This window comes from Serinus canaria, chromosome 2, assembly GCF_022539315.1.
Source record: "Serinus canaria isolate serCan28SL12 chromosome 2, serCan2020, whole genome shotgun sequence".
Classification (NCBI taxonomy): domain Eukaryota; kingdom Metazoa; phylum Chordata; class Aves; order Passeriformes; family Fringillidae; genus Serinus; species Serinus canaria.
In genome coordinates this window covers 96,485,334-96,773,691 of record NC_066315.1, presented here as the reverse complement: position 1 = coordinate 96,773,691, position 288,358 = coordinate 96,485,334, and positions in this window count along the sequence as shown.

Sequence of the window (288,358 nt, the reverse complement as noted above, 5' to 3'; positions counted from 1 at the left end):
ATAGAAGCGCAAAACTGCCACAAGATGCCTGCCTCCATGGCTTTTATTCCTCGGAGGCTCCCCCAGATCACGGGCTGGTTTTCCAGGCTGGAGCTAGGGTTAGGGTTACGCCTAGAGTTAGCATCTCAGAAACCACAAAGCCCACAGCTCCAGGCACACTGCAGCTGCCAAAGACATCCCAACAGAAGCGCAAAACTGCCACAAGGTGCCTGCCTCCATGGCTTTTTTTCTAGGAGGCAGCCCCAGGTCACGGCTGGTTTTCCAGCCTGGAGCTAGGGTTAGGGTTACGCCTAGGGTTAGCATCTCAGAAACCACAAAGCCCACAGCTCCAGGCACACTGCAGCTGCAAAAGACATCCGAAAAGAAGCACAAAACTCTCACAAGGTGCTTGCCTCCACGGCTTTTTACTCGGAGGCAGCCCTAGGTCAGGTCTGATTTTCCAGCCTGGAGCTAGGGTTAGGGTTACGCCTAGGGTTAGCATCTTAGAAACCACAAAGCCCACAGCTGCAGGCACACTGCAGCTGCAAAACACATCCCAAAAGAAGCACAAAACTGCCATGAGGTGCCTGTCTCCATGGCTTTTTTTCTAGAAGGCAGCCCCAGTTCAGCGAAAGATTTTCCAGCCTGGAGCTAGGGTTAGGGTTACGCCTAGGGTTAGCATCTCAGAAACGACAAAGCCCACAGCTCCAAACACACTGCAGCTGCAAAAGAAATCCCAAAAGAAGCACAAAACTGGCACAAGATGCCTGCCTCCACGGCTTTTTCCTTGGTGGCACCCCCAGGTCAGGGCTGTTTTCCAGCCTGAAGCTAGGGTTAAGGTTACGCCTAGGGTTGGCATCTCAGAAACCACAAAGCCCACAGCTCCAGGCACACTGCAGCTGCAAAAGGCATCCCAACGGAGAGTGCAAAACTGCCACAACATGCCTGCCTCCAGGGCTTTTTTTATCGTAGTCCGCCGCAGGTCAGGCCATATTTTCCAGCCTGGAGCTAGGGTTAGGGTTACGCCTAGGGTTAGCATTTCAGAAACGACAAAGCCCACAGCTCCAGGCACACTGCAGCTGCAAAAGACATCCCAACAGAAGCGCAAAACTTCCAGACGATGGCTGCCTCCATGACTTTTTCCTCGGAGGCAGCCCCAGGTCAGGGCTGCTTTTCCAGCCTGAAGCTAGGGTTAAGGTTACGCCTAGGGTTAGCATCTCAGAAACCACAAAGCCCACAGCTCCAGGCACACTGCAGCTGCAAAAGGCATCCCAACGGAAGCGCAAAACTGCCACAACAAGCCTGCCTCCTTAGCTTTTTTCTAGGAGGCAGCCCCAGGTCAGGGCTGCTTTTCCAGCCTGGAGCTAGGGTTAGGGTTACGCCTAGGGTTAGCATCTCAGAAACCACAAAGCCCACAGCTCCAGGCACACTGCAGCTGCAAAAGGCATCCCAACGGAAGCGCAAAACTGCCACAACAAGCCTGCCTCCTTAGCTTTTTTCTAGGAGGCAGCCCCAGGTCGGGGCTGCTTTTCCAGCCTGGAGCTAGGGTTAGGGTTACGCCTAGGGTTAGCATCTCAGAAACCACAAAGCCCACAGCTCCAGGCACACTGCAGCTGCAAAACACATCCCAAAAGAAGCGCAAAACTGCCACAAGATGCTTGCCTCCACGGCTTTTTCCTTGGAGGCTGCTCCAGGTCAGGGCTGCTTTTCCAGCCTGGGGCTAGGGTTAGGGTTACGCCTAGGGTGAGCATCTCAGAAACCAGAAAGCCCAAAGAAAAAGGCACACTGCAGCTGCAAAAGGCATCCCAACAGAAGCGCAAAACTGCCACAACAAGCCTGCCTCCTTAGCTTTTTTCTAGGAGGCAGCCCCAGGTCAGGGCTTTTTACCTGCCTGGAGCTAGGGTTAGGGTTACGCCTAGGGTTAGCATCTCAGAAACCACAAAGCACACAGCTCCAGGCACACAGCAGCAGTAAAAGGCATCCCAACAGAAGCACAAAACTGCCACAAGATGCCTGCCTCCATAGCTTTTTCCTCAGAGGCAGCCCCAGGTCAGGGCTGTTTACCTGCCTGGAGCTAGGGTTAGGGTTACGCCTAGGGTTAGCATCTCAGAAACCACAAAGCACACAGCTCCAGGCACACAGCAGCTGCAAAAGGCATCACAACAGAAGCACAAAACTGCCACAACATGCCTGCCTCCCTGGCTTTTTTTCTCGGAGGCTCCCCCAGGTCATGGCTTGTTTTCAAGCCTGGAGCTAGGGTTAGGGTTACGCCTAGGGTTAGCATCTCAGAAACCACAAAGCCCAAAGCTTCAGGCACACTGCAGCAGTAAAAGGCATCCCAACATAAACGCATAATTTCCACAAGCATCCTGCCTCCAGGGCTTTTTTTCTTGGAGGCAGCCCCAGTTCAGGGACAGATTTTCCAGCCTGGAGCTAGGGTTAGGGTTACGCCTAGGGTTAGCATCTCAGAAAACACAAAGCCCACAGCTCCAGGCACACTGCAGCTGCAAAAGACATCCCAACAGAAGCGCAAAACTGGCACAAGATGCTTGCCTGCACGGCTTTTTCCTCGGAGGCAGCCCCAGTTCATGGACTGATTTCTGCAGCCTGGAGATAGTTTTAGGGTTACGCCTATGGTTAGCATATACGAACCCAAAAAGCCCAGAGCTCCAGGCACACTGCAGCTGCAAAAGACATCCCAACAGAAGCGCAAAACTGCCACAAGATGCCTGCCTCCATGGCATTTTTTATCGGAGGCTCGCCCAGGTCATGGCTGTTTCTGCAGCCTGGAGATAGGTTTAGGGTTACGCCTATGGTTAGCATATACGAACCCAAAAAGCCCAGAGCCGTAGGCACACTGCAGCTGCAAATAACATCCCAACAGAAGCGCAAAACTGCCACAAGATGCCTGCCTCCACGGCTTTTTCCTTGGAGGCTGGTCCCGGTCAGGGGTCCTTTTATAGCCTGGAGCTAGGGTTAGGGTTACGCCTAGGGTTAGCATCTCAGAAACCACAAAGCCCACAGCTCCAGGCACACTGCAGCTGCAAAAGTCATCCCAACAGAAGCGCAAAATTGCCACAAGATGCCTGCCTCCATGGCTTTTTTATGGGAGGCAGCCCCAGGTCAGGGCTTCTTTTCCAGCCTGGAACTAGGGTTAGGGTTACGCCTAGGGTTAGCATCTCAGAAACCACAAAGCCCACAGCTCCAGGCACACTGCAGCTGCAAAAGACATCCCAACAGAAGCGCAAAACTGCCACAAGATGCCTGCCTCCATGGCTTTTTTACTCGGAGGCTCCCCAAGATCCTGGCTGGTTTTCCAGGCTGGAGCTAGGGTTAGGGTTACGCCTAGGGTTAGCATCTCAGAAACGACAAAGCCCACAGCTCCAGGCACACTGCAGCTACAAAAGTCATCCCAACAGAAGCGCAAAATTGCCACAAGATGCCTGCCTCCATGGCTTTTTTCTGGGAGGCAGCCCCAGGTCAGGGCTTATTTTCCAGCCTGGAACTAGGGTTAGGGTTACGCCTAGGGTTAGCATCTCAGAAACCACAAAGCCCACAGATCCAGGCACACTGCAGCTGCAAAAGACATCCCAACAGAAGCGCAAAACTGCCACAAGATGCCTGCCTCCATGGCTTTTTTTATCGGAGTCTCCCCATGGTCATGGCTGGTTTTCCAGCCTGGAGCTAGGGTTAGGGTTACGCCTAGGGTTAGCATCTCAGAAACCACAAAGCCCACAGCTCCAGGCACACTGCAGCTGCAAAAGGCATCCAAAGGACAGTGCAAAACTGCCACAAGATGCCTGCCTCCACAGCTTTTTTTATCGTAGTCTGCCCCAGGTCAGGCCTGATTTTCCAGGCAGGAGCTAGGGTTAGGGTTACGCCTAGGGTTAGCATCTCAGAAACGACAAAGGCCACAGCTCCAGGGACACTGCAGCTGCAAAAGACATCCCAAAAGAAGCACAAAACTCACACAAGATGCTTGCCTCCACGGCTTTTTCCTCGGAGGCAGCCCTAGGTCGGGGCTGATTTTCCAGCCTGGAGCTAGTGTTAGGGTTACACCTAGGGTTAGCATCTCAGAAACCACAAAGCCCACAGCTCCAGGCACACTGCAGCTGCAAAAGACATCCCAAGGACAGTGCAAAACAGCCGCAAGTTGCCTGCCTCCATAGATTTTTTCCTCGGAGTCTACCCCAGGTCACGGCTGGTTTTCCAGGCTGGAGGTAGGGTTAGGGTTACGCCTAGAGTGAGCATCTCAGAAACCACAAAGCCCACAGCTCCAGGCACACTGCAGCTGCCAAAGACATCCCAACAGAAGTGCAAAACTACCACAAGGTGCCTGCCTCCATGGCTTTTTTCCTCGGAGGCAGCCCTAGGTCAGGGCTGGTTTTCCAGGCTGGAGCTAGGGTTAGGGTTACGCCTAGGGTTAGCATCTCAGAAACCACAAAGCCCACAGCTCCAGGCACACTGCAGCTACAAAAGTCATCCCAAGGAGAGTGCAAAATTGCCACAACATGCCTGCCTCCACAGCTTTTTTATCGTAGTCCGCCGCAGGTCAGGCTGATTTTCCAGCCTGGAGCTAGGGTTAGGGTTACGCCTAGGGTTAGCATCTCAGAAACCACAAAGCCCACAGCTCCAGGCACACTGCAGCTGCAAAAGACATCCCAACAGAAGCGCAAAACTGCCACAAGGTGCCTGCCTCCATGGCTTTTTTCTAGGAGGCAGCCCTAGGTCAGGGCTGCTTTTCCAGGCTGGAGCTAGGGTTAGGGTTAGGCCGAGGGTTAGCATCTCAGAAACCACAAAGCCCACAGCTCCAGGCACACTGCAGCTGCAAAAGACATCCCAACGGAAGCGCAAAACTGCCACAAGATGCCTGCCTCCATGGCTTTTTTTCTAGGAGGCAGCCCAGGTCAGGGCTGTTTTCCAGCCTGGAGCTAGGGTTAGGGTTACGCCTAGGGTTAGCATCTCAGAAACGACAAAGCCCACAGCTCCAAGCACACTGCAGCTGCAAAAGAAATCCCAAAAGAAGCACAAAACTGGCACAAGATGCCTGCCTCCACGGCTTTTTCCTTGGTGGCACCCCAGGTCAGGGCTGTTTTCCAGGCTGGAGCTAGGGTTAGGGTTACGCCTAGGGTTAGCATCTCAGAAACCACAAAGCCCAGAGCTCCAGGCACACTGCAGCTGCAGAAACATCCAAAGGACAGTGCAAAACAGCCACAAGATGCCTGCCTCCATGGCTTTTTTTATCGGAGGCTCCCCCAGGTCCTGGCTAGTTTTACAACCAGGAGCTAGGGTTAGGGTTACGCCTAGAGTTAGCATCTCAGAAACCACAAAGCCCACAGCTCCAGGCACACTGCAGCTGCCAAAGACATCCCAACAGAAGCACAAAACTGCCAGAATATGCCTGCCTCCACGGCTTTTTCCTTGGAGGCAGCTCCAGGTCATGGCTGCTTTTCCAGCCTGGAGCTAGGGTTAGGGTTACGCCTAGGGTTAGCATCTCAGAAACCACAAAGCCCACAGCTCCAGGCACACTGCAGCTGCCAAAGACATCCCAACAGAAGCACAAAACTGCCAGAATATGCCTGCCCTCATAGCTTTTTCCTCGGAGGCAACCCCAGGTCAGGGCTGCTTTTCCAGCCTGAAGGTAGGGTTAAGGTTACGCCTAGGGTTAGCATCTCAGAAACCACAAAGCCCAAGCTCCAGGCACACTGCAGCTGCAAAAGGCATCCCAACGGAAGCGCAAAACTGCCACAACAAGCCTGCCTCCTTAGCTTTTTTCTAGGAGGCAGCCCCAGGACTAGGCTGCTTTTCCAGCCTGGAGCTAGGGTTAGGGTTACGCCTAGGGTTAGCATCTCAGAAACCACAAAGCCCACAGCTCCAGGCACACTGCAGTTGCAAAAGACATCCCAAAAGAAGCGCAAAACTGCCACAAATGCTTGCCTCCACGGCTTTTTCCTCGGAGGCAGCACCAGCTCAGGGCTGATTTTCCATCCTGGAGCTAGGGTTAGGGTTACGCCTAGTTTTAGCATTTCAGAAACGACAACGCCCACAGCTCCAGGCACACTGCAGCTGCAAAAGACATTCCAACAGAAGCGCAAAACTTCCACAAGATGGCTGCCTCCATGACTTTTTCCTCAGAGGCAGCCCCAGGACAGGGCTGGTTTTCAAGCCTGGATCTAGGGTAAGGGTTACGCCTAGGGTTAGCATCTCATAAACCACAAAGCCCACAGTTCCAGGCACACTGAATCTGCAAAAGGCATCCCAACGACAGTGCAAAACGGACACAAGATGCCTGCCCCCTTGGCTTTTTTAATCAGAGTCTCCCCCAGGTCACGGCTGGTTTTCCAGGTAGGAGCTAGGGTTAGGGTTACGCCTAGGGTTAGCATCTCAGAAACCACAAAGCCCACAGCTCCAGGCACACTGCAGCTACAAAAGTCATCCCAACAGAAGCGCAAAATTGCCACAAGATGCCTGCCTCCATGGCTTTTTTCTAGGAGGCAGCCCCAGGTCAGGGCTTCTTTTCCAGCCTGGAACTAGGGTTAGGGTTACGCCTAGGGTTAGCATCTCAGAAACCAGAAAGCCCAGAGATCCAGGCACACTGCAGCTGCAAAAGGCATCCCAACAGAAGCGCAAAACTGCGACAAGATGCCTGCCTCCATGGCTTTTTTTATCAGAGGCTCCCCCTGGTCATTGCTGGTTTTCCAGCCTGGAGCTAGGGTTAGGGTTACGCCTAGGGTTAGCATCTCAGAAACCACAAAGCCCACAGCTCCAGGCACACTGCAGCTGCAAAAGCCATCCAAAGGACAGTGCAAAACTGCCGCAAGATGCCTGCCTCCACAGATTTTTTTATCGTAGTCTGCCCCAGGTCAGGCCTGATTTTCCAGGCAGGAGCTAGGGTTAGGGTTACGCCTAGGGTTAGCATTTCAGAAACGACAAAGGCCACAGCTCCAAGCACACTACAGCTGCAAAAGACATCCCAAAAGATGCAGAAAAGTGCCACAAGATGCCTGCCTCCACGGCTTTTTCCTTGGAGGCAGCCCCAGGTCGGGGCTTGTTTTCCAGCCTGGAGCTAGTGTTAGGGTTACACCTAGGGTTAGCATCTCAGAAACCACAAAGCCCACAGCTCCAGGCACACTGCAGCTGCCAAAGACATCCCAACAGAAGCGCAAAACAGCCGCAAGTTGCCTGCCTCCATAGATTTTTTCCTCGGAGGCTCCCCCAGGTCACAGCTGGTTTTCCAGGCTGGAGGTAGGGTTAGGGTTAGGCCTAGAGTGAGCATCTCAGAAACCACAAAGCCCACAGCTCCAGGCACACTGCAGCTGCCAAAGACATCCCAACAGAAGCGCAAAACTACCACAAGGTGCCTGCCTCCATGGCTTTTTTCCTCGGAGGCAGCCCTAGGTCAGGGCTGGTTTTCCAGGCTGGAGCTAGGGTTAGGGTTACGCCTAGGGTTAGCATCTCATAAACCACAAAGCCCACAGCTCCAGGGACACTGCAGCTGCAAAAGGCATCCCAAGGAGAGTGCAAAATTGCCACAACATGCCTGCCTCCACAGCTTTTTTTATCATCGTCCGCCGCAGGTCAGACATTAGTTTCCAGCCTGGAGCTAGGGTTAGGGTTAGGCCTAGAGTGAGCATCTCAGAAACCACAAAGCCCACAGCTCCAGGCACACTGCAGCTGCCAAAGACATCCCAACAGAAGCGCAAAACTGCCACAAGGTGAATGCCTCCATGGCTTTTTTTCTAGGAGGCAGCCCTAGGTCAGGGCTGGTTTTCCAGGCTGGAGCTAGGGTTAGGGTTACGCCTAGGGTTAGCATCTCAGAAACCACAAAGCCCACAGCTCCAGGCACACTGCAGCTGCAAAAGGCATCCCAAGGAGAGTGCAAAACTGCCACAAGATGCCTGCCTCCATGGCTTTTTTTATCGGAGGCCCCCCAGGTCAGGCTAGTTTTCCAGCCTGGAGCTAGGGTTAGGGTTACGCCTAGGGTTAGCATCTCAGAAACCACAAAGCCCACAGCTCCAGGCACACTGCAGCTGCAAAAGACATCCCAACAGAAGCGCAAAATTGCCACAACATGCCTGCCTCCACGGCTTTTTCCTTGGAGGCAGCTCCAGGTCATGGCTGCTTTTCCAGCCTGGAGCTAGGGTTAGGGTTACGCCTAGGGTTAGCATCTCAGAAACCACAAAGCCCAAAGCTCCAGGCACACTGCAGCTGCAAAAGACATCCCAACAGAAGCACAAAACTGCCACAATATGCCTGCCCTCATAGATTTTCCTCAGAGGCAACCCCAGGTCAGGGCTGCTTTTCCAGCCTGGAGCTAGGGTTAGGGTTAAACCTAGGGTTAGCATCTCAGAAACCACAAAGCCCACAGCTCCAGGCACACTGAATCTGCAAAAGGCATCCCAACGGAAGCGCAAAACTGCCACAACAAGCCTGCCTCCTTAGCTTTTTTCTAGGAGGCAGCCCCAGGTCAGGGCTGCTTTTCCAGCCTGGAGCTAGGGTTAGGGTTACGCCTAGGGTTAGCATCTCAGAAACCACAAAGCCCACAGCTGCAGGCACACTGCAGCTGCAAAACACATCCCAAAAGAAGCGCAAAACAGCCACAAGATGCTTGCCTCCACGGCTTTTTCCTCGGAGGCAGCCCCAGCTCAGGGCTGATTTTCCTGCCTGGAGCTAGGGTTAGGGTTACGCCTAGTTTTAGCATTTCAGAAACGACAACGCCCACAGCTCCAGGCACACTGCAGCTGCAAAAGACATTCCAACAGAAGCGCCAAAACTGCCAGAAGATGGCTGCCTCCATGACTTTTTCCTCGGAGGCAGCCCCAGGACAGGGCTGGTTTTCAAGCCTGGATCTAGGGTAAGGGTTACGCCTACGGTTAGCATCTGATAAACCACAAAGCCCACAGTTCCAGGCACACTGAATCTGCAAAAGGCATCCCAAGGATAGTGCAAAACGGACAGAAGATGCCTGCCTCCATGGCTTTTTTAATCAGAGTCTCCCCCAGGTCATGCCTGGTTTTCCAGCCTGGAGCTAGGGTTAGGGTTACGCCTAGGGATGGCATCTCAGAAACCACAAAGCCCACAGCTCCAGGCACACTGCAGCTGCAAAAGACATCCCAATAGAAGCGCAAAACTGCCACAATATGCCTGTCTCCATGGCTTTTTTTCTAGAAGGCAGCCCCAGGTCAGGGCTTCTTTTCCAGCCTGGAGCTAGGGTTAGGGTAACGCCTAGGGTTAGCATCTCAGAAACCACAAAGCCCACAGCTCCAGGCACACTGCAGCTGCAAAAGGCATCCCAACTGAAGGGCAAAACGGCCACAACATGCATGCCTCCATAGATTTTTCTAGGAGTCTCCCCCAGGTCATGGCTGTTTTCCGAGTCTGGAGCTAGGGTTAGGGTTACGCCTAGAGTTAGCAGCACAGAAACCACAAAGCTCAGAGCTCCAGGCACACTGCAGCTGCAAAAGGCATCCAAAGGACAGTGCAAAACTGCCACAACATGCCTGCCTCCATGGCTTTTTTTCTCGGAGGCTCCCCAAGGTCATGGCTGTTTTCCCAGCCTGGAGCTAGGGTTAGGGTTACGCCTAGAGGTTGCATCTCAGAAACCACAAAGCCCACAGCTCCAGGCACACTGCAGCTGCCAAAGACATCCCAACAGAAGCGCAAAACTGCCACAAGGTGCCTGCCTCCATGGCTTTTTTTCTAGGAGGCCGCCCTAGGTCAGGGCTGCTTTTCCAGGCTGGAGCTAGGGTTAGGGTTAGGCCGAGGGTTATCATCTCAGAAACCACAAAACCCACAGCTCCAGGCACACTGCAGCTGCAAAAGGCATCCCAAGGAGAGTGCAAAATTGCCACAACATGCCTGCCTCCACAGCTTTTTTTATCGTCGTCCGCCGCAGGTCAGACCTTATTTTCCAGCCTGGAGCTAGGGTTAGGGTTACGCCTAGGGTTAGCATCTCAGAAACCACAACGCCCACAGCTCCAGGCACACTGCAGCTGCCAAAGACATCCCAACAGAAGCGCAAAATTGCCACAACATGCCTGCCTCCACGGCTTTTTTTCTAGGAGGCCGCCCTAGGTCAGGGCTGCTTTTCCAGGCTGGAGCTAGGGTTAGGGTTAGGCCGAGGGTTATCATCTCAGAAACCACAAAACCCACAGCTCCAGGCACACTGCAGCTGCAAAAGGCATCCCAAGGAGAGTGCAAAACTGCCACAAGATGCCTTCCTCCATGGCTTTTTTTATCGGAGGGTCCCCCAGGTCATGGCTAGTTTTACAACCTGGAGCTAGGGTTAGGGTTACGCCTAGGGTTAGCATCTCAGAAACCACAAAGCCCACAGCTCCAGGCACACTGCAGCTGCCAAAACATCCCAACAGAAGCGCAAAATTGCCACAACATGCCTGCCTCCACGGCTTTTTCCTTGGAGGCAGCTCCAGGTCATGGCTGCTTTTCCAGCCTGGAGCTAGCGTTAGGGTTACGCCTAGGGTTAGCATCTCAGAAACCACAAAGCCCAAAGCTCCAGGCACACTGCAGCTGCAAAAGACATCCCAACAGAAGCACAAAACTGCCACAATATGCCTGCCCTCATAGATTTTCCTCAGAGGCAACCCCAGGTCAGGGCTGCTTTTCCAGCCTGAAGCTAGGGTTAGGGTTAAACCTAGGGTTAGCATCTAAGAAACCACAAAGCCCACAGCTCCAGGCACACTGCAGCTGCAAAAGGCATCCCAACGGAAGCGCAAAACTGCCACAACAAGCCTGCCTCCTTAGCTTTTTTCTAGGAGGCAGCCCCAGGACTAGGCTGCTTTTCCAGCCTGGAGCTAGGGTTAGGGTTACGCCTAGGGTTAGCATCTCAGAAACCACAAAGCCCACAGCTCCAGGCACACTGCAGTTGCAAAAGACATCCCAAAAGAAGCGCAAAACTGCCACAAATGCTTGCCTCCACGGCTTTTTCCTCGGAGGCAGCCCCAGCTCAGGGCTGATTTTCCATCCTGGTGCTAGGGTTAGGGTTACGCCTAGTTTTAGCATTTCAGAAACGACAACGCCCACAGCTCCAGGCACACTGCAGCTGCAAAAGACATCCCAACAGAAGCGCAAAACTTCCACAAGATGGCTGCCTCCATGATTTTTTCCTCAGAGGCAGCCCCAGGACAGGGCTGGTTTTCAAGCCTGGATCTAGGGTAAGGGTTACGCCTACGGTTAGCATCTCATAAACCACAAAGCCCACAGCTCCAGGCACACTGAATCTGCAAAAGGCATCCCAAGGACAGTGCAAAACGGACACAAGATGCCTGCCTCCATGGCTTTTTTAATCAGAGGCTCCCCCAGGTCATGCCTGGTTTTCCAGCCTGGAGCTAGGGTTAGGGTTACGCCTAGGGATGGCATCTCAGAAACCACAAAGCCCACAGCTCCAGGCACACTGCAGCTACAAAAGTCATCCCAACAGAAGCGCAAAATTGCCACAAGATGCCTGCCTCCATGGCTTTTTTCTGGGAGGCAGCCCCAGGTCAGGGCTTCTTTTCCAGCCTGGAACTAGGGTTAGGGTTACGCCTAGGGTTAGCATCTCAGAAACCAGAAAGCCCAGAGATCCAGGCACACTGCAGCTGCAAATAACATTCCAAGAGAAGCGCAAAACTGCCACAAGATGCCTGCCTCCATGGCTTTTTTTATCGGAGTCTCCCCCTGGTCATTGCTGGTTTTCCAGCCTGGAGCTAGGGTTAGAGTTACGCCTAGGGTTAGCATATCAGAAACCACAAAGCCCACAGCTCCAGGCACACTGCAGCTGCAAAAGACATCCCAAGGACAGTGCAAAACTGCCACAAGATGCCTGCCTCCACAGATTTTTTTATCGTAGTCTGCCCCAGGTCAGGCCTGATTTTCCAGGCAGGAGCTAGGGTTAGGGTTACGCCTAGGGTTAGCATTTCAGAAACGACAAAGCCCACAGCTCCAAGCACACTACAGCTGCAAAAGACATCCCAAAAGAAGCAGAAAAGTGCCACAAAATGCCTGCCTCCACGGCTTTTTCCTTGGAGGCAGCCCCAGGTCGGGGCTGGTTTTCCAGCCTGGAGCTAGGGTTAGGGTTTCACCTAGGGTTAGCATCTCAGAAACCACAAAGCCCACAGCTCCAGGCACACTGCAGCTGCAAAAGACATTCCAAGGACAGTGCAAAACAGCCGCAAGTTGCCTGCCTCCATAGATTTTTTCCTCGGAGGCTCCCCCAGGTCACGGCTGGTTTTCCAGGCTGGAGGTAGGGTTAGGGTTAGGCCTAGAGTGAGCATCTCAGAAACCACAAAGCCCACAGCTCCAGGCACACTGCAGCTGCCAAAGACATCCCAACAGAAGCGCAAAACTGCCACAAGGTGCCTGCCTCCATGGCTTTTTTTCTAGGAGGCAGCCCTAGGTCAGGGCTGCTTTTCCAGGCTGGAGCTAGGGTTAGGGTTACGCCGAGGGTTAGCATCTCAGAAACCACAAAGCCCACAGCTCCAAGCACACTGCAGCTGCAAAAGGCACCCCAAGGAGAGTGCAAAATTGCCACAACGTGCCTGCCTCCACAGCTTTTTTTATCGTCGTCCGCCGCAGGTCAGACCTTATTTTCCAGCCTGGAGCTAGGGTTAGGGTTACGCCTAGGGTTAGCATCTCAGAAACCACAAAGCCCACAGCTCCAGGCACACTGCAGCTGCCAAAGACATCCCAACAGAAGCGCAAAACTGCCACAAGGTGCCTGCCTCCATGGCTTTTTTTCTAGGAGGCAGCCCTAGGTCAGGGCTGCTTTTCCAGGCTGGAGCTAGGGTTAGGGTTACGCCTAGGGTTAGCATCTCAGAAACCACAAAGCCCACAGCTCCAGGCAATCTGCAGCTGCAAAAGGCATCCCAAGGAGAGTGCAAAATTGCCACAACATGCCTGCCTCCACAGCTTTTTTTATCGTCGTCCGCCGCAGGTCAGACATTATTTTCCAGCCTGGAGCTAGGGTTAGGGTTACGCCTAGGGTTAGCATCTCAGAAACCACAAAGCCCACAGCTCCAGGCACACTGCAGCTGCCAAAGACATCCCAACGGAAGCGCAAAACTGCCAAAAGGTGCCTGCCTCCATGGCTTTTTTTCTAGGAGGCAGCCCTAGGTCAGGGTTGGTTTTCCAGGCTGGAGCTAGGGTTAGGGTTACGCCTAGGGTTAGCATCTCAGAAACGACAAAGCCCACAGCTCCAAACACACTGCAGCTGAAAAAGAAATTCCAAAAGAAGCACAAAACTGGCACAAGATGCCTGCCTCCACGGCTTTTTCCTTGGTGGCACCCCCAGGTAAGGGCTGCTTTTCCAGCCTGGAGCTAGGGTTAGGGTTAAACCTAGGCTTAGCATCTCAGAAACCACAAAGCCCACAGCTCCAGGCACACTGCAGCTGCAAAAGGCATCCCAAGGAGAGTGGAAAACTGCCACAACATGCCTGCCTCCAGGGCTTTTTTTATCGTAGTCCGCCGCAGGTCAGGCCATATTTTCCAGCCTGGAGCTAGGGTTAGGGTTACGCCTAGGGTTAGCATCTCAGAAACCACAAAGCCCACAGCTCCAGGCACACTGCAGCTGCCAAAACATCCCAACAGAAGTGCAAAACAGCCACAAGATGCCTGCCTCCATGGCTTTTTTCCTCGGAGGCTCCTCCAGGTCATGGCTAGTTTTACAACCTGGAGCTAGTGTTAGGGTTACGCCTAGAGTTAGCATCTCAGAAACCACAAAGCCCACAGCTCCAGGCACACTGCAGCTGCCAAAGACATCCCAACAGAAGCGCAAAACTGCCACAAGGTGCCTGCCTCCATGGCTTTTTTTCTAGGAGGCAGCCCTAGGTCAGGTCTGATTTTCCAGCCTGGAGCTAGGGTTAGGGTTACGCCTAGGGTTAGCATCTTAGAAACCACAAAGCCCACAGCTCCAGGCACACTGCAGCTGCAAAACACATCCCAAAAGAAGCGCAAAACTGCCATGAGGTGCCTGTCTCCATGGCTTTTTTTCTAGAAGGCAGCCCCAGTTCAGCGAAAGATTTTCCAGCCTGGAGCTAGGGTTAGGGTTACGCCTAGGGTTAGCATCTCAGAAACCACAAAGGTCACAGCTCCAAACACCCTGCAGCTGCAAAAGACAATCCCAAAGAAGCAGATCAAAACTGCCACAAGATGCCTGCCTCCACGGCTTTTTCCTTGGTGGCACCCCCAGGTCAGGGCTGCTTTTCCACCCTGGAGCTAGGGTTAGGGTTAAACCTAGGGTTTGCATCTCAGAAACCACAAAGCCCACAGCTCCAGGCACACTGAATCTGCAAAAGGCATCCCAAGGACAGTGCAAAACGGACACAAGATGCCTGCCTCCATGGCTTTTTTAATCAGAGTCTCCCCCAGGTCATGCCTGGTTTTCCAGCCTGGAGCTAGGGTTAGGGTTACGCCTAGGGATGGCATCTCAGAAACCACAAAGCCCACAGCTCCAGGCACACTGCAGCTGCAAAAGACATCCCAATAGAAGCGCAAAACTGCCACAAGATGCCTGCCTCCATGGCTTTTTTCTGGGAGGCAGCCCCAGGTCAGGGCTTCTTTTCCAGCCTGGAGCTAGGGTTAGGGTTACGCCTAGGGATGGCATCTCAGAAACCACAAAGCCCACAGCTCCAGGCACACTGCAGCTGCAAAAGACATCCCAATAGAAGCGCAAAACTGCCACAAGATGCCTGCCACCATGGCTTTTTCTATCGGAGGCTCCCCAGGTCATGGCTGGTTTTCCAGCCTGGAGCTAGGGTTAGGGTTACGCCTAGGGTTAGCATCTCAGAAACCACAAAGCCCACAACTCCAGGCACACTGCAGCTGCAAAAGACATCCCAAGGACAGTGCAAAACGCCGCAAGTGCCTGCCTCCATAGCTTTTTTCCTCGGAGGCTCCCCAGGTCAGGCTGGTTTTCCAGGCTGGAGCTAGGGTTAGGGTTACGCCTAGGGATGGCATCTCAGAAACCACAAAGCCCACAGCTCCAGGCACACTGCAGCTGCAAAAGACATCCCAATAGAAGCGCAAAACTGCCACAAGATGCCGGCCTCCACGGCTTTTTCCTCGGAGGCAGCCCCAGGTCAGGGCTGGTTTTCCAGGCTGGAGCTAGGGTTAGGGTTACGCCTAGGGTTAGCATCTCAGAAACCACAAAGCCCACAGCTCCAGGCACACTGCAGCTGCAAAAGGCATCCCAAGAGAAGTGCAAAACTGCCACAAGATGCCTGCCTCCACAGCTTTTTTATCGAGGTCCGCCGCAGGTCAGGCCTGATTTTCCAGCCTGGAGCTAGGGTTAGGGTTACGCCTAGGGTTAGCATCTCAGAAACCACAAAGCCCACAGCTCCAGGCACACTGCAGCTGCCAAAGACATCCCAACAGAAGCGCAAAACTGCCACAAGGTGCCTGCCTCCATGGCTTTTTTTCTAGGAGGCAGCCCTAGGTCAGGTCTGCTTTTCCAGGCTGGAGCTAGGGTTAGGGTTAGGCCTAGGGTTAGCATCTCAGAAACCACAAAGCCCACAGCTCCAGGCACACTGCAGCTGCAAAAGACATCCCAAGAGAAGTGCAAAACTGCCACAAGATGCCTGCCTCCACGGCTTTTTTTATCGGAGGCAGCCCCAGGTCAGGGCTGATTTTCCAGCCTGGAGCTAGGGTTAGGGTTACGCCTAGGGTTAGCATCTCAGAAACCACAAAGCCCACAGCTCCAGGCACACTGCAGCTGCCAAAGACATCCCAACGGAAGCGCAAAACTGCCACAAGGTGCCTGCCTCCATGGCTTTTTTCTAGGAGGCAGCCCAGGTCAGGGTTGTTTTCCAGCCTGGAGCTAGGGTTAGGGTTACGCCTAGGGTTAGCATCTCAGAAACCACAAAGCCCACAGCTCCAAGCACACTGCAGCTGCAAAAGACATCCCAAAGAAGCACAAAACTGCCACAAGATGCCTGCCTCCACGGCTTTTTCCTTGGAGGCACCCCAGGTCAGGGCTGCTTTTCCAGCCTGGAGCTAGGGTTAGGGTTACGCCTAGGGTTAGCATCTCAGAAACCACAAAGCCCACAGCTCCAGGCACACTGCAGCTGCAAAAGGCATCCCAAGGAAGTGCAAAACTGCCACAACATGCCTGCCTCCAGGCTTTTTTCTCGGAGGCAGCCGCAGGTCAGGCTGATTTTCCAGCCTGGAGCTAGGGTTAGGGTTACGCCTAGGGTTAGCATCTCAGAAACCACAAAGCCCACAGCTCCAGGCACACTGCAGCTTCAAAAGACATCCCAATAGAAGCGCAAAACTGCCACAAGATGCCTGCCTCCATGGCTTTTATTATCGGAGGCTCCCCCAGATCAGGGCTGGTTTTCCAGCCTGGAGCTAGGGTTAGGGTTACGCCTAGGGATGGCATCTCAGAAACCACAAAGCCCACAGCTCCAGGCACACTGCAGCTGCAAAAGACATCCCAATAGAAGCGCAAAACTGCCACAAGATGCCTGCCTCCATGGCTTTTATTATCGGAGGCTCCCCCAGATCAGGGCTGGTTTTCCAGCCTGGAGCTAGGGTTAGGGTTACGCCTAGGGTTAGCATCTCAGAAACCACAAAGCCCACAGCTCCAGGCACACTGCAGCTGCAAAAGGCATCCCAACGGAAGCGCAAAACTGCCACAAGATGACTGCCTTCATGGCTTTTTTTCTCGGAGGCTCCCCCAGGTCATGGCTTGTTTTCCAGCCCGGAGCTAGGGTTAGGGTTAGGCCTTGGGTTAGCATCTCAGAAACCACAAAGCCCACAGCTCCAGGCACACTGCAACTGCCAAAGACATCCCAAAAGAAGCGCAAAACTGCCACAAGGTGCCTGCCTCCATGGCTTTTTTTCTCGGAGGCATCCCCAGGTCAGGCTGATTTTCCAGCCTGGAACTAGGGTTAGGGTTACGCCTAGGGTTAGCATCTCAGAAACGACAAAGGTCACAGCTCCAAACACCCTGCAGCTGCAAAAGACATCCCAAAAGCAGATCAAAACTGCCACAAGATGCCTGCCTCCATGGCTTTTTTTCTAGGAGGCAGCCCTAGGTTAGGGCTCGTTTTCCAGGCTGGAGCTAGGTTTAGGGTTACGCCTAAGGTTAGCATCTTAGAAACCACAAAGCCCACAGCTCCAGGGACACTGCAGCTGCAAAAGACATCCCAAAAGAAGCACAAAACTGCCAGAGGTGCCTGCCTCCATGGCTTTTTTTCTAGAAGGCAGCCCCAGGTCAGCGAAGTTTTCCAGCCTGGAGCTAGGGTTAGGGTTACGCCTAGGGTTAGCATCTCAGAAACGACAAAGCCCACAGCTCCAAACACACTGCAGCTGAAAAAGAAATCCCAAAAGAAGCACAAAACTGGCACAAGATGCCTGCCTCCACGGCTTTTTCCTTGGTGGCACCCCCAGGTAAGGGCTGCTTTTCCACCCTGGAGCTAGGGTTAGGGTTAAACCTAGGCTTAGCATCTCAGAAACCACAAAGCCCACAGCTCCAGGCACACTGCAGCTGCAAAAGGCATCCCAAGGAGAGTGGAAAACTGCCACAACATGCCTGCCTCCAGGGCTTTTTTTATCGTAGTCCGCCGCAGGTCAGGCCATATTTTCCAGCCTGGAGCTAGGGTTAGGGTTACGCCTAGGGTTGGCATCTCAGAAACCACAAAGCCCAAAGCTCCAGGCACACTGCAGCTGCCAAAACATCCCAACAGAAGCACAAAACTGCCACAAGATGCCTGCCTCCACGGCTTTTTCCTCGGAGGCAGCCCTAGGTCAGGGCTGATTTTCCAGCCTGGAGCTAGGGTTAGGGTTACGCCTAGGGTTAGCATCTCAGAAACCACAAAGCCCACAGCTCCAGGCACACTGCAGCTGCAAAAGACATCCCAAAAGAAGCACAAAACTGGCACAAGATGCTTGCCTCCACGGCTTTTTCCTCGGAGGCACCCCAGGTCAGGGCTGCTTTTCCAGCCTGGAGCTAGGGTTAGGGTTAAACCTAGGGTTAGCATCTCAGAAACCACAAAGCCCACAGCTCCAGGCACACTGAATCTGCAAAAGGCATCCCAACAGAAGCGCAAAACTGCCACAAGATGCCTGCCTCCATGGCTTTTTTCTAGGAGGCAGCCCCAGGTCATGGGCTGGTTTTCCAGCCTGGAGCTAGGGTTAGGGTTACGCCTAGGGTTAGCATCTCAGAAACCACAAAGCCCACAGCTCCAGGCACACTGCAGCTGCCAAAGACATCCCAAAAGAAGCACAAAACTCACACAAGATGCTTGCCTCCACGGCTTTTTCCTCGGAGGCAGCCCCAGGTCAGGGCTGATTTTCCAGCCTGGAGCTAGGGTTAGGGTTACGCCTAGGGTTAGCATCTCAGAAACGACAAAGCCCACAGCTCCAAGCACACTGCAAATGCAAAAGACATCCCAACAGAAGCGCAAAACTGCCACAAGATGCCTGCCTCCATGGCTTTTTTTCTCGGAGGCAGCCCCAGGATCCTGGCTTCTTTTCCAGGCTGGAGCTAGGGTTAGGGTTACGCCTAGGGTTAGCATCTCAGAAACCACAAAGCCCACAGCTCCAGGCACACTGCAGCTACAAAAGTCATCCCAACGAAGTGCAAAACTGCCACAAGATGCCTGCCTCCATGGCTTTTTTATCAGAGGCTCCCCCAGGTCAGGCCTGGTTTTCCAGCCTGGAGCTAGGGTTAGGGTTACGCCTAGGGTTAGCATCTCAGAAACCACAAAGCCCACAGCTCCAGGCACACTGCAGCTGCAAAAGACATCCCAAAAGAAGCGCAAAACTGCCACAAGATGCCTGCCTCCATGGCTTTTTTCTGGAGGCAGCCCCAGGTCAGGGCTGCTTTTCCAGCCTGGAGCTAGGGTTAGGGTTACGCCTAGGGTTAGCATCTCAGAAACCACAAAGCCCACAGCTCCAGGCACACTGCAGCTGCAAAAGGCATCCCAACGGAAGCGCAAAACTGCCACAAGATGCCTGCCTCCATGGCTTTTTTCTCGGAGGCTCCCCCAGGTCAGGGCTGTTTTCCAGCCTGGAGCTAGGGTTAGGGTTACGCCTAGGGTTAGCATCTCAGAAACCACAAAGCCCACAGCTCCAGGCACACTGCAGCTGCAAAAGACATCCCAACAGAAGCGCAAAACTGCCACAAGATGCCTGCCTCCATGGCTTTTTTCTCGGAGGCAGCCCCAGGTCAGGCTGATTTTCCAGCCTGGAGCTAGGGTTAGGGTTACGCCTAGGGTTAGCATCTCAGAAACGACAAAGCCCACAGCTCCAGGCACACTGCAGCTGCAAAAGACATCCCAACAGAAGCGCAAAACTGCCACAAGATGCCTGCCTCCATGGCTTTTTTTCTTGGAGGCAGCCCCAGTTCAGGGACAGATTTTCCAGCCTGGAGCTAGGGTTAGGGTTACGCCTAGGGTTAGCATCTCAGAAACCACAAAACCAACAGCTCCAGGCACACTGCAGCTGCAAAAGACATCCCAAAAGAAGCGCAAAACTGCCACAAGCGTCCTGCATCCAGGGCTTTTTTTCTTGAAGGCAGCCCCAGGTCAGCGGCTGTTTTCCAGCCTGGAGCTAGGGTTAGGGTTACGCCTAGGGTTAGCATCTCAGAAAACACAAAGCCCACAGCTCCAGGCACACTGCAGTTGCAAAAGACATCCGAAAAGAAGCACAAAACTGGCACAAGATGCTTGCCTGCACGGCTTTTTCCTCGGAGGCAGCCCCAGGTCAGGGCTGCTTTTCCAGCCTGGAGCTAGGGTTAGGGTTACGCCTAGGGTTAGCATCTCAGAAACCACAAAGCCCACAGCTCCAAGCACAGTGCAGCTGCAAAAGACATCCCAAAGAAGTGCAAAACTGCCACAAGATGCCTGCCTCCATGGCTTTTTTCTAGGAGGCTCCCCAGGTCAGGCTGGTTTTCCAGCCTGGAGCTAGGGTTAGGGTTACGCCTAGGGTTAGCATCTCAGAAACCACAAAGCCCACAGCTCCAAGCACAGTGCAGCTGCAAAAGACATCCCAACAGAAGCGCAAAACTGCCACAAGATGCCTGCCTCCATGGCTTTTTTAGTCGGAGGCAGCCCCAGGTCAGGGCTTCTTTTCCAGTCTGGAACTAGGGTTAGGGTTACGCCTAGGGTTAGCATCTCAGAAACCACAAAGCCCACAGCTCCAAGCACAGTGCAGCTGAAAAAGACATCCCAACAGAAGCGCAAAACTTCCACAAGATGGCTGCCTCCATGGCTTTTTTCTCGGAGGCAGCCCCAGGTCAGGCTGGTTTTCCAGCCTGGAGCTAGGGTTAGGGTTACGCCTAGGGTTAGCATCTCAGAAACCACAAAGCCCACAGCTCCAGGCACACTGCAGCTGCAAAAGACATCCCAACAGAAGCGCAAAACTGCCACAAGATGCCTGCCTCCATGGCTTTTTTCTCGGAGGCAGCCCCAGGTCAGGGCTGGTTTTCCAGCCTGGAGCTAGGGTTAGGGTTACGCCTAGGGTTAGCATCTCAGAAACCACAAAGCCCACAGCTCCAGGCACACTGCAGCTGCAAAAGACATCCCAACAGAAGCGCAAAACTGCCACAAGATGCCTGCCTCCATGGCTTTTTTACTCGGAGGCAGCCCCAGGTCAGGGCTGGTTTTCCAGCCTGGAGCTAGGGTTAGGGTTACGCCTAGGGTTAGCATCTCAGAAACCACAAAGCCCACAGCTCCAGGCACACTGCAGCTGCAAAAGACATCCCAACAGAAGGCAAAACTGCCACAAGATGCCTGCCTCCATGGCTTTTTTCTCGGAGGCAGCCCCAGGTCAGGGCTGTTTTCCAGCCTGGAGCTAGGGTTAGGGTTACGCCTAGGGTTAGCATCTCAGAAACCACAAAGCCCACAGCTCCAGGCACACTGCAGCTGCAAAAGGCATCCCAACAGAAGCGCAAAACTGCCACAAGATGCCTGCCTCCATGGCTTTTTTTATCGGAGGCAGCCCCAGGTCATGGCTGTTTTCCAGCCTGGAGCTAGGGTTAGGGTTACGCCTAGGGTTAGCATCTCAGAAACCACAAAGCCCACAGCTCCAGGCACACTGCAGCTGCAAAAGACATCCCAAAGAAGCGCAAAACTGCCACAAGATGCCTGCCTCCACGGCTTTTTTTATCGGAGGCAGCCCCAGGTCAGGCTGTTTTCCAGCCTGGAGCTAGGGTTAGGGTTACGCCTAGGGTTAGCATCTCAGAAACCACAAAGCCCACAGCTCCAGGCACACTGCAGCTGCAAAAGACATCCCAAAGAAGCGCAAAACTGCCACAAGATGCCTGCCTCCACGGCTTTTTCCTTGGAGGCAGCCCCAGGTCGGGGCTGGTTTTCCAGCCTGGAGCTAGGGTTAGGGTTACACCTAGGGTTAGCATCTCAGAAACCACAAAGCCCACAGCTCCAGGCACACTGCAGCTGCAAAAGACATCCCAAAGAAGTGCAAAACTGCCACAAGATGCCTGCCTCCATGGCTTTTTTCTCGGAGGCAGCCCCAGGTCAGGGCTGGTTTTCCAGCCTGGAGCTAGGGTTAGGGTTACGCCTAGGGTTAGCATCTCAGAAACCACAAAGCCCACAGCTCCAGGCACACTGCAGCTGCAAAAGACATCCCAAAGAAGCGCAAAACTGCCACAAGATGCCTGCCTCCATGGCTTTTTTCTCGGAGGCAGCCCCAGGTCAGGGCTGGTTTTCCAGCCTGGAGCTAGGGTTAGGGTTACGCCTAGGGTTAGCATCTCAGAAACCACAAAGCCCACAGCTCCAGGCACACTGCAGCTGCAAAAGACATCCCAACAGAAGCGCAAAACTGCCACAAGATGCCTGCCTCCATGGCTTTTTCCTCGGAGGCAGCCCCAGGTCAGGGCTGGTTTTCCAGCCTGGAGCTAGGGTTAGGGTTACGCCTAGGGTTAGCATCTCAGAAACCACAAAGCCCACAGCTCCAGGCACACTGCAGCTGCAAAAGACATCCCAAAGAAGCGCAAAACTGCCACAAGATGCCTGCCTCCATGGCTTTTTTCTAGGAGGCAGCCCCAGGTCAGGGCTGGTTTTCCAGCCTGGAGCTAGGGTTAGGGTTACGCCTAGGGTTAGCATCTCAGAAACCACAAAGCCCACAGCTCCAGGCACACTGCAGCTGCAAAAGACATCCCAACAGAAGCGCAAAACTGCCACAAGGTGCCTGCCTCCATGGCTTTTTTCTCGGAGGCAGCCCAGGTCAGGGCTGGTTTTCCAGCCTGGAGCTAGGGTTAGGGTTACGCCTAGGGTTAGCATCTCAGAAACCACAAAGCCCACAGCTCCAGGCACACTGCAGCTGCAAAAGACATCCCAAAGAAGCGCAAAACTGCCACAAGATGCCTGCCTCCACGGCTTTTTTCTCGGAGGCCGCCCAGGTCAGGGCTGTTTTCCAGCCTGGAGCTAGGGTTAGGGTTACGCCTAGGGTTAGCATCTCAGAAACCACAAAGCCCACAGCTCCAGGCACACTGCAGCTGCAAAAGACATCCCAACAGAAGCGCAAAACTGCCACAAGATGCCTGCCTCCATGGCTTTTTTCTCGGAGGCAGCCCCAGGTCAGGGCTGTTTTCCAGCCTGGAGCTAGGGTTAGGGTTACGCCTAGGGTTAGCATCTCAGAAACCACAAAGCCCACAGCTCCAGGCACACTGCAGCTGCAAAAGGCATCCCAACAGAAGCGCAAAACTGCCACAAGATGCCTGCCTCCATGGCTTTTTTCTAGGAGGCAGCCCCAGGTCAGGCTGATTTTCCAGCCTGGAGCTAGGGTTAGGGTTACGCCTAGGGTTAGCATCTCAGAAACCACAAAGCCCACAGCTCCAGGCACACTGCAGCTGCAAAAGGCATCCCAAGGAAGTGCAAAAATGCCACAAGATGCCTGCCTCCATGGCTTTTTTATCGGAGGCTCCCCCAGGTCATGGCTGCGTTTTCCAGCCTGGAGCTAGGGTTAGGGTTACGCCTAGGGTTAGCATCTCAGAAACCACAAAGCCCACAGCTCCAGGCACACTGCAGCTGCAAAAGACATCCCAACAGAAGCGCAAAACTGCCACAAGATGCCTGCCTCCATGGCTTTTTTCTAGGAGGCACCCCCAGGTCAGGGCTGCTTTTCCAGCCTGGAGCTAGGGTTAGGGTTACGCCTAGGGTTAGCATCTCAGAAACCACAAAGCCCACAGCTCCAGGCACACTGCAGCTGCAAAAGGCATCCCAAAGAAGCGCAAAACTGCCACAAGATGCCTGCCTCCATGGCTTTTTTATCGTAGGCAGCCCCAGGTCAGGCCTGATTTTCCAGGCTGGAGCTAGGGTTAGGGTTACGCCTAGGGTTAGCATCTCAGAAACCACAAAGCCCACAGCTCCAGGCACACTGCAGCTGCAAAAGACATCCCAAAGAAGCAGAAAACTGCCACAAGATGCCTGCCTCCACGGCTTTTTCCTTGGAGGCAGCCCCAGGTCAGGGCTGTTTTCCAGCCTGGAGCTAGGGTTAGGGTTACGCCTAGGGTTAGCATCTCAGAAACCACAAAGCCCACAGCTCCAGGCACACTGCAGCTGCAAAAGACATCCCAAAGAAGCGCAAAACAGCCACAAGATGCCTGCCTCCATGGCTTTTTTCCTCGGAGGCTCCCCCAGGTCACGGCTGGTTTTCCAGGCTGGAGCTAGGGTTAGGGTTACGCCTAGGGTTAGCATCTCAGAAACCACAAAGCCCACAGCTCCAGGCACACTGCAGCTGAAAAAGACATCCCAAAAGAAGCGCAAAACTGCCACAAGGTGCCTGCCTCCATGGCTTTTTTTCTCGGAGGCAGCCCCAGGTCAGGGCTGATTTTCCAGCCTGGAGCTAGGGTTAGGGTTACGCCTAGGGTTAGCATCTCAGAAACCACAAAGCCCACAGCTCCAGGCACACTGCAGCTTCCAAAGACATCCCAACAGAAGCGCAAAACTGGTACAAGATGCTTGCCTCCACGGCTTTTTCCTCGGAGGCAGCTGTAGGTCAGGGCTGATTTTCCAGCCTGGAGCTAGGGTTAGGGTTACGCCTAGGGTTAGCATCTCAGAAACCACAAAGCCCACAGCTCCAGGGACACTGCAGCTGCAAAAGACATCCCAAAAGAAGCACAAAACTCACACAAGGTGCTTGCCTCCACGGCTTTTTCCTCGGAGGCAGCTGCTAGGTCAGGGCTGATTTTCCAGCCTGGAGCTAGGGTTAGGGTTACGCCTAGGGTTAGCATCTCAGAAACCACAAAGCCCACAGCTCCAGGCACACTGCAGCTGCAAAAGACATCCCAAGAGAAGTGCAAAACTGCCACAAGATGCCTGCCTCCATAGCTTTTTTCTCGGAGGCAGCCCCAGGTCAGGCTGGTTTTCCAGCCTGGAGCTAGGGTTAGGGTTACGCCTAGGGTTAGCATCTCAGAAACCACAAAGCCCACAGCTCCAGGCACACTGCAGCTGCCAAAGACATCCCAACAGAAGCGCAAAACTGCCACAAGGTGAATGCCTCCATGGCTTTTTTCTAGGAGGCAGCCCCAGGTCAGGGCTGTTTTCCAGCCTGGAGCTAGGGTTAGGGTTACGCCTAGGGTTAGCATCTCAGAAACCACAAAGCCCACAGCTCCAGGCACACTGCAGCTGCAAAAGGCATCCCAAGGAGAGTGCAAAATGCCACAACATGCCTGCCTCCATGGCTTTTTTTATCGGAGGCCGCCCCAGGTCAGGCCTGATTTTCCAGCCTGGAGCTAGGGTTAGGGTTACGGCTAGGGTTAGCATCTCAGAAACCACAAAGCCCACAGCTCCAGGCACACTGCAGCTGCCAAAGACATCCCAACAGAAGCGCAAAACTGCCACAAGGTGAATGCCTCCATGGCTTTTTTTATCGGAGGCTCCCCCACGTCATGGCTTGTTTTCCAGCTTGGAGCTAGGGTTAGGGTTAGGCCTAGGGTGAGCATCTCAGAAACCACAAAGCCCACAGCTCCAGGCACACCGCAGCTGCAAAAGGCATCCCAACAGAAGCTCAAAACTGCCACAAGTTGCCTGCCTCCATGGCTTTTTTTCTAGAAGGAAGCCCCAGTTCAGCGAAAGTTTTTCCAGCCTGAAGCTAGGGTTAGGGTTACGCCTAGGGTTAGCATCTCAGAAACCACAAAGCCAAGAGCTCCAGGCACACTGCAGCTCCAAAAGGCATCCGAAGGACAGTGCAAAAATGACACAAGATTCCTGCCTCCATGGCTTTTTTTATCGGAGGCTCCCCCAGGTCATGGCTCGTTTTTCAGGCTGGAGCTTAGTTTAGGGTTACGCCTAGGATTAGCATCTTAGAAACCACAAAGCCCAGAGCTCCAGTCACACTGCAGCTGCAAAAGGCATCCCAACAGAATTGCAAAATTTCCACAACATGCCTGCCTCCATGGCTTTTTTCTAGGAGGCACCCAGGTCAGGGCTACTTTTCCAGCCTGGAGCTAGGGTTAGGGTTACGCCTAGGGTTAGCATCTCAGAAACCACAAAGCCCACAGCTCCAGGCACACTGAAGCTGCAAAAGGCATCCCAAAGAAGCGCAAAACTGGCACAAGATGCCTGCCTCCACGGCTTTTTCTCGGAGGCAGCCCCAGGTCAGGGCTGATTTTCCAGCCTGGAGCTAGGGTTAGGGTTACGCCTAGGGTTAGCATCTCAGAAACCACAAAGCCCACAGCTCCAGGCACACTGAAGCTGCAAAAGACATTCCAAGGACAGTGCAAAACAGCCACAAGATGCCTGCCTCCATGGCTTTTTTCCTCGGAGGCTCCCCCAGGTCACGGCTGGTTTTCCAGCCTGGAGCTAGGGTTAGGGTTACGCCTAGGGTTAGCATCTCAGAAACCACAAAGCCCACAGCTCCAGGCACACTGCAGCTGCCAAAGACATCCCAACAGAAGCGCAAAACTGCCACAAGGTGCCTGCCTCCATGGCTTTTTTCTAGGAGGCAGCCCTAGGTCAGGGCTGCTTTTCCAGGCTGGAGCTAGGGTTAGGGTTACGCCTAGGGTTAGCATCTCAGAAACCACAAAGCCCACAGCTCCAGGCACACTGCAGCTGCAAAAGGCATCCCAAGGAAGTGCAAAATTGCCACAAATGCCTGCCTCCACAGCTTTTTTTATCGTAGGCCGCCGCAGGTCAGGCCTGATTTTCCAGCCTGGAGCTAGGGTTAGGGTTACGCCTAGGGTTAGCATCTCAGAAACCACAAAGCCCACAGCTCCAGGCACACTGCAGCTGCAAAAGACATCCCAACAGAAGCGCAAAACTGCCACAAGATGCCTGCCTCCATGGCTTTTTTTATCGGAGGCTCCCCAGGTCATGGCTGTTTTCCAGCCTGGAGCTAGGGTTAGGGTTACGCCTAGGGTTAGCATCTCAGAAACCACAAAGCCCACAGCTCCAGGCACACTGCAGCTGCAAAAGGCATCCCAAAGGACAGTGCAAAACTGCCACAAGATGCCTGCCTCCATGGCTTTTTTTATCGGAGGCTGCCCCAGGTCAGGCTGATTTTCCAGGCTGGAGCTAGGGTTAGGGTTACGCCTAGGGTTAGCATCTCAGAAACCACAAAGCCCACAGCTCCAGGCACACTGCAGCTGCAAAAGACATCCCAAAGAAGCAGCAAAACTGCCACAAGATGCCTGCCTCCATGGCTTTTTCCTCGGAGGCAGCCCCAGGTCAGGGCTGATTTTCCAGCCTGGAGCTAGGGTTAGGGTTACGCCTAGGGTTAGCATCTCAGAAACCACAAAGCCCACAGCTCCAGGCACACTGCAGCTGCAAAAGACATCCCAAGGAAGTGCAAAACTGCCACAAGATGCCTGCCTCCATAGCTTTTTTCCTCGGAGGCAGCCCCAGGTCAGGGCTGGTTTTCCAGGCTGGAGCTAGGGTTAGGGTTACGCCTAGGGTTAGCATCTCAGAAACCACAAAGCCCACAGCTCCAGGCACACTGCAGCTGCCAAAGACATCCCAACAGAAGCGCAAAACTGCCACAAGGTGCCTGCCTCCATGGCTTTTTTTCCTCGGAGGCAGCCCTAGGTCAGGGCTGATTTTCCAGCCTGGAGCTAGGGTTAGGGTTACGCCTAGGGTTAGCATCTCAGAAACCACAAAGCCCACAGCTCCAGGCACACTGCAGCTGCAAAAGACATCCCAAAAGAAGCACAAAACTGGTACAAGATGCTTGCCTCCACGGCTTTTTCCTCGGAGGCCGCTGCAGGTCAGGGCTGATTTTCCAGCCTGGAGCTAGGGTTAGGGTTACGCCTAGGGTTAGCATCTCAGAAACCACAAAGCCCACAGCTCCAGGCACACTGCAGCTGCAAAAGACATCCCAAAAGAAGCACAAAACTGGCACAAGATGCTTGCCTCCACGGCTTTTTCCTCGGAGGCAGCTGCAGGTCAGGGCTGATTTTCCAGCCTGGAGCTAGGGTTAGGGTTACGCCTAGGGTTAGCATCTCAGAAACCACAAAGCCCACAGCTCCAGGCACACTGCAGCTGCAAAAGACATCCCAAGGACAGTGCAAAACAGCCACAAGATGCCTGCCTCCATAGCTTTTTTCCTCGGAGGCTCCCCCAGGTCACAGCTGGTTTTCCAGGCTGGAGGTAGGGTTAGGGTTACGCCTAGAGTTAGCATCTCAGAAACCACAAAACCCACAGCTCCAGGCACACTGCAGCTGCCAAAGACATCCCAACAGAAGCGCAAAACTGCCACAAGGTGCCTGCCTCCATGGCTTTTTTTCGGAGGCAGCCCAGGTCAGGGCTGCTTTTCCAGCCTGGAGCTAGGGTTAGGGTTACGCCTAGGGTTAGCATCTCAGAAACCACAAAGCCCACAGCTCCAGGCACACTGCAGCTGCAAAAGGCATCCCAACAGAAGCGCAAAACTGCCACAAGATGCCTGCCTCCATGGCTTTTTTCTCGGAGGCAGCCCCAGGTCAGGCTGTTTTCCAGCCTGGAGCTAAGGTTAGGGTAACGCCTAGGGTTGGCATCTCAGAAACCACAAAGCCCTCAGCTCCAGGCACACTGCAGCTGAAAAAGACATCCCAACAGAAGCGCAAAACTGCCACAAGATGCCTGCCTCCATGGCTTTTTTATCGGGGGCTCCCCCAGGTCATGGCTGGTTTTCCAGCCTGGAGCTAGGGTTAGGGTTACGCCTAGGGTTAGCATCTCAGAAACCACAAAGCCCAGAGCTCCAGGCACACTGCAGCTGCAGAAGACATCCCAACAGAAGCGCAAAACTGCCACAATATACCTGCCTCAACGGCTTTTTTTCTCGGAGGCACCCCCAGGTCAGGGCTGATTTTCCAGCCTGGAGCTAGGGTTATGGTAACGCCTAGGGTTAGCATCTCAGAAACCACAAAGCCCAGAGCTCCAGGCACACTGCAGCTGCAGAAGACATCCCAACAGAAGCGCAAAACTGCCACAATATACCTGCCTCAACGGCTTTTTCCTTGGAGGCACCTCCTAGTCAGGGCGGATTTTCCAGCCTGGAGCTAGGGTTAGGGTTAGGCCTAGGGTTAGCATCTCAGAAACCACAAAGCCCAGAGCTCCAGGCACACTGCAGTTGCAAAAGGCATCCCAACAGAAGCGCAAAACTGCCACAAGATGCCTGCCTCCATGGATTTTTTTATCGGGGGCTCCCCCAGGTCATGGCTGGTTTTCCAGCCTGGAGCTAGGGTTAGGGTTACGCCTAGGGTTAGCATCTCAGAAACCACAAAGCCCAGAGCTCCAGGCACACTGCAGTTGCAAAAGGCATCCCAAGGACAGTGCAAAACTGACACAAGATGCCTGCCTCCATGCCTTTTTTTATCGGAGGCAACCCCAGGTAATGGCTGGTTTTCCAGGCTGGAGCTAGGGTTAAGGTTAAGCCTAGGGTTAGCATCTCAGAAACCACAAAGCCCACCGCTCCAGGCACACTGCAGCTGCAAAAGACATCCCAACAGAAGCGCAAAACTGCCACAAGATGCCTGCCTCCATGGCTTTTTTCTACGGAGGCACCCCCAGGTCAGGGCTGCTTTTCCAGCCTGGAACTAGGGTTAGGGTTACGCCTAGGGTTAGCATCTCAGAAACCACAACGCCCACAGCTCCAGGCACACTGCAGCTGCAAAAGACATCCCAACAGAAGCGCAAAACTGCCACAACATGCCTGCCTCCATGGCTTTTTTCTCGGAGGCAGCCCCAAGTCAGGGCTGTTTTTCCAGAATGGAGCTAGGGTTAGGGTTAGGGTTAGCATCTCAGAAACCACAAAGCTCACAGTTCCAGGCACACTGCAGCTGCAAAAGGCATCCCAAGGACAGTGCAAAACTGCCACAAGATGCCTGCCTCCATGGCTTTTTTCCTCAGAGGCTCCCCCAGGTCATGGCTGGTTTTCCAGCCTGGAGCTAGGGTTACGCTTCGGGTTAGCATCTCAGAAACCACAAAGCCCACAGCTCCAGGCACACTGCAGCTGTAAAAGACATCCCAAGGACAGTGCAAAACTTCCACAAGATGCCTGCCTCCATGGCTTTTTTTATCGTAGGCCGACCGAGGTCAGGGCTGATTTTCCAGCCTGGAGCTAGGGTTAGGGTTACGCCTAGGGTTAGCATCTCAGAAACCACAAAGCCCACAGCTCCAGGCACACTGCAGCTGCAAAAGGCATCCCAAGGACAGTGCAAAACTGCCACAAGATGCCTGCCTCCATGGCTTTTTTCCTCAGAGGCTCCCCCAGGTCACGGCTGGTTTTCCAGGCTGGAGCTAGGGTTAGGGTTATGCCTAGGGTTAGCATCTCAGAAACCACAAAACCAACAGCTCCAGGCACACTGCAGCTGCCAAAAGACATCCCAAAAGAAGCACAAAACTGCCATGAGGTGCCTGTCTCCACGGCTTTTTTTCTAGAAGGCAGCCCCAGGTCACGGCTGGTTTTCCAGGCTGGAGCTAGGGTTAGGGTTACGCCTAGGGTTAGCATCTCAGAAACCACAAAACCAACAGCTCCAGGCACACTGCAGCTGCAAAAGACATCCCAACAGAAGCGTAAAACTGCCACAAGATGCCTGCCTCCATGGCTTTTTTCTCGGAGTCTCCCCCAGGTCAGGGCTGGTTTTCCAGCCTGGAGCTAGGGTTAGGGTTATGCCTAGGGTTAGCATCTCAGAAACCACAAAACCCACACTCCCAGGCACACTGCAGCTGCAAAAGGCATCCCAAGGAGAGTGCAAAATTGCCACAACATGCCTGCCTCCATGGCTTTTTTTATCGTAGGCCGCCCCAGGTCAGGGCTGGTTTTCCAGGCTGGAGCTAGGGTTAGGGTTACGCCTAGGGTTAGCATCTCAGAAACCACAAAGCCCACAGCTCCAGGCACACTGCAGCTGCAAAAGACATCCCAACAGAAGCGTAAAACTGCCACAACATGCCTGCCTCCATGGCTTTTTTTCTCTGAGGCTCCCCCAAGTCATGGCTGCTTTTCCCGCCTGGAGCTAGGGTTAGGGTTACGGCTAGGTTTAGCGTCTCAGAAACCACAAAGCCCAGAGCTCCAGGCACACTGCAGCTGCAAAAGACATCCCAACAGAAGTGCAAAATTGCCACAACATTCCTGCCTCCATGGCTTTTTTCTAGGAGGAGGTTTCATGAGTTTCACTTTTGGACTTTGAAATCATGAAAATGAAGAAATTGGATAATGAATTTATAATTCATCAAAGAATATTTTGGGAGCCCCGGGCACAGAGAATATTTCTCTGTCTGCTCTGAGGGGTTCTGACTGCAAGAGAAACACTGACTTTGACCGTCATTCATGGCAAAAGCTTCCAAGACTTCAAGATGGACTAGAGTCCACAAATATGTGAAATAGATCATAGAGAGTAGTGTGGTATGTCTCTTGGGTGAGAAATTCAGGTTTTGGGATTTTTAGCTTGTTGTAGATGGGAACAAAATGGAAGGCATAGGGTGTTGTCCTGAGCTCCTTCTGGTTCCTTCTTCATGGGTTTAGGTGATTTTCTGGAATTGGGCAGAAAAGTCTGTATTTTTTACTTTGATGGATCAGTATTGGGTTAAAAGAGAAAATAATCTAGGTGTCATTTCTTATTTGGCTAGTTTAGTCTTAAAAGACCTTGTAACAAGAGATTCTTAGCCATTTTTTTGGGGCTTTTCCAGTGCAGAGAGTCTGGTATAGATGGCGTGCAAAACTTTAGCTAAGATAACAATAAACAAGAATCCGAATACTGAAAAAGTCCTGTGCATCTCCTTTTCCCAACACAGAACCGCCCCAGGTGGGTTTCCCCCGACAGGGAAACCGCTAGGGAGGGGCCCAGTGTGACCCCCAGAAACCAATAAAGATGAGTATTTGCATGCATTTTAATGAAGGCTTTGTACTTAGGCTAAAATACACTTGAATGCTTTGTAAAGCACCGACAAACCAAATTTTTTTTAGGATAACATGGTTCAACATCCAATGTAAATCTTCAAAAACATGGATTATGTACTATTGATCCTTCATGATCATTCCAGCTCATATGCTAGTTTTCTTCCACATGTTAATTATACTTTTTAACAAGCCCAGCTATGAGATGATATTTTACATCTGCAAATAAGAGTTTTCGTATTATATATCTTACATTAAGTAGAACCAATATTATGCTTTTTGAACATTAATATTTAGGGTTTGTGATAACAGTTGTTTTGTGATAATGAAACATCTTTTGGTCTAGCTGTAAATCTCAGTATTTATATGTAATTTAATTATATCTATTCCTTATAAATAAGGTTAGGGGAACAAGACTAGATGCATGCTATTTGATATTAAGAATAAGTCACATCCCTTCCTAGCTGCAGGGTTAGTGAGGCAAAGCTAATTAATTAAACTATGAAGCTGAAAACTAATAAACCTCCAGGAGCAAAAAGAATTTCTCTCATAATTGAAAACATGAGATCTTTGTGAGCCAATGGCAATCATACTGCAGAGTTCACTGAATAAAGCAAAGTCCCTAGAAGACTGAAAATATCAGGTATTCAGCTTCAGGAAAGAAAGAGGAGGGGAAAGATTTACAGAGGAGTATATTTATTACAGAGCACAGTCAAATATGCATTTCAACAATACCATATGCTGAAATACAAATATGCTTAAATAAAGAGGAAGCATTTATGTAATTGACCTTCTATAGCTTCATAATTCCATTTGCACCTTACTTAGGTTTCTTGCATTACAGAAGATGTAAAATGGACTTCAGTCTGAAGCACTGCTGAGGACAGAAATCCCTGTTTCAGCTGGGCTATGTTGTAGCTATCTCTAACTAACCAGCTAGGTTTCTTCTTGCTTGGCTCTATGGCCATGGTCCCAGAGCAGCCACAGTGCTAGTGTCCACCACTGGCCTTGATATTGGAGCAGTCAAGCTCACTCCCCCCAGCACTCAGGCACAGTCCATATGGTCCATACAGCCCACCACTGTATGATGCATTTCTGAAAGCCAGCAGGGAGCTGCTTTGACGCAGCTTGGCTCTTCTGAAAAGTTCAACAGCACCATTCACCTGGGCACACAAGGCACATCATGAGCGCCATCTAATCTAATGGAAAGCAGGGATTCCTCATGCTCTTTGCTTCTGAATTTTTCCCTTTATGTTGTTTAATTTATCGTTAGAGTATAGATTTTGGAACTTGAAGGCAACCAGCCCATATCTGTTTGCTGCAAAGTCCAGTGTTTAGTGTTAGTTTACCACCCACAAAAGTAAGGATATGGTCTTCACAGAAGCTAATGACAGGTTTAGAATTGCAGTTTGAAATACATAGGGAAAGATGTAAAGAAAGCTGAGAATGCTGCCAAGGTATGGCTGAACTCAGCAGATCACCTCAGTTAGAAACTACAGGATTCTGACTGCAAATAATTTCCATTGCTCTTGCCTGGACACATTTCCTTGATAACAGTGAGGAGAGGATTAAAGACAAAAATTAAAATAGAGGATTACCATAGGTTTTGTTATATATTTCAGGAGCATATGGCCAAGAGAGAAAGAATCAGTAGCTAAATAGAAGTTTCTACATGTAACTAATCATGCTAACTGTCATAATACTGACAGAAAGCTGGTCAAAGGGTAGGGTTGCCAGGGTAGGGTGTTTACTTTAAAGTAAGCACCTATAGCCTGTGCAGATGAATAGCTTCCTATACTGAATTGTTTTCATGTCCACAGACTATATAAACTGCATTCATTGTCTTAATTTCAATGGAATCCAAATCCTGCCATCATTTGTGTCCAATAATATTTTTGTTTCATATATGTTGTTTTTTTTTCTCCCAAACCATTATAGAGAAAAGTGAGTGTGGTGGTTGAGTGTGAGTTGGGTAGGATGGGGAACATGAGTATAGGGAAGGAAAGTGCTGAAGATTTTTTTTTTTCAGAAATAAAAAGGAAACTACTGTAACTACTATACTTGTTATGGTATTTTTTAAAATTTCCTATATAATCATATCCTAATATGATTGAGTTTACAATGAGAGTAAATAGATTTGTTAATGTATCAGGAAAGAGCTCTCACTATTTCATAGGGTGGAGTCTTCATAGTTAGGATGGCAAGTAAAATTTTCCTGTATATAATGTTTTATATTCTGTTTTTTCACATCAGTGAATCTTTTAGCTGTGACAAGGTGAGGACATAGCAAGGGAATCTCAGTGTTGCCCTTGAGACTGGAGAGTTAATGTGGCTATTTAATTTTGTTTCCTATAAAATTAATCTGTAGTTTTTAATGCATATGTATTTAAATCTGTCCTTATTAGCAGCATAAAAGAAGTTCTTATTCCATTGCATCCACTGGAAATGTTTCATACTGTACTCCAGTATTTATTTTCACTAAGTTTTCTAGAGAGAAAAGAAGATTAAATATAAATGCTCCCTGTAGAACAGAAAGAAATTGTGCCGATACATTTAAACTAGTATTATTCTCTTAATGATTTATAAAATAGGTAAAGTTTATAAACAAACATCCACCAGAAAATCACAAAAAAATCCTCCTTCTTTTCTCCTCTTCCTTCCTTCCTTCCTTCCTTCCTTCCTTCCGTCCTTCCTTCCTTCTTCCTTCCTTCCTTCCTTCCTTCCTTCCTTCCTTCCTTCCTTCCTTCCTCCTTCCTTCCTTCCTTCCGTCCTTCCTTCCTTCCTTCCTTCCTTCCTTCCTCTCCTTCCTTCCGCCCCTTCCTTCCGCTCCTTCCGCCCCTTCCTTCCGCCCTTCCCTTCCGCCCCTTCCTTCCGCCCCTTCCTTCCGCCCCTCTTCCTTCCGCCCCTTCCTTCCCCCCTCCCCCCTTCCTTCCGCCCCTTCCTTCCTTCCTTCCGCCCCTCCTTCCTTCCTTCCGCCCCTTCCTTCCTTCCGCCCCTTCCTTCCTTCCGCCCCTTCCTTCCTTCCGCCCCTTCCTTCCTTCCGCCCCTTCCTTCCTTCCTTCCTTCCGCCCCTTCCTTCCTTCCGCCCCTTCCTTCCGCCCCTTCCTTCCGCCCCTTCCTCCCCTTCCGCCCCTTCTTTCCGCCCTTTCCTTCCGCCCCTTCCTTCCTTCCGCCCCTTCCTTCCGCCACTTCTTTCCGCCACTTCCTTCCCCTCTCTCTCTCTTTCTCTCTTTCTCTCTTTCACACTTTCTCTCTTTATCTCTTTCTTTCTCATTTTGGCATTTTGGTGGGGATGAACTTGCAGGTTCTTCTGGGACTTCTAATGCTATTCTGTCAAACAGCCTTAGAATATTGGAAATATTGGGTGAAAAGTCACCAATTAACATCAATCAGTTATTCTTTACTGGAAAGTAAAGTTAAGGTTCTTTGATTGAAACTGAAAATTTAAGAAGTAGTTGATTTAAAGACACAGTGTTTGAAGGGGAGGAGAATAAAATGCTTTTAAAATAGCTTTTTCTTTTCCAGATTAGATGTCAATGTATTTTTTATTCATTCCCTTCAGATGGCAAAATCTTCAGTAATGGTTTATCCCAACACAGGGATTAAAAATTCTTTAGAACAAAAATGCAAACATTTTGCTAAATTTGTTCTTAGACTCAAAGCAGGCCCTGCTTTCATCTTTCATGTAATTTTCCTGAGGTTTTTTTACAGATTGTAAATTCATCCTGATTTCTGAAGCTCTCATTCACAGTAATTTATTCAAAATATTTTTATTCTTTTTTCTCCTTCTTTTTTTTTAAATTAGAATATTTTTGTGTAGCTTTAGCCATTCTTGTAAGGAAGTCTTCAAAATGTCTCCTCCTATGAATTGTTTATGTGTTTAATTGAAAAGCAATAGGATAATCCTGGATTAAAGGAGTTCACTCAGGGCAAAATCTTCAGGAGTTGACCTTAAAAAAAGAAAACCCCAACAAAACAACAGAGTAAACACAAAAGTAGTCAGTATTCTACTTTACAGTGTACCTGTGAAAATAATAATATGAACCATAGTGCTGAAAATTTCATAAGAAACTGCATTTGGAAAAAGACATGTTGGAAGACTCCGCCTCTCTAACCAGTTTGGTTTGAGCTAGCAATAATAAATATTCCATCATCAACTGAAAATTTCCTTTATATTTACTAAACTTATTGTTTTCTACTATGATTATTTTATACAAACTCTACTAAGCATAATATTGGAAGAGTAGAAGAGCCAGCCACAGCAGAAGCACTTTTCTGATGCTTGTAGTAATGTTATACAGTAGGGGAAAGGCTTTTCTTCATCCATTTTTTCTCTGTTAAATCTAATTATTTTTTTCAAGAGATACCAAAATAATCCACATGTAAAAAATGGATAGTTAATTTCCTTACTATATGGTAAAATTTTTTTCCAGCCTTTCAAAAAGTGGTTCTTTTTTCTTAAAATACAATAAACTAATTTGATATTGCTGATTAGGAAGAGAGGGAGGAAAAAAATGACACATCATTTTTATCTCATTATATGACAGTTTCCAGTGACTTATTTTATCCTTTTATTTTCACATGTAATGGTTTAAACAAAGTTCCTAAATTCCTCAAGATGTTTTTTTAAAGAGGAAAACAACTCATGCAGATATGAAAGAAACACCTGGTTACATATTACTGCTTTTTATTTTTAAACCATAAAATTTTATCAGCCGTGTGATAGCATCTGAAAAGCTAGCAGGTATCATATGCTTAATTACCCTAGCATATGGTAAAAGAGTAACAACAAGAAATTTCTAGGAAAGAGTCTTGGCAGCATGGGAAATAGCCTCCAGACCAACAACAGTGGAAGGAGGTTAATTGCTTGCTGTAGTAATGTATGCTCATTGTAGTACTGGGTACTTATTCTGTCATCCTCTAGAAAATTTTAATTTCTATAGAGCCTATATAATAACTTGAATAATTTTAATGTAGATTAATATGTACAGATACACAAAGTCTAGTTGGGCTTACATGATTTATTACCAGTAATTCTGTATACATACATATACCCAGGTATTAATTTGTATCTGTAAAAATACATATAGACCTATGGCTGAGAAATAATACTCTGAAATGTCCTTCAGGATGAAAGTAGGAAAAAAAAGATAACAACTGAAATATAAGAAGGGATAAAAACAAGAAAAACATAATCAGGGAATAAATAGAATATCAATGACGCCACATTGATTGAAAATATCTGAGTCATTTTATCTTCTACTACTGAGGACATCTTAGAAACTTATCTTAAATGAGCATTAATAGTATTTCATCATTTTTCTTCTTCTCCAGTCATTCCTATGATGATGAGGACTTTTAATTTACAAGCAACTTTTACTCATGGGAGGAAAGGGAAGATGGGAGGAAGGAAATGGAGAACAACTTGGAAATTCTTCAAGACATATTACTAGTTATTTCTTTTCTCTGTTACAACTAAAAGAAGTTTACACTGTTTTTTTATTAGTTCAATTAAACATTTTGATAAAGTTTGGAATTGAAACTATGATGGCATATTAGCTTATATGTCCCATGATTTATGATGCCTTTAGTGTTTATTTCCATTGTGTTGTAAGGCTGCTATCAGCATTCTAGATTATGGTGCTTTCATCACATATGAAAACATAGTCTATGTTTCCACAAACATTTAGATGACTTGGAAGTTCCCTTTAGAGAAGGACATTTTCTGGATCAGACTTGATGATCAGAAAATTAAGGTGATCAGAAAGTATTTACTTTGCGCTTGCTAGATTAGACTAATCATATTCCTCAGATTTCTGTGTACTATCATTCCTTATTTGGGGGTTTTAAAATATGGGTCTCCTTCCTGATTTTTAGCACAAATATTTATAAATACATTAATCATAGACATACTTTAATTTATGGTTAGTAATTTTTAAAAAATATTCAAAGGAAAGCAGAAACCACGTTTTCCTCTTTTTTCCCTGTCACATGTAATCATTTATTTTTGTTAAAAAGCTCTCTATGAGCAACTGTGCAATTAGACATAACAAAATAAAAGAAACAACATAGGTAAAGCTTTTCATGAGATTATTCAGAGTGGTCTTAGCCCACATGCTAATTAGTCAAAAGTAAGACATCATTCTTGCCTTTCTAGAAACAGCTCAAGAAACAATGAGTAACTCATTACTGGTTCTAGGTTCTGAAAGAACGGATAACTATTTCAATAAGAGGTAAAAAAATAAAATCTATCATTGTTTGCTTTTTTCTTTCTCCAGTACTCACTCTCTTTACTTCAACCTGCTCTCTTTGTCTGCTCCAAGTCAATTTCTGGTCATCTGTAATCCAAAGGTTTTGCACACGAGTAACCACTGCCTACATCCATCATGGTTCCCACCAGTTTATAGAAGAGGATTGCAAAATCTATGTTTTACCAGTTGTATAAAGGTTTACAAGCAGTGTTTGAGAATAACTCTTTGCTCATTATACTAGGAGACAGACAACATGGCTCCATGGGATGTTTTTCAGAAAAGATTTGCTGGACATTGGAAGCTCTCTCAGCTCAGCAGCTTTTGGCTCCTCAGATGTGAACAAAATCACTAAGTAATTTCTAATAATGACTGTGAACACTTGCTAAATAGTAAAACAACACAACACACAAATGCAAATATAAAACAAAACAAAACAAAAACAAAAACAAAACAACAACAAAAAAACCAACAACAACAAAAAAAAAAAAAACCACCAAAAACCCCCACATTTACTAGCGCTGAAAACTTCCAAAAACTTTTTTTGCTAAAAACACAAATTCAATAGATTAGCTACTGAAATAAACTAGGAGGTAAAGCAGCATCTTGGCTCAGTTCTGTACCCCAGGCACATATGCTTTACTATAGGACATAATGAAAACTGCAGACAAGACTGAGCTCCATATATATCTTGGTGTCCAAAAAGCTTCTAACGTGTATAAACAAATATGCACTTACAGACCTTAGTATGAATTCCCTTAAACCATATTTTCAGTGAGCAACACCTTCTGATTTAATTTCAACTTAATAACCATAAGGTTCAAATTTAGCCCCAAAGCAGCAATGAAATGCAAAATGTTTTGCCATTTTGTTTGTTTTATTCTTTTGCCTGAAAAACAAAATCACAAAGAAATGGATGAAAGATTTCAGCTTAAATAAATCTTTGACTTATTTCCATCCTGTACCCATCCTGCTTGAAAAGAAAACACTAGTGATGGCAAGACACATAGGTATGTCAACAATCAGGATTTTGAAAAACATGGTTTTATTATCCATGTCAATACTGACAGAAATGCTACCCATTTTTCTTAAAATAAGCTTAAAAGGAATATGGCAAATATTTCCTTTAGACAGTTCTGATGATAAAAGTGAATCAGAATGTTGACAGTCAAAAATAGCCAATGTCTTCTTAAAATCAGCCAAGTACAAATAGCAATTTGTACTTGAAATTAGAAATTAGATAATTTCTTTATCTATTGTCATAACTCATGGGTATAGAAAGAATAACTCTTTAATATCAGTCCTGACTTGATTAGTTTATCAAGATCTCAGTATGATGTGCTAAGTTTCTCTGTGTAGGCAAATGAATAACCTGCAGAACATTATTACTTTCACTCGCTATTGAGTTGGGCTGACTTTGAATGCCATATTCAATTTATTCCTCCATAAGCAGCCCATCTGCAATGTCAACACTTTTCCAATCAGCTTGCATGAAACCATGGCAGGCACAATGATTTGTTAAATATTTCCTATAAGCAGTTATTACTGTGCCATCAGCGTGCATGTACTCTGAATTACTCATGCAGCATGTTTATAAATTACATTGTCATCCCGAACCTCTTCCATGCACTTTGTTTGTCCTTGCTGTCTTAAAATATGCACTGGTTATCAGTCAAAACTGTAGCAAATATTCTACAAGGTCATTCAGTGCAAAACAGATGTTCATATAATTTATGGAGATAAGCATGTGCTTGTGCTTTATTAGCTTAAATATTAGATAATAAATTAAGGGAAATATTGTCCTGCAGGGGTTCATCAACCTAACTATATGTTCTTCAATTTATTTTAATTTAATTTCAGGATCTTAAATATTTTTTGGTTTTGGCATGGTGTTTATTTAATACACACATGCTAGTGTATCCGCAACAGTATTTTATAACTTCTCTAGCTGAAATAAAAGGCAAATGTTACACTAACTGGGATTATTCATCAAGACAATAAAACAAAAAAATTGCTGATGGTCTTTCTTGTGTAATATTAGAAAAGCAAATTTTTGACTCCAGTTCCTACCCTACATTTTATGAAAAAGTTGAGCAAGCAGTAAAAACATGATAAAATTCAGAGTAAGTTTCAACTTTTAGGTTGTAAGACTCAATTACCCCTTCATTGTAAAGAAAACCCTCTCAAAGATTTATATTATTTGGAAAATTAATGATTTCCATTATTGTTTATTACAGAATTTTCTCAAAAAAAAAAAAAAACAACACAAAATCCAAACAATTTATGAAAAATCATTTGTACTGTTAAATCAGGGTTGTTAGTAAGTTTCCTCAAACTAGTCAGAGATATAAAGTTTGTCTCCTCCTCTATAATAAAATTTTCATGTGACATTTTTTCAAAATTAATAAGACATTACTGTTTCTTTCAGGGCTTTTTTTGAAAGAAGTCTTGATTTGACTTCCAGTTCCTGATGATTGCTGCATTTACTCAAGTGGAAGAAGAACAGGCTTGTGCTGATGTTCTTTTGGTCACTTGCATTTAATAAAAAGAAGGGACATTTGATGTGAATCTCCCTCAGGACCATTGGAAGCTTCCAGTGTAAAACACCCAGTACAGCACTGCAACAACTGCACGTTCTGACATTTCTTTCCTGCTATAAGGTAGCAAATACCAGCTGCTGCTGGATTTTCTGCTTCCTCATATCACAGTGAGAAACTGCACTGTGGATGCCACCAAACTGGAACAAATGCACACACACATATGTGCCTGCACACACAGTTGCACTCACACAATCCTCAGCACCCACTTGACCTATAGGCCCTGGACTAAATATGTAAAGACAGAAATCATAGCAACAATTTCTGCACTCACCATGCCAAACCTGATGTCTTTTCAAGAGATAAGAGTCTTGTTTCTTAGTTTGTATGGAGAAGTTGAAAAATTTCTTTTTGCCTCTAAGTGAAATTAAGATTTGACATACATAGTGGAGTGCATTGGCCAGATTTATCTAGGGTATAAGGGATTGCTCCAAGCAAAATTCACACTCTAAAAGACCTGAGGTGAACACAGAGGGTGTTTTACAAACTCCAAAGAAATGCTCTCATCAGATCTTTTAATTCCCAGTAAAAGTACTCTTTCATGAGAGTTTGTTCACTTTTAAGTTTTGATGCAGACTTATGCTTTTGAAATGAATTTTAAGTGTCTGGATGAAGGAATTAAAACACAAATACTGCACAAAACCAGTCTTTCAAATTTACCCTGTCTCTGTAAAGACAGCAGCTCCTGATGATTTCCTGTGGGCATTTCAAATGCAGCCTTTCTGTCCTTACTGTCCTGTCAAAGAAAATGGTAATGTTCACCATATAATCAGCCAAATGGCTTACTGATTATTTTCCAAAAGCATGGGACTGTGGTTAATGAAGATAAACACATGACTCAAAGACCTTACACGAGGATTAATCTGTCAAGTGGAGTCAAAGCCTATTCTTCCTTTCTATGTCACTTTGTATTGAATGACATGTTATACATACAAAGGGACTTTTTTGCCATTTCAAGGTAAAGACACACAACAAAAGGATTTTCTATTATATTAGTGGACAGTTTTCTTTTGGTGTAGCAACAATAATCCCAAACGCTCTCTCTCTTTTTGTTTATGGAAGATCAAATTCAATTGGTAATATACAAGACAAAGGAAAATAAGTTTTTAACTTGCTTGTACTCATTAGGTGAGCTCTTCAAAGTCCCCAGCTCTATGCAAAGAAACCTGGTACGGCTCACAGGTCCTTCTCATAAAGTAGCTTCAGGAGAGCATCTAGACATGAAGCATCTACTTCAGTTTCTGCTTGTTCACTAGGGATACACATTTCCACTCTCACTCACTTTCAGGCTTTTCTGCATACAGTACACATCTGTCTTCTGTGGTAGAAAGACTTCATTTTCACCTCTTTCCTTCTAAAATGCCTGGGTGAATTTGGTCCAGAAGTGTAAAATATATGTTTTACATGATGGATTATGATTGGACATATTAAAGATACTGTCAAGAAGCTAGAAAAATAATGTTCATAGACCTGCCAAGTATCATTAATTTTCAATGATTCTCTATTTTACAATGATTTAGGATCATTTGGAGCAATTTGAGGTATACAAATTGATTCATAATAATTTTTGAGTCTCCTTTGGTAACTAACATCTTTCTAATCCTATTGTGACTATTTTAAAATAATATTTTAATGTATCTCATAATTTGTTTCTGCTGTCCAATGATATGTTGACTACTTTCCCAGTAGTATGATTTTTTTTTTCCAAAAAAACATATTTTTTTTTATTGTGCTATGCATAGGAGAGGTACATGCACTGGCACATAGTGAAAGAAGATAACTACCTGAAAATGTTAATGTAATTTGTATTCTATAGAAATTTACTAAAATCCAGAGATTTTCCTCAGGAAATGGCAGGTAGGAAACTCTCTTTCTATCTTACCTAAGCATTTGAAATCTTGAAAAGAAATTAAAAGGAAAAAGAATAATTATAAAAGGATCAGAAAGCCCAGCTGCCTGGTGAAAGTCATTGCATAATGCAAATAATAATAGTTAATTAAAAGACAAATAATATTTATCAAAATTTCCCAGATTAACTGTTCTCTGGATTTCCTCTTTCTTTTTGAATAATAAACTAATGTTTGTCCTTTAAAAAAACCCAAAGATCCCACAAACTAATGATGGTGAAGGAAGCCAAAAAAGTATGTCATTTTTCAAAAGCTTCACTCTCTTGGTTCTTGGGAAGACCTTACCAGCACATCCTTTAATCTGTCACCTCAGTAGTACCCTTATCATATGAAGGAATTGATCTAAAACTTTATTTGCAAGCTCTAATCTACATCTTCAATTACCTACTGGTGAAAAGCCAATATTTTTCAAACTCAAAGCCCTGTCATCCATTAGCTTTTCCACTTCCACAGCTCTTGCAGGTAAAAGATGAAAGTTGTGTTTGGAGCACTGACATGGTATAAAATGCCAACATCACAATAAGAATAATGTTATCCATAAATCATTGCCTGAGTAGTAAACCTTTAAAAGAAAATCACACTTTTCATTGCTTTGTTATTCTTATAATCATTTCATAAATTATAAAGGATCTTTACAGAAGACTTTAAAGAAATTTTGACTATTTTCAGTATGTGCACAGAATGAAAAAAAAAAGAGACAGGCAAACCTAAAATTTACTCCCATATTTAAAATAAAGCTAATGCATTTATTCAAAAGATAGGATTTTTTTTTTGATGAGTGGACAAGCAGACAAGAGAGAAATTGTTCAGTTTTGTGGCCAAAAATTAAAAGAGGTTCATCTAGACACATTACACCTTCAGTGCCATTGTATTCTTCATTTCTCTGAAAACTAAAATGCAAAGTTTGAACTAAAAAATCTGTATTGTTTAAAATCATTGATATTTCAAGAATACTAAAAGTAATTCTTAAAATAAAATACTATGTGTGATATTTAATCTTAAAAATTATAAAATAAAACTAAGCAACTTATACTATATAGAGGTTGCAAGTGCTGATCAAGAAAAGAAGACAGAGTACAATTTACAGTACATGACTGAAGTCCCATCAACTGATCTTAATTCATATGAAATAAATTATTGGTTATTGGAATGCAACAAATAATTACTGTGAAATTTTTTCCTTTTCTCTAACAAATTGTGGTAAAATATTATTACCAAAACCTAAATACTTTTAAAATATCCTATAACTGTGTCTTAATATGAGGGAAGCTCATTTGGGATCAGTACCATAATAGTAGCTATTATCAACTCTCTCTTGCTTTTTTTCTTTGGTAAAAAATGGTATTACACAAGTTATTATCAGCCCCAAGATATTACAAGAAGAAGAGATTTTTTGAGAAGAGATTTATATAGTTTTTGTGTTTAGTTATAGCTGAAGAATATAAAATTTAACACTCTAAAGTGTCATGCTTCTGAATCACTCTAATCAGCAAGACAAATTCCTATTATGTCATGTTTTACTGAGACCTCTAGGTCTCATATTGCAACCCACCGTGTTGAAAAGCATCAAAGCTCAAGATGCTAATTCATGGTTACTAGTAAACTTTGAAAAATGAGAGAAATTAATGAAAACTCTATTTGACATCAATGTAAGAAAAGCTAAAGATTGAAAAAGGCTTATGCAACATAATTATGTTTCTGTTGAGCCTGTGTGCGGTCGAGAACTAAGACATAAAGAAGATATGGTATTCTCTGTTTTCCCACTGAACAGCAGTGACTCAACTAAGTGGGCTGACAATATCAATATTATGTGCTATCCACCTGAAAGAAACTGAACTCATATTTTCTAAAGCATTAGTTCAATTTTTAATTATAACCAATTATTCCTTTTGGACAAATAGCATAAATCACAGTGAGGAAACACCCTAGAATAGTCTATAGTGTTTTTAATTACTCATAAACACCAGTTGTTGCTGGAAAAGTCAAATTAAATACTTACTAGAAAATAGAATCATAAATCCAGACTCTTCCTTTTATTTTTCTAGTAAGCAAAGCAACCTATATAATCAACAGACAGGAATATTGAAGGGATGTGATTTTACATAATAGTGTGACAGTTGTTAACTGGTGCTGTTACTCTATGTGTCTCTCTGGTAATATGGATTTTAAAAAATTGAATCTTTAATGAAATTAAATATGAAAATGTAGTTCCAACAAACCAGTCACCACTTTCATTCCTTAGGTCTTTCTTTTGGTTAAAGATTTTAAGCATATTGAGAGCACAGATTTTTTTTCTAATAAAAACTTCATGAACATTATTTGCAGTTCTCAAATTGAACATACACCAGGGATTCAGGGTTTATGATGATATCCAAGAATAAGATCTGCTGTTAAATTACCTTTCATCACTGAAAATGAAATATATTCATTTTCCTCTGTATGAAGCAGGGAGGGCCATTCTCAGAAGAGTAATTTCACACTGTCCCTCTCTTCCTGAAATAAGGCTATTTCTATCACTTTTCTACAGTGTTATCTCATGTGTTTCTAGCTTATACCTCTCTGTTCCTCTCAGATTTCATTTATATCTAAAAAGAGATGGCCTAAAGACATAAGAGCAAAAAAACATAGTTTAAAAAATTTCTATCAAAAGACAGCATAACAAGATGAAAAGATAAAGGTATTTGATGTGAAGCATTAAAGGGATTTTGTGATAATTTTGGAGACTTGTATTAACATTCATAAGGAAAATTTAACTGCTACATAAAAAGTGAAATTTCTACTCTTTAAACACAGAGAATTCTGTGCACCAGAAGAATTTCTAGGTAAATTGGTTGGCAGGTCAGGTGCAGAAGTAACACTGCATTAATTAGTTCAGGCTGGTCTACAGTTGTGCAGCTCTAGGGCAGAAGTTAAACTTGTTTGTTGTTAGTCTATAAATTAATTCAATCTTCACAGTATGCAGATAATCCTTGGATTAACATTGAAGGATAGTGGACCAATCATTTTAAAATATCTGGAAGTTAGCATTCAAATAAACCCTAATCCCTTCTAAACTTCTTATCACAAAGAAAAAAACCCCTGTATTTCTTAAAAAAATTAGTGAATAATTTGCTCTCTAGGATTGTAAACTATATAATACTCTGACCACCGCTACAAGTAACAAATGAAAATTCACTCCTGGAGAGATTCCATTGGACTCAAGAACTTTTTCATTCAGTGAGAATGATCAGCCATTAGACTACTTTGAGTTTTCCTTTAGGCTTCTACCAAGCTGAAAGTGACAAGCATTGCCAAGAAATTTGGTACTCTATTTCAGTCCATACCAGTCCACTTCCTCAGAGCTGGACCTTATTCTAAATTTGTTTTGCTGCTACAGACAGAGGTTTATATAACTCTAAGAATAGAGTTATATAAACCATAGATTAACACTACTACATGTGAATCTCACAAAAAGTAGCTGAAAATTTTGTTTAGGATAGCAGGCAGTAATTTCATCATATAAATTAGTGAATAAAATATTCACACCGAAACTATGAGGAAGGAAAAGTGCTTGCAAAAGTAAGATATTATGCTATTTTGTAGGTCTTTATTCCATGAAAATGGTAGCATTCTTTGCATAAGCTGAGCCATGCAAGTGCATTTTGTCAGGAGACTAACACAAAAGATATTCTGTTTCAATATTACTATGCTGCATGCAATATGTAGCACATTAATTTTACGTACAAAAAAAGAAATTTTTCATAAGGGTGCATTTTAATTGATGTTGGCATCAAAGTATCACTGCTAAATCACTGGGACTCTGATATGTTGTAAGCTCATCACCAGCATAGCAGACGGAAATGGTTTTGCTCTGTGAACATTAAGATTCCAAGCAATATCCTCAGCCTTGTTTAGCACCCCTTTTATGACATGTTTATTTCTCCAAATCTATTTGCCCTAACCTCTTATGACAGCTTGGATTGCATCCCTATTCTTTAAGAATACCCTCCAGTGCTGCTGTGGGGATTGGCAGGTAATCATATGTGAGAAACCTGGAACCAGCATCCTGCTCAGGACTGAACCTGACACAGCTGGCCCTGGTCTGGTAGCTGAAAATTGGTCAAAATTTCAATTTCTGGGCTGGAGAGAAATAATACAGATAGAGACAGTCAGTTCCAACTCTGTGAAATACTGATTCTGATCTGTTGATTAATATCTTAAGGAGTGTCATTATGAATTTTTACCAAGGACCTTGGACTCAAGACAAAATTGTAATACATAGTGACACCTAATTTGTTATAGCTGCAGCAAAGTGCAGTCTTTAAGAAAATAAAAGATGCTGAGAAAATATTAATGGTGGTGAGGAAGCAATATTTTTTATAAGTCTTTAAGATTTCTAGGATCAAATAATATTTCTATCTAGTTGTGCCATCAAGGCACAATGCCTCTAACTACACTTCATAAAGCAGAAAATTGCTTGCATCATTGCATTGATGATATTAAATCTTATTTGTTTGTCAAATATGTGTAAGACCTTCAGCATTCAGTAGCTAATAGTAAGGATTAGTATTGTAGAATGGATACTGGAATGGATGAGAAAACAACAACAAAAAACCCCTCTTGTAATTAGGCCTATAAGTGAAAAAGCTTGGTTGGCAGAAATCCAGTACCCATATATTAATGTAAATAGCCATTACAGCAACTTCTTTATTGCTAATCTCATGAGATCTAAAAACACAGAAAACAAAGATGTGCCAACTGTTGTCTACTGTGATAATCTGCTACAGACAGAAAACTAATCCACAAAATGCCATTGTTCTCACAAAATCTGTCTTATATATAAAAATAAAATGCATTTTCATTTCACTTTTAGATCATAACAGCCTTTTGTGTCGCTGTCAACTTTTCCAGTCCATGTTTGATGGTATGATTCCCTGAATTTAGTACAGTGTGCCAGGCAGAGGAGCAACAGAAGCTTTACTAGGAGTATGTCCTGCTGAATGAGAAAGGGAGTAAAATTTAGGTTTTACTTTTTTTGAGACACAAGGGCATTCTAAATAACACCATTCCAAATATTTTCAAAAATTATTACTAAATAAAGATTTTCATATTCCTAAGAAAAAGAGAAAAAATATTAAAAAGTGTCCAAAAGCATATCCAATTAGCTAATCATGTTGCTAGTCTGAAGTTCAGGTGATTTCTGCTCTCAACTTTTGAAACCTTATTGCACTAGAAAAAGAAGGAACAAACATGACTGTGCATCTAGATGACCTCTGGGTTCACACTTCCTCCCTTCTTTTTGCCACTCTAAGAAACCTGCTTCAGGGAAAGCTTTGAATTTTCAAGACATATCTGTGCTCAGATCAGAACATTAAAAGAAAGGGCTTGTTTTGTATTTCTCTTTCTTAAATATTTACAGCTAGTTCATGACTTAGAACTACTAGTCCTACGGCATACTGTATTGTACTCAGCATAGTTAGTATAGTAAGTTTGCCTTTGACACTAAATTGGGAGGAGCTGTTCACTTTCTCAGAGGCAGAGAGGTCCTGCAGAGAGACCTTGATAAGCTAGAGGCCTGGGCAACCACCCTTTGTATGAAGTTCAATAAAGTGCAGGATGCCACACCTGAGATGGGGCGACCCAGGATGGACAGACAGACTGGGAAAAAAGTGCTGCTGTAGAAAGGCACCTGGGGTCCTGGTCCATGGCAAGTTGAACCTGAGCCAGCAGTGCCCTGGCAGCCAGGAGGGCCAAGCCTGTCCTGGGGGGCATCAGGGACAGCATCACCAGCTGGGCAAGGAAGGGATTGTCCCACTCTGCTCTGCACTGGGGCAGTCTCACCTCCATGCTGGGGGCAGTTTTGGGCACTGCAAAATGAGGAAGATATAAAGCTATTAGAAGGTCCAGAGGAGGGCAATGAAATGATGCAGGTTCTGGAGGGGAACTGTATGAGTGGCTGAGGTGACTTGGTTTGCTCAGACTGGACAAGACTGATGGGAGACCTCATGGCATTCTACAGCTTCCAGATGACAGGAAGTGTGCTGGCCAGTGACAGGACCCAACGGAATGGCCTGAAGTTGTGTCAGAGAAGGTTTAGGTTGGATAGTTTTACCTCTGGGTGAAACCTCTTTCACCCAGAGGGTTGGGCACTGGAACAGACTCCCCAGGGAAATGGTCACAGGACCAGCCTGAGAGAGTTCAAGAAGTGTTTTAACAATGCTCTCAAGCACGTAGTGTGATTCTTGAGCTGTCCTGTGCATGTCCAGGAGATGGATTTTGATGATCCCTGGGTCCCTTCCAAGACAAGATATTCAATGACTGTGATTTGATAATACATTCTTTGGCATACTTATTGCACTTTGGTAATGAAATGCATTGGGATATAATTTATCATTACTGTAATTCTTATAAAAGTTTTTTATAAAATCAGCATGTGAGGAGATCTATTTGACTTTTTTTTTGACAGTTTCCCTCAATAAACAACTTTTATTATCCTTAATAAAAGGCACATTAAAAAACCCAAAAAACACAACAGCCTCAATTAATTTAGAATTTGGTAAATTTCTGAATCTTATTAACCACAATTATACACTGCATCTTGTCTTGGCACCTGTTTTGTACAGAAATTCTATACTGATTTGATATTATTATACAATATAAATCCTGGAGGTCAATAAGCACTGTGGTAGATTAAATGCATGGACTTTTTGAGGTGGTTTTATTTAGGAATGTACCTCACCTAAAAATACTTCACTATATAAAGAAATCTTCTACAAAGTGTTCTGTCATTTTTGGAGTTGAGCAGCTGTCTAAACAGAGTATTGCAGTCCACAACATGTTCTAAAGCCTACAAAATAAGACTAGGAACTCAGTCTTCCAGGATTAATTCTTACCTCTAATGCTTTTGAGTAGCTAGATGATTACAGATGTATGGCTAGGTGCGCTGGGTTGGGAAGCCAGGTTTCCTGCTCACTGCACATATGCAAACCAGGTAAGAAATGAACTGAGACCAGGCAGCAATCAGTATTTTGGGAAAAGCACAGAAGCTCCACTCTTATGCTTCCCTTTTTTTTCAGATATTTAAACAATCATTTCCCCATGGTGCTGTATCATTCAGAGAAAGAGCAAGTTCTCTGAGCTTTTGCCTATTTATCTTGATACCAAAAAGAAACCAGATTACTAAAGTTCTGCAAAATGGGTATCCATTACAAAATGGAGCTCTTAGTTTATAATCAGAGACAGCTCAGAAAACAAGAAACAGGACAGGGCTGGGCATCTGGTGAAAACAGAGGGGCAGTTGGGGCCAGGATCATCATTAGAAAAATTGGCAAAGATATTTAATTTTGGTGTTTTTTTTTTTTAATACCTAAAGCCAGAAGTGTGTAGAAGTGAGCATATGGGAGGAGACAGATGGGGTAGGGCAAAAGGTACAGCTGCTAAAACCATAGGAAACAATAGAGTAACTTGTTTAGAGTTGGACTCTATGATAGAGTTGTTGAGAGACTGCTAGAAAGAGAAATTCTGAGGAAAAAATATGAAACAAAATATAAAGCAGCAAGTCATGTAAAAATATAGAGATTAGAAATGGGAAATGTAAGTTTTTGCTTTGCTGAAATGTGACTTGTGTGCCACATAAACTGAATTAAAGTTCAGCTTACAAACTGTTCTCTGCGTCAGGAGTTCAAGTACTACATCTCTACTCACTGCTTAAATCAATGTGAGCTTTTGAAACAGAAGAGAGTGGTCAGGACTGTATGATAAATGGGAGGATAAAAGTCATTTGTACAAACAATATTTAAGTAAACTTTCCAAAATCAACAGCAACAGCACAAACAAACTTAAGGCAACAGCACAAAGAGAAGCCCATAAATTATAAAGTAGAGGTTAGAGAAGTCTTATAAATGTATGATATTTTCATTCAGGTAAAGGAATACAAAAATACAAAACTTGATAACTCATACTCTTTAATAATGTATTAAACAAAGAGCTGTTCTTCTGAAAAAAAGGAAAATGTCCAGTTCTGCAGTCTGACAAATCTAAGCATTGCCTATGAAGCTTCAGCTGATTTGTTCTGAGGTTTTCACCTTTATATTTTCTTTTGCCTCTAAGTTTAAAAAGTTGCCATCCCACCATCCACCCCCAAGTTTAAGAAAATAAAAGAGTTTTCCTGAATATGATCTGTCAGCAAAGAAAAAATCTCTCAGAGAAGTCTTAAGGCTGTAATAACTGCAGCTTATATTTACCAGGGAGCACAGTGATAGCCTGGGAGGGTAGGGTTTGAACATTTGGTATTAGGGAAACCAAAAGATACTTTTTCATTATCTTCCAGAGCAGTTACTCTTATTCTCAGCAGCAGAGGACAGAGATTCTCTTCAGGACAGAGCATTTCAAGCAATAAACAAGCGTAAACCTGATGCAAATATGACTTTCATGGAAATATCTCTGTGATAGATAAACTTTCAAAGGAGGATCCCTTGGACTCCTTTGAGCATATGTGCAGTCACCCTTATTTTACATTCATAACCCCACTCTGCTAGCAGCACTGCTCTAGAAAGTGGGCAGCAGCCTTTAGGGGACAGAGCCAGGGTCACCAGGGCTTCCCTCACCACAGGAATGGGAGACCCAGGGGCTGTGCAGCTGGGTTTGTGTTAAACCAAAAGCTGGTCAGGTAACACAGAGCACCATCTGCCTCTGTCTTCCATTCTCAAAACAGCTGGAATAACAGAAATTATGCATATCACACACAAGATTTTTTTATTTTTAATGCAACGCAGCAAGAAACCTGTTTCTTTCTTACAGAAAAGGGATAAGTGCAGGCAGGCATTAGTAGAAACATGAAAATTACTACCAGAAATCAGAGAGAAAAGGGTTGGAGTTTCTACCACTGTTTAATTCCAGACCACCCACACCCTGGCAGGGGTATGGTTTCAGCAGGAGAATGATGGGCCAAAAGTGGAACATGGTAACACAAATGGTTTAATTTTCCTGCTGGGCTTTAAACCAGCATAGTAACATAGCCAGAAGAAGGAATTCAGCCACTCCATGGCTGAGGAGATCTGTATATTAGTATTTAAAAATTATTTATAAAAAAGCCCCACATATTTTAGGGAACATTGCAATTGAACTATTTTGCTAGTTTGAAGAGCATTAAGCTGAAAGTGACTCACAAATATAAGAAGGTAGAACAGATTGATATTCTTAAATTTAAAACAGTATTTCAGCTTGTCTGCTTTCACATGAATAAAGGACTAAAAATAGGCATAAAAGTGAGAATATTTAATTTTAAATAATTGATGTCATTCCTATCCACAGCCTGACACCACTATTCATACTTGAGTTTGATTTTTGTTGAGAAATAAATTTACCTATTGTGCTATTACTACAGAAGGCAAATCAATTACCTACTATACTTTTTAATGCTGCCTGCTGTTTTTTTAAAATACTTTAATAGCCTGTGTTACCTCTTACTCCTGCTTTCCTGTTATCTTTAGCTAGGTTACATAGCTAAATATTAACCTTTAAATGTTAGGTTAGCTAAAGCAACAACTTAAAACTAGAGATGTTCCTCTCCTGAATTCCTTCTCAGCTGAAACAAATTCCATTTTTATGACTTTTTGATGTAGAACATTTTTATGGAAGAGAAATTGAAAAAAGCTTCAATTTTGAATAATATAAATGCAAATTATTGAGTCTAAGTATTTTAATATTTTGTAAATCAGACTTTTTTGACTTTGGGTTTTTTTCTGTCATGAAAACAACATTTTCCTAAATCATATCATACTACATACACACAATTTAAAAGTTTTTAGTTTATATTTGAACTTTACAGATACCATAACAGAAATTCAGGGATGTGTAAGGTTAGGATTAAAGCCATGCATACACTTTATTTTTCCATTACATTACATTTTTGGAACATAAGAGCTAAAGTTTCAAAAGGTTTAGAATATGAAAATGTCTCTTGCCCATCCTGTTCCTCTAATGACTTTTCAATCTAATAAGGGTGATTATCCTCAAATTAATCAACATAATAAAGTCTGAAAAGCTGAATGACTTAGGAGAGCCTTATAAGAAGAAATATATAGGGTTTTTTTCATGGAAAAACAAAAACCTGCTGTTGTTAATGTCTCCTACTAAAGCCAAACAATGGTAAGGAAAATTTTGGCCAGAAATAAAATAATAATTTTTAAAAGTACATGCTCTTTCAACGAAATTTATTTTACCAATTCCCTCTTCCTGTTTTGGTACATGGTCATAAAAACACAGTCTCCTTAAAGATATATATTTGGTGATATATTGGGCTCCCAGGATTTCACAGTATGATTCATAAACTGATTAGAGATGTCATCCAAGCAAAAGAAAAAAGTACATTGCTTTGTCTTGTTAACAGGTGTTTTAAAATGCTTCCCAGATATTTAAATATACCTTTTCAAAATACAAACACTAGGCCTAGTGAAAAGCGATATATTTGTTTAATTTAATAAAGAAAAAACCTATTTGCTTAGTCAAATATATGTTTGGAATATATAAACCTTTTTTTTTGTTTTAAAATAAAAAAGAGATACAATTATTTTCAATCTTTCTCCCCTTCCTATCCACAAGCAAACTCTTCAAAGGAAATATTTTTGGTTCCTGCTGCTGAAAATTTAAACTCCAGATGTTTTCTTGCTTAAAGAGATGGCTACCTTACTGCATTACTTCTCCTAAAATGCAGCATTGACTGAGCTCATATCTGAGAAAGCCACATATTGGAGGAGAGCTGCATCACTGGTGTGTGTCATGAAGGTGTGACCAAGCTGAGCAAGTCAGGCCATAAAGAACTGCTACATTAAATCATCAGATTACAATCTTAAGGAGTTCTTTTCAATTCCAGAACTTAAAAATTTCTTTTATATGCATTTTTGCCAACTCTCCCACTCATTGCTGTTTCAATAAATACATACAACACTAATGGTAAATGCAGATGTAACAATTTAAAACAAAAAATAAATGAAAAATATATATTTATTGATTTTGAAAAAATGATCATGTAAAGGGTAAAAATTTGTGGTGCAATTCAAATTTCTTCAAGGATTTCAAGAAATCATCACCTCAAAACTTTAACTTGGATGCCATAAATGGAATTTTTTGTTGTTGTTTTGTGGTTTGCTTTTTGTTTTTTTCAATGAATGATAATGTAGGGGAGCTAAAATAAGAGCAGGGATACATAATCACCAGCATTCATTGTCTAGTGCCAATGTCTGATTGCACAGAGAGGGAATTCCCATGACTGGACCTGAAAATTAATCACTGTTGGAAAAAAACCAAATGAAGATATTTCGCTGTTCCTTCAGAGATTTTCCTTGAAAAATTTGCCAAATAAATACAGTTCTAAATACATCTATTTCAAGGAAATTAGCCCTCAAACATTTAATTCTATTTGTATTTCACCTCAGGGTAAAAAAATTTGAAATACAGTTTGTAGGTAAAATTTTGTATGCTTGAGGAAGTAACTCTTAATTAATAGAAGAAGAGGAGGAACTTAAATTTAAACCTTTTTGGTCTAAATGGATGAAAGTTTATAAACATGTAATCAATCTGTCTGCTTTGATTTGGCTTTCCTAGCACACATACATAAAAATCAATAGGTGCTTAAAGTCTGGTAAAGGATACAGAGGAAGAAGATAAGTTTCTTCATTGTGGAAATGCTGGTGCTACAGAGACATTTCAGTCATGTAGCTTGAGGTATTCCATGAAAATAAAAATTATACATTGCTTCTTATAACGCTTTCCTACCTCGATTAATTTTAATGTTCCTGCATCTGATTTTCCTTTCTTATGAAGTCCAATACTGGCCTCAATCTTTACTGCAGGGATAAAATGGAATTGAGGAATGACATGGGAGTACTTCTATGCATTTTTACCATATATTTGGACATGTTTTAAGTTGCATAACAGGCGATACCACAAAGTCCTCAGAAATCTTTCCCTCTCCTCTTTATTTATTAGGGTCTTTAATGGAAACAAATTTAATACTTTCAGTAATTGATTCTACCGAGAAGATTCTTCATTTAATAATGGTTTTTAAAATTTGGCAATGACTGAAAATGGTGAGAATAGTCAGTGACAGATAAAGAACAGTCAAATGTTTCAGGCAGCATGGTCTCTTCTACTCTTCTGTCTTGTGATTTTAAACACCTTAACTCCAAGCTATGTGTGTTACAGGCACTGAGAAATTTCCTTACTACACTGATGAACCAAAGTTGACTTTATTTGCAGTTGCGAGTTTTGTAGGGTTGCACACCCTATCTTGGGCTTAGAGGTGGACATAAATTTTAAAATCCTCCAATGATCCATAGCATCTAAAAGAAGAAGAGCAATGAATAACACATATGGAAAACATGCTGAAAAAATTCATACGAAAGAGTATTGGCAACATGCTAATTTCAGACAACAAAGTCTGTATGGACAACATAACACACTACTAACTTGCCAGAAATATAAACCCACAAAAAGCTTTTTTTTTTTCTTTTCACCTGACAAGGGGAAAATGGTGGAGGGTTTTTTTTGTATTTTCTTTTTTTCCCAGTTCATTTTCATACTGATTCATAAATATATTTTTAAGCCCCGAGAACCAATTTCTCCCTCCTTCTCAATTGAATAAGTCATTTAGCAGCTCACAAATCACAGTACAAAAAAAGAATTCCTCCCTTCCCCATCATTACAAGGACTTTGAACCTGGTACATTTTGTACCTGCCATTGAAAAGTCAGCCCAAACCACGAGCAGCTGCTGAGCCATGATGCATACATCTGCCAAAAATTCAGAATGTATGATGCAAATATTTCATACAGAGAATTTTTTGGTGAGATATTCTTAAGAAATTATGATTTTTTTTTTCTAAATGGCCGTTGCCTTTTTTAGCTTAGTGGCCCATGTTATTATTTTACAGTAACAATAATTGGTGACAAACATCAGAATATATGTTTTATGCCTACATGTTTTTCTACTTAGTTTTCTATTTTAATCGTATAGTAGAGATTCCTGATAATACTCCATTTTTTCCTTTCTTGTACTATAACTTCACTTTTCTCTCTCTGTCTTGTATAAATTTTGTCAATTATATCAGTTATCACCATCTGCAAAGAGACATTAAAATCAATTTATCATATCAGAATTTTATACTTTCTGAATATAAATGGTTATTTAGTGGATGGTAAAACCAGTTCGTAGGATGAATCACAGAAAAAAGACTCAAATGTTTTAAACAGTTGATTTTTTCAAATGTCCTCAGCAATTCTGTAAGAAAAGAAGCACAATGATGTTCTTTGCCTACCCTATGCCATTAACTTTTGTGTGGGCGTATGTATAATTTTACAGATTTCCACAGGAGATTTAGAAAACAGGTCAAGGTGACAGCAACTCTGTTATATAATTTCCATTACAAAATTCTAAACCACATAAAAATGAACTTGAACTTTTATCTCAAATTAAAAAAGACCACAAAGAAATTGATTTTCTTGTGCATGTTTAACCTGAGGTGTTAGACATATGGATATAAAGACGCAAAAAATTTTCTTGTGAAAACATGAATCTCTTAAAGCACAATAGCCTTTCTCAGGAGACCTATAACACAAACCTTTCTCAGCTCTTCTTCCTCTCTGCTCTTCTTCCCCTCAAACTGGCTCAATGAACTGTTAAAAATGTGTGAGGACAAATGAATTACAGAATCATAAAATGATTTGAGTTGGAACAGAACTTAAAGACCATCTAGCTTCAACACCCCTGACATGGACAGGGACACCTTCCATCAGACTGGGTTTCTTAATTCCCCATCCAAGCAGACCTTGAACATTTCTAGAGACAGGGCATCCACAGCATCTCTGGGCAACATGTTCCAGTGCCTTATTACCCTCACAGTAAAGAATTGCTTCTTTATATGAAATCTTTCTCCATCTTTTTTATAAGGTCTTTTTTTGTCACCGACATGTTTTATGAAAAATCCTTTCCTTAGGATTTTTCCCCTCCTGAGAAACTGAGAGGCCTCAGGAACAAATTGTAAACAATTCTTATCTGCTGCTGTGGAATGCAACAGGGGGAATCTGTGATTGGCCTCGTCAGGCTGTTTCCAATTATGGGCCAATCACAGTTCACCTGGCCGGCCGGTTTCGGTCTGAGAGAAGACTTTGTTATTGATTCCTGCCGCGCTGCTGTGTCGAATGCACTTCACTCCCGTCCGAGCCGGGGGGAAGGCGGCCGGGGCTAGCTTGGAGCACAGCAGCAGCTAGCAGCTAGGGGCACTACCCGGATCCAGTCAGGGACGTCTGGGCAGCGTCTGGGCAGAAGCAGCAACGGTATCGAAAGGAACGGCAAGGCGGAGAAGCCGGAGAGAAAAGAGGGTCTTAACTCGCCTGGTGCAATCCAGAGTTTTTAATGTAACATTGTTTCCAGCGAATCCCGCGGGAAAAGACCAGGACAGAAGGGGGAGAAGCAGTATATAAAGGAGTGTACAAGAACCAATCGGGGGAAACTGAGGAGGGGAATTCAACATGACTGACAGGGGTGGCAACAAGTGGTACACGAACAAAGGAGGGGCTCAGGGCACCTGCCCAATCACCCCCTGTGGAAGGGAGAAGTTTCTGGAAGGATGGGGGGGTTTCAGGAGATGAACGGGGCTCTGGAGGAGGGGAAAGGGGCAGTTGCCAGGGGAACGGGGGTGGAGACAAGGGCTTGTCAGCGAGCCCAGACAGGGAGGACACCATTCCAGGGAAAGGGGGAACCAGGACTGAACCATCGAACTGGGTATAGGGGTGTAACTGGGGGAAGCATCACAAAACAATACAAAACGGGGGAGATAACTCAATTGGGAACTGAACACACACCACAACAGATTCCTTTTCTATTCTTAGCTTAGCCTTGTAGTGAAATCATTTCTTCTATTCTTTTAGTATAGTTTTAATATATTATCTATCATATAATAATAAATCAAGCCTTCTGATACATGGAGTCAACTTTCTCGTCTCTTCCCTCATCCTGGAACCTTTGTGGTAAATATAACACTTTTTTAAATCATGAAAAGTCACGATAGAGTCTCCCTGGAGCCTTCTCTTCTCCAACTGTGCTTTATCTTTCCTATCCAAATCTCCACACAATGGAATAGTGTTCCTATATTTTTCCCCGGAGACACATTCCTGTTTCCTCTGTCTGCACATTTTCTTCTTATTCCTTACTTTGAGCAGGAGGTCCTCCTTGAGCCATGCTGGTCTTGGGCTTTCCTTGTCCAAATTAATACACGTGGGAATCAAGAGCTCCTGTGCTCTAAGAAAATGTTCTTAAAGAGCTGACAGCTCTGTTCAGCTTCATTTTCCCTGAGAGACATTTCCCAGGGGGGTCTCATCCATTGCTGCCTTATTCAACAGAAAGTTTGCTTTCCTAAAGTACAGCATACTGACTCTACTTTTCACAAGGCCCATGTCCCTCAAGACTCTGAATTCCACCAGGATATCATGGCTACAACACAGGCTGCTACCAATCATGACATCCCTAATTAGTTACTCTGTGTTGGTGAGCAACAGGCCTAGTAACACTTCTCTTTTGATCAGAATTAAAAATTATTCTTGACTACCTGCAAGACTGTCCTGAACAGCCTACAGTTCACTGTGCCACTTTTTCAGCAGATGCAAGGCTCCAGTTGTGTTTTTTGTTCCATCATGTGTCAACAACAGTAATTAGGTCATAGCATCCAGCTCCTCCTCTGTCACTGACATGTTCTATAAAAAATCCTTTGCTTAGGATTTTTTCCGTCCTGAGTTGCTGAGAGACCTCAAGAACAAACTGTAAACAGTTCTTATCTGCTGCTGTGGAATGCACCAGGTGGATCTGTGATGGGACTCATCTAGTTGTTTCTAATTAATGGCCAATCCCAGTCCACCTGTCCAGACTCTCTCCATCAGAAACAAACCCTTGTTATTCATTCCTTTTCTATTCTTAGCTAAGCCTTCTGATGAAATCCTTCCTTCTATTCTTTTAGTATAGTTTTAACATGATATATATCATAAAATAATAAACCAAACCTTCTGAACATAGAGTCAACTTTTCCGTCTCTTCCCTCATCCTAAAACCCCTGTGAACACCGTCACACTCCTGTTTCCTACCCATGCAGTGAACATTGGTGTGGAGGCACTTCAGCTGGAATATTGACTGTGTCACATTTACAGGGGAACATGCCCTAATTCCCTTGAGGAATTTCACAGCTGTTTCTCTCTTGGTTCCTAATACATTAGCAGCCTCTGTCTCTTCTCAAAAAACCTTGACAGGCTATCATGAATCAGTGGTTTGGACAGCTTAAAGAATCACTATAAACACATTGGAAAAAAACAGGTTTTAATATCAATTTGTGAAAGTGCAACTTAACAGAGTTCAACAGCAAAATTCACTCATTTACTTACTTCATAGATGAAGCATATGCAAGAAAATTGAAGTAGAATCAGTTTAGGATGATTTACAGGAATAGAAGGGATGCAAAAGTGTGAGCATGTAAAGGATATAGATGCAAAAAGAAGAGGCTGCAAAAGGGTTTAGCAGCACTTAATCATTAACCGATTTAACATTTATTAAATTATTCAAAAGGATTTGCTAGAGTTGTAACAATTACTTTCATGCCCTTATAAATTCATATGCATGCACCCAGGCAGCAAGATATATCTCTATTTGTGTGTGTGAAGGCACCTATTCAAAATTCCCATTGGGTTCAGTGGAACACTCACATCAAACCCTTAGTGTTTCTCACCAGGCAAGGGTTGCACTTTGAGGAGTTTGTGTGTGTAGGCCAGTTCCACCTCTTCAAAAGGTTTCATATGATGGCACCCTTTCACTCAGGCTATGATTCAGGGAATAATTTGCCATGGCTAAGAAGTTCAGTTGTTGACCCTTCATTCCCCACTTTGGTCAGGCAGCTGATATTGCTGGTATGGTCAGAACTGTTTCCACCTTTACCTTGCAAGAGCTCCTGGTCTGGTCAGGGGACCTCACAACTGGTGTGGTAAAGTGGCACTTCACCAGTCAGCTCGTTCAGTCAAGCCCTGTCAGGAGCTCCTGAGATCACAGAGCTGGTCTGAGGAGGAGGAGGTTGGGGTGGGGGGGAGCACCACACATACAAGAAGTTAATGGGAATCGATTGACACAAGCAAGATGTTAATAGGCATTGATTCCTTAAGAAGGAAGAAAAGGATGGCACCAGTATTTGACAAGATTTGGAACTGAACATTTGTATAATGATATTAGGAGTTTTAGGTTTTACCAGTAGCTCAAACAAGTATAAAACAATTTTTAAAAGGTGAAGACCCTTTTATTATGTGTCTATGTAAATCTCAAATATAGATATAGAATTATATCATGTATTGAAACTCCAAGTACTTGTATTTTCTTGTAATTGGAAATCAAAACCAGAAACTTTAAAAATAATAATATTAATAAAAAGGCAAGACTTGTTGGATTATTCAGCTCAGGCTTCAATAAACAAGATCCGTTTGAAATGTTCAAATGCTTACTCTTCCTTCATTCCAGAAAGTACAAACCAGTGAAGGACATTTTCATGAATTTGATTAATTCCACTACCAAGTTCTATACAACACAGGAATTAATCATATTGTCTAACCTGACTTTTCCTAGCAATTTTGAAATGCATGGCTCTGCAAATATGATTTCTTTTAAATACAGCACTTGAAAGAAAAATATTTACTTCAGTTTTTTGGAAAAGCAGCAGAATAAAAAAGGTCAGCAATGAAATATGCATAGGCATTAACAAAAACTTTCTCCCAGCATGGTTTATTAGCAGTTTTTTAATGTCCTATTGAAAGAACATATGACCCAAACTTGAACTCATTTCTATCAGAAGTGATGATACATTGCAATAATCTGTAAGCATGCTGTGGAAAAACTCAAAAGCAGAAGGAGGAATCTGGCCCTGTTTTTTGGCTTGCTGTGAAGACAGAACTAGGGAAAGATTTTTCTGCTAAAGCTTAGAGGAAGAAAAAGAATATTTGAAAGCTGAAATATGAAACAAGATCTGGCCTCTTACCTCCCCCAACCTGAAAAAGAGTCAGAACAGACCTGTGAAGGTTGAAAATTTATACCTTAGGGCAAGTTTTTCTTCAAATATTTCAGCTACAACAGAAAAATAGTTTTCATAACAAATGAAGTGTGAACCAGACAGTTTTAGGTATGTGATGGTGTTCTCAACACATTATTCAATATCAATGCTAGCACCTTGGAATTCAATCCTTTCTTCCAGAGTACCCCACTTAATTTCAGTTTTTAAAAAGATCATGATGAAAAGAGAATTTATCTATTAAAAGCTAAAGAAATTTCTTTTTTTTTAAAGTCTTTTCTAGAAATTCCAATTATTTCTGTTTCTCATACATCCAAACCTTTGGTAGGCAGCTAATAAAACTGGTTTCAGAAGTAAGAATTGATGAAAGAGAGCACTAAAATTTAGGGGTTCAACTACATTCTGGTTCCACTACAGGAATGATCTCATGCAAAGGCAGTTAATAACTTTCACTTTGACTACTTTTTCCCTTATCTCTAAGCAGGCAGACACGCTGCTAAGATCTGAGAATGGGTGCAGCTTTTTTCTTGTGCCTATGTGCAATTTGTATGAAGTACTCCTTTAATCTCCAAATTTCTTCAGTGTCAAAATAGAAAAAAACTATTTTTATTTTAAAGCAAATAACCACTACTTTCAAAAAATAAGGAAAAAATTGAAATAGAAGTTCTTGCATTATTTTTTCTCATTTAACGAAATTGTGACAAGCTATACAGCAACACCTTTTATGCTTCATGTTGTCACTAGCCTCATCTAGCCAAATGTGCAAATAAATACATAACTCAGCAGAATTCAAAAAATTTTCAGTCTTTCCATACAATAGAAGAATCGAACACAACAACAGTTTCAGGAATTGCTTTTCCTTAAAAATGCATCAGTCATGTGTCTATTTCATTCCTTCCCTGAACTCAAAAAAACTTCAGTTCACAGTATCAGAAAGTTAATTTGTGCATCACACATACTCAGTAAATGCATGTCCTACCCTGACAGGAAGTATATATCCTGGGGAAAAAATAGTTAGAAGTTAAACCATAGCAAACTGCCATCAAGGTGCACTTATGCAGCATGAAAAATCATCTGAAAAATGAAACAAAATAATTTCTGCCCTCAACCTCTCATTCATAAAGACTTTTACTAGTGTAGCTAACAATAAAATAGTTTTGTATGCTTGGTCACAATGTACAGAACATTTTATCTAAATATTTGGCCGAATAGATGTCTGGATCATAGGCCAGCTAAGCCTTCTGGATTTGCCTTCTTTGAGAGCAGAACATGCTCACCTCTAAAAAAGTACGTTCATTGCAGATGGAGTTTGAAGGGAGAATAATTAGAAAGGCACAAGTGTCAAGTGTGCAAAATGAGACATTTCCAAGGCACTGGATTACACCCATTGCAAGCAGGGAACACTGGCATGGGCTGATAGCAGAGACATTGAGAGTACAGGCACAAGATGACACCACAGGGACACCAGAGGCCCAGCACACTGAGAACCTCTTCTGAACATTTAGAGCCAGATAAAGCAGTAGTCAGGGGAAGCAAAACCAAAACACTATATACAAAACAACTCATGTGGTTAAAATGGGAAGGAACAAGCAATGAAGTATAAAAAACCAGACTCTACAAAATTTGAAGAGATGAAGACTACAGAGCAGAGTTTCTTCCACCTTTCATGACACCATGTTTCACCATGACACCATGTATACCACTGCATATCTGCCATAAGGTTTTTCTCAGCGCATCTTTTTTTGATTCATATTTGACCACATTTTGCTACTGAAACTAAGGAATAATAAGTAAAGTACTATTTCTTGTGGCATGGATAGCTTAAGTTAATTAAAATTTTAAAAGCAACTTTTATGCATGTGTTTTTTGCTCCATATGGGAATATAACAAAGCAGTTTAATACAGCAGCCCAAAGTCAGAATAAAGTTGCATGCAGCACAGACAGCTACACTAATCAGAACAGTGATGGAAAATAGATGGAAATTAGATCTATTTACCTCATGGCTTTCTCTCACAATAGAATATACTACTTTCACTTTTTCTCGGGTAAGGAGGACTGATGACGTTTTCACCTGTCACAAGTTCTGATTTGCGCTTCTAAAACTCTCCAATAACTCTTGGTAATGGAGTAGTTCTGAGCCCAGTTTAACCTGTCTGGTGCACCTCATCAGGCCAACAAGGTGGTTTCAAAGTAGTGCCTGGTTATGAAAGAGACCAAAACCTTCTTAAAATTTTTTTCTGTTTGGATGCTACTTTGAGAAATGTGGGTTTTATTTCCCCCCAGGAGTGTGGTGAATTTCCAGTTAGACAGAACAATGGACCTGATGTGTAACTCAAAAGAGTCCAATAGGAGAGAAAATAAACACAGAGGATTTCTTCATTGATGTAGATGAGCTCAAAACTTTCCAAATTAAGCAGAGAAGACAGAAGTGAGTGTTCCTCCTCTCTGCTGTTCAAGTGCCAATTTCTCACTCAGCCTGGGTAACAAACTGGCCTTACTTAAGCAAATTCAGTCTTTCTTTTCTTCCTGTGCCAGAGTAGAAAAACTCCCTAAAAAGAGTATGCTAATGTTTAAACTGAAAAGCTTATAAAAATCTTGTTTCAAGATCGATGGCACTATTTTACCCAGAGGAAAAATTCAAATTATCTATTCTTTTTGTAGACTTGGCAGATAGGAGGGAGAGAAGGTCCTTAATTAGACATCTCTGAGATACCATCATAACATACAGAAGCATCACAATAAATTTAATAACTAAGAAAACACAGTATTTCCTTTCCTTCCAGTTTTGCCTCCTGCTCTTTATATCTCTGGGGAAATAGCTGAATATTATTTAAGGAAAACTTTTTTCTTTTTCTTCTTAAAAAAAAATCTAAAAACAATAGCAGATGAAAAAAAAAATGAAAGGTTGTTATGGCACATATGAATCATCATTCAAATTAACCTAAGAAGACTAAAGTCCCTGAGCAAGTATTATCCAGGTTGAAGATGCATTACTGTTATTTTTGATTATAAGAAATGATAAACAAAAAGGAAGACAATCTGTTTTTCAAGCTGTTTTAGAGCTCCCTTTCTTTCTCAGCAAGGAGTTGATTGAAAAGGCAGAAAATCTTCCTCTCACTTTTTGCAATAAATAAACAGGAAGAGATTAGGACTTATTCCCACAATAATCTCTATGCTTATAAGTAGTGGAAGGGTATTTATAGTTCCAGTTTCTTGAGGATGTTTCAAAATGTGTCAGCATTATTTGAATATAGCTGCAATATTTTCCTGAGGACAGTAGACTTGTCTAGCACTGAATTAGAAAGACAAAATAAATTCAGAATGATTCTGTACTCTTTCAGAAATGTCAAACATTAGCATATGCACTTGCAAAGTACAGGTATTGTTATTCTACATCTAGCAAAATCTGTTATTAAAAAAAAATCAGACAAAAGGAAAGAATTGTCCAAGTTCTTGAAAATAATGGTCCATTTTTTATTTGCCTTTTACTTATTTCAGCACTGTTCTCTTGATCTTGTGGTCCCAGTCTACAGAATAGTTCTCATCTGAGTCTTTGCCTTCCTTTTTGAAACAAATATATTAAAAGGTAAGAGAATATTTTCATAACTTCTAGTGTAGCCTGTAGGACTTCCATGAAATCTGAGACAGAGCAGAGCCACTGTGTTGTGCTGGGAGCACTGTGTCCTGTGCCTTGCTTGTGAATCCAATTTATTGTTTAAAAGGGTAAGGGAACTTTCTACTGATAAAAATGCATTTCAGTCCTTGTTGGGATCACTTTTATCAGCAAAACCAACAACAAAATAAATAAAGGAAAAAAAAAACTCTTCTTTTTTAATATTCTAAAATCCTCTTGTTTATTCCAATAGATACATTCAAATATAGTAGGAAACCAAATTAAGTCAATGAACCTCAGAACACATTAAACCAATTCAAATCCTTTTAGGTGTGACTTTATTTGCCTTGTATATAGTTTAACAGAAAGACAAATATCTTCTTGTTTTCCTAATCTATCCTGCAGAACAGAGGTAACTATTCCTATTTCATTCTACCTGAAATTTGGGTTCATTTAGCTTTCAAATCACTTCCTGAAGAATAATATGCAGACAGCATGGCTACCTGGCAGTTTAGAAAATTAATTTGAAATGAAAGCTGTGGTAATTTTTGTGAATTATGAAAGCCAAGGCCCTCAAAAGCTGTTGATTTCAATTTACTTCTCTCTCATCAGTGAGAAAAAAAATTTGTTCCTTTTAGACAAATTTTTAATTTCTGTAGTTGCAGAGACATTGCAAATATGGAGCTCAGACACAGAAATAGCTCATCAGATATGACCAAGAGGTAGATTATTTAGGAAAAATGCATTTAGTATGAGCATCAACATATGAATTCTTTTGCCTTTGCCTTGTTCCTTTTTTCACCTTTTCATATATTTTCACATATTATTTTTGGTTAACAGTTATGCTCAGTTAAGGAATTATCAGCAATGTAAAACTAAAATAGGAAAGATGAGTGGATATCTCAAGAAGTGATACAAATTAATAGATTTCTGAATGCCAAATTATGGCAAAGACTTTACATTACTATGCTGATTTTTCTGTAAAAAAGGTTTCTTTTGCTTCAAAACCCAAATGTAATTTTCAAAAATTTTTTCTCAGAAAATGAGTCATGTTTGGGGTCTAAAGTTAGTGATTCGAAATGGCATTCTGGATATTCAGGATGCTCCTGAAAAAAGCCATACAAGGTAGAGCATTAAAACTATTTCTTCTCTTTTTTTATGTGTGAAGACATTGTGAATGGGCTCAGTTACAAAGCTGAAAAAAAAAAAAAGCTTGATTTTTATGTGATTAGAATGGGTTTCAAGAAGAAAACTATGAGCCCCATAGGAAACAATTCAAGGTCTAAGCATAATCTGCAAATATATATGCTTTCTGATTCAAAATCCAATACAATCCCAACCCCCCAAAAATGCCTTTTCCCCCTCCATTTACATAAATTTACCTATGGAACTAATAGAAAAAGAAAAGCCTGTATCAATCCTCAGTCTTTTTCATTTGAAACATTTTTTTATGTCAATATATCAGGTAAGCATTTCTTCAGACATAACCAGTGTAGACTTATCTCTTCCTCCACAGCAAGATTCAATGTCAGTTCTGTGACACAGTGTCCATAACTGAATGCAAGGCACCATATCAACCCCACCTGGCAGCAATACTTTTTTCTCCTGTCTGCTTTAGAGATATTATTCTCTCATAAAAGCCTTGGAAATAGCCTATCAATTTGCATGACATTAAATAATCTTCTCGGAATTGCTGCATTACAAAATACTCGGCTGCAGGGTGTCACTTAAGCAATTGCAAATAAAAATACTTAAAGGTCTGGTTTATATGGGCTAGAGATACTGTGAATTCCCCTTCCATAGTAAATCTGCTGTGAATGAAAGTCTGAAGTCTGTGGAGAACAATGGGAAAGGGTAATTTCTGTTTTATTTGCTGTATCTTCACACCTTTCTTTATAATCTCCTTTTCAGAGACACAGTGGCTTACTACTCTGATTTTTCATGTGTGAGACAACACAGGAGGTTATCTGGCATTCCAGAAGGGAGAATGTATTTGATTGTCTGGGAGTTGTCTGTTTGGCATGTTTGCACATGTCCCAGAACTGTGGCTTTTTTTATTGCGACCATCTATCCTGATTCAGAATAAAACTCATACTGCTGTGGCAGGAGGGCTGGAGGTCAGGTTATTTCTGAGTAGAAAATACTGGGGGGCAATTTCAGCCCTTATTGGGCTACATATCATATTTTGATCAATACATGTTTTTTCAATACCCCTTATTACGTGCATCTAGGGAACTCTGAAGGAAAGCTTTTCAGAGGAAAATGATGATTTATCAAAACAGAAGGTTTGTAGGGATTAATCAGGTCAGCTAAGCATTTATTCAGAAGGCTTACAGGCGCAGAAAGAAATTTTAAGCATGAGAAGAGAATACTCTTGAAAGCATACAACATACACTGCTGACAGCATGATGTTGAGGGTGTTGACCAGTCTCTTGGGGATGTGTTTTTTTTTCACAGAAATATTTGACCACTCTGTGCCTGCAGGTATGCATGATCCTTAAGTAACAGGTGAGAAATGAAGATATTTAGTATCTTAAGAAATTTAAAATGATCACGTATGACATCTATATGACCGAGATTGGAAAAATTGGATTGGGAAAATAAAAATTGATTTTTTTAAGTCCTCTGAATTTTTTACACAGTGTGTATCATTTCTTTAGTAAATATATAGTCTTGTAACTATTCTGTAGTGCTATTCCCTCACCAAAAATGTAAGTCTATCTTTGCACTTAGACAGCTCTTATGCTTTCTGCTTTCTCCATTTGTTCATATGAGGACTTTATGATAGACTCATCCACCACAGTTTCTTGTAAGAAAATCTCATTATCTGAGTATGTGTTCAGTCTTCCAGTGAGAATCATTTGCAGTAAAACCTCTCTCATTTTTTCCAGATATCCATTTATATAAAATAGAGCCAAGTTCCTAGCCCCATTGGGAAAGACAGGATTTCTGCCTAATTTTGTTCTACTTTTCTCCTCTATAAATTTATTTTAGTTAATTGCTGCTTCTGTCACTTTGGCTACCACAGGCATTAATATAAATTTTCTCCTATACCATTTGCACCACTTTGATCTGGAAAGGCCACGAGACCACCCACGGAGTTTTTAACATTTCCAGCAGGAAAAATAAATTGCCATCAAACCACCTCTTCAATACTGTTGATTGTCAAATAAACAAGCAAATTTATGTGTCTAAAAATCATGGTGTTTGAATATCTTCTAGTACACCCTGTAAGTGTTCCAGTGTTGATGCTTGAAAGCACTTTGAGACTACTATGAGCAATGTTCTTTCTCTTTGATAGCCTCAGCATGAAAGAAAGAAGCTAGAAATTAAATAGCAATAAATACAATACTTTCATATGTAATGCATAGTATATTTAACCTGTGTGACATCCTACTCCTAAGGGAAAGGGAACACCTAAGATTAATAAATGCACATGGTTGAAAGAAAGTCAGAAGGTTGCAAAAACCTCAAAGTTTTATTGGGAAATTATGCACTTGGCCTGGAAACTGGTGTGTTAGCCAGTTATTGGAAACAATCCTTGGTTGTTTCCACAGCCATCCAGCCATCAGTGTTTGAGACACACACATCAGTCCTTTATATTCAGGGATTCTACAGCTGCACAATTCACATCTACAGGACTCCAGTCAAACATCTTTCAAAATAAGTTAGATGTCTAAAAGTTGCACATTAAGCAGTGCTAGTTATTTAAGTTTAGAAATGCTTTTATTGGTTCTCAAACCTCAAGGATTAAATTTATTCTGAATTGGATTTAGGAAGAAGCATTGATTAAATATTCTATAGTTTAAATATATAAGTAAAGTATAGTATAAGATAAGTTTCTATAGTTTAAACATATAAGTAAAGTAAAGTATAAGTTTATTTCAAATACACTGGGGTTTCCATAATGCATAAGATAACTGGTACCAAAAATAAATTACTCTCCTTTAAAGATGAGTGGCTGCTATACATGTCATGAAATTGCAAATTTATGAAAATAATATAAAGTAATAATTTTTGTTTATTTGATTGCATATATTGCATTCAAAGAGTGAAGTTAACACTCACGGAATATATTACCCGGAGTAGTGGCTCATATTAAAGCCTCTCCACATTGTCTAAGGTCTGTAGTTTAAAGAAGAACTTGGGTTTTAATTCCAGCTCTAATGCTGCTTTAACAGATTAACATGATCTCTTTAGTGTCAGATGTTTTAATCTGATGTAGATGTTAAGTTTTCATATCTAATTTACAAATAAATGCTGAAAATAACTCACAGACAGACACTCAAACACAGAGAGGATGAGTTCCAGAGATCCTCCAGACTGGAGTTTTAGCTTCTATAACTGTTAGGTTATAGAAATGGTTACTTGCAATTAACCATTTCTGCAAACAACATTAAGAGGAAAATGCACTTTTATAGGAAACAATGTTATAGCACATCATTTCCTTTTCACAGATGGAAAATTAAAGCACGATGGATCGCTTATGCCAAATACTACATAACAAATCTTGTAAGAGCAGTAAAAATAGAACAGAGAAGTGTCAGTTTCATGCTTTGGTTCTTTGTTTTGATGGCAGTACTTTCATGTAGAAAAATCTTTCCTTCAAATTAAAAAAAAAAAAGAACAAAACAAAAAGAATCCAAACAAACCAAGGCTGAAGCCCCCCCAATTTTAATTTTGTTGAAGACAATATTAGGTTAGTATAGAAAAGTGATTTTTATTCTGGTTTTATCCTTCTGTGAATTCATGTTTTGAAGACAATATAAAAATTTTTAAATCACAATTGCAGCCAAACAAAATTGCAAAAAAGCCTAACCTATTACTTCAAGATAATGAGTCAGAGTGATTCACTGCAGCCTCTTGGTGATTTCTGTGTGAGCCAATCAAATGAAAGGGCACAAAAGCCATTCACAGTGAAGATAATCCTTAGTTCTATTGCACAATCTGATGCCATTAAAATGTGTAAGAGGAGAGTAGGGAAACATCAAAGGCAAAGTTTTTGCCCTCCCCTCCCCAGCCCCCAGATTCCACAACATAAATAGCAAAACCTTAAAATCAAGCACAACCCTGCTCCAGTGTGGTCTTCCCACAGTGTCACAGCTTCTTTTGGGACCATTCATCTGCTCTGGCCTGGGCTCCTCCCTGTGCTGCAGGTGAATCTCTGCTCCTCCATGGGCTGCAGGGGCACTGCTGCCTCACCTTGGTCTGCACCACAGGCTGCAGAGGGAGCTTTGCTGCCCTCCCTGGAGCACCCCCTCTCCTGCCTTCCTTCCTGCCCTTGGGGTCTGTAGAGCTGTTTCTCTCCACATCCTCACTCTCTGCTGCTCTATAACTCTGTTATACCAGAGGTGTTACCTCTGGCCACCTTGGTCAGTGCCCGTGCTGGAGCCAGCTGGCATTAGCTCTGTTGGACATTAGGAAAGCTTCTCACATCAGCCACCACTGCAGCCTCCTCCACCAAAACCTTGTCACACAAACCTAATGCTCTGGTCAACAAGAGAAAAAAAAATCTAAGGTCCCACTTGCAGTCCTTGTGAGGGGGCTCTGCATGAACTGCTAAACACTGACCTCCTGCATGGAGTCTAAACCCCAACAGAGGCTTTATGTTGAAATACAGATGCCTCAGAGCTGTATGCAAGCAGTGATAATGGTGAGTATTTTGCTGCTTAGCAGTCCTGTCCTGACCACTCCTGACTGAAAACTACTGCAAGATAAGCCAGTGTTCACCAACCTGGATCCTTTCCTTAAGGTAAATACAGTCATTTTTCATGAAAGCTCAGAAATCACCATTTAATTGTAAGCTAGGGCTTGAGTTGCTGATTTTTTTTTTTTTTTTTTTGATTTCTAGTGTAACACATTAAACATCACAGGCAGTGGATAACAGATTTATGAAGTGGTTTCCCTCTGAACAGGTTTTCAGGAACATGTCAAAATATGATAAATGGAGCATAAGGAAATACAGTTGTACCCATCTTAAAGCTGTTTTACTCTGCTGAGCACCTTTCTTCTCCTCTTACTTTCATTTTCTTTCTCCCTTTCTTTCTCCCTTTCTTTCTCCCTTTCTTTCTCCCTTTCTTTCTCCCTTTCTTTCTCCCTTTCTTTCTCCCTTTCTTTCTCCCTTTCTTTTTCCCTTCCCTTCCCTTCCCTTCCCGTCCCTTCCCTTTCTCTCATTTAAAATCTCACTTATTAATTTCCACTGTCTATGAGATTTTTATTTGATTGGCCCTATGATACACAGTCCCTATTCTTGAAGGAAGTAGAAATGCCTCATTCAGGATTTCCTTGCCATCTTTTTCTGTTTTCCTAAATGCTGAATCCAAAACCTTAATATGGCTACAAACTAAAATATTAACTCATAAGAGCTCCATCCATGTTCATAATTTAACTTAATGTTGTTAATAGAATATAATAATTCAATCTAGCTACATTTCTTAAGGGTCCATGATGTGTGTCAACAAGCAGTTGATAAAAATATTTTTTTAGAACTATTGTATATGTTTGGTTTTTTTTTTTTATTCATTACTTCAGCTTTAAACGGTTGCCTATATTTCATTTTCCTGTGGCAAACATCATTCTTTTGGGTAAAGAAGAGCTTTCAAATCTGAAGTTTGCATGGTTACAACGTTCCATTTTTTAAAAAAAGTCATATCATTCAGAAGAAATAATTCTGATACTTTTTATCCTCTATATAAATGATTCCAGGACATAAAATAGAAAATGTAGAATTTATAAACTGAAGATGGTTTATGTAATAGGTCCACTTCTGTCTGTCCCCAGATTTAGTTTGAAGAAATCATTAAATTCCAATAATTTTCCAAGACTCGGGGTTTTTTTAAATTTTTCTTCAATATGCCCACTAAAACAAAGTCTAAAAAAACAATCCCTTTTTATTGAGTGACAGAAAAAAATCCCTAAATTTTACATTAAGGAACACTGAATTGAGTTATATGATTTTTACATTAGTCAGTTTTGTCTCATTTTTTTCCTTCTTAGAAAAGCTTGAAAATATCAAAGGATCTCTGTTTATATCCTGATCTGACTGAAGACTTTAAATAGAACTTTATATAACTTTGCTGTAACATGTTCAACTGCTTCCTCAATATAATTTGATGTGTATCAAGCTTGGATTATTAAATTATGGCTTCTTTGGAGGGTGTTTATTTGTTTGTTTCCTTTGAGTAATTTATTTAATCAGTATGCTCTGTTAACCTACTTATTGAACTAATATTTCAGTCCATTCTGTGAAATACCTTATGTTGTGTTCATGATTCCTCTTTCATTACTTTAGGACAAGAGTTATAGCCCACATGAACATGACTTACAGCCTATTTAATGTATATATTTCCAGCCTGAATTCTTTATTTTCTGCAGCTCATTGGGGTAGCCAACACTTTGTGTTTCTCAGAGTTTCAGGTAAAACCTTAGTGACTATTCTTAAAAGAAAAATCATTGATTATAAGGACATTTCTCAGGGTTGATATAAGTCCCTCCAATATTCTCAGGTCTGAGAAGGATCTGAATTGACTTCTTGGAAACCTCCTGGTGATCTTCCCCTCTTCTTTCACATCCTGCTATTACTGTCATCAGATGACATGGGTCTAACTAATTTATTCTTCCTCTATAGATATCTTCTTTCTGATTGACAAGTTTTCCCCACTCTTTAGGATAGTCTGTCCTTTTTTCATAACTTTTTTCCTTTAGATTTGCCTCTTTTCTCTTCCTGACTTATTCATGTGGCCACATTCTTCAGCACATCACCCCTTTCTTAAGAGTTTGCCCTCTAGACTCTCAGTAAATTTTAAGAGCAGAGATTGGACAAATAACTCATCTTCCTTTTGTGTTAGAAACCCTTTCTGATTTCTGTCATCTCTCCTTGGTGTGATTTTTTTTCTGAGATCTATTTCTCCATGAACTCTACCTGTCAATATTTCATTCATAAATAACTCATGTCAGGTAGCCACTCAAAAAAACCGTACATCCAGCACTCTTGGCATCCCATAACTAATTTTGTCTCCTCCATTTTTCAGGTTGCTTTTGCTGCTGCCTCAGGTTCTATAAGCATCTTTGTCTAGTTCTCACATTTAAAAAGAAAAACAGTACTCTTGAAATCTGCTCCTCCTGGCCAGGATACTTCTCATTTTCTTCTCTCTATATCATTGGACCTTTCAAGTACAGAGGGCAAAAACAAATCTCTGCTCCTGAGCAAAGGGCAAACTGCTATTTTGGATTGAAGAATTGCATTTCAGCTGTACAAAGAAACCTCTGAACAGATTCTGCTCAAGGAATTTTCAGAGGAATGAGCCTGAAAAAGTTTTGCTTAATATTTATACTAAATTGTTTATACTTTATCACCTGAAAATATAATTTCAAAATAAGTAGAATAATGTCATTTTTAGGCATCCATTTCAATCTGTGACTATGATTGTGAGGCAAAAAGACAGTAAAGGAAGAATTAACATTAAAAGCAGTAATTTAAAGAAAAAAAAGCAGTGGAAGAATAATGGTCCTGAAGCTTGGCTCTATAGGAATACCAAAATCAAACCATACAAGGAGGTATTTGATGAGATTTTTTTTTTTTTTTTGCCAGATGTTGTGCAAGAAAACCAAAGATCTATGGTGATTATCTTTACCAATGATTTGGATGATCAGATTGAATACATCCTTGGTTAGTTTTCAGATGACACAAATTGGTCAGGAGTGTTCATCTGCTGGACAGGCTGCATCAATGGGTTGTGGCCAGTGGTGTGAGGTCCAACAAGGCCAAGTGCCAGTTCCCACTCTTGGTTTACAACAATGCCAGGCAGTGCCACAGTCAGGGCAGAGTGGCTGGAGAGCTGTCCAGAAGAAAAGGGCCTGGGGGTACTGTTTGACAGCAGCTGAACTTGAGCCAGCCTTGTTCAGGGGACCAAGAAGCCAAGGACATCCTGGCTTGTATCAAAAACAGTGTGATCAGCAGGACTAGGGAGGAAATTTTCCACCTGAACTCAGCAAAGATGAGGCCACACCTCAAATCCTGTGTTGAAATTTTGGTCCCCATGCTGCAAGAAGAGTACTGAGGTGCTGAAGCCTGTCCAGGGAAGGACAACAAAACTGGGAAAGGGTCTGGAACACAAGTGCCATGACAAGTGGCTGAGGGGGCTGGAATGGTTTAGCCTGGAGGAAGGCAGGCTCAAGGAAGACCTTATTGCTTTTTACAACAGCCTAAAAGGAGGTTGTAATGAGGTGAGGGTTTGAGTCTCCCCCCAAGAAAGAAGTGGTAGAATGAGAGGAAATGGCCTCAGGCTGTGCCAAGGATATAGACTTATAGGTTGGATATTAAAAAAACCCCTTCTTCTCCAAAAGGGTTATCAAGCACTGGAACAATCTTGATGGAGTCACCACCCAAAAAGTAGGTAATTAAAAGATGCATGGATATGGCATATAGGGACATTTTATAAGGGTGGACTTGGCAGTCCTGGGTTTACTCTTGGAATTGATAGTCTTGTGGGTCTTTTCCAATATTAGTTATCTTATGACTGTGCATTTATTGTTTTGCTGATTATACCATTCCTCCTTAAATGATCAAAAACAAACTCTCCCTAATTTTGTTAGAGTAAGAAGCTGAAGTATTTTTCCAGAAATAAAATTCAAGCTGCAAATGCATAACCAGCTTTTGTCACAGACTGATCAGAAAAGCAGCCTTAAGTTGTTGCAGTATAGATAAAGAAATTACTGATTAACAGTCCTTTGGACTATTACAGTGAAAACCAAAAAACCTTTACTGTCTTCTGATGTGCATACCTGGGCCAAAAAAAAAGGCTCAAACATAGGTAGGCTAAAACCTTCTCAAGAAAAATCATTCTCATGGGTTCAAAGACTAAACCTTCAAATACTTAAAGTTTTACTCAGGAATTATTCCACTGACTTCTCAGCCTTAAAGGACCGAAAATGTACCTGTTGTTTACATGTAATATTCCAGCTATTATAAATTACATTCCAATAATTATTGGGAAGAAAATAAAGTTGTTTCTTTTTTATATGATTTTAAAGCTTCAAAAAGCTTCATTATCTTCACATTTTAATGAGAACATCAAAGGAAATCCAAGAATAACTCATACCTCAAAGAACTGTAGTAGCTGATTGGTTGCAAGATTATTAGGAATCTAGTAAAAAATGGAAGAAAAATTCAGAGCTCAAACAGTTCCATGACAAGATGTTTGGGAAAAACTGCTCTTTAATGTTTAGTCACAGCTTTTAAAACTTTTTGTTTTCAGCAGGAGTACATCTCTATCATAATCAGAATAAATTGTATTTACCTTGGAATATGGTCTAATGTATGAAAACATAAATATTTATTAACACATTAATGCAAGGGCTGTGAGTTTTCTGGCATCAGGCCATGCTAAGCTGTTCATCTGCGCACAGAGAGGACAACACATTAGCATGTGTATGCTAAACCTTTCCCCATTTTTCCTCCTCTTTGTTCTTTGTGAAAACTAATTACATTTTGAATTACTAAGCCTCTTCTGCACTTTGTTGAGTAATAAATGGATAGTTAGTCAAAACTGAAAAACTGTGACACTACAGGGTGAGTGTCAATTAGACCATTTTTAAATTGCCCTTCAGCTTGCTGGATTAACTTTAATTGATGTCCCAGTAATATCCCCTGTTAAATAATTTACAATGTTTTTTGACTCCCCAAAGCATTACTTAATGCCTTGCAATTATTAAAGTAGCATGCACTATCAAATTGGCCAGATAAAAGGGTGGGATCTCTTTCTTGTGAGGAAGTGTACACTATGGACACAGATTTTTCAGTCTAGTTATCAGTCTAGAGGTTATAGATTTTTGTTCAATGGACAAAATCTATCACGAAAGATATTTATTTATTTATTTCCAATTAGGAAGAAAGCATATTTTGTCAAGCCAAATTAGACTCACAAATGCTGATTTCCTCAATTATAATATACAGCTCAGTGCCACAGAAGTTGATTTTTTTATTATTTGATTTTAGCGAGATCACCCTAATGTACTTCCGGAATAATCAGCATCCAATAAATAAAAAGACTGACAGAATGTTTGTTGAATAAATCCAAATAAGACAAAATGGTTGAATATCATATACTTCATTTCATAATACTTCTGTACTGAAAAGTACCCCTGAATAAATATTAGGACATGAAGTGCATGAAACAGCAAATGCTCATGGTAGGAACTTAGTGACAGAATTTTGCTTTTAAGTCGTTGCTCTTGGAGGTACAGCATAAACTATCAGATAGAGTTGGGGTTCTTTTTCCAGTGGAGAAAGAAGTCAGAATTAATAACATAAGAAGTATCATGATACTGATAACACAGATAACTAAATTTCAGACTCTCTCCTTTGAAGAAGAAATGCACCAGATCTTTTCCAAGTTCAAAATTCTACCCAAATTTACTTGAGATATTTTAATAATCATGATTAAAAGAACTATTTATGACTCACCTTACCATTCTTAATTAATTCTGAAGATAAAGTATATAAGTCAAGATCGATTTTATACTACTCACTAACTGAATCAAATCCAGACATGAAGGATCATCTCTAGATTTTATTCAGTCAGTGAGTAGTATAAAATTTATCATCCAGTAGCCAAAATAAGAGCCTGACCATGTTTTCATGGACATCAATCCTTTTGCAACTACAACTATATTGATCTTAGTTGCATTAAGCCTGATTTATACTGATATGAAAAGGAAAATGCATTGTTTATTTTGAAATGTTGCTCCTCTGATTGATTTTAATTATGCAAATGAAATGTATGCTTGCCAAAGGTAGCTAATAGATTAGCCTGGAAAATTATGGTTAAGGCACTGCTGAAAGCACAACAGCTGGAGAGCAGGACTATAGCTACACCTACATCTCAATGAGGTGTTAGAAGGACTACACATTTGTTCTTCTACAAGAGCTAACAGTTTCTTAAAGCAGTAAGAAGTATATGCTTTAGTGAAAATCTATTTTTCTCTATTTCAAGTGTATTCATATCATCTTTTCTATCAAGCTTCTTTCTGGATGCAGCAACAAACACACACAAGACTACATCTTGAAATTACATGACTGAACTGCAAGTCACTTGTTCGTCCTCTCTTCCCATCCTGTTCTTGTGCACTGGAAGCAAGATCAGCTCTTAGAAAGCCACCTTTGGGAGACACAAATCTGACATCAATAAGCTCATTTGTATGACACAAAAAAGATTGATCTGTTTTCATTAAATCATGCCATAGTTATCTAAAATCTCACAGCAGCTAGAAATGTTAAGACTGATTTGCTGCTTATGAGTCAGGAAAAATGTCTGTCAGAGCATGTAGCAGCATCACCTCAACATAACACTGACTGACCATTGGCTTGCACCAGTTTTGGCTTTTTGTAACTTTTTGTAACTTTTTGTAATTTTTGTTACTTCTTCACTTCCTTATGGGCATTTTGTCGAAGAGTAGTTAGTGCTATCATGCTCTGTACTTCATTCTCTTGGAGCAGAAGAAAGACATGAAGTAAGAAGGAATTTTTCAGGCTGTCACAAAGGAGCAGGAAAAATTCAGTCAGTGTAATGTAAAAGACTAAACCAATTACAGATGTCATTTTGGTTTGAAGAGGAAAAAGTTCAGGGACTATGATTGAAATCCTCCTGAACTGAAACATGGCAACCTAAGCATATCTTTAGCATAACATCTGAAAAATGTTTCAAAGTACAATCTGAGCACATGATGAATGTAAAATGTTGATCTGTTTAAGTCAAGGAGAATTCTGACAAGATTTTACCTTCAGCATTTTCTCTGGAATTTGCTTCCCGCTTTGGGAGCTCATTAATTTCACAGTCTTTTCACATGGCATTCATGCTCCAGTTTAGACAGTGTGTGTATAGACATGCATAGTTATGAATTCTGCTTCTGGGTGGGATTTTTGGGTTGTTTTTTTTTAATTGATAAATGTTTCCTTTTACTAGGTGTCTTCTTCCCAAGTGTCTTAAATGACGCTGTTTTTAAGGGAGTTACGACCGAGTTCAAGATTCTACAAAGTTTATTAAAGACAACTGAGAAGTAAACTGTTTTTTCTATGAAAAACCAAAAATTATTCTATTCCATATTTATGGATTGTGCTCCATTTATCTTCCCAGTGAAGTGAAAAACGTAGCTAAGATGAGGAATGTTATATTTCAAGTGTGGTCTAAGTGCAGATATTTTTTGGTAGCAGTAGTGTTGCTTCACAGTTTTAGATTTGAGACCCATTTTTTTTAATATACTGAGGTTACTAGAAGTCAATCATATAAGGATGAGCTTATACAGGAATCTTGATCTGGGAACTGGGAAGGTATTGGTATTGTAAAACACAAATATTTGTGTGAAATAATTTCTGCCTTTGTTTCATAGACATCTGGCAATAACCTTGACTATATTTGTCACTCACAAAAAAAAAATTAAAAAGATAATTCATTATAATATAGCAAGATGCATTTACACAATCACATGTGACCTAATTTCCACAGGTTAGCAAAAAAATACTCCTCAGTTAAGCAAGTGTCTGCTGAAAAACCATGCCAGGCATCAAACATTATATATACCTTGTATTGGCAAAGAATAAAAACATGAATCAATTACTGCAGGTCTGCTATTGAAAAACCTCAACATTTTTAAAGCACATTTGTGCATACTTTTTCTAATTGTTTTTTGAAAAAAAAAAAGTTGGGGAAGTTTTCAACAAAATTTACCAAAATAAATTTTTAAAAGTCATGAAAAATGCAATAACTTTGCAAATAAGAATTCACGCAGTATTTTTTAAAAGTATGTTTGATTATTGACAGTTATTTCTCTCTTTTTTTTGGCATATTTTTATTATTGAATAGGAAATTCATGCCAAAGTTTACAAAGACAGCTAAATGAAACAAATAAATACACTAAATAAAATCTTCTGTTTAACAAAGCAGGAAAACTTGTGCTTCCTATAAAAAATACCCTATATTTTCTCTTCAGATATTTTAATATTAGGAGACTGTAAACACATAGTATTTCAGTTTTATAGACTTCCCTCATGAGAAAAATAATAATAAAAAAATTGTTCTGAAATATTGGAATTGTTTTGTATAGTGAAAATGGTAGGCGTCTGTGCTGTTTGGAATTTTTTTGTTTTCTAGATAAAGCAGGTCATTTTTTGCTCTAATATAATCTTAAAAAACAAAACAACCCTCCAAAACATAAAAAAAAATACTTCCCCCTCCTTCTTGTTATATATTCATTTTGCAGAAGAAATGGTTATCAGGTTCACTGGGAAGTTGGCCCTGCATTTCATTGAAGTTCTCTTTTTCCAGTATATTATCTTAATTACCACTGTACAGAGAGTTCTTTTTTCTTCTTTTTAGTGTCATTTTCTTTGCAATTAAAAACATTTATATGCTGGCAGTTGCAAGGGCAGGGAAGTTCTGGATAAGTGTCTCAAATTTTGTTAACAAAACGAGGTAAGATGTTTCCCCAAGAAAAGACACAACAGGTGTCTTGGGCACTTCCTCTGTGCCCAAGGCACAGCAGAGCATCTCACAACCACAACCAAGAGGCATGAGGACATCAGTAATATGGACAAGGCAAACCCCACAGATCTATTTTGTTAAGTAGTATCTGGAAGATAGAATTGTGGGGATGGACCTGTTTTGCCTTCATGTCCCCTCCCTTCCAGTCAAGCACTGAAAAATTGTATCTACCCTAAAAGTAGAAGATATTCCCTTCATGATACAGTCTGCAGAGCAGTGACTGGTGACATCCTACTGGTGTGTAGCACCAAACCTCCAAGCAGCCATACCACTAAATTACTAGGTGCTGTTATGCTCTTCTTTCCTGCCTGCACCACACCCTGCTGTGAGCTCTGTGCCATTGCTGTAGAGGCCACTATTGCCTGTGCTGAAATTCCAGAGCCAGAGTAGAGCAGGAAGGAGATCCCTGCCATACAGACATACTGCCCTACTGTTGGGAAGGATGAAGTTTGACAGGAAAGTCTCACAGATATGTATGCTAAGCAGAAAGATTTTTGAATGTGGAATCTGAAGAAGGAATAGAGATGGAAGCAAGCTTTGACATGGAAGAAAAGAATTGCTGAGCCAGTCTTACTGGATAACGAAGGAGGCAAAAGCTAGTTAGAAGGGGTTCTTATGACTTAGAGCAAAGGATAAACTCACCTCAAACAAGATGTTTTTACCAAGCAGAAAGATAGCACAGGCAAAAAAGTCAGCAAATGTTGCAAGTAGAAAAAAGGTCTCTGAATTTTCCACTGCAAGAAAAGTGAAAAACAACTTCTAGCTTAAACTGTAATGTACTGACTTTTAGTGATTGGAGAATAGTAACATGAATATGGTAATTATAGTAGTTATGATAGGCTATAGATAATAGTTAAGGTATAGATTGGTTCTACTGTATTAAGATATTCAGCAAAGAAATGTATATAATGCATTTGTAACCTAAACTAGGAGTCTCCAGGCCTGCCTGCAGCTGGAGCTGACAGCTGTAGGCACAGGTTCTGCCACCCAAGACCCTGGACTGCTGTAACCTCTTGGATGGAAAAAAATGCACTTTGAAGAGCTGCCTGGAGTCCCACATTTCTCATTTCAGCTCTTACACCCTACCAAACATTTTTTATTACTATATAGTCTTATGTGAGATAAGCATTATTCTTGTAAACAAATCAGACTATAATCCCTGCCAGTAAGCACTTTGATGCCTTCAAATTTGTAGTAACCAAAAGCTCTCTTTTATAGAATATTGAGAAGAAGGATTCTCATTTGGTCTCTTCAAATGACAAAAGGATTTCTTTGCTGATGTCAGTCCTTCCCTGATGATTCCCCCCACATCACTTATGCAAAAAGGTACGTATGTGCATGCATGTCAACACCTGCATGATCAAAATCTGTTACACAAACACTTGGTGTATCTTCCCAAAAGACACCAAGTTCTTCCAAAGCAGGTAAAGGATAATGACAGAAGTTTAAGGTTTGAAGTTATGTGTTAAAGTATTTAAGCAGTTCCTGAAATACTTAGAAAGTTCCTGAATTCCACAGCACCCTTTGGAAATGATACATGTTGGAGCAATTCTTGAAGAACTGTATCTTGTGAGAAGGTGCCCACATTAGAGGTGCTCATGAAAGATTGTCTCCTGTGGGAGGGACCCTATGCTGGAGCAGGCATCAATACTGGAGAGTCTGGATAGAATTGAATTCAGAGAGGAAAAGAACCAACATTTTGCTTTCACTGGTTTTTCCTCATTGTGTCGATTCACAGAAGATGGATAACACATTAAAATTAAGTGGTAGACGAGGAGAGAAGGTATTTCAAACCTCTTATCCGTGGGAAAGAAATCTCTCAGTCTATCAGAACTAATAAAAAATAGTGGCATTACTGGCAAATTTGAGAGCTAATAATTTCCTCTCTACCATTGCCTGCCATCTATACCCTAGCCTCCCCTTTTAAGTAATACTCCAGGATTAGCTGGACAACACTCACATTCTCTGCACTTCAGGTATTGAAATCTGCATAAGATCAGACATCTACTAATGAGTTTTACACTAATAAATCACAAAAACCTGTCCAGACAATCCCAATGAACCATTTATACTCAAGGGCCTTTTGGCAGATGCTTGGTCCCTGGTTATGCACACAGCACTGTCACTCCAAGCACGTTCCTATTATCTACAAGTATATACTTTTGTCTTTCCCAGCCTGATGGAGAGAGGAAGCTTGATTGTCTCACTGGGAGAGAGGGTTAAGGGCTAGAATGATAATGTATATTTCTGGGAATGACTTACTGAGGAGGAACTACCACACTGAGAAATCAGCTTTTCCTTTAGCTTTGAGAAAGAAGGTCTTCAGTCATGCCAGTCCTAACAGAGATAATATCAGAGTTTAGGTTCTGCTGTAGTCACACATTTGTCCTTCCGGAATGGTTTAAATATCATTGAAACTGTTTAAAAAAATGGAATTTTTTTTTTTGGTAACAATTTTGTCTAAATTTTCACCAAAGAAAGAAAGAATACTGTCATTCTTCAACCTTGAACTAAAATGCATACTATGACTTTTAACACTGTTTATGTTGACATCGAAAGAGTACACCATAAGAGATTCTGACCTTACTGATAAATATTGGGGGATTTTTTTGCTTATGCAACAAATTATTTTGAAAGCACACTAATTAGACCTAGTTCTGAGTGTTGCATTAATTATAGAAATGTTATGCATGGGTAGTACGACTAGAAAGCTTTTAAATTATAAAATAAGGCTATACCCAAGAAATTAATTGCATAATCTATATTAATTCACTTGCTATTTGCCTTACTAGGGGGTTTATTTTATAATTAAAAAGTTTTACAGGATATTAGTCCTATGGATCATTTTTATATATATAGTGAGAACCCACATGAGTTAATGTACTGATAACCAAAATCACAGCATTTTCTAAAGAACAAATTAGTTCTAGTAAATAATTAAAACCTTCATGAATTATGTTGCACTGGTCAAAATAATGCTCTGTTAGCTCTTGACTCAGCAAAAACATATTAGCTTTGTGCTTATTGGCCCTTCCACTCAGATTTTACTGATTAGTATTTCATTATAAAAAAAAAATGAAGGAAAAATAGCTATTCATAAGCGTATCTTGAGCTGAAAAGAAATTCTAAATGCTCTTTTGGAGACAAATATGTGCTTCTGTGTTTTCCATCTCCTGCTGCCTTGCAAGAAGTAAGAGGAGCAAAGAAAGGGTAGATACTGCAACCATAGAGCAGCTCTGGGTTGGGCAGTTGAGGTAAGTGTGGCCAAATCATTTGGTCAGAAAAATCTCAGCTCAACTACCTCTCCTGTGCCTGACTGGCAGTTACTTCAAATAACTTGCTGCCCTAAACATCAGTGCCAGTATGGAATTTGTGACCAGTCCACATGATTCCAGAGGCGTCAAGAGGTGATGGATGGGACTGAAACATCTTCTTCAAGGTGAATTCAGATCAATTTGTTTTCTGTAAATGAGGGTTTATGTAAAAGGGATCCAAATGACAGAACTCTTTATCAAACACACTGATATGTATGTCATTATTTAGGGATGGTATTGCCCAATTTAGTACTCCCAAAAAAAGGAAAACCAAAAGCCTTTCTGCTCTTTCCTCTAGTGGCAGACACAAAAGGCAAAAGTTTTTGTGTGTCAAGACAAAAGTGATTCTCTGGAAATGGGAATTAGATAGGAGAAGCCAAGTATCAGCTTAATCACAGTCTTGCTGTACTGGAAAGAATTACAAGGATATGCAGCATTTTTAATGAAGGAAAAAATCCTTCTTTGCATTCAAATATTGAAAAGAGTAAACAGATTTTTTAATGCCACTATAACCAAAAATGAACTTTGTTATTACCATCATAAAAACTTTTCTCATAAAATAATTACTTTAAGGCACGTTTGTTTATAACTAGAACTCAGTTTTGTGGCAAAGTAAAATAGGAAACAATGGCAGACTTTAAGCCTCTGCATTTTCTATGAAAATTTTTGTAATACAAAGCAATGATAAAAAAAAAATATCCCAAATTTGATTGGAAAAGCTGCAATCCTAATTACACATTGACACTTTTCTCCAAAAGTTTTGTTTGCTACAGGCCTGATCACAGGTGCTGCTCCAGCAAGATGGAAGATGTTCCATGTACTGCAGGCAGTCTCTTTTTCACATGGGGAAAATGGGAAAGGTTACAATAGGGCTGTGATGTCATAACCCAGTGCTGGAATCCCTTTCCCAGCCAAGACACCTCACATTAAGCTGATGCCTAACCCTCTCACAATCCTGAACTCAGATTCCAGGGAGGATATTGCTGGAAGGACATAAAATAGGAAGTAGGGATGAGAATCACATACTCAAAAAAATCAAACATGAAACAATGTGAGGGCATTAGAGGAGTAATTAAATGAAATGAGTGAACCACTAAAGAGATGTAGGCAAAATCAATCAGTTTCCCAGTTCTCTCTGATGTTTTCTGCTCCTCTCTAGAGGGATGTATCTGCATTTGCTGTTCAAAATTGTGAGCATTCTAATGACAGTGTGCTGTGCTACTGGCAAAAGTTTAGAGGCCGCAGAAAACCATATTTTATGAGTTTATTGTTTATCCACATTTAACAAAACATTAGGAACAGGAAAAAGTGAGAAACGAAAGAGAAGTATCTGTCAGTGAACACAAACATTATATCAGGGCCCTGGAAGGTTGTCAGTGGGACTTATATAACTTATAAAAATATGAGCCTTAAACTTCACAAATGAAATTAATTTCAAGTGCTATAAAAATATCTTTAGAGCAAACCAAGAATGAGAAAAATCCAGAGCTGGAACAAAATGCCTGAACAGAAGAGGTTCCTGCTGGTGAGCAGATATTGGGTCCAGTCCAGCCTGTCATATCAGGACAACAGGACCAGGCACAAGTCCTATTTTATGGTTGGATTTAGCCATATAGGCTTTGGCAAGCAGAGGTAGAATGCCAGGAAACACACCAGCAAACACTGTCACCATTTACCTCATGATCCACAGCTATGCTGAGGAGCAGCAAAGACTGAAACACTAATTTGAGAACTCATCCTACCACAAGTATGAAAAGCAGACTTTGAATTTCCAGTATCTCTGCCAGCTGGCAACAAACCGAATTCAAGACGCAAAACACATTATGGAAATCAGATAAAGTTAAAAGGAGGAAAAAAGAAGCTTTCTACTTGAAAAGGAAAGAAAAAATCATTGAGTTTTAATGTGAAACATTTTATAGTCCCACTACTCAGAGAAAATAAGTCACTTTCAGAGACTTGTCACTTTTTCAAATAGAAGGAAGCTTGTAAAGCTGATATTTTTATAAGATAAAAAATGTGGAAAGAAGCACTGACCAATTGCAAACATGTAAGGCAGGACAATTGCAAATACTGACCAAAATAAAACTCTAAGAATTTTTAAAAATATTCTGAACTTTCATATGACTAAAAATGTTAACCCCATGAACACTTTTAATGCTGTGCCTTTGGTTTTCCTTTCAGTTCTTATCAGTCTTTCTGCTGCTCAAAATATTCAACCCCACTTTGAATAAGTGGTCAGTGTTGAGCTCCACACAATATAAACAGGATATAAAAATGTTCAAATATGTCCCAAGGCGGGCAAGAAAGATGGTTAAAAGATTAGAGGGTATGACTTTGTTCAGATTACAGAAAAATTAGAGGGTATGACTGTTCAGATTACAGAAAAAGAGGCTGAGTCATCAACTCATGGCTGTCTACAATTTCCTCATGATGGGGAGCAGAAATGAAGGTGCCAATCACTTTCTCTGGTGTCTGGCAGCAGAACATAAAGGAATGTTAAAGCTGAATCAGGGGATTTCAGATTGGGTATAAGGAAAAAGATCTTTATTGAGAGTATTACCAAGCAATGGAGCTGCTCCCTGTGGGACAGGTCATGGCCTCAAGCCTGTCAGTTTTGAAGAAGCATTTGGGCAGTGGTCTTAGACATGTGGTTTAAAATGTAGATTGCCCTGTGTAGAGTTAGGAGGTGGACTCAATGATCATAATGGGTCCCTTCAAGCTCAGAACTTATTATTAAGTTTTTCAGGAATTTTTCTTCAATTCCAAAAAACTAGTGGACATGTTTTGCCCCTTAATAGCTGTGTGAAAATCAAGATGCAGTCATATCCTTTACTTACTCCTCCTTAAATGGCATGCCATCCAAAACTACAAAAAACTGTGTTATTGCATTTCAGTGGTATTTTAAATCCTTGATTCAACAGACAACTTAATGAAAACATTGATGCAAGTTTCTTTCCAATAAAATCTTGCACTATTGAAAAAAAGAAGTCACAACACCCCTAAGATACAAATGCTGTCTTCCTAAGAAAAGAAATTTTTTTCTTCTATCTCACAAGAGCCTGACCTCTGAACAAAGTCTGCAGGGCCAGTGCTCAATATACTCAGGTATATTCAGCATGTAGCACTGAAGAAAGTGAATTATCAAGCAGAGCAATTAGTTTTTTTCCTCTTGAGCAAAAAAAGAGAGCTTTGTCTTAACAGTTAACAGGTAGGATAGCTAACACTTTGAATTAATAAATCCATGTTAATGGGATGCTGTAATAATTCTTGATTTTTTTCCCCAAAAAATTCTTCCGTTACATGTTACTCTGCACAGTTTCTCAGAAACACACAGGTAGTAGTAAATGAAAAGAAAGATACAAAGAAAACAGAATTAATTGCTCTGACAGGTTGCAAAAATAGCACATACATATTCCCTCAGGGGTAGCTTCTTAGGTTCATGAAATTTTCCTGTCTCCAGACAAACACTTCATTCAAATGATGTTATGTATCATTAGAGAAATTTATGATGTTTCCTTATTCAGTAGTAGAATTTTAATTCTGTTCTAACTGCATATGTTTTTTGCATTTTTGCACTTGTCTTTTTTTTTTTTTTTTATATATATTTTCCCCCATTGTTCTATGTGCATAACACACTTTTCCTTTTTGGAAACAGTGATGGGATTTTAATGGTTTTTTTTTTTAACTCTTTTTTTTTTTTTTTTTTTTTTTTTTTTTTTTTTTTTTAGTTTTTAATCCTACTTCCAGAAAGTTACATATTATTACAAATAGAACGTGTTGAAAAAATTAGAAAAAAACAATGGGAAGATTATTTTCAATAAGAGGGAAGACAGTTCCAAGAGTCATCTGTTTTTATACCCATCTTCGGTTTTTATCTTTGAAAAAATTTGAAATTATGAATATACCTTTTTCCTCAAAGCAGGAGCTGAGGGATACCAAACTAAATTATCATTTCCAAGTGGAAGATTTAAAATTACATTATGCAGTGGTCAATGGACTGGAAAGGCAGTTCCTCAGGCTGATTCTAAATCTACCTGTGATGCTAAAATGATCAAGTATTTTTAATGCTTTATCTTCATTCCCACACTTGTTAAGTCATCCAGGAAATGATTGTCATCCAAATTTCAATTTTTACATTCATAGCAGGGCAGCAATTAAAATTAATCTGATTTTACCTTAAATTAAAATTTACATGATGAGGAATATAGAAGAAAATCACACATTAATTACAATGAGTTTTAGATTTTTCATACTCTTCTGAAGAATTATTTTTTAAAAATATAATTTCCTAAACTATTCAAATTGTGTATAAGTGTATTTAAATGCAGGCAATATATACTCTATAAAACATTGGGACAGTCAAGGTATTTATGTAGGAGATTAAAAATCAATATTTCTATGTGTCCTTCTTACCAGCTGTCAGTGTTTGATTTTGGCAATTAAAGAAGCTTTATTTTGACACCATTCTTAGCACTGCAAAGTTACAGTTATTTATGCATAATGAATAATTGAAATATATTTGGATGAGCCAAAAAGATAGAAGTAGCAATATTGCTTGTTTACATTTCACATATTTTTTTTACAAAATGCAAAGAAAGTGCAAACTATGCTGCTTCACCCTCCAAATCTTCCCATTAGTCTTGTTTATCACTTGTCTTTTAGGAGAACTGTCTTTGCTAACAAACTGTCTGAATAAAAGGTTTTTTCAGATGTAAATCCCGGTGCTGAACTCAGTTAATATTGCTATTCACACAATTTTCTTTAAAACCTTTCTAATTCAGCAGTATATAGCTCATTTCCTTCATACCCAGAGTTGTAAATTACCTGAAGAAATTTCTTGCTGAAAACGACAGTAACTGCTAATATAAAATCAGTTTAAAGTCTTCTCTTAGAAGGCTCTGCTTCTTCCTTGAATATAAGGCAAATGCCAGCTGTGATTATCTCATTCACCTACCTAAAGGCTGAAGTTGCCTCAGGTGACAGCCAAATTCTTCCTGCTTATCTGTGGGACTAGCATCTTACTCCATAACACGCTTATTTTCCCACAGTGACAAGTTGTTGACTCACTGGGCAGAATGAGAAGCGAATGTGGCGATCACACATCAATCACCTTCCATCACATTCCCTGGCCCAAATGGCAGTGATGGGACAAACTTGCTTTGACAGGCATCCTGTCTGGACAAACAGCCTGTCAGTTTTCTAATAGGATTCAGCTGCTCTCTCACCATAAGCTTCACAACCTGAGTCACTTCACATACTCCCCGGGGAAAATGGGTGAAATTGAATGAACAGAGAAGGCATGGGAAGGGTGGAGTGGTGTCATTTTGGCAATTTTAGAGTAAATTAAAACTTTCAGAACTTTACTTTTGAAAATTATTTTGCCGTAACAAAAAAAAGCAAAGAATTGCAAATTTAATACTGACATTAACCGACAACTGTTATGGTAACTTCTTCTTTTAGCAAAAGTATGGTTTAGGAGATACCCCTGATACTGAGGTCATGCCCCTTATTTAGGGGACAAGCAACTTTGAAAAGCATTTTCATGAAGAAGCTAAGAAAACAACCTTTCCTATAGTAATTGATGCCCACAATACTCATCACAGTCATATTTGAGGGGTCAATTTAATTCAAGGTATGTTTTCAGACCAAGGATCTCTGCTCATTAGAGAAGTACATATTAGAGTACAAGAAAATATAATGCAGAGCTGTCATGTTTTCTTATTAGATGCAATACAAAAAGAACTACTTGTTTTGCACAGGGACACACTTAATTTCTACATTGGGACTTCAATAAGAAAAAACCGAACACATAATACTATATTGCAGCCAAAAGCTAAGATTTCTATCCTTGAAAAAGCATAAATAAGAAATTTTTTAGAAAACAGTGAAATTTTTTTAATGAAACCTAAAAATTATTTCATCCCAATTTTATATTGATCCTCTCATAATTATAAACAGTGAACTTTCAGAGAAATCTAACATTGACAGTAAGACATTTCAAGTAAGAATAAATCAAAAAATGTTAAATACATATTTCATCCTAGAAAATTTTATTGATTCTGAATGATACATAAATGGACAATTACATACCCAATTTTAATGCCTAGAAATTTGGATTAGTTTACTAAGAGGGTTGTAAATGAATGGCTCAAGAGGTTGTTACCAGAACACAAAATTGTCAATAAAAAGTCAATTGTGATATAAACATAATTACACGTGCAGTATTTATGCAGTAAATTTCCATAAAAACTTACATAAATAATTTTGCTTATTAACAAACTCAACACTGATAATCATTACTTAATCCTGTACAGGTCCCTGGGTGTTGACACAGAATTGTGTGTGTGCAGTTCACATTGCAGGAGCAGAGTCCAAGCATAATGTTAAGAGCACCTCAGGACCCTGATGCTGCACAGTGTTTCCACTCTATTGCTATTTGGCCATTGTGGTTCCATTCCTTACACTACACAAGGTAACTTGGCTGCCCTTTGGCCACTCTGTGGCTTAGACTCCAATTTCCCCCACCCTCCCACTGCTACTGTACTATTTCTCTTTTAAAGGGAGACCAAATATAGCAGAAAAATAAACAAGGTTCTTGGCTAATAGCTAAGATCATGAAAAATATATACCGATATTTTTCAAATTAATCTTGTAAATGAAGTGTTTACTTTAAAACATCCAAATAAATCTAATATCCAGCATCTTAGTATAAAGAACAAAGTACAAACCAAAGTGGAAAAAAATATGCACCCTCATACATCAGGGAAAAAAATAGGTGCAGATAATGTAATGATTTCAGAACACGCACATAACCCAGAATAAATTTGAAGCTGCTATGATTCAGTGACACAAAAACTTATTTTTCTGGAAACATCTTAATAGTTTTACTATTGATTCGTCACAAGCAAAATATTCTGAAGACAGATGACACATCATAAAACAGCTCTATAAAAGAGATATATTCAAATAATTTGGATACAAATTTAGCATCGAAGAAATACAACAAAAAAATTACACACAAAAATTGTAGAGTGATCCAGAATCTCATCATGTAGCACCACTTAGTGAACACAGAAGTAGCAATGACAAAAATGCCCACTTTTGTGTGAACTCAGTCGACTGAATATGGGAAGGCCAGAGAATGTGAATGTGAGGATGTGATCATGTCAGGACATGTTCCTGCGAAAGCATGATAATTTACTGGGAGCTTTTACCATGACAAGCTCCCAAAATTCCATGTTCTCGTGTTATAAAACACAACTTTTCAAGGAAATAGTCTGGTTTCCTAACAGCAAATCTTATGACACAAAGTCCACTTCCACTGAAATGAACTCTCCAAGGACTAAATGGCAACTCCTGTTAAGAACATTTTGTGTCTTGTTTTGCAATTATTGTTTCATAGGCTGACTATTAAGAGTTTTGACCTATTCTGTAGAGTATCCAAGTGACTAAAAGTCTAGCTAAGTAGAAATTCTGCTTAATTGAAAGCTATGGTAATTGGCAAAAGTTCTGTACAACAGTAATCTACACTAACTATTGCTGTAGATAAAAATAAGCTTTGCTCACTGTTAAAATATTTATTCAATAATAAAACTCTCATTGTAACTACAATCATGTGGCCAGTCTTCATTCTAACAAGGAGCCCCAAAACATGTATGTATATTGTGTAAAATGTGTATATGTGTATATAGCATAAATAGCATATATAAATAAGTTTTACATAAAGGATGTAGATATATGGATGTGTGTGTGTGCATAAATATTTATCTGAAAACATATATAGGGGTATGTTCTATATACACATATACATGTGTTAAAGTGTTCTCCATTTGTTCTGCCACCCCAAGGTTCAGTTACTTTCTGGAGCAACAGATCAGAGCCTGCAGCTCATAAAGAAAATTTGCTTAAAATTCTTAGTTTTCTTGTAGCTGTTTAAGTCAAGTCTATGACAAGCATTCAGTCCAAGCCCTGCCTCTACACATCAATGAAAATAAAATTTCTAGGTATAAGCAAGTATTGTTTTAGTGTTTAGGAAATGGCCAAGAAAACTCTGGTGCCAATGTCTTTAATTTTTAATTGGGATAAATGCTATGTGTCTACCAAGAACAGACTTAAGTTGCAGGCAGGCACTTCAGAAAAGTAGATGGAAGAACAGACTAAAACAGAGAGAGGGAGAGGAAAGGGAAGACAGATGTGCAGGCAGAGAAGGTTGTGGCTATAGGCTGATGACAGGGAAGTCTGAGAATCTTTGGGATAGATGGAGCCTTCTAACACCGTTGCATCCCTAGGGAATGCAGGAGGCCTTTTCTAAAAAGCAAATACAGTAATATGTCATTGCTCCTAGCACTGACTACTAACAGTGGGAGACCAGTTTCACAGAACTGATTTTCAGGGGATCTTCATTTTGATGAGATCTTTTTCATTCCTTCCCTGTAGGACAGAATTATAAGATGCAAAATCTTGCATCTCAGCAGGTTTGTTCTGCCTCTAATGAGATAGAAGGGAAAACCCTGTCAAGCCTAATACCTAAAATGAAAATGATACAGTACTCTGCATGACAGCTTGCCTTTTAGATGTAAGGCATGTTTTATTTTCTCTCTTGTTTTCTCCCCATCAAATTCATTGTCTATCTTGCTTAGTAGTATGGTAAAAAATGAAAAAAAGAAAATATCGAGTTTAAGGAGCCTTTAAACTTCCAGACAGTTTTAGCTTTGAATTGATAACTGTCCTTATCCTTTTACTGTTCTATACATGACCTGACCACACAATCCCAGTAAATTTGAGTTAAATCTCAGCCAGAAGTCATGTAGAAAAGTTTCTTTACATAAGATTTGCAAACTTTTTTCCAATCTGTGAGATACATATATTTTGTCCTTATCTTGGAAAACCAAGAGTAAGATTCTAATGGCTTCATACAGCAAAAAATACATATATACAAGTGGTTAACAGTATTAATTCTAATGTAAAAAAGAATAAATTGTATGCTTTATATGGTGTGCATATATACATATTACCCACATATGTACCATATATATATATATATATATATATCTATATATATATATATATATCTGCAGTATATATGGTTTCTGTGCCATTCCTAGAAATTATTATTTTAAGTAGAAATTAATCTAAGCATTTAAATTAACATTTTTCTAACTAAGATATTTTAGCTGCTAAAATCTAGGAACAGACCTCACCTAGAGAAAAAGCTAGGATGTTTGCAGTTGTGTTATGATGGTGTCTAGCATTCTTTAAGAAGTGTAGATTTGGAATAATGTGCAGAACTGGCATGAAATGCTTTCAACACAACTTCTATCAAATATATTTACTGATATTATTAACTGCTCTTATACTCAGTGTTTGTCTACAATTAAAGAGGAAAAATCAAATTAAAGCCTTGAGTAAAGGATGCAGTTAAACAAGTTAGGAACACTGCAAATCCATATCTGAACAATGACAGAAATCAATTTTATTTCAAAATTGTTTTAGTTTATTGAGCACTTAAATATGCAATGTAGGAATATTAGAGATAAAAATCTACCTTAGTAGAAAAGAAAAGCCAGGTGAAAGTCATGGACCTGTCCCAGCCAGAACTCATGTGAGTGGCTAGAAAATAATCTGGAATCAGGTAGGACTCACAGATGTTGGTAGCAAGTTGAGGTATGTGTTTGTACAGACAGACAGGAAGAAAGACATAATGTTTAATAAATGATAGTCAATATATCCTACAAAAAGCAAATCTGGAAAATTATTTGGCCAAACTCTTGCATTTATCTGTTCATATATTGTCTTGTCCAGAAGAACAAAACACAAAACCAAACATGAAATCTTCGGATTGTATGTGCTGTTGAGTATTATGAATACATGAAAAGTGCAGAATATTATGAACGTTATGAAACAAAACTTTATCTAACCTTTCATTTAATTTTCAAATCCTTTGATAGGCCTTAGAAATGTCACAGGAAACTTGGCATTTTCTGTTTATTACTTAATGAATTTTCGTGGCTTCAAAAATGCAACTTAATGAAGCTCTAACATTTGTAGGCTCTAAGATCTTTATTTGTCTGAATTTATTGCATTTATAAATTATATGAAAATAAAGAAAGTCTCCTCAAACTGAAGTGCTCTAACAGAATGAGTAGTTATTCTTGAACAAAGCCACAGCAAAAGGCTTTAAATGATAAAAAGAGCTGAGTCTGTCAAAAAATATTGTGGGGAGATAAAGAAAAAGACCCTGTAAATTTATGTCAGTCAGAAAGTCTCTCCAGGGAGCTGTTAAGTATTGCTGTGGTCCAGGGAAGGTGCTTCACACAACAGCCATGCAATGTGCTACTGGTGTGCAAACACTTGTTCTGGTTGGGATTTTTCTTTACAGTAAGAAAATAGACATGAAGGATAAACAAATATCTCAGTTTTGCTTCTTATAATTTCTTTGGCTCTATGTTATAATGCCCGTAGTAATTAAATACAATGCTTGTATTGACTCCGGTAACATAACGAGGAAGAGATAAATCCTTTGCCACTTCTAGGTAGTAGAAGTAAATCAAGTAAGCATATATAAATCATTTCAGATTAAAGGCTACGTAATTTTGGTGCAGTTCCAAATTCCTGGATATGGTGGATTTCTTGGATTTCACACAGAAGAGTAAATATTGTCTCCCAATTCTCTTGGACATACTGAAATAATGTGGGAATTTTGATTCTACAGGTCTGCCTCTAATTTAATATGTGTGATTTCATTCTTTAATTGCTGAGAACCAGGAAAACTATGCTTCTCATTCCACAGTAGAACATGAAGAAGTTAGATGGGATGTTGTGTAAAGAAAGGAATGCATCTGAATCTTTGCTCATAGCATCTTTTTTTCATTCCAGTTGATAACACCATAGGTTGTGATCTTACTTTAGGCAAACACTGTCTTTATTGAGAGACCTGAATGATTATTGAGAGCCCTCCATGATTATTGTTGTTAATGCAAAGAAAGTTTCATGTATTGGCTACAAAATTTCTGTTAAAAACATCTGCTAGGAAAAAACAGCCATGATAAGAAATACTTACTTACCCAATAATATTTTCAGCCTGTCCTTATGTATATTTATTTGTAAGGGCAGAAAAAATGTAAAGTAGGAAGAAAATCTATCTTTTAGGTAAAAATCCCAGAGAACCTTAGTGACTGTCAGCTCTGGCAGATGAAAAATCTATCCCTTTTAAGTGAATTTAGCACAGAAACTTGCGCAATTTTTTTATTATTTATCTCCTGATTCTTCCCAAATATATGCCCGAATCCTGAGAACATGGGTAACCTAGGATTGAATAAACAATCTTTTACACTTACTATCAAATTGAAACAAAATTAAACATCAGTTAGAACACTCATATGGGGAAGCAAAGTGCATGTAACTATATTAAAAAAAACTGAATGTTCAAAATATATTAACCACTTGTTTTCAGTCCTCAGCCCTCTAAAAGGTGTGCACAAGCTGTCAAACAGGTTTTTGGTAATTATTTGGCAATGCTGCAGTAGCACATGTGCAGTAACAAAATTTGTGCTATTTTAAAAATGTTTGTTTGGTTGGTTTAAGAATATCTATATGTCATTTATTCTTAACTTATAAACTTCTGTATTCTGTGCATAAAATGCAGGGAATTCTGAAAAAAGACAGACATCAGTCTTCTGGGCCAGTGAGTCTTCATCAGTGAATGGAACAATTTCACATAATCACGGAATGACAGAGCTGTTCAAGCCAAGGAGAGTGTAAATTCAAGGCCAGTGTAACTCCATCTGATACAGGGCAGAATCCTTCCTGGTCAATGCCTCACTCAGAAGGAGCAGACACCAATACACAATTCTAAATGTCCAATTTGTTTTATGAGAAGACCTAAAACAAGACCAATTTAAGTTCAACAGCCTGTTAATGTAATAGTGTTTTCCTATGATTTTTTTTTTTAAATTACAGCTTTAAAGACCAAACACATGGGAAAGCCATTAAGGTAAAACCTTTTGTAAGCTCCTATAGTGGAAAAATATCCACCGAGGAAAGCAGAGAAACTTGATGTGCCTTCATCCAGCAGTAATTAACTTGATTTCACTGAAAGGGAAAAACAAACAAATAAAAAACCACTCCATCTCATCTTGCTATTCTTGTGAAAGAAGAAAAAATAGCAATATTAGTTTTACTTTATTTTCAGTTGGACAATATTTCTGTATTGATTTCTGTACTTTTCACCCAAATAATTTCTCTCTTAGAGATTTTTTTTATATTTTATACCATATTTCCTATTACTAGGAATCCATACCAGGAGTTATACTTTGTTTAATATTGACCTAAAAATAGTGCAGTAATTTAATCTCTAGGCAAATGAAATGGGTAACATAAATATTTTTTCTTGATGTTAAATGTGCAACAGTTCCCTTTCAAAAACTCACCCATCACTTTAGCTCAAAACCAGTTTAAGCACTTGGGCATCAAAACATTTAAGGTCTATTTATTGCTTATTACTTTAGTAATGTTTGACTGAACAGTCACATTAGAATTACTATGGGAAAGATATGGTCTTTTCCTCTTTCTTGCACTGGTGCACATCTGATTGTTGCTAAAAAATAAAAAACAGACACAGCAGAAAATTACTTACTTTTTTATTTTGTTTTTCTTTTGCTGGTTCACAGTAGGATCAAATAAGAAGCAGCTGAGTGGCTCATAAAACACAGCCACATTTATGGGAATATTAAGCAGAAACCAAGGAGCAAAGACTATTTTATTTTTTTATTATGGTAATAGAAACATTCCTGCAAAGCTAAAGCTTGCTGTGATTTTTGTCAAATCTCCTTTACTCGGAGAATCATCTTTGGCCAGCAACATGATGACCAAACTCATGTGAAAAGCTATCCATGCCACCTTGAGGAAAGTTTGGAAGTTGAGTTCTTCCACAATACAACTGGAATATCTTGTCCTAGAACCTCTACACATCACTGCCACCTCTTCTACACTATTACAGCAGCACAGCTACAGAAGAAGTGCTTTACCTAAATCAGAGCAATAGAAACTCAAAAAACAACTGGTTAGAGTCTTACTTACATTAATACATCATCATGAAATGCAAACATGTCTCACCATTATATTCAAACACTTGGAAAGTTACTATTCAGTCAATAAAAGTTTAAATATAGGGATGGGGTTTGTCATCAAAGCTCAATGTGCTAATGTGTCTCTAGTCAGCTGCCTTCACAGCCTCTTTCCATTCACTTCATGGAACCACAGTTCCAAGAAATGTGAATCTGATTGCTACTGATACTCTTCCCACTCTATATGGAAGCTACTAATTTTAAGACTAAGCATGAAAAATTTTAATAAACATATGCTCCTTTTATAGCACTAAGCATAGTGATCCCAAAAATAATCTTTTCAGAGCATTGCCTACTTTGTGAAAATATAACTCCATCATCATCACTCTAAATTTGAAAAATAAAAGGTAATCCAAACAAGTCTAAAAAAGATGAGAATATCAATAACATTTTTTCTGATAAAATGAAAGAATCTGTTTTAAATTATGAAAAAAATCATAAATTTCTTCATTTTAAAAAGGATACATGTATCAATTTCAAATAAAAGAATACTTAAGCTACTATATATAAACTAACTTTTAGTGTAAACACAGCTGTAGGTTTTTATTTTTGTGTTGCTGCCTTTTAACCACTATCTCATTGAATAAAAAATAATTATACTTACAGAAAGTCAAAAAATATTTATTCTATTTGTATACATCTCATTTTTGCACTTAGAATTTCTAATTAGCCCTAAAGTTTCTTTTAAAATCTGTTTGATTTTTGTTATTTCCTCATTGGCACTATTGAATAAATCCAGATTTAGAGGGTCCTGCTTGCTTGATGTGCTAGATACAAAGATTTGAAGTATGTAGAAGCACATTGGCATGTACTGCACACTGCTCTAAAGGCTGGATACAACTCTACAGACTGTGTTGATTCTTTATTGAATACTAAACACCCAGCAAGGTCCCTCCCAATATCAATGAACAGAGTCATTTCATAAGTTGTAACCAATACATAAAATGGTTTCTGAATGTTTCAAGAAAAAGAGACCTCTGTTTTCCTTCCCACTACTGAAAGAAGTCCTGAGAAGTTTTATGTGTCAGCTTTTGACTATCCAAAGGCAAAATATGCATCCCTGACCAAGCATCTTGGTCCTAATGCCCTAGGAGGAATTTAAAACCAGGTGTTCCTCTGCTTACAAATCCTGTAAGGGGATCCTTTCTGGTATCATGCCTACTAAGTCAGGCTCCACACACAATATTTGTGGTATTTTGACACCAAAGAGCTCAAAAAACACTTCATTCTTTGGCAAAAGTTGTTCAGCTCTTTTTTTCAGCCTAATGGAGAGGTTGTGCATTATCCAGTTAAATGTTTTTGCACAGAGAGGCAGACACAAGGGTCACTGCAGAAAAGGCACATTTCCCTTACTATTTCAGCAGGACTATGTTTACAGCACATGGCACTAGCAGTGCTGATTTCTTGCTCATTCCTTGCAGTCAGAGGAAAGATCAAGGGGATCCCAGGCTCAGCTCATCATGGCCTGTCAGCTCCATGGCACAGATGAAGATCCTCAATTTTACTAGGGGCTGATCCCCAGCCCAGATCTCCTCCCTCATTCTCCCTGACTTTATCAGAAATGCTCTGCTGCTCTGACTCTCATTCCTTCTGCTGTCTCAAAAAGCACTGTTGTTTCCTACTCCAGCTATGTACAGGTTGGATTTCTCAGTAGAGAGGTGCAAGGCGAGTCATGGTACTGAGACAAAGCAGGAGAAAAATAGTAACAACTTCTGCTGAAGAGGCTAAAAATTTCCATAAAAGGTATAGGAGAAAGTGTTTGGTCCAGTTATTTTAAGGCAAAAAACCATATATTGACATTCTTTAATGTTACACTTTACAATGCCAGCCAATGGCCTAGACCAATATTTTATAAGCATGAGAAGAAAATGAGTGATTCAAAATGTTCCTACCTGCACTTTAAAATGTTGATACCCAGATAAATTAATTCTTTGTTTCAGCCCACAAGGCCACTACTTCTGAGTGCAGAGCTGCCCATCTGCAAACTGAGCAGAACAATAAAAAAATATGCTGATAAGCTTAATCCATCAATATTACAGAACCAAGGGATGAAAACAAGAAATATCAATGAGACAAATGCTTATCAGACAAATCCTACCAGTCTTATTTTATCCAACCTGTTTTCCAGGCTGTGTCTTATAAAAGCTGGGGAGAAGACTACCCCCTGTTCTGCCCAGCTTGCTCTCCAGCGCAGGGTTATCAAAACCTCTAGGTGACTTCTGTCAGAAGGCTTTGTCCAGAGGGGTTTTCTAAAGTTTATTATAACTCAGAAGACCAAGAGAATTCAGTGGAATCAGAGTAAGAGTGATGTGAAGATCCCCACCCTAAGAGGATATGTTATATGAGTATAGATGGGGTTTGAAATAATTTTATTTGTCTTCCACCTTTCCTAGAGGTCATTGTTCAAAAGTTTCAAAAGTTCAAGGTCTTGTTTCAAAAGTTCCCCGTCAAAAAAAGTAGACTTATATTGAGGTTCTGGCTCACTAACGCAGCAGCATCATACACCTTTTTAGAGGTTTTTATTGATGTCTTCTTCAGGTAAAAATTAATATATATGAACTGCTTCCACATTTAATGTTTAATTTTTATTTATTTATTATGGACTATTTGGGAAAAATTAGTATAAATGACTGACTTTATTATACATGTTTATTTTGGGATCTTTTAAAATATGTGCTCCATCCCTTTTTAAGTCTTTTAATATACTATCATGCTAGTTGGACTAAAGAGTTTTACAGCATTTACTAAAGAAGTGGGGGTTTTGACTAATTAAATATTTCATCCTCTAAGACTGATTTATTTAACTCTAATCAGTTTGACTAAAATCACTGGAGTCGGGGTTAGGCAGCAATTGCTGCATTTGTTATGCAATGAATGGAACATCACACAAAATATGAATTGGCTGGAAAAAAAAATGAATGGATAAATCACAGCTAGGAACTGACATTGTGTTTGGTTCTGTTCTTTAAAAAAATAAAAAAAAGGAGAGGGAAAGGGAAAGGGGAAAGGGAAAGGGACAAGGGAAGGGAAAGGGAGGAACGGGGAAAGGGAAAGGGGAAGGGGCAAGGGAAAGGGAAAGGGGGGAGAAGGGAAAGGGAAAGGGAAAGGGAAAGGGAAAGGGAAAGGGACCAAGGGAAAGGGAAAGGAAAGGGAGAAAGGGAAAGGGAAAAGGGAAAGGGAAAGGGAAAGGGAAAGGGAAGGGAAGAAGGGAAGGGAAAGGAAAGGGAAAGGAAAGGGAAAGGGAAGGAAAGGGAAAGGGAAAGGGAAAGGGAAAGGAAAGGGAAAGGAAAACGGAAAGGGAAAGGAAAGGAAAGGAAAGGGAAAGGAAAAGGGAGGGAAAGGAAGGGAACGGGAAGGGAAGGGAAGGGAGGGAAGGGAAGGGAAGGGAGGAAAGGGAAAGGAAGGGAAGGGAAGGGAATGCAGGAAGGGAAGGGAAGGGAAGGAAAGGGAAGGGAAGGGAAGGGTAAAGGGAAGGGAAGGGAAAGGGAAGGGAAGGAAGGAAGGGAAGGGAAGGGAAGGGAAAGGGAAGGAGAAGGGAAAGGGAGGGAAGGGAAGAAGGGAAGGGAAGGGAAGGAAAGGGAAGGGAAGGAAAGGGAAGGGAAGGGAAAGGAAGGACGGGAAGGGAAGGGAAAGGGAAGGGAAGGGAAAGGAAGGAAGGGAAGGGAAAGGAAAAGGGAAGGGAAGGGAAAGGAAAGGAAAGGAAAGGGAAAGAAAGGGAAGGAAAGGGAAGGAAAGGGAGGAAGGAAAGGAAAGGAAAGGAAAGGAAAGGGAAAAAGGAAAGGAAAGGAAGGAAAGGAAGGAAAAGGAAGGAAAGGAAAGGAAAGGAAAGGAAAGGAAGGAAAGGAAAGGAAAGGGAAAGGAAAGGAAAGGAAAGGAAAGGAAAGGAAAGGAAAAGGAAAGGAAAGGAAGGAAAAAGGGTACATTGTAAGAATCTACTACATCCTAAAGTGATTTTTTTTTCTCTCAATGAATACAATTATGCATATATATATTCTTGCAGCTTCCTAGTCCCTGTTCTTTGGCTGCTCTTCAAGGCCAAGAATAAATATTTTTGGCTGTCTAAATTTATTCTCATCCTGAGCTCCCAGAGTTAAAGTTCAAGACATAAATATGTTTCTAAAGTTTAACACTTCCCTATTATTATTAACTTTCAGTATAATTCTTGATGTTTCAGAGATTTATATAAATGCTGAAACTCGTTTTTAATGTTAATCTAAATTTTTGGCCTCAGTGAATCCATTTGGAATATTTTGTACAGATAAATGATGATAAGGGAGTCCTGAAGATTAAAAAAATTATTTTCTTTTTTTTTTTTTATGAGTACAGATTTTAAAGCCAGAGGGGGCCATTATAATCTTCTAAACTTTCTGTGGTTATGAAGCCCATAGTGATTTGCACAGCTTCTTTTTTGAATAATAGAATCTTTTAAGTCAGTCTTAATTAAAAAAAATCTCCAGAGATAAAGAATACACCACACTTTCTATTTCTTGACTTATGAATTTTGGTGCAGTTTTCATTCCTTGCTCAGGATTTTAATTGCAGTAATTGTGCTCCACATTTGTATGTCTACTTCTTATGGTACAAAGGACTGCTTCCTCCTTCTGCATTATATTTTAAGAAATCCCTGAGAAGATCTTGTCTATCAAACACAGAATCTAAAGTTTTACTTTTTTCCATTCCTAATTTAAGGTTCTAAATTAACAAAATATTTACACATTTTTTATTGAATCACAGCCTTTGTGTTTGCTTGAATTCAACTTTGCTGTTGATTCTGTTAGAATTTATCTATGGGTTTTTCTTTGTTTACCTTTTAACTTTTCCAAGTCAAAGGGAATATGACCTTATAAGCACTACTTTTAGTGTGCCAAAAATTACTTCAGAATTTTATAAATAAAATCAAGAAGGCTTCTTTTAAGGTATTTACTGGCAAAAGCATAATTATAGTATCTCTAAATACTGTGTATTTCCATCTTATCTGATTCTCTAAATATATTTGGAGAAAATACCCAGGAGAAAATATGCAAAGTTCTAGTGCACAAGCAAAGTTTTCAGGACCAGGAAATCAGTGAAAACAAATCTCAGCTTCAGTGACAAAATCTCAGCATGTTTGATTATTTTTACAGAAGTTACCTACATTTATTATCTCTAATAATGGCACATTTCTCACTTCCATGTATCCTTTAATTAAACAGTCGACCTCTTTAAAATAAAAGAAAAAGGTAGAAGTAGATATAGATAAGATAACTGAAAGGTTAAGCTTTGCTTCCAATCCAGAGCAAGTTGCTCATGTTGACATAATAACATTTCAAGGAGAAAAGGTGGCCTGTGATGCAAATGTCCTTATAATATAAATCTGATCCCAGATTACATTCAGCTTTTGAAAGTCTATTTTCTAGCTTCAGATGTCATAATACAGAAATAATCCGATAAACACATAGGATTCTTTTTATTTTAAACATAGTGTCTGAATTTTTCACACAGAAATTAAAGTTTAGTCTCTGTGCAGCTTTACTCTCCAAAGCAAGCTAAAATATCCTAAAGCAGCCTTGGAATTGTAAATAGTATTCCTCCAAGCACAACTTAATTTTCAATAGCTCTTATTCTTAGGATATTCCACTATGATATTATCATTCCATGATGGAAGGATGATCTATTATCATGTGCTTAAGCCCCAGAAATATGAATAGAACATCTGATTTGTCATCTGATCACCACCATGTCAATGGCCCAGTGTTAGGTTCAGTGTTGCTGATGGGACTGTCCTTTAAATTATGAGGCACAGCTTTCTCCTGCTGGCTGTGGGCTGATCAGATGTGTTCAGTGCTGTGTGATTTCCTTGGTTAAGTATAAACCTCAACAAACAATAATAGCCCATGCACTGGCAAGCTGCCTCTCAAACCCTTCTGATGGCATCTCTCTAACATGCCAGCTTCATGGCACTTCCTTGACTACGAAGATGAGAGAAAAAACAAGTGGAACTGCCACTGTCTTGACTTCAGAAATCAACACAGGCTCTGTTTTTGGGAGGTGGTTGGTGTAGGGTTTGGGTTTGGATTTGGGTTTTGCTCAGTGGGAGTTTCTTTTGGGGTTGGGAAGGGTTGCTTGGGGTTTTTTTTAAGGACGTGTGTTTTGAGTTGTTTGGGGTTTTTTTAGAGATAATACTATTTCTATTTTATAGTTTCCCGAAATTTGTGACTGGGAATTGATCCAAACAAAATACTAAAACAAAACAAAATAAAAAAACCTGAGCTATCAGTCTGAGCCTGAGAAATGGTCTTTTTCCTTCCTGTAGCTGAAAAATCAGACTTTTATACATAAAGTTTGATTGTTGATGACAAATAAGTCATTATGGTAATACTTCAGACACAACTGAAACAATAAGGGGGAAAACAAATCGAAAAGTAAAAAGCCTTTCTATAAGCAAACAACTTATTTTTTGTTTTATTTTCTCTTGAAGGAGGTACTTTGAGGATTAATCTGACAGCAGCTAGAGTTAAGATGCCATATAAACATAAACATGAAATATTTTCTTAAGGTTTTAAAAGGAATTTAATCTAATTCTTCTTGAAATTTATTACCTATTGGATTTGCATTCTGAGTCCAAATGAGCAGCTTATTTTTAATTCATTGGATTCATCTATGCTTTTGTATTTTTAATGTGAAGAGTAGAACAGAAAAGATTCAGTACAAGCAGATGCTAGTTTTAATATAATGTTCTCCTACTTTGGGGACTTCACTAACTGTATGGGTTACTCAGTAAGGCCACTCAGATTTTATAATTGACAGTAAATAATGCTCTTGCAGTTATCTACTTCCATTTGCTAAAGGAAGGCAAGCCATAATAAAACCAAGTCAATTTGAAGTACTAGAAAACAAATGAAATACTTTAGATTTATCAAATTACTGTTCAGGAGCTAAACTGAAACCCCCTTATAGAAAGCTGATTTTTGAAGTGCATATATTTCTTAGCATAGACACCTAAATGTTATTTATAGCACGCCAACCAAAAGCTCAAGGATGAAAACTGCATGAAAAAATGATGAAAAAATCAAATATAGAGACAGTGGAGCCTGGTCAGCACCAGTAACAGGCATCCAATTGTCTGGAAAACCTTTTCCTGTGCCTCAGCACTTTCACAGTAAAGAATTTCTTCCTAACATCTATTCTAAATATCTCTTTAAGTTTAAAATCATTCCAACTTGTTCCATTACTCTCTGCCTATGTAAATGGTCCCTCTCCTTTTTTATATTTAGTTAGAGGCTACAGTGAGGTGTCCCCAGATCCTTCTGTTCTTCTCAGTGAAGAATCCCAGCTTTCTCAGATGCTGTTTATAGGACAGGTGCTCCAGCCCTCTGATCCTCTTCGTGATCCCCCTCTGGACCCACTCCAACAGGGCTAACAGGAATAAGGGGCTCAGCTGAAGCAGGTGTCTTCCATCCTCCTGCAGCAGCACAACACTGTGCTCTGGCACCAAAGTATGATCTGTGACTCAGCCTGAGCTATCTCATACAGTAGCAAAACAATCTGGCATTCAGCTAAGTGCTACCAGAAGACATGTTAGACAGAGTCATCACAGGATCATAAAATTGTTCAGGTTGCAAAGAACTACAATGTCATCGAGTCCATCTATGAACTCAACACTTCCAAGTCCACCACTGAACCATGTCCCTGAGCATCAGGCCTGCACATCTTTTAAATTTCTCCAGGGATTTGGATTCTGCCATTTCCCCGGGCAGCCTGTTCCAGTGCTTGAAATGTGGGGATCTGCAAAACCTTTCTCTGGAATTCAGAAGTTCAAGTCTAAATCTGTAAGCCAGACCTGCCAGACACAAATTTTCACATCTCCTCAGATATCAAGAGGAGAAGTATTAAACAGCAAAGTATTTTTGTCACTGGTAGGCAAGTCTTTACGTTTTAATCCCATTTTTTTTCTCTTCTAATCTATTCTGTGCTTCTGGATGTTAAAGGACCTAGATACATAGTTACTGGAATGTATTCACTTATAAAAATTTAACAAGGGGGTTTTTATCCCTCATGTCTAATGATGCTCAGTCTTTTTCTAATTATAGTGAGAGCCATATACCAGAACCTCTTGGGATATTTCTCTCTTTCCAAAATGAACACTTTTATTGTGTTGAGTAGATTCAGATGTTTTTATAATAATTGCATGATTTTTCCTTTCTTGCTGTGGCACTATTGGTAGTCTCTGTAAAGCTACCCTCTGGTGCAAGCTGATAACATAAAGACAGGAAGACAAAGGACAAAGTCATTTTTCGGGACATAGTGATGATATCTTCTTTCAATTGCCTTTGTTTCAAATGAGGACACCTAATAATTTATAAATAAAAACCTACATAAAATATATATAGAATGAACAATGAATTTCCATTTGAAATTCTACATCAGAATGAAAATTCCAAATTTTGTAGCTTCCAAGATTTGGCTTGATTAAAATAATATTGTTTTTGGCTATAAAATCAGTAATTCATCTGCAATAAAAATGACAAGAAAGAGGAAAATTATAAACTGTATTTGCCTATGAATAAAACTCACAGAATCATACCGTATACAGAAGTTTAAAGTCAGTGAAATCACAAGTGTCTTATCAAGGCCCACTTTTACCTTAACATGAGGCCTTCTTATTGAACCTAACTTGGTAGAAGGTATAAAAAAGAGTATAATACCAGCAGGATGAAAAGAGTCAGAAGACAGTTGCCACTATAGTGCTGAGCCAGAAACGAGCTAGTAAAAAAATTTAAACTGAGGAACTAAAAACCCAATTAGAATGAATTCAAAAACCATGGTTGAAACACTTCTTTGCTTCTTGTTTCAAGTCCTCTCCTGCTGAGAGTAAAACAACATGCCAGCAAGAAAAGCACGAAGAGCAGCTGGCAGTCCAATAACATACTAGAACTGTCAATGCCGTCCACATGGTTCTCCACATGAGGTTTTTAGAGGCTCCTCATACCATAATCTATAATGCATTGGGGAAAAAAGACATCCCTTTTAAAGGGTATTCTCCACTGAGGAGAAATATAGGGTTAATGCAAAAATAAAATAAAAAAGGCCACACTTCCCTTATATGTCTTTTGACCAGAAACTAAGGAAAGGACATGGAAAAACCAGAAGCAGTGAAAGAGCTTATCATGCAAAATGGTGCAAAAATGCTAATTTATACCTGGTAAAATGTGTTTAGATGATATTCACTTAAAAAAACAAAATAAATTAGAAGTAAAATGTTAAATAAGATTGCCACCAGACATGACTTTTCTTTTTTCTTTTTTTTTTTTTTTAATCTACAATTTGCTTAAAAACTACAAGTGTCATAACACTTACATCATCGAAATATGCTGAGTTGGAAGAGACCCATTAGGATCACTGAGTCCAACTCCTGGCCCTGTACAGTAGCATTCCCAAGAGTCAGACCATGTGCCTGAGATCACTATCCTAACACTTCTTGAACTCAAACAGGTTTGGTGCTTGTATGATTTCCCTGGGGAACCTGTTCCAGTGCTCAACCATTCTTTAGGTGAAGAACATTTTCCTGGTTTCTAATCTAAACCACCTTTCACTCAGCTTCATGCCACTTTTTCTAGTCCTGTCAATGGTCACAAGGTGGAAGAGATTGGTACCTTCCCTGCTGTTTCCCCTTCAGCATCCTGAGGATGTTGAAGACTGCAATAAGGTCTCCCCTCAGTCTCCTCTTCTCCAGGCTAAACAGAACAAAGTGAACTCAGCCATTCCTCATCTGGCTTCCTCTCTAGAACCTTCACCATCCTCACTGGACTCCTCTAGACTGTTTCAAATAGCTTAATGTCTTTCTTATGTTGCAGTGCCCAGAACTGAGCACAAAATTCAAGGTGAGGCTGCCCCAGTGCAGAGCGGAGTGGGACAATCCCCTCCCTTGGCTGGCTGTGCCTGATGCCCCCCAGGACAGTGTTGGCCCTCCTGGCTGCCAGGGCACTGCTGACTCAGGTTCAACTTGCTATTGACCAGGACCCCCAGGTGCTGCTCTGCAGTGCTGCTCTCCAGCATCTCATTCCCCAGTCTGTCCATCCATTCAGGATTGGCCTGTCCCATGTGCAGAATCCAGCACTTGTCTTTGTTAAACTTCATACTGTTGGTGATTGCCCATCTCTGCAGGGTCTCTCTGTCCCTGGAAAAGTCAACAGTTCCTCCCAATTTAGTTTAATTGGCAAACTTACATAGTGTTCCCTCAAGTACTGCGTCTAAGTCTTTAATAGAGATGTTGAAGAACACAGGACCAAGGAAGAGCCCTCTGGACCCCCAACAGTGATAGGTCACCAGTCTGATGTCACCCCATTCACTGTAACCCTTTGTGCCTGACCCACGAGCCAGGTGTTCACACACCACTTAACACAGTTATCCAGCTGTGTGCTGGGCATTTTATCCAGAAGGATCCTGTGAGAGACTGAATTGAAAGCTTTGCTTGAATCAAAAAAGATTACATCAACTGGCTTCCCTAGATCAACTAGGTGGGTTATCCTGAAGTAGAAAGACATCAGGTTCGATAAGCAGGACTGTCCTCTCATGAAGCCATGTTTATTGTGACCAGTGATGGAGTTGTCCTCCAGGTGTTTTTCAATACCTCCCAGGATGACGTTTTTCCTTGATTTCAGTGGGCACTGAAATGAGACTGACTGCTCTGTAGTTACTGGGGTCCTCCTTCTTGCTCTTCTTGAATATCAGATCAACATTGACCAGCTTTCAGTCTGCTGAGACCTCTCTGGATTCCAAAAACTGCTCAAAAATCATTGAGAGAGGCTTAGCAATGAAATCAGCAGCTCCTTTAGGATATATTTAGAAGGCAATACTTTATTATTAAGGGCACAACTAAGACTGAGGAATCTTGTGAAGAAATTATGCATTATGATGATTTAGCAATTTAATTTACACTTTCATTTTGATTTTGAATACATTAGTTGAAATCATTCCTATTGATTTTATTAGCAGTGTCCAACCATATGGTGCATTTAGGTCTAACTTTAAAAATAAACAAAAAAACCTAGAGAATTACTACAAGAAGCAAACATTTATTAAAAAGGTTTTTGTCCTCTCTGTCTTGAATGAAGTGGGTTTGGTTACTTCATGTTTGACCAGGCTCTTTGTACTGAGTACTTTTGCCTTTTATACATTGACATTTAGGCATTTCTTCTCTAAGGTCTTGGAGGACATGCCTTATGTAAGAAAAAAACCTTTAAATGTCAGCAAGGCTTTACCTGCAGTACTTTCATATGTTTTTAGTTTTCTTCTTTCTTACAAAAGGGAAGTGATTTCCACATTCCTTAGCATACAGCACTGGTAAAGGAAGGTATGTTGGGCAGTTAGGATGATAGCCAATATTTGACATAAATTTAAACCAGGAAAGAAAATCCCTTCCCAGATACAACAAATTTGTGCCTAAAAATAAAACAGGAAAATTCTTTTTGCATGTTTGAAAACAAAAAGAATTCACATTTTCAGGACTTAAAGAAGCTATGCACTTATTTCAAAGAAAAAAAATAGACTTTATATTTTGAAAACATTTTTGCAGAAAGATTTCTGAGGCCAAGGAATAAATTTTCATATTATTACAGAATTAGTTTAGAATGCATATTCTAGAAGGAAACCTCTGTTTAATGCATGTTTTTGGCAACTGCTCTTTCTCTTTCCACATCTATTCAAATTCTCCACTTGGCTTGTGCTTCTTTAGGCTGTGTTTCACCTTCAGCATTGTCAGAGTAGGTATAAAATAAGCAGAGTTTGATTTCTACTCAGTAAATTACCTTTTCATCTTATGTGGGCCATAGAATTTCTGCAGACAGGAATCCACATAACTCAAATCACATACAAGAAAGACACCTCTTCCCATTTCCACTGCACTGATTTTAATGAGATAATTGTGGTAGGTTCACCCAGGCTGGATGGGCAGTGTCAACCAAAGAGGCTCAATCACCCTGGTCCTCATCTGGACAGGGGAGAGAAAATGTAACAAAAGGTTAATGGATTGTGATAAGGACAGTGAGAGATCAGTCACCAGTTACTGTCACAGCCAAATTGGACTTGATTTGAGGAAATTAATTTGATTTATTGCTAATCAAATCAGCATAGGACAATGAGAAATAAAACCAGTTCTTCCTGGGATCAACTACTTTCCTGAGTTCTCTGCCTCATTCCCTCCGGTGGCACGGAAGGGATGGGAAATGGGAATTGTGGCACTCTTTTCTCCTTAGTAGGAGGACTCTCCATGGTCTTCCCCTGTCCCAGTGTGGGGTTCCTCAGGGGAGACAGTCCTCTATCAGCCTGTCCAACCTGAGTCTTTGCTCATGGGCTGCAGCTCTTCAGAAACTGCTCCAGGCCTTTCCCCAGGGTGCCATCCTTCAGGAACAGGCTGCTCCAGTGTGGGTCCCCTGCAGAATCACAAGTCCTACCAGAAAACTGTCCTGGTTTAGGGCAAATTTGGGAGAGAATCCCCAAAAATGGCTTCTCCAGAAAACAAACCCACACGACCCCTCCCCCCAACTGGTTCAGGAAGAATTCCTCGGAGAGAGGTGGACAGAACCTGTTTATTTGACAAGCACAGCACCCCCCAGCACACACAATGAACAATACCGGATGACACCGCTCTTCCACTGCTCTGAAAAAAAGATGACAAATTCAGAAAAGTCTCTCCTGGGGGTTTGCTGTTATCAGTCCCTCCGGCGCTGAGGCAGCTGCTGCAGTCACAAGGTGTAACCTCTCTCTCGGAGTTGCAAATCCCAGTCCGGAGCAGTCAGCAGGTCCAACGGGGGGGGGGGAACAGTCCAGAAAGGAATTTGGACTGTTTAGCTAAAGTAACTAATGAGAAAGGGGGGAAAGAAGCAAGAGCAAGCAAAGCAGAAGCAAAGCAGAAGCAAGAGCGAGAGCAAAAAGCAGGGCAAAAAGCAGAGAAGCCGCAACATGCTCTGGTGCTATCTGTATGTCCCGCCGAGTGGCTGATAAGAGGCCCAAAACAAAACTCTCACTCTGCCAGTCTTAAAAGCACAGAACATAATATCCAGCATAAATTACACACACACAGTTGGGGATAACAGTCACCCTAGGACAAAAACCTGGTCCAGGGTTATTCCATATCAGACATGGGGGAAGCTTATGACATCCTCTCCCAGGAGCCATCCCTGTAGCCCCTCACCTCAAAACCCCTCCACATAAACTAAATAAGCTCATGAAAATCTGTGGTCTCCAGTGTCAACTTACTACTGCAGACAAGCTCCAGAATTAATTTGGTCAGCAGTTTCTTGTTTTTCCACCATAAAATATTGTACTTTAAACTAGAGCAGGGGCATACAAGCTAAAATAATTTCAGTACTTTCTAAACAAATGCTGACTGGATAAAAATGTTTTCTCTCTTTAGCAACAATGAGTAAAGAAGCAAATGTAAGGACACAATGAAATTTCTTAAAGAAAGAAGCAGTGTACAATAAATAAACAAATAATCATTGTCTGATTTATCACAACTCCACCTCTATAGCATAAAAATATCACAGAAATATTTTTTCTGTTCAGTTTTTTTGAATATTGTTTTTTTAAACAGTAGAGAACTATCACCATCTTAAATCTGGGATTCAAAAGAGAATCCAAGATATAAAATAGTTTTGCTTCAGTCCATGGATTCATAACACCTTTTTTTTTTTTGGCTGATGTATCAAACAATGTGATTCTGAACTCTTAGGACCTTCATACCTTCCTGCTACAAGGACATTAACAACATATTCAGTACAGTTTGCTAGGCTGTGATCAGGTCATAGAGTCCAAGTACTGTCCATCACTGTTCTGCTGATCTTAAGCAATTTGGATCAAACAGCCTAGAGTCAATAGCTTCCATTATCTTAGAAGCAATCCTCTGGGATATCTGCTCTGCAAGTAAGAAAATCTAATAGGTGAAACACTGACAAAATCACACCAATAAATAACATCCCTACTCTTGGCCAGCCTCAAAATTTGGGCTGTATTCCTCCTTAAGTCACAGACAAACAGCAAACAACACTTACAGTACACATCCTTTTAGTAGCTCAGTTGGTTAGAGCATGGTGCTAATTCCACTGAGGTTCTGGAGTCTGGTCCCATATGGGCCACTTGCTTAAGACTTGGACTTGATGATCCTTGTGGGTCCCTTCCAATTCAGAATAGCTGTGAATCTAAAGATAAATATTTGTATCTCTTGCTACTTACTGGTTTTTTTTCTGGGTTGAAATTGCCTTTCTTGCTATTCTATACCTTAGTCAATAGGTGGCAATGCCTACTCCAGTACATTTCTTTCATGGGCATTCATGATGTTATATATTCTCCATCTTTATACCAGCCTTCAGTAAATATTTCCATTCCACAAAAACCCCGACCAAAAAAACCACCCAACCCACCCACCATGCACATCAGCTTAAAAAATAAAAGTCTGCATGACATTAACCTCTGCTTTCAGAGCCTTGTTTTAGCATCATTTACCACCAGGAAATACTGGTGTCTGGACATGTTCTTAGCCTTCTTCCCCAAACTCTAATTAGAATTTTACCTCAATTACTTGAAATTAAGATATTTTTGGTAGCAATGCTTCAGAGACTGCTCTCTTTTCTATGATGCAAAGGTAATTTTGAAACACTAGTTCCAATTTATTCTGAGGAAATAGTCAGATATGATTGTATTTCACTATAAACAGTTTTCATAGGTACTAACCACTGAAGTAATTAAATTTCTGAAGGCACAGAATCCTTGTAAAGCATCCTTGACAATATTGCAAAGAAACTTTAAAGAAGTGTGTCTTAAATGGCAAGTAAGGTTCTTGCTCCTTTTTCACTCTAATGGTGATTTACATAAATATCTCCACATAATTTTGGCACTAATTTAACCCTAATAGATCACTCTTAAGAGATCATTCAACAAGACTTATATTTTTTCCCTATAGAGCTTTATATAGCATCAAATATTTACCTAGCCCCTTTTGTAATGGTAACAAAAAGAAGATGGTATGAAGAAGAGTGTTCTTTTTCCTTTCATGTGGTAATGGACAGTTGGTGTTGTGGCTCCAGTGAATCACATTGAAGTGAGTTTCTAAACAACAAACAATAGACAACAAACTATACTGGGTTTTTTTAATTAAATACTATGCAGTGAAGTAATAAAAACAAAACAGAACTTGTTTTTTTTTCCTGGTATGTGCCAGATCACTCTGGAGAGTGGCCAGTAGAACAGGGATGATCTTGAAAATTTAGTGGTTTCGGATAAGTTTCTTCATTCCAAGATCAATGAAGATCAAGCATGGAGTTATTACTCTCAGGCTTAGCTGTCCAGACTCATTTCAGGGTCAGTTTAAGCAATTACTAAACCTTGGTTGTTTGCTTCAGTCTGTGTTGCTCTTCCACTTGTGTTACAGAGCTAGGTGTAGGGCTGCAGAGTGAGCTGATCTGGATTAAAAGTCATCATTTTGGAAGGGTTGGTGATAAAATCAGAATCAGTCTCCTGATTCCAGAACCACCTATAAGGCTTCTCAGTTGGTGAAATCCTTGACTGAAAATTTGCAGTGGTAAATAATAATAATAATAATAATAATAATAATAATAATAATAATAATAATAATAATAATAATAATAATAATAATAATAATAATAATAATAATAATAATAATAATAATAATAATAATAATAATTCAAAAAATCAGTGGAAAATTGCTTCAGAGTAATTTTTGACAAAATGTTAGCTCTGTGTTACATTGTCATTGCATTTTTCTATTGAAACAGAAGAACAAAGGAAGACTGTAGGAAGGGATTCTGGTGGAAAGGGGCATCATCTCAAAGTCAAATCTTGTCTGATTCAGTTCTTCATGCTGCTTTGCACTACTGGGCAAGGATGGCAGCAACAGCAGAAGCCTGCAAGCAACACCATAAGCTGTATATAAAATCAAGACCTTGGGAGCAGGGGAAGCTGAAAATGAAATGCATAAATGTAGAAATGAAACTGTAAATAGGGATAAGAAATCACTGCTAAATGACAACAATTATTATAATGGAATGATTTTGCAAAACAGTGTCTGATATTTTTTCTCATTGATACACATAGGAAATAATTCACTTTGCTCATAAAACACAAGTTCTAGGTGTATGTCTTTGTCCAGTTTGAGATACCCATTACATTTCAATAAGAATATATATATTACACGTGGGAGAAAGCAGAGGGGTCACAATCATAAGCAGTTTTGGAAAAAGATTTCATGAGAAAGAGAAGGCAGAACAGTCTTCAAACAATTTCGCTACAAATTAGAGAAAGTAGAAGTGTTGTTGTACCTGCAATCACCAATGAGATCACATAAGCTCAGACATAAGAGCAGTAGAAATTAGGTGATATGGAAAAAGATGTTTTAACTTCACAAAAGAAAAAAATTGCAATAAATGACATTGAGAAAGCCTTCCCATTGAAATTTTAGGTATGTTTTCACAGCTTCAGAGCAGGGAAATGGATTAGATGCTCTTCTCAAATTTCTTCCAGCACAAAATTTTCAGGTTTCTTTCCACCCTCTAAGAAATCATACTTTCTAACTCTGCTTCCTCCCAGCTACTTTAGCAGTTCCAGCTTTCATTTTCAAATGCTCCAGGACAGAACATACTATGGCAGGTGAGAACACAGACTGCTACAGAGATATTGCAATAAGTGCCATTATTTAAAACAAAAATACCCAAAAAGAAACCCAAACGAGGTATATCTCATTTCCTCCTTACTTCCCTTTATACTAAAAGATAAGCTGCTGCAAAACTCCAATTGTCTTGGATGTGACGTACCACTAATAATAAAAAATCAGTAAGTTTAGACCTGTGCTTCCCATAAAAACCATCTGAGGCTGCAGTAACAAAATCAGTTTCTTGAGTTGGAAGACTTCCCCAACATTAGGTCAACAGAACAGGCTAGAGGAAAAAAAAAATGGGCATAGAACAAATAATAAAAATCTTTATCATTAAAAAGTCACACACAATTACACTGCAATGTCACAGCTCTTAATGTGTCATCTCAACTCATGGTTACTGATAATAGCAATACTTTGCCTTTGGCAAGTTGTGGCAAACAAAATAATTTTATTTCTGTTAATAATAAAAGGTTATTTTAACTTTATTTCAAATCAGCATGTAACATTGATTTTTCTGCCTCTATCTCACAATATACAGCACTGAAATGGCAACATATTATAATGATAGTTTCCATAACTGTGGTGAATGAAACAATACATGAAGTGGTGAAAGAGTAATAACACAATATAATGTAGTCCTATTCTTTTCAGACCAGAGACACATGGTTTTCTTTTTTCCAAATAAAAAGGAGACCAAAAGTCAGAAAAAACAAACAAAGCTGAACCAGCTCTCATCCCTCCCTGCAGTGTTATCCTTACAGTGGAGAAAGAAAGAAAAAGAATACAGTCAAAATACCTGCAGATATGAGTCTAACTGTTTAATAATATTTCCACATGAAAGCACATAGACAACAAAAGGTAAGTTTACCACATTCTGATTTATAATGAACATGTGTCCAAAGAGCTTCAAAAGAAAGAAAGGAATCCCGCCAAAATGATTGTGCACTTGCATGCATACCTGTATAGCATAAAGGAAAGTTAAAATACTGCTGTGGAGCTCTCCTGGATTGAAGAGAAATTGTGACATTTCTCAAAAGGAATAGTTTTGCCTAGCAAGTTAGCATTTGTTACCTTCAGGAGCCTTAACAGAGTCTAGAAATGCATACTATGCCTCCATGACACATCAGGAGGCATCTTCAACAAAATCTTTAAAAGTACCTTCTTCCCCAACTTTTCTATGATTCTAAGGTGTTACATGCAATGGGAAACTTTCATCTGTGAATTTGGCCCTAAATGCTTCTGGGTGACTGCTGCTTTAGCAAAACTATGAGACTTGTCACAAATCTCTATTCTTTGCAAGCGTCCTGCATGTGAGACTGTCATTTCAAAAGCTGATGACTTCTGTTCTGATAGAGCTTTCTTTAGATAGTGCACATATCGCCAGGAAAGTATTTTGTTACCTAAGCTACTTTTTTTTAGGTGCAAGTGCTATTCAAAATCTTCTTATACAAGCAATTTAGATCACGTAGTATCCAAACATTAGTCTCAAACAAATAATATGTTCAAAACATAAACTCAGAAGAATGTATTTTTTCATACCTGGATAACTCCAGAGCCATGAGAAGACATACTGGCACAGTTCTGTGGACATGCATTGCAGGCTATGGGCAGGAGTCCAGTAGCTCAAGTTCATCTGTCAGTTCTGGGTTTTTTATTATAACTGTGTATATATCTATGTGTATTTTTCTGATAACACTGGTAAATTTTCGTTTGATCTTGAAATTAAATCCTAAACAAATTACACATAGTGGTTGTGTTATTTACCTAGTCAGGAAACCTTACAAAGAGTATCTTGAAGTTTCTCTTTTATTTATTGTTCTAGAAAGCCAGGTACTTATACAATTTCTGAAAAGTCTTCATATTGTGAAGTATTGCTAAGTCAGCAAAGATTATGATGATGATGATAATTATGGTTGCATGACATTTCATCATCCATCTCTATATTCCTTTTTGTTGAAAGCCTTACACATAATGCCATTCTGTAATCAAATTTGTACTATGATAACAAAGACAACTTACTGTCCAAGGCTATGTCCTAATGATTAGGTATATTAATCTATGACATAGCTGTACAATTGTATTATAATAAAGCAAGTACACTGAAAAAACTACCAAGGCAGTAGCAAGGAGGTAAAAATGCACACCAGCATGACTGATTTTACATGAAGGCACAATGGACATAAAGATATTAGGGAACAATCCAAATAATCAGCAAGTCTGTCATTCCTAAGTAGTTTAAATTAATCCATCCAATTCACACAATCCACCAGTCTCACTTTATCTCGTAGCAATTATCACAATCTTACTGATGCTCTTGTGTGCTAGAGGAAAGAACAATCTTCAGCCTTGCCTTGTGTCTTGATAAACAAGCAAATTATATTGATTGCCATCTTAATGGAAAACACCAATGCAAGGTCCTTAAGGTCTTTTATCTTGTGGAAAAAAGGTGAGAAATGCTCTATAAAGTCCTTTCGTTTTTCAGTTGAGAAAGAATATTTTACAATAAGCTTAAAAACCTCTCAGAATGTGCATTTCACTTCTGTAATTCAATCTTTCAAACATGAAGCAAACACACAGTCTTACATCAGCCATTATTTAGCTAGGAGATTGAAGCAAATAAACAGCCTTTTCATGGTAGTGGCAAATTTAGCTCTAGTCATAATTATACAATATATTTTAATTCCTTTGCAAAATCAGGGCAACTACAACGTTTCAAAGCTTGTTTTTTGCAGCAATCAGTGTCTTAAGTATTTGATAAGATATTGTTTTTCAATTTAATAATTTTTTAATTGTTTTTTGTGTATTTGTCAGACAGTAAGGTGTCTTCAGTATCCTCACAGGGAGAAGCAAAGGGACCTGTCCTGATCTCTCCTCTCTTGTGAACAGTGACAGGGCATGAGGAAACAGCATGAAGCTGAGTCAGAGGAGATTTAGTTTGGATATCAGGAAAAGGTTTCTCACCCAGAGGGTGATTGGGTACTGGAGCAGGCTCTTCAGGGAAGTGGTCAGAGCACCAGCTTGACAAAGTTCAAGAAGCATTTGGACAACACTCTCAGGGACATTGTGTGACTCTTGGGGCGTAATACACAGCACCAAGAACTGGACTCAATGATCTTGATGGGTGTCTTCCAACTCAGCATATTCTGTGATCTTAAGTGATTCTGTTTCATGAAGTTTTCTCAACTATGATTATTCACAAGTCATAAGTTGTGAGACTCAGAACTTTAGAACAGCATCTCTTTGGAAAGGCAGTCCTGAATCAGAAATTGATGCAAAATTTCTTAATATCATGAGGTAATAGGTAGGAAGCTTTTGGTGGTGCATTTTACCAGCACCAGCAGCAACCACCTCCTCAGGCCACTCTCTGATCTGAGAGATGTTTGTTGGGCCTCAGCATCAATGAGCAGCACCTGGGCTAGGCTTCTCTTGGTCTTAGCAGAAACACAATCTGCTCCCAGATATTAGTGCTGTCTAACAAGCTCCTGTTTTTAATGAACGGCCTTGGAAACCTATTTGTCTTGTCTGAATACCAAATCTAGTGGAATAATATTTTGGTTATCAAACCTTCAGAGAAAGATAGTGACTTGGATTGAGGCCAGGATTGAAAATTACTATGACTGAAGTACGCTCTCTAATGACCCTGTAAACAGTGGTCCAAAGTGAAACCCTTGGAGCTCTCCCAGACTACAGCAGGCTGCAAACAGCATTCTCCCTCTGAGTGGGGCCTCTCAGAGCCAGCAAACTCCCAAATTTTCTGTACTCAGAGCATGTAATCATACTGACCAATAGCATCATAATCACCAATGACCATGATGGATCTTGGGCTGATACTCCCTACTCCTCAAGTCCCCACCCTTCACCCAGTGAGAAGCCACAAAGGCATCTGAAGTGAGAACTTCACTGAATTCAAGGGGAACTTTTTCACAAGTGTGTGTCTTGCACAGACTCCTCCTGTCTGTGTAGGTGAGAGTGTGAATATGTTACAGCAAATGTGCCACAAGGGTTGTTCTCCTAGATTCTTAAGCACTTCACACTTTTACTTCACACTTTTATTAAGTCAGGCCTGTAAATGAGTTGCTACCATGATAACATAAATTCCATATGAATCTTTTTGCTAAAATGTTTACCTTCAGTTATCACTTAAGTATTGTTAAGTTTAAGTGCTGTTAGGTTTAAGTCCTCTTGGGCCTTTAGGCATAAACTTTTAGTCAAGTGCAAGCTCAGCTTAGCACAATGCTCTACTCTGTACCTTGTGACTCAGCAGGGAGGGTCTTCTGTATTCCTTTTGATCTTTACCCTTCCTATCCTTTTCTCTTCCCCCCTCACCCTCCCAGCCTCCACATAGAGAGTTTGGGGTTCATTTCAGTTTGGATTCCTTGATTTTGGATTTTTGTTTGCTTTTCCTTGGTGCACTTTAATCATCTAGAAAGTAATAGAATGGATCTTGCCAGCAAACTTTATCATGCTTTCAATTTTAAATTAAACTTGTTTTTGCTGATACTTTTGCCAGTGATTCTTGAAGAGATCTTAAAACAGGCATTGGTGAAAAGTCTAAGGCAAAGGAAAAAAGGTGCCAGTGTGCAATAGAACTGTCAGATTAGTAGTGCTCAGACCCTTTTCACTTTCTTCTCCTTACTGTACATTTTACTATTTTTCAGAACTCATAGACTGAAAAAAATAATAAGTAAAAAATTTAAGCCCCCTTTACACAGGTCAGACTAGAATGCTTTACTTTTTGAACTTTTTAAAATGAAAACACGAACAAAAGAGAAAACCAACTTCCTCATGTCATAAAATAAACTAGATTTTCTTTCCAAATCATTGCTTCAGTTCTATTTACCAGATCCAGATTAATTTTTGCTGATTTTAGGTTCCTCTGGGCTTGATATATCCCTAGCAACAGAATATTTAAAAAACTGGCTTAAAAATTGGCAAGATTCTGTGCTATTTATTTTTACTTCTGGCTAAGCAGAAGAGAACAGTGAGCTGTCAGGTAAAATAAAATACAAATAAATTACTTAAAATCTCATTTTTCCACCTGGCAAAACCAAAGGAGAATAACACACACATATTTCTTGTTTAGGAAGTTACAATGCTCCACCCTCACCACTACTGCACAATGAAAATAAAAGAAGAATGATTTGAAAGATCTTTTTAATCTTTCTAGAAACAGATTGCTATCAGACCTGCTTAGTGTCTCAGTTGATTTCAGTCTTACTGCCATGGTTTCACAGTCAATTTAAAATGGCATAAACTGGCAATGAGGCCAAATAAACCTTTCCCACTGATCCCTTCTTCCTTCTTATTTGCTCTGGCTTCTTTTGATGAAGCATAAGAGTTAATGAGGCCATTGAACACAGGGGTGTAGGAAAATATTTTTATGGATTCTTGTGCTGCCATGAGACAGGGAAGAAGCAGTCTGCAATGGGCTTGCAGTCAGGGATCAGAGATGCTGACAGCTGAAAATAACAGAAACTCTGCTTAGATAGGTCTGTGTAGGCTTGTACTGTACTAGAGGCCAGCTATGCTGTGTCTTGTGCTCACTCCAGTACCCCTCTGATGGGCAATTGGTCCAGGTCACTGGCATCAGACTGCCTCACACACAGCTACAGTTGTCACATGGAGATAAACAGAGCTTTTTCAAAGAGGTATGATTGTTCTTTATCAGGAGACAGGAAACAATATGGAACCCTTGTCTACCCTTGAAGGCAAGGTTGGAGTGAATGGGCATTGGTAAGTTGGTTTAATAACAGAGAGAAGAGTTTCTGCATCAGCTTCCTATAAAAAATAGCAAGCTTAAAAGCCTATTACTAATCTGAAAATTGTTCAGTTCATGAGAACTATTTACAATTGGGTTGCTGAAGACTTCTTCAGAAGGTTTTCTCCACTTCTCTGTTCCCAAAATCCACTAGTCTTTGGCTGCCAGCATAAGAGTTCAGCTAATAGCCAGGAAAATAAATGCTGCAGGAATAATAAAACTGTAAATAACCAAAAAAAAAATTGGAAGATTTATATAGTTATTTAATAAAATAATGAATGCACAAAACTAGTCCTTTCATCAGATTTGAATATGGAAGCAGCATTAAACTAAGTGTGTGGTATAAATAAACATGCTACTCCTATGAAATATTTTGTATATTTTGAAATAAAAATCCTCCTAAAGAAAGTGTACATTTTGTTAAGATACTGACAGACACAAAAAAAAAAAAAAAACATGTTAGAAAAAGGCAACTGGTGCTCTCCAAAAGGAAAACAAGCAAACAAACCCCCTTTTGTTGTTCATGTATTTGGTACAATTGTGTTGAGACTACCTGAGGCTCTGAAATAGAAAATCCTAACTACTGCAAAGAGGCTCTTCATGAGGCTCCATTACTTTCTGGAAGGTAGAAAAGATAGTTTTGACAAAGAGGGACATGCACATGACAGCAGGGGTTTTTTGAAAGATAGATAGCCATATAGATGCTGTGAGATTGACACAAATAGAGACTTTTATCCAGATAGTAAGCTACATGTGACATCTAATGATGTTTTGGGATTTTTTTTCTGAATTTTCAAATACACTTTCATGAAGGTGCTTTTTGCATGCTGTGTTTGAAATGGCCTAGATTTACTTTTGAGGATGAGAAAATGAGGAACAGGATGGTCTTTGAGCTACACTAGTCTAACATATGAGCCCAAGCAAGATCTTTCTAATCATGGTTCCAGACTGTCACTGGGAGAAAACTTAGGAAAAATTTGTCAGTATGAGCAAGGCAAAATGGAACAGAAGTACAAAGAGGTTGCTGAAATTGGCTGGATGTGTTGCTGAGAGACTGCTCCTTTGGAGAAGAGCAATGCTGCACAACAGAGACCTGCCTTAATGATCACACAGAATGAATTCACAGCGTGCCAATTTGCCCACAGCACCCTGTGCAGAGCAGTAAAATTCTCCCTTCTCTGTGAAATACATGCATCAACCTCCTGCACAAGCAAGTATGCTGTTCCTTGGCAACGCTGGGACACACTTGGTCTTACCACCTGATGTCAACATCCCTTAAGGGAAACTTTCAGGTCCATCTCTGCAGTTTCACTGTTCTGTCCAAGCCCATTCTGCATCACATAGAGAGAACAGAAATTCTGAAAAAAGTGTCTGGAGTATACAGTGGGGAAAAGCTAAATTCCAAGAAATTTCTGATGACCTGATAACAGAAAGACATACGATAATTTTTTTCTCACACTTGGCTTTTATTAAACTTAGTAAATTACATCCATAGGGAAGAATCTCAGGAAAAAAAACTGCCTCCAGCTTGTGATTTTATCTTATCTAAAGTTAATAAGAAAAACAATGAATAGGAAGTGGAGAGTGTGAAATCAGATTTAGAATGAAGTCAGGGTATTTTGCACCAGCTTTCCCTGAGCTGTAACCAGAAAGGTATTTCTAGCAGAAGTGCTTTCATAGAAACATCATCAGATCATCTATCCAAAAGCTACTTGTCTCTGTAGAACAACTCCTTGAAACACAGACATTTTAGAGCAGGATAAATGGAACTAAAATAGGCTATCAGGAAAAGGGTTGCATAAGGAAAATTGTTTCCCTTTGAATGAACAGAAAAGTTTAGAAATTCAATGCTGCTTTTTCATTGATGTAATATTTGACAGAAATGACCTGACTTATTAGTGTGCTGTGATATTATACCACCAAAGAAGAACTGTCAATATAACATACACATTTTTCCAAAGGTGGTGCTCATCATGAGGATGCTCAAGTCTGTTCCTCCCTGAACCCTATAATATCAGTTAAATTCTTTTGAGTGATTCTTCTTTGCTGCACTGGAGTGGCAATTTACCAGCATCAGGAGCATCCTGAGGGAGGGTACACAAGAGCATGAAATACTCCCCAGAACAAGAAGAACCTGCATTTGCACTCTGGCTGTCTGTAGGTGGGAGGGAGGCAAATCTCCACCAGCTAAAAGATGTTAGAGAAGTTTATATTCAAATGCGTGTCATAAGATATGCTTAACAACAAATTAATACTTACAGACTAAATACATTGAAAGCTGTAGATATTTCAAAGAGAATTCTTGTAAGATAGTAAATTATCTTTCCTTAGTGTTTTGGGCTTTTTTTTCAACTGAAGTAATATTTTTAGCTTCTGAGTAAATATTTTTTCAGCAGGTTTCAATGACAAGCTCTTCTTCCATTGTCACCTTGAGAAAGTTATTCACTCATGATTTCTATAGCTAATGTTTATAAACAACACAGAAGAATTAAAGTAGTGTCCTTAGTAATTGAATGGAAGTAAATAAAACTATTTTGAAATATGATTCTTTGATTTGCACAGCAGTTAAACAGCTCTAGAAAAAAGTGAAGATTGTTAGCCAAGCTGTATCTCTGAGAAACTTGAGACAGTGCATCTGTGCTTGAATACACACACTTCAGGACACATAGATAGAAACAAATACAAAAGCGCCATTGAATACTCATGTTTCTACCAAACAGTAATGAAATATTTCAGGAAAGGAATTGATGACCCACAGAGATATCTCACAAAACAGATACAATTCTTAAAATCTTATTTCTGATCTTTAATAGAGTTTGAACCTTCCCAGCTTAGAAACAGATCTGTATACATAATAAAATATTGAATAGTTATGCTTAATCATACTTATCACATGACAATCCCTAAATACACCAGAATAAAATTAACAGTAAATTGGAATTGTCAGTCATTTTAAGACTCTATATATTGTTGTACCATCAAGAAAAAGTATGCAACTAAATCTTCACATTAGTAACAGAGATCTAACTGGAGTGTTACTAGATCTAGCAATTAATCATCTTGAAATAAATTAATGGGGTGACCACAAAAATAATTTGTATGAAGTAATGCAATATACCATTTCAAGACTGCAAGATTTGTGCAAGATCTTATGACATTAGACATGATAATCAGTTTCTGTGCTCAAATTGTTTGGCAAAGCAAAACTCACAACTGCTAAACATACTTTGAAAGCCTTCTTGGTATTAATAACTGACTTATGAAGTAAGCACAGTTATTTTTCCCTGTTCTAGTTTTGTTTTGGTTTGTAGAAGAGGAACCAGAAGAAGCACAAATATCTGGAGCTCCACTCATAACTACATCATCACTAATCATAGCCAAGAAAAACACATTCTAATTCAAATCACTAGTTTATCTGGGATATTAAAATAGCAGAAGTTGCCAGTAAAGACTAAGCAATGGTGAGTTTATTTTCTATATATATCGAGAAAGCAAACTGAATAGAAGAAGAATGTGCTAGGAAATATGTTATCATTTCAGAAATTCTCAACATTCTTAACTAGTTAAGAATAAAACAAAGAAAGAACATGAGTGGACAATTTAAATCCTGTAGGGCACTAAAGCCACTTCACACAAATCAAAATCTTAGATCAAAGTTATCTTACATTAACCTGAAAGGAAATTTTCTCTAAAAATTACTCCAAACATAAGGCAGAGTCTGCATCCACTGAAATACACAAGTAAAACAAGTTTGAGCTGTCATGAATACCACAATATAAAAGTTCAGAAGTGAGGCAGGTGAGAAATACATCAGAAAAGATACAACAGCCCAGGTTAAGGAAAGATATAAAGATAATATATATCTGTGCCTAGCAAACACAAATTATTTTGAAAGCACAGAGTGGATAATACCAGAGAACACTTGAAGTTTCTCTGAAAAAACAAGAGGTGCTCTGTTTTTGTACCTGTAGAAAGAAAATAAATTGTTAGCAAAAATGTCTTATATAAAATAATAGGTCTAGAAGAAAATATTTTACATAGGAACATTTATAACACTTTTAATTTGAGCAAAGATACTCAGATTTTATTTTTCCTTGTGCAACAAGCACCTTTCAAACACACTGGTAATTAAATTATTTCTTTTACAAGATGACACCAAATTATGTGCAGTTATCCCACATCATGCTAGTTGTGTGTGCAGCCTAATCCATTTCTAAGATTTTCTTTAAAATATTTTACTTTTGTGTTGGGTTTGTACAGCAAGGCTTTTGTAGCAGAGATGGCTACAAGGTGGCCTCTCTGAGAAGCTGCCAGAAGCTTCTCCCACATCTGATAGGGCCAATGCCAGCCAGTCCAAGACAGATTCGCTACTGGCCAAGGCTCAGATCGTCAGTGACAGTGGCGGCACCTTGAGGATAACATGCTTAAAAGGGGAAAAGAAAGACCCACACACCAGGAATTGCAGAAAAAAGAGGAGTGAAAATATGTGAGAGAAACAAGAGATACCAAGGTCAGTGAAGAAGGAAAGGGAGGAGGTGCTCCAGGTGCCAGAGCAGAGATTCTCCTGCATCCCGTGGTGAAGGCCATTGTGAGATGTCCAGTCAGGGTAAACCCACCACAGGTTTTTACCTGCATCAGGGTTGAACAATATGAAAACCAGGTTCTCGTTGTTTTGTCCAGGTGCTGAGGAATGCTGGGCTTCACAGGCATTCTTAAGTCTCTTAAAAGCCTGTGCAACATATAAATACACCAGCAAACTTCATTAGACATGGCTTCTTTAATGAAACATTTAAAAGCAATTAAACATTTCTCATAAATTTTAACCAAACAGGAAAATAAAATTATGTAAGGTACTTAGCAAAAAAAAACCAGAGTTTTCCAAAGATGTGGACAAGCATGACGAGCAAATAATTAGGAGAAAAAAGGTTGTAAATCTATGAGTTTGGGATTCTCATGTCTGTGGTCTCAAAAGCAAGCTTAACTTTCTCTGGCTTCCCCTTTGACATTATTTTTCCAGATTATTAACAGCAGATTATTACCTCTCCTCTAACTCCAAATGACTCTGACAAATGAAGTGCTGGGATGTAAAGTACACACTGAGCAACCCTTCATGTTCTCATAAACACGGACAGGGTCCTCTATGCAGCTTTTTGTGCATGTCATACAAAGGCTGCCCAACCCTATTTGCTCACCTCAAATAGATATAGCACCTCCATTTCTGCTAAGGGCTTTCAGTAATTGATGGTGACAGTTTACAAACTCTTCTAAAGATTCTGTATATATTTCTCTGATGGAAATCTCTTACGTCTGTACTATAAACCTGGCTATTTAGTATGAGCAATTAAACAGGCCATCAGTCTGCAACTGCCTCTCAGTAGGTGAATTTAGCCCCTAGGTATGTCAGTGTGACAGGAAACATTCATGCAAAATCACCTATTCTTTCTTATATTGCATGAAAAATAGAAAGAATTATACATAATTCTTTCATTAAATTAGAGGAAAACACATTGTAATATATTTTTAAAGGGTTGTGAGTTATTTCAAGGCTGCTGGCTGTTAACTGTAACTTTTAAAGAGATTTTTATGAGCACGTCTGGCTTTCAGCCAGAAAGGAAAAAATCTCATTGATAGGAAAGGTGTAATTCTCATAGAGTAGGCAACTGTAAACAGTTGTTTTAAGGCAAATAATTGTAAAGGAGGAAATTAAAACCTTCTACAGAACTCCTATTATAGGTATGTTTACATACATCAAAGTGCAAAATACACAGCCCTTGTCAATAACTAACATTATCCAGTATAGTCCAAATCAACATTATGTTTCCTAAAGGCATTCCAATATCTAGTAATTTTAGCTACTTTTTTTGAAACAGGATATAAAATATTTTTTGGGACTGGAACTTCACTGTATGAAGCAAAGTAGGACAACGAAGACTTGACATGAAAGATTTTGTAGTTCGACACAGCAGAACTGCTACAGTTAATGTGGGCTTGCCTTTCCCACTTGGTTCATAGGGATTTAAAAACTATGCCACTGAAAGATTAACACTTGGTCCTTTGGCTTCTTCTGTTGTAAGTCTTGTTCATAGATATGATGAAAAGTGGAATTATAGATTTGCACTTCAGTTCTCATATTTGGATGTATTTAGAAACAGGCTTGTCACATTTTTCCAAAGTAAATTTACAGAAAAATAATGTAAATGGACATATCCAAAATATACACCTGATTTGCCTGTTTGATCAAAATTATCTGGATGGGGGACACATAGGATTTTTTGATTTTGCATGGCCTAGTTGATGATGAACATACAGAAACCTGTGCATACATTTGCACTTTAAAGTGTAAACTTTAAATTAAATTAAAAGGAAGTTTTTTCAGAATAAGAGAATATATTTCCAAAAGGTTTCTGAGCATCTTAACTGGGACACATAATTGCATAGCCTTGTAAACAAAACAAGTTTCTTTATGACAACATTTGTTATATTCATTACATAAAAGTTTAAACTCACAAGAAAGCAATGCCTACAAGCACTTTTGCCCTGTTGGTGGTATTTTAACAATTAATATTCTGTGGTGGTAGGATTTCTCTAAAAGGCCACAGAGAAGGCCCTGGTATGACAAAGCATATTTTGAAAGAAATCTCTTTGCCCTTTAAGATTTGGTCTACTAACTTGATGTGGAAATAGAATTCCTTCTATTTCTCCTTTCCCCTGGAAAGAGGCATCCTAGCAACTCTTCATACTTTAGTTAAAAAAAAAGTCATGGTCCAGGAATGTGAATTCAATGGGAAAAAACCAACCTATGAATATACAGCTTATATTTTCAGTAACAGAAAAATAGGAAACAAGAAAATCTATAAAGAAATTAAAAATACAGCTGTAGCTGTCACAATAATATAGCAGAGTAAAGAATTTCACTAAACATTTCAACAATTTTCATAATAGTTGCTATTTATGTGATCATAATGAGCAATACTAGTATAGGTTCCTAAAAATATCCTTGTACTCTAAACTCATATTTTACGTATTTATATGACCAGAAACAGGAAAAAGGCAATTATCATGTCCTAAATTCTGTACTTCTACCTGAGGCTGATACTGATTTCAGATTTTCTTTTTGACAGTGCTCATTTCTCTGCATGCCTTCCTCTTGTTTAGGTATGCTTAAACTAGAGGGAGAGGTACCCAGGAAGTGCAGGGCTGAGGTGTAATTTTACCAGGCTTTGAAACATCTTTTAACCCTGTAATGTTTGGGGACAACTCAGATGGATTCATTTGCAACACATTAGAGATTCCTACAGCTTTTGTGGATAGTATAGACACGGCAGAGTTATATAATCCCTACCACTTCAAAGTACTTTATTGTATGCAGAAAAAAGGAGTCATGGAAAGGTTGCAAAGCTTGCTTAAAATCATACAGAATTTCTGCAGCAGCTACAAGCAGGAAGCTGATCTACTGAAGTCTCACATTGTGAATTGCAATCCATATGTTCAGTGTAAGAATATCACTGGCAGTGGGTATTTCTTGAAACTAAAACTGTAATTATATATATCAAGTGAATAATTTAGTGCACTAAATATGAAAAGTCATAATTCAATATTAATATCAACATATACAGCTTAGGTTATGCTAAATTTAACTTCTATTCTTGCTTCATTCCTTCTTTTCTCCTCCTACTTTTATTGATATGAAAGCAAACCATTTGCTGTGAGAAAAGAGGTATTACAACTTGAAAGGAAATTACTACAGATTTGGGAAATGGAGGAGACATATGGCTATTTTCTTTTTTCATTTTTGTAATGCAGTGTGATATACAGTCATGCAGAGATAAGCATACATAGGTCCCACAGATGTCAGATTCAAACAGGAAAACTAAATTTGAAAAAAACAAATCGAAAAAGGGTTTAAAAAAAGTATATCAAAGGTTGAGTCCCATCCCTACCAAAAATAACCTGGATAGATATTTGTTTTTTTGTTTGTTTAAAGATCTCTTCACTCTTTTTTGGTTAAATTACTGTGTTTTAAAGTGTAAATAAAAAACATAGCTCAAACAGTTGAATTCAGGATCTGATGAACTCCAAGTACTCCACCTGTTGCTGGAGATGAGAGAAAAAAATCATGGCTGTTTTCCAACTGACCATTTACAGCTCACAGCAAATAGTGTCAAACAAGCTGTTTCTCATCATCAGAAAGCTGCTTTCAAAAATACAGATAGGCAGCAGCATAAAAGAGATTTTACAGTTCACTAATTGAATGAACTCTGATAACATCAAGTTATTTGCACAGAAACAAAACACCTGCAATCCTACATGCACCTTGCTAGAATAACAAAAAAGTGCCAGGTGTCAAGCACATGCATCAAGATAAAGAAACAAAGTAATTATTTTCTAAACTTGGAATCACTCACATTTAGCTACAGAATCCATTTATTAAGTTCTTTTTTTAATGAATCTAGTGTGAGAAAAAGAGGCAATCAAGAGGGCTAGTATCTAAAAGTTCTCACCAAAAATGTTGTAAAATTCCTCTAAGTAAATAGTGTTACATCATCCCAGGAAATCAAATTTTACACAAGTGAGTAGTGAAAAAATGATAAGGAGAAAAATGTACCCAAACCAAGAATAAAATCTAGGCTTCTCAGGTTATTGTCCTATTTGCTCTTCTATGCCTGTGTTACGAGGTTATTAATCTGTCATCTTCATTTTTCAACAACTTGGATGCTTTCTTTGGATTTCCTGTGTCAATGAAATTATTTTCCATGAGAACAGTTATTAAAAGCAATGAAATTACTCTGTACATTATATTCAGGAAGTCAGCCCTACTGACAGAAGGATTTTATAAAAACAAGGGTTTCCTCCCTTAGCATAAGTGATTGCTTTTCAAAAATAGCAGTTAATTAGAAAGGAAATTGCAAGCACACCTATGCAAAAAGTAATGTCAATAGCACGACTCAAAACAAATCCATGACTTGATGACAGCCTAATTTTGGTGAATAGATTTAATTGTAACTCCTTCTGCTTTGTAAGTACTTAGCAGCTCTATATTTGGTAAACAGAAAACGTTGATACTGTTTTGTCTTGTGTGTTAAACACAAACAGCCTGGGCATTGGTTTGTACTAAGCCATGTCTGGTTCCCATAAGAACTCATTTTCCTCTAGCAATGACATAAGACATTAATCTTGGGTAAGCATAGAGTTCATGTGAAAACAGAAAACATAAAAGAAAGAAGAATATAACATAGTAGTTTTCAGATACTTTTTACCCAAATTGAATGTTCACTGAAGCCATGAATGCCAGAGTTCCTAATGCTTATAATGAAGGTGCCTCCCCTTGACATTTGTGTGCTCCCAGCAGGACATCTGGACATTCTTCTCCTACTCTTTTCACCATGTTTTATAATTTAGTAAAAAGGAATAAAGGACTGATTTTGTAACTTCTTGGATCTTTACATTTCAAGAGAAAAATAATCTTTACAGTGAGGAAAAAAAAAACCTTTTAAATAAACAAAAGCAACTTTTTAAGTCCTAGTTTTTTCCTCATATTTATCACTAGTATGTTGCAGGATTAGCAAACAAATCTCTTTTATTTAAGATCCAGATTCCCCATTTTCCTGAAACATTTCCTTTGGCCTTGATTAAGATGTTCTCATGAAAAATTTGTTAGACTAATGTATGGTAGAAAGAAATATGAGTGAGAAATCACTTAAGGGAGAGTGCTTCTTTTCTGAGTTTCTGGCTAGGCACAACTTTAAATTGTCTTTCACTTCTTATATCTGATAAAACAGCTGTATTTTTAACATGTATGTAGCTCAAGAAAGAAATTCAAATGAAGTTTCTTAAGAATTTCACAATGTAAAATAGCTTTTTATAAACTCTTTCTTCAAGTGTTTTTAATTGTGGAAAAATTTCAGAAACAGGCAAATCCAAGAGATGGGAATTTTTCAGAAAATGCCATTTTGAGAGAATATTTTTTGAGGGATGCTGTCATTGGAAAATGCTTAAAAAAGGAAAGTAAAAGCACCTTTTAAAACTAAAGTAAAAAGAAACTTTTATTTTGAACTTTCAATTAAACTTACACCAAAAACCCTTTAATATAATCTGATATTTCAACATTTATAGCTTGAAGTTGCCATTAATAGGATCATAAAATTTCCTTTGTTTCTTTGACTTAAAATAATTTTTACCCTTATTCTTCAGAGAAGTAGATACACATATGTCTGTTTCATGACTGTCCAGAAGTTTCTTAGTAATTTGAAACTATTTTGGAAAACATAGAGACTCATTTCAATACTATTTTTGGAAACATAGTATTTCCACCCCTGCAAATAATGAGGTACACAGATAATTAGTAAGTCCTGAGAAACCTATAGGAAGCAACCAAAGGCAATCTACAGCAATGAATCACATCTGAGAGTGATTAGATAATCTCATACTCTTTGGAAAACCTTGAAGGACAACTCTTTCAGTGTGATAGAAGCTTTGAAACTTTGTCTTTTGAGCTGACTTCTTCCCAGTGCACCTGAGAGCGCTGAAGAAGAAAGGATGCTACTCGGTGCTCTACTCAACAGGACATTTCCAGTTCAGAAAGTCAAGAGAGCTTCTCCCTCTAGCTTCCACTGTACATAAGGAAGAAGAAGAGTGGAGAAAAGATGCAACTGTTTATTTTATAACATCTTTCTTTTTGGAAGGCAGAAACAGCCCATGGAAGCAGTAGAGGTGAAAGACTCAATAGAAGCCATTAAGTTCAAAACAATAAAGAGCTTTGGTCTGTTATCCCCTCTCTCTGTTACTTCATAAAGTTGACTGAATCTGTTACAGTAATGATCTAATACAGACATAAGGATCATTTTTCATACAGCCTAACAGCAAATAAATCAAGCCTTAATAACATATATCAGTAATAAATGAATTATCAAATATCACAGACTTTGGACTCAGCATCTTACAGCAGTCCCTAATCTTTCTTTTTAAACTTGCATCTTTTCTGTCACAGCTACATAAACAATTCATGTTACAATGTGACAGTAATTAAAGTGATACAAAAAGTTTAATAAACAGAAACCAACATATTGGCAAACATATCATCGTCTAAATTCAAGGCTCTGCTTCATCTGATTATTTACTCCTCTGATCACATTAAAAGAACTCAATTTCTCAAAATGCCTTGGAAGCTGGTGTAGTCATGTGTAAGAATATCTGCAGCACACTGACAATTTACTTCAAGTCACTTTCTCTAGGACTCTTAAGCTGTGTGGTAGAAAGGGAACCCCTTGTGGTTTAATCCCAGCTGAAATTTAGCACCATGCAGCTTCTCACTCACCCCTCTGACACAGCAAGGAGGACTGAAAAAAAAAAAAAAGAAGCAAAATTCACAGGTTGAGATAAGAACAGTTCAGTAATTGAAACAAAATAAAATGGAACAAGAATAAAACAAGAATATTGAACATAAGAGAGGGAGAGAGAAATAGAGTCTGAGACAAACATGGAATTACTCATCAGTAGACTGATGCTCAGTCCTTTCCTCAGCAGCAGTTGGCATCTCCTGGAAATTGCCCCCAGTTTATACATTAAGTATGGCATCCTGTGGTATGGAATACCCTTTTTGCCAGTTGGGACTGGTCGTCCTGGTTTTGTTCCCTTTCAGCTTCTTGTGCATTTTCTTACTTGTAGAGCATGCAACATTGAAAAGTCCTTCACTTAGGGTAAGCATCACTTAGCAGCTACCAAAACATCAGTGGATTATCAACATTAGTCTCAACTGAATTCAAAATCCAGCACTATACCAGCTAGGAGGAAAATTGGCTCTATTCAAGCTGAAACAAGGACAGAACTATATTTTAAAAAATCCTTCAAACAGAGTGTTTGCAAGTGTTTGTCTAGTCGAGACAATATTTCAGTTTTCCAGGTGTTTGCAAATAACCTCCTTGTGTTGTTCCTGTATAACATGTTTCTAACAAGCTACAATTTCTGTACAGCATGCTGTAAAAATGAAATATGTGAAAAAGGAAAGAAAAACAACAACAAAGTAATGGAACTGCACAGTTCTATAACAGTTAAAAAGAACACAAGAAGAGACTATCTGAATATGAGACCAGAAGTTTGGGGGATTTTTTCATTTTTCCAAGCAGATGTCACAATACATAATATTGTCACTTTAAATAATCCCTTTGTCACTTCCACTGCATGTTGTTTTGCTGAGCAGTCCAAACTCTCTCAGCCTTTCCTCAAAGCAGAGCTGCTCCAGCCCTCTGATCCTCTCTAAGCTCCTTCTCTGAACACCACATCCGTCTTATGTTGGGGACTCCAGACCTGGATGCAGCACCCCAGGTGGGGTATCTCCAGAGCAGAGCAGAGGGGTAAAATCCCCTCCCTCTCCCTGCTGCTCACACTGCTTTGGATGCAGCCCAGGACACGTTTGGCTTTCTGGGTGTTCTGAGCTGCAAGCAGATGTTGCTAGGTCAGCTCCAGCCTCTCACCCACCAGCACCCCCAAGGTTTTCTTAGCAGGGCTACTCTCGACCCCAGCCTGTGCTGCAAGCCAATTGTTTACAGTTTAAACAAAAAAGCAGCATGTCTTCATATCACTGCAAAATGCATCTACATTTGTTTTGTCTTTATATCGAAAAAAAGCAGTTTTCATTGTTGAGAGACAGAAATCCCTGTTTTATAAATCTCTTGTGAATTTGTAAGTGTAGTAGTTTTATTTCAGAACAATTTGGCTGTAATGGAAAGGAGATATGTAGCTGTTTTGGTTATTATCCATGGTAATGTAGCAAGATGAAAGACTAAAAATAACACTTTAGAAAATGCATAAAGAAAAGAAAGGAAGAGAAGGAAAGGATAAGAGTAGAAAGATATCACCATCTCAGTGGTGTTGGTTGAAGTGATGGTCACAGTCTTGATCCATCATGGGTGAGGGAAAGCCCCCAGAATATATAATTTAATGGGTTAATATACATACATACATACATACATATATATATATATATGTGTGTGTGTCTGTGTGTGTGTGTGTGTGTGTGTGTGTGTGTGTGTGTGTCTGTATATGTGGATGTACCCAAGCATCTTCCCTGGAGGGTTTTTTACACTATCTTTTGCAAAAGGCTCTGGGTCTCTTGTAACACTATGGAACACCTCTGGTAGAAGGTCTGCCCTCAGGAATGAGTCTGTGAGAACTTTGGGGGTCTCTGATGGTGTATGGCCCCTCCTGAGACATGGCAGCTGCCTCTCATGCCAACATAATTGAACGAGAAGGGATGAATACTCTCATGCCATGGGCAGTTTTACAACTGAATTGTATAAAATAAGACAATCAGCATGATAAAAAGCACCATCTGCTTCTGATCAACCTTCTCCTTTATATGGCTCAAAACCCAGAGCCTCCTGTGGTGGGTGCTCACCCTCTATGTCTTATTCAGACCAGAGGCTTGGCCAGCCCACACCCAAAACTTCACATCCTCCCCCTCAGAGTTTTTAGTTGTTAACTAAAAAGTTTACCCAAAAAACTCCTGGCAAAGCATATATCTGCACCAGTTGGGCACCTTATGTAACGGTGTAAAAAGCCTGACCCTAAATGTGACTGCAAATTACAGGGACTTGGAGTATAAATTAAATTACTGACTTTTTTTAATGCCTTAGAGTGTTACTTGCTAATGCTGTGGGTAAAAGTAGTCATGCATCTAAAAATTTGCTTTTTTCCTTAATACAATCTGTGCTAATCATTCCATGCAAATAGAAAAAGCTGGTAACTTGATTATTGAAATTTCAACAGCCATTTACTACAGACCATCAGAAGCATGACTACAAAGGGGACAGCAGTAAAACAAAATAATTTTGCCAATTATACTTGAATGGGAGTATCTTAATTGTTAAATGGGTCTGTGGTGGATAGTAGGACCAAACACTTTTGCTGCACACACATTTACACTGGAATCAAGTGTCATCTAATTGTTTACTTCAATAATCACAACACTGAATTTTCTTATCATCCACAGCAGAATGGCACACACCTAACCATACACTGTTATTGAAAAATACTCATGGCATTAAACTGTATCACTCTAAAGATTCTTTTCAAGGCATTAAAAAAGAAACAAAAAACTATAAAATAAGTGCCTAAATTTTTGTTATTTCTGTTGTTATTGCTGCTGTTCAAGGGGAAATTGGAAGAGAATCTGTCCACACATTCACACATGAACTGCCAAAACTCTACTTCAGCTATTCAAAGGCTGACTCATTAACAAGTGTTACAATAGCCAGATACAGGAAAAAAATTGCTATTTTGATCGTAACACAAAGTCTAAAAATGTCTTTCTTATTATCATTATGATATATTTTAAATATCTTCATTGTAATTACTTCACAAACATGGATTGTTTGTGAGGTAATTAGGTTTGTGGGTAACTGGGTAGACTGGGAAACATCCAAATTTGGGATAGTGAAAGTCTTCTGCACTGACATAATAGATGGAATACTCTTCTTATATAACAGCAGCTCAAATACAAACCAGTGATTTCTAACAATACAGGTGAGTCATCCTTAAATTTCACTCTTCAAAAATGACAGATAGATATTGGAAGATGAAATTAAGAAGCAGGCTGTCAAGATTAGCTATTTAAATCCAAATCTTTTTAATTTTGTATCCCCTTCACTATCCTCAAGTTCTTTCCAAAGCATTGGTATGATTTAAAAATGGTATTTGACCCTTAGCTCTCATATCAACATCTATCATTGAAAATGCAACTGGAGGAAGGATGATATATTTAGTAACATATATATTAAAAAAGGCAATATTTCAAAATAATTAACTCATAGGACACTTGGGAGTAGATTTTGCTTTTGAAGAAATCTCCTGGAAAGGAGTAAAATGGAAATTTTTGAGATCGTGTTCAAACTCTTGGCTTTGAAGCTCACACTTAAAATTTTCTGTACAAATTGACTTTTGGGAAATATGTACACAGACCTTTGAGAAATTTTCAAGCTCCTGGGTAATCTGGAAGCAATAGTGCTTTGATATAATGTCCAAATTAGGCATATTAGCAGGAAAACGAGTAAAAATATTTCTTCTGCACTAGTACATTTCAAGACCTTGTGTTTTTCAGCAGCTATTTAACACTTGTAGAGATCTTCTATCCCATTTACTCAGCTACTTAACATTAGGCAGGAGCAAGCATCTCTGCTGAATGTTTGCCGAGCCAGATCATCCAGTAAATTAAATCTGACACGGAGTCCCCGCCAGCGCAGCACCTGCTCCTGCCAAGTGCAGCTCTTTATAAATGTGATGGGTTCAGCCTGGTGCCACCTGTGCAGTTTGGCAGTGCTGCTGATTGCTTCTCACTCAAAGCTGCTCACCAGGAGCTCTTACTCACCCCTTGAGCACCCATCGTGCAGCAACAGAGTAGGATGGCAGGCAAAGATTTACAAAGGCAAGGCTTGAGGCCAGCTTCCAAGAAGACACAAAATGCAGTGTCTGTAAGGCTCCTGAGAAGAGAGAACCAGAGGACAGAGAAGTTGAATCTCTGAGTACCAGAGGTGCTGGCAGCCTTTGCCCCCATGGGCCACTCATGGACAGCAGAGAGTAGCTGCACTGCCTGAACTGCTGAGCAGTCACTTCCCAGAGACCCATTTGATGTGCTTGGCTCATTTTGTATTTCTAATTCTTAATAGTTCATTTTTGGTTACTGATTTTTGGCAGTTGAGTGGTTCCTTAAGAATTCAGCTTATTCTCAGCTAATAACTTCGCCTCCTTCCTCCTGATCTGCCTAACCCCTCTCTTAGTGTTTCATGAAACTCCCTGGCCTGGGTCTGATTTTCATTTCCTGAAAGACCAACTCTTTTCCTTTAAAAGATTGCTTGTGCCGTCTTATGTGCTGGACTTCCCCTCCTGAGACTCCTCACTGGGGAGGCCAGAACCTGACACAGAAGTCCAGGTGGTGCTGAGGGTGCACAGCTCTTTGTCATCCATATCATTAATGGAAAATTTTAACAGGGTTTGATCCAGTTTTGACTACTGGGGTACACTGGTGGCTCCCAACTAGACTTTGTGTCAGTGATCACCACTACTCAGAGCCCTGCTAACAAGTTTTCAATCAACTATTACAGTCTGATCATCCAGCTCATACTTATCAGCTTCTCTGTAAGGCTTTTGTGTGAGACAGAATAGAAAATTTTCCTAAAGTCCAGGTAGACAATACCCAATGTTCTACTTTCTTCTACCAAGACACTTTGTCACAAGTGTGTATCAAGTCAGGCAAGAATGACTTCTGACTAGTAAATCCATGATGATACTCTTTATGGCCTTTGTGTTTCTGGAAATTGCTCCATCACTTTCCCAGGCACTGAGGTGACCAATATATCTATAACCTTGCTACATTTTTTATGTAGCAAGGGTATAGATATATTTTTTACATTTTTTAAAGTTATGCAACCTTTACATTCAAGGAAATTAATGTAAACATTTGAAACTGTAGTTTAAGTTTTTTACATTTTTTTTTCTCAGATTACACATGCAAACACTCAGGAAAATGCACTGTAAGAAGGACTATACTAAGAATCTCTGAAATCAGAGAGTATTTAATGAAATTTAAGGAGAAACTTGCATCCTGGAAGGAAACAATATAAAATATTCCAATAGAGACATATCAGTGCTAATTTTGGAATTTATAAAGACCAAATATGTTGAGCTGTTTCATTTAATATAACATAAGTAGAAGCAGCATATGAGTCCATTTTGCCCAGTAATTTCCTAAATATTTACCCTATAAAAATAATTTTTGAAAATAGTGTTCTGTGTGAATCCAAATTATAATTCTTATCCTAGTTTTTTAATATGTTTCAGATTTTTACATTTTCTCTATAGGAACTGAGTCAACATATCACATCCAGCCCTCAAAACATTCCACTAAGAAAGATACAAGACCTATTCCTTAAACCATGTAATCAAATTCAGTATTTCTTGTCTCTCTGCCAGTAGGAATACCAATTTGTTTAAGTCATAAAATAGGAAGGATTCACTTAACAAGCAGCTATTTAAAATCAGGCTTATTTATTCGAGGCATAGTAAACACTTGACATCTTTCTTAAGTGTTTTCCTTTGCATGTATTACCACTGCCCCAGTCAGAGAGTTACAGTCCTCCCTATTGCTCAGCAGGGAACTCTCTCTTACTGGGTGAGGAGATGCTTATGTAAAGCAGCAAGGACATATTCTCCCTTATAATTCTCTCTTCACTTTCATATTATTCCATTAAGTTTTCTTTCACAGTACCTACTCCCACATCCATCTTTTAAAATTTTACTTTTTCCAGCCACGCTTTTTAAGAGAAGCTGATTTTCTTCCTCTTTGCTCGCAAGGAATATGCGGGAGCAACTTTACCAATGGCACAGAAACACCCAGGTTCCTTAGATACGAGCCCAATCGTAACCAAAACGTGCACATGGATTTTTCATTTAAACTAGAACATGCCCAGACAAAAGGCTGGTGTAAACTGCAACCACAGATGCAGTGGCAGTCAGTTTACTGCAAGTGGTGTGGTTTGAATTCCATTTGCATGCAATTGCAAAAAATAAATATGCAGAAAGGCAAATGTTTCACAAAGTGCTTATTTCTGTTCTTCATCAAAGAGAAAATAAATGATATCATAGACAGTGTGGCAATATTTTCTTCCTTATTATGGCACAGTAAAAAATGAAGATACTTTTCATTGGAAAGCAATAGTAACCTCAGTTATCAGTGGTGCACACAAAGCTTTAGAGCAAGATTATAATATTGATGAGAGGAACACTCAATTACTCATTAGGACTCATTAAGTAATTGCACATTTATTATCTCTTATTCTCCTTTTCTTTTAAGAGGAAAAAGAAACATATGTACCTAAGATTTAAGACTCTCAAGTCAATCTCATACACAAACACAAATATTTTATAAACCATGCAACATGAACAAACTTGGAACATCTCCTTCTACTTAGCACAACTGATTCCAACTTTCACAAACATTATTATCCCAGTAAGTGGAGAATCACTTTTATTCAAAGCAGAGATGCACATTTCTCTCTGTATGTGGCATGAGAAATGGCAGTATTAGAGTCTTCCTTGGCAAAGACTATATTACTTCACTGTTAACACTCACTTTGAAGTAGAGTAGGTTGTTCTAGAAGATTAAATATTTCTTGATGTTCTGCTGCTTGTGTTAATTCACCACTCTTATTATTATTTTGCCTGAAGAGCAGAGACTTTATCACAAAATTTCAAATTATCTGTCCAGCAGAGCTTCCTCAAACACCAGCAGAGGACCATATGCTTAAGGGCAACTGTGGACTCCACAAAACAACATGCAGCTTTGCCATCTCCCCCTAGCAGATAGCCTCTGCTCGTGATGGTAATAGCAGACATGCTACCCTGACCTAAATGGGGCTTGCACTATTCATAAAACCTTATGTTTTATGAAGCATTTTCAACTCAGTTTCTACAATAATTCCTCCAGAGTCTTTCCATGCATTGGGATGTTGCTCTGCTGTAACAGATTTATTCATAGTTCGAATAGAGAAAATGCCTTCAAATATATTCTGAATGAAGAAAAATCTTAATTTTGACTGGAATTGTAACCTGAGTCAGGACAAGCTGTCCCATGCAGACATCAGACAAGCTGGTTTTGATCCCTCTGAGTTGTTCATTCAAACAAGTTAAAAGACAAAAATATATGAATTTACGTGCTGACCTTTCTATCACACAAATTTTTAGTCACCAGCTGCTGTTTGTATCCTAATGCTACCCTGTGCTGGAGCACTGGTTTATCAGGAAAGCAGTGGAGTCAGGCTCATCATGGGTGGTGTTGTCTGCATGTTCCAGAGCCATCTGACAAACCAATACCATTGCTCCCATTCACCTTGCTATTTGCTCCCATAACCTCACAGATTGTTTTGGGGTTTTTTTTGTATTTAACTGAGATTACAGAAAAAATGTTCTCAGTTGCTCATTAAGAAAGAAATTAGATGAAGAGGTTTAAATTTCTAGAAAAATACCTGATAACCAGATAAGCATGAATTTGCACAGTGAACAGAAGAAGGAAAACTGCAGTATTATTATTTGATAAATGGATACACTATGCAAGCAAGAATTACAAATAATTATTAGCAGCAAATATTTCAGTGCTGGATGGTTACTACAGTAAATATAAAAATCAATTCATACTAATATTTGAAGGTTACAAAGTGAAACCACTTTAGAAATTTGATTCAACTGCCCATAAATTTATATTTGTTCAGTGAGAAATGAAGACACATACATCAATACTGTGCTCAGAGCTGGAATGGAAATGAAAACAACACCTCCTTCACTTAGTGAACAGATTTCAGGGAGCTTTTCATTTATGCCCTCAATTCCTAATAGAAGATGCAAATTAATAATTTCTTTAAAATACTGCACACAACCATTATGTTTCATTATGAAACAAATAGAAGGTCTTCTACCAGCCACCATTATGAAAGACTCCTATCACCTTAGAAACCTGCCTGCCCAACCATTTTTTTCCCACAAGAGATGCTTGAAATTTCCCATGTAGAGTTTTTGTAAAAGCACACACATGCATATGTCACCAGCAGCAGTTTGATTCTATAGACACTTGGGATGATTGGCAGCTGAAAGAGGACCAACCACCACAACACCTAAGAAAACCAATAAAAAAAACAAAGAAAGCCTCATGTGTACTGCATTTGGATGAAAGAAAAACAAATAATCATTTCTAGAAGAGGCAGCCTGGAGAAATAATCAGGAAACTGGAATATAAATAACAATCCTAAAAGGAAATATCTTCCTGGGCAGAACCCAAGGCAGTCTTTTTATCACACCTCTTCAAATCCTCAGTTTTCCTCCATCCTCATAGTCATGGTTTAATTGACAAAAATTAGTTAAACTGGTGAGGGGGTGGGACAGCTATTTTTCATTGAATACTAGTTCTCAAGAGGGTAAGGCTAAGTGTGGCCAAATTGGAGCAGGTTAGTGGAATAGTGTGTGATACTGATGAGACCTGGTGCAAAACACATATGTATTCAGAGACTAGAGTATTTTTAGTCTGATCCCATGAATCAATTATCTGTCAGCTTCTGCAATACATTTTTCTGTTCAGTTACATCTTGAAAAAAATCTGCTTTACACTCTTCATGACTACTCGAAGCTACCAAAGAGAATTAAGTGGAATTATCAGGATATCTACTCCTCATGCACTGCTCTGGTCTGAACGAAGACATTTATGTACATACACTTTAGGTAGTGGTGACAAATAAAACAGAATAAGAGAAAATAAATTACACAGGAAATAGAATAGTAGCTAAAACACAAGTAGAAAAGGAAAGAAAACAAAAAAAAAAAATACAATAAAGGCAGCATAGAACAAACAAAATCTTTTCATTATTTGAACTTGCAATTTAATTCTTCCTCTGAGTTTCTCTTTTATAATCCTATGTACATATTCAGTACAGACATTTTATAGGGTTGAGAGATAACAGAATATATCAAAGCTTAAACAGGTATGGAAAGGTAAGGAAAAAAGAAATTTTCACCTAGAAACATGTGAAGATTTTTTTAATTATGAATATATTTTATGCATTTTTTTCTAAAAGAATAGTGGTAAGTGAAAGGATGATAGTGTGAAAAAAGTGTTCTGAGTGCATCTGGACCAGAATTCTCTTCAAGTGAATTAATAAGGAGCTACATGACTTTTTCTGGTTGCTTGGAGATAAGAATATCACAAAAAAAAAGCATCATAGTTGACTAAATACACTGAGTTATCATTTTCCATCAGCCTACTCTCAGTTCTGATTGTAGATTTAGGTTTTTTTCACATCTACAGTCTGTTGCTATAAATCAATAATTCCAAGCTGCTACTATGTCATGCAACCTTGTGGAGTTCAGTGCTATCACACTAAATTTACATGACCTGCAGATCCTGTCTTTAGAACGTCTTGTGTACCATAACTCATTTCTCCTGTGCATCTTCAATCCCACCCTCAATGCGGTACTTTTGAAAGGAAGTCCCTTCAAAATTTAGAATTTTGAAGTATTTTATAGATTCCTTTGAAGTAGAAAATATTTATTCTTCCTGTAGTAATTTCTATATTTTGTTTTAAAAAATATATAAAATTCTAACCAATTATTGAACATAAATTATAATTTTTCCTTTGTGTCATCTTAAGGATGATGCCAAAAATTTGCCAGTTCCCAAGAAAAATACCAACAGGTCCATAACACTATGAGCCTGGACTTGTCCTGTCTCTATTTTACACTAGGAAACTCAGACATAAAATGCCTAAAAACTTTTTTACTTAAGAAGTAGAAATCATAGGGCAGAATTACTTGAACTGGTTGCCTGAACTCAATTTTGATCCCAAGGTATTAATGAGAATTTGAAGGTTCTTTCCAATCTAGGCTGTTTTAATGGTGGTTTATTATTTAAGCTAAATTATGCAATCTACTGTACTTTTGCACAAAAAGAAGCAAGTTAAATCAGTAAACTTACTGCAACATTAAATCAGTAAAGTTACCAAACCATAATGACTAATTTTAGGGGATTTTTAGACAATTAACAGCTAAGTCTCTAAGGTCTCAATTCTTTTGAAAAACAAAGATAGCAAGATGCACTTACCTTATTTTAGAGACTGAGATTGCAGGAAAAAGTCACAGTAAGGAGGAGGAAGAATAAGAAAAGGAAGAGGGGAAAGAAGAAAATGAGGAAAAAGAAGAGGAAGAGCAGAACATCACTAAATAAGTGAGATAAAATGACAAAATGCTATAGTTTGAAAGCTGCCTCTGGAGGTTACCTGGTCAAAGCAGTATCTTTTTCAAAATTAGATCAAAATTCTGAGTTAGATCATCCTTGTAGACTAAAGAGCAAAAGAACACTGCCTGACACGACTGTGTTATAGGCTGTCATGGAGATGTCTTTTCATAACAACAACAATGCAAACAGAGGAGAAAAAAAGATGGCAGCTTTATTCAAATAAAAAACAACAAAACAAACAAAACTAAAACAAACCAATAAACCAACAAAAAAAAAAAAAAAAGAAAACCAACCCCCCAAAAACCTCCAAAAATCTCGACATAAAGTAGAGGTACCATAAGTACATTTAGAAATTCTGACAAGTTACAAGTTTTTTTTTTTTTTTTAGCTATGACAAAAATTTGTCTATAGCAATTTCAGATCTCATCACAGTATTTGAGACTGCCATTTGCAAAACTTTCAGCATAACTTAAATTGCCCTGTTGGGTTTTCACCATTTGGGAGTTTTATTTCACTTTTACATTTTATAAGGACTTTACAATTTGCTGTCCTGCATTTCAGAGTACAAATGTACTGTGAAAATGTCTTTTGTTGAGAAAACTAAAAAGGGAACTCTAAGTGGCAAGACAAGAACACCAAAAATGATATTGATACATATTATAGCTATGATGGAACTGAAAAAATATTACAAGATCAGTAGTTAAGAGACAATAATATAACAAGCTATATTAGCTCATCTGAACGTCTATCAAACCATAATGTTTATCCTTTCATGAAAACAACATCACATGAAACGTATTGAAAAATGTCAGGATATTAAAAGTCGATTTACTAAAGATAGACCTGTAAAAACATTTCTTATTTTCTCAGGTGGGTGAAAAAGAAGATACTGAACATATCTGTAAGGTTATTTACTAAAGACAGTGCAAGGAAAACATTTTCACTACCCAGAAGGCATCTTAGATCAAAACTGAGACCAAAATAGAGAAATAGAGAGAGAAGGAAAAATAAAAATGGAACCTTTAGCTTAGAAACTGTGGCGAACACACCCCCACAGATATACTTGGACACAGGTAAAAAAATGAGTTCTGTTAACAGATGTAAACATTAGGTATATTAAATATGATGGCCCAATTATAACACTAGAAATGACAGTAATACACAAGGCAACATGCTTTTTACTTTATCAGTAACTGATTCTGAGGAATGTTCTGAATTAGGTTTTTTTTCCTATAGATGAAAAATAAAGAAAGAAATATGATGGAAAGCACATCAAATCATTTTTACTTGGATCTAGATAGCTGTCATGTTTTAAACATCTTTGTATTGCTCAACTGAAATAAATTTGTTGTTTGAAACAGCTTTGGAAATTTGAGTGAGGTGTAAAAAACTCAGAATCTACGTAATAGTTATCTTTACCCATATATTAGAAAATACAAACACATTTTTACAAATATGAATAGCCACAAAAAAGAAAAAAGTGTGCTCTCAATCAAATCACAAACCATTTTTGTTTCCTGATGAAAGCAAGAATTCACTTTTAGTGAAATATCACCAAGATGTTAATAAAAAATAACTTCATGACATCTACCTCATTCAGACTTTGATGTTATGTCTTCAGAATTTGGAATTAATATTAATTTCTTGCCTGATGATTGCTTCTGCATGGTTTCCTGGAGTAATTGTACAGTGTCAGTGTAATCATATTAGTTTTACACAAAAGGTGTTACTGTTAAGCCCACGATGCACCAGCACCATCTGCCCATGGCAGTATCTGGGTCTTTTTAGCATTACTGCAAGGACTACATGAACAACTGAGCTGAAAAAAAGCAGAGAATGTGTTTAGTTCACCCACCCCTGTACTAAAGACTCTAAGCTTGTTATAAGACACTGAGTAGTGCTCAATGTCATAAGAGATGCTCTGGGCAAAATGGTTACATAAATATCTGTGATTTATGGCATGCTGAACACATCACTGATAGCTCTGAACTCCCATTTTCACATGTTAGCTTTCTGTCTGTCTGTATCACCCTCTGAACTGTTTCCTCAAGCTATTTCCCAATTCCATTCTTTGAGTCTTCCATGTGTAAAGAATATAAGTGCTCAACACTGTAGGACCATCCATTTTCTAAGTGTCATCTCTGAAAAACTACTTTTTTATTTAAGGTGCACTTCAGGCTGACTATAACTATATAAATCATAGTTTAGCAAAAAAGAACTTCTCTAGTAGACAAACATATTTGAAATGTATCAGTTCATTGCAACGGTTTAAAATGGGGGAAAAAAATTATAAAAAGGAAAAGGAAAATAAAGAGGGAAAAAAAGGAGAAAAGAAAATGAAAAGTTAACTTGAAATAATGCAGCTTAATGACCAGCATCAACTATTTCTGTGTTCACTCAACACTTCTCTTACTCTTCAACTCATGTCGTTCTTTATTGAATTTCTAATATCTGACCAGTAGGGGAAAAATTATGTACAAAAAACAAATAATTTTTTTTATAAACACTGTGTATTTATTATGTTTTACCATATGATTATTTCTTGATCTGCAACTTCGCATATGAAATTATATTTACCAAAAGGGGAGTAAAATAGAGCAAAAACTGTAAAGTGTAGCTCTGCAGAGAGTGTCTACTCTATTAAAGATCAACTGCTCTCTCCATATAATGAAACTTACACCACCATTCCCTGCACAGTGGGGTAGAAAGAGATGAAGACAGGAGGATTTATTTCTTCTCATTTAAAAAGTCTGTATAACACCTCTTAATCAAAATAAATGGTGACAAGCCGAACAGTAAACACAGTAATACAAGATTCACAGGAACAGTGACTTAAAGAAATAACAGGCTTAAAGATGTTTTTTCCCTCTCCTTTTAGCCTGTTTAGTATTATTTTTATTTAAGAGTAACCACTAATTATTATAATTTTGTAGGCAAAAGGAAAAATTTAGGTATGTATGTGTGTGTTTAGGTAATTTGTACTGGCCAGTGAATGCCTGATGAGAGCCTTTGGACTTTGCAGATGTAATGTCTTGAAGCACAATTATGTGGCTGAAGCAGTGAGGTATAGAAGAAATATGTTTAAGAAAGTATACAGTGGAGTTTCACAAACACTAATATATAAATTATCAGTGGGTACTGACAATGCCTTGTATCTAATTTCGAGTGCAATTTTGAGAAGTTTGGAAATCCTTGGAGGGATCCACTGGTTAAAAGAGTTCTCTATACATCTGATGCACTTTGAATATCTCACAAACCATTCTAAAATGTCAAAAGGCTCTGTCAAGAGGATAAGGCAGTTAAAAAAAGACATTTCAATCGAGTTGCCTTAAAATATTTTAAATATAAGTCATAGCTGTGATTTGTTCACAATAGACAACGTGTTAGTACACAGATGTTCACAGCACAGCCCTGTTCCGTGGTGCGTACTGTGCCATCTAGAGACAGAACGTCAGCAAAGCACTCCTACCTTATCTAATCCCTCAGCAAGGCCAGGGCCAATGACAGATCTTTACCTGATGCTTTGTCTTTTGTCTCTGGCCTTGAGTGATGTTGCTCTGCTTGGGCCAGCTGAAACATAAAGGAAAGGAGGGGACGATAGCAGCTCGCTCAGTGGCACATCACAACACATCAGCGTGGCGTTGTCCTGCTCATCACCAACCTTCCGCCTACACAGCCCTGCTCAGAGTAATGAAGATGCAGGAAATAAGAGATGTTGGTGCTCTCCATAGGCCCATTGCATAGATGTGTGGATAGAAACCCCACCAGATGGAGAAGATTACAGCAGAGTGATGAATACCTTAGGAGGGAAAAGATATACCTTGGGAGAGGATATTGATCACTGATACTGATCTGCGATGGTAGAATGAGATAGGGTGGCGTGTGAAATAGAAAAAAATACAACAGGAGATAAGGGTGAAAAAATACAGTTTCAAGTAAGTTAAATGAGAAAGAAAAGGGAAGATTTAACACTTTGAAGAATAATTAGAATACAGAGATTGTATCAGAAACAAAAGACATCACAAATTCTGTTCTGGTTTTGTTAAGGGGTGTTGGTGGAGCATATGCAAGGAAACTCTATCAACAGTCCTTTCCTCAGTCTGTCTTCTGGTTTTGTTGGTATATTCTACTAGTTTGCAGCACTTTGTGCTTCATGACATATTGGAGTTGTTGGTCTCTTTTAAGCTTAAAATTATTGTGGCAGATTACATATAGCAATATATATGTATGTACACATAAAATATGTAAGTCACAACAAGAGAAAAAAATCAGGTTGCTCACAAACAAATGTAATTTCCAGATTTTGTCATATTTTTTACATGAGCCTTGGCAAATATAGCAACTGCAATATTGGAAGTATTTCTGGCATGTACAAGCAATGACATTTCTCAGAGATGAGAGATAAAGGAGATTTCATACCCTAATCTTCTCATGTCAAGCTGCTCAGAAAGAAGAATCCATACAAAAATATAATTTGACAGATAAAGTGTTCCTACCATGTTCCTGAGGAGAGGAAATATTGTTTCTTCTATGGCTAAATTTTCCTATCAGAAATAAGAAAGATGTGCAATATATATATGAAACTAAAGACTAATGGACTTTTATCACAGAACTGATCCCAGTACAGAAGTAAAGATAGCATAAACCTTTCAAGAGGTGACTCTTGAAACAAACACCAATATAGCAGGACTTTCACAGGCTCTTACAAGAAAAAGTAAACCAGAGACCCCAACATGATTTTAAAACAGTGGGACAGAGTACAGACTCCTCTCTTAGATGCTCTTAGGCCTGCAGAGGTTCCAAATACCCAGAAAAACAGTTTGTAGCTCAGTCTCCCACTATGCACCTTTTTATCATTTATACATTGGTTAGCAGACTAAAATAGATAGAAATATCTGGTTTGGTGATTGAGTTTGGGTTTGGTTTTGCTTTTTCTTTTGTTCTGGGTGGGGTATTTTTTGCTTTTTTTTTGTATTGTTTTGTTTTGTTTGGGGGTTTTGTTGTCCTGTTTTTTTTTTTTTTTGTCACTTTGTTTCTTTTTGGTTTTATTTGGTCTGTTTTTTAGTGAACTCTTCTAATACGGGGGAGATGATACCAGCAGAAGAAAGCATACTTCAAAACAATGGAAACAGATTCTCAAAAAAACACAGGGAAGCACTTATCTTCTTTACTAATATCTTTATTGACTGTCAATAGACCAAAGGTTAGTTACAATTGACTCTGTGCATAATGCAGGGAAAAAGTGTGGGTGTCCCAAAAATTTATAAGATGATTACTTCCATGCACATGGCCTGATTATGTTCACACAAGTTACTTTGTTTTCTCTGTTGAGAAATCCTGAGTGTCCAAAATATATCCAGAGAAAAAATTAGAAACAAAGAAAGGACTTGAAAAGAGAAAAAGACAATTGTATTTCCTTTGATGAAAAAACCTTCATTCTCAGATGTGAATAATTATCTTCCTGATTTTAGAGCTCTCAGACTGGGTCCTGTCTCCTGACATGATTCTCATATGCACAACCAGCCAGGGATGATCCCTGTAGTACCAGTCCACAGCCATTTCCTAAGAAGTTTTTAATGAACATGTACAGAAAGACAGACAAAGAACAGGCAGAAAATTAGTATTCAGGCATTAAGTCCTATTGCACATTAATTTTTGATTCAATTAGCTTCATAACAAAACTATTCATTTCAACATTAAAATTGATCAGTGAACAGTTCACTGTGTTCTGTGATTTAACCATTAATATGAAGCTATATTCTATTTTTACCCTTTGTATTTAGATGAGGGCAAAATCAAGGGCTTGCAGAAGAGATTGAAACTTTAAATCCATTTTTATCTCCTTTTGGGTGGTTATCGTTCCTTCCCTTTAAAATGAAGCTTCATTTTTGCATACCCTCTATCCTTTTACATTTGCATATGCATCATATTTCAATTTCTGAATAATAATTTTCCTAAAAATCTTTTGATTTGGGAAGCCTTGCACATTTATAATGCTGTAGAAGACTGTTAGGAAGAATATATAAACACATTGACAGGGAGATCTTCAGAGTAATACATTTGAAAATAATAAGATTAGGTAGAATTAGATTAGAGAAGAATTCTTGCTGTTAATGTAAAAAAAAAATTGATATCCTCTTCCTTAGAGAGTCACCTTCTTTTTGGCAGAATAATTTTATAGAGCTCAGTCAAATATTTTAGTGGATTCCCTAATCTTTTCTACTAAATTTATGCTCACCTTACTTTTAAAGCATTGTGAGAATTAGAAACCCCACCAAAAAAAAAAAAAAGTAGGGATAGAAATAACTTTTAAAAAGCAAGCATATATGACTGAGATAAAATGACCATGCCAAAGAATATTAAATTATACTTTGTTTTCTACCAAGGATGGAGGAACCGTTAATATTTTTGAAAGTAATATCTCTGTTTATTTTCATTCAGACCAGTAGAAAAAAAGATATTGCATGCTTTAAATTCAGTGACTCAGACCTGATTGAATAAACCTGTTGTAAAAAAATCTATACACATAAGAAATTTTTCTGTGGGTACAGAGCTGTTGTAAATAAGGATGTGCATAAGTACCAAGTTCATGTAGCTTCCCAGAGAGCTTATAAACATCCTTAAAAATCCATAATAGATTTTTGGCTGTTTTTTTTTCTCATAACCTCTATTAAAATAGAACCTTTATTTTCTGAGAGGAAGCTAATACAAGCTTAATAACAAGACAACCAACAAAAGCTCTGCAAGGACTGGGTGGGGTCAGGAAGTAGAAACTCTACTTTCACAAGCTCAGACCTCAATCTATGTCATGTGAATCATCAAGTGAGCCGTAATATACTACAGACTGCACAAATAACTGCAGCTTCCCATGTACATTAAATTTGTCCAGTCAATACAACTCAAATTCTCTCCTGAATTTCCAGACTTCTACATCACTTCCTCTGAACTACATTTGCTCAATTGCCACACATCAGAGATTTCAATATGTGCTGTCCATTTCTTGGTAAGAAAGTAGCCTGTGATTCCATTTTCACCCTATTTTAAACATTCTGAAAAGGGAAAAGAATATAAACAAAAATTATATATCTTAAGGAAGCTGTCTTACTGAATAGTCAGGAGACTGTCCAAGGATAAGTAATATAGTTTGGCCTTAAAGCTAGAGAATGGTCTCTCACCTTGTTTTATGTAGGTTTGGCAGCAGAGCTTGAGGTAGCAGAAGGCTAAAGCAGTGTTGGTGCACTTACTGTTGCTAATCAATTCAGTCTTAGTGGGACAATGAAATAACAGAAACTCATTGAGAAATCCTATATACTCAGAATTTTCTATTCTGCTTACTCATGCCTCTTTCTGTTTCTACCAGCTGTCTCTCCATCAAAATAATCCAATTTCATAGAATAACTTAATATAGTTTGCATACATCAATAAATATTGCACTGTATATATTGCTATATATTGCAGTCACAGAAAGAAGAAAAAAGTGAGTCACCATTAATTCTGCAGATAAGGGAATACCCAATACTGTCAGTAGTAATTTTCAAAGTATGAATAAGGCCTCAGACAGCTGCAGGTAGAATTTGGCAAAGATACTAATTTTATTTTGATATAGGAAAAATTGGTTTTGACCCTAAATCTTATATATGCTGCCATTAAATATGAAATGATCAAGATTTTCTGTTAAGATTTACAAAATTATGATGCATTAAAACCTTTTTGCACTGATATTTTAAAAGCTTCCTCAGGACACCTATTTGCCCTGTTTAAAACCAATACATTTCACTATTTTCTTTCTCCAGAATGGGGATTTGGAGGTCACCACATAGATAGAGAAGAGCATCCTTTAATGTGAATGAGGCTTTCTGTGTGTATTTGAAGGCAGACTCTTTTCTCTGAGACTAAATATTTCTGTAGTACAGAAATAAAATAGATAACATATTCAAAGATCAAAAAGGTTAGGTGAAGAAAAAGAGCAGAAGCTGTAATGGTATTCCAGATTCTGCTGTGACACAGGAATTTGTAATTTTTTGTACCTGACCTCACTGACAAGAGCCAAGACTTAAAAGTCTGAAAACTGGGAAGAGCCAAAAAATTTACTTACATCTTACACTATTTATTCTTAAAGAAAAAAGGTATGAAATCGCATCCAGCTAAAATGATCAGCAAGAGATGTTCTACTTCTCTTGCCATTAGTGAGTGCCATATCCTGCATTGACCTGTTGCAAGATATGGCACTCACTAATGGCAGGAAAAGGATTCAGATCTTGGTACACACTGTAATGATATTCCAGTTTTAAGTGGTATTTCCACAAATCGGAAAAATTTTCAAAGTTTTTAGTCAATCTTTCTATATCTCACAATAGCGTATAAAACAAAGTTGTTAGAAGTATTCAAACAATTTTAAATGTCATTGAACTTTTTTCTAAAACTTCATGACAACAAATTCTACAAACTGTTTTTCATTACAAAATTTGTCTTATGGAAAGATCTTTCTGAGACACTGTCATCCTCTACATTGTAAAAAGTTAGTAATCCACGATGTGTTGGTTACAGTATAATATCTTGCTTCCATCATTCTTTCTTATGAAGGACTTAATGATTTTATCTTATGATTTCTGCAGAAAATGATAAGAAATGTTAAATATCCCCCTTGGGAAAAAAAAGAGAAAGATAAACTATATAAGCACAAAATAAAAATTACCTTTCACAGTTCTTTATACACTCTATATTATTTGTAAAATCTAATTTGTGACAAGGTAGCCAACATACATTACTAACTGAATATTATTTTAGGTCTAGCTATAACTACCCTCTCTCAGCCTCCCAGTCACTTCAGAAGATAAAAATACTGCTATGTTTATCACAAAACAGAAATGGAATCTTTATTCAACAGTAATTTTTCCCTATCTAGGATACCTCAGCACACAGTATAATTGTACTCAAAGCAGGAATATTTTACAAGTCTTACACTTCCACATCCTATGATTCTCTTAGTTTCTTTCACAGAAACAAAGACTACATGAGCAGTAATGTCTGGAAAAACTTGATGCCCATAGCTATTAGATTTTGAAAACTGAACCAGACTCTACTCCATTCTCTACTATAAGGCTATTTAGCAAGTAGCAAGTATCACACATGAAGATATTTACTTGTCATGCCCATTAACCTGACCAGGGAGAAAATCACAGCACCAAATCAAGTAATGAATTGACCAATGAGAGAAAGGGAGACGGAGGGGAGGAAGGAAGGAAGGAAGGAAGGAAGGAGGAAGGAAGGAAGGAAGGAAGGAAGGAAGGAAGGAAGGAAGGAGGAAGGACAGGAAGGAAGGAAGGAAGGAGGAGGACGGAAGGAAGGAAGGAGGAAGGCAGGAATGAAGGAAGGAAGGACGGCAGAAGAAGTGCAGGCAGGAAGCAGGAGAGGAAGGAAGGAAGGAAGGAAGGAAGGAAGGAAGGAACACAGCTCTGGTATACAATATTAGAATGAAGAAAAAATTATAGAGAAAAGTAAACACACTGAGTACGGGAAGAGGTGTAAAATCCAACTATATAATAGCAGTTTGCAATGAATACTTGATACACCCCTGTGCTTTTTGTGTCTTTTAGTTTGGTTGGTTGGTTGGTTGGTTCATCAGTTGGTTGAGGGGTCTTTTTAGGTTCATTTGTGGGTTTTTTTGGGATGCTACAATCATGTTTTTCCTGCATAATACTAGCTCCAAAGGAAGAACATCCTAATACAACAGTCATGTGTTTTCATATTAGACAGTGAATATGATATTTCTTCTTTATTTGTCATCAAATATTTGCCTAATGAATGTGTTTTAGAGACCAGATATGAGCAGAACAAACAATTCTTGCAACAGCATTTTAAAAAATACACTGAAAGCAAATTCAATATACAAAAGGATCTTTTTAAGAAAAAAAAAGGATTGTTTCCATTTGCAATAATGCCAGATCATTCAGTTTTCTAGTATGATATCTCCACCTCTCATTTTATTCCCTAACTTGTTGAAAATATTCCTAGCCTTTTAGAGTTAGTTACAAAGGCCCATTTGGCAAATTCACCACCTTCAATAGCATAATTTTTAATCTACTTCTGTAACCCAAAGAATCTTTTAATAAAGGCAGTAAAGTATTGAAATTTTACTCTTCATGCTCAAGAGGACAATGTTTGGCCCTGATGGCTAATTGAAAGCTAAATATTACTGCATTACACTGGACACTAATTAAATCAGTTGGGACACTTTTCCAGCAATGCAATAGTCACCATAAAAACCTTCCATATTAAAAAAAAAAAAAAAAAAAAAAAAAAGGAAGGATCACAGAGAAATGGAACAACAATAAAAAAAAAGTAAAGAAAAAATACCTACTTAATATCATCAGAAATGAAGTGGGAGATCATAACAGAATTAGATTAAAAATAAAGAGGATTATAATTTAATTAAATTAGTTTGTGGCAGAGTTAGTTAATCAGATTTTTTTGTTTGGTTGTTTCTCTGGGTTTTCTTTAATATCCTATTTTGAGATAAGAGAGTTTTTCAGCAGGAACAGAAGTTGTTTACAGAGATAATGCAAAATTGCATCTTTGCAGTCAACAACAGTTATTTTACTTGCAGCAGCATTAATTAACATCCTCAGTCCTGAAGTAAATTCCTCTAATAAACACACTTTGACGTAAACTGAAAATATCCTCCCAAATAAAGCCAAAATTTTGCACCATGAGACTGTGTAAATAAATTATATTGCTTTAATGAGATCCATATTAAGATCTACATCTGATGCTTACCCAGAGTAAAAAATAATCCATGCTAGCATATTTAGTATCACTTTCCTTTGTGTGTACGTGAATTTCATTTGTTTTTCTGACAGACAACAACATCTGCCTTGGGGGGAAAAAAAAAAGAAAAAAAGAAAAAAACCCTCTCTTGATAGTTTTTTTATTGCTCATTTCTTTTTTTAACCAGCCCTGAATTTCTTGTGTCATGCTGATAGTGACGTGGTGAAACTCCTTGTTTCCAAGATTACTTTTGCCCTACTTAATTATTCCAAGGAGTGTCCACAGATGGAGTAAGCCATGCTAAAACTATATGGTCATAGTCCCTGTGAAGCTCTGACAGTACCAGAAAGGAATATTCATTTCCATCAGACCAACTCGTAGAACACCCCGCTGAACTTATGAGATGGCTACACAAGTCCAAGACCTGACACAGGACTATGTGTGAACTCATGCTTGAAAGGGAGAGGAGAGTAAAAGAAAGGGAGAAAAGGAGAGGAGAATGGAGTAAAAAAAAAAAAAAAAAAAAGGTGAGCAAGGCTTTAAAGTAGTAATTCACTAATATATTGGCATATGTCAATCATGAAAAAGTAGAACAAGTTTCAAGGCTTCTAAGCATTACATTCTGGAAACAGCGTTGGGTTTTCAGGGGTTTTGCTCTCTGGGTACTAGGAAAAGACTTTGGCAACACAGTGTGCTGATGAATTCAGTACTTGAAAAATTTAATAAATTTAATTTTTAATTATTTGGGTTTTTTCCCACTAAATACAAGCTATTGCACACCTTTTATCACCAAGTTGCATTGTTATGTTTTTCCAAGGAAAGATAACAGACAAGATGCTCACAGGCTTACAGAATTCTTTTACAATGAACTGAAGAACCCACTTACTTGAATTTCAAACAGAACTGTACACTTCTATTTTAGTTCTATGACTAGTTTTAAGGACTACATCACCAATATTGAGTATTGCATAACTCTTTTTCTTGTAGTTGTTAAAATTTTTGATGACATGTTGCTTTAAAGGGCTAGTATGACAAATATACCTTTGAAAAACTTTTAAAAACACATTTTAATACTTTCAAACTAATCTTAATCACTTTTAAAAAAGAAAGAAAAATTGTCCTTAAATAAAGAAAATATGTTCTTTTTTTGTCACACACATACTTGTACGTTCATTTACATCTTTATTCAAACTGTAGACACTAAAAATTCAAATGAGCCCTAATGAAAGTTATTATCTTAAAGCTTCAGTAGAACAGCTCTCATCTGTATTAAAGAAGTTTCCAGATCAAAGGAAAACTCTTTTCAGTGAAAGAAATATGCAATTTTTTTTCTCTTGTCAGAAATCAATCATGGCTTTGTCATCATTAAGGAGAAGACTCGGCCTTTCTTAAGAAGAGAAAGGACAAAAGTACCTGGTCATGAAACACCCCTACTTAATTACCATACCCCTACTGACAGGCTCTTATTTGCAATTATAAAAATTAAAAATTCCTCCTACTTCAATTTATGTCAATAGGCAACAGAGGAAGATTAAGACTTATAAAGAAAATTTAAAAAGTGCAAAAGTATAGATATGAATTCCCATGCCTATCAAGAACTGTTGTGATGAACATGACAGAGGAGGAAAGGTGATAATGTAGGTGAAATTTATCACTGTATAAAAATTCCCACAAAAATAATCTTCCAAACTATGGTTGACAATGGATGTCCTACAATTTGTGTATTAAGCTCAAGAGGTCATGCACACAAATTTGCCCAAAAATGCTGATTTCCTTGAATCCAGATACCTAATGTTCCTAGGTACTTTAGGAGTTCATAAAATCATAAGACAATCCAGGCCGATTGGTAAACTTTGGGTGTCTCTGCAGCTCTAACCTCCTGCCTGCAAGAAAGAGCCTTGCTCTGTGCTCCAGATCACCATTTCTTGTCTATATATACACATAAAAAAAGTGGTTGTGAGGGCCTGAGTTGTTCTTGCTCAACTTCACAATGTCTCTTTTGGCCCATTTCTCCAGGCTGGAGAATGCCCAGGACATTCTGTACAGCAGCCCTGCCTCCAAGCTTGTCAACTGCTGCCTCTTGTTTGTTGTCATCCTTAGACTGGAAAATTTACCAGGGTACCTTCTGCTTCCTCCTACAGGTCGCTGATAGAGAAAAGAAACAGGCCAACTCCAAGGAAACACTCCAGAGATCCTCCAGTTTTTACTGACCTCCAGGAAAAGCACCAGCCACTAACTTCAGTTCACTAACCTGACAGTCCAACCACGTTTTCATTCATTCTGTTTTACTCCTCTCCAGGCTGTTACTTCCCAACACAGACCATTGTGGGACATCATGGCAAAGCCTTTTTAAATTCAACAACTTTTAATATCTAATTATTACATGTAGATTATTTTTCCTCTTATCTCACATCAGAAGCATGAAACATTAGACAAAATTTATTAGCTGTTGTTGGACACAGACAGAACATAATAGAGAAAGCAGCTCTTCCAGCAGAATATTGTTTCTAAAATATTAGCATCACATGTTTTTGTTTTTATTAGCTAAAGCAGATACCACTGTCACCGACATGAAAAATCCTTTCCTTAGGATTTTTTTTAATGAAAAATCCTTTCCTTAGGATTTTTTCCTCCTGAGAAACTGAGAGGCCTCAGGAACAAACTGTAAACAATTCTTATCTGCTGCTGTGGAATGCACCAGGTGGATCTGTGATTGGTCTCATCAGGCTGTTTCCAATTAAGGGCCAATCACAGTCCAGCTGTCCAGACTGTCTTGGTCAGAGACAAACCTTTGTTACTCATTCCTTTTCTATTCTTAGCTTAGCCTTCTGATGAAATCCTTTCTTCTATTTTTTTAGTATAGTTTAAATATATTATATATCATAAAATAATAAATCAAGCCTTCTGAACATGGAGTCAACTCTTCCCTCATCCTAGGACCCCTGCAAACATCGTCACGTACAGCCTTCTTTTCTTCCTTGTTTTTATTAGCTTGGGCAGATTGCATTGAAGCCACCACCTCCCTAAGATTTTCCAAGCTTTCTGAAAGGAAAAGGCTTTTATTTTCAGGTGATGTTCTGAGTAGCAGTATGAAAGTCTGATAAAATTAAATTATTCACTGAAGAGTATTGAAAAAGACTTATCTCTCTAGGCTTCATTTCCTTGAGACAAACAGGAATCCACTGAGAAAAACTGGGTTTGGATATAACATCAAATAATTTTACCAATGTGTTATTTAATCATATTTATCCCAAAAATTCTATTTCTTGCCTCTTTCATTATCCTAATTAGTCAAATGGAAACAAAACAGAACAAAGTGTAGCATGAGATGAAGACTTTCATGAAAACAAAGAATCCATAGCTGTAAAGCCTAAGGATCTTCTCTTGCCCACTGAAGCGCAAACTGGCTTCCTTTTCTGGTCAAGTAGATCATTATGAAACTCCAGCTGTAACATATATCCAGGACTCCAATAAGCAAATTACCTGTTCCAAGCTTTAATTCAAGGTCTGAAACATTTGGCTGTGGGGTAGTTGGGGTAATGAATTTAGTCTTAGGTTCTACTTAGACACAGAAAATTAGATTACTATCCAAATACTCATGGTATCTTACTCTGGAAAAGAATCCTGCTTCCATTTTTCAGAATCATAAATAGAGTCAATGAAAGAAAAGAGCACACAGAACATACTCAGCAAGTAAGTAGAGCTGTTTGGATATAAGCAGGCAATATCTGTTCATGTTTTATGTAGCAGTCATCATATCATGTTTTTGCATACGTCAGGCAAAGGCATCCACAAGAGAAGAGATGGGCAGAAAAATGCACCCCAGGCTCACCCAGAACATGGGAAGGGACAAAGATGTGCACTGTGCACATCTTTGTGCAGGAAGACTTCATTGCAAGCTGGGAGATGTCTGCTCCTTCTATCTCTTTTGAACAGGACAAAAAGGCAGGCAAAATTCAATTGAGAGGAGATAAAAGTCTAAATAAAGGAAATTATGACTTAATCTCTGACTTCTGAGGGAGTATATCATTATCTCTTTCTGTCTACAATCTCTAAAACTTTTTTTACCTTCTGATTTTCTGTTTTTTGGTGTCTGTTTCTTTGGGGTTTTGGGTTTTTTGATTGGTTGATTGTTTTTTGGGGGGTGTTCTTTCTTGGGGGATGTACTTTGTTCTGTTGTCTTTAAATTTGTGATTTAATCTTATCCAAATCTCTCTTGTTACTTCAGCAGGATAAAGACTTTTTTCATTGCAAATACTTTCTTGAACTGAACACAAAAACTTAATTGTAGATTCTTTAGATATCAGTGATTAAATTGTCAGTTAACATTTTCACTGTGGCAGTTTTTCTGACATTCTTCAAAAGCTGGAATTAAATCTAGCATTACCAGGCTAAGAGATATTTTTTATCTTCTCAGCCAGTGCTATCTTTCAGTTTTGTAGCCCACAATATAGATGCTGAATAGTCTTCCAGAGCATTTTGCACCCATTAATCTTGTAGCCTACAATGCAACTACTGTTTAAGGCATAAAAGCATAAAGATTTTTTGTTTTGTAAATGAAGTACAAATTTGTAAAGGTTACAGTTTTTAATTCTTAGGGTCAACAACACTGGGTAAAACTTGATTTCAGAAACATTTTATAAATAGGGAGTAATTCTACAAACATAATTCTAGAGTTATTTTATGGCAAAAAAGAAAATATAAACCAGAGTGACCTGTACTTCCATAACAAATATATATCACTGACAACATTTCAAATTAATTATATGCACGTACATATATATATATATATATATATATATATACTATATATATATATATATATACATATACATATATATACATATATATACATATATATATGTAAAAATGTTGCAAGGAATACAGTATTTTAGGTTAATGTCTATTCTGACTAGGGCCACTGAGCAAACCAAATCTTGAGGTTCAAAGGAAGAGCTGTTAACCATCATTAACCCATTGCTATACAAGCTTTCAGCAAATGAAAATTTATATGTAAAATCATTTTACTAAATCCAAAAACCATCAGCAAGGGTATGTGAAAGGATAATATCTGTTCTTTTAAAGGTATCTGGTCAAAGGAGCCATAAACAAGAATTTAGAGAGGCAAACATTAGTGTCAATTGATAAGGGAAGTTATGATAAGGATAAACCCAGTCAATCATAGTAATTGGTGTGGAGGTGAGAAGGTTTTGTTTTTCTTCAATATGATTGTCTGAATAATGACCTTGCAAAACTGGGATGATTAGGGAAAGAGACCAACAGAGATACAAAGCCTGAAGAATTAGCCTAATGAAGACAATAAGCAGAAATGTACCTGTTCATTCACACTAATTGATGGGCTACCAAGAAACTGCAGTCAACCTTTTCAACTGGTAAGGAGGCAAAGAGGATACTGCAGGTGGGGAGGGCAAGGGGACTGGGACAACTGATGAATCAATCTGCAAGTGAAGGGAATCTGGGAAGGGGATAGACAGAAAAGGGTATTAAAGAGGTCATCTTCACTTGTCTGTGCCTGATCACCAGTCTGTTCCATAATCTCATTCCTTCTTTCCTCAACTCTCTCTCTCTCACTCCATGGTCTCAGCCTCTATCCCATGTGTATGTGTGCCCTGCATGCACACCCAGGTGACCCTGAGTGGAATGAGTGTCCGGGGGGGATAGGCACCTGACACCCAGGGTGTCAGCAAGTGAGGTCTTAGCAACAGCAACCAAAATGACCTGGGGTTTTTAACTTCCAGCTGCAGGGCTGGAATGGGGTGTGTGCTCCCAAATCCTGCTACAGGGAGGATTTCTGTGAATGAGTTGAGTGAGGGTTTCTGCACGGGCTGCTGGAGCAGGACTATGGGGCACAGCTTGTGTGCCTGCTGCCAGCTGCTGGGGGCTGATGAGTGTTTGTCTCTTACCCAAACCAGTTCAGTGTGCACTTCTGTGTGGGCTTGTGTCTGGAGAGCTTTGTCTTAAACTTCCAGCTAGACTCCATGGCAGATAAGGGACCCTTAGGTCTGGACCAAGGTAGTAGGTCAGCAGAAGATCCATGTGCCACAAAGGACTTGAGAACGTGGAGCTTGTGAGAGACAAATTTGCCAGTGAGCATCAAGCTAGACCAGCTGGTGAGTCAGGGACTGTGAAGCAGGTAAGGAGCCGTGATCTGGGCAGGTGTGCCAGGCAGACAGAATCCATGGTGGCACTGACAGGATCTGCCTGCTTGTACGTGCTTGTGAACTTGGAGAGTGTCGGGGGGTTAGAGAGGAGAGTGTGGCTGTGCTTCTAACATCACTAAGAGCAATTAACTTGATTGCTCCAAATGACACCATAATGACTGTTCTTAACATCCTGAACACACTCAAAAAGTTTGGAATTAGCAAATATCAATAAAGATGTACTTTGTGAAGTACGTGATCCAGAGGGATCATAAAATTACTAAACTTTCCACACTTGAAAGTATTTCCTGTTATTTTGAGCTCTCTTTCAGAGCGGTTTTAGCAGTAACAATATAGTAGATAAGGGGAAAAAAGAAATATGAGCAGCAGTATTTTCTCAGTGGTACCAAGAAAGCACTATGCTTTTCAGAGTTTTCCTTCCTAGGTCAATATGTAATTCAATTAATGTTTCCACTAGCTCCTGGACAACAGGAAGTGCAAGTACCTGAGAACATTTACTTTAAACATTAAACACTGTATTGGCTGCATTCATCAGGCACACGCCAGAATGAGGAGAGGGAGTGGAAGGCAGACATGAAAGTCTACAGCGTCTTTGATTGTGTTGCAGCTAAAAAATCCTTGAAATATTTTATCCTCTGGCCTTACAAACTTCTGCCTCTTCATCTGTTATCTCACTGACAGCCTCTTTGAGTCATCACTCTCAGTAGTCTCCTATTTCAATGGCTTTCTCTCATTAGGTAGCAGACTGTTTTCCTCTTTTGTCAGACTATGAGCACAACCAAAGTCAGTTCATTTTTTAAAAATGACCTTTTTCTCCAACACAACATGGAATTTAACTGTCTACCATTTTTCAAGTAAATATAATCAAAAAATTAAAACATTTTTTTTATTCTGTTATAGAAACAGATTTTTTTCTTCAGAGCAACAGTTCAGTCACTGCACAGTGTGTTCCTTTGCCTTTGACATTTAGCAGCATGACTGATTGATAACTTAGCATTACTTAGATACGAGATTAATCTCCAAGTAGATTCAAGGGTAGGGAAAAAGAGACATTGAAATTCTGTCTTTGTACCTGTACTGCTGTAAATTAGACAAGTAAAAATGTAATTCATCAGTTTTTATGCATTGACGGGCAGACAAATTTCTTTAAAAACACTAACAGAAGGAATATTAATTTTTCAAGCCAAAACTGTTGGCTTGAAAATATTTAGTTTGTATACAAAATATCTACAAAATTCCTCACAATTTTTGAAAAAATGCCTTGCCATCTAAAGAAGAAATTAATTAGGGTATGGGAACAACCATTAGTGTCTCATGTAGTGCAGGAAAAGCAGAACAAATAACAGTTATATTATCCAAAATGTAGGTAGCAAAGTTAAAATAATCCCACATTAAAAGAATTCTTAGCTGTTGCAAGAAAAAAAAAACCCAAAACAATAACAATATCAGGAAACTCTTTGAGTAGTTTTACTTGCACTTGCCAGGCTGAAATGGAAATGCTTCTGTAGGCTATGCCTGTGTCTCAAGACTGCTTAGGAAAAAAACACACCACCAAAATGCCCACAATATCACAGAAGTTATAGTAGTCATACATGCTCTATGCCAATCTACTATCATAAATTATGTTTCCTGGGATAGGAGTTGACAGGCAGTATGTCAAACTTGGAACTGCATCAAGCTGTCATGGACACAGTTAAATTTCTATTCAAATTTATTTTCTGTGTTTGAGATTACCTCCAGCTCCAGCAGAAGACCATGACTGGCCACACAGACTTTTTCTCTTCACCACTCTCATCCAGGGGATGTTGAGGGCCTTATGAATTAGTGGATCCTCATTTTGTCCCTTCTTCCCTCTTGGATGATGAGACATGGTCAAGAATCAGAGTGACATCCTCAATGCATACTTCTGGAATATCTCTTCTCATAAATAAAATCAGTCTTTAAATTACAAAAGGGCAATAGAACTTCCATTTAAATCTTGGTTTAAAGACTAGTCAGTTCTTTACATGGAAGTGGGACAATGGATGAAATATTATGTTATTCTGCAAAAAATATTTTCTAAATTTTTCCATCCTCACAGTGTAGCACTGTAAAAACCCAACAAAATAAACAATATTAAATTAAATGAAATTAAAATATAATACTATACTATACTATACTATACTATACTATACTATACTATACTATACTATATTATAATAATATAAGGAGAAAAAACTGATTAAAGAAATTCAATTTTTGATTAAGGCTTTAGAAAAAATCTAGAAAACAAACACATCTTAGAATGAAAAGCAAGCAATAGGTGAGTGCAATTACATTCTTCAGATGTATTACTCCATGTATTTTCACACAAAGTAAACATTTTCAGACACAAGTCCTTGTTGTCTTGTTATGTAAAAATTCTGCCTAATAACATCCTTGTAGATGAAAATGTGCTTGCTAAGTGAGCTATGGCTTAAAACAAAAAATCCTCAGCAGCTGCATAGTTGTATCTTTTGAAAGGATGTTTCATTCTTTTGAAGCAAAGAACACTGAGTCATAAACCTTTAGGGTTTTTTTACCTTTATCTTGCTACCTCAATTTCTTAACTATAAATCTATTTGAAAAGTTTTGCCAGAACATTAGATGACAGCCACTGAATTAAAAACATATTGTATTATGTCTTTTGAGAACTGGAATACATGTTTAGTTACTCCAAGCAATTTCCTCCCTTCCCAAACATGTAATTGAATATAATTAGAACATAATTACCTCATTTTTATAAGCACATGAAAACTATATGAAAATTCATAATTAACTGAAAATGTGAGAACCAGAAAATGCCAGATTACAGTCTATGTTTAAATGCTTTATGTTTTATGGTGTTTCACACCATGGATTGAATACTGTCACCAACATACTATCCCAAATTAATTCATTTCCTGCTATGGATGGTATTCACAGACTGTGGAGCTATTCAATGCTGAGGTTTTGGGTTTTCTTGTTAGTATTGGGGATTATTTTATCATTCACTGAGTGGATCAATGCACTATTAACTGCATATTATCCAAATTATATCAATTTTTTCATGGGCTTTTCTGTGGTTTCCCTATCACATCATTTATCACCACAATTCCCATCTGAGACAAAAATTACTTGAGATCATTACTACATCAATTAATATATCAGAGATGGGCATAGACATATTTATGTTAAAACCATTGAACATTACTATGCTTTGGAGCCATCTGATATTTTAAAAGTTCTCAAAAACTTCTCATGTTCCTAGCATGAATGCTTAAATAGTTTAATTATTCATGCATTCCAGTACCCAGTTTCCATCAACAGAGATATGGAAGACATAAGTGACTTTTTGCAGGCACTTTGTTTATGTAATTTTCCCACCACCACACAGCAAATTCACAGCCACAGAACCCAGGCACTGCTTGGATGCAGGTTATGGAAACAGGATACAAGATGAGACACACAGGACAAAAGGAGCAGGACGTGTAGCAGATGACCAGTGAGGAGTTAAGTAAACAGTAACTCAGTAAAGGAAAGGTAGGGATATCCAAATATGGTGAACTCTGGTGTTATTGGTTAAGCAAGAAGAACAGTATGTTACCATATTAGGCAATGTTCAAGGTCATTGGTGATTGCAGTGTTAAGAGGTCCTATATAAATGCCATGTTGGCCCCAATAAATTGGCTTCTGATCATCAATCAGTTGTCCCTGCCTCTTGAATCCTGACAGCACTGCTCAACTGTCACAGCCCAAACAGTTCCTTAAATTCCTTAAGTCACACTTCTGAACAGACTCACCAACACTCTTCCATCAGTGCCCCAATTCACTACAACCTTTGCTTTATGACAGAGGAAAACTAGTTTAATTTATTGCCAATCAAATCAGGGCAGGGTAATGAGAAATCAAACCAAATTGTAAAGAACACCATCCCCAAACGTCTCCCTTTTTCCAGGGCTCAACTTCACCCCTGATCTTCTCAGCCTCCTCACACTAAGCTGCACAAGGAGTTGCAGTCAGTTCTTTGCATTTGCCTCTGCCACTTCTCCTCAGGGCAAGGATTCCTTCACTCTCTCCCACTCCTATGTGGAGTTCCTCCATGAACTTCTCCCATGTGAGCCCTCCCACAGGCTTTCACAAATTGCTCCAGCATGAATCCTTCTTCTGGTGGACATGGGAGAAGCTTCTGGCAGCTTCTCCCAAAAGCCACCCCTGTAGCAATCTCCACTCTTTTACTTGGTACAATCACTTATTCAACTATACTAGGAGATGTGGATTCGTAGGGGAACAGGCAATGTGACAGTTCCCTGCTTTCAATGTCTGTATTTGGTGACTATGAATCTGGACAGCTGAGAGAAAAAAAAGGAAAGGAAGGCTACAATCCAAGGCCTCAGTCTGCTTGCTGGACAGTGCTCTGGATCACTCCTTTTAGAGCCTGCTGTTGTTTCCAACAATCTGACTGACTGATTACACAATTGAAATTTCACAGAATACCATTTTCAAGAAGAATAATGTCATAGTAAGCTTCACTCAAGTCACTCCTAGCCAGAAAAAATGTCCATGCAAGTGTACATCTAAGGCAACATTATCACAGATAATTTGAAGACTCTATGTCCCTCTGAATCGAGTAATTTGCATAACTCTTACAAAGCAAAATTATTTGAAATATCTACACAAGTTTATTAAACACCTGAGCTTTCATCAACATAATTGTAGTATTTTTAGACCAAATACTGTATTCTGATACTGTTGAAGATTATATAAATTGATTAATAGCAAGATAACAGAGATACTCTAAAGAAGCAGCATCTGAAATTGCATTTAAGGGAAATAGACTTCATTTCTTAGAAAAAAAATATGACTCCAGAAATTTGCCGTGAAAACTGATTATTTATTTCCATACATACACACAAAGATTGCAAAACTATTCTTTACTGTATTCCTCTTGAACCACAGGATCTACTTTAGTTTTAATATAAAAATAATAAAGTAACAATTAAATTTATTATGTGGACTTAGAATCTAGCACAGCTCCTTTCAGGTCTGTGATGAGTGCATCTTGTACAGAAAGTATTGCTTAAAGGTCCAAGTCTGTAAGATTGAGAAGCCCAGTCTGCCTTTCTAACAACAGTAAATCTTGCTTAATCTTTGTTAAAACAATTTGAAAATATTGGAAACAGATGGAATCTTAAAGAATAGGATTTGATGGCCTAGAAGAAGATCTCTAATACTGATGGACATGTAACAGTGAGGTGGTGTGGAGTAACCTTGAGATTCTAGGCATGATTCCTCTTGGCTACTGCAAAAATTAACCTGTCCTGACCAGAATCAGGACAATGTCTAAAAAATTTTTATTTTTGTTTTCTCCTTATCTTTTGTAGCCAGACTAAATAAAATCTAGATATGTTAAACTGACCAAGCTGGTATAACCTAGAAATCAATCTGGTACAGAATATGAAGTTCAATTCAACCTGCTTAGTAGGGATGAAGTAATAAATGGGACTAAAACACTTTGAAAATACAGGAAGAAAAATGTAATACTAGGGTGCTGGGTTTCTTTATTCAAACACAAATTTGCTGACCATTGTGATGCAATTCCATTTATGTGACTGAAAATATCTGTGAGGAAATCAAATGTTAGATTTGTGATGTCAGTATTTAAATGTGTTCTTAAGCTGCTCTTTCATATCTGAACTATTTCATAGGAAGAGAAGAATTACAAAGCACTGCAATATGCTAAAATATAGGGAAAAAGGTTAGGAAAAGTACTAGAAGCTACAAGCATGTATTAGCTACAATCTACAAAGCTACAAATACATGAAAATATGTAAAAGTTAAAAATATTTAGGCATCATTTAAAGAATATTTGAACAGAGCAGGAGAGATCTTATGTGTCTCAATAAATAGCTTATGTTGTTTTTCAGAGAACATGAGAAAACAAATTAAATTAGCTTGAGGTTGCTTAGGTTTTTTCCTTTCAGTTATTTTTGTTTGAAAGAAGTCAAGAAGACAAAACTGCTTTCTGCTTTACAGAAAAAAAATCAAATCAGTGTTTTAAAAGTTCACCACATTTTATAAAGAGATAGGGAAGTAATACAATATGAAAGACCAAAAGCTCATTAGCTACTCTAAATAAGTAGGTCATTATTTGTTTCAGTATTTACAGGAGAGATTAACTCCCAGACCAAGCTATTTCATTAAAAGAGACTTTGATGTCCTAAGTTAGAAAAATACATTTGTCTACTTGCATATCATACTTGAAATGTTAGCAGCCAGAAAAAGTAATATTAGGTGAGAATATACTGCTGCATGCACAAGAAAAATGCTTCAAACACAAAAAACCAGCAATTTTTACTGACAATTTACCTCAAGAACTCTTAACAGCTGGAAACCCATAAAAATCATCACACCACAGCAATGCCACAATCATGTGTCCTGTAAACTGGCTGGGGAAAACTACAATACCCAAGTCATTACATACAGATAAGAGAGGGGAGGAAAATGAAAATGCTATTTCTCAGATCACATTGACGAAAGAATGGGAGAATTTGTATCCAGGCCAACAAATTCACAGAGAAAGCAGTGATGCCAAAGGCTCCAAGGGAACATTCTCAGAACTCAGAATTAAGAGCACACATCTGAAAAGCATAGTGCTATCCCTGAGATGCTTCTGTTGGCAACATCAGCCAGCACCTGGCTAAATCAGCAGCACTACCAGTCTGGAGTGAAAGATGCTAGCAGCCAGACTGAGAAAAAGAGCCAGCTGCAACACAAGACTGAAAAACAAACCAACAAAACAATCCATCTGGCTAATTGAATAAATGTAGAATACTTGGGAAGCCATTCAGCACCTGCATAGTTAGGGTGGGAAAAAAATCCAAAAAATGTTTTAGACAGCTTAGTTTCATTGCAAGGAGGAGATATGCAAATCAATCCTGATTTCTTGCCACATGAAGTGACACTGCACTGCTTCTTTCATTTGTGAGCTGAAATGGCTAGAAGAGATTATATCCACAGAACAGCCAGGCTCCAGGCTGCTGCCTTGAGCTGAATACCTTACAGCCTCTGATCCTGATGCTGCCCAGCAAGCAACTGCTCTCTGGAGGACAGGTCTCAGCTCTGACACAGGGTGGGCACGTGTACAGCGTGCTGAATCTAAGGGTTGGGCTCCTGACTTTTAAGGATGCCCCCAAGCATGCAGGGTCTCCAATTCTCTTAACAGCTTCCTGAAGGGGCGTTGAAATTGTCCATAATGTATAGGAGGAGTTTAAATAGCCAAAGAGAAAGTATCACTCAAGGCAGGGATCTTAGTAGCCTGAGACAGATGCTACGAATCAAAGTAAACCCAGATTTTATTATTTCCACTAGTGTGGAGAGAAATGTGTCCCTCAAATTGGGATCCATGTTAACTCACCTGAAGGGTTAGCCTTGTAAAGGACACCCCCTTCCCCCCCTCCTTTTTTTTTTTAGTCCTTAAATATAAATTACTCTTAAGGACTTGATGCCACTATATTATCCAAGAACCGAGCAGCTGAAAAAAGTATTGCATATCTGTTTTTAACTTCATACATTTAAAAGATCCCCTCCAAAATGCTTGAAGCAACTCTTTAATGTTGTGCTTCTTATCAAAAGCAAAGGCTCTTTCAAGATATACTGGCTGAATACAACTGTGAAATTTTGAACTGTCATAATTTTTCATCTTCTGAATCTATTTGAACACAACTTCCAACCATCCAGTTCTGCACTGTGTATTTACAGGGCTGTTAATGACTCTCATTGATTGTATTTTTTGCCTCACGAAGTCCAAAACAAATGGAAATTTATAGTTATTTTCAACAGAATTCTTTCCAGTCTAAACAAATATGCTTGTTTTTACATCAATGCCCTGTGGAAAATGGAGCTGGAATTTAATAGCATCACCCCAAATACCTCAAAATACATGCAACATCCTTTTAATATAGTGTAGTTTAAAACTTTCCATGTAAATTTTTTATTCCATGACCTTGTGGTATTTACAGAGACTTAGTTAAAAGAAAGAAAAATTATCAACTTAAAACAGAAGGTAATTTATATCTAGGAAGGTATATCTAGTCATTTTCACAGCAGTCACAGGCTAAGATTCTTTTCTCTTTCCTAATAAAACCCCAATAGTTTTACTTTGGGAATCTGCTGCAATGCACCTACTCACAAAAATGAATAGAGTACACTTTGGCCTCAGCAAAACTTATATTTGTCCAGACAGTTTATTGCACATGCATGGGTAGATTATTGGATGAGGGCATGGTGATGAGAAGGCCCTATAAGACATAACACAAGTTGTTATCTTCTTCACTTCACCTTTAGTTACACTCCTGGGGCAGTGCTGAGTCAAAACATGAAGGAATATTATTAGCAACATACACTATCAACAGGAATGCAAAAATTAGCCTTTATAGCATAGCACACTCTCCCACGGATTTCTCTCTTCACACCAAAGCATCAAAAGGTTATGTTCCTCCATCTTTTCTTGCTTTCCCTGCTTTCCACAGAGAGGAAATGTGCTTGTCACAGACCATTTCAGACAAAAATGCCAATGGGATCTGTGCTCAGATGAGTTAGCCAGGGACCAGTACCTATTTGAAAAGAAATTATGAGTCCTCAGCTGGAAGAACTATTTCCAAATAGAATCTCTAATATGTTAACTGTGTAGAAGACATCTTAAACCTAATAGGTTACTCAAGACGAGCTTTTCATTGCTACCTCAGCTCTAGCACATTTCTCTCCAAGGGGCAAAAAAAATTACATTTTCTGAAGGCAGTTACTCCCTAAACAGCATAATAAACTGAACATCCAATCTGACACATTAATATACAGCTTTTGAGGATGCATTTGTAAGCACAGTAGGACAACTTCTATATTTCCTCTTCTTTAGGTAATGAATATTATCTCTTGGATAATGTTCAGGACAGGGCTTACAGTCCTGTGTCTAATGTTCTTCAGTGTTTTTCTAATACTTTTGAAGGAAATAGGTTTCATTGTCTCAGTTCCTATTTAATGGAGTTGGGCTACATCAATCTTATTTAAGTGAAACGTGCAGTTCTAAATTAAATGTGCTTTTTTGAGCTCAACCAAGTCTCTAGTGAACAGCAGTTTTCCTGAGAAAAGTACTACACATAAATCATCATAATTCACTGGGAAAACAGAAACAATGATATTGAACAAGGTGTTGGTTACAGTGTGGTGCCAATAACACCAAGACTGTCAGTGTGATCCCTGTAGGCACCATTGGATTGAGAGTTGGACTTGAGGTTTTCTGGTGGTCCCTTCCAACACAAAGCATTTTGTGATTCTAAATGAATTGTGAATCTGAACTTCTTTTAAACTCTAGGATATATGGACATCTCAACGTTCATGTTATGGTCAATATAATATGGGAGACTGGCTTTAAAAGGGCATCTAATAAATTTTACAGCCCATTAAAAGCAAAAGGTATCTGATTTTACATTCAACTTTCATTTTTATTCCCTCAAGCATATAAGTTGAAGCATAAATTTTGGCTGAGCTAGGAGTTTTGATATTATTTTTATTAGCTTTATAGTTTAGACATTAAATATGTTGGACTTATTTCCAGATCAGTTCAAAGCTCTGACATTTTGTTCACAAACTCAAAACACTAGATCCCACTATATCCAGTCAACATAAAGGAATTTTTATTTTGTGGTTACTTCTGGATTCAAATAAAAATAGCCAAATTAATACCTGTTTATAGGACTTGATGCAGAAATGTAAAAATTATGAAATCCAACTATTAAAAAGTATAATTTCAAGAGGCCCTTGAATATGTAGCTAAAGACAACTGATAGTGGAATACAGACATAAAAACCAATCAGGTGCTCTTTGCCTGACAATGTGTCCCAGTCTTTCCTGTCTTTTCCATTTCTACATGTGCTCCTAGGAAATGTGATGAGGGCATCAGACATGCTGTGATTTCATGTAGAAATGTAAGCCTTATCCCAAAGACAACGGGCAGAGTCTTCTTTTTACAGCCTTTACAGTTCCCTGCTGTGTGTTTATTTCTGTCCAGCTGGCCACCAACAGTTTCCCACCTGGCTAGATGAATCAGAAGATGTATAGCTGAGCTTATATAGCAAGAGGAAGTTTGAGTCACTGCTAAGGCACAAGCTGGTGTTCAACAGTACTGCATTGCTGGGAACACACATCCCTTCAGCTGTCATGGAATTCCTGCAACTTTCTGTCTGCTGGAGTGACCCTGGTAACTGCCATAGTTTTTTAACTGTTGGCAGAAAGCTCTAATCAAGTAATTAGGCTTCTAATGCAGAATTTTAGCCTAAAAAAATCTTCCTGCTGACACAGCATGTGCTGATGTAGATGATGAAAAGTGGTCTGTATAACAATATTACACAGCACTACATACCACATTAGAAAAATATAGGCCATATTGAGATTTTCAAGTTAATAACTTCAAGTGTGCTATGCTAAGACCTTTGCAGCAAGCTCCAACATAAAAGCTCAGACCTTAAAAATTTTGCTAATACTGCTTTTATTAAGGAGTGGAATAAAGCGATGATGTGTACTGTTCAGCACAAAGATCAAAGCAGGGACAACAGTGAGGTAAGAGAATTCCCTCTCTTCCCTCATCTTTGGCTGTAAAAGACCTAGCTGTTACCTTCAGATGTGTTTTTACAAGAAATCTGGATGTAACGTTAAATTAGAGCAAAAAATCACTCTAATCTGGAAGGAAAGTAACTTACTTGATAGAAGTGGTAAAAGGAAATCAAAGTTTTTGACTGGAGAGGGGATAAACTTTTCTGGTGGCCGCAGCTGAGTGTGAGTTTGGTTGGTTCAAATAGAAACATTTGTGACCCTTTTCTCCTACAGTGATGTTCTCTGCTTTATTGTAAGGGCATTTAAGCCAATCCCTTTTGAAAGAGAATGATCAGAAGCTGTCAATGCACACACATTTGTCCTCACTTTTGTCATTGCTTCTGTAACCCAGAATATCTGCACATAGATTTCTGAATTTTTTACTTTCAAAAATAATTAATAGCATTAGAAATCTAAATAGTGATACATGGAAATAATACATATGTGTGTGTGTGTGTATGTGTGCAACTATATATTTATAAAAAGATTTTTTAAATGGTACTGAATATCTAAACCTTTAATATAAGAAGGGAAAGTTAAGGATCAGTGTTTATTGAAATTGGTTGTTGACAGATGTTTATGTCTAGATAAAGAGAAAGCTCTGTTCCATCCTCACTGCATGAAAAGGCTCATTTAGTTTCAGTGAAGTTACTAGGAAAATCCTCAATGTGACAGCAGGGTTAAAAACATGTCATTGCAAAAGCAGTCTTAAAAAGATTCACTTGGCACAAACACCATCTCTGAAAATGTGTGTAGGTCCAGAAAACCAATATAAATCAGATGGCAAGCTTCACAGAATGAAGAGTGGAATTTAATTAAAATCCATCTCATCTGCATTCACACCGATAGGCGCCTCTGAACTCAAAAAAAAAAAAATCTGTTTTTACCTTAATACTGGAGAATATTTGAAGTGTGGCATGTAGTATTTTCCAGAAGAATTGTGCTTGTTATCAGCATGAAATCCTTTCTGTACTTTGGGCAAATATCTCAACTGCAGATGATTTTGTGTCAGAAATAGTTTGATTTGTGGAGCTGGTTGAGAGCATCTATGATGCTACCCTCTGTCATACACAAACTTAATTTCAATACCATGCATGTGGCTTATGAAACATTTTTTAGCAGAACAATTCTCGTGTATTTCATACACACCATGATTGATGCATATCTTTTATCCAAGAGTAATTTAATTTCATCACTGGAGCTGACTAACATTTTGACTAACAAATATTATCAGATGCTAAAAATTATGTCTGAAAAGGACAAAGTCAAAAACAAGGATTCCCAGCCCGGTAAAGATAGACAAATTTAAAGGAATTGATCATTTTAGTATCTATGACAAGATGTATTCCAAAAAATTTCAATTTGGTTGATTTTTTAAAATTTTTTCAGAGGCTATCATAGTCACTGTGGTGATTATGAGTGCTGCAAGACTCATCTTCAAGCTGCTCTGAGGATTCAATAAAATCATTTAAAAAATATTACTAAGAACATTGAACAGAATATACATGACAAAGAATTCATTAGCATGTATGAGGGTTTATACAGCAAAATTCCATTCAATGAGAGATATTAAAAGAAGGAGATTATTTGTTAGAAAACCAAAAAACATCAACAGGCAGCTAAAACTAAAAGCAAGAAGTCTGCTTGCCAACAAAAAACAAAGCAAAACAAAATTTTAAAAAGAAAATAAAAAAAGAAAAATTGCAACAGTAAAATAATATTTCTATTTATTTATCTTTCTATAATAAAGATATTAGACAATTAGATTGTCTAATATCTTTATTATATCTTGTAGGGCTATAATAACTAAAAGGTACATAGGTAAGATTAATAGAATTATTTTTGTATAAGAATTATTGATCACTCAGAATTTAGTGATATTGAATGTAATTGATGATGATCAAAGAATTGCAATTGAAAATACTTTTAAAAAATATTTTGTGAAAAAACTTTTCGAGATTCCGTGTGGAGTACCAATTCAAAGTAAATAGGTCAAAAAAGAAGTTAACACTGAAACTTTTAATACAAGACACTTCTGAGAACCCTATATTCACTGAATGAAACAAAAAACATCTTACTAAGAGAATAATAGCAAGCTAAAGTATTCCTGGCTTAATAGAATTCTAATAAACATTTTTAATCTTCTCCCTAGTTTTGTACAGAAAATTATCTATTCCTCTCAAGTTTTTCTTGTCTCTCAATCATTGATATAGTTTTTAAATTTTAATTCTTCAGTATCGATTTGTTATTGTTCTATTGTTTCTATTATTAATAAAAATAAAATCCAGTGCCATTTATAGAACTGATAGTGATTGCTATCCATTTCTCTTTTAAGTAAATACATAGGGTTTATGTATTAACAATGTGAATATTTAGTCACTAAAACTCCTGCTAACTGGAGTGGCAGATTTGTCATCTCATCAAACAAAAATTTTATGACATAAATTATTAAAAGCCTGTTCCAGTTTGACTAGATGAATTTTAAAGTTGTGCAATTACAAGAGGTCATAGCATCATGACGTCATGCTTCTTCTTTGCTCTAAATATGATGAAAAATTATCAAAGATGCTCTTGTTCCCCACCATAATTCAAGGCCTCAGTTCTTAAAGTTCCACACTTGTAATCCACATAAAGTACCATCATTCAAGTTTAAAATTGGAGAAAACTGCACTGAAAGTCTGCTTCTCTTCCCTCATTTTTTAATAAGTATTCAAACAATAAAAGTAATTTAGCAAATTAACACTTACGAAAAAAAAACCAAAAAAGACCCTAGAAGTAGTTAAGAAAGAAGGTGAAGCCTCTATCTACACTCACACACAGAATTACACATTTTATACCCACAATACACTAGTGTAACAGAATCCCAACATGATTAGGTGTTGTAAGGGACTTCTGGAGATCATCTTGTCCAACTTCCCTGCCAAGGCACAGTCACCCAGAGCAGGTGACACCGGGACACATGCAGGTGTATTTTGCATGTCTCCTGAGAGGGAGACTACACAATCAGGCTGGGCAGCCTGTTTCAGTGCTCTGCCACCCTCAGTGTGAAGCAGTTCTTCTTCATGCTGAGGTGATACTTCTTGTGTTGTGGTTTATGGCCATTTGCTCCTTGTCCTGTCTCTGGGCACCACTGAAAAGAGTCTGGCACCACCCTTTTGGCACCCACCTTAGAGATGCTTATATGCCTAAATGCAAACCCCTCTCACCTTTCTCTTCTCCAGAATAAACAGGAGCAGCTCCCATGGTCCCTCCTCATACAAAAGATTCTTAAGATCCCAAATCATCTCTGTGACCCCTTCTGAACCCTCTCCTGTAGCTCCTTGTCTTTCTTGCACTGAAGAGCCCAGCTGCACACAGCATCCCAGATGTGGCCTCACTAGAGCTGTTTAGAGAGGCATGATCACCTCCCTTGGCCTGCTGGACACATTCTTCCTGATGCACTCCAGGACACCAGGAGTGTTTGAAATGAGAAAACTTCCTATGGAAACCATGAAAAATGTACAGCTGTGTGAATGGAGCTCATACAGTTTTCCCAAGCTCATATAATTGTAAAAATTGTATGTTTTCCTGTGGCTGCTTCCTCAGGGATGGAGAAATCCTGCAGTAACACATTGGTACAGTTTCTATGCTCTCACTCATCCAGAGAGGACTGGCAAGATGTCCAGGTTTGCCCACAGCTGGAAGAATTTATTGAAAATCTCTTAAACATAAACCAAATAAATTTAAGGACTACTTCAGACATTACTAGAATCTAGCTTCCAACAACCTCCTGATCCTCTTTATTCTAGCAGCTTTCCAGCCATACTAAGAAAGAGATCCCTGAGCTATGAAACAGTTCTAGATTTTTATCAGACTTCCTAATGCAGAACACCAGTGGTCAACTTGTGTTGAAAGACTCATAAAAGGAGGGGGTTGAAAACCAGTTTCCCAAAAGAAAAATAATGTAAATTTTCACGAAGAAAGCAGGTATTTCAACTCCATAATACAGTAACTAGCAAACTATTATAGATGAATATAGGCTATTTAGTGACATAAAACAAGCTATAAAATTGATGAATATAATATTCCCAAAATACTCTCACAAATAAATCACACAGACAGTATTGAAATAATGATTAAATTCCTGCTTAACTCACAATATCACTTAAGATTAAGTATCATGTTTGAAATAATTAACTTATAAATTGAACCTGTAAAAAGGGTTTTCTTACCTTTTATTTCATTCCTCATGGACTGCATACACAAAGGCTACGTGATTTTTTTTTTTTTTTTAAGTTGAGCCATTGTAAAAATGCTTAGACATAAACATGAGATGGTCTTCCTGAAATCCATGAAAACAAGAATGAAGCCATTAAAAAGATCTATGAGTTTTACAAATATTCCAGTTATGATGACAACATGGTATTGAAGATGCAATGTTTTAACATGGAAGACTCTCAGCAACCCAGAATCAGCATTTGCATTGTGGACAGAGTCAGAAGTGAAAAAGAGACAAAAAAAAAATACTCCAGGTGGCTGCCTTTGTCACTGATCTAAGTTACAGTAATTTGAAGACATGAATTTACTGTTTAAAGCCAATTTACAAAGTACAAAGTGTTTCAAGGTCATTCCAGAGTCAGTAGGATCAGTGTCAACATATCTGGGTTCAATTCCACATTAGCATTTTTAATTGATTTCCAGGTTGTGGGATTATCATATCTGAACAATACCACTCTAAAATATGTAGGCATGTTACTACAAAATAATCTGGATATTTCTTCATGTTATTGCACCATGTATGTATTGTATATTATTTAACATTTCCTTTTATGCTTCTGTGTGTTCGCATTTCTTACATACCTGCTTTAATGAATACATTTTGCACAGCAAAATAACATTCTTCATTTAAAGAAATAACTGAAGACAGTCAAATGTATAAAATATTATGCTTGTAGTTTTCCTTCTAAATTTAGAAAATTGCTAAAACTGACTCTGTCATTTAAAAACCTTTTGGTTTGAATTAATGATAGGCAACAGTAGTACTTGGATTATAATAGCTAAATAATTCTGAAGAGTTATATGGTATTATTAAACTAATCACCTGTTCTCATTATTTGTCAAAGTTATACTCAGTGGAATATGCAAAACAGTAATTGGTGAGACTTGGTGAGCTTGTGTTTTGCTATCTGTTCATGTGTCACAGAAATCAAGATCAGCCTTCACCTCCAAATATCTTGTCTGCTTTCATTTAGATAATCTATCCTGCCCCCTAAAATTTTAATTCACTCCATATGGATATTTGACTGAAAGATGAGTTTCAGTTGACTTCTAAGCCTTGATGAGAAAAAATAAAATTTTTAAGCACACACATCAAAACAAATATGTTATAATTATAACAGATTCCTCTGAGAAGCTTTTCCTAATATACTGTTCCAGATGGCCAGTTCCTAATAAGCTTAAAAGCTTCATGGATAAAACCCTGGACATTAGAACTGATAAACAAATTGCTTTAAAACAAAGAAGAAGAAAAAATTTAAAGTTGCAGAGGTCAGTCAGTACTCTGAACCCTGAGATTTTAATCCTTCTAAAGCATACAAATAAGAGGACCATCTGCAAACTAATTTAATTTAGAGATGGCTGTGCACAACTAATTCCTTGCTAGAGGTGGAAAAATGAACCAGATTGCTTAGAGCAAACAAAATTTATTCTGTTAAACAAAACATACACAACCTCCCCCCCAGCCATATGTTAGTGCTTGAAGAGAGGAAGGAATGCAGAAAATAAGTTAAAATACTTTCTTATTTAAGATCACTTTCTTATTTAAAAATTGACAAATCAATTTCATAGGCAAGATAAAGACAAGGTAATAAAGGTTTCAAGTGGAGAATAATTAGAAGAACAGATAATAAAAGAAGAAGGAGGCAATACATTTGCACTTCAAAACTTTTACCAATAGCTATACCAAAAACTAGCTACAAAAAGAGCAAGGGGTCAGAGGGAAAGAGTGGGGGGAGGTTTTCCCACCAAGCAGTCATGGATCTGTCTACTATAATACTTTGTCACTGACTGTCACATGTGTGAAGATAATAATTAAAAATATATCTATCTAATTTATCATAAAGACCATGTTTATTAAAGCCAAAACAAAACAAACTAAAATCCTCTGAAGGTAATTAATAAACATGAATTGCAACTGGGCTGTTAATCCGAGAGGGCACAGCAGAAGGTCAACTTCAACAACTCTAAAGCCATTGCTATTTCATATATGGATGGTGCAGGTGACAGAGCAAGGATTACACTTTAAAAGTTTTTTGAGGACACTAAGATGAAAAGAAGTGAAAACAGTGCAGTGAACAAGAGCAAAACTTAAAATTCCGTGATGAGGCAGGGATAGCTCTAAAGCCAGCATGAAACTGAAGTAATTGCAGACTTCTACAGTAAATAACAAGCCATCTTTCCATGTATTGTTATAAAAACAAACTTCTGGCAGACAGCTGCATGGAAAACAATGTGAAAAAAATATAGTTTACACAGCTGGTGTTTTGGAGGGATTAGAAACCTCATGCCTTCTTGATAAGACATTTGTTTATCACATCTGATAACATAATTCTGAGATTCACCTCAAATAAAAACTGTCTTTTTAAACATCTATTCTCTCTGAATATATCTATTCCACAAATTACCTTAGAAAACCTACTGAAACACCAGCAAAACATGGAGGGAAACTGGCACAGTGTTTGTTGAATAAATGAAGCAGGTTGTATTGGATCCATACTTGGAAACTCCTCAACTTCCAAAAATACAGTCTCAGAAATCTCTAGTTTATCACCTTAAATCACATTTCAGCCTACTAGCACTTTACAATTAGGACTTACAGAATTTAATTTGTGTTTAGTATCTTTCATGAGATTATGATTGTTTCCTGAATTATATGGTGCTTAAAAACCACGTCCCCATTTATTTTATAATCAAGATTAACATGAATACCCCTAAATGATGACTACAGCAATTTCACAGATTTAATGAAGGTAGATAGGGGATTAGAAGTGTTTCACTCTCAAAGAAAATAGAGTAATAGTTCCAAACATTTACCTATTTGTAAATCTCTCCGTCCTTATCCACAACAATTAACATTTTTAAATTGCAATTAGCCAAGCTTGGACTGTAAACAAATCTAATGCACCAAGTGCTGGGAAAACCAGCCTATCTGCTAAAATAAAATTAATGAGTAAGGAATGAGCACTTAGGAAGTAAAACATGTTATTTACCTTTAAATTTTCTACAGTAATAATTCATATTAATCTTTTCAATTAGCAAATTTATTTTCCTTGGAAAAAAGGGGAAAAAAAAGAACTTATAAAAAGCATTTTAACAGCTAAAATTTCTTATAACAAACTCCCAGCAGTCAAGAATTCTGTAAAAGCAAGAATTTAGGTTCTATAGTTTGATCATATAGTGAAGATTTAAAAAAGCTTTTCAAAAAATCTTAAAATATTGAGGAATCCCCAAAAATTTTTCCTCATATAGACTAAAGTAAGTAATTCTCTTATCATGTGACAAAATTGTGAGTTTTAGGAAGAGAGAAGGTGTTCCCATTATATTTGTATCTTAGATGCCAGACGTGCACTTAATGTTCAAACTGAAGGACTAGATGAGTCTCATGGGATTTTACTTGAAATAAATATTATTTTAAAGAAAAAACCCAATAGATTTTATTGGAAATAAGCTTTTCATTTAATGGAAATGCGTTTTTCATTTCTGTTCTGCTCCAGTGCCCCAGTATGAGATGCATGTCATCCCTAGGTTCACCAGTTGCCAAACTATGGTGGAATGCTACCAAATGAAGTTCCAAGGTTATTTCCAGACAATCTGAAATGTTTGTCATAAGGAATTGCGTGGCTGTAATATGAATTAAAAGGAGAATGCTTGGAAAAAAAGGGTTAAATAAAGCAAATTAAGACACAAAGCACAAGGAAAAAATACATAGGTCAAAGGATTACCTTTGGTTTCTCATAACTCCACAAGATAAAGGATAAAGTTTTGGAATTCATGTGTATCTCAGGAGAAGCACAGTACCTAGACCACTGGCTGTTTGAAATATTTTCTACCTCTACATATTCTTTGTTATACCAAAACTCTAAACATAAACAAAGTTGCATAAAAATCACATTACTGATGTTCAATCTCTGTCTCAAATGAAAAGCAGTAAAAATTCTCTATCATTTGAGTAAGACCAGAAATTCTCCCTGTGTAATTATTTTCATTGAGAAAGCACAGAAACAAAATAAAAACCTTTTCAATCAAAGACCGATGTTAAAACCAAGCATGCTGTTGAGACTGAGTATGTTGGGAAACAAAATTAAAGTAATTTTTTTTTTTTTTAATCATCACCATAAACACCAAATTTGATACCATCATCACCACATTTGATTTTTCAAGGTTACAGAGGAGCTTTCTTGTGTCTCAGTTCAGTCATAAGGGAGATGCAAAGATGGATGGGGAAAAAATATAAAACAATGAAATAGTTAAACATTTTCATTTGGTAACCCTGAGTACAGCTTTCATGGTAAGTGTTTTTCATTAAAAATGTGAAAGATCTCAGAGGCTGGAAAGTATTCGAAACATTTGCCTTTTGATGACTTCTTTCAAGCAAAATGTGCAAGCTACTAACTGTTAGTACTCACTGAATTCACAGTGTAGGGAAGCAGACTTAGCATGGAATAGTAGAGATCCACAACCAGATTTACCTCCCTGGAACATCTTAGTGTATATGCAGTAAAACACATTACAGTAAACTGTGCTTCAGAATGCCTATGCTTATACACAGCACAGTAAAAGGATGGCTAAGGTCTTAAACAGAAAAAGAAGGTAAAAATACTGTTATATTTGCATGGTTTTCATTTCATTCACTGCAATGTAATGCTAGAAGAGCAATAGATTAGGGTGCTTTTCAAACCTAACCCTGTAAAAGTAAGTAAGTAATAATTTTGTTTGAAGTTTATCACTAAAGCAAAGCAGCACAACCCTATGGGCAACAGTGGAAACCTCTGTGAAACACAAAAGGTTCAGTCCATCTAACACTTCTGTTTAGTCTTCATCAGGATGAAACTCAAATGCTGTACACCATATTTTGCTTACCTCTTTTCATACCAATTATCAAAACAAAAAAAAAAAAATTTGCAGGGATTGTGCAGCTTGGGGGGTAAGAGGGGAAAGTACCAGAGTAATGTTTCAGAGAGCTTGCAATCTACTTGATTACTATTTACACAATTTGCCTTTTTGGTATCTGAAACAGTGATTTTTCTTTTTAGCACGATAATTTAATTTTTCCTTGAAGAAAATTAACCAAAAAAATGATAACATGAAGAAAATTCCAATCAAGTTCCAATTCAGACTATTGCTCTGTAAAGTGATAACTTTCACTAGATTTTGCAAAATGTTGCTCAAATTGAAAGGCCCCAAAATATTTTTCCAGCAGTGAAAACAACGAAAGTGAGCTGGGCTGCAGAAATGGCAGGAAGCATCCAACCAGTGTTAAACAATAGAAAGGACTTATTGTTCAGGCAGACAATTTTCTCTGCATGAATATAATGTGATTACAATAGGAGCTGCTGTAAGCTAATGAGCTCCTATTCACTGTTTTTATGGCATGAAACTAAGGGAAGTGTTCAGCATTTCCCCCTGCACTTTCAAGCAGATGGTGCTGTGGTGAGACAGTGCCCTTCCATGATACACTGCATAATCCGTGTGCTGCACAAACTGCTCAGAGGTCTTTTCTGTATGTTGATGACATTTAAGATAGACTAACAGAAACTCCAACAAGGCAAATTGGTTTTGCCAAGGGCATTTAATTAATGGGATTTAAAATACATACTATAAGACCCAGCAGAGATTTATAACAGCCATAGTTTTCTTCTGTAAGCAAAATCTTCTGTTGCTTTTTGTTTGTTTTGGTTTTGTTGGGAGGTTTTTCTCATAAGGGTCATCAGCAAAACTCAAACATGATTGGTTGAAGATAGTCCTTTTATTTAAGAAGATTATCTTCAGCAAATTCTTATTAGAGAAAAAAAAACATAATCTTTTGTTAAAAAAAGAAATATTCTTAGATTTCAATTTCATTGAATTGAATTTCATATAGTAATAGACTCTTCTTTCACACTTACTTTTCAATATATCATCCATTTTTTATAGTGGCTGGCATTGAGTATGGAAGTTAGGACTAAATATCTTTAAATACTGTAGCATAGTATTATCATAGCTTTCAAATTCAGAAATTAAACAGGGTTTGACCATGAGAACAGAGATATTTTGTTTTAAAAAACATTTTGCTCAAACCACATCTAAAAAAATGTAAATTTATATGAGATATACAGGCAAGAGTTTTGTGATACCAAACGAAGACTGCCAAAATCAATAAGGAAAAATGATTTTTAAGGGATCCATAGGACAACAGTATTCCTCCCTCACTCCTGAACTACTTCTTGGAAAAGTATGCCCCAAAGCTCCATTACTATTCAAGGCCAACCTCTGAAAAAATCATCCATTTTCTTGAGTGATTGAGAAGTAAACATAAGGTTCAAACAAAAACTTTGAACTTGATTGCAGGAACTGACTGACAAATCAAATAAAGCACAGAGTCCCGTGATTGATACTGCTGTACTGAAATCAGTAGAATCCTTCCATTTTAGGCAGGTGCACAAACTGGCACAAGGTAGGCAGGTCACACTCACTGTGCTGGTTTTTGTCCTCTTGAACCCTTCAGAGGAGAACTTCACTGTTTATTATGCCTGGCCATTGTTTCATTTGAGTTCAGGGACTGCAAAGCCCAGATTTCCACTGAAAGTCCACACATAGAATAGTGTGATGCAGTCTTTTTGCCAAGTGGAAAAGATTTTGTTTGTATGCTTTGTTTTCCTGTGACTGCTCTTCATTCTTGAATTAGATATTCTTTGCCAGTTCCAGCAAAATAAAAGCAGACTTTGCTCTATTTTTCTTTGACTGCAGAACTGAAGATCAATGTCTATCTCTAGTTCAGTGAGAAAGTCTTATTTAAGATTGAAGAACTATATTTTCTTCCATATCTCAAACACACAGTCCAGCTCACTAGAGATGCATTAATTTTGTCTGTGTGGAGCTCTTATTCAGTTTTTATTACAAATGCTGTGGGTGATCATCAAACACTATTTGAAGCTGTATGTGGAGAAATTACACAGGAGCAGAGCAGGTGTTCAGACTAGCTCAGCAACCACAGAAAGGAAGCCACCTCTATATCTGTCACACTTGTCAAGGTTGCTGTTCTCCCAAGATGCATTGTTATAGCAGAAAAATTAAAGGAAGATCAGTGCATCTTACAGATAGTGATTTTATCCTACATTATATAGCTTTTAAGACAGATCTATTCATTATTTTAAAAATGACAGACTTCTGTGGTTTAATTAACAGTATTACACACAACTTGTTGCTGGGGAAATGCATATACAAACAGGACCTCCACTCCTTAGCTTATTCTTATTTAGACAATTTTTTTGATTCTCACTTCAAGAGCATTGCACCTAATGTAGTTACTCCTTAGATATTAAAGCAAAAATCAGATAAATCTGCATTCTAGGAATTAGCAAAACTTGTCCTTGACATAGTACACAAGCTAGATAACCATGGCTTTGATCTATGAGAATCTCTAGTATCCTGCCCTCTCAAAGAAGGACAATGGCAAATATCTACCTACTCTATAAATTAAATGCTCACATGCACTCTGCAGTTATGTCCAGAACTCAAAATAAAGCTCGAAACTTAGGAAATGAGAACATTTTTCCCCTATTTCTACCACTAAGTCTCTATGTTTCTCCAGTGAGCAAAAATAACGCCAGTTTCAGTAATTTGCAGTTTGCTCATAATCTAAAAGGAACTCCGAGGTTTAATACAAAATTTTTTCTCAAAAATAAGGTTTTATGACATTGAAGAGACAAGGTGGAACAGCATAATGATTACTGCTTTTAGGACTAAAAGCACCGTAATCTCAAAGAACATTTTGTCAATGCATAGATCCACACAACACAACTGCATGTTCACACTTTCTGTTTGCAAATATTAACTCACAGTAGCCACTTCATTTTCCATTAGCATCCTTTTCTGGGTCCATGGCATACTTCTAGCCTGTCTTAAACAGCTTTCTCTGGATTCCACCATTCTTACGTCAAAAAGAACAGCATTTGGCTCATCCTAAACTCCTAGGGACAGTGAAAAACCTTATTAAAAAATGTACTGATGCACCATCTTCTTGCTCTTGAAAATTTTAAAAAGATAGAAACATTATAAAGATGGCTTCTTAATCTCAGTGGTATGATTTTATGGCTATTTTTCCAGAGTTGTAGAATTTTCTGTATCCTTCAGACTGAATTAGTTTTGGTTCTCAGCAGAGAGCTCTGTGTGGTAGGAATCACAACCTGGTTGTCAAGATTTCTACACTGACATCAGAGAAACTCCCAACTGTTTTGACTGAAGTAGGGATTTACGTGGTAATAATCTCAGCAACTGATAAGAATGCAGTCATTTATTGAGCTAGTTCAATTCTCCAGTGATTGTTTGGAGAACTGTGTTAAACCTAGGAAATAAGGTACTACATTTTAAATTTTGCAGAATGGCAGCCCTGGAGCACAAGCAAGTCTTCATACAAGTGCCTCCAGGGGTTCATTCCTGCTAAAGGAATAGTTAGGCATGAGAGATGATGTTCTCCTTCAGCATCAGGCAGGACTGTTGCTTAGATACAAAGACTGTCCTTTTATTTGTATTCTTCAGAGGAGATGCAGCATTGCCCTTAGCCTCACTCCTATGTTAATGCAGTCTATAATTGCCCTGCGTGGCTCAATGTGTTCCTCAAACAGAAAAAAGGATTCATGAAAATCTTGGGTTTCATCTTCCTAATTGTTCCCATAATTAATCATCATAATAGGAGTCTGAAATTAGAGGATACAGAAATGTTGTGTGAAGAGACTACTATATTCAATAGCTCTTTAAATGTAAACTGAGACCAAGAAATTATTTGGATGGACCTTTGAATACATTTCCCCCTTAAAACAAATTATTTATTTTCTGGCAAACAGCTGGATAGGCAAAGTAACTACTTATGCTCTGAGATCTCAGATTATATTGCTTCTGGGGGGAAAAAAAAATCCTACTCTTAACAAAATAAAATGTCTAAATATTCTGCTTTCCTGCTTTATGTTATACACTACCAGAATGAAATTTAAAGTATTTGTGCAAAAATAAGAGATCCTTTAATGAAAAGATAATTCACTTTGTTTTATTCTTAGAGGAATACACTCAAAAATTAATTGAATAGTAAATGCATACTCAGGACATTGCTTTCTTTATTTCCGATGGGTCTTGTTTTTGTTCTTCTGTTTGAAAGATGCATAAAAAAACACCCATATATAATAACAACTATTAACACAAATTTTTCAGAATATTTTGGAAAAAGTAACAAAATATTATGCTGTTATTCAGCCTCAGTCTTACATTTATTTAACAATGAACATCCATTTCATTGCTGAGGTGTCTGTGTGTTCTACTTTGAATTTACAACTTTTTACAAAACAATTTTTTTTTTGCAATTTGCAGTGTAATTCTTACCTATTTCAGACTATCACAACAATCACTTAACTCCACAAAACATGTGTTTCTTCTTTAAAAATGTTTTTGGATTAGAAATCAAATCTGCTCTAAGTTCTATATATATGTACACATATGTAGATGTGATGCTTGCATAAAAGACATCTCTAAGATCTTTGAGCTATGATGTTTAATTTATCCTTTACCATAAAAAAAATGCAGATATAGTTGTCAGAATGCTATTTTTGTTCCTCCTCAATATCACAAACAAAATGACTGACTGCTACAAATGTACAGATATAGGTGCATTGCTTTCCTGCCAGCTTAACCAGTAAACAGGACTGAGGCCATCGCAGGATATGAAATTCATTATCTGTAAGGTGTTAAGGTGAATTTTGTCCTTCCAAACAGCGTGGTTTATCATATTACCCTTGGCCTTTGCAAATTGCAAACCACAGCTGGTAATCAGCCAGGATAATGGCAGCTGGCATAAGCCAAAACTAATTAGTGCTTGCACTAAAAATAAACATTGCCAGTGCCCACATGACCACATCTGTATAGTTTTCTAGTACTATAGCAGTACTTTTCCAGGACTGTGATTAGAAATACAGTAAGAAGGGCTCATCAAAAGTTAGGGGCTCATCAAAAAACACTGCACTGTCTAGAACAGGTTTAATGTGATACACTAAACATGGTTTCTTGTGTAAAAGAAAATGCTGGAAAAAACTCCTCAGAATTTAAAGAGAATTTAAAAGAAATGGACAAAGACAATTCTGTTTTTATGACACCATAAGCTCTGGATGTGTATTTTCACTTTTTACTCAATCACACAATTCTGGCAAGTGACAGCTGCACTTTCAAATCATTCAATGTATTAGCAACAACTCTCTGATATTGAAGTTGTAAATGCCAAAAGTTCATGGATGTTTTTGAGCTCTCTATCTCATGTCAGAGCTTATTTGTTTTCCTTTTGCTCCAAACACTTTTCTTCAGTAAAATGTAAAAATTTTGAAGAAGGTTCTTTGAAGCTTTAAATAACAATGTTCACATAAGTTTCTAAATTTTCTTACTCCAAAACAATAATTATTAAAATCTTTGGTCACTTTGCAATTTCTCATAATTATTTCCATGGCAGGAGCACCCACTTTATTGACCAAGACCAGCCATTCAAAATCTTATTTATTTTTTCTGAAGTGTTTTCTTGGCAAACTGTGATAAGCCATAATTATGCCATTTCTTTGACATCTAGGAAAAGTGCCCCATAGAGACATTATTGGTGATTTAAAATTTCTTTATATTTCTGAAAAAAAATTTCAAATTTTCTCATCTCAGATTGAATTAATACCACTCTTTGGAACATTATTAGTAACCAAGACCCTAAATCACAGCTTTACCTATTCTATGTCACTAATTTTTGTAGTATCAGCTGAGGAGTCTTTAAATTGGTGTTAATTTGATATTTGCCAGAACAGCAGGAGCTGATAAAACTGAAGGAGACCAGGATCACTCTAAAAAAGAAACTGTTCCTGGGGTGTTCCCTTGAGATTCCTGACATAACTGATTGTGGCTGAGCAAACTCCACTGGTATCTGTTTCATGGATCATGATGCTTATCCTTGGTGCTGCAAAAAGACTGTATGTGTTCCCTATTATCAAACTGACATTTAATTACCTGCATTACACTAAGCAGAGAAAGCATTGTGGGTTTGCTTATAACAGAAATAACTACAGCATTGTAGCATGGGTATTTTAGGCATGGCTGAACAACAATCTGTAATGGGTTTGGTGGTTTTTTAAACAGTCTCATTCAGTAGGAGAAATTCAGATCAAATTCCAGGAAGTCACATATTCAAGTTCACCTTCCCACCATCTGGATTGTTACCTCAGCAAGTGCTGCCTGTAGTTTTATTCTTAGAGTTATGTCATATTGCATCCTGAGGTAAATCATGAAAACCAAATATATCTCTCTTTCCAATGTCAATCTTTTTTATGAATGAAAAATGAATAATCTTTTTGCAACATTCTCACTGACATCCAATTTGACTCGATCTACAGAATTATATTATTCATGATTCTGTCTGAGCAATTCTCTAGAAAAAGACTACATGAAGTCCAGAGCAATTTCCATCCAAAAGATAAGTAAGTAAATATATTCAACTCCCACAGTCTTTGAAAGGTAAGAAATTGTATAGAAAAGATTTCATTTGGGCCATGGTTGTAGCTGCAGTGAGAAGAATTTATTTGTAGGCTGTTACTCCTTGCACTCTGTGCATAAGTCATCATATGTATTACCACTTGTTACTGATAGACACTTTGCATTCCAGTTTGCAAATTCAAGAAATGAATCACAGAAAGGATATTTACTTGGGATTGATTTGCAGACTGGAAAAAAGCAGCTTGACTCTGCATTGTGGTAGACACCAAGGCTATGGAAGAGAGATGTGTCTATCACTGAGAATGAAGAGCTGCTGCAGTGTGCCTCCGGAGGAAGAGGCACTGCTCTAATCTTTGTGCTGTGGCACTGAACACATTACCATCACCTCTTGATCAGAGAAGCTACTTGAAAAATTCTGAAATTCTAAAACTAATTTTCTCTTCCTGTGTAAAACTGCTGTACTGTTTAAGGAGCCAGGGTTAGCAAATTGTAATTGTGGCCTGAGTGGAGGGCTAATATTGATTTCTTCCTGCTTATGGCACATGCATGCCACAGGTCTTAAGAATTCTGCTAAGGCTCTGATCTGCTTAATGAAGAGATCATTTGTTTGATTTAGAGTTGCATTGCCTCAAGACAGAGACTTCTGGCATGAGGATTTCAATCAAAACAATTGCCTGATAATCAAATCATTAATTTTGTTTTTATGTAATGAAATTTATAAAAAGTGAAAAAACATGATCACTTGCTCTAATGAAAATGAATCCTATTTCTTAATTGTCTGTCTTTATTTTAATTACCATAATAAATCTATCTGTCTCAAACTAATATATATATATCCACACAGAAATGTTCTTGATCTTACAAAAACATTTTTTGCTTCAGTCCTATGAGATCCTGCTTGTGATTTATAATAAAATATTAATGAAAAGGCTTCTAAACCAATGTTGCACTCAAATTCAAGTAATAAAAAAGCTACTAATTTTGTGTTCAGACACTTTGGAAAGTAAATAGGCAGCACTAAATAACAAACAAGTAAAAGCAACATATCCTCTGTATGATTCCCCACAGCAAACAGACATTCTGGCAGCAGCAGATCTTAGTCAAACTGTTTCAACTGGGAAAAATCCATCAGAAAAAGATACAGCACAAAAGACACCCCAAATATATGTGCTACAGCCCAACAGACTGGTGCTTCTGACTTCACCTTACATCTAATGCTCAGATAAAATTTCTTAGAAATTTCAGCCTAAGCAATTTACTGTGTGACAATGCTGCCTGGTATAAAACATAAAACCTTTCCAAACAACATTAAGAATGACAATATCAAGCCAAATAAATCTTTAATGAAAGCTTTCAGGTGCACAAAGTATTGCAATGTGCACATGGAATAGAGTATTTCTACAAATTCTATAGGGGTAATTAATTAGTATGTCTAGCAGATGCATCCAATAGGAGATTAGTTGCCCCAGGAACTCACCCCTAGGTCAGGCCCTCCGAGTGGGTCCAGAGGCTTGTTTGCCCTGTTTTCTTGTTATGTCTCTAAAGTTCTGGTAGAAAAAGAGATGTCCTTGTCAGGAATTGTCTGCTTAAGAACAAGACTGAACAGAATTTCAGGAATGTAATAATAAGGAATTAGGTAAAATATGAAAGAGGGTAGGAAAGCACTGGAAGCTGTATTACTATATAATATGAATCTGCAGAGCTACCAATATGATAAAGGCTCAAAATCTTTAGGCATCAACAGCCCATGTTGTTCTGGCCATGGTAATTTGAGTATATATATATCCTATATATCCTTGTTCCCAACACTTAAGACTATTTCCAAACTTAAATACAAACCATGGTATCTGAAAATATTCCGGATTTCCATATATTTTACTGTATCAATCAATCTCCTGAAAACTCCACATCAAAATCATGACAAAGAAATATCTGTTGATTATTCTTTTTGGCAATGAGTTACAGTATTCATTAATGTAGCCATAGGCTCTCCATGAACTACCACAGAGTGAGACATCAGGCAAGGGTTGGAAGAGGGGACAGGACTAGAAATCACATAATCCTTGAAATAACCACAGACACATGAACAGCTAACTCTAACATGAAGAGCAACCACCAGATTTTCTGACACCAAATTTTCTTACAGCTTCTCCACAGCCACAAAATGCATGATCCAAATAACTGCCCCCAAACCTCATAACAAATACTGAGTTTGGCAATAAAACTGAAATTGCCTCCCAGTAAAGAAATGGCACCAGAAACACAAGGTCATAACTGCCATTTATGAAAATAACTGCTCCAAGGTGTCATAGGTCTTATAGTAAAGAGATGAAGTCCTTAAACATGTTGCAAGGGTTGCATGAAAAAAACTTGTGTGTGTGTATTGGTTTTATATTAATCATCTATTTGAATTATTTTATAAGATTTAAATGACAACTAAATGCATCAGAAGGCCAGATATTTACTAAAAAATCAGAAAAAAGAGAAACGTATTTCCTTAGATTTCCCCTTTACATCTCATCACTATCTAAACCATGAAGTTAAATTAAAACCCTGGATACATCACACCAGTCATAATTTTCAAGCCTCACATGAAGACTTTTAGAAAAAAGTTTTAGATTTGATCTTGGATATAAAATGAATATGAATTCAATCTTGAGCAGTTTATTTGTACTGCATACTATCAGCAGTGAATGAGTTTTTTCTTGTCTAAAACCCAATTTCTAATGCAATGGGAATGAGATATTAGATTGCAGAAATGATTGAATTCTGCTATAGAGAGAAACTCCATTTGAGAGTGTATTTCTGACTTAATATTGAAATTTAGTGCTTAGGGGTTTTTTTTTTTTTTAAGATGAGAAAAACGAGCTCTATTGTATTTAAAAGAAAAGAATTTTTGCAGGCATAAAAACAAGCTACATTTTTTTTTCCTGATATCAGAGGTTTATTCAGAATCAATCTTCCAAAGAGCTTCAGAGTGTTTATTATCCCCAGAAATACTATGTGCTTAACTTTGATATACTAGTTCAACAAGAGAGTTCCAGTTGCATAATCAGCAATAAAAGTTCTGTGGTCCCTTAAGAAAATTTTATTCTTCGAGGAGAAAACCATAAATGGGATAGCATTAGGTACCAAAGAGCACATTAAAAAAATATTCTATAAGGCAATACATATTAAAAAGAAATACCATAATCTTCTATTTCAGTAAAAATCTCTTTCATTAACCATCAAGGTCAATCACATCTCATTCACAAACTAAAAGTTGTGAAATGCTGTTACAAAGTTGCTGCTTTTTTTTTTAAATATACCAAAGAATGAATTCAAGTCAGGTATAGAAAAAGATAATTTATTTGCAGTCTTAAAAAAAATTATTATATAATGTTAATATGAATAGAAAAATACAATCACAAAATTTGATACAGCTTTATATAATACTTTTAATACTATATACATAATCATAATTTTTTAATTTTTTAATTATTTTTTGCTTTTCTGGTCTTAAATACAGTTTTGGAGTCCTGATAAAAAACATAAGGCTAAAAAGGTAAAGTGTCAATATTGTCCTTGAAAGAAATATTTTTTTTAATATAATACAGGACTTACATAAGCATGTAAATTTCTCTGAGTGCAATGGTATTTCTATTTGGTAGTGAATCAAGTCTGAGTCTGTCATCCAAGAATATCCTCTGATAAAGAAACGCACTAAGGAAATTTGCACTTCTAAAACCCCCATGTTCTTCTTTCTCACCACTCTGAAATGCAAATCAGAAGCATTTCACAGCTTTTATAATTCTTACTAAATTTAAACAAATCCAATAAAGGAATCTGGACCTGAAAAAAGCACCTTCATTATTATTCTGCATAATTGGAACTGTCCTCTAACAGGGATGTACTATATTAATCACTTCCATTACACAGGTGCCTTCTGATGGGACTGAAGCCCCATTATGCAAACACAGGATTTTCTCAGAGTTTACAAGCTGCATAACACCAGGTGAAAAAAGAGACATTACACATGGCAACATTAGAGCCCCAAATATTGTGTTGGCTCGTGTTTATTCATTTCCTAAAGCTACTTCAAAAATGTAGTGAAATACTTAATAGATAGAAGGGTAAAAAGGGGCTAGGGCAGGTGTAAGGAGCCACTTCTGGGGCAGGGTAACAGAGGTTCTTGATAGTAGATCCCTTGGGGCTGATTGTGTGAAACAACATGGTGGTCTTTGTCTGACTGGTGATATGTGGAGGAGGAGTTGCTTCCTCTCACACAGTTTGCCAGAGTGGGAAATGTGTTAACACAAATGTCCATATGTGTTAACCAGGGTGTGCTTACCAGGTCTCACCCCCATCAGGCCAGGAATCAGCACCTTCCTGTTGCAAATGCCTCCCTTCTGTGCTCATCTCAAGTTCCCACTCTGGTGATTTATCTCATGGCAAATTCCTTCCATGGCCTAGGCAGAGTTTGAGACAGGCAATGGTGCTCTTTACCTCCTTACAGCAGGATATACAGGGAACCAAGAGACAGAAGTAATGCAACACAAAGTTGTGCAGCTAGGCATGAAGATGAGGTCCACATTGAAAACAAATTAAATATTAAAGAAAGAGTAAAAATAATTAGAAATATGAAATTCCGGAGCACATATCAGCTTCCAAGCAAGGCTGAAAAACTGCCTGGAAAAGTGTAAGCTGGGTCTGTTGGAATCAATTCTACCATGTTACCATCAATAACAACTGAGTCCAGAAAGGTTCCCCAGGATTGTTTAATTTATTTGCACAGACCCTGAATGTCCATATATCTGTGATTTATCAGCTTACATTCCATTCCCTTCATGTTTCAGCCTGGCTACATGGCAGCAAGGGAGGAAGGCATCACCTTTATCATAATCTCCCTTTACATGATGTGCTCTACCATACCAATCTGTATCCCTGGGCACAGGAGCATTGATGCAGCCCCCCACTAGATCTGCTCTGTCTAATGCACCAGCTCACATTCTCTTTCCTCATACTCATGCTACTGCTGAATCTGTGCAGTAGCAAATGAGGAAATGTGACAAACTTGCTGTATTTATCTTAGCTGGACTGTGTGATGCATTGGCCTCATCTGGCTGCCAGCTGTCCTTCAATGCTGCTCCATCACTGCCCCTCTGCTGCAAGATATGGGGAGAAAATAGGATTGAATGGATCTGAGTAATCAAGTGAGTGTATAGATCTCATTTCACCCAGTGAAAGACAGAGCCTTTACAGTGTGAGTTTATATAAATTAATTTTATCCTTAAATGAAAGCACAAACACAAAACACAGAGGAGTGGGAAACACAATTAAACTGAACTCTGTGGCTGGTAGCCAAAAATTCCATATTTGCCCAAAGCCTAAATTTAAGTACCTTTAATTAATAATTTCAGTGTTAGAACTCCAGAGTCTGCTGAGAGACATTGGGGATCTATTTGGGCCCTGAGACAAGAACTCACTGCCAGGGATATTGAGACAGAGGACAGTCAGAAGATTACTTAATCATTTTTGCAGCAGAACCCAGCACACCTTCTCAGCAGGCACCTCACTAACACAGGAAGGGCTCCAGTCACTAACAGCTGAGAAAACTGTTCTTTAAATCAGGTAGATATATGAACTTTTAATTCACATCTTCAATAGCAGCTCATTGAGCACAGCTTTTGTTGAATGTTAAGGGAGAGAAAACATTTTGAGTGGAATATTTTATTCAAGGAAAAAAAAACACAAAACAGACTTTGGGCATATTTTAAATTAATAATTATATGTTTCACCAGCAAAGTTCACATTTTTTTCACTGTTTTTTATAAAATACTATGATCCCTTTGATGCCCTAAATAAATAAAGTGGTGAAAGACATAAATGCCTGAGAAAGCCTCAATTGCTGCAGCTTATGAACTGCAGAAAATTTAATCATGGTGCTGTTGCCTTCCATGAGGGAAAAAAAGGTAAACAGACTTTTCAAGCTCTAATATCTCATAGCCACTAGACAGATAATAATAAAATTTCAAACCACTCTTTTCACCAGCAGGTTAAAAGAAAATAAGTGTTGAATATGCATTATTGAATGTTTATTAGTGGTGATCTAGAGATTACTTGATAGTATGCAAGATACTTCATGTAAATATAAATGGAGCAAAAATGCAAAATTTTAGTAAAGTTTTCACCAATATTATAATCAGAAATTCTGAATAAAACACATTCTAGCCCAACAGCAAACAATTACAGAAGCCTTACATGGAAACAAAATGCCACCTAAAATAATCTATCATAAACAGCAAAACTCTATATACTCATATTTTCATGCCCTTCTTGTAAGGGTGAGGAGATTGATAATTCATACTTTCAAATAAATCAAGAAAGTAAAGCATATTTCAAGAATAATAATTTAAAAATAATAATGACCAATTGCATGACAGTAGTACAATACCCTGCAGATAGTTCTTATTTGAAAATAGAGTCAACAGCAAGAATGAATTTACTGTCAAAAATACATCGGCCTCACTATCAAAGATTTATTTGAATGAAGTTCCTGGCAAATGATCCAAGAAAGTGTAACCACAAACCTTACACTGAGATGTAAATACAGTAGCACAACATTGTAGCCTCAGAGAATTCAGTGATAAACAAAACAAGACTGCAATTTTTGGCAGCAGCAAACTCAGCAAGTCAGCCCAGAGAGCTAATTTGCTTTGAAGTGAAAAAATAAACTTAGAAATAAAACAGCAGAGATAGACTACAGCATGCTTCATAAAATGCAGTCAATAAACACAACTATCCAGAGAATATGAGTTCATTCAATGAGAAAAGACTGTCATGCCAGCAAAATTACAGATGTATGGTAAATACAAAGTGCAGCTAGAAAACTAAGGGGAAAATTCAGGATAAAAATAAAAGAAAACAAAAAAATTCCCCCAATTAAGGTACCCCCAAATAAGATTAAAGTCTTGAAGGAAGAAAGGGGGCATACAAACAACTATCGTAAACACAAAACCATTCAAAGTTACTTTTTTCAAAACTGAAAAACTAAAATATTAGACACACAACAGTCCAAAATTTTAATTTCAAAATATTTGGGAAATCCCCAATTTTTCCCTTGGGATTTTTAAAAATATTTATATATTATATTTAAAAATTCTTCATTAATTTTTACATTTAATAATGCAATGAGCACTTGGAATACTTTATAAATGTTCAGAGCTTCTACAACATTATTTTACCAAGAAATTATACTGTTATTAGATTAAAATCAAATTTCAGTATTTGTAATTTTTTTTCATTTCTGCCATTTTTGTTATATTAGTGTCATATATAAATAGTAATTCATGGTTTGTTAACCAATATTTTACCCCACTATTTAAAATGGCACTTGAAATCATGACTATCATGACTGTAAAAAAATCTGGTTTGGAAGTTTATTTCAAATAAAGTATTCATTTTTAAAATGGTACTGCATTTCTGCCTTATTCACAACTGCTAAGAATAACATAATATGCTGAATACATTTCTGATCTTCAGTATTTACACTCAGATAAAGCAAAAAGGGAATTGTCTCTTTTACAGACCTAATCTGTCTATTTCCAGTATCTGGTTTTAGTGACAAAAGAAGGAATAAGGAGTGAAGAAGATTGATCAAGAGCCCACATGACCATCCTGCCATTTCAGGTAGAATAGTAATTCCTATCTCTATAGGAGAAATCAATAAACACAATGAGTCAGTTAGAGAATGATTTTTTCATCTGCATATTATTTAGCTTAAACATTGATCATTAGCTTCAATTAATGAAATATACAAAATGAAGACACTCAATATCATAGTGCTAGAATTATAAATTACTGTTCTTGGACAGTCACTTTGGGAAAGGAAAAAGGGATTTCTTTTGGATCATTAAACAATATTTTTCAATTTAAATGAGCAATGTATAGGTTTTGAGCTCTGACTCTTCTCACACATGGTCTAATTATAAACAGTAACTGCTCTTCCAAAGGAATGGAAGAAATTATGACAAAACATACATTGAAGAAAACCAAAGTTAGATCCACATTGAGGAGTAGTGGAATGAATGTAACAAGCAAAGAAAAGATTTACCTTTTGAAGTCAGAAGAAATAAAACTATAAATTAGATGGGGCAACATTCTCAATATGTAACAGGCTAAAGTACACCCCATCTGATTAATAAACCAGCTATGATACTGCCTTTTAAGCAAGAATTAACATGGGGGTATGAACATCTGCAATGAAGAGCTGATTAAAGTTTTGGAAAGGCAAGATATTTTTATACAGCAAAAAGAAAGACTGGAATTTCTCCCTAAACTTCAAAGCTCAATCTACAAACAAATAAAGTATCTTCAATCCTATATATTCTTTTAAAACAAGGCTAAGAATTCATAGCCTTTACTACAGGGATCTGGAGATTTTTAGATTTGCTCTCTTGAGCATCTAACCATAAAGAGTGAGAAACTGGTTTTCAGGAAGTTACTGTAAAATAAGTTTGCATTGATCCCTAGAATTATGCATTGCCAACACTCATTGTTCACCTCCTAATATTTCAGGTGTGTCAGAAGGTCTAGGCAACTTCACTGATTTTGGTTGAGATAGAGCTGCTTTTCTTCACAGCAGCTAATGCAGAGCTGTGATTGAGGTCTGTGCTGGAAGCAGGGTTGATAACCCAGGGATGTTTTAATTATCACTGAGCACTTTTCACACAGAACCAAGGCCTTTTCTCCCTCCCTCACTCCATCCCACTAGAGAGGAAGCTGGGAGTGCACAAGGAGTTCATTCTATACAATATGGCATCATGCTCAGCACACAGAGCCAGGGGAAGGAGGAGGAAGAGTGGGAACCTTTGGAGGGATGGTATTTGTCTTCCCAAGTCACCATTAAGCGTGATTGAACCGTGCTTTTCTGGAGATGGCTGAACATTTGCCTGTCCATGGGAAATGGTGAATGAATTCCTTGTTTTGCTCCACTCATGTGAGTGGCTTTTGCTTTACCTGTTAAAATATCTAAATCTCAGCCCATGGATTTTCTTACTTTTACTGTTCAAATTCTCTTCTCCATCCCTCCAGGGGAAAGTGAACAAGCAGCTGTGTGGTGCTTGGTTGTTGTCTGGGGTTAGACCACAACACCCATTCTGTTCAGAGTGTCCAGAATGCTTTTTTTAAGGTTATGATGATTATAACCACAAAATTCTAGAAAATTAGACCTAAAAAAAACCTGTCTAAATGTATTGGTCTGTTCAAGGTCATGTCATACACATTTGTTTTAAGAGCCTGAAAGAACTGATATTTCAAAAAGTTTCCCTAATGAATCTACTCTAGCATTAGAAGCTTTTTTTCTGCACAATCAAGAAATCATTCTTCATTGTCATTTAAACACTGTGATTTTGTATTACAAAGGCAACACAAAGAACAGCTTATTTCCTATCTTCTTGAAGAATTTTTTGTGTATATAAAAAAGTATTATCTGGTTGTTTTTTAAAATACCTCTTCTCTAGACATCCTCAGTTACTTCACTTTCTCTTTTTGGATAATTCCAGATTTTCTGTCATTCTTATTTGGCTCACACAGGCTCCAATTGATCCAGATTTTTCTTGGGAAACCAGTGTCTTACACTGGTCACAATATTACAGAAAAGCATTGCTGTTATGGAGTCAAGAGTAAGATAATTTCCATGTGTGTGAAAAATGCTCCTATTTATACAGTTCAGAAAAATGTTTCTCTTTAGCAACAACATCATTATTGTTACGTACCCATGGCTAAGATAAAATTTATTAATTACTTTTCCCATTATGTTATTTTCCAAAGGCTGCACCTAAGTCAGCTGTGTCTCACCTTTCTACTTATATGCCAGGCTATCCCTACCTGCATGCAGAACTGTACATTTATTCTTCTACCCCATATAATTGAGTAATGAGCTATCCAGTGTGTTTATCAGCCAATATTGTTGCTGCTTTTCCTCACTTGCATCAACATTTCAAACAGTGTCTCCTATTCAACCAGAAAACATAAAATTAATTAAAATAACAACAATTAAAGAAAAAATAATTATATAACTACCAGACACAACTGCAAAGGATCACAGGTGGTTATATAATGCTGGTTTTCATTTTGACAGCAAATCAATCATTACTTCTCTCCTGGTGCAGTTTTCCAACTGCTTGTGAATTTATTTTGCAACACTGTTTTTGTAGACTATGTTTCCCCTAACTGGAAATCAAGACAGAGTATAAAGAAGCTGAGTCAAAACACTCTGTATTTTCTGTCAATCTTTAATCCATAAGCCCTTCTCCTTCTCATGGAAGGAAATTAGATTCATTTGTCACTGCCTGGTTTCTTCTCTTTCTGTAACATACCTGTGTATGCACTCACACACGCACAGTTTTACCACTATCCCTCCAGTGGGACCTGCTGTTACAGAACCTGGCAGAACCTGGGTCTTCTTTTTTTGTTTTATTGTTTTTTTTATTAACAGGAGCTAGGTTTCTGTCTGCTATAAATCAACAACTCCAATTGCTGCTGTTATCATAAACAACTAGTGGAGTTTTAGCACATTGCTGTTGATTCAAGACTGAGAATTCTCCAGAGCAAATCATGCACAACAACTCAAAGCAATACTTAAAAACGAGCAGAAATTTCAATAGAACACAGTGCAGGGAACTAAATGTTTCTGCAGGTGCTTTGACAGTATTTACTGCAAAGGGGAAAAATCATATTCACACAATCCCACAATCACAGTCAGAGTAGGTCAGATTGAAAGGAACCACAGTTATCCAGTCCAACCTTCCTGCTCAGGCAGGGTCATCCTGGAGTACATTGAACAGGATTGGGTCCAGACAGTTCTTAAATTTATCTCCAGTGGGGGAGGCTCCCTCTCTGAACAGTGTGTTCCAGTGTGGGAATACCCAGGCAGTAAAGAAGTTCTTCCTCATATTCAGGTAGAACTTGTGCATTAGTTTCTGCCCATTACCTTTTGTCTTACTACTTAATACTTGCTATTCTGTCATATACTCTGAAAATTCTTTATAAAATTTTATAACATTTAAAGTCATCATAATACTTTTCTCGCATTTATTGCAAGGACTCAGTGAGAGAAAAACTATTAATCACAATAGTAGAGAATCAGGTAAATGTTTATTTATATATTGTGCCTTGACTTCTTCCTTTTAGTCATATTCATTCTTCACAAAATATTATTCAGTGTCAAAAGCCACAGTTGATTACACGAACCTAAACAAAGCTATTAAAAAAAATCTATTTAGCTTTTCCTTTTAGAAAAAAAAAAAAAAACAAAAAAAACCCACCTCAATGAAGAAAGAACTTTTTTCAAGAAGCTGGAACACCAGAATCCTCTTTTTCAGTTTCATGAGCAAAGGTGGATAATGTACCTTTCACTAGTGATTCTTACGTCTGGTCAAGGAGTTGACCTGTGCTTCATAAAAGAGTAAGAGTGAAGATGCACAGAATGCAATGAATGAAATTAGGTCACAGTTCTCTTTCTAATTCTAAGGAAAAGTGGATTTTCACTTCTTGGAGAATTGCCAAACAGCTCACTTTGTGCTGTAAGGAGGCTCTCTTCTCCTTGACCCATAAAACAGACTATTTTATAGTAAGATTAAGGAAATGTTTCTAAGATTCAAAGTTGTCCTTGCTGGTTTACTTTTAGAATTACTTAAAATGTGGATGGAAAAAAAAAATCTGCACTATTTATTCCAGGAATAACTATTTACTTTGCATTGTTTACATCTTGCAAGATCAGATGCAGGCAGTAGAGTCTTTTTCCATTCCTCTAACCAAATACTCATAAATATTCTCCAGACCCTACAGAGACAAAATCCTTCTTAACTGTTATGATTCATTGGGCAACAAGTTACACACGGACTAAGTGAAGCCAAGGTCGATATCTCCCATGAGGTCCAATATATCTCAGTATTGATTGAAGCACTGAAATCAATGGAATTATAATTGGACAGAACTTTTAGGTAGCTAGAAGCTCTACTGAAAACTTTGAGGGCTTAGCAAATGTCAGAGGGAAATCCTTGGAATTCACATATCTAGAGAAAATATTGCCGCTGATTTTTTGCTCAGTCATAGATATTTTGAAGTCTTCAATGACACTGTAGTGCCTGTCTGGCATTCAAATAGCTCTTTTAGAAGATGGGCCAGGGTAAGGGTAAACAAAGGGTTTACTATAACAGAGGTAACTCTGGTAACATTAATGTCCTTTCCCTACAGGTTTCTGAATATACAAAATCATTTTTCAACAATCTGATTCCTGCTGGGTACTAATACTCCATTGACAGGCCTCCTGTGATGTAGCACAGGTTTCTGATTATTCCACAAAAACTTTGCACAGTTAATGCATTTCAGGACAACTGATCGTTATCCCAACTCTTATGGAAACATGGCTGCTGTTTTACAGAAATGGCTTTTGTTGTGTGCCGTCCTTGAAAGCAGCAGTCCTAACATGTTATTAACAAGATTTGAGACAAGATGCTTTTTTACTGTCTTGGTGTTCTTTGCAGAGTTTTTTTTTTCTACCATAGTCAAAGTATAATTGAAATAAAGTTCGTAATTTTTTCTGTTTTTCATAAAAACAAGCAGATGTTCACATACAATAGTTTTGGGGAAAAACATATGTACACACAGAGAAAAACACATACAAATTAAAAACTATGCATATTTTACTTTTTTTTCCAGTATTTATGTATATAACACCATCTCCATTCTCCTCCGTGCAAGCATTCCATGTGTAAAGAGAAAATATGTTGTCCAAATGCAGTGAATTAAATCAGTGACAGAGCAGCTAGATACTCAGCTAATATAAATCACCTTGGTCTACCAATTTCAGAGGAGTTATATGATCCGTTTGGTTTTGAATATGACCCTGGACACAATCAGTTTACTGTTTGTTTGGTGTATGATAATATTTTTCTTCTAGTGATACCTTTACCTAAATTTCTTACAACCCACCTTAAGGCATTAAGAGCACAGTAAGCAAACCCATGGTAACTTCTTAACCACTGTAGAAGGGGTAGTAAATTATACCCCTCGTATGGAAACTTTTACACTATTTCCAGGGAGTGCAGCTAAATAAAATGCACTCATTCAGACATTCACACAGAGTCTTTCAGCAGAGCTTCAGAGCTAAGAAAAGAACTAAAAGAACTACAGGGAATTTTCTTTTTTTTTTTTTTTTTTTTGGTTTTCTTCTTGAAGCATAAAAGACATCATAGATGCACAAAAGCCTAAAATATGCTCTGAAATGCCGCATAGCATGGCAAAGGTTATAAATGCTTTCAGCATGTCTTCTGAGGCAGGTGATATGCTCCATATTCTACCTAGCAGAACCAGACAGATCTCAAAGTGGCTTAAATGGGGATGGTTTATGAAGTTGAAGGGAAGACAATCATCACTACAGTGCCTACTCTACCAAACTTATTGTGATCCTATAAAAGATGTAGAGTCTTGCCTACAGAAGTCACTCGTATTTGTGCAATCTACATTACTCTGAAAGAAGGGTTAAGAATGCTGTAAGGCAACTTACCGAGTCTGAGTAATGTGATAATAGCATTGAGCTGAATAATTAGATTCATAAGGAATAATTAAAAAGAAAACTTTAATAATCAAAAGAATTGAACAAAAAAAAAGACCTTCAGTTAAGAATTTCTTCTGTCTTTTTTTCTGAGAAATACAGATCTATAATCAAAACTCTGTATTTCCTTTTTCATCTTTCCTGGATAGATGTTCAGTGCAGTAAGCTCATTTTTCACATTAGTATCTATTATTCTGCACATCTCTTTCAGCTGCCCAAAACTTTTACTTTGTGATTCATCTGCAAAAGAAGACAATAAGCAACTCATAAAAAAAAGATTGATAGAGTTGATGGCAAATGATTGTACCAATCAGTGAGCCTAAGCTTGAGAGTTGCACAGTAAGGTCACCTGAGTACTACCCAGAAAAGGGTAAGCAGAATCAGCATGAGCAGCATCCTAGTCAAGCAAAACTTTGAATTCAGATTTTTACATTTGGCATACGTGGTAAGTGATATATTTTCCCTATTAGGCTTTCCTAGTTTCTTTTCAGAACTAAATTGTGAAAAAGAAGTGGAAACTCTGCACAGTAAACCTTTTCTTCTTTATCTCCAAGAATATCCTTATCTTGTGTATGATGTGGTAAGTAACATGCCAGGTATTAAACTGTTGATATCCCGTAGCCCTTCTGGTCATTTTTGTTGACAGGTCATTAGTGCAGCTGCAAAAGGAAACCTCTTGTATAAAGTTTCCAGTGCATATCATCACTACAATATCCTTCTGATTTCTGCCTTATCTTTTAGTCCTGTGCATCCAAACTTGCAATCTTTCCTTTGCCTGCCTGTACAGAGGAGATGGAATACTTGTCAACCAAATTTGGGGGGATGGGTGCAGAGGGGGTTTTCTAACTGGGTGCTTTTTCCTTGTCTTTTAGTTGTGGATATACACATTTAAGATGTTCATTTGGTTTTAGTTGTTGTATATTCAAGTAGACAAAGCTATTTAATATAGTCAGAACTAGGTACTCCAGTGCTGAGGGTGGTTGTAAACCTCAGGCAAACATGAGTTTGGTTGTTTTTTGGTTTTTTTTAAGGAAAGGGTGACATCTTAAAAAAACTGCAGCCAATTTTTAAAATTTACTTTTAAACTAACATTGTGGAATTCTAAAGCCACAGGAAAAAATAAAATCCCATGTGACTGAGAGGGTAAAGGAAAAATTAAAACAAAATTAATTATAGAATCTACTAATCTCTAATTATCTGATTGTCACAAGTTGCCAATTTCTTTTCAGTTGCATCATTGACCAAAACCCAAAAGATTATAATATGTAATTACAGGATATTGCAAATTATCTAAATTCTGACTTTGCTTGCATACCTTTAGTGGCTGATAAGAGGACTTTACTATAATTTTTACAAGTTAGAAATTAATATTATACACATATTGCATATCAGATAGATATATTTCATCCGTTAATTGTATAATAATGAGTATTATTATACAATTACCATATTAGCAGATTAGTAAAGGTAATAATGATCAAGTACTTGTGATTAAGAAAAATTCTTCCATTTAGAGCAGAAGAAAAAAATATCTGAAATTAATCTTTTTAACAGGAAATTCATCGTAAGTGTAGTGGGAAAAATTTAGCCTTTAGAAAAATCAATGAAATTTTTTTGTCATTTTTGAATCTAACTCAAAAGTGTCTTTAAGAGAATTGCAAAAATGCATAACATGTGAATGGAACACAGTATGACTACACATGAAAAATTCTTGCATCTCTTTTAAAACCTTCATACATTCAAGAAAATCTTCCATCCTTCATTCAAAATAAACAATAAAAACTGAACAGCAACTTCAAATTATCAGAAAGAGCTTTTCATGTTTCTTCTTTCTTTGCACAATTTTCTAGATGAGAATAGCAATCATTTAAAGTATAATCATCTTCTGTTTGAGATTAAAAATATATTTATATCTGTAAATTTATTTTCCTTTCAAAATAAAGATTTGCTTTACCTTCTTCTGACAGCAGGAATCGATTTCCTAAAAAAACCCTCACCCATCTGCAAAAATTAATCTTTGGAAAGCTTAAAATGTCGCATTCTCCAGATTATAAGTTTTTCCTTTTAGGCTGATTCCTTACCTGAAGAAAGTAATTTTGTGCAGAGATTCTTCATCACAACTTTTTTTTCCTGAGAGACTTAAAGAAAGCTGGCTCTTGTCATCTGCATAAGTTTTGCCACTGGGAGAATAAAACAAAAGATCTGTCAGACATACAAGCTCCCAGCTCCCAAAGAATATAAGGCAGTATAAGTGAGTAAACCTCACTAGATATTCATATGTGAAAACTCTGTTAAATAACAGGGGAAAAAATTCTCTCTGTCACCATTACAAGTTCCAATCTTGTTACTACAACCCCAGCTGCAAAAAAAAAAAACCAAAAACCTTTTTTAATTATTCAATATTTTCTCAATTTCTCTTGACTGTTAGATTGGCAATTGCTCTACTACCAAAATATCTGTCTACTTATGGGTAAACATCATGGCACTTTGTAATTTTCTTCCAAAGATTAGGTGGAAAGTTTTTCTTCAATGTCTCAAGAGAGTCTTTCTACTGGACCAGAAAACACTCTTGTAGGAAAGACATAATGGGAAAAGGACTTTGTAGGAGGTAAGATATTATGTAAATTAAATGATTGTCAATAACTATGAATAAACTATAAACCAATGTCAACTATGAATAAAATTAAATATTTTAGGATTTCAGCCTTCATATATGCAAATAGTAAAAAAAAACCCACTCTCTTATGAGGGAACTTTGTTTTGGACATCCTCTGAGTCACTCAGATATTTCATTTGAACAATTGTTGATGACTGAACAACTACTACTACTTATAATAAATTCCACAAAGAGACATCAACATCTCAAACAAAAACCACTTTTATACAAGCTTTAGTTATATTTTTCCTCAACATTTAATAAATTTTTGCACAAAATCAAGTCTCAAAATCCGATTTCTGTTCAGCTTTTCTATTTGTTTTGGACAGTCAAGGGCAAAATATGGCACTTTCTTTTTTGCTAAAGAAACAGTAATGATTTTTTCAATGTTCTATTGAAGTGGAGGACTCCTGGCATGCTATTAGATTAGTAAGGAAAGTGAAAGAGATACCTAAAACAGGAATAGGTTGAAAACCTGACCATACAGTGGTTAGAATGGGAGCACAAATCAAAGGTCATTCATTTTCCCAGACAATGCAAATCCAAAGGTCATTTCACCTTTGGAAAAAAGTCAGATTCTTAATACACTGCATCTTGAAGGAAAATAGTGCAATTTAAACAGTATATGAGATAACTAAACTTCTGAAAATGAAACAAAGAAGGGGTTTTAAAAGTTTGAAAGCAATTCAAATTTAATTTGAAATGGACTGAGGAGCCTTTTAAATTTTATCTTTACATGTTCTTTTAACTTGTAAGAATCCCTTTGAGAACTGGTTTAATCTGCATAAATACATTATGTGCTTTCATCAGTCTCTCATAATTTGTACTTCAAATGCTTTAAAATCCTGGTTTCAAGGGTCTTTTTGGGTGAGTTTTTAGGGTTGTGTTTTTTTTTTTTTTAAATCCATGTTACAGTTATGAAATGTAATGAAGAAATTTCTCCCGGGAAAGTGATGAAGGGCAATTAGGACATCAGAAATTGAATCAGTATGGGAAGTTAAATGTCAAAGGCCTAAGGTTCAAAAATGCATTAGAAAACAGTTAAGTTCTGAATACACTTAAAATTATATTTTGAATTATAAAATTCTCAGAGATTCATATTGTCCTCTACCAATGTCATTGTTAAGGCAATCATATCCATAATATCTGGTGTAAATTCAATTTTGTCTTCCACTCTGCTAATACAAAGTGCTAGCTCTATTACTTCAAGCACAGTGATTTAGACCAGTTTCATATACATTCTACAGTAACATAAACTGTCTCTGAGAGAAGGAGAAACAATTATGAAATCTTTTCTCATTTCTTTCTCTCCTTATAGAAAGCTCACAGACAATTCACAGGGATGTAGGATGATGGTGTCTCACAGTGTATCCGCTGCTCCACTGATCATGCCAGTGTGATTCAAGACTTTTGGTGTCAAACCCATCAATTCAACTTGAGTAATTAACTTTGCTCCCACAGATGTTTAAGGCACCCATGGGTTAATTAACTTGGGGTGGCATTCATCAGGGCAACACCCACAAAGAATAATCTGCCTACACTGACATTCACTAAGTATTATTGTGACACTTCTAAGAGACTGTGAAAAGAGCTGCTTGAAACTGTTGGAAAAGGCATTCTTTCTAAATGCAGCTTTGTTAATTAAAAAAATAAAAAATCAGATTATGCAACTGCTCTGTCTTAGTGTTCTTGACCGAAATCTGGCAAATTTCAGTCAACGATGATAGATTTAGTCCAAATATCCAAAATTGCAGAGCAGCCTGAATCACTAGACCCCAGACTGCCTCAGCTACTGCACCCATGCAGGATGTTGTTCAAACTGTTGCCTGCAAGGCTGGGTAGATTAAAACTATCTTTTTTTCTTTTTTTAAGCTCCAATCTAGATCTGTTTTCATGTTTATGCTTGGAGATAATAAAATCTTTTTCAAACTCCCCTCTCTCAACCACTTATGCAGTTTATAGACCAAGATGTTGGCAATGACTCCACGTTGTGTATTTTTTATCTAGTCCTGGAATTCAAACCATCATGGAGATGACTGGGGACTTGTCAGTACATGCACTGTTTGCTCCCTAGGAGCAGCAAAGACACAATGTAGCCATTAATTGTATTTTACAATCCCAGGGAGAAAAAAGAGCAATAGGCACTAAGAAAGACTGACATGTACAGTGGGATTTGCTTGGACTATTTTTCCCCATCTTAAAAAGTATTGAGTTATTGATGTTATGCTATTAAAAAAATCAATTTGACTGAAAAAGTCTACCCCTTACCAAGGATGGCTGGATGAAAAAAATTGTGGAGTAAAACACCAAATAACTGACTGGTACTCAAGTACTTGCTGAGTTCATTTATGACTTTTCATTTCTAAGAGCTACCTCATTTTTCAACCCTAAGCAAAGAACTCCTCTAGAAAACAGGAGAAATCCCAACCTATAAGCATTTTCTACAAGAGATATTTTAAAAGGTATTCCATCTCTCCTTTGGCTTTGAAGAGCTTCTTTCAACTACATCAAACTGCATGATTTTCTATTAAGGCTGCTAAGAAAACTCTACAGATATATTTAATCCTATTGATTATTTTTGCAGCATTAAAAACCGTAGACATGGTATCAGTCAGTGATTCAAAAGCACTGAAAGTTCTTCAGGCCAATAAGTAATAGTAAACATAAGTAAAAATTAATAGATGCAGATGCTCAAAGTCATTTCTCCTTCTGCCTGCACTGGTAGAGATATTTTAAGGCCTCTCAAGAGTCAATTCAGTAGCGAAAGAGTTAAAAACTTGACAACAGCTTATAAACTTTTATAAATCCTCAGGTTATGAGTGATGTGGCTACCAGATTGAAGAGCTTTTCCTGCTACTTGCCCAAGCATGTAAGGACACTATAATTACAAGAGATTTCTTTGGAGCATTTCTTCAGTGATCTCCATCAAGGCTGCCTTAAGGCAGAGAGGAGGCTGTGACTTCCTTGGGTTCTGATTCACTCACATCCTTGCTATGCCACATGCAAACACTCCAGGTGTACTCAAGGTGCAATAGGCTGACATCTGTCTGCTGTCCATTCTGTTTGGCTGAGTTCCCCTGAACTGTCTTGAACCTGTCAGAGCTTCTGCACACACGTACTGGGCTGCAAAAAATCAGACACAATTAGACCATTTGCTGAGTTCACACAGAAGCATTCAGCACAGAACACAGGGAAATCTGGTGTCCACACTAGTTTAGGGACAGCTTCAACAAATGCTAGAGGCACATTTGCTATGTCTAATCAACCCTATGAGAAAATTAGCTGGCAGTTAAGCAAACTAATGCAGTGTCCTTTATTTGATCTTGAGCTTTCTGGAGATACAGAAAATCAATTGAGTTGCAGTGCAGCAATTGTAGGCCTGAGCATAAATGTTCCTTGCCATAAGAGAAATCACTCATCAAGCACACTTCTTTGTTTCAGCATGCTGTTACAATACATTATAAAGTATTTAATGCAATTTTACTTCATTCACATGAATAGACAAAGGGAGCTGCTCTCCATTCTGCTCTTTGTGACACCCTCTCCCTCCAAAAAGTATCAGGATCATAAGCTAAACATTCAGTGTGGCGTATCTTAAGCCCACTCTGCTGACATCCATTGTAGTGATTTTAATGATTCACAATCTCTTTTTCAGAAAAATTGTACTCAGCCTGTCAGCATTAACATGATGTTCTCTGAAACCATACAGTACAGATTTGTGTATGGGTTTCAAGGCAATCTTATAAAAAGCAAATCACACAAACACAACTTGGAAAAGTTTAGAGACACAATGGATCTCACATTCAATGGACGAGATCTTCACAAAGCAGTTCAAATCCTCACTGTGAATCTTGGAGCAAGAATGAACACTAAAAGCTCCCACATGTGCCATGGACCTGTACTGCCCATCCCATCCTGTAGCATGTGAGCTACTGAGCTGAAACACAGAAGGGAGAATACCAAGATTACATTCTCCACTTTGTAAGCAGAAACTAACATAAAAATTAGAAGTGGATTTCGAAAAACTCCAAAACAAGTGGGCTCAACACATCTGATTTCTACACTCCCTCCAAATCATAACACACCCAGCTGAAACTGAATGCTCTTTAAGCAGTTTGATATGCAAACTCTTTTTTGATGGGGAAATAAACTAGGCTCTTAAAAGCAGTAGATCCAAAACAACCCAGTTGCAGTCCAAATCAATAAAGAAAGCCATAACTATTGAAACCATAGAAGTCTGTCTCCTCTAGTTATTTAAATATTATTTGGATAAGGTTTTGTATGAGCAGAGCAGAATCTAATGTTAATATTTAACACTAAATTTCACAAGTATTTAGGGATTCATTGTGTCTTTAGAATTCTGACCATCACAGAAAACCCAATATAATTTTTTTACACTCTTCAAAGACTGTAAATAGCATGATTCATTTTGTTGCTGCAATTTTTCTGTCAAGTCTTTTGGGTTTTAGTCTCTAAAATTCAATATCTGAAATTTTAAACCCCTCATCCTTCAATTGCATTGTGGCTTTTCGTACCAATTAATATCAACCTTGACTTAAGTATTAGAAAATTACAGCATCTTTCAATCACAGTGTAATTAAAAAAAAATCTTCAAATGAATTGAGCATCAATTCAGAGCAAATCTCTATCTTCACTGTAAACACAGTGCCAGAATTCTTGACACTAAAAAGTGATCTGAAAGTAACTATTAAAGGGACTTTAATGGAACCTGGTGTCATCTAAAATTCAATTTACAAAATGAGCTACATTTTAGAAAACAACCCTTTAGACAGGCAATATCGTTGCAGCAATTTTGAGTCAAAGTTCTAGTTAAGCCTAATTTGTTTCAAAGGTTTTATAGTTATAAATACAGATTTACAATATTGTAATGTCTTAGTACGTGTAACTGACTGAATTATATTTCTTTCTTAACATGAACCTCCCATTTAAAGTACAAGTTCCAGAAGTTGCACAGTTCTTATTGTTTCTCCATAGTCCCCCTTGGAAACAGATTTGATAATAATGAATTATTATACAGCGTGGTTCCGTGGTTTAACCCAAGTCAGCAGCCAAGCCCCACACGGTTGCTCATTCACTCCCACACCAATAGGACTGGGGAGAGAACTGGAAGGGTAAAAGCTGGAAAAGTCAAGAGTTGATGTACAGGCACTTAAAAGAGAAAGTAAATTTGTACACAGAAGCAAAGCAAAGCAGTTAACTGAGTCACCACTTTGCAAGAACAGACATTTCCAGGAGAGCAGGGCCCCATCACATATGACAATGATTTGGGAAGACAAATGCTATTGCTCCAAACATCTCCCTCCTCCTCCTCTTTTCCCCAGTTAATATACTGAGCATGATGCCACATGGAATATGCCTTCAGTCAGTTTGGCTCGCCTGTCCCAGCTTGTGCCTTCTCTCAAAGCAGCACGGCACACAAAAAGCAGAAAAGGCCTTGGCTCTGTGCAATCCAATCAGCAATAACAAACACATCTCTGCATTATCAGACCTGTGTTCAGCACAAATCCAAAACACAGCCCCATAGCAGCCACTGGGAAGGAAATTAACTCTGCCCCAGCTGAAAACAGTGCATGTGGTTAGATTTATAAAAGGAGATCCATCTAGGATTGATCCAATCTTTGGTGTAAGTCTCAGTCTTTCAGAGTGTTCAAGGAGGGTGCAAACACAAACAGCAAAACTGTAACACTTTTCTAAGCAGAGTATTCCACACTCCAGTGGATTTAGAGATATACCCCTAACATGTTAAAAATAAAAGAAAACGGTCTTCCAGACTCTATAGTGATATAAAACAATTCCAAGTCAACAAGGGGTAGTCCCTATTCTGGTTTTGAAAAGCTCCTAGCAGGTGTTATAATTCAAGGCTTAGTACACTAATGAAATTATTATGCCCACTGAAAAAAGTGTAAATGTATTTAGTATAAGTAACAAAGAACAGTAAAAAAAATTGTTGCATGTATTTCCTTTTTTGGTTTGATATTGTAGCCACTGATGTAACTGCTATAAAATGAAAATGAGACATTCCATACAATGTAGGGATAATAATTTTTAAAACCAAATATAAAAAACATTTTCCACATCATCGAAGGAGTTATACAGTAAAATTGATGTAGGAAAAAAAAATTTGTTAGTTTTTTTTGGTTTTAAATCAGGTCATTATTTGTTATCTGCACAGAGACAGGATGACTTGCTTCCTCTGTAAGATTTTTGAGCTTTATATTTTCCTGACATCTGAATTCTTTCATCTTCCAAATGTAGCTCTTGAAAGCATGAAGGATGGCTCTATTTGTCGGAACATTTATCCTAAGGTGAGCAGCTCTGTTTCAAATCTATTTTCACCTGAGATGCTTCATGCCTTTGACAACAGTTCCCTAAACATCATCTAATTTGAGCCTGAGTCACGCTCACTGCCCTTGGGGAAATGAAGAAACTGTGCAGAAAAGAGCACAAGCTTCAGTGCATCATGGGAAAAGAAGGATGGCTGTGAAGACATCGGAGCTGAGTAGTTAATGCTGAAACCCCATTCACCCAGGAGGAAAGTTGTTGACTCCAGAACATTCACCTATTCTCAACAATTTCCCTGATCTACCAGTGGCTTAAGAAACAAGCAGCTGCCACTTTCAAAATGTGAGAGCTCTTTACACAAGATGTCAGGTTTTTAGCTTATAGGACTTGGAGGGGGGAAAAAAATGAATGTTTTTGTTCTTTCCTGCCTCATTTAAAAGGATTTCTTGGGAATTTGGAGTGGCCTCAGTTGACTGGGAACTTAATAACATCCCAATTTTTCAAAAGGGCAAGAAAGATGACCCTGGAAACTACAGGCCTGTCAGTCTCACTTCAGTGGCTGGTTAAGTCACAGAGAAGATTATTCTGGGAGATATTGAGAAACATCTCAAGGAAAACACAGCCAGTACAGCTTCACAAGGAGAAAGTCCTGCTTGTCAAATTTGATTTACTTTTCTGAAAAGGTAACCCACCTAGTTGACCAAGGGAAGCCTGTTGATGCAATCTGTTTGGATTTTAGGAAAGCTTTTGGTACCATCTTCACAGGATATTTCAGGACAAAATATCCAGGCCATAGCTGGATAAACACAGCGTGTGATGGGTGAAAAACTGAATTTTGGATCAGGCATGAAGTTTGTAGTGAATGGTGTGACATCAGACAGGGACCTGTCACTAGTGGGGCTCTGCAGGGCTCCATCCTCAGCCCCAGGCTCTTCAACATCTTCATTTATGACTTGGACACAGGACTCCAAGGAATACAAAGAAAGATTTCAGATGATACAAAATTGGAGGCTGTTGACTTCCTTGAAGGTCCTCCAGAGAAACCTTGACAAAATAGAGGGGTAGGCCATTCCCAATTGTATGAAGTTTAACAAGGGTGAGTGCCCATTTCTGTACTTGGGATGGAGCAGCCCTGGATGTGTGGACAGACCGGCGAATGAGATGCTGGAGAGCAGTGCCACAGAAAAGGACTTGGAAGTCCTGGTCAATGGCAAGTTGAACCTGAGCCAGCAGTGCCCTGGCAGCCGGGAGGGCCAAGCCTGTCCTGGGGGGCATCAGGCACAGCATCACCAGCAGGGCAAGGGAAGGGATTGTCCCACTCTGCTCTGCACTGGGGCAGCCTCGCCTCCAGTGCTGGGGGCAGTTTTGGTGCCACAATATATGGAAGACATTAAAGTATTAGCATCCAAAAGAGAGCAACAAAGATGCTGAAGGGCTTTGAGGGGAAGCTGGATGAGGAGGGGCAGAGGTTGCTTGGTCTGTTCAGCCTGGAGAAGAGGAGATTGAGGGGAGATCTCATTGCAGTCTACAACTCCTTTGTGAGGGGAAGAGGAGGAGGAGACATTTGTCTCTCTGAAAATCAGTAATAGTATCTGAGGGAATACCCTGAACTTTTATCAGAAGAGATTTAATTTGGATATTAGGAAAAGGTTCTTTCCCCAGAGGCTGTGTGGGAGCTGGAACAGTCTCCCCAGGGAAGTGGCCACAGCACCAAGCCTGCCAGAGTTCAAGAAGTGTTTGGACCATGTTCTCAGGAACATGGTGTAACCCTTGGGTGTCCTTGGGTTGTTCCTCTGCAGGGCCAGGAGGTGGACTTAATTCTTGCGAGTGACTTTCACTTCAGAATATTCTGTGATTCTGTGAATTGCAGCTGTTTGGTCTTGGTAAACACTGAAGTTCCTAAGTTTTATGTGAGTAGAATTAAGAACAAATAAAACCCAAACAAATGAAATAAATTTAATTTTTCATGAACAACTGAGGTGTTCACAAAAATTTTGAGTCTCTGCTTCATATTATCACCATCAACAAAGCTTTCATTTGCTTGGACCATTCTGATTAACAGAAAAATAAGCAGAAGAGCATTGTTACTGCTGTCATTTTTTCTATTAAACTGAAGAGCACAGTTTCTATATTTTTGGGATACAATTTCATACATACATCAATATTTTTATTGCCTGTGCAGGGCACTTATAGTTCATTTCTGGCCAGTCATTTTTCTACATTGCAGGAGTCCATTGTATCACTTTTCTGCAAAATAAGATAAATCAGACTGTTGTTGAAAAGACCACATGCAATGCAGTCTTTTGTACTGGATCAAGAAGTGTCAACTAAGAGGTACAAACCAGGAAGATTTCACTCATTTGTCATATTAAGGGAAGTTAAAAATAACTATTCATCATCATAGCTATATGTTCAGCTGTATCCTAGTGCATTATATATCTAGTTCCTGACTGTGCTAACAGAACCTCAGTGCAATCAACAAGACATATGGAGGAAAGACTGAACAGTACTTCAGCCATCCATCATGATTCTGCAGGTCCTACTGAATCACAAAAAGCAAAGAGCTCAGAATCTTGAACACCCAGGGTTATTGGAGGACAAAAGTGCTCTCACTGAAAGTGCTGTTTTCTGTTAGACATAAAAATGTGTTCACAGGCTTCCATGTTCCTTTCAAACTACAGAAGAAGAAGATTCTGGAATAGTTTGATACTTTTCCTGTTGGACTTCAAGTGGTCAGAAGAAGCAAAAAATATGTTTTTTACAGTCAATTATGAGCAGGACACTGCATAGTATATGCTGTCCCTCACTTGCATATAAGTAAAAGCAGAATCTTCAAATATAAAAGAACTAGGGTTACAAATAATCAGATACAGAATCTCCCTGTCTTGAAAATAAAATAAAAATTTTGAAAAAAGATGTTATTTGTCAGAAATGAACAAATATCCAACCTATGATTTTGTTTGCCAGATAATGGTATCAGTTACAGTGTGTAAACCTGTATAAGACCCCAACATCCTAAGAAGCATGTCTAGGACTGAAAATCCAAGCAACAAAACAAAAATTCTTTTAGGTAGAATTCCATCTGCCACCTCACCTACAATTGCACTGTTTTTATAGATCTTTCTTGGAGAAGCAGCATACATCATGGTTTTGGGGAAAATCATAACCCCTGCAAGATATACAGCTGCAGTGCAGCACACACTGTGATGTTAATTAGAATCTTTCTGAATTCCGAGAAGAAAGAGATTCTAAATATAGACAGTGCTTCAGATTATACAAAATTTCTTTTTTCTCTGCACACCTGCATAGGCCAGGGCAATACTTTATCTTGGCAGGGCATCTTGGACTGATATGCACAACTTCATGATAAGTAATAACATTTTAAATAAAGCAACATTAAGAAATCAAAAGATAACAACAATATCCTACAATGTTGTTAATATGCTTTATGCCTAACACTCATTGTCACCTGTGATGTAATTGGTCTTCACAATTTGCTGTCCTGGGATACATCTCCCCATCCCTGAACAACTAAGCAAGAATCCCCAAGGCAGCCATAGAGATATTCATAACCTTCTACATTACTGAAAACCAGCAAATAATTATTTAGGGCCTCACCACAATTTCAACATGCTAATAGGACTGTACCAGAGCTCAAGGAATTCATAGCTTAGCATAATTAAGCATTTTTGTGACTCACACAGACCACATGAGTACAGAGATGACACATCCTTCTTGCAAACTAAGGAAAAGAGAAAACTTGAATCCACCAGGGAATTTCTTTTTTTTTTTTAATTGATCTAGCAATTACCTCCCAAATGCAGACTGGAAAATGATCTCAGGAAGTAGGGTTTTGAGTGTAGGAAGTATTCATAAAAGCCCCCAGCTATGACAATACAGCCAGGTCTTACTGGTACTCAGTATTGACATCAATAAATGTTTTTCTGAGAAGAAAAAGTTTTCACACTTTATCTAGTCCTGTGCTTCCTGAAGAATCCTCCAGTAAGTCAAATAAGCAAAACTGAAAAATAGGAGCTGAATTTGTCCTTTGAATTTATGATGATGTCTAAGAAAGAAAGACTTACACTTTACTATGTGTCCCTTTAAGAACTTTCAGGGTTAGTGACTGGAAACAATAATGTTTAGGGAGGCTTTGATTACAACAGTGACAATAAAAATTTGCAGCTCGCTGGTTTTCAGTGTTCTCCAGCAAATAATTACTCTGCAAAAGGTTTTAAAGTGTTTTCTTGATTGCTAAAATATATGCTTTGTCTGCCTTTTTGCATATATAAATATTTGGTCAGAATTTTGGTTTTCAGACACAAGTCTCACTAGCACACTTTGTTTCCTATCAAAGTAGAGGTGTTTTTCAGAGCATCATCATGCATTACTAGTGTGATATTACCAATTTAAGGTAAATGTAGAAATAAATTCCAAAGCAAGATAAAAGTTTTAGAAAAAGCAAGTCTATTAAAATGACAATAAATTAGAAGAATTTCTTTAAGATTTTAAGGGGCATAGGTCTTATTAGCATTGCAGACATTTGGCAAACCATAAAACCAACAGGGCTTTTCTGTGTCTGAAAGGAAAAAGCAGCCTGATGGAAGTCATGCTGCCATCATCCCTAGAAATGGCCCCACTGGCTCTGGCTAGGATAATTTTATTCCCAGCAGTGAGTACAGTGATGAGTTTTGGAGTTAGGACGAGGATAATTTTCATTACTGCTGAGCAGTGCTCCCACAGAGGTTTTTTCTGTTCCTCACCCCACCCATGAGATGGGTCAAGGTGCACACAGGGTTGGGAGGGGACGCAGCCAGGACAGCTGACCCCAGCTGAACAGGACCATACAGACATTCCTTACTGTATGGTGTCCTGCTCAGCACACAGAGCTGGAGAGGAGGGAGAAAAGGAAGGATGTTCAGAGGATGGTGTATTTCTTTCCAGGTCACTGTTATGGGTGATGGAGCCCTGCTTTCCAGGGAATGGCTGGACACCTGCCTGTCATGGGATGTGCTGGATGAATTTCTTATTTTTCTTATCTTGTGTGTGGCCTTTGCTTTCCCAATTAAATTGCCTTGATCTCAAGGCACAAGCTTTCTGACTTTTACTCTTGCAATTCTCTCCCTGGCATGGATAGGTAATTTTCTAATAAGTTCTTCCATGTGGAATGTCTAAAAATTCAAAGATCTTGAATTTTGTTACTCAGGGAAACAAATATTTTCTTCAAGTTAAACAAATTATTACAGGTACATCTGTGGTAGGAACATGTTATTGTTATTTTATGTGTAGGCAAGCTCAATTGTTACTGCCACTGCACTTGGCAAAAAACACATACCAACTTTAATACTCAACTGCAAAAATTTTTATGGATTCGCTTCCTTTAAACAGATTTCCAAAGTCGCTAATAATTAATATTTGAGCATACTTATAGTAAATGTATTGCAACTAAAAAGAACAGCATTTGAATTGTGAAATTCTTAGGAAAATTAGAAACATATATATATATATAACTAATTGTAAGCTAATACTTGAAGGTGAGAAGTGTACACCACCCTTCTCAGCAAATGAAATTATGAATTCAGATACTAACAGGTGACTAAATCAAGAAATGAAGAAAATATGTTGTAGTCTCAGTTGTTAGTTTCAGATTGTTTCTGATTTTTTTTTCTTTATAGAATTCAAAAAGAAGACAAAATATTTAAAAACAAAGAAAAAAATCTGCATCTTAAAATTTCAGTAAAAGGTTGGGGGATTTTTTTTCCTTGGCTGGTGTTTTCCTGATTGGTTGGTTTTCTCTCTTGTTGGTTTGGGATTTTTCCTCCATCTAGCTTGCTTTAAATACACCTGCAGAATCATTCTACTGAGAGAGAGAAGACCCATGTGCTATTTTTTTACATTCCTTTAGTGACATTTTAATTCCAAATTTTTTTCCTATCACTACCCATTTACGGGGTCTTTTTCCATTTACTCACAAACTGCAGAAAAGAGGGGTTTTTTCTGCAACAAGAAATGAAGTGGGTACCATTTACAAAGCTAAGAATATAGTAAAATTTGGGTAGAAACAGGAGAAAGAAAGAAAGAAAAAAAAAGCAGTTGAATGAAACTCTGAACAGGAGCACTGAGTTAGGGGAAAGATACACACACACAAAAATCTCTTCAGGCAAAACTATTTGTAAATATAAAGATGCACTGGAGGCCCTCAATGCGGACATTTGTTGAATTAAATGAGGTCTAGATACCATATTACCAATTTCAACTCTTCACCCAGTGGCTCTGGGTCAAGATTTAGATTCTTTCCAAAAATTCATGGCTTAGAGAAGAAAGTACTTTTGACATGATATTTACTGTAATTTTGTTTTACTTTAAAAATTATAATTCTTTCTCCCAGTCTGAAAATTATTAATCAAAACCATTTCTTTACATTCAGCTGTCATTGACACTGATGTGATTTCACAAATAAAGAAGTGAATGAAAAAATCCATGTTGAACAAGTTTAATGAGGCACAGCTAGAGTAAATGGGTATTGCCTTGCTAGTTTCCATAATATTTTCTGACATCAGTGGATCCTTAAGAATAGACATTTTCAGCCAATCTGGTTTTGGTGGGGGTTTATAAGCAGAGATGTTAGCTGTCCAGAAATAATGAAAAGGAAAAGAAAACTGTTATCTAATCAGTACAGAAAAAATATGCCAGGACATTAGAACAAGAGTAATGCAAAATGTGAAAAAAATATATTAGAAACAACCAGAAATTGTTGCCTGAATAGAGTACAGAATGCTTTTCATGTAAAGCATTCTGTGCATTTACATTCACATGTAAATCATGTATAAATTAAAAATTTCACTGATGGACCTGTAAGAATCTCTAGATTCAATGAGCTGCATCAGAGCTGTTTAATCAGTAACTTGCTTCTAATTCTCTCTCATATCTGAATCCCAGGAAAGTGAGGTAAATAAGTGGAAAAACAAGACTGAGATTAAATAAACAACTAAGGAAAACAACAATCAGACCAGAAAAAAAGACCTTATGAAATGATTTGAATACACACAACTGATCAGATGGTTCCAGATAACTTTCAGAAGTTCATTAGAGATCAAAAGAATTTCCATGAAGACATGGTTTTCAAAACACAATATACTGTACTGAAAGTAATTCATAAAACCAAGCATTACAACCACTATGCAAGAAAAAATAATGCTACTAATGATTTTTTTTAAAATTAACACTTTGTTTATGATCAAATTTCTTTTGCAGTAGGATATCCATGAGGAAGTGCAATGAAGCTGTATCAGAGAGAGTTCAGAATGGGCATTAGGAAAAGGTTCTACACCAAGAAGTTGCTCAGTCACTGGAATTGGCTCCCTAGGAATGTGGTTGTGGCATCAAGTCTGTCAGAGCTCAAGGAGCATCCAAATGATGCACTTAGTCTTGTGGTTAATTTTACACAGTCATGTGAGAGCTGGACTTCCAGTCCAGCTGATAAGTGGAGTTAATGATCCTTCTGCATCACTTCCAGAGAAATTCTATGACTTTGTGAGTGTGGCCTTGTAAAAAAGGCTCCAGAGAGACAAAAAGAGTCAAATGAAGAGTCAAATATTTTGAAGGGCAATTTCTTTTTTTGCCATTTTCATAAGACAATGTGTGAATTGTCCTACTATAATGCATTTGATCAAAATATTTTGCAACATACCAGTTATTGATAAGGATTATTTGGCTTTTGTTTGAAAGGATATGAATTTTCTATGCAATACAGAGTTGAAGAGAAACTGTCCACAAAATGTTCTCAGCCACATTTGCATGCTAGTGTCAAGCTCCTGGCAGCTTTCTGCAACAAATACTGCGCATCACATAGGACAATCAACTTGAAAAAAAATAACTTGAAAAACAGCACACAGAAGGAAGCAGGCAAAACAGGTTGTACAAAGGAAAACACTCTTTATTTAGATATTTAGATCACCCTGGGTTAGCCTAAAACTACATATGGCATCTTTTTTAGGTATATTTTATGCAGCTCCCTCTGCTAAATCTTTCTACCAATACATCTTATTTGCAAAGCAAATAGACCTGTGCATTAATTACCCAATCCTCTATTCAGGTTTCTGGAAAGAGAGTGGAAACAGAGGCAGTCAGGAAGAGGGAACAGTAGCAAGGCTAAAAGTAAGCTTCTTTTACTGGCAGTCTGTGGGATGCAGATAAATTCCAGATGCTCTTACTGAATCAAGCCAAAAGCTGACCAAATTCAACTTCCTCCCTGGTAAGATTTCTGGACCAGGTAAAAACACTGCCAGAGATCAAGTTGTATGAGATGAACTGATGGGGGCTATCCCCACCCAAGGGACCAGCACAGAACATTTAATGTCATAATCCTGCACTTCTCTGAGATGCTGAAAATGTTTTGCATGCTGAAAGTGGTGTAGTTATATTAGCACAGGGCTTTACCTGAGCAACACACATAAGGACTCAAGAAGCTAATGAAGCAGGCAGAATGCCACACTAGTGTGACCACACTGCTCCTGGTACTAAAACAAACTGGCTCCAAGCTTGCTGTGCCGTCTCCAGATGGCACTGCCTTGTGATGTGTAGTTGGACTTGAATGGCATGAAGGATTAAAATGAAATTTACAGAACATATTACCTCCTGTTTGTGTTTCAGGTACCTGAACTAGGCAAAGATTGCCTTTCAAACCATATACAAATATTTTGAAAAAGTGAAACCACAAGTGCAAAGATAAACTAAATTACAAAGTTAAAGACAATTATGATACAAATTTAAAAAAGGAAAATTACTAGCATGGTTGACAACAAAGACCCAGCCTTTCTTAGACTTTTGACTTTTCTTCTTTCCTCTCTTGTGCTGCCCATCTTTCCTTTTACCCCTCCCAGTCAGATCAAGGGAGGGGTTATTACTATAATTGCAGGAGAGAGAACAATGCTTTTCAATTTTGCTGCAGCAATCATTCACTGAAACATTTATTGATTGAAAAAGCCCCATGAGAATTCAGATTATCCTAACATTTTCTCTGGAAGTGAAAAGAACAGGCTTTCTTATTTCATTTTATGCAAAATTACAGTAATTGGTATCTGACCTTTTTGGAATAGACTATTAAGCTTTATACTGCTGGATTTTTTTCATCGATTCAATTATTTAAATTATGGCTATCTCAAAAGGAGCAACAGGGTGCAAACAAGAATAGAATATTTAAATGAAACTGAAAACTGATTCTCTTCTACTACCCCATTAACACAAATCATGCTATTAGCTGAAAATCCAACCACTGGAGCCTTCTAACACTTGGATTAAGATTTAGTTTTTAAATAATCAAAATAATCCAGCACAAACAAGGACAAATGACATTTCTGAGAATTAAAAAAAAAGGCTAAATGAAAATGCAAGGATAGAAAAAATAAAAAGCTTAATCAGTATGTGAAAATGTATATTGGAGAAATAAGTCATTCTTGATTAGTCAAAGTTACTCATTCTGAGCACATATCTTTATAAAAAATAAAACAAAGACAGAAAAAGAAGGGGCACCTCAGTAAATTGTCTGCAAGGTCAAATGCTTTCCAGAACAATCACCACTAAAAAGTCACCATTCCCAGCTGGTATAATAGAAACAGTATACTTCTTTCCTAACCAAGTCAGGAGAAAGGGTACTGACTTGTCATTCTTGTGGTAAATCTATCTGAAACCAACCTGGGCACAAGTCTGTAGGAGTTAGTTTAAGGCAAACTGAGATTAAAACACTGCTGAAAACTGTTAAATATATCTTCTGACCTCAAGTGGTTAAAAAATACTAGGAGGCAAATGTATAATTCTCAGAAATAAAGATATGTTAGAATAAAATTATCTAGTGGAAGATAGACAGTCATCATAAATGAGTACTTTCAGTCCCTTCAGACAGTCTCTTCTGGTTTGAAGTATTTCATGGAGTTTCTGCTCATATCTAGCAAGATTTTCACTCCTTCAAATAAGCCCTTCTTCAGTTTCTGTGTGAGAGCCACCACTACATCAGGAGGTGCTGAAAAGGCAACCATCCCCCTTGGGAAAGGACAGCTAACCAGCATCAGCTTCCTGAAAGTAAAATATAACTAATGCAGAGGAGGTGTCTTTAGGGAAAATCCCCCTAAGACAGAACTCATGTTGTTATCAATCTGCATTGCAGGGCTTGACATAGTTATTTCCTAAAGTCAGGAACAATTTAGCTTCCCAGCTCCTGAGAGAGTTCCCCATTTCCATTAGGATCCAATATATGAGTCCTCATTTTCCCAAAAATAAATCTGCACTTTCCTTAGAAAAAGAGTATAACACACCCTTGATTTTCCCTCAAGCTTAAGCATGTGTTCAGGAGAAAATATGTTTTTATTAAAATTTCAGTGTCATTAACTGCAATTTCTCTAACCAGAATGCCACCCTTCCACCTCTACTATTGTCACGCTTCTCTCCTGCCCAGCAAGTTGGCTGTGGGTGGGTAAGAGACTGGGAGGGAGCACAAACTTGGCAGCTACCTGAATTATTGGCCAATCATGCTCAAGAATTAAAAAAAAAAAAATACATATATATATATATATATATATATATATATGTAATATGTATTAAAAACCCAGCAGGAATTGTCTCCCAAAGTTGCTGCCACTTAGACTGTCTGGACATTGGTCTGCTTGTGGGAGATGGAGAGAGATTGCCTTTGTATCAGTTAGTTTTTTCTTTCCTTATTGGATTCAACTGTCCTTACCCTCGCCCAAAAATATTCTTGTTTTTGTTCTTCTTATTCTTTACAAGGAGAAGAAGAATTTTCTTCTTCTTCCATCCCAGTCTCTGAGGGCCTGAGTGCACAGGTGAGTGTGGGGACTTATCTTCTGTCTGTGGTTAACCCTCCACAATGAAAATATACTTCCTTAGTTGATTGTGCTGGAAATGATAAAAAAATATAACAATAAGGGATACATATACCACATTCTTGTCACTTACTCTGACTAATGATATTTTTATTCTTTGCTGCAATAATACTGTTTATTCTACCCCTAGTGATATAACTATCTGTAGTGATCACACTGTTATAAGAAGCTCCTTCAAGAATTTTAGATAAGGTTGCCATTGTCATTTGGTTTCATAGTTTTGCAATTAAATTTTCAGCAAGAAGTTTCCCTAGCACTTCTGCAGTATAATGATGGCACGTCACATTTTACATGGAAATATTATTTTCTAGCATCACATTAATCAGAAGTCTTCCTATTGAGCACAGCCTCCAAATAATGAAATTGTGGAGGTTACATAAGTCATTTAATTATCTTAAGTTCCTTCAATAACATACACTGAACCTGCTTAGAAATAAAAATGTGGAGGAAAGTTCTTGTCTTTCTGCTACTACAGTAGTGAAAAAATAAAAACACATGCCAAAAATGAGACAGCATTCCAGGATTTTGTTCACAATAGAAAAAAATAAAAGTTTTGTCACATTGCCTTCTATTCTGCCCTGCAAGAGCTCACTATCAATCTGTGTACAGGCATTCATAATTTACAGCAAGTCTCAAAGGAGTTTGCATTCTGTGGCAGAGCATTACAAATGATATACAAAACCCAGGTGAAACTTGGAGAGACAAACACGTTCTGTCTACAGTCTAGTGCAGTGCATTTCTCCTTGTCAAGTGCATAACAAATTTAATCACAAAAGTTTGAGTTAAACAAATTTTTAATTTACGTCATAGCAGTTGATTCCTTCTGTGAATAATTCAGACCTTTAATCTGTAGAATGCATGGGGAACAATTTGATCACCAAATATGTAATTTTGATTTCTAACTCAGAAATTATCAAGTTACTAAATCAAGAAACTATTTTGAGTTTTTTACATACATGTGTATATATATATACATATATACAAATATATATATATAAAATGAATGACAGTCAGTGACCTTCAGATAAAAAATTAAGTTTGTAGTGTTCAAATTTATCTTCTTGAGGATTTACCAGGCAGAGATCTTATCAATGTGAACCATTTCCTTTAAAGAATTTTTTTTTTGGTGAGAAATCTGTGGTAAACAATTGCTGAAATATAAACACTATATTGTTCCTGATAATTTAATTCATAGTGCATGTGTTTGATAAAAGCTAAATACTTTGAAATACCATTTTTTTTATTAAATTCAAATTTTAACCAAAATAATAATCCTGAATCAATACTTCTAACTTGACTTTCATAAACTTTGATATCATTATTTAGTCTCTCTTTATACTAACTGGTGTTTCTTCATGTACTTTTGATTTATAGTTTCTTCTATGGTTTAGATATTTTTCAATATTCTGCCATTGTAGTCTTCTCTGAGAGGTTCTTTGACAAATTAAGATACATTTCTTAACATCAATTGCTAGTCTGTTTCAAAACTTGCAGTTCAGCTTCTTACACAGCAAAACTCTTTTCTTGCCCTTCATTGACTGATATTTTGTACAATTTTTATTTTTAGGAGAAAGCTTATGATATTTTATTTAAAATTCTGGGCACTGTGTATTTGGCCCATCAACTGTAATTGCACATGACAAGTTCTCAGAAACTATTTTTTCCAAAACTGTAAAACTAAAAATCCTTAAGGATTAGCTGAATAAAAACTCTCTTCCTCCTGGGAAGACCTACTATGAAATTGAATTTAAATATTACATTAGTCACATTCATATTATTTAATTTTTTTACTATTGCTAAAATATCATATTGAAGAAGTTCAACTAGCATAACAAAAATTATCTTATTCCTTCCAGTTCCTTGTAATGTTTTGGGTTGAATATCATTATTTATTGAAAGTCCTTATTCCCATTATCTTAAATTTTTAAAGACAGTAAATCAAGCCTTGTTATAATTATATTCATCCTCAAGAATTTCACAGGACATTGTTGTTTTGGTGACAATTATTCCCTTGTTCATTTTTTTTTAACAGTGCACCTAATTTGCCATCTTTTGTGAATCTTAAGTTCATTTTTGCTGCCTATTATCTCAACTAATGAAGTTGAATACAACTTATAAATTATGCTACAAGTTAAATTTTTACTTTTGAAAAATCAGTTTCCTTCCTGTAGTTTGTCTCCCTGCTTGTCAAATATTACATGACACTATGGGGCTTATTACCATAAGAAACAGTAATCAATTCTCTAATTTTAAATATCCTGTAATATTTGAAATATTCATGTAAGTATCACGAAAACCCAGTAAGAATTGTTAAACATTAACAATCAGATGTACATATGTTTATCCCTAGTTGTAATTTTCTTTCTTTCTATGTTCTTGATTACTCATCACTCAACATCTTAGAATGGTAAAGCTTTAAATGCCCCAAATCAGATTGATCCAGATAAGTAGGTGACAATTAGGACTGAATTTTAAGTGACAGGCTTCAATTTATCTATGTAAATATACCAGATGTATCCTAACGTGTCACTTGACGAGTCTTATCATATTTATATGCAATTTATATTCTACCCTCAGCCTACTCAGAAGGTCACTGAAGAAAATATTCTCCTTGTCATGATAGGAGAACTACAAGGCAATCCTCAATGCAGGAAAAACCAGAGCTGTGGAAAACCACCCAAACCATACATAACCAAACAAAATAACCCCACCACAAAAGCCACCAGCCTCCAAAAAACAAAGCCACAGATTCCCCCAAAAGGGAAACACCCTTCAAGACACATTAACATTTTAAAAACTTGGTGCCTTTCCCCATCTTTAACCAACTAATGATTGTAATTAGCAGGAAGAAAGAAGTAATTTCTAAGGACACTGTCTACTACATTTCCTTTCCTGTGACAAATGGTCCTGCTCTGCATTTGTAAGCACACTGAGCTTTTGACTCAGATGTACATGTTCACCGGGTTACCCTGAGCCTAATGACATGAGTTTCATACTGCTACAATTTTTATCTTTAGTGAATTTGTGAACTTTGAATTCATGTAGTATAAATAAGGATAGACTAGATACAACTGAGAAGCATTCATTTTTATTTTCAGCTTACTTTAATTTTGTTTTTAGATGTCCAAATTATTGAATAACAGGAACTTAATGACACATTTTGTTGTGTGCACCCATTTGTGTATGTAGGAGCACCATTTTTTGCCCAACAGCAATTCATATACTGCACTAACCCTTTTTAAGCAAGTGGGGTACAGACTTTACATCTCATAACTAGAAGGTTCATTTCAGATGTTTCAGTCTGCATAGAGAGTGTGCTTTGGGTTAGTTCAGATAATTACGAGAGCAAGAGGAGAATGAAATAGCCAATGGTTCTTCAGGGGGTAGAAGAAAAAAATCATTCTGTATATTGATGATCTGTATTCTGATGATCATCATCGCCATCATCATCATCATATCACTTACTTTTTCCTCCTAATACCTTGAAAATACTGTTATATTCATTTCACAGATTAGAGCTGAGAAACTGAAGAAGTATGAGGTGTTAATCAAACAGTACTTACTTATGTCCTGAAAGAATTTTTCCTTAACTGGGCCTGAGTCAAATATTCAGAAACTGAAAATTTAGAAATTGTTCTCATGTGAATCTATTTCAGTAGATATATCTAATCTTTGCCCAGACACACCAGAAGGACTGCTTTCAGGCTATTTTTTTTTTCTTGTCACCAAAACACTAAAATGCATAAATGATCAAGGTTAGAAATCTGATTTTTTACATTAGTATCCCATTTTACAAGAGTACATGAAGGTTTTTTAAAAGCAGTAGAAGAGTAATAGAGGTATATTAATTGAAATTAATTGAAAAATAATGTCTTGAAATGATCACAGTATTTACTCTTATTTCTGCTTTAAACTAAATTACTTGTAAATTACCTTTACATAGGAAAAAGTGTAACTCTTCTGATATTGATTCTATGATACTTCTTAAATTTGTTCCCTCTTTCACCAAAATTAGAACCTTTTATCCTTTCCAAACCACTCCCTGAATTCAAAATCTCCCATTAACTTTGCCTCACTAGACTTCTAGCTTCAAGGAATAACACATCTTACATATTTTTTTAAATCACTTTTAATAATGGAGTGAAATCAAGAACAAGTATGAAGTTTAACAGAGCATCTTATACAAAAAAGGGGGTTACCTGCAAGTATTGTTTCTGCTTGGAGGACATCATGGTTCTCTTTGTTCTATTAAAGATGCTCTACAATCTGCTGGAACTGCTGTTAGATCAGGCAGTGCAGTGTGGCCATTTTGAGCTAGCAACATTATCACTGGAGGTGTCAAAGACCAACCACATGAAAACAGACAGAGTTATGTGCTGCATAATGTTCTAAATGTCTAAAGCCTTGCTGCAAAATCAGGGTGAGCATTCTACAGTCCCTTCAGTGTGACAAACGTTGGCAGTGTTCTCTCCCTCACAGACATTTCTCTTACTAAAATATATAGGTTAAAAATCCCATCAAAGTCCTGATTAGTAAGTCTTTCCCTCACCTCCTCAAGTTCCTTCTCCTTTTATTCCTTTCAGTGTTTAGCCAAAGTCATTCTTCAGTGCATCTCTCATTTTTATGTTTGCTTACATACCTGGTATTTATTTGTGTTTTGAATGAAAGTGCAGCATTACATAGCAGCAGCAAAATGGGAGCTAATTCACTATGAAATTCTGAGGAGGCAGTAATTTTATCCCCAGAATTTCTCAGATATTAAAAAAAAATTAAATATTAGTACAGAATGAATTCTCATAATTCAATAGTAGAAGAGCCAACCCCCCTCAATTTAGTATCGAAGTTAGTGCTTCTCTTTACAACATAAGCACTGCTTTTAAAAAAATTACCAAAAAATGCAAACTTTTCTTTTACCAAGTAATAAAACATAAATCTTATTGCAAAGTCCTATTTCATACAGCTTTTAAGTAATAATGAAGTTAAAATGTTAGGAAGTCCCCCTCTATGTTAGGAACATCAGTTCAATGTTAGCAGTAACAAAAAAAAAAAAAAAATGTAGAACAGAGGGCATGGCCTGGTGTCATTGTTAGAATAATTTTCTAACTCTCTGTGCATATGCTCCATATGCATCAATGTCACCTGCACAAGGCAACATGAGCTGGTTTGTTGCAAGAGAGAAAATTCTCTGTATTGAGTTACAAGAACCAGAACTGACTTCAAGTGAGGTATCTGTTGTCCTTGCAAATTTATCCAGTGGAGTGACCTGTGAAAAATCCAATTTTGAAATTCGATATTATCATCAATTGCAACCGAATAAGAAACTAAAGAAATAGAGAAAAACAAACCCGAAATCCCACAAAAAAACCCAAAAAACAAACAAACAAACAACAAAAAAAAAACCAACAAAAAAACACCCTACAAAATAGTCTTAACAATATTTCATACCTTTGCCTGAGACATACTATCCAAAGCTGAATTGTTGCAATTAAGATTATGTAATTTCTCTGTGAAAGTTATATAAAAATATTTTCTTTGAAAGGAAAAGCAAATAATGGAAATTTCTTATTTTCAGTCAGAAATTAAAAGAAAAGTTTCTTTAAAAATAGAACGATAAGAACACAGTACTTGGAGTAATTCTTATTACTCAAGGAGTGGTCATGCTGTAAAGGTGAAAAGCCATTAGTGGATAAAACCACAACTATTTCCCCATAAAATTTTGGGACCATTCAGGGGATATCTGTGCAGAATGTAATTGGGTTTTTGCATGCCATTGAGATAATTAAAAGGGATAGATAAGCTCTAATTTAGTTATATGAAGAATAGACAGGAAGATCTTATGAATGAATAAATTATTAGTAAACTCTGAATAGAAAAAAAATGTAACTTAAAAAAAAAAATAAAAACCACTTGTAGTATAAGAGCATACAGGGCTTTTGGCCCTCTTTCCCCTGGCTCTTTTGATTTTTTAAAATAATTAAGATATAACCTAATTTGGTTGGTTTGCTGTTTTTATTAAAAAAGCTCATGAAAATAATTTATGAGATGTATTAGACACCATCTTGGAACTTGAATATCTGAAAGTCTTACTCTCAAATGAAAAAAAATTAAGGAATGTGGAGCATTTGAATTAGGGTATTAAAAAATTAAGGTAAAATTGAGAAAGAAAGCATTTAGAATACAAATAAATGCTTATATTAATGGTATCAAAGGAAACAAAAATTATGGTTTGTGGAAACTGCTGCAAAGCAGTTGGTTCTGGAAACATATCTATAGCAGTATGGTCCAGGATTTCATTTAACTTTATAAAGGCTATGCATAATTTATTAGGACCTAATTTAGTCATGAATATAAATATTCTGCTGGTTGGGAAAAAATCTTTATTATGCATATTTTGCAGCTCAGCTTCCTCCTTTCCTTGATAAAATGTGCTATCATGGCACATTCTTGCATTAACTTCAGAATGTATAATTATAAACCAGCAGGGACTGTCAAAAGAAATCTCAAAAGACATAGGTTTGTGATACTTATCTACCAGGACATCTTATTTATAACCAAATAAGATATTGTACTAAAATTTTAAAATTTTCCTTTAGGTTCCTTCACTATATCTAGTTCTGTACTTCACCAGGCATGTAGCTTTGTGGTTTGTAGTGAAAACTAGAGAGTTTATTTTCAAAGTAAAAGCTGACATAAAATGCAATTATAGTTCACACTTCATTTAGCCTTCCACTATTACATGCTAGGAAAAAAAAAAAAAAAGAAGAAATCCCAAAAAACCAAAGATAAAACAAGAAATATTTTCCTGGTAACTGTGTTCCATGTCTTTAAAGAATAAAAAAAGAAAATGTAAAAGAATTACAACAATTTGTCTGTTTTATTTTTGTTATATATTGGTGACAATATATGCTATTATAGCTTTTAGTATGGCTTAGAAGCAGGAAAAGGGAAAACGATGAGTGTTGACCAGCATCAAAATTCTGAAAAGAGGGAAAAAAGGTTATTAGAGGGGTGGGATTCTTATAGAAGTTATAGAAACTTATAGTTCTTATTGAACTTATAGATTCTTATAGAAATCCTTATAGAAATGCACCATGGTGCCATTCAGAAGGTCTAGGCAGCTACAAAAGGAAAGGAAAACCTGAGAGAAGGAAAATGCAAACAAAGAAGCAGCTGTCCTTGTCTCCTCAAACATCCAGATGAAAAGTCTGTGTATGGTGATTGTAATCCCACAGCACACTCCTGGAAAAGCTGACAGCTCACAGCTTGGACAGGAGCACTCTGTGCTAGGTTCAGAACTGGCTGGATGGCCAGGCCCAGAGAGGGGTGGTGAATGGTGCTGCATCCACCTGGGGCCAGTCACCACGGGTGTCCTCAGGGGTCTGGGCTGGGGCCAGTTCTATTCCATATCTTCATTGGTGACATGGATGAGGGAATTGAGTCCTTCATTAGTAAGTTTGTAGATGACAACAAGTTGGGGGCATGTGTCGATCTGTTGGAAGGGACAATGGCTCTGCAGAGAGACCTAGAACAGTTGGATGTATAGGCAGAGTCCAATGGGATGGAGTTCAATAAGTCCAGGTGCTGAGTCCAGCATTTTGGCCACAATAACCCTCTGCAGCGTTATAGGCTGGGGATGGTGTGGCTGGACAGTGCCCAGGCAGAAAGGGACCTGGGGGTGCTGGTCAGCAGCCAGCTGGACATGAGCCAGCAGTGTGCCCTGGTGACCAAGAAGGCCAATGGCCTCCTGGCCTGTGTCAGGAATAGTGTGGCCAGCAGGAGCAGGGAGGTCATCCCTCCCCTGTACTTGGCACTGGTGAGGCTGCCCCTTGAGTGCTGTGTCCAGTTCTGGCTCCTCAGTTTGGGAAAGACACTGAGACACTTGAGTGGGTCCAGAGGAGGCAACGAGGCTGGTGAGGGGTTGGAACACAAGCCCAGTGAGGAACGACTGAGGGAGCTGGGGGTGTTTAGCCTGGAGAAAAGGAGACTCAGAGGTGACCTTATCACTCTCTACAACTCCCTGAAAGGTGGTTGCAATCAGGTGGGGTTGGTCTCTTTCTCCAGGCAGCAACTGACAGAACAAGAGGACACAGTCTCAAGCTGAGCCAAGGGAAATAGAGGTTGGATATTAGGAAAAAGTTCTTCACAGAAAGAGTGATAAAATATTGGAATGGCCTGCCTGGGGAGGTGGGGGAGTCACCATCCCTGGATGTGTTCAAAAAAAGACTGGATATGGCACTTGGTGCCATGGTTTAGTTAAGGTGTTTAGGGCATGGGTTGGACTTGATGATCTTGAAGGTCTCTTCCAACCTCGTCATTCTGTGATTCTGCAATCCAAGTTCACTTTTCACTTTCATAGTTCACTCTCCTGTGCAATATTATTGCTCTATCACATGTTAAATAAAATTAAAACAACCCCTTTGAATATGGTTACATAAATTGTTTTATTTTAAGCAGCAGCGAAGGGTTAATCATGATAAGGAGAGCCAGGAACTTACTTTCTTACCGTAATAAAAGCTCTTGCTTAGTTCAGCAAAAAGATGAATGAGAGGGAATATGATTACAGTTTTATAAGTGCTTCAGCTGAGAACACACAAGGGCTGCAGGGGAGATAAACTATTTAACTAGACAACAATACTGGCACAGAAACAAATGTGTACAGATTGGCCATAAATAAATTTAAACTGACAACGAACTTCTTACAGGCTTACAAAAGACAGAAGAGATGGTAAGAGTACAATAAAGAACTGTACTTCTAAATGGAAGTTTATAAAGCAATGCTGTGTGTTACCCAAGGTGCTCCTTATGAGTGCCCATGGCTACACTTCAGCTCATGGGAAATCCTTTCCAATCCCATGTTTTAGGATTGAATTCTTTTTTCACTCATCTAAGAAAAGGAAAATAAAACATGAAAAACAAGATTTATTCTTAAGGGATGAATACAATAGCACAATGTCTCTGGATTTTGAGGTCTGGGTTTTTAAAACAGACGAGGTATGTAAACTACCATTACTTGCTTTTTGAGAAACCTGTTAAATAGAGGAACTTTTTCTGCCTTGACAATTTTGATATCTCTTTCTTTCTCTCTTAGTTTTGCTCTAATATCAAGTGAAGAAATGTGCACATGATGCTGAAAGGTCAATGTATTCAATGATTCACAAAACACATATATACAGAATTTTAAAAAACCCCTATAATTCTGAGAATCTCTACAATTTAAAGACAAACATTTTCACTGAAAAAACCTTTCACATATTTTATGTCTTCACTAGACACTACCAGAGTGCCAGATGTGAGCATAACCTTAATGAGGAATTTAATAATGGTTTTACTTAAAGCACTTCAGAGCATTAATTTTGAACTGAATGAGGACATGCCAAATACAGAAGAGCATAAGCTAATTTATTTTGATAAAAGAGAAATGAAAAGATTCCTATAAAAACACACAAAGATGGAAATGTAAGTGATATAAGAAATTAGGTTAAACTTCTCCATTTTAAAAGCAGAAAGGAAAGCTGCTGTGTTTTATTATATTTCCCCTTTATGCTATCATAAGACAAAACATTCTTATTTATAGGAAGGACTAAGAATTTTCAATTCTGAAAGCTATGACATAAAATCTTCAAAACAGAGAAAGAGGTCAAATGTATGATGAGGATAAAAGCAAAAGAAAGGCTCACACATACTCTCAGCCATGTTCAGTGTATGCTACGATACTAAATGCTGTCTTGAAATGTAAGGTAAAAATTATCCTATCAACAGTTCATCATATTCCTTAAATTCTGCTTCCCTGCATCATCCAAGTTGAAGAAGAAAAGTAAAAAAATCCCAAAACAACAAAGATAAAACAAACTCCCCAAAACAGTATATGAATAAGCAAGGTGTTTGGTTTCTTTATGCAAACAGAAATCTAGGACACTCTGTAAAGTAAGGCTTTATTTGCATATAGGTTTCAAGGTTTCGGATGGCTTAAAATATTAATGACTTTAAAAATCCATTTAAGAGACACATTATGCTCACAGGGCGTTGTAACTGCAGAACATTATAATAATCTATCATTGTATGTTAAAGCTAAATTGTTTCTATAACTATATATAATATATATTTTGGTTATATAATTGAGTAACTTATGAGTAGAGTTCATAGAAGTTTGTGTTTTATATAAGGCTCTAGACATTCAACAAATGATAAAAATTATATTTGACCAGACAAATTACTGAACCCCACAGCCAAGGAGACTAGTTAGGAAGATTATACATGCAACTCCCTCATTATATACTATTGTAGTAAACCCCACAGCCATTTGTTCTACTCAGAAGCCAATCTATATATCTAACACTCAGTCAGTTATATAAAAACATATTCAAAATTGCTTGATACAATGATATATAAAAATATTCCTTTTTTTTTTTTTTTTTTACTATATTTTGTGCATCCCCTTAGCTTTCAGTAACTTCAAATATTGGTGTGAGAAAGGTGGCAAAAAAAAGAGCAGTCAGGAACACCAGCTGGGGAATCTTGGACAGCAATTCATATCACCTGTTCCACAAGTAGATCAAATATCTTCCTCTCAGAGTAGGAAAAATGAGCAGAATGGATGCCTTTCAACACCCATCTGTAACTAAATCTTTTGCTAAACTAAATCCAGACCTGATTCAAGCTCTCAGGATACAGCACAAAGTGTGACTGATCTAGGCAGAGCAGAGCTAAGGAACAGAAAGGGATGAGAGACCTACAAAGAACCATAAATATTTATGTCTGAAGAATCCTGTGATAAACCATTAATGAGCCATTTGGTGATAGGAAGTTGAAACTCCTGAGCAAAAGACAGCAATGAAAACTCAGTCCTAAACAAGAGGAAATCAAATATGGAAGCTGAGCAGAAAGGGAAGCATCAACTGGTCAAGAAGCAGAAATGGATTACCAAAGACATTGCAGATATATCTTTTTGGATCCAGCTGTATGAAAATGAAATTGCAGTTCATTTAATGATAAAATAAATACTGGAAATATAGTGCATTTAATTCATAAAACTAAGAAAAAAAATAATGCCTATACTAATCAAAGCTTTATTTTAAATAGAATATTGCACAATGGTCAAGTAGAGAATAACTTTTATAAAAGCACACTGCATGTAAGGATAAAGAATCATAAATATCTCAGAGAAGAGCCTGATGCAGACTGTGAAACAGAAAAAGTGATCTAAGAGACAAGCATCATTTCACATACACCAGCAGCATCAATTTCTGCATCAACACTGAAATACCCCTACCATCAGAGCTGAAGGGAGGTGTGACTAATAGAGGGAGTGGAATAATAAGCTTAATAAACAATCTTACAATAAAATATATGCATATTCACCCCCCCCCCCACTGTATCACCTTTCAGGACGGATTAAATGTGAGACCTGAGAAAGTTTTAAGTGCTTATACTGAGATTTCTTTTTCTCATGATGTTTTTTTTTCTTATTCTTTGTGCAGAAAACATAAAACAAAGAAAGTCAATGCCCTTCCCATCTAAAAAAGAAAAGAAAGAAAAAAAACAAAACAAAAAAAACCCTGAAACAAAATAAATTGGGGAATTAGTAACTGCTTTAGAAATATCCTGATCACCTCCAGCATGCAGAAGTGTTAAAATTAGATTAGCCTTGTAATGTACTGTCACATTTGGATTGATTTAAATATAATCATTAGACTAATACTTAGTAACTACACTGTGTTCCAATCCAATAAAACCTTTATATTTCCATGTTTTATGTTTTCTAGGAAAATACTCAAAAAGTTTTACTGTTTTCTTTCAATGTTCATCTGATATTTTGACTGCACATTCATCTATGAAGTGCAAATGGAAAGGACTGTGAAATACACAGGTCTGCAAGATTATGTTATGTTATCTTCTAAACTTCTTACTGAGCAACACCCATACAAGGAAAGCAAAACATAATTAGAGAATGCAGTTTCAGGACAGGCTGCTCTGTGTTCTTCTGAGTTAAATCCATCCTTAATGCAGACTGATTTTATTATCATTGAAGTTACTCAAGAGATTATCTGACTAGTGGAACATAAGCATACTCAGAAGCAGCACTTTGCAGATAAACACTAAGAAAAGAAGCTTTCTTGCATGTCAAACAGTGTTATCTAAAGGTTTTCTTAAGGTTTTTTTTTTTTTAGACTTGTGAATACAAAGCCTTTGGTCACAGACAATAGCTTTGTTGACACCTCTGGCTCTCCTGAAATGCTGATGAGGACAGGGAGACACCTGAAAGATCTTGCCTTAGAAGGGCACAACTGTTTTCTGCACTTGTGTCAGGAAACTTGTTCCAGCAGAGATCTCTGCCTCCAACGAGTGACACTGACACATTAAGAAAGTCTAGGTGAGCTGCCAGCACTGTATTCCTCTTTCCATTTCCTCGGTTTGAAGGTTGTGATGCCCGTGTGCCTTTCCTCACTCCTTTACAAACAGCAAAGTTCGTTTTTCTGTTTAGTGAATGCTTGGCACGTCTGCCTTTTCAGCAGGTACTTGAGCTGCTAAACTCTACCAAACTCAACTCAGAGGCAATTGAAACCTCCAATTTGGTTAAAAGGAGAAATATCTGCTCCTGCTGGGCTCTAAGCTGCAAACCTTCAACACAGAAGCAGGATATGTGCTATTTGAGTTGAAAAAATATTAAGGGAGCCATGTGTGGCCAAAAGAAAAGATATATCATAAAAGCTGTCTCAGATGTAATCTAAGGAGGCAATGAAAACACAGGTCAAAGCCTTTCTGAGTACAGTGTCAGATTTAACTTCTGATAATGACATGGATAACTGTGGCATGAGTGATCAGCACTGATTGTAAATAAATCCAGTCTGAAGGTGCACCTAGTGCAAAAAATTAGTGATTTACAGAATAGGGGACATATAATGGAAAACAATTTTTATTTTGATGCTAAGAAGTAATATAACCATAAACCAGGTAACGCCAAGGTAAATAATTTGAACATGAGAATCATATTTTAGGTTAAATTCTTTTTTCAAGGAGCCTCACTTTGTGAGCATTCCACTAGCATACATCTCCAACCGTGATGACAGAAATAAAATCTAATTAAAAAATAAATCCTTATAAATACAGAAAAAAACACCAAAATACAGTGCTGCCTTGGAAACACTGCACCACACCAGCTTAGAGCTGTTATTCTTTGCTGCCCACACCAAGAGGAATCTTTTCTCTCTGCATCAGTTTCCTACAGATTGTTCACATTATTCAGAGGCAAAGCAGATGCAGAAATTTTTTTAAATGCTTTCTTTGCTCACAACACAGAAGCAGCTGTAACATTGTGTGATAAACCAATAAAAATGCTCCTAGTTTAACCATTCTTTTGTATGTGTCTTTCTGAAAAAGAGACATGGCCAAATGCATATTCCTTGCACATTTATGGGAAGCACCTCCTAAGTATAAGATTAAGTCAGGGTAGTAGATACCATCTGGAAAAGACACTTCACTTTTGTTTAAGTCCTTATTTAACTATTACATTGCACCATAGGACACACCATGTAACACCACACCACAAAATGTGACATTTCTGTAACAATGAGAAAAAACTAATCTCATTATTTGATAGGGTGGGTTTTGTGCAGGTTTTTTTTTTTTTTTTCATTTTTTTCCTCCCCTAACATAGAATTATTAGGAGAACTATCTCCTGCAGTTGATAATGCATTTCTTTGCCTAGCAAAGAGAGATAATCTGTTAATTTATTGCTTGATTTACCCCACTGCAGTCGACATTATTAAATTTGTAACGCAATCAGTACCCTGCATTTGTGTTTTGAGGTTTGGGGAGCAGTGGAATAAAGTTAATAAAACAGCTGGGAAAAGTAAAGGAAGGAAATTGAAGTCACAATACAAAATGTAAAAGATAAATTAACCTGAATTAAATAAACTTATTCAAGTCATAAAGTAACTGTACAATTCAAAGCCAAATCAGTCAAGTACCCAAGTTGTCTGAGACAAAGGTTTGTAGAGGGGTGAATTAAAGGTGAATTTGAATTTTCATCTGAGTTGCAATCAAATTGGAATGCAAATGGAAAAGAAATAAGACATAAATCCAGTCAGGAAGTGTGACCCTTTTTTTGATCAGTCATAACAAGGCAACAGTGTCAAACATTTGGGATATTGCATCTTTATCTTAACATTTTTAAATATCCGTTAAGATGTCAAGGTGTTTTACACCTTGTAATGAATCTTGTGAGAGAAGAATAGTGGGCATTAAGAAGTATTTCACTGTCCAAGAAGGAGAGGGAGAGAGGCTGGAGGGGTGATTTGGGTGCCTTCAAAATACTGACAAGGACATTTGTTCATTATTAGTAGTACCTGAATACTAAAAATCTGCTAAAAGCTGCACAGGGAACAAACGGGGAAAAAAAATCCCTTCCTTTGAGTCAAGAACCAAATAAATTAGTACCAGTAATTCTATGTTTTAGATGTGATTACAAAATTGGAGTTTCCAATTCCTCTATGCAAATACCCAAAAGATTTCTCAAGAAACTTCTGCCTAAGGATGGTCCAGGCAGAAAAATAAACCAAACCCCCAAGAATCCAAATAGTTCTCCTCAAACCCTACCCCAAAGTGCAAAACATTAAATACGAATGTGGTTATTTCTATATTAATTGTGATTTTATAAGATTAAATACTTCTACTGATACAGAAATAAGACTATAAGTTAAAATAGAGATGGGTTCTTTTTCTGTAACAACCTAAATGGTGTTGCCATTACTGGTGAAAGTAGATACAAAGAAGAAGAGACTTTTGCTAGGCTGCTCAAAAACCTAGTTGTATTTCACTGCTATGCCTACAGCATTATTGCTACTAAAAACTTTAATTAAACTACAGATACCATAGCATATGCCACTCATTTTTCAGTTCAGGAATACAATTACAGAATATTTCTCATTTGGTAAAGATGTAATTGTACACATTTTATCTAAATGAAAATTTGCAATGTAATAACTCCCTAACATTAATGGTAAAAATGACCATGTAAAATGACAGTGATGTTGCTAAATTAGTTACTAATTAAGAACAACAATACAGCTGTAATACAGAATATTGCACAATAGGCACTGGGAATAGCCAAGTTGTTTATTTACCAAACTCAATAAATGCTTTATCCAAAGGAGAAAGAGGATATTTTTTCAAATATTACTCAAATTTAAAGTTTGTCTTCAAAAATCAAATGGAAATACTGTAATGACAGTCAGAATGTCACTTTGTAATGTACTTTCTTGCAACAGAACTTCAATTGCCCATAGTGACAGATGGAACCATACACAAATTTCAGAAAATGGATTATAAAAGTGAAAAATCAAAGAACTACTGCAGAGATGGTCTGGGAATGTTCATCCACAAAATCCCCAGTGTTTTAAATACACATAAAGCAGACAAAATATCAATGAAAATGTTACACGGATTAGTTCAGTATGGAGCTGTGTTGACAAATTTCAAATGTGTTTAACGTGGAACAGGTGTTATGAAAATTTTTTAAACACTTCTAAATTGAAAAGGGAAGCCTTCCTCTGCTTATATTCAGCTTTTAAATTAATTTTATTTATCTGTATTGCTGGTGGACAAAAAGGTAACAAAACAGAGAATGAAAGGCAACACAAGATTCATTAAATGTCCAGGGCACTATTTATAAAATATGCCATCACTAAGAACCATTGTCACAAGGAAAGATCATGTCTGTGTAAGCATTTTTTCTTGTAGCTTTATAAATGGGAAACTAAAACCCTAATTTAATTTACCCTGATTTAATTTACATCACAGATGCTATCATTAGCTTCAAAACTTCCATGAGAGAAACAGCCATGAAACTAAGGTTCCTGACTTTTCCAGAATAACTTCTCTTCAGATAATACTTGGAATACATTTTCATGAATAACATAATTTCAAAGAGTACCTTTTAGTTTTAAGGATATTTTTATTTTCTTGCATATATATCTTTCATTCTCCTTTAATTATGGCTCTATAACCTCTTTTGGTTAATTCCGGAAAAAAAAATCTTTATTTTAAAAAAAATTTTCCTTAGTTTTGTAGTCCCCTTTTCAATTTGAAAGTAGAAATTATGTTTGATAATTTTCCTAACTTTGCTGTTTAGTTTCTTGCTATGTCACCATTTATGGGGAAAAAAAATTCCTAAGTGGCTAAAAAATTGTACAAGAAAATTTCATTATCTCCTTTCCAGACTACACAAAAATGGAAGTGACTGAAGTCAATGTCAGGACTGGATAATTTGAAAGAAGAAGACCCTTATAAATATCACATTTGTTAGAGGGCACCTTCAAGAGGTCTCTTTTCATGGATACAAGATACCAGTGCAAAATGGGGTGTTAAGTCCTATGCCATTTTTTGCTGATCCTTTTCTTCTGTTTGTAGATGCAATAATAATATGTTAATTTATTTTACCATCCAGGTCCTAAAGCCATACTAATTTCTTGGCACCAGCAGCAGCAGTAGTTCCCTTTGTGAATAAGAAGTGTGTTGTGATATGCACTGCTTAAGTACATTCCTGTCCTGAAAGCTCATGTCTTAACTACAAGAGGGAAAAACATATGGCTACATTTAAGGGCAGAGGACACCACCAAAAAAAAGAGAAAGTATTGAACTTCTGTCCATTTACTACTAATACATCTTTTTTTTTTTTTTTTTTTTTTTTTTTTTATCTTTTGCTCAGTTATCTTCTTGTCCTCTCTGCAGAACTTTTGACATTTCTGGCTTTTCTGTAATCATAAGCACTGGCATCTAGGAACTGGATATTAGAAGTTTCTTCAGTTGTACTAAGCAATTTGTATAAACTCTGTATGATATGTTCCATGTGGTTTTGAATTTTATGCACACTCTAAGAGCAGTTAAAGGCATGGAATTATGAAAACTCCAAGGAGAAAAAAAAATCCACTAACTTTGCTCCAATGTGTAGAAAAAAACATATAGATACTAAAAGCCAAACAATGTTAAGTCCAGGCTCCTAAAAAAAAAAATCTATGAAAGCATTTAAACCTAAATAAGTACATATATAGAATATGATGTCTGTTTTATTATCTGTGTAGTTGCAGCACATGGTGAGCAGTTTGAAAAATAAACAATTTTTAAATCACCTATTAAAATTATATAAAATCTATCCAATAAAATACATCCTTCATTGTCTAGGTTGCATATAAATTTATGACCTATGTTCTATGCATATGTTGAGGAGTTGTGTGTAATGGTTCAGATACTGTTACAATGACAGCTTCCTAGACACAATTCTTCATTTTAAGCAGCTTGTTGGATTGCAACCCCACCAGACCTATCAAGCAGTGCTGCATTACTTTGTGGCTCAGAAGTCCTTGATAGATTTGCAATAACCTGCAGCTTCAGAGACTGCAAAACTGAGATTCACAGGATATTTCCCACAATTATTATAAAAACAAGCCAAATTCTAAGGGTATTAGCATGTGTCTGGCTATTGGAAGCAGATTTTGATTTTTTTCTAGAAACTGTGGGTTGTATAACATGAAGTCTATGTTTCTTGGAGCACTGCAGCAGTGCTAATGTATGCATGACTGCAGTACATTGCTAGTGTGTGCAGCTATGATTATCCAATGAATATTTGTTTCCTCTCTTCAACTCACATGTATTTGCTTATTTATCTCCTTAAGCATGTACTGTTGTTCATGTGACTTAATTTTTCTTGTTAAGGATACAATAAACCAAGCTGAACTTAAAGTGAAGCTAGGCACCAAAATCATAATATTCAAAAATCCCAGACAAGTCTGAATACACTGTTTTTTCAAGCAAAAATAACAGCAGAAAAAGAAGGACTTTCCTGATGGACTTTGACAATTTAAACTTTTACAGAGAAATCTACAGTTTTTTATTAGTGATTACTCAGCTAATTAGACCTGTTGCTATTCCCCCTGTGTGGTTTCGCCCTCAGAGAGTGGCACTCAAATGGGTAAAGATGTAGCTGACAAAAATCTGTATATGGTTAAGTTTTACCATTATTAAAAATTGGACAAGCTCAGACTTGATCTGTAACAACAACAAAACACACAGAAATGTCATAAGGGTCCTATCTTAAATGTTTCCTGTGCTATTCCCTTTGAAGAATTCAGTTTCCCAGATTTTCCTTCAAGAGCATTTCTTCCAGTAATTTTTACTTTTTCCATGCACAGAGGCAGAACACAGATGGGATCATTCTTTCTTGGCTTGTACATAGAGTATAAAGTATTTTTTATGACTCTTCAGAAGGTCTTTGGAATATGTATAAAGCAATGTCTTTTCACCAACAGGAACATAGCTAGGGAAAAATCACAGCTTTAGCAAAACAGAATTTCTGTTGAAATTAGTGTTAGTATTGAGTACTTAGAAGAATGAACTTCCTCCTCTGTGAAGGAATATACCTCCAAGACAACAATGTTAGCACTTTCACTTGCAGTAAATTAACTAAAATTAGTATTTTCTTGACATGCTACTAAATACAATACATTACTTATTCTCTTATTAGAAGAGGAATATTTAAAGTGGTTATCCAACATCTGTTAGGATTAAAAAACTCATCTAAGTGCATAAGCTACTGATTTTTGTATTTGTTTTCAGATAAGTCCTGGAATTACAGAATGAAGTATATGAATGAAAATTAATATTTCAATACTCTATTACGAAAAATCTTCTGAAGTTTCAAAGTTTGGGAGATTTCATGTTGTCTAATGTGTTCAAAAACCATGGCAGCTGCCAGAACCTGACTAGCTTGGTGCTCATACATATCAGAGTAACTGATTTGATGAAATGCATTTTTCCATGTCCCCTCTGTACTTGGTATCTTCCAGCACATTTTTGGTATACATATACAACTTCTCAGGTAACAGCAAAATAGCATCTTGACAGTAGAAATTAAAAACTAGCAGCAGTAGTCTTGAAACAACTTCTTTTTGTCCACCATGTGGAAAAGTGTTAAAAACCATAAACTCCAGCTGGAGAAAAATGTGTACATATTTTTTTCCACAATTGTAAAAACATGTACTCTAAAAGACATTCAAATATATATAAAGTGTAAATAATTTTTATTTTTATTACTACTGAGGAGAAAATAAAGGAGATCAGGGGAGGAGAGGCTTGTTTCTCAATATAAGCATTTTGAGCAGTCATTCTAAATTTAAATATATTACAATGCTTCAAAACTTATAAACACATTTTAAACATTTCATACTGCATGAAATGAAAGCTTTTCTTTTTATTGAGTGTATTAATGTCCCCTAACTTAAGATATATAAAACACAGGTGTTTGTGTTAAGTAATTTCCCCAGGTTCTTGTATCTAGTCACTTTCAGAGCTTAAGTATTTTGGCTTGTCTTTCTGTTCTGCATTAGGATGATACAAACCAGACTAGGCCCCTCTGATTCATAAAAGTAAAAGTAATTTTTTATTACCAGATCCTGAGCTGTACCTCTTCAAAATAAACATCTATTTAACCTGAGAGAAATAAATCAAACAAAAAACCTAGAAATTCTCTCCCAACTCTGAAATTGTGTGGGAAATTCAAGAGGTTCTGGTCTTCAAAATAACCAGAGACAGCCTTATCCCCTCTGGCCAATCTTATAAATAGATACTGTCTCATGGTAGATTTTGGTTTTGACAATAAACAAGAGACAGTTTAAAAACAAAAGACCAGAACAATATCCCTTCTTTGCTGATGGTAGTGGTAAAGTTCAAGTAAAATGCAACCAGAATTTCATGCTTCAGGTGTATCATTTAATGTATTTTAAATATTAAATGGTAATTTTGGACTCAGAACTTCATAGGCATCTATGCAGAGCTCTGGCAGTTTAATGGACATCCGCAAAGTCTTTCAGACAGCTCATTCAGAACATGGATTAAAAAACTTAGTATTTATCTCTGCTCTGGCACAGAGTGCATTTGTAGTGCTGAGAAACAAAATGAGCATTTTTCTCACTTCTCTTCATAGAGTCATCTTCTTTCCCCCCGTGGAACAGTCTTGCTGTTGGCCAACACTGATTGCAGATCACTCAAAAGGACCTGAAGGACAGGCCACCCTCCTTTGCTTCAGCTCTGGGGACTGCAACATCACAAGGGTAGGTGAGATGAGGTTGCTCATTTAATTGTAATCCAACCCACACATACACACATGTAAAATGGCTGTATTGGTGTACATTATGTATATTAATACATATATAAAGCTTTCAGTAGGTTCAGCTTGTTCACTCAGGCAGTAGAGTGTGACAGGAGATAACAAGCAGCCAGGTTGCAAGAAATGAGCCTCATCTTTCTTTCACAATGAGATCCTATACAAAGATTAGCATCAGCTTGGGAGCCACATAGAATAAATAGTAAGCATTCCACTTCTAGCACTGTGCTAGCCTTCTTTCACACTTGGAGAAGTGTTCCCATCACCAATCATAGAGTACCACTACTTTGAAGAAAAATGGAGTGCATAAACAAAGAATAGAATAAAAAAATTAGAGGTCAAATTAGGTATATTGAATTCATACTGTTTCTTTTCTCCCTTATAAAGACTTTCCTGTAATGGCCCAAGCAGGGACACATGCAACAAAAACTATAATTGTACTAAAAGTAATAACTAACAAATACTTCCAGCTTGATACCAAATTTCTGTTTTAATCTTGGATATAGTGTTCATTTTCTCCCAACAAGGAGTAATCTGTGTAACCAAAAATACTTTAATCAGAAGTATTTTAATATACAGTAAAATATTTCCTTTATTACTCTAAAATTAGAAATTGGAAAAATTATCTTTTTACCTCATAGTTTTGTTTGCCCTATTATTACAATGAGAAAACTAACACAAGAGTCATATATGCATGATGTTATCAGAGACATTTTAGGTTTCAATTATTCCCTAGCAGATAAGAACTTGCTGCTTTGAGCTTATTGCTTGACAACAGGAGATGAAATTGCTGCTTATAACTTTTTAAAATGCTAACACAAGCAGTGCAAGTCTATTGTAACCCTAATGAGGTTTCAATACCTGATGTTGACAGGTGGTGCCTTAGAAACCAAATGAATGGTAAAAAAAAAAAAAAAAAAAAAATAATACCCCAAAACCAACCAAACAAAAGCCAACAAAACCCAAACAAACAAATACCCAAAAACAAAACAAACAAAGGGAGAAAAACAAACAAAAAACCTCACAAAAAAAAAAAAAACCCACACACCAAAAAACTCACCACCACAAAAGAAACCCACAAACAATCATAAAATATTTCAACAGTTTATTGATATGTGACAAAAACAGATAATAAATTTCAGGATTGAGTGTGCATTTTTTAAGACATGTGAATGTATACAATTAACCAAAAAAAAACCCAGTACAAAATGTCTCAAAATTAAGATTTCTACATTTTTCATGGTATTTGCTAAAGAGTTTGAAGTCCAGTGACTTTATTTAGTAAAATTCGGTGGTTTGAGGTGGTGTTCTGATCCATTTTCCATTGTATCCAGTGGGTCTTTAAATTGTAGCCAGCTGGGATTGACTTTGCAAGTGATGCCTTTTCATAGCAAAATTCTCTGAATACTACCAATCCCTTACACCAGCTAATTTTTTATAGTATTTAGCCTTGCTGCCATTACCAAAGTTCCAGAGAAAGTGGGAATTCTGTTGTTCAGAAAACTAGATTTAACTAAAAGGCACCCTATAATATACCTGTAGTATGCTGTTGCATATTTACATTTTATTTAAGCCTTACATTTTTTTCATTATCACGGGGTTTTTTTTCTATAATTACAGAGTTGGATAACTCTAAGAAACTGTGGTATAGCTGCTGAAATTCTAAAAGCTCTCTCTGTTCCAATGCTTTTCAAAGCTGTAAATGCAAAACACAATTTAAATGTGACATCTGGTAGAGTTATTAAATGTAGCAGCTGCTGAGGAAACATAAAAGGATTCTTCTTTTAAATAGAAAACAAGCTGACATTTTACAAACATTTATTCACCATTTCAGCTACTGCTGTACATTAGAGAAGACTAAAATAATCAGGAAGAATTTGAATGATCTGCAAAACAAAAGTATCTTCTAAATTACAAAGGCAGCAGATGTTTCAGCATTTATTTCTCTTTAAACCCTCTGCTTTCATACATTTCCAGGTCAAATACTCAGTACATATCTTTTTTTCCTCCTATTAATTTTCAACTGCATATTCCATCCCATAACATGTATGACATTTTGCTACCTTACCCTGAAACCATGTCTCAGCCAGATCACAGAGATGCAGTATAATTACTGTCCCATTATAACAGTTTTCCTTTGATTCCTCCACCTCTTTTCTCTAAGCAGTAGATCCTTGAACTTCAGGTGTCTGATTTGCATGATCACAGCAGTCTTTGTTGTGAACCCATTATTACTTTTACTGCATGCATATCTTTAACCAGGCATGCCTAATTGGTGTGGAATAAAGCCTTTTCACTACCAGAATACATCATACACCATTTTACAACTAGCATATGCTGCCATATGGTATGTGCAGTTTGGTTTCAGGCACAGTCAAAACAGAAAATTATCAATAAACAAATCTAGCCCTCTTTACACAAAAACTATCGTTTTAAAATTATGCCTCTTGACATCACATTAGAAACCCCTATCCTCAGAGCAAAATTTTCCTCTCAGGAGGGAGTGGAGTTATTTTAGTGGGGTGTTTTTCCTTGTTTTTTTTTTTTTGTCTATGGTCTTGAGTTTGCCTTCAGTTATATTGTACTTACCTTTCTTTACAAAGTTGTTTATGTCTAATTTTACTTGTCCAATGTTAATTTAAAGTTTTTGGAAAGGCAACATATATAAAAACTATATTAAGAAAGAAAGAAATGCAAAAATAAAGAATAAATGGTGCATTCATTTTTTCAAAGGAAATTTTAATTGACTTGTGAAGAATGATTTCTTGCTCACCTTGGTCTGAGAACTCATTCTCTAACAATTTCTTTCAGAACAATGATGAACAAATTCTTATTGATTTTATACAGCACCAAATGAGTCACAGTCTATTCAGTTCTTAAGGGCCCCCAGTAATAAATAGAAATATCAAGCAGAAAAACATGGCTTAAGATGCTTGCTGGTAGTGCAGTGATTGGATTAGAGCTGCTCTCGATCCTGGAATGTAATAAAGACAAAAAAAAAGAAACAAAGATTTCACAGTGGGTTGTGGGGTTTCTTTGGGTTTTTTGTTTGGTTGATTTTTGTTTTAATTGTTTTGTTTTGTTGCATTTTTTAATAAAAATTGAAGTTTGATGTAGATTTTGCAATGGGTAGAACTTAGACCACCTGGGACAAAAATGCCTACAAAAAGAAAAAAAAGAAATTATAAGAAACCTATCTAGAATTTCCAAAGCATCAAACTCCATGGAAATATGCAAATTTCTCTTTGGAAAGATTAAATGTATTTTGTTTTCATTGCCAATTATTCATATTAATTCACATGCTAGTAATTTACTTTGAAGTCTAAGGCCTAAATTCTAGCTGTAAGGCCTATTTTTCACAGCAGACATAGAACCATAGAATAGCCTGGGTTGGAAAGTACTTTAAAGATCATCTTGTTCCAACCTTTGTGACATGGGCAGGGACAGCTTCTTCTTGACCTGATTATTCAAAGCTCCATCCAGCCTGTCCTTGAACATTTCCAGGAATGGGGCACCCACAGCTTGTCAGGGCTATCTGTTCCAGTGCCTCACCACCCTCACAGTAAAGAATTTCTTCCTAATCTCTAACCTAAACCTACTCTCAGTTTGAAGCCATTCCCTCTTGTCCTGTCCCTACATGCTCTTATAAAAAACATCTCTCCAGCCCTCTTGTAGGCTCCCTTCAGGTACCAAAACTCTGAAATTAGGTCATTCTGGAGTCTTCTCATTTCTAGGCTGACATTTTCTTTCACATGTGCAAAGAAAAGCTTTATTGAGTCCTGTGAGTACTGAAAAACTCAAGCTGCTACATGAACTTTCTTTTCTGTGAAAAAGCTGGCTTGGCAACCACTCCCAAACACTCCCATTTCTTTTCTTGCCTTCAGCCAATCTCTTCTTAGCTGTGCCAATGCAACTATTTATTTAGGTGGCTTCACCAGAAACTGAATCATGAAAATACTCATGGTTATAAATCATTCATGTCATAACAGAGTCAGAAATGAACCTTTAAATCCCCTCTCTGCTGTCTCACACCCAGCTTTGAGTAGCAGTCATGTGAAAGATGGGCCAGCCATCAGCCCTGCTGATCAATTAAATCAACAATCAAGTGGTAGAAACAGGCTATAATTTTACCAAGATTTAGGGGATGAAAGGAAACCTTTCAGTTCCCACAGTTTCTCATAAGGGCAGACTAAAAGAAGCTAAGCTGTGGAGTAATATTCAGTGACGTTTGGATGCTTAGTTCTGAAATATATTTATTCTGATGCCTCAGACACTCAAAATCTTGGAAATGCTGACATTTTTAATCATTAAACTTTCCTGCATGACTAAATGCTTCTTTTATCAATTTCTCTATGCCTGTTTACACTTGCAAGCATATTAACTGGATAATAAAACAAGAATCATACTCTTATTTGCTGAATCAGACTCTTGTTTTTCATTTATGTCAAAGAAATAATTCTTGTAGAAGTTACGTGTCCAAGAAATCCCACACTATACTATTTCAGTCATCCAGGAAAGTTTTAGGGTTTATGATGTTAAAACCCCAACCTAGAAAATTTCCCTTTGGCTATAATTGAACCACCTGAATTTTTTTTTTTTTTTTTTACTAAGAAATTATTAAAAAACATAACCAACCAACCAACCAACCAAACAAACAAAACTTGGATAATACTTGAAAGCAAATCTAGTGTAATAGTGCTTTGTATTAGTTAAATTTTACTGTACTAGAATGCCAGAGAAAGGGCTTCATTTTGTTTCAAGATAATCAAAAACTGTAGGAAAACACAGGCATTTCATACACAGTGAATTTTACCATACTATAGAATTTATGACCAGATTTCTGTTTTCCTCCAGCTGTATGCTTTAACCAAGATATGCCAGTTTAAAATGTTTTATTTTCTCCTTTAATTGTTCCTCTCCTTGAAGCAGTGCTTTAAAAAAGTGATCATATGCTACATCTGTGGTTACCCCAGGATGATAGCGAAGACTGTGCTGAGCAGTGTGGTCCCAGGGTTTCTCTGCATCTCCCTTCAACAGTTCTTGCTCTATACTTGTCTCTTTTCTGCTGTTTGAGGCAAAGATCATTTTTTCATTAGATGTGAACAATTGTTAACAGAGGGGAAATCTCAAAGTTCTAGTACCCTGCAATTAAAATGAAGCCAACAGTCATGTTGATTATGATGAAGAATTGCTGGATGGGTTTTAAATCACTGAATCTACCACAAATTTATTTTTGGAGTTCTGAAATTTATGCTGTATGGATTTATACGCTTCATCTCTCAGAATATAATGTAAATTTGAATGAAATCTAGTGTCTGCTAATTCCTATATGAAGGAAGAATTAAGTAGGATATTAGAAGATATCTTTTAGATTTCCTTATCCCTGAAAGTGATAATTTGTAATGTTTTAGATAAAACTTTAAAATAATTAAGGATTCCTAACGAAATTAAAGAGATCAAAAGTTCTGGTTTTCAAAGAGCTTCCTGTATCAAAATCGTTCCATCTTAATTTTGAAAAAAAAAAATTTATTAAGATCTTTATGCTGGAAGAAACATTTAAAATCCCTTCAGTGAATAAAACGTGTCCTTTTTCATTGTTGTAAAATGATAATCTTTTGCAGCTGCCAAAATTAATTTCAAATGGAAAATTGAAATATTTTATTTAAGTTATGCAGTTTCTCAAAAGAGATACCTCACCAAAATATAAACAAATATTTTAAGGATGACATTTTTGTATCAGCTGTTCTCTTGGAAAATTCTTCAACTAAAGTTTCAACAGAAAGCTTTAGGATTTAATAAAATTTTCCTTTCAAATTTAAAGTGTTAAGCTTGCATAGATATCTGCTGCATTCCCAATGTATGCTAACTTTTCCCTTTCAATCTCCTGCAGTTTTTATTAAAGCCAGTATAGTAACTACTTAAAGACTATACAGGATTATCTAAAGGATTACACTAAACTTTGGTTTTATATTTTTTTGAATGAGAGATGGCAATGAAACATAGTTTCCCAAAGTGTTCAAATTAAACTCTAAGAATAGTCACAGAGATAAGAAAAAAACAACTCCAAACTCCAAACTTGTTTTTTCACTCAGACTCTTCAATCTTCAGAATGGTCCCTGGAGCCATTTGTATCATCTGTTTGTTTATGTTGGATATCTATATAGCAAATAATGGCAGCAGTGGCAATGGATTCCTGCTTTTATAAAAACTGAAAATCATTCCAGTCAGATGCCTCTAAACAAATCTAAGAAAAACTACTCTGGGGACCATCCATTCAGATGGAAGTGGTTTACAGCAGAAACCTGCCAATGAAGCAAGGAACTTCTGCACAGCAAAGTCACAGGATGCAGCAATACTTTACAGACTAGAAACAAAAGTAGTATGAAAAAAACACTGGGAGAAGTAAATATTTTTCTAAGGTATGTAACTAGAGATTGAAATTGTTCCTATGAAAAAGAGGACAAAACAAAAAAAAAAAACTTGTCATACATGTGCACTACAGTTATTTTTTTTGTTTTCTCCTCTTTTAAGGAGTATTAAGTGCTATAGAGGTCTCAACTACTAAACAAAAAACTCTACACAGATTGATGCATCAGCCTGCGAATAATTGAGCATTTGTTTACGAACATGATATTTTTTTCTTTTCGTAAAATGCACACTCCTTATATTTGAAGGTGGTCCTGCTGCCTAAATGGTCTGAAATAACAAAAAGATGGCATGAAATGACTGCTACTGCTTTACTATATAAAATATGAATCATCATATAACACTTGTACAATGCTATGAATTTACAAAATTTACTAAGAGAGTACAGCAATAACAGCAGGTTCATGAATTAGAAAGTTCTTTCATGATTTGGGTGTCTGTAAAGCAGCTGTTTCTTTGAGTCTTCTCTTAACTTCAATGTTACATAATTTTAGCATATGCCTGTGTGCTGGGAACATCATGGCCTGATAATCCTCTCAAGGAGGAGACTCAAATGTTACAGTATTGAAATCTAAAGGTTTTTACCATAAAACAAATATTTTAATGAGAATTATGGCATGATGAGGTTAAGCACATAGCCTTTCTGAGAGACATGCCAGTACACCAGATTGTACATGTATGTATGCAAGTAGGCGTCACTGGATCACTCATGCTTTAGTTGAAAGTTCCAAGTGTATCAAGAAGCCTTTTTCATTCTTCAGTGCCCACCAAGTTTACCTTCCGGACAATACTTTAGAAAATGTGGATCAAGCTGTTATATCCCACAGACTTGTCAAAGCTCCATGTCTCAGAGGGACTCTCCCTCCACTGCCAAGGGAAACTCTGGGAAATACAGTGAAGGCAGGAGAAGTGGGGACAACTGCAGTTATAGTCTCCATGCAGGACATTCAAATCAAACCCAAATGAGAAATCAGGAAGCCAACAGGGCAAAGAAAATCCAGGTTTGTTGGGTCCAGGCAAACAGCCTAACTAAATATCAGTTACTCACTTTTCCCATTGACCATTAAATTCTTTTCTCTACAGGCTCACATCTGAAGCAGAAGTGTTAGTGAATACCCCCATTTGCAAGATTCTCTAGATCTGTAGCTTAGGCAAAGTTTGAAGAGAAAATATATCTGTACAGTCAATTTCCCACCGGAGGAAAATGAGGTCTCCTGGTATCACTCCTAGTGAGAAAACAGAGTAAACATCATGACACCATTTTTTTAAGCAACACTGTGAAAACAATGCAAAAAGAAAGAAATGAGACCTTACCAGCATTTTAGAGAAAGGGAGTGTATTTACAGGTAAATTTTAGAGTTTCAACCTTGTATTTAATGGTGTACTGTGTTTTGTCAATCCTCTGACCTTTTCCTTCCATACCAAACAATTCAATTAAGGCAAACCCAGGACACATAGCCAGGTTTTGGTAGCCTGGGAGCTATAGGGTTGGTTTTTATGAGAAAGTGCCAGAAGCTTCCTCCATGCCCAGCAGGGCCAGTGCCAGCTGGCTCAAAGATGGACATGTCACTGGCCATGGCTGAAACAATAAGAAATTATGGTAATGTCTGTGATAACTTATTTAAGAAGGAAAACAAATAAGATTTAAAAAGTATTGTACAGATGATGTGAGAATATATGGGAGAAGCAACTCTGCAGACACCAAGGTCACTGGAAAAGGAAGGGAAGAGGTGCTTCAGGTACTGGAGCTGAGATTCCCCTGCAGCCCACAGTGCAGCCCATGGTGCAGCCCATGGTGAAGCAGCCCATGAAGGACCACTGAGATGAAAAGATCCACCTGCAGCACCTGGAGGAGCCCCACACTGAAGCAGGTGGATGCCTGAGAGGAGTCTGTGATCCTGTGGAAGGTCTGTGCTGGAGAAGGATCTTGGCAGGGACCTGTAGAGAGAGGAGCCTACACCAGAGCAGGTTTCCTGGTAGGAATTGGGACCCTGTAAGGAACCCACATCAGAGCAGCCTGAAAGAGCTGCTTCCACTCTTGTGGAAGAGTGACCCACATTGCAGTAGTGGAGAACTGTTGCCTGTGGGATGGACTCATGTTGAAGCAATTCATGGAGAACTGTTATAAAATGTTAAATCGTCCCTGTCCTACTAAAGAATTAATTAAGGAAAGTAGGGATATTCATTGCCTTGTCAATTTGAAATTGGAAAATTTTCTCAAGCTTTGGGAGATGAAATCAATACATGGTTTTGAAAGTTGATCATCTCTCCATTAAATATCTCTCTATTAAAGTAACTGCAATATAAATTCATGAAGGTTTGCTGTACAGCTCAAAAATTCTTTGTGTATGATTGCAACTTCCTCAGGGAGTGCCTCAAACTTCTAATGGTTAATATTATTAGAATTATTAGAAATGTAGAAATACTATAAATATTAGAAATATTTAGAAAGTGACCATCAGGATAGAGTCTGTTCCAAACTCTATCTCTTTTTCAGTCAGAAAACTCAGATATTAAACTACTAAAGCAATACAGGGAATAGTGCAATTCTGGATATCAGTGACTTAACACATAAAGGGTTATATCAGCCTGTGACTATTTCAGGACCTATTATTAAAACAATGAGTATCTCATCAGCTACAGTTAGGTGTTATCCTGTCTTCATCTGAACCCTGATATACAGCAGACATGACAGTGTCATGGTTGAACCCCAGACAGCAGCTTGGCACAACACAGCTGCTCACTCACTCACCCCCCTCACTGGGATAGCAGGAAGAATTGACAAAAACATTGAAATTCGTGGGTTGAGATAAAGACTGTTTAATAGATAAAGCAAAAGCCACACACAAACAAAGAAACACAAGGAATTCATTCACCACTTCCTATTGCCAGGCATCTGTTTGGCCACCACCAGGACAGCAGGGCTCTGTCACATGGAGCAGTGACTTCGGAAGACAAATGCTATCACTCCAAAAGTTGTCTTTTCCTCCTCCTTCTTCCTGCAGCTGAGCATGACACCGTGTGGTATGGAGCATCCTTGTGGTCAGCTAGGGTCAGCTGTCCTGGCAGTGTCCTCTCCCAGCCTCCTTGCTGGTCAGGGGTGATGAGGGGCAGAAAAGGCCATGACTGAGTAAGAACTGCTCAGCAATAAGGAAAACATTCCTGAGTTATCAGCACTGTTTTCAGCACAAACACAAAACATAGCCCCATATGGCCTATTAAGAAGAAAATTAACTCTATCCAAATCATAACCAGCACAGACTGAAAACTTCTTCAAGTCAAAGAAAGATTTTAAAATATTCTATTTCCTGCCTCAGAGTTCCATTTTTTTTTGCCCACTTTGGGTGCAGAGATGTTTGCTCACTTTTTCAAACGCTGTAACTTACTGCATTCAGGTCAGGATCTCGAATAGATGAAAGTATTTTCTGAAATCCTTTAAGCATCTAAACTTTAGAGAAGGATGAATCTCAGGATATAAGCCTGTTCACATTTTCTACTGAATGGTTTTGCACTGCTCAGCTCAACATTCTGAGAAAATTTCATTCTCTACCAAACTACTTAAGAAGCTGAGGTACCCTATGCGGAAAAAAAATCTCCAAAATTTATTTATTGTAATTCTTAGCTCCTGGGCATCAGACTTTATTGGATCTAGGCTTAGCTCATTTTTTTCCTTTTACTATTAGTTTTTGCTAATAAAGCTCTTGAGATGTCTGCCAAGTGTTAATGATGAAATCAGAATTTTGATCATGTCTGAAGGCCTTTTTTAAGGCATAAGTCAAAATAAAAATTATGGGTTGAAATGCTCTGACAGCATTGTGTAATATCAAACAATGCTAGCTGTCCCTTTTGTCTTTATTGCCTGAAAATCCAGTTACTGCAGATGCTATTTTCCTCAAACATACCTTTAGAGGAAGATGAATTCTACATTTTGCCTGCATGTTGGGGATCTTGATTCGATCCATCAAGCCCCATGGATGTATGGATTGCCTGCATATTGCTTACAAGATTCTGAAAGCAAGAAAAACAAATTTCTCTTAACAGATCATCTTTCCATCTATCTCTTCTTCCATTTAGGTACTTCACATGAATGGAAGAATCTAATATGATTTAGGAAGAAAAAAAACCCTAGAACTAGTTTTGTGGAAAAAAAATTAAAACATAAATAATTTTTATTTTTCTAATGACAGTTAGAAGCCAGATTCATGCTTTAAATGAACATTAGTTGAAGGCAAACCCCAGGCTTCCAATTGTTCCAACTGCTTGTTCCTTCAGATGTTTTTCTTCCTCCATTTACAATAATTTTTCCACTGAGTCTTATTAAATGTATGAAATCTTCTGACCAAGAAACCCACCTGTCCTCTTCAGGACACAGTTTTCATTTGACAGCTCTTCAATGAATGATAATTGCATATTGCATGGAGTGCCAGGAGGGGCAATTTAACTCATTAGTGTGTAGTAAAAAGGTAAAAGATATAGATTCTGGGTTTTGTACATTCTCAACTGCTTCTGTATTCACAAGTGATTCCAGCCCAGAATGCTGAAGATTCCTCCTTGATATGTACATGTTTGTTTGCCTATTTATATTATGATGTCTTGGTGGCACTGCTTAGGTTCTGGAAACTGATTCCAGAGGGACACTTACAAGGCACAGGCAATGTCCAATTATTCCCCTGCTCCAGTATGAGGTTCCTCCCACAGAAGACAGCCCTCCATGAGCTTCTCCCATGTGAGTCCTTTCCATGGGATGCAGTTAACAAATCAGAGTGGGCCCCTTCCATGGGGGTCACAAATCCTGCCAGATCCAGCTCAAGCGCAGGGTCTTCTCCCCACAGAGCCACAGGTCCTGCCAGGATCCTGTTCCAGGGCAGGCTACCCACAGGATGATAGACTCCATCAAACATCTCCCTGCTCCAGAGGGGGTCCTCCATAGGCTGTAGGTGGATCTTTGCTCCTCTGTGTATTTCTGTGAGTTACATGGGCACAGCTGCTTCACCATGGGCTGCCCCATGGGCTGCAAGGGAATCTCTGCTCTGGCTCCTGGAGCCCTCCTGCCCCTTCTCCTTCATTGACCCTGGTGTCTCTGCAGACCTGCTTCTCCCACATATTCTCACTCCCCTCTGTATTCTCCAGAGGCTTTTACTCTACACAACAGGTTTTTCCCCTTCTTAAATACATCATCCCAGAAGCACTACTGCTCTTACTGATGAGTTTAGCCTTGGCCAGCTTTGTCTATCTTGGAGCTGCTTGGCATTGGCTGTGTTGGACATGGAGAAACGTTCTGGCAGCTTCTCACAGAAGCCATCCCCACTACCATAAATTTGCAACACAAACCCAAAACAGAAAGGCAGTGGGATAATTTCATTAGGAAAATTTTTAATATTCATATTTTTTACTAATTATGGGCTGGTAGTCCCTCTATTAAAACATATATTTTAAACTAAGTAATCACTCTCTTGAAAACTTACTTGATTCCATAATCTCAATTAAAGACAAAGATGGATTTGGGGAAAGAAAAATAGTAGTCTTAATTGGGAAATGAAATAGTATCACTGATGTAAAACTACACAAAATTTTCCCCATGTTTTTAGATAATAGCAGTACAATATTGGGAAAATTCTCTCCTCTCAAAACTTTAGAGATAAAAAATAAAGTATAATCAAATATTTTTTTAAAGTTTTTTCAAAACACACCTAAAACAACAATAAAGGTTTCACAGAAATAGTATCTTGGAGCTTCTCTGTTATTTACTTTTCCCTCTGTGATGGAAAATATTTAGGAACTGGCAACTGTACATTACTTCAGCCTCCTGGCAGTAGAAATTTTTCCAAAGCTCATGTGCAAATTCTGAGGATAGAGTTATGCCATGCAAAAAGAACCTTAAGCTCCTTTAGGTTTTTTAATAAAATTAGAGCAAGGTTATTACTGAACCTGTGTTATGGAAGAAAAATAAGGTGCTTTGCTGCTGGAAATTCTTCAGTCAATCAGTTTCGGGCCTGAAGTCCATTCTGATTTCCCATTTCCCACACAATGTATGATAAATTCAAAAGTATTAAGGAAGTATATTAGTATATTGGAAAAGTACTTTAAATTGGCTAGAAGCCTAGAATTCTACATCCTCTAGAGGTCAAGTCTTCCAGTTCATCATGAAAAATGCCTGGGAATAATTTAAAGCTTGATACAACACAGTACTTTAAACATGAGAAATCATTTCATAAGAAAAGGACAACATTGCAATTTTATGTTTTGCTAATGTTGCAGGAAACATTAAAATGCTAGGCAGTTAAGGAAATTAAATTATTCATTAACTGAATGGATGTGTACAATTCTAAGACTGCAAAAATGCAATTGCTTTATAATTTCATCTGTATTTAATATCCATAGCTTAGTGAAAAAAGACCGACCATAAATGTAAAACTAAGGAAGGCTAATGTGTAAGTGAAGTGTGTATTTGAAAGGAGGACCAGAATGACTGCGTGTCTCTGATATTCTCTTTTTATGCATTACATGAAATCAATTCAACCTAAAAAAATAAAATATGAACAACCCTCTAATGACAGTAAAAGTGCAGATGAATTTTTATTACAGTAAAAATATGATCAGAAAAACACTTAGACAGCCTCACAATAGCAACTCTGACAAAGTTAATGTCCCTGTGGCTGTTTTTCTTTGATTACATAATGAGCTTTAAATGCAAATATACAGAAACATAACATTATTTTTAACGTCTTCTGCCAGAAGAAAAAGGAATTTATTTACTACTCAGTGCTCACAGGTAATTATCCTTATCTACAGGCATCTTCAATGTCAGAGTAAGGTGCTGTATATGGGAAAGTGTGTTTGCTTGAGGGAATGTTGGAAACAGATCATCATGCAACCCCTTTCTACTTTTATGTTTTCTCCTTCCTATGACATAGATGGAAACAGATTTTTTTTGTGCCAGCAACAATATCCTTCCTTGTTAGGAAGAAAACAGTATTTTTTCAACACAACAGCACATCTGTCTGAAGCAATTAACAAAATTTGAATGACTAAACTGTAGTATCTCATAATGGTTGCTCTGAGCTGAGACCATTAGTGTGTTTTATTTGCATTTCTTTAGGACCATGCACAGCCCTTTTCCAGTTTTTTAATCCATTCCAGAGAAGATATCTAATTGCCAAATGCAAACAACATTTGAACAAGACCTAACCTTGAGGATGTAATCTGAGCCTGAATTTAAACAAAAATGATTGCATATAAGGTACACTGATTTAACTCACTTATACAAAAATGAATATGTAATATTCATTGTATAAAACTCCTGCTGAAAAAAAATTATTTTTTTTGCTATCTTGATGAGAAATGCAAATAACAATGTATAATTTTTGTGACAAGCATCTATAAAGACCAGAATTTAAAAGATTTTATTTTGGTTATTCAAGAAGTTGCAACACGAAGCTGTAAATTTATCATCTCTCATCATCATAAGATTTCAAATTATGGTCAAAAGAGAGATAAGATGGATGCTAATGGTACACATTTTTTAATGAGCAATGGTCAATTTTAATGTTTTAATGAGCTATTTATGTATTAAATAACACTACCAGGTTGATTGGCAGTGTCATGGTGACTGGTGAAATTCCAGGCAGTGTCACAGAGTAGGACTGATATCCACATTAGCATGATCAGCAGTGTCACATACAGGGGGACTAATAAGGGGTAGGTCTCACTGTGAACACTTAGATAAGATGGTTCATAATTAGGTGAGATTTTCTTTTCTATGGCATTTTCTCCTTTAAAAATAAGCATTTATTTAAAAATATTCTAAACATTCTGACTTGTTTACTTTTAAATACTTTAATGCCAACTAATCAGCAAGGGTCCTTTTTAAGGTGAATGACCTCTGTTTCCTTTCTGGACTTTTTTCAATTTAAATTCACATTTCCTTCCAGAGGAAAACCACTGATTGAGGCATCAAATAAGCTAATCAAAGAGAAGAAAATCTTGCCACGTTTAAGTAGCTAGAGTGATATACAAATAACTTAGAATTTCACTGCTACTCCTTCTGAGTAATTCCATCAGTAGGCAATTTCAGAAATGATTAAGGGAGGAGTGTTAAAATATTTGTTACAGAATAACAGGCTGAATCATTACTGTTCTCAACTCTTTCCTACCAGTATTTTATCACACTACAGGGCAGTCCAAAAGTTCATGCAAATTTATAGTCACATCTTAGCCCTAGTACTTGCTAGGACAGACTGCAGACAAATTCTGAGATGCTGTACACAAGGCATGGCGCAATTTTTCCAAAGTTATATTCTAGCCAAGAGTGGAATCTCCAACAGAAAGCTGCATCTTTCAAAACCAAATCAAGTTTTTCACAAAATGTGTTCTGCAATACCTCTTAGAAATAGAAATTATTATTATTATCTTTAAAGAACAGAAGCACCAATTGAGAGAAACAAAATGATTGCAAAGAAGGGCTCTAAAAAATGAAGAAAAGAAAATAAAAATTATATCAGTGACAATGAGAGTTTTGTCTGCACATTCTTTTTTTTTCTCTAAACAAACACAGGAACTAGCACTCAAATATTTACCAAGGGGCTAAATCAGCACGAAAGAAACAAAACAAAACAAAAAAAAGTTTATTTTTCTCTCTTTCATTAGACTATTTCAAGCCTCAAATAAACATTTTCCTAAATTAATCTGGACTTTCCTCTCCCACTTCTGATCTAAGAAGTTGACTCTAAAAATTCTGGAATATTTTATTGAAAGGGAAAATGTCTACAGCAAAGCCCTCGAGACTTCTGAAAGAGAATTTCAGTCTCAGAAAGTGATAAGAATAATGAGAAAGGATGACAAAAAAGCCATCTGAAATCAGATTTTAAGGAATTGTAAATCAGAATGTATTCTATTTTAGTATTGCCTTAAGGTTTATATCTAGAATGCTCATGTTTAATATAAAATTGAAATGTTAAACTACACAACAAAAATTATTAAACCTCTTTCTGTTGATAGACAAAAGAAAAGAGTTCAGATTTTGGTGTAATCTGTCTTTTCAACATGGATACTCTGTGTTAGAAAGCAATCACATTGATTATCATCAACCCATTATATTCTGGATTAAAATTTTTGGGTTTAGTTTCTTATCTGAGAAATACTTATAATCAATCTAAGTTTATTAATGAATAGTAGAAACTGAATAAAGGCTGGGTGTATAATAGAAATCAGATACAAGAGCCTTTCATCATTATAATGATGCTTTATTTAGAAATCTATCTTTAGTACTGCTGTATCGAGGTCCTCAGGCAAAGCCGATGGAAAAATTTACTTGGGATGAACAGAATTTCCATCTAATATCTGGAAATCAGCTAAGGAAAATTTATGTTCAGGGCTCACATGTTAACTGAGAGCTGAAATGAAAAGCAAGTGAGTCCAGGCTAATCACCTGAAAAAACCTGCCATCATTTTTCTTAGATGAGAGATTCTTGAAACGAAAGCTAAAAATACATCCATGCAATCAATTTACAAGGTGAAAAACACATTTGATATTTAAATGTACAAGAGAAACCTATTTTCTTATTTAGAAATTACAAATAAGTAAGAAACTATTGTTTCCTGATGAAAACAAGATTAAAATATTTAAAAAAAAACAGCTAATAAAGGAAAATTTTTATATACATATATATATATATATACATATATATATATATATTGCAGATGAGTTAGTGGAAGCCTAAAATAATTCTGTACAATCTTACTGAAATCCTACTTCTATATTAATATAAGAAATCTACTTCTTAATGCAAATTGGAATTTATAAATTGCTAAATCATGCATGACAATATTACAGAACTGAAAATTTATAGAGATTACAAAAGTCAGTTCTGGTTTTCAGCCCTGGTGCTTTCAGCACAGAGTATGAAAGCCATAAAAATTGCTCACACAATGAAAAGAGAAATCCACTGAAATAAAGCTTCTGCTGAGAGTAGACACCCTTAAAAACATTCTTATTTTTCCAACATTCCTCTCAGGTTTAAACCAGCATGCCCAGTTCTGCCTTGATTTTATCTGATAAAGTAATTATATTAAGGATATTGTAATTGTTATCATTTTACAATGAGGATAAGAGTATTAGCCAATATTTCAAATGTGATATTTTAGGAAAAACAGCAACATGTGTAGAGAAACAAATGCCAAGAACCATATGTGCAATACTTGAGTAATTCATTTAATGCACTTAGTTTTATTTATTCAATATAGACTTGAAATTTATTTACAGACAGGAATTATATTTGGGTTTCCTTAGCAGAGTTTTGTATATACGAGAGGCTACTCCATCAGTGTTCTAGGTGGACTGCACTTTTGAATCTTATTTTGCAAACATCTCTGACTTGATGTCCAGTGATTTGTGACTCCTTATGGATAAAATGAAACTGGAAGATGCACTGCAGGAGTCCATCTTAATAGACTGTACATGCAAAAGTGTTTTTAAACTAAAACTAATCCAAACTTTGAAACCCTGAAATGCCTACATGACAAATTCAAGGGACAGCGCTTAAGTAATGTGAAAGAGAGACACAATTTCCTGTTCAAATCTGAGTTTTTTTTCTTAAATCCTGAATTTTCCCATTCCATCTCTGTGGTTGGTTCACATCATGCAAACTGAGACATATAAACATGTTTCCTTTTGGAGGAAATAAAACTAGAAGATAGACTACAGAAATTAATTTATTGTGCTTCAACTCCTGGTAAATCCAATGGGCCCAACAGGCACTGTGGGTTTTTGTTCTTCAACACCAACAGCTTCACTCTACAGCTTTGCTCCTGTTGTTCTCCAATATTTATTATAAGGGTGCAGGCAGAGTCACAAATATCCCTTTCTTTCATTCTTAAGAACCAGGTCTCACCTCTCCCCTCTATCACAGATCACAGAACAAATTGAGCTGGAAAAAACCTTTGAGATCAAATCCAAGTTATGACCAAATACAACCAACCAATGTCAATTAAACTAGGGCACTAAGTGACAGATCCTGTATTTTCTTGATGCCATCAGAATTACCTGAGGTTTTTAGCTTCTTATTAACACTGAATTAAAAAATTCAAGTTTAGAAATTACAGAGAGTAGCAAACAAAAATAAATGGCACTGACACCACATAAACAAATAATTTTGCTTTTGGCATTAAGCCTAAGTTATTACCAACTTTTCCAGAGTCAGAAATTTCCAGTCTTTCAATTACTTCTCCTTTTGAAAGCTTCATCAGCACGTTTTTTGTTACTTACTTCTAGTTAAGTTTTTAAAAAACACCCAAACCCAACAAAAGATAATGCTTTCAGAATGCTAAAAATGTAAAAGTCCAGATGAAGTGGCATCTCAGTAAAGAGGTAACATCAGCCCCTAAAAGCTGGTAACACTATACGAAGAACATTTCAGTTTACTTTTTTGTAAATAAATGTAAATAATAGCTTCAATTTCAGATTTATCATGTGCCTTCTGTCTGCTTGAAGCCTTTATTTAATATTTGTCAGAAGTAACTTTTTGCCCTCAAGGTTTTGTGCTTACAGGATGCTCTGTGAAATTCCATGAGAATACTTTTTCCCCAGATGCCTGGTTTGTTACAGTGATACAAATGAAAAGCAATTTCTATCCTCATTGACTTTTAACATTGATAACACCTCCTTATTTTACACTCTTAGACAGCAGTTTTATTTTATAATTGTGTTCTTAATGACAAATTGGACAATTACCTCCAGAACAATTTGTATCATTTTAGTCCTAATTCCCATTCCAGAAAAGCAAGGTCAAGCACTAACCCTCAAATAATGAAAAGAAACAGCTGAGGATGAAAGTCCATCTGAAAGCACAAACCTTAGGCTAACATATTCGTTTCTCCTCAAAGGAAGTTTTATGGGTTTGAAAATTGCTGTGTAGCAGTGTCTAGTTGCTTGTAAATCCAAGCCTCAGAGACAAGGCATGTCAAAGAAAAGGAATTTCCAATATGGAGACAATAAGTAGATGTCAGGCTGTGCCTTTTTTTTTTCCCCTCAAATATATTTCTAAAAGAAGATAAATCCTTTGAAGTTAAGGCTGATTTGAAAAATTAAGCTGTCGAAGTTCAAACTGCTACTTAATTTTGCAAACCTCACTGTTGCATAACCTCAAATACTTTGATCTTTTTTAGCTGCTTTTCCCTGGGACTTTGAGATTCTACTTCTTTTTATATAAGTAAAATGTCACATAAAAGTGCATGTTTAAAAATGGGTTCTTTTCCAAATTGCATACATACCAAAGTATGGGAAAGGTCTACATTTCCACAATGTAACATGTTGCCCATTTTTTTAATGTGTGGGTGTTTGTGCTCTGAATTCTGCCCTTTTGGAGAGTTCTTCACACTAGCTAAGAAAACCACATTAAGGGCTGCTCTTTCAGACAAATTGGTGTCCTGGCCATTATGGTCGTTATATGTCCCAATGCATATTTCCAGTTGGATGCTCTGTGCTTCATGCACTCAAATAGAATGTTCCTAATTGCATTGTGCCCCTCATTATTAACTCTCTGCATAATTGTCTAATAGTGAAGGGAATATTTTGCCACTAAAGTGGCTGTGCATTACTGCAATGTTGTTGTGCACAATTAAACAGCTGTTGCATAAGGAATGTTGCAAAGGTGACTGCGTTTTATTATGCTCAGTGAATGCATTTTGTTGTCTGTATCTATAATAAGGACAACCATGAGACAAATTGTGTTCATCATGTGTGTCTCCTAACCTTCACTCTGCCCACCAATCCATCTCCTTAGAGCTATGCCTAGTTTATGTGAACTTTCTAACAAGCCTCAAGTCTTTTGGAGAGGTATTTCTGTGCACAAAAACTTCCTCTCCATCCATAGTCTTACGTGAGAAGAATACTAGATAGGCAAAATTCAGATGATTTTCAATCTACCTTCTGAAACCACACTAAACCAAAACAAAGACACACACAAAAAACAAACAAAAAACCCCCAAAAGCTCCATGGAACCAAACACAGAATGATGACATAAATCAAATTATATAAAGCTTGTCCTGGTGGAAACATTTCTTCCCTTACTGATTTTTTGTCAGAAAGAAACATTTCGTATGACATGAAAAATCTAAACAAGTACAGATATACTTGGCAATTCTGTGCAGAATGAAAAACACACAGATTTTTGTAGAAGAGACAACCTCTGCTTCATCCAATAATGTACCAGTTCTCTTCTTAGTGATAAATTATTATCCGCCATTAGCTAAGATAATCACCCAAGACTATGCCAAAGAGAAAATTAAAGTCAAGGATGATGAGACAAGCATCTCTACTAGCCACTCTTCAGGAGGTGGACTAGTGTACAGAATGAAAATGAAAATAAATACACAATCAATGTAAATTTTTCTAAGCTGTTCCTATCACATGTGCAATAGAAAAGCTTATTCACTGATCATAAATACCTTCAAGTGAGCTTCACAGACAGATCTTTCTGTTTAAAAAATAGTCCTTTGCATATAAAATATATCCACAGTCATTGAAATAGCTAGAATGATTCTACAGGTCAATAAAATCACTTTAAAGATATAGTCTGTTCTTTAACAGAAGACAGGATGATAGTTAAATTTCCTTTTCCCCAGGTGAGGACTCTTACCTCCTCCTGGAGTTAGATAAAACCATATATCAACATACATTCCAAAAATCTGGTGAGTAAATCCACTCTACCTCAAATCATTGTGGCAACAAAGCTTGCAGAAACTCATAAATATCGTTTAGGGTCTTTAAGCCTTGTTGAATATAAGATTAAGAGTCCTGAGGCTTGTTTTGGCTGGCAAAGCCATCAGAATAGCATCTCAAATTAATTATTTTTCATCAGTCCACCTGTGTGGTGTTTTCAAAATTTATGTTTGCAAATAAACAGACTAAAATAAAAAATCTAACTCTTCCCTTAAACCATATTATTTTTTTCCATCTATTAAATATTTTCCAAGTCATTCATTTCCTATCTTTGCAAAATGTGCCATAGCTGGAATACATGGCAGTGTTAGTGATGGGTTTGACAGGTAGCTGACTGGAGCAAGCCAATAATAAACCCTTGTGCTGTATGTCACTGGAGGAAGATGAAAATTCCTGAACTCTCATACACAGAGTGAAGGAGGCTTACTGAATTATATATGCAAATGAGTAACATAATCAGCACAAGACTTGATTTAATTTCTTATTAAATTCTGCTTACTAAAGACTGTCCCCAAACTCTTACTTTTGATGTGTTGCATAATTTTGCATTGAAAATACTCACTGCTCTGTTAAGGGGCAATTTATCACTCAGAAGCATTGCCCTGGGTTCTGAGAGACATACTGTGTGAAGGATTTTTAGGAGTGATGGGAGATGGGATAGGTGAAATGCATGCACAACTCATCCTTCCTAATGAGACATTAGAAGTAGGCATCCATTTTAAAGGAGTTTCTCCACTGAACCACAGTAGCTCTTCCCAAGCTGTGTGTGCCAAGGACTGAAAGAATAGGTTACACTAATGGAATTCACTGATGTTCAGGAGCCCAAAGAGGTGTTTGTCTGTCCTCCATGCTGTTATAGGCATTTATGAGGTCTTTACACATAATGAGGCTAGTGCCCTGAACACCCAAGTGTGGCCAAGGTACAAATACTCCTACCATAAACCTTTGCCTCTCTAGTTAATGTTCTGTCTTATGAGAAGAATGCTAACTAGTCTGGAAGACCCATTGAAAAAATGGATTATGCAATGAAAGTAAAATAATGATAACACAGTTACCACATTATTTAATATATCATAAATATTTCATTTTAATTTAATTTAATTTTCCTTTTTTAGATCTTATGCCACCAAAATATTTCATGTGAAGAAGACTGTTGACCAAATCATAATAAAATATGGTCATGTTTTCTATAAAATTTTTTTAAACTGTACTTTTTTTTTTATTTCAAAGTTTCAGGGTTTTTTTCTGAAAAGAAACTTAGTTACTTTGTTAATAAACACATGCCTAAAGAAACAGAAATATTGACAGATGGAGTTGCAAGTAAGACACTTCTAAGAACTCTTTTTTCAATATCACTGATATCTTCTCACTATTTTATTTACTAAGTTTCCAATCTCTTCAAAAATCACATATGGGCTTAGTAGTTCAAGAGCTGTCTCATGTATGGAAAAAGGCAAAATAAAATCAAAACCATACACATTAGTAGACTTCACTGTTTTTGTAAATTTGGCTGTTCAAATGTTGATTCAAACGAAATGCAACAAAATTCACAAATAAAATTCCATCAAGTACAATACCCTATTGTACTTTATGACATCACTTTAATCAGTCCAAAATAATCCATACAAATGCTCATCCACCTGTAAATACTGCTCAGCTCAAGAATCTTAAAACAAAAGAGAACATTTCAATTGAAATATCTCACCTATCCTCACAAATTGACTGTTATTCAAAATTTATCTAATTTAATTTATTTAATATAGGAGCTATTCAAAGGCTAATACAAAGCAGAGATATCAGTAGGGGGCAGATTAATCATAGGAAGAGGTAATTTCTAGATTAGGACCCTTTTCTATAAAGTTTCCATAAAGTAAATATGTATTTATTGCAAATATAAGAAAACCTAAATAAGTCAGTGAAAACACCTACTGGATAAAAATTTAAACAGCTTGATTCCAGCTACATATAAAAGGTTTTCCTCCCTAAAGGTATGAGCCCTTTTACTTTTATAAATGCAGCATTAGAGAGAAAAAACAAGGATGCACTTTAATTATTTTTGGCTATATTATTTCTAGCTTTTCTCCTATGAGGAATTTCTTTGAATTTAAGAGCACTATAGTTAAAAGATATGTATGAATCCAGTTTTTGCACCATTATATTTATAGGTAATTTGGGTGTAGATAAATGCAGAATCACTAACAAAGGATCTACATTCCAGCTTAAATCAAAATAAAGTGTGCATTATGCAAACGATGAAGAATTTATAGTGAATGAATAAATGGCTATCAAAAATGAGAATCCAGAACTCTGAAGATGCCAGTCAGTAAATAATTTCTTTCTGGTTGATTGTTTCTCTTTCCCTTGCTTTATCTAATACAATATATTGATGTACTTTAACCTTCTCTCCAGTGTATCAGTGGACTTCTTCTGGGCCACCCTTATTGTCCTTCTGTTATCTAATATTATCTAAGCATATTTTCTAGATTTGTTGGAAGAGTGCATTTCCTGGCCTGCTGTATTACCTCTGAATTTTTTTACACTTAGAAAGCACAGGACTTTTTAAACTAACCATAGAATGAATATCAGGCTGTTTAAAGCAACAATGAAGATTTCTGGGCAGAAAATTACAATGCTACTTTTCCACAACCAGTGTCAATTAGAGGAAATACCATCAAGTTGTTTCTTGTTGAGGAGTGATTTCAAGATAGAGTGGTAGGAAATGAACTGATATCAGTGGCAAATGAAAACTGCCTCCCGTGTCTGATATAGTCCCTGGAACTTAAAAGGTTAGCATAGATTCATAGAATTACAGAATGGTATTGGTTGGAAAGGAACTTTAAAAATTGCCTCATTCCACCCCCCCATCATGGATAAGGGACACCTATTAGTTGCTCAAAGTTGCTCAAAGTTTCTCAAAGTGTTCTGGCTTTGAACACTTCCAGAGATGGGTCATCAACAACATATCTGGGCAACCTGTTCCAATACTTCACCACTGCCACAGTAAAGAATTTCCTTTTGATATCTCATAAAAAACCACCCTCTTTCAGCTTAAAGCCATTCCCATCACTTCATGCCCTTGTAAAAGGTCCTTCTCCACCTTTCTTGTAGGTCCCCTTCAGGTACTGGAAGGCTGCTATAAAGTGTTCCAAAAGTCTTCTCTTTTCCAGGCTGAACAACCCCAGCTCTCTCAGCCTGTCTTCAAAGCAGAGACACTCCATCCCTCTGATCTCCTTGCTGGGCTCTTCTGTATTCACTCCAGTAGATCAAAGTCTTTTCTGTGCCGGGGACCCCAGAGCTCGGTGCAACACTCCAGGTGGGATCTCACCAGAGCAGAGTAGAGCAGAGGGGCAGCATCCCCTTGCTCACCCTGCTGGCCACACTGCTTTTGATGCAGGCCAGGGCACCACTGGCTGGGCCATGTTGGGCTTCTCATCAGCCAACACTTCCTTCTCCTCAGGGCTCCTCTCGAACCATTCGCTGCCCAGCCTCTATTTGTACTTGGGTTTTGCATCCAGGTGCAGGACCTCCAATTTGGCCTTGTTGAGGTTTGCACAGGCCCCCTTCTCAAGATTGTCAATGTCCCTGATGCTAAGGCTTATAGGTTATAAAGCTGTTGTTGCAATACAGCACTAAAACATTATGTACTCATAGGTGGGTTATCCTTACAAATTAATTAGAGCTTTTCATGTGCTCTGCATACTGTGAAATTTAGTAGGCATCAAATTAGAACAGGGATCAAAGCATGTATACGTAGGCAAAACTGGATATTTTTTGTTCCACTTTCCACCCCATTCCTCATGCAGATATTTAGCAATTCTTAGGTCTGCAGTGTGTTTTTGGCTTGGGCTTGTTTAGTCTAATATTTCAGGAAGAAGATAATTTCAGAAATACTAAATTCAGTAAAGCATAACTCTTGAACACAGGAAGATTTCATAATGAATTAGATTGTTTATAATTATGTTTAGAAATGGGGAAATAGAAACCTGAGAGGTTTTTCTAAATCTGTGGTATACAGTATAGCTATTGACAAGAAGAAAAATTTCCTAATTGATTTTTTTGAGTCAAGATAATAATTTAGCCTCTTCAGGCAGGTCTCATTTTGAAGGATGATCAAAAAAAAAGAAAAAAGTCAAATCCCTGATGTGCCATATTTAGGAAAAAAAACCCTAAGCAATTGCAAGGAGACTTTGTTTTCCAGATTTAAAATATAGTAACTTCAGAACAGTTTATGTGTTTGCAGATAATTTAGAGTAACTATTAAGCTTCTGTAACTCATCAGGGACTTATGTTAAGGCTGTTTCATTGCAATTGTTATTATGAAGCACTCGACAACAACATTTTACTTGTGCCTGCTACTCTTCTGATTATTGACATTCTCCCCCTAAACTAAAGAGTCACAAACAACCCTTGAAGACTTCGTATTTTTCTAGACAGCATAGGGTTTAAGCTGCACCACCTGTCCATTTTTTCATTTCCACATCTGGCTCTGAAAACCACTAAATAAATTATACTGAGGGAAAAAAACCACCTCAAATGTTATGTACACTTTTCAGAGTCTTATGAACCAAGAGCAGCATGCCAGCCGCTAATCTTTCTTTCATCTTAACAGCCATCTAGACATCTTTGCTGCACTATGCTCTAGTCTAGTCAAAAGCAGTATTTACTGCACTAACCCCATCATGATATACCCCATGTATCATGAAAGAAAGTAGCATTTCACTACATCATGCTGAAAAAAGAAAAAAAAAAAAAATAGTAATAATAATAAAACAGCCAAAATAGCCCTTTATAGTATTGCCTTGTTGGCATTCAGAAAACTGAAAATTCTTAACTATTTCCTGAATTCCTAAATTACTCTACTGCTGAAATTCCGATTTTAATTACAACTGATTAAAACAAGAGTACTTAAATACCATTTGTGCGTTTGGTATACTGTCCAGTTTACCAAATCTCTTTGTTAGTCTAACCCTATCATCTTGATCGAACATCAGAGTAATAAGCAAAAGGTCTTTGTGCAGGGAAAGTAATGTAAGCTTTGTTGCTCAGTATCCTGAAAAAATTGCATTGTTTCGAGGAGTTTGAATGGTTGATTCCCATTGTTGAAGTTGTCAATCATACATTCATATTAATCAGGTGGACAAGAGGCTTAGAATTTTGATGACTTTCTCAGAAATTTACAGATTGTGGGGTTTTTTAAGCCTAAGTCCATAATATCAATGTCCATAAGGGATGTTCTGGATACAATGTCAAAGATATTACACCTGGTCACGTGCTTTGGGATGCATACCCTCAAAGGCTAAAGGCTCCTGGAAAAACCTAAGACTTGGCAGTGTCTGCAAATCCTGATTAGAGGACCTTCTCTTATCTTCATCTCTGATCACCACAGTGTAAGAAGAGGCTATTATTGTAGGTTTCTTTCTATATTCCTTATACTTTAGCCATAACTTAAAATTTCCTTGCTTTCTTCTTCAGTTTGGCCCAGCCCATTCAGATCTTATCTCAGTGCTTCACTAGATCATTCAGCAGTTCTTAACAAGAACACTAATAGCATGAATACTTTTCAAGGAGATCAAACCAGGGTTTTTTTGCTGGCCCTTATATCTTTCAGGTATCTGCTTTCTTTGTAGACTAATGATATAATTCACGTATCGTCTTCACATGCAAAAATTGAAATTTTGTGTCATTCACTTTCTTAACATTTACTAGAGAAGTGGCGTTTACTTCATGTTCTCATGGGAGTAATGTAATAAAAAATCCACTTTGAGGCTAACCTACTTGAATTGGTCCTTAGAGCCTCTAGATATATTCCTGCCATTTGTATCTATAGACTTTCCATCCTTACCTTCTAAATGAAATTGAAAATATAACTTGTTTAATTTAGCTGAAGGCAAATTCAATGCTGCAAAACTATTGACCCGAGAATTTAAATTTAAAGCCTTTCATCAGAGAATAAGTACAAGAATTTTAGCAAAATCCTGCCTACAGATTTAGCACGTGATAAATGGAGCAGAGTGTTCCAATCACTTTTATTTTATGTGGATAATAATTCTCTGTGATCAATTTCCCCTCATTTATCTGTCTCCTTAATATGTGCACCCTGACTACTCTTTTTCTTGCATCTTTTGCTTAGATTCTTCATCTTCTCTATGGCACTTGGTCTCAGCACTATTAAAATTTATGGACTAGAGAAAATTATTTCAGATTACACCCTTTCCTCAGTTTGCCACAACGACGTGCATGAATATACATTCAAATGATTTATACTAAAAGGTTTCCTAAAATATCAGATTATGTTCCCTACTCTGAAACATTGTCTCCCATTAATTTTCAAGGGAGGTTTTTCTTGAAGATGTGACTATGATGTAGAGTTTGTTTCACTGCAGTCAAATTCACAATATCAAAAAGAAAACAATTCATTATGGTAACATTACTAAGGTGAAGAGGAAGAAAAAAAGTCAGCAGGTATAGATTTACTAAGCTGAAGTACTATAACATTCATTATTAAGGATGAAGGGGAAACCTAAATATGTATCTAAAATGATCATTAATAACATTTTATAATTCTAATAAAAATATAGGTCTCTAAAAGCTTACTCATCCAGTATCTAAAGTATTCTTAATTACAAATATTTCTACACACTTGAGAGCTGGAGAGCACTTTGCTTACCATTATAGTCTGAAAAGCTAAAGAAAAATCAGGAATTTGTCTTTTCTCTCACCAAAGAACAGCAAACCATCTGGAGTAGAACACATATGTGAACAAGGGAGTTAGGTACATTACTAAGAAACTTGTTTTCTTCTACTATATTCTCACACTGACCTTCAAAGTAAGTGTGGCTCATGCCACAAGAGAATCATCAGCTATTTTTATGAGGCTACACCCCATTCCACCCTATTCCATTGTCAAGCCATTAACCAAGAATACTCAATAAAACTGAAAGACATTTTCAGAATATATTATCTCCTCATTTGGTACTAACAAAATGCTATTTCAGTTTTGTAATTACCCGTGGTTTTCTCTTTTCCTGGCTATATTTAAGCTGTACATTAAACTGTTTGTAAGAGGACTCTTTCTTTGGAACTCTAAGCACAAAGCTCCTTACAAAATTAGTTTTGCAAAGTCACTGAGGTCTTGCTGGTGCACTAATTGGTGTCTTTATGGGTGGCTTTATTTCTGCCCCTGCTAGGAGTACAAAAAAATGCCCATAAATATCTCTGCAAAGCAAGAAACTGTACCTGCATTAATAAATAAAGCATTTACTCAGTTGTTCCAGGCCAGTTAAAAAAAATTCAATTTGCCGTTTTGCTTCAGATTTTGATAATCAATCACAACTTCATTACATGAATTCCTAATACATTAAATCTCATTGTATATGTAAAGGGCTCTACCAATGAAAGTATGAGAGTAACGTTGCTAGAAGGCTACAGAAGAAAACCATTAAGAGAGCAAGATGTTAATGAGAAAACTCTAGTTCAAATAGAAAATAGGTTTTCTTTTATAAAAAGAAATTATTCTAATTACTTATTTTAAAAATAGCCAATGACATACAGTGGTACCAAAAATACAATAGGATTCAGCAGAATCTTCTCTGTAGACCAAGAAGTTCATTGCAAGTGTTATGTTCTTACATCAAAAGAAGAGAAAGACAAGTTTGTGATGTTTGCAAAAGAACCAGTTGGACATGAGCAACAGGCTGGGCTTTGCTTCAAAAGTTAGTTTACTTGAATTAATAGCTGAATTACTCATAATATGGGTATTACCTGAAATTTCCATTGACATTTAATAAATTCACTACTTGAACAAGTGTTCACTATATATTTAATAGTAGCACTTTTTTATAGCTTTTAGAAAGGACTTAAGACATCAGAACTTTGTTGAGAGCTCTTACAGTCAGGCCAGGTTTCGCTACTTTTTCAAATTCTCCTTCTCCATTTTCTTTTTAATTTATTATTTCTTCTTATCTGGTCAATTTTTAAATAGTCAGTTTATAACCAAACATAGTGATAGTCATTCTGACTGGATGTTCAGAGAATCAGGTCAAATTTGTTGTCTTTATTTCCCCTTGAACTACAGTAGCTTACTTCATGAACAGGATACACGGTACTTTTTATTTTTCACAGGTAAGAATGCAAAGCTAGACCAAAATACAATTTATCTTTGGCATAACTTGTTTGGTTTTCTCTTTATGAGTGGGTGTGTTTTGGTTTGCTTGATTTAACCTTCCTCTATTGGACAGTCTGGCTGCCCAAAGACAAGTTTTTTCAGTTCAATTGCAGCAAGCTTCCAGTGATTCAGAAATGTGAGTTTACTCTGTGGTAATGCTCAGTTCTCAGTCTTGGTCTTCATATTGCTTTATGACAGGTTAAGGGAACTTTTTTCCTCTTTGTGTACATTGAAGCTTTTTAGCTTCACTTTTGAAGTTGCAGCTGTTTCCTTCATCTTGGACACTTTTGTCAGGTGCTTTCATACTTTTTATTAAGTCAACCTTCAAATTACCTTTCCCTTCAAAGTTTTGAAACTTTCATAGAGAAGGCAGCCCTCTTTTGAAATTTTCCATAGAGGACAAAAAGCAGGAGCAAAATCATTAAAAATATTGTCATTGGGAAGCTCAAAGAAAGACATTATTCAATGGCATCAAGCAAATGCTACATTTGTTTCAGAAGATGGATGATGATCAGACTTCAAAAGGTTTTCTGAAGATAAAACCCTCTAACTCTTCAAAAGATAGATTTTAAAATGCAGACTTTTATAACATGAGGTGATTCAAAAATGAAAACTTTCGGATTTTGAAAACTTTTATTATCTGAACTGTCCCAAATTAGTTCCTAGAGCAATCCCAATGAACGTGGGTTAGATGGAGTGTGTCTTTTCCAGAATAAATTCCAAAAAATGTTTTTTAAAAACTTTTTTAGTCTATTAACATCTATGTGACTCTGTGATACTGTATTATTCAGCTTTCCTAATCAAGATTGTTATGCATCACAAATATTAGCAGAAGCACTTCTAATAACAGTTTGTTATCATCAGTGTTTCTTCAAGCTATTTCAATTCCTACAATAAAGATACAAGATTTTTACAACATTTACTTTTTGTAAAACATATGACATAATGTTTTTCTCCTTAAGTTTTCATTAACTTAATTTCTTGCAGCCATCTCATATCTTCATGCATCAATACCAATAGTGCAGCAGAAATAATTCCCCTCCACACTTTCAAAATTTTGGACAAATATCTGTATATTTTGGAGTCACACTTTTCTATTTGAATCCAGGAATACTTAAAACAAGTAAGTCTGACTAGGAAAGAGCAAACGAGCAAAAGGGTGAAAAACAGAAAGAACAAGTGAGTGAAAGAAGAATAAGGAAGCTAAGATAACGTTCATAACATGTTCAAAGGCTTCTTTACATCTGAGCCTGAGTTTTTGACATCTCTAAAAAATCTAGAAGTCAAATCTGGTTTTAAACAGCTCTCACCTTCTAAAGTTCAAGGGATCTAGAATCTTAGCTCCTATGTTATCCCGTCCTGAATTTTTAAGGACTATAATATCATTGTTAGTATTACTAATTCTTAAAGTCAAAACGAATCAGAAGAGTGTGGTCCATACACACAACTCTAAATCTGGAACTCCAGATTTCTATTTGCTGCCAACCTTCATAGGATTTATGTTGCAAACCTTTCAAGAGCAATGAGGGATTCAGACAATAAAAGAGAAAGCTGCAATAAAAGCAACCATCTTGAACCAGTGTATCATTATAGCACAAATGAAGGTGCTTGAAAGATTTCTCTGCCTTTTTTTTTTCCAAGCAGGATAGTTTTAATGAAATTATATTCCAATTTTCAAATGAAAAGTGCAACTAATTGAATTTTAGGGAAAGCACTCAGTGTCTCAGTATTGGTGATACTTTTCATTTTTTTTCAATTACACATTAGCAGACCCAAATTTCATAGGAATTACAATTGTCCTTTTATCCCTGTATTTGTTTCTATGGGTTGGTCAACTATGCAACCCAAGAAGTATCAAAATTTCCTGATTAAATTCCTACAATGTACTATTACAATGTGACATTTGGAAATAGAGAAATATGATGTGGTGGAAATATTTTTCAAAGTTTTAGGACTTTTTTTAGTCAGCTGTGCTTTCTGCAACCTGAAATAGTTCAGCAATTACCGTTATATTAAAAAAAAATCACAACAACAAAAAATAAATGATGCACCAAATAATTTGCTCCATTCACTGTAAAGTACACCACAAATAAATATAAGATTCACAGAAACTCAAGTCTTAATCATCATAAGTATTTTCTTAATCTAAATTAATCTGAAGGCATCTTTACATGTTTTAACCATCATACTAATTATAGCACTCATAGTCCTCAAGATTCATTAAATGATTCTTTATATACATTACACATATTGGTTACATATAATAGTTAAAAAATCTTTGAAATTCCTTATTTGATATATCAGTTCTCATTAAAAAAAATTTCAAAGGTGCTTTTCCTCCAGAAAAACAAAACCCCAAACCAGCAGTGTAATGTCAAATTATATTTTTCTGTTTCCCAGCTTCTCAGTTGAAAGATGTTTAAAACAAAGCTGAAAAAATATTTATATTCTTGCAAGAGTAAATAGACAGCTAGACTGCCTGCCAAGTGAAGGGAATGTGAGTGTATTTAGTGATTGTCTACATTTGCAGGAGCCTCATCATCTTGTGCAAGCACCACACAAGCATAATTTGACACACAGAAAAAATCTAAAGCTAGACAACCATTAAACCTGATCACATCAAAGCTAGGAAACAGAGCATGACTTTTTGCTGAGTTTTGTTTTTGCAATGAAGGAACCAATTCAGGTATCTATCTGAAAGGTTCCTTGTTGCTTGAACTCTAAAATCAAGAACAGTGCGTCTTCCTCATAAATTTCCTATTTCCTATTTGAAAAAAAATCCAAACTTTTTTAAGTTAGCTGGCAAAATTAGGGGTACTGTAGAAGGCAAGGGCAGAGATTTCTTCAGGCAGGATATCTCTATCCAAAGTTATGACACATAATCAGCCTGGGCAACTCAGTATTGAAAGAACAGGGGAAATAAAGGTGTTATATTGTTCTCTCCATGGTAAACCCTAATATATAAATGCATAAAAATAGTATATCTCTTTCCTTATCAAAGTTTAAATTAATCTTTCAGTCAAAAAATGAAATATCACTAATCAAATGCATTTCCTGGTGCATTACTGTGGCTGCATTCTTTATGTATCTCTTCTCCTTTATTGCATTTCTCTTCAGACTCTAGTTCTCTTGTACAGACAGACTTCCCTGGACCAGAGCAGGGATGCAGTATAAAAGATGTTACCTGGCATCCCCTTCACCAGTTCACAGTCATAGCATTTCCACTGCATCTTTACTTTTCTCCCACAGGTTTTCCTCTAAATCATGCTGGGTTTATTCATTCTATCTCATATATTCTTAATACTATTTTACAACACTGTTTGGGTTTTTCTATCTGCTAGGAAGCCCTAGAGGAAAGAGAACAAAATAGCTCAATTTTACTGTAATTCTTGCACATCAAAAATAAAAGAAATCTTTATTGAGCTGTATCAGAGAGAAGAAGTGTTTTCTCCAACATCTAGCAGTTGGAAATCATTCAGTCTTGAGGAAGTTTGATTTCTTTCTACATTTTATTTAATTGACAACAAAAATTCTTATTATATTAATTTTATGTAATGACAGGTAGCTGCAACAAAAGAATCGAGTAATTAATTGGTGGTAAGCTGCTTCTGAAAAGAAAAAAAATTAGCCAAATTTTTCACCAATCCCTAATGCTTCTGAGGCCAAAATGTAGACTTGAATAAATCTTATCTCCTAGTGTGACAATACACCTGGGAAGGGCATCCTATGGATGGTGCATTTCCCTTTTACTAATCTTCAACTAATTTCAAATAATGTTGCTAATATTCAGGCTCATATTCTCTTATTTCTGTACTACTAGATAAAGCCCTAAGAGCCCTTTCCTGGCCTTTTTGTATGCCTCTGAAGGTCCTTCTGCTGCTTGCTGCTCTGTTAAACCCTCCACTGAGTTTCACTAAATAGTGAATTTAAACTTCTGGTGTACTTTGGCACAGAGCACAGAATGTCCTTAGTGACCTTTAATTTTCCTGACAACTACGACAGCCAACAAAATTCCAACAAGAAGCAATGAGCAGTACAGAAGTTAGCTTTCTTGACATACACACAATGAATAAGGCCAGAAGAGCACAAGGTAAAATGTTGGCATTGACTTTCAAAGAGAGTTGATATTTGTAAAACCAGAAATTTAAAGTTTACGCCAAGGGGGAGGAGGTGAGATTTTGTGTGTATGGTAGCAAAACCTCTGATGTTTATAAGGCAGAGAGAGTGACAGAAGCCAGGCTGAGAGAAAGACAAGAAGCAGATCCTGAGGAGACAGGATAGTGCTTTTAATCATGCCAAATGTCCTCCCTTACACCCCACCCCCTGGGAAGGTCACATTCACATCAGACATCAGAACATTCATATTCACATGCAGGCTTAACAGTAAAACCCAAAAAAGGCCTCATGCCTGCTTTGCATTGCAATCAATTTGTTCTAAAATAAAACCTACATATATTAATTAATTTATTCATTCAATTAGAAACATTGATATATTTAGAAACACTGAAACAACTTCTGTGTTGTTTGACTCTCATCTACCCCAAAAGATGTATTTACAAGAACCTGGGTTACCCTTGTCTTCAAGGGTGGGTCATAGCAAACAGACACCCACCCATGCATTATGTTAAAATGTGCTAAGCCAGCCTAATAGGCGTGGCCTGTGCATGCTCTTCCCATAACATTTTGTACATTTCTTTTCATATGTGACACAGCAAGAATGTCAAAGTCCTTCAAGGCCTTTCTTTGTTGTATCTACTGGGTCTGAGACTAGACTGCTGCCACCTTCCACCCACTCCATCCCCTCCATCCCCTCCAAGAGCCTGGCAGCTGGACAGTCTCAGTTCTCCCTGCAGCCCACAAACACCCCTTTGCCAGCTTGGCAGAAAACTCCTTGTAGTATATGATAGAGATAATTCATGCTTTGTAACTGTATAAAAATTATAAGATACAACCTCTGACTCCCATGGCCAGAAGCAGGGCCTTCTTTCTATTCAAAAGATTTCCCGGACTCGCCCAGATAAAATCATGGCTATTAACGAATGAATGAATCCTTCCCAGTCAATAATCAACCATTTCCCAGGAATGTCCAGAACACTCACAGAACTGGCACCTGGAAGAGATTACATCAAGGAACTTCTTGGCTCCAAGTGAAAAGAAGACTATCTCGAAGAGCCCAGACAGCCATCCAAACCTATGGACTGACTTTTGTATGGGTCTGAATCTATATAGTCCCCATTATACATATGAAGGGACTTACAGAAATCTTATGTCATTTCTGCTCCAGGCAGAATAAACTGTATATAAGCTGGCTGCATGGAGCAGTTGGTGTGACACTGTGGGGAGACGCTGACACTAGGTCAGTTTGAACCAGGTTCACCCAGCGTTGAAGTCCGGGGTTGGCGCTGTCTTGGCTGTGGCGGTTTTATAATAGTCTATTTTTGGTTTTTGATCTAATAAATTTATATCTTTTTTTTTAAATTTGGCTGCGGATTTGATCATTTACAACATCCTGAAAAGCCTGCTCAATATTCAGCATCCAAGAGCAGAGCAGTGCACTCAGTTTAAACACAAGCAACTGCAGCCACTGTAAGACAAGCTCTACCACAGGGACCTCACAGACGTGGTGCTTGGCAGTGACAAATCACAAATGCTCTATATGTAAGGGCTTCTTGTATTAGCTCTGCTATAAATTTACTACTTCTTTCTTCACTTTTGCAGATATAGGAGGATTGTTAATAGTAAAAGCAACTTTCTGTAGTCAATACCATTTTTTCTAAATTTGTTTTCCATGAGCAAAAATCTCCCAGAGCAAATCAAACCACTATTATTACAGGCTTTGTACTCTTTTCAACAAGAATGTGTCTCAACAGAATTAGGGGATGAAGATTCATGTGGCAGCAAAGATGCCAGGGCTTTTGATGTGCTAGAAATCGCAGAACTGCCTGTGAATTGTCCCACAGAAACTAAGGCTTCTCCCCTTCTGACAACAGTCATTCATACAAGTTGTGTACCCACATCTCACTGTTGGAGTCACCCCTGCTCAATACCTTTATCAATGATCTGGACCAGGGGATCAAGAACCCCTGCAGTAAGTTTGCAAACTGCAAAGGACTGTTGATCTGCTTGGAGGGTAGGAAGGCTCAAAAGAGGGACCTGGACAGGCTGGATCAATGGCCTGAGGTCAATTGCATGTGTTTCAACAAGGCAGAGTTTGGTTCTTGGGTCATAACAGCCCCATGCAGCACAACAGGCTGGAAGCAGAGTGGCTGGAAAGCTGCCCCACAGAAAAGGATCCAGGATGCTGGTTTACAGGGCAAAACATGAGCCAGCAGTGGGCCCAGGTGGACAAGAAGACCAAGCATCCTGACTTCTTTCTACAATAGTATGGCCAGAGCAGTGATTGTCCCTCTTTACTCAGAACTGGTGAGGCCATACCTCAAATCCTGTCTTCAGTTTTTTGTGCCTCACTATAAGGAAGATATTGATGTGCTGGAGCATGTCCAGAGGGCCATGAAGGTGGTGGGGGATCAGGAGCACAAACTGGATGAGGAGAAGCTGAAAAAGCTGGGGTTGATTAGCTTGGAGTAAAGGAGGTTCAAGGGGAGCCTTATCACTTTCTACAGTTACCTGAAGGAGATTGTAGTGAGGTGGGGGTTTGTCTCTTCTCTCAAATAATAGGCGATATGATAGGAGGAAATGCCTTCAAGTTGCACAGGGGAGATTTTAGGAAAAGTTTCTATGCCTAAAAGGTAGTCAGACATTGGAACCAGCTGCCCAGAGAAGTGGTTGAAACAAAGGTATTCAAAACACATGCAGATGTGACACTTAGGGACATGGTTTTAGTGATGGACTGACAGCGTTGTGTTAACAGTTGGAATTGATGATCTCAGTAGGTCTTTTCCAACTTTAATGATTCTATGATTCAATGAAAAACACCTGCAGTATGTTCCTCTAGTCCCCTTCCTGCCCTCTTCCCTACAGAGGTTTCCTTTTATCACTCCCAGTGCTGTCAAGCTTCTGTGGAAATAATCCTGTTTGACAGTTCTGGGGTTAAGAATAATATCTTGTCGTCTCACGTCCCAGCAGACATGCACTAAGCAATTTATCATAGTCCTCACAGCAGGGTTATACTATCTCATATAAAATGCAAGACCTTTATCTAAAAGTTTGATCCTGTGTGTGGTTAGTGAATTTGGTTTCAATTACCATATATTTATTCACATCTTAGTTTCAGTGCTAATCCTCCACATCAGATCGCTTTGCTAAATATTGCTAATAACAAATGCCATTTTATGCTAATTAACATGAAAGATTTCAGCTATTGTTTATTTCTTAATTCAAGCAAAATGCTTGTAAATAAGACAGAAACAGGGCAGGGTGATAGAGAAAACAAATCTAGAACTTGCATTAGACTTGGAAATTATTTCTGTAGATTGTCAGCTTTTGTACATGGAAATTGATGGTTTGTAAAAAAAACTAATTATTTCCTCTTAGAATAAATCATTTATTGGAGACTAATTATAAATTAAAAATAACTGATACAATAGAAGTGTTAATAAAAACACCAAAAATACCATTTCTTTGTGGACTTAAAAAAAATACCAAAAATATTGCTTGCAGTAATGATTATCTAAATCTTCACTGGTTTGTGTAGTATAGTGTCAGCATAGTGACCCTGTTGCTGTTGCTGGGATATGTAAAGTAAAGAAGTTAGTGATATATTATGTTTATTGTGTGCAGATCCTAAGGGATTTTCCCTGTTTCTTGCTCTTCATTTCTACCATCCTTTTTGTGTGCATAAATATGATGTGTGTGCATGTATACATATACACAGGCCCTCCTGAACTGCAGAGTTTATCTATATGGAGCTTACATATATGGTTTGGTGCAGATCCTTCCTGGCATTTGCACCTGACTGGTGCAGAACTTCTTTTCTGCTGCTCCTTTTTTAAGAGAAAACCCAGGAAGGAATGATGAGCAATGCACAGAGCTGACTGCAGAAGATTGTCTGCTTTAACAGAACAGACTCAGAGGCAGAAGATGGTTCCTCAGCAGGGCAAATTAATTCTTTCTTTCCTCTCTTTACTCCAGAGGGGTTATTAGCAATCCGATCGCATACAGCATAAATTCCCATTAACTATTTTAGAGAAAAAAAGGACAATGAAAACAATCTTGAAGCCTGAGCATAAAACTTCACAGTATGAAAAGACTGGTGATTTTCAGGAGAGGGATTTTCAAAGCCTTGAAAGACCTGACACACTCTCAGGAATATTCAAATGCAACAAAGGAATGCAGTCTGAAAACAAACAAAAATCCGAGGGTCTTTATCTTCCTGCCAGTCAGGACTACTCAGTATTACAGCCATATCACTACAACATTTCTCTATGTTTAGTCTAACAAAAAGACAGGATATGTCCACTTGATGAGCAAGGGAAAATCTAATGAAAAGCCCCCCTGTATCCTGGCAGGACATGCTACATTATCCCCTCATGCATGTAAAAAACAGTCCACCTGTATAACTAGCAAGTGCACTGCATTCCTACCCATTTTTGGGGAACTTCTTCATGAAAATAAGAAATAAGGTGGAATTTAGTCTTCTTCATATTTTCTGGATTGCAAATTTATTTAATTGCATTGTTTTTCCTTTGAGCCTCTTGGCTGTGTTTCAGCTCCTAAACTAGTTTCCTCTAGAATGCCTGTTGTTAAGCCAGGTGGATCCTATTTACTGTTCTCCCTAATTATACAACTGTATAGTAGAGAAACTTTGTCTCACTTAAATTAGCAAAGAAGCAGTGTTATTACAGTCCCACAACAAGGATTTTACTGTGGCTTTCAGATAACTGCCTTCACCAAATGAAGCTACATCACAGATATAAAAATGGAGATTTTTTTTTAAAGAGGAACCAGACCATATAGTAATTTTCTATTAGTATATATGCACTCAGGTATGAGAATTCAACTTATAAAATTTTTGCATGTTTAAATCTAGCCAGAACATCATCCTTACAAGGAGGACTGATCACTCACCTGTATCACTACGGTTTCTTTTATCCTTGTGACTTTTTTGTCTGAGTTTCTCAGTCTGTTACAGCAAATCACAGATTTTAGTATGAGCCAAGAAAACTTCAGATATATTTACTTAAGTATTGCTCATTTCTAAAGTGTCAATGGATTTGACTTTAGGTAATGAAGATGTCACTCCAGTGCCTTTACCCTATTGTTTTAAATTATATTGGTGCTTTAAATCAAGAAACAAAATATGCTATATTCAAGTATATTTTATCACAGGGAACCTTCTAGTCAAATCCTCCAGACAAGAGCAACATTCTATTGTTCATGTTCTCATTTAGAAGAGAGGATTAAAAAAACTTCTATCAGAAAAGAGAGCAATGAAGGGACCAGGAAACTGACTAAATGCTGAGAATTCAGGAAGGCTAGTAAATCAGTGGCATCTGGCATGAAACTAGAACAAAGAGCCTAGAGCAAAACCAGTGAGATAAAGGGCACTGGAAAGGCATCTCCATTCTTGCCATCAGTGTTCCGTGGCAGAAAAATGTGAAGTCTGCTTTTGGTCTCTCGGCCTATGGGTTAGTTCTGAATACATGAAATGATGAGACCACCATGACCATCTTTTTCACCTCTGTTCAAACTTTCAATATGTTTGAAATTTTAGCACTTTTACATGTTCAGTTTATGTTAATCATCTTAACACCCTTCTCGTTCCATGTCCTAAACTGAGAACAATGTCCTAAAGCCTGAATCTTATATATATATATATATATATATATATATAGCCTCCAGAGAACAATGTTATCTGTAGCTGTCCCCTACATACACTGAAATGAAGAAAATTGCTTGTTCAGCTCTATAGCATAAGATTTAATTGAAGTTATGAAGGGAAATTCTGTCCATGCAGTGTAATTGTAATTTGGCTATTTGAACCATTAGCATATATCAATATAATTGAAATGGAGGGTTAAATATGTTTCTAATAACAGGCTAAATGTAGAATAGGAAGCAGAAAGCAACGATCTGAAAATAACAAGGACAAATACAGTTGTCAACTACAGTAAGGAGTAGAGTGTAGAGACATTTGAATAACAAGGGTGGTTGCCAAGTTCTTGTTTAAATGGCTGTGTTACCTGCAGGGGAAGAATAGGTGATTAAAAGTTTCTGTAGTTGATATTGAGGTTTTTTAGCTCATTTCTTATTTAATCAGGAGGACCTCTGAGTCAGTCATATACCTGAGTATTGAGCAAGGTTTTAATGTGTACACAGGTCAACAATCTTTCAATGGCTATCTGTAGATCAAAAATAGCTTGAGCTGACACTACAGTATATACCATATTCAGAAACAACCACAAAGCTAAATCTTTTTCTCACCTTAAACAAAGATGACTGATCTGTGTATATATTACCTGTATTTTAGCTTTAAGCATTAAAAAATTTACTTTTACAGAACTAATACTTACGGAATTGATCTGAGGAAATGGCAAAAAACTCAGCTGTGACATGATTTTCAGAAATTCTGCAAGCTTATAATGGATTTAACACCTTTTATGGCCAGCGGCCTCTGGATATGAAATACTGTAAAGAGAAAAAATTTCTCTCTCAGATTGATTTTTTGGAAAAAAAGTTTATGCCCTGAGGACCCTGAATAATCACCAAGCAAGTATTTTGTTTCATGTATTAATCCCTGCTTACTGGCTTCTTAGATTTACCAACTATTTTATACTGTGTGCAACTTACACAATAACAACCTGGTTTGTATTTTATTCTTCCTAAAAGTTTGAACTAACTGAAAAATGTCAAAACTAAAGAACATGTGTCTTAGAGTAACTTAAAATAACAGTGACACCTTCTGCCTCCAGTCCTTCAAATCGTTCTTCCACAAATTGTTTCAGGAGCCAGTAATGTCATGGAAGATTAAATAGCTGGATCTCTGAGAATGAATTTAGGGTCTCAAATAAGCAAGGTGCCTACCCACCACTTTTCGGATATACACATTTGATTGAGTACCCACACAAGCAAACCACAGTCTTAATTTCTACACCAGGTGTAAGTATTCTATTTCTGCAGTATATCTACTCCTTTATAAATTTTCTTACCGAAGTTAGTTCTGCAGCATTTGAACTCAGGCTTGGTTGAGAACAACATTTTGGCCTGGCCCCTAAAAAAAAAAAACAACAACAAAAAAAAATAGATGGTGCTATAGTTTAGTTTAAATAGATACAATGTTTATTCTTACAGCTTTAGTATAAGCATGAATAATTATTTTTCTTGTTTAACTTATTACATATATGTATCACAAAAGACGTACGTAAATGTCAGTAACAATGGAATTTCCAGTGACACAATAGTTTTCTAATTGTTTCTGACATAATATGCAATTTTAAAATACTTGATGAGTGTCAATATAAGCTTAAGGGTTTGAACTCCTCTTCTTCAGAAGGAGGAAAAGATTTTTTGAAAAGTAGTCTCCTAAGAGAAAGGAAAGATGGACACTTCTAAAATTCCAACTTCTAATTTGATTTTCAATTCTTTAAAAAAAAAAAAGTGTTTCTTTTCATTATTCATTTTGGAAGGCTCCTGAGATTGTTTTTCAAATTTCTCAGGAAGCAGAACTAGAATTCAAAAAAGACTATGCAGCATCTAAAAAGAATATGAAGCATTCAGTTTTACAATAATTCCAGTAATTAAGTAATAAGCTTTGTCAACATAAATTTAAAGGAGAATAGTTATGAATGATATTTTTCCCCCCTTGGTCCAATTAAAATAAGCCATATATTTCTTTAAATGAATCTTGCTGATAATACACATACCTGTCATACCATTCCCTTTGAGTACTTGAGGAAATAAAAATTCATAGCAATTGATTGCCCTGTGTAGCCACAGCTCTAGGTGCCCTTTCAAATATTCATAAAGATCTTAAAGGAGTCCCTGTAGATCCCATTTGTTTGCTGTATATTTATATATCACTCCAGTCTTCACAAAAATTGTCAAACAAAAGTCAATTTGCAGCTAGGTATTATTGACTCTTTCTACCTTGTAGATTTTTGTATTCTCATGCTGCGTACTGTGAGTGAAAAATGGAAAGATGAAGAAATGTTTATGAATATCACAGACCAAGGGTTCAGAGTTCCTCATTAAAGTAAGGGGCTTGAAAGCTATAACTGATCATAAATGGATGAAATGAAAGGACATAAATGTTAAAATTGGAGTCAAATGGAGCAAAAGCTGAGATAAAAATAAAGGACAAAAGTGTCACATTTGCACTCAAATTCAGACCACTAAATTCAGAGCTACATGCCTGCTGAGCATTCAAAACTTCACACTGAGATCAATGTAAAGATTGAGTACAAATGTAAAGCAATTCTTTAAAGTGTAACCCTCTTTTAGAAAATATGTCCATGGTATTAAGGGCATTAACATAACAAACTGGAGATTTCAGGGTTCTTCCTTTCCTCCCACTCACCCTAGTAAGTTATCCATTTTCAGAAGAAAGTTTTCAGAAGAAAGTTTTTCAGAACAACTTTTAATCCCTTCTGTAAATACTTTGTCTTATCTGTTCTGTTCAAAAAAGTCATGAAGCAGGAGCTGCTCATCCAATCTCACAGACACATCCATACCAGTTTGCAGTAAGAGATTCTGGCCACACAATAATTCAGGAGGTAGCAGACAGTTTCCATTTCCATCTTTCAAACTTAATGAGATTTTCAGCTTCTATTTGCTTCTCTGTTTTATAGAATGCTCCCAAACTGTGTTTAAAAAAATGTTCTGAGTAGAAACTCAGAGTGCTCCCCAAACTCTTCAGTCCTTACCCTGTACTGCAGCAGCTGCAATTAACTGGAACAGGCCATCACTGTTGACACTGCTCCCATATCCTTGCTCCAGCAGAGCATGATAACAGGAGTGCAACAGAGAGCCATACCCGGTCAGGAAATGCCTGTTGTCTGTCACCAGTCGTTTCCATTCTGCTGCTTTGGTAATGACTGCAGTTCAGAGTCCAGGAGTTAATTAGAAATGTAGAGGCTCTGTTATCACCTATGAAGTAACAGCATAAGCTAAGCTAATGTCCATAATACAGAACACTAGTGAAAGGCAATTATGTATCATGACACCTGCCACAAATTTGTACCATCTAGAGCTATGAGTTGAAACATAAAATTTTAAGTACATCGCCATCAGTATACATTAGGATAGACATCAGAACATTTATCTTGAGACACAGTGTTATCCAACAGATTCTGCAGGCCTTTGCCAAATGATTTTTCACAGTCTTCAAAAATACACTGACAAATATGATTTATGAAACAGACTTCAAAAAATGTCAAAGGGGAAGGGGAAGAGGAAAAGGGGAAGGGGAAATAGAAGGAAAAGGGAAGGGAAGGAGAAGAGGAGAAGGGAAGGGGGCATTTAGTTTTAATTAAAGTGACTAGAAGAGGAAAAACAACAAACCAACAGTGTATATGCCCCTAAGTTCTATGATATTGTACAAATAGATGTAATGACATGATCAGTATGTAAAGTGATGAACTTATTTTCTCTTTAAAAAGCACCAGTTTGCTTATGCCGTATCTTTCCCAGCTGAAATCAGGATTCAAACCAGCAGAAATTGAATGTTCACCATGGGTAGTTTTCTCTGCTCTTGGTGGGTTGGATGAATCCACTATATCAGGCAGTCTGCTGTCTCTCACATACTTCAAGAATCACAGGAAAAAATGGAGGAAACAAATGTAACACTATGGGGTTAATTTAAAACCTGAATAATAGAGAAATAAAGACACAAGTCTCTCTCCATAGCATATGAAAAATAGCAAGAGCCCACCACATGGGCTGCAAAACATTTTGTAGAATGATCTAATTAAAATAAATTAAAGTATCTCTTCTAAGCTCTAAGCCTATGTGAGTTTTTTCAGGTAGTCCATATAGTGTTTGAAATGAAATGTAAGACAAAAGGCCAACAATAGGCATGAGTCATTATCTATTTATGTGTTGGGTATGCTAATATCCCCATCTGTTACCTTGGTGAGCAAAATCCATTTGCTGAAACCAAGGAAGAATTTATTTCTTACGGTTGAGACTATCAAATATTTATGAAGGGAAAGTGGAAAAGCTTGTCCTGAATGTACTGGATATCATCAAAGCTTTGGAAATTCTCTTGCAAGTGGTACCTGTAGTACTGAAATTTTCAATAAATAGTCTGGGATACATGCTACAGGTGTCAGGAGTTTGTTTTTATGGACCAGTTCACAATCCAATGTGAAGTCCAATGGAAAAATTTCTTCTTAATGCAAATTTTAGTGGTATTGCCTCTCTTAGTTTCAACACGGTGTCAATGATTCTCTGCAATGTATGCACCTACAAATAATTATTTTCTAAGTGTGATGGAAAAGGATTTGATAAATGGCAGAAAAAAAACCAAACAGAATAATCTTCACATTTGATTTTGCCAGAGAGAAGAAAACTCCAGTCTTCTGTGTTTTAAGCCATATCTCCCCATATCTTCTCTTCCTTCTCACTTTTTATTTTGCAGAAATAAAAATACTTATAATGAAACACTACCAAGTAACTCTATTACTCTTCCTCCTTTACAGGACAGAGGAAAAATGTTATGTAAAACTCATGGGTTGAGATAAGGATAGGGCAATACCTTACCAGTTATTGTCATGGCAAAAGAGTCTTGCCTTGAGAAAACTGAAAACTCAGTGAAACACTGGAACAGGTGGCCCTGGGAAGTGGTGGATACTGCACTCTCAGGATCAACCAAGGCTGAACAGGACTCTGACCAACCTGATCTACTGAACATGTCCCTGTTCATTTTAGGGGTCCCTTCCAACACAAATTATTCTATAATTACATTATAAGATTAATGTAATTAATTGCCATTTTAAAAAGGTATGATAACAAGAACTGTGATAAAATCTAAAAATACCTTCTGCCTCTCTTTAATTCTTTCCAGGCTCAAATTCTCTCCAAGATTTCCTAGTTCCTCTCCTCCAGCAATGCAGAGGGATGGGGAACAGTGTCTATGGTCAGTTTATAATGTTTTCTCAGCCACTCTTTTCTTCTCCTACTCCTCCCCTCCTGCAGTGTGGGGCTCCAACCACAGGAGACAGTTCTCCACAAACTGCTCCCATGTGGATCCTCTTCTAGGGGTACAACCTTTCAGGAAAAGTCTGCTCCAGAATGACTACTCACAGGTCCTGACAGTAAACCTTCTCCAGCATGGGTTCATTGTCACAGGGCTGCATGTTCTGCCAGGACCCTGCTCCATCACTGGCTTCCTCAGGCATCCACCTGCTCCAATGTGGGGCTGTCCCTGGACTGCACATGGATATATGCTCAGCATGGACCTCCATGGGCTGCAGGGGCACAGCTGCCTCACCATGGGCTGCACCATGGGCTGCAGGGGAACCTCTGCTCTATGCCTGAAGAAGCTCCTCAGCCTCCTTCTTCACTTATCTTGTCTGCAGGGTTGTTTCCCACATGTCCTCTCTCCCATTTGCTGTTTCACAGCAGTTTTTACCCTTTCTTATATATGTTATTACAGTGGCACTATTCCTATCACTGAGGGGCTCAGCTCTGGCTGGTGTGGGTCTATCTTGGAGCTTGAGCCAACTACAAGAGGCTCTGTCCAACATAAGAGCAGCTCCTGGTGCCTTCTCCCTGAAGCCTTTTGGTATCAAAACCTTGCCACCCAAAAAAAATAAAAAAAGCCAGTTAATGTTGCACAACTCTGTGACAGCTGGAGGGAAACTGAATTTTCATCTGGGCTAAAATATTGAGGAAAAAATCGAACAGTGATTCTTGTGCCACTCTGTTCTTCACCAGTGTGTCCTCACTTTCAGTCCTCTGTGCGCTTTTGGCCACCACAATATGAGAAAGACATGATTAGAGAGCATCCAAAGGAGGGCAACAGATATGGTGAAGGGCCTTGAGGGGAAGCCATATGAGGAATGACTTGGTCTGTTCAGCCTGGAGTAGAGGAGACTGAAGAGATTCCTCATTGCACACTAAAGCTGCCTCACAAGGGGAAGAGGAGGGGTAGACACTGATTTTCTCTCTGTAGTGCCCAGAGGCAAAATTCAAGGGAACGGCCCAAAGTGTCAGGAGAGGTTTAATTGGGTTATTAGGCAAATATTCTTCACTAGGGGTGGGGTTGGGTGCTGGAGCAGGCTTCCCAGGGAGTTGGCCACACCAAGGCTGACAGAGTTCAAGAGTTTGGCAATGTTCTCAGGCACATGGTGTGACTCTTGGGGATGGTGTTTTGCAGGGCCAGGAGTTGGGACTCAATAGTGCCTTCCAATCAGTAATCTTCTGAGACTCTGTGATTCTGAATGTCAGACAGCAAGTACATGTGTAAATGCATTCCACACTGAAATACATTCTTATTCCATTTCTAAACTTCTGATTTTCAAAGCAGAAACAATTTTTTAGATAAAATTTTATTCAAATAAATTATGAGAGAAGAAAAAGTAATCTGAAATTAGTTATTCAAATTCCTTTGCTTCTACTGAGAAATTACAGGTTAATCAATATTCTTTGAAATCAGTTTTAATATTGTATGCCAACACATTGCCCCATGCAAAAATGGGAATAAAAATAAAAATTGTCTGTATCTTTTATATATACTTAACAGTGTCAGATTGACCTAGTCTAACATTATTTTGAAACACTAGGCAAGTAAAAATGAATGTTTAATCAATTAACGTGATTTGTTCTATTTAACTGCCCCACTGATGGTCCTCAGCATTTCCTGCTGTGCTGGTACAGATATTTTACACATTTTCCATTAAATCAATTAAAGCAGTGTAAGGTTATGGTGAGTTCATGAGCAGCCTTCTTAGCCCCTTGGCTCGTTGTGACTCATTCTTTTGTGATGATAAAACTTGTTTGTAATGGTGTGCAAAAACCTATTGGTTTGCTAGTCAAGGTGATTTAAAGTATTGCCTAGCAGTAGAATTACCCTCTAAGGAAACAGGAGAGGGGAAATGCCAAGAAACTCTTTCTTTTTAAATACTTCCATCAAAGAAATTTTACTTGGCTGCAAGGAGAATATGAAAAGATGTAAGACTGAATTTGTACATAAAAACCAAAGACAAAGGCTAGACATATTACTTTGTTCCAGCCACAATATTTCAAAGAAAACTTTAAAAGCAGCTATTTAAATGAACTGAGAATTAGAAATGTTTGCTCAATGCATTTCCAATGCAATCAAAATTAAGTGTACTGTATCTGATGCTCTTCTAGCTTTTATGTGCTCAAACACTAATTTTCCAGAAGCAGTGATTGCTTCTTCATTCAACACTTAGATTGGACTGTGCTTTGGGGTGGAACTATGTCACCAAAGGTGGCAAGAGCATACAGAATGAAGCAGAAATTACAAGTAAAGAAACTATAGTCTTACAAATAATTAAGTAAAGTGCTGCCCTGAAAAACTGCATGTTTTTCTCTAAATCTGCCACTGAGATACACTGTGTTATTGGACAAAAAGATCGCATAAAACTGGATGCTTGGTAATTTTATGCTTATGGTAAGAATTGTGAACCCAGGCCCTTAAATTAGTTGTGCATTAGGAAGAAAAATGGTCTTGATCAGTCAGTTTTGAAAAATATTCCAGGTTACTTAAATTAGCCCAAATTAATGGATACTATTGCTTTTAGTTTCTTTTTTGTTTGCTACTGTATTTGCAGGGCTCCCCTGAGGAAGGAAGGAATGATGCATCTGACTCCACATTCTCAGAAGGCTAATTTATTACTTTATTATACTATATTATATTATATTAAAGAATACTATACTATACTATACTAAAGAATAGAGAAAAGATACCTACTGAATGCTAAAAAGATAATAATGAAAATAATGAAAACTCATTACTCTCTCCAGAGCCCCGACACAGCTTGGCACTGATCGGCCAATGACTCAAAACAACACCAGAACCCAATGAAACAATAACCTGTGGGTAAGCAATCTCCAAACACATTCCAGACTAACACAACACAGGAGAAGCAAATGAGATAAGAATTGCTTTCCTTTTCTCTGAGGCTTCTCATCTTCCCAGGAGAAAGATCCTGGGTGAAGGAATTTTTTCAGAGAATGTGAATGCCACAGTTTGCCATTTTAAAAATGGTGATATAGTATAAAATACTTGGAAACTGAAAATAAAGTCACCGGTCCATAGAGTATACCAGTATAATTCAATATCTCCCTATTTCTTGTTGAAGTTCATGCCTAATCTTAGACAGATTGTCTTCATACTTGCTACCTTTGTGTTTATCACATTGAAGCATTTACCTGCTTGGACAGACAGGCAGATACCTCGCTGCCATCACTCATCAGCAATAATTTCAATGTGAAATACCTATTCGTGCCATTGACAAAACCATCTGTTTCCTTGATGAAATTGACAGTGATCCCTCTCTGCTGACCAGGGTACCCTCTGAAGTTTTATTTACAAATTCAGCCCCTGCTTACTGACAGAAAGAGCTATATTTATATCACTCTCATCTGAGATCCCTGATTTGTGACTTCACAATGTCAACACCCCCAGAGAGGACAGTGGCTAAGGTGATCTATCCTTGTTGCTATATAATAAGAGGCTTGCAACTGCCAAGTGTTTAGATCCAGCCTATCACAAGTACCCTGGTATCTAACTATCACTCATTTCAATATTAAAATCCTTCGGTAATTTGAGATATGAATGGGAAGAAAACTGCACAGGGATCAGTGCAAGTATATGTCTCATTTTTGTAGAAGATTTCATAATAAGTAACACCGAAGAGAAAAGCAGAGTTTTCTGTTTAGCACTGAGAAGATGAGTCTAATAGTCACCACAGCTGTCAGATTTTAATACTAAGATAGTTTTGTACATATGCCAAATTACTAAAAAGTATTAATTTATTAAGTAAATATCAAAATGTCAGGATTGTCACAGCACATGAAAGAGCTTAAAAAATATCTAGGTTTTTTTTTTAAGGTCATCTTTTTGGAGAAGAGAACAAAAGAACATGAGAAATTGAGTACTTGGGAGAAAAACTGAAAGAGGAATTGTTGCATTTTGTTAGTAGTGAAACCACAAGACATTTTCCAAACACATTAACACCTCTGGCATTTTATGTTCTAAATGCCTAAGAAAACAATAAATTGATTTCATGTTGTATTACTGCTGCTCAGCTGTAGGGGATGGCATTAAATCTCATTAAAGGTAAAATAAAATCGAAGTAATCTGTTTAAAATGTGGACCACTTAGTTGAAAGGGGAAAGAAAAATAAGTCCTAGAAGGCCGTGATGTCAGATACAAATCCTGAACTAGCCATTTTACTATAAATTTGTTGTTGATGTAAACAATCTCTTTCCAAAGCTGCTCAATTGAAAAATCATGTTCAGGGTCCAGTGAGACAGAAGTATGCTTTTTAGTCAACTATTTTAGTGGAGGAAATTGGCAGTGCATCCATATTCATCCCCTGACAAGCTGATTTCTGCACATACTGATCAAAAATGGGACATCTGTTCCTGTGTTTTTTCCAATATTGTTCACAGGTAAATATAATGTCCATGGACCTGCTTTGGAATAACTACCATGCCTTTGAATTTGTACTTGACTGTTACATTGATGATATGTTGTTTTAGGATTAAGTCCATCCAGGATGAAATTTTCAATCTGAATTTCAACATAAAGCAGAAAAAGCCATCAATAGTGACTCCAATATAAGGTTCTGGTTTTTCATTACAAAGAAGACCAAAAGACAGACTTGGAACTTTAGTTTAAAAGTATTAACTGTTTGACTTGCTTGGAGAAAGAATTCCAACTGACCTCCAATGCCTTAAACTAAGAACTGTCATCTACAGCCTGCCTTGGACCAGTCCCATTTAGTGCCTTATTAACAACCTAGATAATGTACTAAAGTGTCAACGAGAAGGACAGCTTCAGAATTCAAAGTTGTCTTGATAACAACAGAGTGATCAATGAGATAAACTCTGATGAAGTGTACCTTATTTTACCTTAGGTAGGAGGTGAAAAACAAAGCACAGATATGGAGGAAGCAGCACAGCAGGAGAGGATCTATTGTAATGAATAACAGACAAGGAAATGTCCCTACCATCCCCTTTTCTAAACCTGCTAATTAATACTTCAGCATGAGAACTAAACATACACTTAAATGAAGGTTTAGAGGAGGAGAGAAAAATCTACATGAGGCACAAAAATGCAAGAGAAAAAAGTGCAGGGATATTATCAGGTTGTTTGATTTTTTCTGTTGGCTATTTCACAAGCTGTCTAGCAAAAAAAAAAAAAAAAAAAAGAGAGGAATATGATTTCACAAAAAAAAAAGGATAGGAAAAACTGTTACTTCTTTTCCATATCTTTATGTCCTGCAGTAAATGAATTTTGCATAAAGTAATTCTATGGTAAAGATTTCATTAGATATTTTAATAACTTCCTAATTATTAAAATAAGACTAAATAATAGAGAAGCTGTGGAATTCCTTTTACTGCAGAGTTGCTGCTTTTTTTTTATAGGAATATCTTGTTTATTTGAAGAACTTAATTACAAGCTAAACAGACAAAGAAAAACTTCAGTTCCTTCCTGACATAATATATTTTCTGAACTCAACCAAGTCATTTGAGGGAAAGGTTAGCAGGGAAGCTGAATCTCCCTTTCTTGCCCTGAATGGACTATAAGACCAAAGACCAGAGTCCCTCTTTCAGTAAACTTAAGAATAACCTCTGAATATTCTGAAATGCTGTCAAACTTCTTAAAAGTAAAAACCAGAATCTGATTAGCATCAGACTCTTTTGTTTCATCTGTCTTTAAAAGTAAATACCTATTAAACTAGTTTTCATGGACAAAGATATGCATCCATAATCTTTGATTTGATTATTCAGCTCTGCTGTAAGAGAGAGTCAGACTTGACATAATGCCTAAGAATAAAGTAATTTTTTGTTACTTGCAAATATTTTTAAGAGGACAATTTAATTAGGTGAAGCTGTACACCCAAACAAAGTAAAGTGATTTATTCACTACTCCACACTGGCAGAAAGATGCTCAACCACTTTCTGTAGAGCAGGACCTCAGCCCGTGCCATGATTACTTGCAAAGACAAACTTCATGTCTTCAAATGCCTTCACGTCCTCTCCCTTTGCCCAAGCCTGAGTCATGAAACACAGCATCATGTGATTTGCAATATCCCTTGGGTCAGCTCAAGCTGGCTGTACTGAAGGTGTACTTCCAGCCTTTGTGATGCTGGAACTGCCTACCTGATATTGGGACAGAGTAGGAAAAACAAATAGATAAACAAAAGAATGCCTTGATGCTGTGCAAGCACTACTCAGCAAGAGCCCAAACAGCAGTGTGTTATCAATACTGCATTAGTCACAAATCAAAAACAGCACCACAGCACCATACAGACTACTGTGAAGCAAATCCACCTCTCCCCAGACAGACTCAGTAGACTGCAGCAAATAAATTTTAAAGCATTTGGACTTTAAAACTCACAAAGTATATTTGGGCTTTCATCAAGATCTAGTATTCTTAAAATTTCCAATGGTCTTAAATTTCCACAAATAATCTGAGTAAAATTAACTCCAGGTAAGATATCTAGCTTGTATAAAGAGATGCCTCTGGCTCATTCTAACTAAGCTTGAGGACTTATTTGTTCCTAAAAGAGACAGGCCCCAAACACCGAACAGTTTCATATTATATTAAACATTAAGTAAAAGAGGCATTCATGAAATCCAGCTATAAAAAAAGTCGCACATCAAAGAGATTTGTGAGTTACATCTTTGGTATTGACATTCATCACAAGCTTTTTGGGACAGAATAACTCATTAGCAGTGTGACTGTGTGTTAATGGCTTAGATCAACACATCCAAGGGCTTGTCAGCAGTATTTCAGTAGTGTACACTGATGGTCAGATTATAATGCAGCCCGTGTGCTTCCAAATCCTATTGATGTTGTTTTCTTATTCATGGTCAGAAACATGAGTTTTCTTCATCATTAAAGTAAAATATTGCCTCTTAATCAGGGAAAAGGAAAACCATTGTCCCAGTGTGTTCCTGGACTTAATTCTCTTACTAAATATGCAATAGTTAATGCCCACAATCTCAAATCTATAGAATTCATCACAGAAAAGTATAGACAAGAACACAGAAAGAAAGTCAGGAGAATCAGAACATTAAATATTCCTTGGTTAGATAAAATATAAATTATTCACTACCATGCATCCTATTTCATAATATAGCTTATTTTTTATTCTATACTTTCCCTAAATTTAGGCAGCTGTTTTCTTTTTGATAATGTTAAAATCAGATCAATGGAAAGGGAAGTCTACAACATATTAGACAATCTATTGTCTGCTGCAATTGCTATAAAGGTCATCTGCTACCACATATATTGAACCTGAGATACCCTGCAGTAGATTGATATTTAGATGAAAAAAAAAATATATAAACTCAGTTATATTCAGAAAACAAAATTAAATCAGTGCAGCAATGAAAGTCAAAAAACATGTGATAAGTTTATATGAGGATAATTTCTGTTGTTTTTTACTTCTTTCAAAAGTTTCAGTTTGCTTTCATTTTGTAACAAGTTGATCCATGAAGTTAACAAATGCGATTAAAGTCCACTTTTTCAGAAAAAGTGTTAGTAATTACAGTCTTAATCTAGTGCCTAAACTAGTCTAAAAAAAAAGGCAATATGGCAATACTTTTATTTTCCTTTTTTTCTTAGTTCTACCATTTGTCTTCTGGGGTTTTTTGGTTCTTTTGCAATTACTGCAATTGTCATTTCCCTCACTTCAGAACATTCCTATAATTCAGAAAATTACTCTTCACTGCAGTGGCAATGATTCTTCTCTGGTTGATTTCTTCTCATTTTAGTAAATGTTAGCAGGTCAGCAAAGTTTTAGATTTCAGAAATTATGAATGATATAAACACCATTTGTTTTCATCATATCTGAAGACATTGGCTCATCCAGGCAAACATACACCATGAATAGCAACTGCACAACACTGGATTCAGCAGTTCACAACCACAGTAAAGATTGGAAAAACTGCCTTTAAGATACACTGCATGTATTGTGAAAACCTGTGCTTCTAGACAGTAAGCTTGTTAATTAAAGTGAATATAAATTCATTTGTTAATTAAAGTGAATATAAATGTGTAAATCACAAGTTATTAAAATTATAATCATATATAAAAACTAAAACCATTTATTTTCAGAAATATCTTCATCTAAAAGACAATTGCAAAGGAAATAGTTACTGCTAACAAAATATCATGAGAAGCATTCTGTATGCTCAGGAGTTTCATGATATATCCCACTCAGCCTTCTGATGTATGGCAATTTTCTTGTCACAATCATTGTGACAATGATTGTTCACAGCTGTGCTGTGAGTTTTCTACTTCAAAAAAGTATGATCCTTTCCTTCTCACACTACACTTCAATATCCAAATTTGGATCATATGTGAATCTTTAAGTTTTTGCCTTAGAAACCATCTAATTTCTATTTATTTCCCAAACATATATTTATTCTTCATATGGTGATATATTTACAACGTTATTTATGAAATTATGAAACTTTTAATCATTTTTATGTTACACGGATTATACATTTTTTCAAACATTTTAATGAAAATACAAATTAACAGTGATAGACCAGTGTTAAACTTCATCTAAATTTCACCATCTCACATCAGTGATGACACTCAGTCATTATGAATCATCTTGCTGGAGGATGAATTTAACAGAAAATCCAAGGAAACAGTAGTATGGAATAGAAGATAAAAGACCATGGGGAACTATGTAGTTGGGAAACCAAGCATACGGAAAAGTAAAGCATCTGGAACTACTAAATCACAGATATACTTTAAAATATAGTGAATGCACTTTGGAATATGAATCCCTCTTTTTTACTTTGAGCAATGTCATCATTGTCTGTAGAGCTTTAAAAGAGAAAAAAATGCAAGTTCTCAAAAGAAGGTATACTGGCATAAATACAGGTCAGAACTGATGCCAAGTCTTGCCTCATTTTTTGTCCTTTTTTCTCTTTAATAGTCATTTTCCCACTTTATTCACATTACAAATCCTTTTTTTAGGGTCTCAACCACTTAGATCTGCTATCATTAATTGAGGAGTCATATGTGGGGAACACACAGTCATGCCTATAGTGGATTTTCTTGTTCCAAACCACGCTCCCACTACTAGTACAGACTCCCCAGGGACAGGGTACTCCGGTATTGAGCAACACGTGCAGAAATATCTCAAATGTTTCTCTCTTCCCCTACATT